The following is a 285,246-nucleotide window of genomic DNA, read 5'->3' as shown; positions in this document are numbered from 1 at the left end:
AGTGTTAGAAGAACAATTAAGGGGAGACAAATTCCGCATCTAGTCGCCTCCGTTCGCTTTTCCCTCACAATGAAGCCATTTAGTTAACAGAGAGTCTCTGTGAAAACTTTGTCTCAAGAGTTGAGTTTCTTGTCATCATGCCAATGGGTCTCCCCCATTATACATTATCATGCCTGCTTGATTTCAGATGTGCACGGATCAAAATATCAACTTCCCGCACTGCATTCGGGCTGCAGGTGAGCATGCTAGCCACCTGTTAGGGTGCACTGCTAGAAAATGTAAGTTGACTCAAACCGCCGGCCAGGTGTTCGGCACGATGGCAGAACATCGCCTGTGTACCTCACCCTCGAGCTTGCTGCTGTTCCTAGGTTTAATATCAAGTTGTCTGCCAGCAACTGGTAATGCCAAGAGACTATCATTGAAAGCCTATTTAAGATTCCCGCAATGTTTTCCTATAAACTGTGCTGTTTCGCTGCCAAACCATTCATCATTTAATGTCAACGCCTGTCTAGCAGTGTGATGCTTGTGAACCGAGTCTTCCCTAGCTAACCTGTGCTTTATGGGCCATTTTGGGCGCACCTGTGCACACCTGGAATTCAACAGAAGCCTTTGATTTATAACTGCAAGCTCGTCTAAATGAAGCTACTGCTGGAGCTCTGCCGGAACCAGGCCGCATAAGGCTGGCAGTGTCCTCAAGAAATTTCCTGGCCTGATAGCTACATCAAATGTCACGTGGTGCCATCTAAATTTACTGAGGTCAATGATTTTCTCTTTCTAATGAAACGAGCTAATAATTTAGTGTTGGTTGCAAAACACATTGATGTCATTCCTTCAGTGGACCTAAATAAATGCCTGCCCACTTTTCACAAGATGGAACAAGTCTGAAAACAGCCATTACTCTTTCTACCCTATTAAAATACTTAAGCGTACAGCAATAACTTAATTTAAAAATGAGATTGCAGCACAAGTATTATTAAGAATAAACTTCCAAAGAACTAATTACTACTGTCTAGGGTTCAGATTTCACACATAAATCACATACAAAACAGTGTTCATTTTTTTCAGATATTTCTAAGAAATGCCTTTTCCACCAACAAAATTCCAGTGTGGATTCCCAGGTCTTAAACTGTTCCATGCATTTCCAATACAGAAAAGAAGGTTGCTGGGAAGAAAAGATTGGTTCAGCTAAATCCCTAAAACTTCTGCAAAAACACCAATCTGAACAGTCCTTAATTTATGGTGTGTGTCCAGTTGGTCTGTCTGAGAACTAGTCCAAGAATGGACTTGAGCTTCAGAATGCAAATCCTTCTGGTTGAAGAGAGGTAGGTGCATGGTGCGAATTGGGGTAGATTGACCCCCCTAATTAAGGCTTGATCCCTCCTAAAGGACGTCAAAACAAGGATCTGAGAAAAAGTTCACTCTCATCTGAATTTTAAATAATAATGTTGATAATAAAAATAATAGATATCCCTTTGACCACCCCTATAATAGTTCATACCATTTTGAATACATAATCATGCCGATCAGTGTATGCAAGAAAAATGTCATTCAACAGTCTGAAACCGGCAGATTTAAAGCACCGTTAAAAATTCACAAGACTGGTTTCTCATAAAATATGTGTTTGTTTCTACATAAAGCCTAAAAGTAAAGTCAAATGTAATGCGTAGTTTGTATATTTTGATCTAAAGTAAGATGTAAAGTAAGCCGTAAATAGCGAATCAGTTCAGAATACACTAAACAGCCTATCACAACAAAACACTGAAAACTTAAATACATTTTCTCAATAAATTAAATGTAAATTTAAATGAATACATACATTAGATTCACTAAAGCATGTATTACACAAACTAACATTACCGAAAAAGTTGCCCCCATGATCGTCAATATATAATTGTATAATACAAATCCCAATGTATAATATTAATCACTGTGTAAAAGTGGGACACTAAATTCCCTTTTTAACTGAGCACTATTAATCACAGCAAACGTACGATGTGGTGGTGCTCTTGAATTAAATTAATAGATTCAAAGTATGCAGTATTGTGGTCAACGCTACTTTGCTTTATGTGTTTCGTGTTCAATGTAAAAACATTGTTGGTAATTCACTCCGCTTTAATATCATCACATTCAGTGTGAGAGCCTAAAATGTGGTGAGGTTTGTTGCTGGTTATATATATATATATATATATATATATATATATATATATATATATATATATATATATATATATATATATATATATATATATGGGGCTGTCAAAATTAATGCATTAATGTGATTAATTAAAAAAATATAACACATAAAAAAATAGCATTTTTTTTTTCTTGTTGTGGCCAACATGTGTTCAGGGATGGCGCGTGCATAGATGCGACCTAGGCGGCTGCCTTGGGCAGCAAAATAGTAAGCGAACCCCCCGGTCCTCACTTTCTTCTGCTACACCCACCCCTTCCCTCACAGTCCTTACTTTCATCTGCGAACCGGTCACCTTTTTTTTTTTTTGATTGCCGTTTGCCTAGAGCCGCGGTTCAGCTTGCTCCGGCCCTGCATGTGTTTAAAGTGCAAAGAAATTTGGATAAGATCAAGCATGCGCTTTTAGAAGGAAAGTTTGAGCATAAAAAAATTAATGTTGCATCACTAGGCTATCCTACGTTTCCTCCAGAGTTTCATGCAATTTTGGGTGTTTAATTTTTAATCTTTAGACTTCAACTGCAGTTAAGAAGTTCACTTTCATTCAGCATATTTTCATTCAGGATGTTTTAATGGAATTTGTTATCTCATGACGAACGGAATGAAAAACCTCTGCATTTCAGGACTCACGTGATCCTTTAAGGTAATCAAAAATCGCTGCTTACATGGTAGACTCTTAATCAGCATTATCTTAATCATAAAAGCGGAGTATTGGTGTCCATGTAAATGTACTGTAGTAAAAGTGGCAGATGAAGTCGCAAGCTGTCAAATACAGCCCTATTCCCTGCCTTTAAGCTACTTCCATGAGCCCTCACATTGCATAAGTTCGATGTGTTTCCCCCCTACACGCAACTACAGCCATACTTTAGAACGCTTAGTTTAAGCAAATTTGATAAACCCGATCGTGGGTGTTGATGAATTTGAAGGGATCCCTCGCTAACCAGGTCCCTGTACTGCGTGCATTGTGTGTGTGTTTGAGTGTTTGTAGTCCACTTAAAATCCAATATAAAAATAATTTTTGTTTTTTATTGGGATTAATTGTTCTGAAATTCATAAGGCACTTAAATGCCTGTGTTTTTATTTCTGTACTAAATACGCCGTTTCATGATTAATCATGATTAATTACAAAAAAGTGATTACTTAAATACATTTTTTAATCATTTGACAGCCCTTAAATATATATGGTAACTACCGATTGTGTTTCATATCACATATCAGCCTTCTTTCTATACAAGGAAAAACGTAAAATGTAAAAAAACAACAACAAGGTGGACGGTGCAGACAGCCTATAACAAGCAACACAGCACCACAGCGGATACACACTCTCTCTCTCTCTCACGCGCTCACTTGCTCACACACAGGATTCGCACACTGGTCTTAGAGCTAAAGGGACCTCGCGGGTTCAGGTTTAATTTCTATGATTTTAGACGGGGTTGGGTCGGGCCAGGCTTGGCTTGCGCAGTAAATGAACAGTCATGTGTATTTCCAATAGTTCGAGGAAGTAATTAAATTGTTTGTTACAAAATTAAATTCCCTCCCTGCAAAGGTGAAACAAAAGATGACTGAAAAGTCAAAAAGAACAAATTTTGGCTGCGGTCAGGCCACCAGTTCAGAAAGAACCAGTCATTCTAGCCACAAAGGTATTTCGGTGGTCACTCATACAATGCGTATTATAGTAGAGCGCTAAACAGCACAGCAAGCTGACAGGGAAGATGAGGAGGCCAATCACTACATTGAAATTGCTGTCATGGAAAATGAAATGGATGTTCTTGATTGGTAAAAGATGAACAAACAATCCTACCCAAAAGCTGCAAAATTAGCCAGATCAGAACTAAGCATCTCGGCCTGTAGCAGCAGCAGTGAAAGGGTGTTGGACGCACCATCCTGAGCACAGTACTGCGCTAAAGCCATTTACAGTGGATTCAATAATGATCCACGTAGCCTAATCTTGGTAAGTAAAGGGTTTTTTTAAATTATAAATAAATATTAATTAGGCCTATTTAGAGTGATGAGATGTTACAATGTTAGAGGACTTATTTTATTTCTTTGTTTCCACTTCCAAGTGGCATATAGCCTACATTTGTTACTAATAAATTATGTTAAAACATGTAAATGACTCATTCTTGAAAAAAGGCAAAAGAGCTGTGTGCCTGTGTACATTTGAATCATGTCGGGCTATAAACGGGTTCAGGCTTCATAAAGGTGTCAATCAAAATGTACATGTTGGGCTCAGGCCGAATTCTGTCGGGCTCGAGCCCTATCGGGCCTACTTTTTCTGGCCCGACTACAGCTCTAACTGGTCTTACCTTTACTTGGTAGAGTTATGTTCTGTCCTAACACTAAATAAGTGATAGACATATACGTAAAATACATGACCTATTATATGGAAAGTGAGGATATGTAATTAAACTGTCTACGATGTATAAAAACATTTTAATAAAGCATTACATTGGTAGCATACACTGAGTAGCAAAAGACACGTGCTTAAGCCACTTTGCAAGGGATTGAACAATCTGACGTGAGGCACAGCTCGGGCTGCCTCATCTCGCTTCCTATGCTGTAATTGAACTGGAGATCTGCAAAACACAACGATTTTGAAGATAAAAAATATTGAAATAGTTTGAATCATATAGAAATTGCATTTATAGCACAGATCAGTGGACAAATATGTCAGAAGCAAACAGCTAGCCATTGACATCCAAACAAATTCTGTGAATGTCTACCAGCTTTCAACATTCTTCAAAATAATTTAAAAATTATTGTATCATTAGTAAACATATTGTGATGGCAGGTGAGGATGATGACAGGTAAGGCACATGAAATCTAAATGGAAATACTAATTGAATACTTCTATTCTGAAGTCTCTGCCATTCTTTCTAATCCATGCATCCATGCCAAATGGAGATGAAACTTAAGAACTGTTTCTAACAGTTACTTACAGTTGTTTAGAATGAAGCACTATTAGAATGGTTGCCAGATTTGTTATTGTTTAAGGACTTAAAATAATTGTTCACACTAAAACACAAAATTCTGAAACCAAATGCTTATTGATTATTGTAGTTAACGAGAAAAGAAAGAAAACTACAATTAAATTTTTTTACTGAAATAAAAATAAAAACGAGTGTTTTAACAAAACTAGAACTAGAACAATTGAATCTGTATTGCGTACATACAAAACTAACTGAAACTAACTAAATTATAGCAAAAACAACCTTTGTTTTCATCTTTATAAATGCATTTAACATACACTGAGAGCCTTAAAATCTATTTACTTCGCGCTGCCAATTTTACGACAGGTATTTGACCCGTACAGCACCTCAGAGTCTGCAATCCTGATGCCATTGGCCAGATCAATCCGGTCCTCCTCCAGTCATCCTCGTTTTTGCACTCCGCGAAAAAAAACAATGGCTGGACATGACAGCAGCACGGTGACAGCAATAAATACTTTAAGTAATTAAATACTTTATTTATTTCATAACAGAAAGTCATAATGGAATTTAAATAAGTGAATCATGCTTCAGTTGCATTGTAAAACATAATTTAGGAAACTTTTCAGATCATGGTGATGTTTTAGCTGACTGAAATTATGATTGCTGACAACATCTTTTTGAAATGTTGAGTCCAAACCTGGGAAAATTGTCACAAAAGATCTGGTTCGTGTTAAAGATCTGAACTTCCCTTCACAACTGTGCATCTAACCTCAGAAGCAGCCTTGCACACATATTAGGGCTGATATCTTGTGGACTGTTGTATTTGAATTTGAGGATAGGTGGATAGTAGTGGTAGAGTTCTCGTGTCAAAAAAAGAGTTTTTATTATACAATACTTATTCTGATGATGATGAGAATAAATCTTGCACCTAACAAATATCCTAATTTACAAAAAAAAAAAAAAACAACAACAAAGAAAAAACTAAAACTAATACTGAAACTAATAAAAACTTCAATTTCAAAAAATCAAATCAAATAAAAACTATTAAATCTGCCTCTAAAAACGAATTCAAACAAACTGAATTTGAAAACAAAGTCAAAACAAACAAAAACTAAAACTAATGAAACATGCAAAACTATTATAACCCATTACTTGTTCCAACCCTGTTTAGATTTCCTCTCTAAAACAGAAAAAAGAAATTTTGAAAAATGTTGAAAACCAGTAGCCATTGACAGAATTTGTATGGATGTCAACTGCTACCTGTTTGCTTTTGATATAAATACTGCTTGATCAGCTATAGTTAGTGTCTCACGGATGGCATTCTGGTATATAATACTTGACCATACAACTAATCCTACAGTAACTCTAAGCCTGTTGATGTGGTCTCTACACATTTTCACACCGTGCATTAGAATTCTTTGATTCTTTGTGCACACCACAAAATTGACTATAGGAAACAATCTATAGTTGCTCAACAGGTGCACAACTATACATTTTCGTAAGTAATTAGGGGGGAAACAGAATTAAGGTGTCATATAGCCTTTCATCTCAAGAAGAGCTTGACAAAAGCACATATAGAAAAGTCTACTCGAATGATGCCTTGTATCGGAGCCTGAGGCGCAAAGGCAACTTTCAGTATTTTGAAAAAGGATTAGTGGTTTGACTACTGACTTCCCTTGAGAAGTGAACCGCAAACATGTATGTGTAGGATTGAGCTTCTCGCTTTATACAATTGTATTATTCACATGTGTGCTGAAGTACTATAGTTGTTTGATTGTGTTTTGCCATGTTACATGAGACCCAAATAGCTTCAATCTGTATATCTCACCTTTAACTAGAGATGTTTGGTATAATAACAGAAGCTTATAGTTGAGCTTGTGATCATGGAAAAAGAGGGGGAAAAGATATTATGCAACAGGACTGGGGTTTATATAAATTTATGCAAATTAAAGCTGGCAACTTTCATAGAGAAATCTTTCCAGATTTTAATATTGTAAAACACTACAAATGGTTTTCCTTTCAACCAGCCTTGACGCTGTAAATTGAGCAAAACTATGTTGAACCAGCCTGATCTCACGAGAAAACATAAGTATTTTACGTTTTGCCAGTTTAGTGGCTAATTCGTACGAATTCGTACGAGTTCAGTCGTACGAAATGGTACGATTTTAAAAAGGAGGCGTGGCACCTGGACCCACCTCTAACCCCAACCGTCATTGGGGGATAAGCAAATCGTACTAAATTGTACGAATTAGATCGTACGAATTCATACGAATTAGCCACTAAATAAAAAAGTTATGAATTGCCGTGAGATTGTGTTGGTTGAACTAATATTCCAGCTCAACGTCATGAGGAAATGTGAATATTTTGATTATTGTGAGAGAAGTGGCCAATTGACACAAATTCAAATGATTTTATTTACATATAAACGTGATTTTTAAAAGGAGACACACCCACAAACCTTTCCCTTAACCCTTATTAGGGGAAGAGCGCTTAAATACTTTAGAAATATACTTAAACATATGAATTATTGTGCAATCAAATCAAAATTATCAACTAAATCAAAAATCACAAATTGCTGTGAGACTTTGAGTATACTTTATTGTAAAAAGTGCAAGGTTCCACACACATCCTTCATGTTGTCCCTATAAAAATCGATTAAGTTAACAATCATTTTTACAAATTTAAGTGGACTAAAAAACATAAAGTTGTCTTCTGAAAACCCTTAAGAATTGTGTTGTATTTTAAACAAGTAGTTTATACAAGAAGCAAAAGTTATTTTTTAAGTGTTGCTTGGGTGTAGTTATGAACAATAATATTGAATGAAATAATAATTGTCAGATCCAGTCAACCTTTAAAATGGCTAATAAACATACTGGACAGAAATAATAAAGCCAGCCAATTCAAGAATTTCTTTGTAGTCTTTTTTATTTAAGTCAGGTATGGGCCAAAAAAAAAAAAAAAAAAAAAAAAAAAAAAAAAAAAAACCGAACAATTCAAGAAATAATTTAAAGACAGAAATTGAGTAAATGGAATACTAGTGGAATAATACACTGACAAAAGTGTTGTTGCCTATAAAAGTTTTAGGAACAACAAACAATAACTTGACTTTTATTTGAACATTTGGTAGCAACAAGTGGCTTATATAAAAGGCAAAGGCCTCTAGATTATGCTTATTTTACCAAAATACAATATGATCATGCCTTGATTTTTTAATGATTTAATTAGGACAGTAAGGTCTGACTTTGCTGAGACAAAAGTCTTTTCACTTATCAGAAATATTGTACAATACAGAATATAAAGTCATGGAGCAGTGGCAAAAGAATTTATATTGTGCATGACTCCCATGAGCCTGGAGGACTGCATCCATGCATTTCTGCAATGACTCAGATAACTTATTTATAAAGTCATCTGGAGTGGTAAAGAAAGTGTTCTTGCAGGACACCCAGAGTTCATCAAGATTCTTTGGATTCATCTTCAACGCCTCCTCCTCCATCTTACCCTAGACTCGCTCAATAATATTCATGTCTGGTGACCGGGCTGGCCATTCCTGGAGCACCTTTCAGGAACTTTGATGTGGGGGCTGAAGTATGAAAAGGAGCGCTATCCTGCTGAAGAATTTGCCCTCTTTTGTGGTTTGTAATGTGATGGGCAGCACAAAATGTCTTGATATCTCAGGCTGTTGATGTTGCCATCCACTCAGCAGATCTCTCATACACCCTCAATAATGTAACCCCAAACCATGATATTTCCATCTCCAAACTTGACTGATTTCTGTAAGAATCTTGGGTCCATACGGGTTCCAATAAGTCTTCTGCAGTATTTGTGATGATGCAGTTCAACAGATGATTCATCTGAAAAATCTACCTTTTGCCACATTCTCCAAATAATCAACTAGAAGTCAGGTTATTATTTGTTAGTCTTAAAACTGGGATCGACGACAGGACTTTTGTCAGGAAGTATAGTTGAAGTTGCTTGAAACCTTTTATGGTGTTGTTCCACATAAAAAAATAAATGCTTAAAGTTTGTGTAAAATCTAAATTTTTACTAGTGTACATGGGTATTCTTGAACAATTAATCTGTGCAAGTTAATCCAATGAAAAAAATGTTTGTTTTGGTAATCTTCAAAAAAATCTGACCATTTGTTTATGTGTTTGGAGTTGTGTTCCTTCTCTGTTGACATCAGTTTTACAGTTTCAGCCACAAATGGTACTCTTACCATTAGTTTGGCACAAATGAATGACGCGCAAAAAGAAAGCGCTACCCTTTACTCAATATTCTATTTCAGTTGAAAGTACATTAACATACTGAAATAAAAGTCTTACCAGCTTTTGTTTCATGCAAACTTTATACCTGTAGAAAAACTTAACAAGTAAAACTTAACCAAAACTTGCAGAGAACTTCTGTCAAGTAATTTAGTTTCAGTAATTTGTTCTCCGTTGTTGTGAACTACATGTTTAATAAATAAGAAGGGCACTAAAACCGACAAGAAAAGTTGTCAAAGAATTATCTTGCACAATCCTGCACATCAGTATTACTAGCCCACAGATACACCATAATCTCCCCATTGTGTGCATGTGCGCGTGTTGGTTTGTGTTTATTTGGAGGTCGGGCTTGGTGGTGGAGGGGATTTAGACTTTCACTTAAGACGCATTCCTACGCTTGTGAGTTGACAGTCGTACGACACAGGAGGTCCCGCGAGGCGTTACAATGAAGCCCATCTCTCATGTTGCCATAGGAAATACCATCAAACTGTTCTTAATTACAGATCTCCTTCCCTGCTGGCCTCTCCTCATCATGTGTGGCAATGTGTCTAAAATTACAATCCATGTATAATGTCTTCCCAGACCTGTGCCAGCTTGCAACTCAACCTAATTTGCGGAATATGGAGGAACAATATATCGAAGGGATATGTAAAGCGCATATAGCCCAGGTGGATGTTTGTACATTAAAAGACTGTAGCTTTTTGCGCTTCATCCCTTTAGAAGTGCAAAGAATGTGTTAATGACTCTAGAGTCAAAGACGACTTGAGCACTGGGGGCCAAAACCAATAGGAAGACTGTGAATACATCAGCACGGGAGCAGTTCCAACTTAATGCGGTGAAAACTGTAATTTTCAGAGAAAGGAACAGAAATAATAGCAGGATTATGGCGGTAAAGCAGCCATGTCCGTGGCCTAAAGCACAGGGATAAGTGTACATTTGCTCTTTCCGTGCCTCAAGTTCTAAAACAGAGGAGGATGTTGGTTGCTTTTATTGGGGTTTCTGTGAATTACTTTCATCTAAGGTGTTTGTATGATCTGAAAGTATCTGATTACCACTTGCGGTGTGCGAAATGAATGGGTAAATGGGTGGTTGTGAGGTTGTGAGTTTTTGGAAATGAGATTTGAGATGAGATTCTAAGTAGATTGTCATGAAAGACATACTAGCTGTGCTGTATGCCTCAATGGGTCCTATCATACACCCGGCGCAATAAACAACTCGTACATAGTGTTTTCAGACCAGCGCATAATTTTCTTGTTTTGTGCCTTTGTTTAAATAGCAAATCCATTTGCGCCACTTTGTCGACTCATGGGTGTTCCAGTCTAAAAAGGAGGTGTGTTAAGGCGCATTGTTGGCACGTTGCTATTTTGAGGAACTGAAATAGACTGTGTAAATGACGATCTTTAAGCTGGTCTGAAGTGCAGCGCAGAGTTTGTTAGTTAAGCACCCATGTGGGCTCTACATTGCTTAATACACATAATACACACAGGATGTACAGCTACACACAGATTTCTTTACATTTGGAAAAAATAAAGGATTAAAATGTTACAAAAATGATTATTATCTACATAAATATGAAAACTACTGCCTCCATGCCTTTTTATGTCGGGGGAATTTTTTCAGTTTATTTATGACAATTTGTATAATGTTATTATTATTCGCAGTATTATTCATTATATGCATATTTATATTTGTTTTAATTAAAACGAGTTTAGATTTGTCTACCTGTCACTTATTATTGTTCATTTATTAATTTTCTGGAAGTTAGAACTGAATTTATTGTCAAAGGATGTCTTGAGTGAGTTTGCGCCATTTCCTTACTCTACAAAGAAGTAAAGTAAAAAGTAAAGAGAAAGTAAAGAGGCCAAATAGAGGAGGCTCACTCTTTATCCTTGCACTGCAGACGGTCTGCTTAACTGTTTTCTTGTCAGTGAAGCTTTCAGTTTTTCCCCTTACAAAGTCCGCCATGTATATAGCAAATGCGATATGGCGCGACGTAACTAACAATTAAAAGGGCATGAGAGAGGAAAAATGCTGCAATAAAAATCCAAGTGGCAAGTCAGCATTGGTAAAATTGTTTTAATTGCAACAATATTAGCTCAATTTAATTTATTTGGTATATATTTTTGCATAACAAGTTTCAGAAATAACACTGGGCAATCAACAAAACCTGACCATGACAGTTAATTGATAAGCTGCTAGAAGTTATTTAGCCAATTTTAGACGACTGAATCATTTATTTATTCATTCATTCATTTTTGCGGCTTTGTCCCTTTATTACTGTTGAATCAGTGATTTTTATTTTTATTACTGAACAACTTGCATTTGGGGCGAAGCAGTGGCGCAGTAGTGCTGTCGCCTCACAGCAAGAAGGTCGCTGCCTGGGTCACTGGTTAGAGCCTCGGCGCGGTTGGCGTTTCTGTGTGGAGTTTGCATGCTCTCCCTGCGTTCGCGTGGGTTTCCTCCGGGTGCTCCGGTCTCCCCCACAGTCCAAAGACATGCGGTACAGGTGAATTGGGTAGGCTAGATTGTCCGTAGTGTATAAGTGTGTGTGTGAATGAGTGTGTGGATGTTTCCCAGATATGGGTTGCGGCTGGAAGGGCATCTGCTGCGTAAAAACTTGCTGGATAAGTTGGCGGTTCATTCCGCTGTGGCGATCCCGGATTAATAAAGGGACTAAGCCGACAGGAAAATGAATGAATGAACTTGCATTTGTAAAATGTAAAAATAAAAGAGGTTACAAGATACTGTCTGCTGATCTTCCAGGGTTGCACTTCTATATGGAGAACGGCAAGAACTCTTTATCTAAGCAAATCATTATTATTTAGTAACACTTTATTTTGATGGTCCATTTGAGTATAAGTAGACTGTCTGCTTGATATCTGCTGCTGCTCCTTCAACAGACATTTAACTGACTATAAGAAACTTTGCAAGTACATGTCAACTTACACTAACCCTAAACCCAATCTAACAGTCTGCTTATAATCTAATAAAAATTAGTTGGCATGTAAATGCAATGTAACTAAATTCAACAAATGGACCATCAAAATAAAGAGTGACCTATTATTATTATTTTTTTTATCATTACTTAATTTCTCTCTTAAAAATATTAACTGAACTGTTATTTTTATCTGATTCACAGTTGACTTCAGCTTTAAAATTTTTATAATAGTTGCTGGATTTGGGTTTATTAGTCCAGACAAGCAAGAATATTAATCAACTTACACTGTAAAAATCCTAAATCATAAATTGTTACTGTTAAATAAAAACAACTTTAAGTGAAGTAATATTCTTGACTGAATTAAGACATAATATGAACTATGCACAAATGTACTTCAAAGAAGTTAAACGAAAGGTTATTTTCTAACCCGCTCAACATTCAGAATAGCTAATGTTAACTGGATAATTAAACACAAATCCAGGCAATATTGAAATCTTTCTAAAGTTGGTGTCAAGTTTGGGCCAACTGTAAAAGAAAAAAAAAAAAAACTCAAGTAATATTGCTAAAATATGGGTGAATATAAAAAAAAATCTGTGAAACTAGTTACTAAATAATAATTAATTAAAGCTGCTTTACATTTTTTACAGTATATTTTAAAATTAGTCACCAAACTCTACTCACTATCTTACTTTATACCCATAGTTTCTCACCACTGATATGTCTGGTATAGCAAGGTGGAGCATAAAAAATTGTGTCAGCTTTGGTTTAGTGGTCAGATATGCCATCACAGCATTCAAAATATTAATTCACTCTTTTTCATCACCTCTACTCGAGCACAGTTAGTGAAAGGAATGCAGTTTATCATCCCTGATGGTCTCCTTGAAAGAAGAAATAAAAACATAAGGACTGCAATGACAGCGCAAACCATGGCAAGCCTTTATTTTGAAACATCTGATGACAGATAAACTCTGCATCGCTTCAATTAAAACAATTGAGCCAGCCGCACAATATATTCAGTGACAAATGCAAGAGAAATCACTTCATTGCTCAAATTCATATGTGCACTACTGTACTTCATCTAGCCCAACAGCATACAGGTTGAATCAAATCCACAACCAGAATTGAAATATTGCAAATGTGCATATTACAGTATATGAGAATACAAATTAATCTCGGTATGCCGGTCACTAGCACACCTCTGAAAATATTGTTACCACATCAAGCAATGTAGTTTTCAAGAGTTCACACTTAGCTGATGATTGATTATAAGCAAGTTTGGCATGCTGTCCCGGGAGAGAGCCCTGAGCTCAAAAGATCCTTGAGCCCTGGGCTCCCTGCCGTTTGCAGGGTGAGAGGGGAGCCTTGAGCTCAGGTAGATCTCGACAACTCTCCCCTTGATAAGAGCTGATGACTAAAATGATTGCTATGAAGAGATATGCTGCAGGATGAGAGATTGACAGTAGTGCTAAATTTAGATTGATCAGTTCACTTGTTGTGCATGTTTTTTGGAATGTAGTAGGAAACCGGAGGACCCGGGGAAAACCCACGCGAGCAAGGGAAGAACATGCAAACTCCACACAGAAACGACAGCCGTTCTGTTAAAAGACTAGAACCAGTGACATTCTTGCTGTGAGGCAACAGTGCTAGCCACTGGGCCACCGTGCCGCCCTATGGAGGGAAAGGTGAACAGGTATGGGGTGGAAGGGGAATTCTTCAAATCGAAGATGACTGTAGTGAAAAACCCTGGCTCTTTTTAGTGGGTTAGAAATAGCCAGATTGGTGGATCATACATGCTAATGCAGAACCAGCCATGTTCAATCATAATCACGTGATCCTCTCGAAATTAGTTTATGAATAAACTTCACATACGTCAATGTGCATCTTAGAAACCCAGCAGAGTGGTCATGTTTGGTCCAAAGCTCTGGAATAATTTTATGGATGCTGAAAGATGACCAAGCAATCAAGCCATGTTAATAAAGCAATAAGCAATAACTTGAATGTACTTCAGGTTATCAGATTGATAAATCCAGAAGCAAAGTGGTGGTGACATTTACTTTTGTTAAAATGACTTATTTGTTTTTGCTAGTGTCAGGTTTTACTATTTGAAGTACAAGATAATTTAATGCATTTCTATTAAAAGACTGATGACAAGTTATTTCACTAAAGAGGATAATTTCAACCCGGGCTCACTGAAAACATGTGCCTCAGCCTACATTTTTGATAACCACAAAATACATCGCACCAAAAGTTTTGTTGTTTCAGATGAAAAATCTACTACAGGGTGCATTGTAAGTTTTTGAAAATCTGAAATACATCACTTAGTGCAGTGGTCCTCAACCTTTTTATCACCGCGGATCGGTCAATGCTTGACAATTTTGTTGCGGACCTGTTGGGTGGTCGGAGGTTTATAGGTTGATAGGCAACCAATCGTTTTCTCAGTTTTATTTATGCAGAAAATTACAAAGCACTGCAGTGTTTGGCAGTTCTGTGTTTGTCTAAGATAATTAGTCTACCGAAATGTGTATATTCAGTTTAAGCTGAACGGTCAGTTCTTGTCACGTGACTCCTAGTGCATTTCTTGCGGCATTCATTCAACTGGTGCGTCTAGAAGGCGTGCTAGTCCAGCACCTTCATTGGTAATAATGGACTAGCGTGAACTCTAGAAAAAAAGCGATTTGCTAACAGCCTCTAACAGCCTCATTTGCGATCTCCAGCTGTTGATCTTCTTGCACAGACATGGTGGATTCACCTGATTTGTTGATAAATAGATAGCGTATATATTCCTCGGCTGTTTGTGGGTCCTTCACTGGTCTTTTTCCCTTAAAAGACATCTGTTTCTCACTTATTTTGCTGCTTGTGGGTTAAATTTGGTTGCGATTTTAGATGTGAAAGCGTAAGAATATGGTCCTTTTTTAAAATAAAATATTTTTTCTAAATAAAAGATTGTTCAGACTTCGATAATAAATAAAACGGAAATAATTAATGATTTCTTGTGCGGCCCGATACCAACTGATTCACGGACCAGAGCCAGTCCGCGGCCTGGTGGTTGAGGACCACTGACTTAGGATACAGGGCTTGTCATACAGATCATCAAGCAAACCACTGCCTAAACCCTTCTCTAAACCCATCCAAAAGGTTTTTCAAAAGCAGCTGTAAGAGAAAAGTCCACTGCGACCACATAGTTTTACCTTGATTTTGCATTACTTTTATTTCTCTTATGATTCGCTGGACTTGAACCCAAGTGTTCTGCATCACAAATACAACAGCACACAATGTGAGCTACTAAACAAACTGACCATGCTAGAAAAGTTGTCCAAATGGAGATAGCCAAGTGAGGCAAACGTATTCCATTACAAATTATGGACATCGTTAAGATGTTTTGTGGTATTCATTTGGTGTTGTGCAAAGAATTGCATGCAAATAATCAATGAAACATTATTCTTAAATTCGTTATTCATCAATTAAAAATTATTCATTGATGATATGTCCCTGTAAATATCATTAGTGTGAAAATGAACAAAAGTTGTTTTGTAGCGTAGCATTCATTTTGCTTAGAAACCGCAGTTAAATGTACGTATGTAGAAGTATTTTTGTGGTTTCACAAAAAAAGTAGGCTAAAGTAGTGGTCCCCAACCTTTTTATTACCCATGGGGTGAGTATATGTAGATTTCTAGGCGACCATCAACCATTTTCTCAGAGGATGACAAGCTGACAAAACATTGCTGCAACTCTGATACAAGTTTTGTGGTGTGCCTGAAATCTACAAGCATGCACAAGCTGCACACCTCCATTGAAAATGACGAACTTGTATGCGCAAAAGAAGTCATATGAAAATAAGCTGCCACCATTTGCAATCTCCAGCAGTTGTTTTTCTTGCACAGACATGCTGGATTTATGGATTTGTTAACAAATGGGTTGTGGTTCCATTCCTTGGCAGTTCGTGGGTCCTTCACTGGGCCTTTTCCTTTTCACAAAGAAACTTTCCAAAGACATCTGTTTCTTACTCATTTTGCTGCTTATAAGTTACGTTTTGGCACTCAAGTGATCGAGATGTAAATGAGAGACTACGGCCATTTTTTCCAAAATAAAAGATTTTTTAAAATAAAAGATTGTTCAGACTCAGATAATAAATAAAACAGAAATAATTAATGATTTTTTTTTTTTTTTGTGGCCGGGTACCAGTTGATCTACAGACGGGGTTTTGGGACCACTGGGCTAAAGGCACATATTTGGATGTGGGATAATTTAGCATAATATTTTAACATAATACTTAAGACAAAAAGACTTAATTATTCCTGTTAATTGATGAATTCATGTCATCATTGCAATTTAAGAACCATCTACAGTTCATCCAACTCCAAGGCCAAGTGTTTGATTTCAACGCCAAAGGCACCAGACTAACCTGAGTCCTGTATGATCACTATAGCAAGCCAAGACTATCTGGGCCCAGAGGGTTTCAAGGGACTTTTGCTACCCTCTTTTTTGGTGCACACCCCCCTCCCCACCACACCCCAGAGATTTAAGAGCGCTCAGGAAACACGAACAATGTTTTCCTCTTTGAGTTATGTGACCTACCTGGCTTTGGGGCTTACCTGTTCAATATGTCTGAACTCTGACTACAGTCATATTTCATAGTACAGTTATGACTCCAGTTATACTAGACTGGTGACAGGAGTCGATATTGTGCGCTTCATTACTGTATAACCTAAGTTATACAATTTATGGATGACGATTCAATAATGATGTTTTGCAAAAGAGCGTCTCTACCTTTAATCCCTTAAGATGCTTATGATTGCAGTGTTTGCTCACTAAGACAAAGAGAAGCTCGGAGCGAGGCTTATTGGGAACTTAACGCATCATCAACTCAGACTGGCTTCAAATGTGTCTCATCATGCATGTCTACTGAGAAGCGAGAACAAGTACACATGACAAATTCCAACATTGCATAATACTTCTGTGACTCTTCAAACTGTTTGGATGTTCTTTCCATTAGTGGAGGATTTTTTTTCTTCAATTTTTCCGAGCAAGCTGCCATTTTATGTAGGACGCTTGAATCATTTATTGATTGTCAAATGGGATTCTGGATCAGTGATAAAAACCACTGCCTTCCATCAACCGGTTCAATACGAGGTCACCTTTATGACACTACGAAGCGAGGTGAATAGCATAATGACTCTGACTACGTGGCTTAGTAATTTCAACTGGCAACACCAGCTGAGTACTGTTTCAATGAACTCGCAGATCTGTCAAGCTCCTTCCAGAAAACAAGTTTGAACAAGCAACAAGATGCAGATTCTTCAGGGAAAAGAGTTTGGCTCGACTGCATGCCAAGAGAGACTTCAAGGAGTGGCAACATTTTGTGTTCAGACTATCACAGCCATACGCAAGAATACAGTGCAGGTATGTAATGTATAGCACAAGCTCTCCACTGTTGTTTGCTAGATATCAGGTAAGTGAAGTCCTTTCAAAAAATGACAATGCTGGCAAGCTTAACGTCTGGTGTGTGTCACACACTTGGCGGTGACCTTTAAACTTGCCTGATATTCTGACAATTTTGGCACAGCAAGAAAGACAGTGGAAGGGATCGCACCCTTGTTTTGAAGTGCTATAATACAATTACAGCTGCTCAGGTTGCACAAGCAAATTAATTGCGCAGACTAAGCGCATTAGTTGCACAATAAGCAGGATTCAATAGAACACTGTAAAACCCAAAGTTAAGATAACTCAAACCATTTGAGGAAACCGATTGCAACAAACCATTTAAGTTCAAAAACAAATGCTAATGAGTACTGTAAACTTAATCCATTTGAGTAAATGAAGCAATTTGAACACAGTAAAACCACATAAATGAAGAGAACTCAAACCAACTGAGTTCTGTAAAACAAAATAAGTTAGGGAAACTAAAACCGTTTGAGGAAAACGATTGCTACAAACCTTTTGAGTTAAAAAGCTAATATATATGAGTACTGTGAACTTGCTCCATTTAAGTTGAAGTAATAGAGTATTTAACTAACTCATTACCTTTAACACTGAGTTCAAAACTCTTTTCAAATGAGTAGAATTAAAGTTTAGTACATTTTGAGTTAACTACACTCATTTCATTTGATAAAGCAGGGTTTTACAGCGAAGAATCCTTTTTGGTTTTCCCCCAAAATCTCAGTGAACAGTTCTTTAAAGAGTTATTGTCTTTGTATTGTAAGAAGCACAATAAATCGAAAGTTTTTAAATGCACTTTAAAGAATTTGTTCACCTAAAAGTCAAAATACTGTTATTAATTACTCATTGGGGGCACGCTTGGTAAGTAGTTAGCACGATTGCCTCACACCAATAAGGTTGCTGATTTGAGTCCCCGTTGGACCAGGAGAGTTTCTGTGTGGCGTTTGCATGTACTCCTCGTGTTTGTGTGGGTTTCACACACAGTCCAAAGACAAGCCTTATAGGTGAATTGGATAAACAAATTGGCTATAGTGTCTAAACGTAAGATTGTTTGAGTAGGGGTGTTCGGTTCCAGGTTTTTTGAAGTTGACTCTGATTCTCGACTCCTAATTTTGGAGTCGACTCCAGAATCAATTTCATTTGCCTTCACTTAAAATAGCACAAGTGATAAACAAGCTGTATCATATCGCGCTGAATACATCATGCAGTTCTCATGTGGTGAGACAAATTCAACAGTTTAAATCATTCATTTATTCGTTTTCCTTTTATCTTAGTCCCTTTATTTATCTGGGGACGCCACAGCGGAATGAACCACCAACTTATCCAGCACGTGTTTTACGCAGCGGATGCTCTTCCAGCTGCAACCAATCACTGAGAAAGCAGTTTAAATCATTTGCAGTCAAAATAAAATAATTATCAGCCTATACTTTTTGAATTTAGAAATCTACATTGCAAACTTGGAGACAGAAATTTAAAACATCAATTTATTATCGAAATATTCAATGAAAAGATGTGTAGCAGTTCATTAACAAATAAAAACACTCCAATTGAACCCAAACAGTTTAAATAAAAACTGTAAAATAGCCTTAATATCTTCTTAATATAGCTAAATATTTGATACTTGAATACAGAGTACCAAGTGAACGAAATAATCTGGTGTAGCGAACAGTCAGCGGTTTTGTTTTAAAGACAACAGACGCTCCAACCGATCAATAAACAATATAGCTAGATTTTCAATTTGATTTAATGACCAGTTAAATATTTATTAAGTGTGTCCAGGGCCAAAAAATAAATAAATAAATAAAAATGACATGTGTTGTCAGATTTTGTGAATAAATAAATCTTTGCTTCTTTTGTCTTTATGATTAGTGTTTTTCAATTAAGTAATTAATTAATTAATTTGTAAAATATGCCTAAGCATAGGTTAAAAATTTTACATGAGCATAGCAATAACCAAGACCATCTTAATTTTACCTGCAGTGCTAGTAAAACGTCAATCTGCTCCAAATTTACACACATATGCTATATTTAATTTATAACACAGCAATCTTGACATTGCAGGCAGATCATCTGTAAAAGTAAACTTCCAAAAGGTCTGTTTCATAAAAGTGAAAGCAAACTTCATCCTGCAGCACTATTTATAATAGCCTAGAGTGCTTGTGGTAGCAAAATTCAAAAGCAAAAGCGTAAAACATTCATTCTTTCATTCATTTTCTTGTCGGCTTAGTCCCTTTATTAATCTGGGGTTGCAACAGCGGAATGAACCGCCAACTTATCCAGCAAGTTTTTATGCAGCGGATGCCCTTCCAACCGCAACCCATCTCTGGGAAACATCCACACATACACACACACACACTCATACACTACGGACAATTTAGCCTACCCAATTTACCTGTACCGCATGTCTTTGGACAGTGGGGGAAACCGGAGCACCCGGAGGAAACCCACGCGAATGCAGGGAGAACATGCAAACTCCACACAGAAACGCCAACTGAGCCGAGGATCGAACCAGCGACCTTCTTGCTGTGAGGCGAACGTGCTACCCACTGCGCCGCCCAGCGTAAAACAAGTGTTCATCAAGCTCATTATAAGCATTATACCAGTAGCATGTAACTGCTTCATTCAGGAGGATTTAAAAAAAAAAGACTCGACTCTGGGAGTCAATTCATGTCCTGCTGTCGATTTCGGTACTGGGTTTTTCGGTACTAGGTACTATGTTTGAGCATTTCCCATCACTCAGGGTTGTACTCTCAGTGCTGGGTTGTGGCTAGAAGGGCATCTGCTCCTTAAAACAATTAAATCCCCTGATAAAGCGGGGAATAAGCTGAAGGAAGGGGATTAATTACTCGCACTCATATTGTTCTAATCCCCAAAGAAAGTTTGTTCATCTTTGAAACACAAATTAGGATATTTTAGATAAAATCCGAGAGCTCTCTCATTCCCCAACCGACAGCAACTATCACAAGATATTCAAAGAAAGGAACCAAAAAAATTGCAAAAACATTCCGGGGCAGGAATGGGTCAGTGTGCGCTTTTACTAGAGGTAGTACGACATATTGCCATGAGAGTCAGCAGCACATCACACAGTCGTATTGCACATGTCCTATTGCCTGGACTACTGTAAATGTACATCCTGACTAGATGCGGATAAACAACGTTTTTTACAGTTTTTTTGGCACACAAAAGTGTTCTTGTAGCTTCGCATGATTACAGTTGAACTACTCACATGATATGTTTTTAGTTCCTTTTCTGGGCTTTAAACATCTCATGGCTTTTGCTGTCTATGGAGAATAAGAGAGCTCTAAGATTTCATTAAAATATCCTTTAATAATTTTTGTTCCGATGATGAACCATGAAGATCTCGCGGGGTTGAACAACATGAGGGCATCAATTAATCATAGGAGGATGTTAATTTTTGGGTGAACTAATCATTTAAATCTTTTATAAATGATCAATGCCATACAGAAGAGTTTTTTTAATGAATGTAAACCATTGTGCTATAGAAGACCTCAACAAATAATTTATCTTATCTATCTTTATCAGACTTTTTTTCATCAGGATTTCTTAGAAAGATACTGCATGAAGTCATCATGATGGCCCTGGTCTGGACGATCTGTGCACCTGGCAATAGTGCAAGTTTAAGCAAACAGATGTGGGAAGCAAGTTCATATTTCTCATGCAAAGGAAAATAAGATTGTTTCCCTCTACCCCTATTCCAAGTGGCGCATTCCCCTTTCCCAGGGTTGCCTCATGTTGCTTGTTGCTGTCCCCCACTATTATTGTTTGGACAGCTTGAAGCTTCTTCAAAAATGGAAAGTTGATATTTAGAGTGAAACCTTCGAATTGACCATTTGCTGGAACAGTCTGATCTTCAGTTCGAGAGAGAAAGAGTTTGTATTTAAACTTCATAAAAATAATTACAACTATGTATAACAACTTAATAATGAAATTAAATATAAGAATAAACACTTTTTTATTGACAATCACATTGTTATTGAATTGCACTTTTACTCTACACTACCTGATAAAAGTCTTGTCGCCTATCCAAGTTTTAGGAACAACAAATAATAACAATGTCTTCAAGTTGATCATTTGGTGTCAGAATTGGCTTATGTGACAGAATTGGATTATGTGAAAGGCAAAAGCCTCTAGATTACGCTTATTTTAGCAAAATAAAATATGATCATGCCTTGATTTTTAATGATGTAATTAGAACAGTAAGGACTGACTTTGATTAGACAAATTTCTAATCACTTGTCAATGTCTAAGTCACTTAACAGAAATATTGTAGAATATAAACTCATGGTGCAGTGGAAAAAAAATTAACATCGTTTATGACTCCCATGAGCTTGGACCACGGCATCCATACATCTCTGCAATACTCAAATAACATTAATAAAGTCATGTGGAATGTCAATCTGCAGTATTTGTGATGATTGGGATGCATTTCAACAGATGATTCATCAGAAAAATCTACCTTCTATCACTTTTCTAAACGGTCAACTTGAAATCAAGTTATTATTTGTCTTATCGACAACAAGACTTTTGTCAGGTAGTGTATGTTAATATCTTTGGCTGCCAAATCAAATTTATTTTATCCTCTCAAGCCATAAAGATGTGTGCAAAAAGGGCTGAGGGCACATTGTTTGTAATTTTGACTGTTCAATCCAAGCACTGCTGAAAAAATTCTGCCAGCAGGGGTGCTTTTTACACCGTGACTTTCCATTAAAATAGGCATCCTGAGATTCCTGTATTTTGCTTCATTCCAGTGCCCACTAATCCAAAACTATATTCCAAGTGAGGGGCCTGTAATGTTACGACTTTCCCCTTTGCATGCTCAGGTTAGCTGAGTATCAACGCTTCATGAAGCTCTACTGGCTGCCTCTACAGTTCAGCGCTGGGTCAGAGGAGACTGTGTACATGTCCTTTCTCTTCAGAAAAACACAGCTGGGCAGCCTATGCTGATGTCAGATGGAGAAACAAGGAGAGAGATGTTAATTAAATAACTCTTTTTGCACTGGCTGACTAGCGTGGAATTAAATATTGGGGGAAGATCACTTTCTACCCATCATTTCTAAGAACACTCTTAAAAACAAAGGTGCGAGTTTTGCCATGGAAGGACCTGTTTTGGTTCCCTAAAAAACATTTCATAATCTGATGAGCATTGTGTTGATCTGAAAAATAGTTTTCTATATTAAAGAAATCTTTATGGAATAGAAAGTTTCTTTTGATCTTAATGGTTCTTCAAAAAACAATAGATGCCAATCTTTATGGGTTAAAGTTAGCATTAGGAGTATGAAAAACAACATGATAAAATCTCATTCTGAGTTTTGTCTTCCATTATAATAGGGATGGAACATAGACAAATAAGTACAGTATAAAGTACAGACAAAATCACCTATGCCACAGCCATATCATCCTGCAGCCCAAGACCTTTTACTCACTGAAGCTAAGCAGGGCTCAGCATGGTCAGTACCTGGATGGGAGACCAGGTTGCTGTTGAAAGTGGTGTTAGTGAGGCCAGCAGGAGTCCCAATGCCTCAGTAAAGTGAAGGGGATACTATACAGTCAGTAAGCGTTGTCTTTCACATGAGACGTTAAACCTAGACTCTCTGTGGTCATTAAAAATCCCATGGCACTTCTAGAGTAGGGGTGTAACCCTGGTATCCTGGCCAAATTCCCTCCATCGGCCCTCACTCATGATGGCCTCCCAATCATCCCCATCCACCGAATTGGCTCTATCCCTGTTTTTCACTCCACCTATAGCTGGTGTGTCATGTGGCTGCTCATGATTACGTGATACTCATGATTTTGAAGCACTTTGGGTGTATGGCCATACACGATACAGTAAATGACTATATAAACACATTCCATTCCATTCCATTGTAGTGCTATATATTATTAAGGCTGAAAAAAATAAAAAAATAACAACAACAGGCAAACACAACAGGTAAATGTTAACATTAACTTTCTGTATGTTTATGTCTTATAATGTCTTGTCGCGCCTGTGTTTTATATGGCATGCATTTGCCCAATCAATGTACACTTATGTCACTGTTGTTCTTTTTTTGCTGGATTAGATCTTGCTCTAAAATGTGGGTATTGCTCTCGCCTCACAGCGTTTGCATGTTCTCCCCACATTCGTGTTGGATTCCTCTGGGTGCTCTGGTTTCCCCCTCAAGTCCAAAGGCATGCGCTATAGGTGAATTGGGTAGGCTGAATTTCCCATAGTGTATTTGTGTGATTGAGAATGTACGGGTGTTTTCCAGTGATGGGTTGCTGCTGAAAGGGCATCCGCTGCTTAAAACATATGCTGGATAAGTTGGTGGTTCATTCCGCTGTGGCGACCCCAGATTAATAAAGGGACTAAGCCGAAAAGAAAATGAATGAATGAAGAACTTATTTCCTAGAATTAAAACTGTTCTCAGTTCCTGTGAATCCATCAAAAACTGAATAGTTCTGTTCTAAAAACTGTAAAAGAGCCTCATTTATTTAAGAGTGTAGAGCACCATGTGAACAAAAACTATGTTTTATTAAAGAACACTGTTGCCAACTATTTTCAATGAAAAGGCTAAGCTCTGCCCAAAAAGTCACTAAACATCACTAGATTATGTCATACGTCAATTAGCATATTACTGACATCATCATATCCAACTGTTTCTGTTTGTTTAACAGCGTATGGTTAATAAAGGGGTATTTATATTTGCACTTCACTTTATGTCTGCATGTCAATTTAACTAAATTTATTGCTATTTGAATGCAGTATAGACATGTAGTGAATTTGCAGTAATCTCTCAGATGTAATAAACTCAAGTTCTGAAACTGTCACTAAAATAAATATTGTTCAAATTAAATTGTTTAATTTAAAACAAAGGAGAAGCAGATCAGTTTGACTGTACAAGGGAAATTTCCTTTGCTTGTGAGTGCTCTGAGGCATGGAAGGGGAGGAGCTGACGGTGTCACCTGCAGCTCGTTGAGAAGAGAAGGATTGGTACAGTACGGACGCATGAAAGTGTATAAAAATGTCCAGTAACACCAAAAAAAGTTGCTAGATTTGTCGCTAGTTGCTTTTTTGATAATTTGTCGCTATGGGGTTCTAAAATGTCACTAAATATAGCAACAAAGTGGCTAAGTTCATTCATTAATTTTCCTTTCAGTTTAGTCCCTTTATTAATCAGGCGTCGCTACAGTAGAATGAAACGCCAACTTATCCAGCACATGTTTTACATTTACATTTAGTCATTTAGCAGCCGCTTTTATCCAAAGTGACTTACAAATGAGGACAAGGAAGCAATTTACACAACTATAAGAGCAACAATGAATAAGTGCTGTAGACAAGTTTCAGGTGTGTAAAGTCTAAGAAGGAAATCGTTAGTAATGTATTTTTTTTTTTTAGTACAGTTAGTGGTATAGCCAGAGAGGCAATTGCAGATTAGGAAGTGAAGTGGAGACTAAATAGTTGAGTTTTTAGTCGTTTCTTGAAGACAGCAAGTGAGTCTGCCGTTCTGATGCAGTTAGGGAGTTCATTCCACCAACTGGGCAGATTGAATGCGAGAGTTCAGGAAAGTGATTTCTTCCCTCTTTGGGATGGAACGACGGCAACGTTCATTCACTGAAAGCAAGTTTCTGGAGGGCACATGAATCTGCAGAAGTGAGAGCAGATAAGAAGGAGCAAAGCCAGAGATGTCTTTGTAGGCAAACATCAGAGCTTTGAATTTGATGCGAGCAGCAACTCATCCATTGTTTTATGCAACGGAGGCCCTTCCAGCCACAACCCATCACTGGGAAACATCCATACACTCTTGCATTCACACTCATACACTGTGGCCAATTTAGTTTATTCAATTCACCTGTACCACATGTCTTTGGACTGTGGGAGAAACCGGAGCACCAGGAAGAAATCCACACGAAAATGGGGAGAACATGCAATCTCCATACAGAAATGCTAACTGACCCAGCCAGGGCTCGAATCAGTAAATTTCTAGCTGTGAGGCAATTATGCTATCCACTGCACCACCATGATGGCTAAGTTGGTAACACTGTCAAAGAAAACACTGCTTACTGTATGTCCAGTTCCATTGATTGTTATAGTCTGTGTGAAGTGAAAATTTATAATGTTTATTACATTTATTTTGCAAGTGCACATTGTTTTTCTTTAGGTGAACAATTAATATGTGCAAGTATATCTAGGCGATCCTTGGTGGCGATCCTTCTCTGTTGATGTCAATTTGACAACTTCAGCCATAATATTCTTACTCACACCCCACTTACGATTAGTTTGCTATGAGGGAACGATGTGCAAAAAAGTAAGCCCTTCCTCTATTTAATATTTAATTTCAGTTAGTCAAGTACATCAGCATACCGAAATAAAAGCCTCAGAAACTTCTGGTTCATGCAGACATTAAGCTAATCTTAACATAAATAAGAATAGAATCTGCTAAATATTCTGTAACTACAGTGAAGAGAATAATATCTAACTGTATTTTCCATCACAACCATGTAGTGAGCATCTCTGCTCAGGCTACATCCTAGAAAGAGACCTCAACGGCAGCCAGTACAGACCTGTTCTACAGAAATATACCTTCATCTTATGTCATGTAAGTGTAACACTGTGCTGGAATGTCTGCTGGGGTCCTGGGGGCCACTATCCCATTCAGCAAACAATCACTGCCAGCTAATAAAGGAGGTATTTGTGTGATATGTCAGCGGTTTGTGTGAGGCTCAGATGGAATGAGATGGTGTGTGGAGATAGCATTCACAGCCTCTCCAGGAGGGGAAACATATACTATTATTACCAGAAGCCATTGTCACAGCGAGCTCTTTGAAATAAAACGTGGCACAGTACTGTCAGCTGATACTTGTGCGATCAAAACCCATAATAATTCGCAGCTCCTCAGGAACATTGATCTCCAGTTACTGCAGGATTGGCTAAAAAAAACTATTCATAGTGACCTTGTTTGGAGGTGAGAGAGGAACTTTTCTGGTTACAGAGGTTGATATTAATATATTAATTATCAATTGTTTTTTATTACAATTCATCTTCATTCCTGTAGCGCTTTTTAGAATGTAGATTGTGCCAAAGCAGCTTAGCATACTGTAGATGAAGTTCTAGTAAATTGAAATGGCAGCAGTCCAGTTTTCACAGTTGAAGTTCAGTTTGGTTCAGTGTAATGTAAATGCCACCGCTGAAAGACGAAACAGTAAATACTGAAGAGCAACTCCACTGATGCACAGCTCTACAAGTCCCAAACCAAGCAAGCCAGTGGCAACAGTGGCAAGAGACAAACTTCACCAATTGATGAAAGTGAAGGAAAAAACCCTTAAGAAAGGCTTATATTGGAATAGTACAGCACAGTTTAATGGTTCCCTTTAGACTAGTGATGCCCAAACTAGGGCCTGCAGGCCAAAGGTAACCTTTGATTTGGCCCACCATCCCATTAAAAACAAAAACAAAGTTGAATTAAATGTTTCAATTAAATGTTGTGAATTAATTTGATTTTTAAAGAGTCATGAAACCCTTAAGCACATTTTTAAATGTTGACATATACAGTTTATATGTGTTGCACATCGTAACTTTGCAGTAGTGTTAAACAGAGTAGTCGACTTTAATGCTCTGCTGTGACGTTTTTGGATTGATATTGACTAGCCATGCTGCATAGATCAAGTGGTTTGACCTGAACTACATGGCAGCTGTACACACGAAGGTGGTTCATTGAATGAAACTGCCCTCAGATTATTTAAAGTAATTTTTAAAGATTTATTTTTTAAGTCTCTGACAGTGTAATAGGGCTTAACGTTAGGCTTAAAGCCTTTGTCTTTCAACCATTATGTTGTTAATAATAATAATAATTTGTTACATTTAAACAGCGTGTTTCTAGAAACTTAAAGCACTTTACACAATGGGGGGAATCTCCTCGTCCACCACTAGTGTGTAGCATCCACCTGGATATGGCGATGACAGCCATATTGTGCCAGACCGCACGCCACACACTAGTTGATTGGTGAAGAGGAAACAGATTGATGAAGCTAATTATGATGTGGGGATGGTTGGGAGGCCATGATGGACAGAGACTTGTGGGCAAATTTGGCCAGGATGCCGATAGCAAATAAATCGATAGCAAATAAAAAAAATCAATTTCCATTTTTTTTTATTAATCTATAACAATACTGTAATGAACAAATCATTTAATTAAGTGAGTTTCTGAAGACAAATAACAGAAAATGCTACAAATATCCTGAATCTATCCTGCAGACCCCTCAGAAAAAGAGAAAACTCATGAATGAGATTGACAAATGGCACCTGATTCTGACTTTAGTTACACAAACATTTATGAGAAGAAATGCTTTGCTCTGTCATTTGTCTGTCATTGAGACTTTGGGCTAGTCTACACATGATTAAAAAACCTGTATGTAAATCTCCAAAACACTGATACACATAAGGTGTTTTACTTTCATTTCCCTGTAGTGTGTCCTGAAGCTACAGACTTATTAAAGTCATTTATCATCCCAACCAGCCAAAGACGGCAAAGGTGTTGGTGGCTTTAAGATTGCCCTAAAATACGATGCGGTTTTGAACAATCACTTTTATTCCACAAGCAACCAGCACAGACCTTTGTTTTGATTATTGTTTGATGAATTATGGTGATCTTGTGGTTTGCTGTGACAACCAGTTATGCTATACATTTATTCTTATTACAAACAATTTGATTAGTCGATGTAAAAATTAAAACCCTATGCTTATGTCTTAACTTGATTAGCAAATGCATTACCTATTTAACATAAACATCTAAACCTAAAACTGTTTAACAAATAACATCAGATTTATTTATTCATTTATATATTCTAAAACTGGCTTGACAAAATTCTACAATTAAAAGTTTTTAAATGAGACCTAATGGCATTTAAATGTGAATTCCCAACTACCAACTGCTGCTGAATTGTGTCACGCTGAGAGATAAAGAGTGCATGAAGCATGCATGATGAGGTTCTTTCAGTCTATCACAGGGTGACAGATTAAACAACTGCCTGACATGTCTTTCAAATGTTGTTAAGTCTGTAGAGCTTTTTAAATCAGCAGAATGACTCACAAGAGCAGTTAATATATAGCCACGGGCACAGAATCTCAATTTTCAAAAGACTGAATGAGAGAAAAATAGTTTTATCGTTGTAAGAAAAGGTTTTTATTGTTTTCAGTTCAGAAGCGATGGTAGTTTTAAGATTTTGCTCAGAAAAGAATACATTTACTTCTAGGTGGCCTTGTTTAAGTTATTTTGAAAAATGTAATATAATGTAATATATGTACTGGGCAGCATGGTGGTGCAGTGGGTAGCAGAAAGAAGGTCGCTTGTTCGAGCCCCAGCTGGGTCAGTTGGCATTTCTGTGTAAAGTGTGCATGTTCTCCCCATGTTCGCGTGGGTTTCCTTCGGGTGCTCCAGCTTCCCCCACCAGTCCAAAAACATGGTAGGTGAATTGGGTAGGCTAAATCGTCCGTAGTGTATGTGTGTTATTGAGTGTGAATGGTTGTTTACCAGTGCTGGGTTGCAGCTGAAAGGGCATCCGCTGCATAAAACATATGCTGGATAAGTTGGTGGTTCATTCCGCTGTGGTGACCCCAGATTAATAAAGGGACAAAGAAAAAAGAAAATGAATGAATGAATATATATGTACTGTATATATACTGTTGAAGTCAGAACATTTAAAGTAAATACAATTTTCTTCAACACATAATAGTTTGTTCTGTAGACAATTAAAGAAAATATATCTTAAAGAGCACCTATGATGAAAATCATCTTTTGGAAGCTGTTTGAACAGAACTGTGTGTAGGTAAAGTGTGTCCACATTTATATTCAACCCAAGCTCATTGTGTAAACGTAGTCCTGCGGACGTTTCTGGAGACCGCAGAATACGTCCCGGCGGGTACGTACGGCTGCAGTTTTTGTTTTTGCGAATCCGATTCATCTTGAACATCTCTCGCGAGTGCGGTTCGCGCCCACGCTGTTCTCGTGTCAACCCGCCAGAGGCCGCTGTCCGACTGACCGGATGATTGACTGCACGACTGGCCAATCGGCTGACCGCCCTCCTCTTTCCCTGAACCCAACCAATTTTACCGATTGACCCACCCGCCCGCTCGCTTCCCTAAACCCGAGCAACAGTTTACAAAAGCCGTTCAAAAAAAGAAAAGCCCTGATTTTTTTTTTCTACCGCGTTTTCGGATTTCACCGCGTTCTCACCCTGTTATGAAACTCGTTCACTTAATTTTTGGGATTCTGTTTTTGTCTTACCTGATTGCTGGAACTGCTCTTCCCCGGACTTGAAACCGATCGCCGTGGTCAACTCCTCCTCTCTGCATCTCGAGCCTGCCGACGTTACACGGTGAGCTGAGTGGACAAACGGGTTGCAGCGGGACAGCCCTCCACAAGGAGGTAAGCGGTCAGCCGGCAAGCTCGAAAGGGAACAGCGTCACCACAGCGCTCCGCAGCGTTCGCTTGAAAAAAATAAATGCAGCCGTACGTACCTCCCGGGACGTATTCCGCTGTCTCCAGAAACGTCCACGGGACTACGTTTTCAGAATGAGCTTGGGTTGGTTATATTGGGGTGATAGAAACAAAATAAAAAGTGTCTTTTTAAAAACTTCCTAAAGTTAAAATAGGATCCAAATCCCTCCCTTTTTGAGGGCCACCTTAACGTGACGAAGAAGTGCGGTTTCCCCGCCCACCGGTCTGATTGACAGCCGCGTATTACCATGTCTCTGTAGAAACGTGTATAATCATATCAACAAGACAGGACGTGTGCAAAGCAACTGGGATTAAAAGATCTGTTTAGCTCTCTGTAGTATTTCTCACAAATGTTAAATGAGATCTGCTTACTTCATGTCTGTCACTGTGCTGTTTATCTGATGCAGCCAGGCACGTGATAACGGTGGGCAGGGAGAACTAGCATTAAACGCACAGGCAACAAAATCAGTTACATTATGCTCAGAGCAGAAAATTCCAGTATTATGAAAGGTATAATAAATAATCTGGCGGGTGTTTTGAGCTGAAACTTTTCAGACACATTCTGGCGACACAAAAGACAAAAGACTAAAATTTAAAATCTTTAAAAAAGGGTTAAATAGGTGCCCTTTAAGGCAAGTAATATTAGCCTTAATTTTTTTTAAAATAAAAACTGATTTTATTCAAGTCTAAATAAAAAAGTGCTTCTCCTGTGGAAAAAAAATATTATAGAAAATACAGTAAAAAAATCCCTGCTCTGTTAAACATCATAAAAAAAGTAATTTGGGGGATATTTGAAAAAACCAAAACATTCACAAGAGGGCTAATACTTTTCACTTTTGTATATACAGTTTTATAAATTATTATGATACAATTTTGAAATAGTTTAGAAGTAAATTTACACACAAAACAAATCTAAACCTCATGTCAGCATGTATTTAGATGTTTATTTGTAATAATTTACTAATATCTGTTTTGAAACTAATACATTTCTTCAGTGTGTGACATTTCGATCTCAACTGCAATCAAAATTTCCCATTTAATGAATGTGCTACTTAATGTTTCTTTAAAATTGCTTTTAATGTATTATTAATTTCCTTTAACAAGAGTGAAAACTATGTTATTCAGTGTTAACAAGTGTAAAGTACACCAATACAGAAAATAATACATGTACTAGTACACTACACCCTTTTCATATCATAAAAGACCCTTGTCTCCAAGATCACAATGTGTGTTCCAAAAGGGACATGGCGTTATTTGTCCGACCGCTTCAACTTCTGGACGCTCACATCTGCAACTCTACAAAGTGTAAATGAACTCATGATCTCATCACTCCACTGATACAATTACTCCTTTTGGCAGACGCGTCAACATATTTCCAAATTAAGCAATGCTTTCCTTGGTCACAATTGTACAGCTTCCCTTTTTATTGCGTGTGCGTGGAACACTTTGTGATTGTGTTTATGGATGTTAAATTTGCAATTCCACTTCACGTGTGATTTTAAATCGAATTTCATGATAGTGAACAAATTTCCTGAATTATTTCTTAATTGCAAAATCATTGGTCTATTGTCCCACGGGATGTGTGAATCACAGCAAAGCACTGACGTAATCCTTGCTTTAATTAGTCACTGGCATCTTCTAGTTCATCATCCTCCCAAAAAAAAAAACAGCATATCTCAACACCATCAAGATGCTGAACAGCAGAACAGTGTCTGTTGGGTTAGGCCCCTTTGAATGTATGCATCCCAGCTTAAAAGAGGCAATAATTTTCGGACGCTCTGGGTTGGTAACCGTGATAAAGCTGCCTGTCACATTTTTGTCCCTAACTACAACAGCTCCCATTCAGGCCTGCGTCAAGCATCTCCAGGAGTGCCACACAGTCACCTCTTTCCGGCCCTTTCTGCATTTAAATGTGATCAAATCAAAAGGTGACTTTCCCTCACAGCTGGGCGGAAAAGCGGATTAGGTCAAAGCAACAGAGTTTCCCTGAATCCTGACACTGAGAGGGGTGAGAGGAGGCGTGTGAGAGTGTGTGTCCGTTTGTCCGTGTGGGTGTGGGAGAGAGAGAGAAAGCGGGAAAGAAAGAAGAAAATGTGTTTGCAGCCCAACTGCAAGTCTCGCTGCGTCTGTCAGACTCCCATCGTTCCCAATGGCAGGCGGCCAGCATTGGTGACCTGTTGTCTAAAGGCTCGTTGTCAGTGCTGAATCTATAATGAAGCTGAAGCTATTTAACTAACCCTACTCGCTTATCAAAGCTCCTATTCACAGTCGGGTTTAAATGTTCTATATAATATCTTTCACACTTTGTGAATCAACTAATTGTAAGCAGAGCAGAACACCCACAAATGCTTGTATTGGGAAAATAACTGGATCTTGTTGGGCTTTTATTTTCACAACCAGGCACATGAAACTAATTGGCTGATGAAACGTTACACCATTCATGATGTTTTAGTAGAGCAAAAAGCAGCGGGTTTTTGTATTGATTGAATAAAAAGTCTTGTGTTCAATTGTGAGGTCACACTTTATTTCTATGATATCATTAAACAATATTTTAAACTACAAATATATTTGTATCTACATGTCAACAAACAGTCAATACACGATTTGGAGAGATGATACTGTTGTATCAGGAAGTGACGATTTAGTTCTATTTGACTTTGACTGGACGGAAACGGTGCTCGGTTCCCAAATGTTTTATGCAATATTCCAGTTTTGCGCATACATCTAATTCACAGAAGAATCTGTGGATGGACACAGAGCTAGAGACATTTCACTATTTCAGTGTGTCCTTGCACATTTTTGAGAAAAGCATGTTGAAAAGTCTGTAATGTTTATAACCTCGCACACAGAAATCCTACAGACATGTGATCCATCAAAGGCCACTAGCTTTAAGCTGTGCGTTTCTTTTTGTGTGAGCAGAAACCCTTTAAATAAAGGTAAATAGTGATGCAGACAACACTAGAAAATTCATGATTTATTTATATGTAATTTTTATATACACTGAAAAAATTATACCGAGATGATTCCTTGGATTTACTAAATTTTTTTACCGTTAAGTGGTTGTAAACAATTTATTTGTGTTGAATTTAAACAAATAAATTAAGTTGAACTTTATTAAACTTAATTTGTTTGTTTAAATTCAACACAAATTAATTGTTTGCAACAGTTCTGCATGCAACACTTTTTTAGTGTTTATTTTTTCCAATACACTTGTAACAATTAAAAAGCCAAACTCAGAAACAATCTCTGTAAAACAGGCGATAATAGGATAATAATAAATAAGTAAATCAATTATTTAATTGAATTTATGGAGCAGTTGCCAAATCAGTCAGCAGGAGACCAGGACTGCATGGAGGGTTGCAGGCTGTTTATATGTCAATGCTGTTTCGGCCCTGTTGGGTTCGAAAATAAATGTCATCGGATTATGTTGGAGTGAGATCTAATCTGTCCTACGTCTGCTTTAAAAAAAAAAAACAGTTAAGTTAGTTTGAATAATGTCAAGTCTGTGTTTTAACCCTGTCTTTAGCATACCTGCAAACTGCACAGTTAACTCTGGATTTATGGATTGGAGTATGGATTTATATAGTATATTGTTTTTTTTATATCAGTGATTCTGTTCTATATTAGATGTGAAACGATAGCTCTGTCTATTTAAGATGTATTTACACAAATTATTTTCATGTGCTAAAAATTTAAGCACTCCAATGTACACAGTCTATATCTATCCGCTGCAACCCATACGACAACAGTTATGTCTGGTGTAGATATTTTGAAACTGTGTATTTGGGTGTTTGCTTACTTGATCATGTGACATACATCACTGAATTTACAGTATGTCTCATTTCTGTTTGCAGAAACTAATTCATGGGTTCTATTGAACTTTTGAATTCACAAATACATTTACATATACAATTGAAATCAGATTTACTACCCCCCTGAATTAATAGCCATCCTGTGTATTTTTCCCCCAATTTCTAAACAAAATAGTTTTAATAACTCATTTATATAAACTGATCTCTCTTATCTTTGCCATGATGAAAGTAAATAATATTTGACTAGATATTTTTAAATACTGTTATTCAGCTTAAAGTCCAATCAAAGGCTAACCTAGGTTAATTAGGTTAAGTTAGGGTAGGTAGACAAGTCATTATATAACAGTGTTTTGTTCTATAGACAAATCGAAAAGAAATATTGCATTATGCAGAGGGCTAATAATATCGACCTTAAATTGGTTTAAAAAAAAATAAAAACAGTTTTTATTCTAGCCAAAATAAAACAATTAAGACTTTCTCCACAAGAAACAATATTATAGGAAATACTGTGAAATAATGTCTTGCTCTGTTAAACATCATTTGGGAAATATTTGAAAAAGAAAAAAAATTCACAGGAGGGCGAAAAATTTTAAATTTAAACTCTATATGCAGTTCTGTGATGCTGAAAATTAAACTAACTTTCCACAAAAGTGAGCACGCATCCACTCATTTAAATGTCTTAAGTTGTTATACCTTGCAACAAGGGTAAATAGCTGCCAAGCAGCTGCCAAACATATCATGATTCAGAACCAAAAACCAAAATGCGGCATCATCTAGTAATGCTAGGATTAACACTCCACTGAGAGTTATCTTACAGACAATTGAAAAGTTCTTCAATAGAATGTCTAAAGTGAACTATCAAAACAAAGTGTAAAGTGATCATTTTGCACCCCAAAACATCCAAATCTGACCAGGATAAAAGAGAGAAATCTGGAGTAAATGTAATGATGATGATGAATTTTTATTTAATGCGATGTCAGCAGCAAAGGCTATTTTTATGGAAAGAACATTTCAGTAATAAATATAGAATTAAAAACAACAAACAAATGAAATAAGATTTTTAGCATTAATACATGACATACATTTTTCCTTGTGTCACTTTGCTAAAAAATATCCTTAAGAGAGTTCACATAATTAAAAAGCCTTCTGCAGTTATTAAAAGCAAGACAGTCCAGTAGAATGTGTTTTCCGGAGTGAATGTAATGACAGAAACTTGTACAAATAAGATAAAATAATTATTTCCAATCAATAGTAGTTTAAACTTAAACCACTGTACTTTGAGAATGATTTCCTAGTTCTGCCAATGATTTAATTGGGGGGAAGTCAGTCAAGCATTATCTTTGATGTGGAACATTTCAAGTGTAACAGATCAATATCAGTGAGTGCGCCCATCTTTCTGCTTCGGTTAGAAAATTAGACTGTCACTTCTAAATGTCTTAATGACCCACTGATCTGCTTCCCCGTGTCCCCTTTGGATCTTGAAACTCCTATAGGTCCAGGGACAAGAGTGCCATCTGCAGGCAACTTCACCGTGTCTCTAAAAACCTCATCCTCCCAGACACCATAATGCTTTACGGAGGATTTGCTGAAATCAACGCTCAGTCGTCAGAGTTGAGCACAATCTGAAGAGTTATGAATACAGCTTAACTTTTGATTGGTGACTTTCAAACAATCCCAAAGGTAATGTGTTAAAACAGGTGGATGCGTGCTGTCAGGCAGGCAATCAAGACAGGAACTGAAAGACATGCTAGCACATCAAAAGATATCAGCTAAAGTTTAATACGCCTCGTATAGGAAGATTGGAGGCGTAAACATAATAATTAATGTACATGCCATGCCTCTGTCAGTAGTGTTGACAGATATAGAGCCTTTCAGAGGGTATGCAACCTTAATTATTATTTGGCACGCACCTGACAAAACAAAATAAAAGGTCATGAAAAGTTGGTCCGTGAACTATTCCTGAAATCAGGCACTCTGAAATTTGTCGGCATGCCAGTAAATATATCAGAGCCAAACATAAAGTTATGATAATCTGTAATTAAATACCACTGATATAGTCTAACTACAGTGACCTCTATAAACAAGGCGAGAGGATGAAAGTTTGAAGCAATCCAGTGAAACAACTTTGCTTTTAATCAATTAATTCTAGACTTTAGACGAAAGCAATTTTATTCTGAAAAGTACTACTCTATTGAAATGAAACACAAAAGTATAACTCAGTTTTTTGACCACACTTCAGTATTATTGTTCATTTATTAGTTTGCTGGAAATTAGAACTGAATTTAGAAATAATTTTGAAACAAATCTTTGCACTTAACAAATTAATTTAAACATGTAGGCTAATGGATTTCTTCAGGGGATTGTGTACAACATTGTTTCCTTATCCATGAAAGTAAAGCAGTAAAAGTAAAGGGAAAGAGAAAGTAAACAGGCCGAATGGAGGAGGCTCGTTTTTTATCCTTGCGCTGCAGATGGTCTGTTTAACTTTTTTCTTCCTAGTAAAGCTTTCAGTTTTTCACTTACAAAATTTGGCATGTAAATAGCAAATGCGCCATGGTGCGACTTAACTGACTCTTAAAGGGAGTGGGAGATGAGACTCTGATTGGTTTAATGCCCATTATGCTCAAAACATAAGCTTAACTGTTTAAGAGAATAAGCCCAACCTCGTTAGACCATTTGCCAGGGTACAGAACATATTTTTCCATCCATAGATAGCAAAGGTTGATTCAGACACACCCTGGATGCTTTTGCACCATGCGCGTTGAACTTATTGCCTAGATCATTAAAACAGAGTCCTTAGTCTTTTGTCTAATACATATATCTACATTTCAAAGTGAAAACAAGATCATTTTATTTACCACATTGGCAGATACTTTAGCTTGTTTTAAGGGAAAAAATATTAATTCTTCTTCTTCTTAAGGTGAAAACAAAGTATTTTTACTTGATCTAAGAATTTTTTAGATATTTGGACTAGAAACAGGACAAAACAAAGGGAAAAAAAGACATTTTTTTTGCATCGTGATTATTCCATTGTTGTAAATTAATAATAATAATAATAATAATAATAATAATAATTCCTTACAATCATATAGTGCTTTTCTGGACTCTCAAAGTGCTTTACACATTGGGGGAATCTCCTCATCTACCACCAGTGTGCAGCATCCACATGGATGACACGACGGCAGCCTTAGCTTCAATGGGCGACCATGTGAGAGTTGCAGAGAGCTAGCTCCCGGCTAAACAACTGTTAGACTTACCAGAAAACCAAAAAGAGCTATTTAAACCATCTTTTCAAATCAAAATATTTATTGCAGAAAAATTAAATATCGCAATATCAGATCTTTCCAATATCGTGCAGCCCTAGTATGTCATCATGGCAAAGATTAAAGCAGTGGTCCTCAAACTTTTTTCATCAAGTACCACCTCAGAAAAAAAATTGTCTCTCCAAGTACAACCAAAATGAGCAGTATTGAAATACAGAAGCATAGTAGGCCCAGTAAAGCAGCTACAACTCTGCACAGTTAAAAAACGTGGCAGATTACCTCAGAAATATAGGCTATATGTCATATATGACATATTATATACATCACTTTTGATATATTTTGAAATGTGTGTAGCATGTACATGACATATTTAATTTCTCCGCGTACCACTAGAAGTAAGCCTGCGTACCACTAGTGGTACACATTCCACAGTTTGAGAACCACTGGATTAAAGCAATCAGTTATTAGAAATGAGTTATTAGAAACTATTACGTTTAGAAATGTGTTGAATAAATCTTCGTTCCGTTAAATAGAAATAAGAGCTAATAATTCAACTGTATATCTTTACCCACAATGTTTACAAAAAGGTAAATTTTCCCCACTGTTCAGCATTTTTTAAATATCACTGATAGGTATTTATAGTCTCGCTACTGGGACCTCTATAAACAAGGCGAGAGGACAAAAGTTTAAAGCACTCTAGAGAAACAACTTTGCTTTCAATAAATTAATTCTAGAGTTTTTAATATGTAAAGCAATTTTATTCTGAAAAGTAATACTCAATTGAAATGAAACACCCAAGAACATGTAATAGATAACAACACTGAGTTCTCATATTAGAGAAGAGTCTCCAAGAATACACTGTGTTTGTTTCCACAGGGAGCACACGTGGAACATGACTGACCGATTCAACTACTGAACGTTCACATCTGTAACTCAGAAGTGCACATTAACTAATGATCTCATGACTCTGCTGATACAATTACTGTTTTTGGCAGACACCCAGACATGCTTCCAAGTGTATTATGCTTTCTTTGGTTGCTATTGTACAGCTTTCCAGTCCTTTTCTTCAGACTGACAGGACCGATTCGATGGCTTGTTTGGATTTCACATTGATCGTCATGAGTTAATCTGCTAAGGAAAAGCAAAAACACAAGAGACTCTGACAATTTCCATTTAAACTGTTTTGTACTTGACAACATATATTGATCAGGTTTAGTTTAGTACACAGCTATACAGGACACCCTAGTAACCACAGAGATCACCCAAGTAACTACATGGCATCACTTTAGAAACCACCCAGGACTCAACTGCCAATCGACCACAAGGACCACATAGCAATCTATCTGAGATACTTCAAAGTCTTCAGGTGGCTTTTAATACTTTGATAAATGTGAAAAAACTTCACACTTCGAGCTTTCAAATCTCAAGTGATAACAAATTTAGATTTTATTTTGGATAAATATGCAGGTAAAACAAAATAAATCTTTAAAAAAGCTTACTCGTCCCAAACCTTGTTAGTGTATCCTATCTGAGATACTTCAAAGTCTTCAAGTAGCTATTAATACTCTGCTAAATGAGAAAAAAAACTTCAAACTTCAGGCTTTCAAAACTCAAGTGATAACAAAATCATATTTTGGATGAATATACAGGTAAAGTGAAAATACAAATCTTTAAAAAAAAAAGCTTTACAATAACAAAATCTTTTTTTTTTTTTTTATATACAGTAAAGTAATTTAAATCTTTAAAAAAGCTTACTGGTCTCAAACCTTAATAGTGTATACTGCCTGAGATACTTCAAAGTCTTCAAGTAGTTTTTAATACTTTGCTAAATGTGAAAAACTTCAAACTTCAAGCTTTTAAATCTCAAGTGATAACAAAATTTGATTTGATTTTGGATGAATATGCAGGTAAAGTGAAATAAATCTTTAAAAAGATTACTAGTCCCAAACCTTGTTAGCGTATCCTATCTAAGATACTTCAAAGTCTTCAAGTAACTTTGCTAAATGTGAAAAACTTCAAACTTCAAGCTTTTAAACCTCAGGTGATCCCAAAATCTGAATTTTTGGCATAAATATGCAGGTGAAGTAAAAATAAAAATCTTTAAAAAAGCTTACTGGTCCCAAACCTTGTTGGTGTATACTATCTGAGATGCTTCAAAGTCTTCAAGTAGCTATTAATACTACGCTAAATGTGAAAAAACATCAAACTTCAAGCTTTTAAAATTCAAGTGATAACAAAATCCTTCTTTTTGGATGAATATACAGGTGAAGTGAAAATACAAATCTTTAAAAAAAAGTTTACTGGTCCTAAAATCAAGTGATAACAAAATCTGATTTTTGTTTTTTGGATGATTATACAGTAAAGTAAATGAAATCTTTAAAAAAGCTTACTGGTCTCAAACCTTGTTAGTGTATACTGTCTTAGATACTTCAATGTCCTCAAGTGCCTTTTAATATTTTACTACATATTTAAAAAAAACTTCAAACTTCAAGCTTTCGAAACTCTGAATAAAATAAAATAAAAATCTTTAAAAAGCTTACTGGTCCCAAAACTTGATAGTGTATACTTTTAAAACAAGAGCCCTGTCATATCATCACAAGACAAGTTCAGGTTTATGACACAACAGCAGGACTTTGTAGTCTTTGAAGTGTCAGACTTGGTGGTCTGTGGTTGCTGTTTACTGAATCTAAATCAAAGCTTTCTGTTTGATACAGTGTCCAAAACTCACCTGTGTCAGCTTTGTATACACCTGTCATCACTCCGCTGTCACCTGCCACACACACACACACTGCCAATCGCCTCAACACAACTATACTCCTCAGAGGAGCAATTATGTTCTTTAGGATTGTCCTAATATGCTGGTTAATGAATATGAAATGACTAAACAGAGAATTCTGAGCAAGTTTTCATATTTTTGCATTCATATTTTTTAACCAGATCATTAAAATGTATACAGTTGAAGTCAAAATTATAAGCCCTTTTTAAAAATATTTATATCTAGTGTTTATTTTTAGTTTTTAATTTTAAGGTCAATATTATTAACCCAGCGGCTCAGTGGTTAGGCGCCTCAGGTGATTTAAGGGCAATCTCTTGGCTGTTATGATGCAGCATCAGTTTTGCTGGAAAGTAAAGAAACCATTTCAATCCAGCCCCACGTAGAACTTTTGTGACTGTGCCAAACCCATGTTCCTGCACGAATGTAATTGGAAAAGATGTAAATCTATTTTCCCTTGAATTTCAGAAGAAACTTTTCTCTGCTCAAATGAAGAATTAGTTAATTCAATTTGGCCGAGAGAGATTTATTTTTCACATGAAATCACACACTTTTTAAACCTCTCCGAGTCATGAATCCATTCCACTCAGATCCCCTTCCATCTCCACCATATTTTGTTTTCTCCACTTGCAAAGTACACACTGTGGCATCTAAGACATCTAGACGAAAAGTTAAAGCAGTCATTTTGTCCTCAAACAACTTTTTCAGATCATCTCCCTGAGAACTGATCATGGCAAAAATCAAATTTAAATTTCCTTGTGAAAAAGAGTCACCTGGATTTGCGTACTCCTTAACAGCTGCCACTTTTGAAATTTTCTTAGACGCCATTTTAAGCTGCCGAAAGAATCCACGAAGTAATGAAATTTATACAGCGAGCTCATCTGACGTTTAATACATTACAAAGAACCACTATTGATTATAAAGTGAATTAATGGTACTTTACTTACAAAAACATTTCAAATATAGCGTAACAAGAGAAAAGCTCAAAGAGAAGCGACTACTCCATGATCTGCGCACAAGCACCCCTTATCCACTGTAGCGATCTCTAGATTTCTAGAATAGAGACTAGGCCGAAGGAAAATTAATGAATGAAAATTCATAGCCCTCTTAAGCAATTTGTTTCCAATTGGCTACAGAACAAAAACCACAGCTATACAATGACTTGCCTAATTACTCCAACTTGCCTAATTAAGCCTTTAAATTGCACTTTAGGCAAAATAATAGTATCTTGAAAAGTATCTAGTAAAATATTCATTCATTCATTCATTTTCTTGTCGGCTTAGTCCCTTTATTAATCTGGGGTCGCCACAGCGGAATGAACCGGCAACTTATCCAGAAAGTTTTTATGCAGCGGATGCCCTTCCAGCTGCAACCCATCTCTGGGAAATAGTAAAATATTACGCCCTGTCATCATTGCAAAGATAAAATAAATCAGTTACAAGAAATGAGTTATTAAAGCTATTGTTTAGAAATGTGTTGGAAAAAAATCTTCTTTCTGTTAATCAAAAGATATAGAGGAGGGCTAATAATTCAGGAGGGTTAATAATTCTGACTTCAACTGTAAATAATGTTCCTTAAGGAACAGTTTTGTACCCTTGTAAAAGTTGTACCTTTTATGATACAGGAAAGATTTCTTATGATACTGTTGTGCACCTTTTATGGTACAACTAAAATGAAGATACAAAATTGTTCTCATAAAAAACGTACAATTCCTTTATTACAATATCTATGAAAATAAATATATTACTGGAAAGACAAAGTGATTTTATGAATGATTTCCATTATAAAACATGAATCATCATTTAAAAACAAATGTTTAAAGAAACTCATAAACATTATTTAAGTTCTATAATAATAAACAACTGGTAAAACAAAACTAAAGGGATTTTAAACTAAACATTTAGGGCATTTTTAATAAACATTTGTTAAGCATTTTCTGTTAAATACATTTTCATTAATAATATCCGCACCTTTTGGCGTTTGCTTTCCTTTACGCACATGAGCTGTTAAAAGTCCTGCCTATAAAAAGTGTTATGCAGACATCTTAGTATTGTAAAGCCAATCAAACATTGTGTTTATCTTGTAACAATACTTTGGAATAATTCTATTTCTATTTTTAAAATAAAGTCAATTAAATTATCATTTAAGTGATTACAAAGGTATTGTTTGAAAACTGGAGAAAGTTTTACATTGTACATGGGTGAATGTACTTCTGTAACATTTTTGTGAAAATTGTTGTGAAATGTTTAGCAAAAAATAGATCTTTTGATTTATGTTAAAGCGTTTTTTATTTCTCATTGTAAATGGAAAAGGTGCATTTATACAAAAATAAACATTGTATAATAAATGTATTTGCTATTTTGTACTTGTGTATTTACTGAAAATAAATAGACCTATTGGATATAGCAAAATGCCTTTAAACAATTCTTGAAGGAACACATTTTACACTGTTAACTTATGAAGTGTCTTGTCATGGCACCTTCATGGATCAGATTTGTACCTTTGATGAAGGTACAATATTGTATCTGCAGGTTTAAAAAAAAACAAAAAAACAAAGGTACATTTTGGTTTGCCATGGTACAAATCATGTCCTTAAAGGTACAAATTGCAAATGGTAAAAATTTGTTTCTTTGTCTTAAGGTACATTTCTGTTTCATAAAAAGGTACTGCCCCAGTGACAACGGTTTGTACCTTCTTTGGTACAATATTGTACCGTTTTTTCTGAGAACGCACAATGTTCAAAAAAGGGTAAATTTTTTCCACTGTTCAGCATTTTTTGCCTTTGCTATCAACTCTATGCTGCATTTGAAGATCTCTAGGATATTTCTGCGGCTTTTAAGACTTCAAAACCCCACTGAAGTTTACGAGGAAAAGCGCTCTCACCTGAGGGCAATTCTTCAACAGGTATACAGCAGACACTTGCGAGCAGACTACAGTTATATTGGTCTGATGGTTGACATATGTGCTGTACTGACAGTGGAAATATTTCTGCCTTGTGGACATGTATGTGACTTGAGCTTTCTCTTGGGTTCGTTTTGACGTTTTGTGTTATAACCAGATGCGGAAAGCTTGGAGCCCAGGAGGTGTGAATTACAGGCCTGAAACTAGACATCAATAAAGTCTTTTCTGTTCACCCCGTGCACTAATTAGTCACCCAAGATCTATGGTGGGAGATAACATTGAGGGGCTGCGAAGATGTGTCGTTAAGAGTAAGAGAAAGATTCCTCGGACAAAGGAATGTTTGCTAACAGACAAGGATATCTTAATTAAGCATGGCAGTCAACACGAAACACTACAGAAGTAGCATTCAGCCAGGCCTCTCAGAAGCCAAACTCCCAAATGCTGAAAGACTAATGGCACAAGCTTGAACTTCCCAGCAGGTACGGTTTGTCCATCAACAGCTGAGGTAAAAGCCTGAAAACTGGATACCTGAGAGCTACACTCAATCTACTACAGCAGCAAGACATTAAAGATCCGGGTGTCTGGGTTCAGTGGTTATAATAGGGGTGACAAAGCACGGTTTCCGCATTACCCATGTGACTGGATGATTCACACTTTAGGTCTGGCTGTATATTTTATGAGGTACCTAGGGCTATTGCAAACCTGCTGGAACCTGCTGCAGTTTTAATATGTCATTATACCATATATCAAACGTTTTTTATGCCATTATTAAGGTAGAGCTGATTAATCACCGAATCCGTGAACGCGTGATCTCTTAAAATATCAAAAGGTCTCAATCAAAACATATTTATGTAGTGCTAAAAAAGATGTGTGAAGTCATGGAATGAACAATTATCTCTAGATGCGCCCTTTGAAAAAAGGCATGAGGGAAAATGGGAGGTTAGGTGTTGTTGTGATGTTAGTTTAACACACCTTGAAGAAAAATATTTAGCTTCTCCATTTTCCACTAGGATTTTGTTGGCTGTGTATAAATAGTAGCGTAATTTTATTTTCCACCCTCATCACTGATAAGTCAAGCGTTTGCACTGACACAAGTCACACATTGGAGACCATTTATCAGATTTAAGGGTGCTGTGAACGATGAAGTACCACCCATGAATATTAGAAAATATGCACCCGTATTCTATGGGTCTTCCAATATCAAAGGTTGTGATCAAAGATCATTTTTGACAGCATCTCTGGCTCTGGCTTTCTCTCATGAAGGACAGAATGGTTTCTGGTGAAGGAAACCCCCTAAAGGGTTCCTTTGATTTCCATATCTGGCCTGGCCACATCATGCTTTATTTTCTCATATATGTTTTGCAACTTCAGATCAGAGTGAGACTGGAATTTAGGGGAATTCAAGGGAATTTGACAAGCCAGTCCAGCAAACAGGTACCTCGACCACAAATATTGAGCCAAATGGAGAAGCTTGTGGTTTCTCAGTGGAAACTGCAGGTAACATTAGTGTAAGGCTAATTATGCCTTCACAAGAGTGATGAGGCCAGGCAACAGGAAAATTATGGAGCAGCTTAAACTCATCTTGACGGTGACTGAGCGCTGTGCTGGATCAGTAGATCATCAAACAGCTGTTAGGAGCAGGACTGCAATCCTTTTTTGCTGGAAGTGATGAAAAAACTTTCTGAAGTCTGAGAGCATCATGAGAGAAAAGAAAGAGCATCCGCCGCACAAAAATATATGCCAGAGTAATTGGCTGTTCATTCCGCTGTGGCGACCCCTGAAACATCAGGGACTAAGCCAAAGAAAAAGGAGTGAGTACTAGAAATTACAGATGTTAAACTCATTATTTGTTTTAAACACATTGTTAACACATTGATTGATATTATCATTTAAATTTGTTGGAAATCAGAGTGTTAAACAGAATGTCCCCGGCAGCTAGATCTGCTACTCTCACATGGTCGCCCACTGAAGCTAAGCAGGGCTGCGCCCGGTCAGCCCGGTAGCTGGATGGAAGACCACATGGGAAAGCTAGGTTGCTGCTGGAAGTGGTGTTAGTGAGGCCAACAGGGGGCACTCAAGCTGCGGTCTGTGTGGGTCCTAATGCCCCAGTATATTGATGGGGACTCTATACTGTCAGTGAGCGCCATCTTTCGAATGAGACATTAAACCGAAGTCCTGACTCTCTGTGGTTGTTTAAAATCCCAGGATATTCTTTGAAAAAGAGTAGGGGTTTAACCCGGGCATCTGGCTAAATTTGGCCACTGTTTATCATGGCCTGCTAACCATCCCCATATCATAATTGTCATGTCATAATTGGCTTCATCTCTCCGTTTCCTCTCCACCAATCAGCTGGTGTGTGGTGTGCGGTCTGGTGCAATATGGCTGCCGTCACATCATTTAGGTGGATGCTGCGCATTGGTAAAAGTGCTATATAAATGTAAGGAATAATTATTAATATTATTATTAAACCCTCCCATCTAGAAATCATATACAGGGAAATTTTTGCAAATTACATTTTATGATAAGTTCATAGTTAAATTTCACATATATAAAATAGATTTCAAATTTGCAACATATATTTCAAAACATTTCCAATGGCTGAAAATATATATATGCAAATAATAAAGTATAAAAATGCTATATTTTCAAATATATATGTTTTCTGTAAAATATATTCTGCCACTGATTTAAAATTTTACTTGGATGTTGGTAACAACCAAAGAAGTCCATATATACAAAAAAAATCAAATCTAATTAGTTTACAAATTAAGATATGTACAATAATAAAATAAAATGACATGGGGAGAAAGTATTGAACAAGAAGAAAGAGAGATACTTCATTGCCGTCATAAAGCAGTGAAAGCCCAGACAGCAGATAAAATCTCTCAGTAGTTTTTCAGCAATCCTCTGCCCTGTCTTTTGTCATGGTAAATTAATATTAGCTGCTTCAGTCCATCATCTACATTACCAGGATGATGAAGATGAAACCAAGGTGGACATTTCAGCAGGACAATGATCCAAAACACAGCAAGGGAAACTCTCAAATGCTTTCAGAGAAAGAAAATCAAGCTGTAGAAAGGCTCAGCCAATCACTTGACTTGAATCAAATGGAAAATACAAAAAAATCAGATTTGATAAACAAGACCGAGAGAACTATCAAGATTTATACACTTTATTGAAGTATGTGGGAAAACTCACACCTTAGCAACTCATGCGACTTCATTCTCCATATGAGAAGTGCCTTTAAGCTGCCATTAACTGCCAAAAAAACCTTTTGTACAAGGTATTAAATACTTTTTAGTAGTTCAGTACTTTCTCCTTGTGTCAATTCATTGTTATTACACATGATTAATTTTTCTTTTTTTCTTTTTTTGGTTTATTTTTTTATGTTTGTATGGTTTGGGTTTTTGCTAAAATCTGGTCCAATTCCATGTCAACAGCTCCTTTAGAAATATTATTCCCAGGGAAAAAAAACATGACATGTTCAAGACATACTGTCCCAGCTGTATATTTCTACAGTATATGTGGTAAAAATGCTTAATGTTTCAAATTGGGGTAAAATCTGAACAAACCCACAAACACTGGGTTAAATTTTGTTGGGTCTCCTCACATTTTCCCCAAATTTGTGTTGATTAGATCCAGCATGCATTTAGAGAGCATTTTTAGTTTGCTTAACACAACTCAGATAGAGAGTGTTGCTGAAAGTGTGAGGGCAACAGGTATTTGAGCGTAATGAGAGGGGGGAATGACAGCGTTTGACAGGTCTGCTTAATATCTATATTCAGGAAGTTCAACACCTGGTTTATGTCATTCATTTTCAGCACACATGTCCACATTGGCTCTGCCCATCTTTGTGTTTGTGTGCGCATCTTTAAATTACCATGTCTTCATCACACAGGTCCTTGTGACTAATCTAACATCGACATGCCATTACAACTTTCCATCTTTTCAGAGATTCTAATTGGTTTAATTTCTTTAATTATAGATCATAACCTTTTACTTAATGACAGGGCAGTGTCTCTTTGAACCTAGATCACTATCACCTGACGGATGGATAATGTCTATATGCCCTGGCCCTAGGGACTCACTTCTAGACCGCTCATTCATACATGCTTATCAGATGGACATCTATCCATTTACATCCTGGATTCAGCAATTACTCTTAGTGCAAAGTCAATATTCATCAACAGGTATGTAATTATACGTTGGGGAAAAGCAATATAAACAATAATTTTAAGGTATTCTTAGACAGGCATGTTAGCTTAGTCAGCATTTCGCCTTAAACTGAACTGATTAATTGAGTGCTCATCATTCTCTAGCGCTTTGTTCAGACAGGTAGTTTTCTGGCAAATCCAACCCAAATCCGTTTTGTTTGTAGTCTGAATAGCAGAAAAAAACACATGAAATCCCATGGTTAGAAACACAATGCAAACCACATCCATTTTGGGAATCTGTCACCAATCTGTCGCCATATTAATAGTCGGATTGGATGAAGAATTTTTGATTGTCATTTAAGAAGACATGAATTGGGGTCAAAGACAAAAAGTGGTTTCAAAGCAATTTATAATAAATTTTTCTAAACATTAGAATAGGCATGGGCTGGTATACGATTCTGACGGTATGATAACCTTGGATAAAAATCTCCCAGTTTCACGGTTTTGTGATTACTGCGCCAAAATAGGTTCTTTTTGGGGTGCTTTCACACCTGTAAATCGATTGTTTTGTTCTGAAACAGGGATTAAATTGTTACAATGTTGCTCTTTGTTCTTGGTTCAGTTCGCTTTCACAAGGCAAGGTTTCTCGATGGACAGAATTAGCTAACACAAGTCACGTGCGAGTAAACTCTCCTCACATTGGTCAGTTTTAAGATTTATTTTACAAAGTCCTGCTCAGCTGTCATGCTTCCTTATTTTAATTTATGGTGATGAGCAATAAGACAATATAAGCGAAAAGGTGCAGTTTTGAAAGGTGGCACCCACAGACATCATTGCCAAATATAAATCAGAGACTTTTCACATACATAGCCTTGGGTAGATTTATGCATTTATGGCTTTACATTATAGATAGAAATAACAGATAAACTAAGACTGCAGTTCGGTCAAACTTCCTGACTGATAAACAGTCCTCTTTAATATTTTTAGCATGCTTTCACTTTCACATTTGAGTTCTTTCACACACTAGGGTTCGCTTCAATCGAGCCAAGACCTCATTCAGGCAATCTTAGACCTATTGTTTTGGCATGGATCCAAACCTGATTGCTGGATTTATCTATGCCAAGCTGGGGAAATGTGCCAGGTTCTGAAACAAAAAGTCTAGGTGTGAAAGCACTCTTAAATGTCTGGGTAAAAAACAACAACTTTTCCCCCATTAAAATATTAAAAAATAAAAAATAAATAAAATAGTTGTGAAAAACATGTAAAAAAAAAAAAAAAAAAAAAAAAAACAGACAAAACGGTAAAACAGAATACTTTGGCATTTTTCAAACCTTGACTTTTCCAAACCACGGTATACCTTGAAACTGGTCAACGTCCCATGCTTACAATAAAATGTGTTTATTTACTATTTTCTCAGCAAAAAATATAGGCTGTCATTCTTTTCTAGCAGGATTTACAGAACAATCCTTCCAATCAAAAACTGAATCAGAGTAACAATTATTCAATTTAGAAATGCACCATACTATTAGATAATAATCTGTTTTGACTGGTAAAAATACCAAATTTCCAATTTTCCAGTTTAAAGCTAACTCCTTAAAAACAGCAAACAGTAACATTCAGGGTCGATAAAATCCTGTCAATCAAAAGAGGGCAGAAAGAAAAACATTGCATTTGAGTTGTGAGCCTGTTTGAAAGTAAACGATAAAGAATAGAAAAAGTAGATAAAGTAATAATACTTTTGTTTGTGGTGGAGTGTTCCAGAAGATACTTAATAATTCATTAAGTGCTTTTATATATTAAATTGTGCTTGTTTAATGTTAATTAATTAACCTAGTCTATTTTGAAATAACTGTATTCTATAATTGTCAAAACAAAGACAATGACATTTTGGAATTATCATCATTTAAAAGATGTAATAAAAAGCAGAACCACCAAACCAATTGAGGAGTGAATATCACTCTAAATATCTTCTTCATTTTATTGTTATAAATTGCTAATAATCATCAGATAACATTAAAATAAATCTATGGTCTTTCTGCACCTCCCAGAAAATGAACTAATTGTCATTTTGAATCTTTATGCTTATTATCATTAAACCATTAAGCTTTATTAATTTGTCAGCAAAAAGTAATCTTTTTAAATAATGGAATTAAATGGTATAATCGCTTTTGTGTATATTTAAATACAGGTCAGAATAAGACTTTATGTTGTCATGTTACAGTTGTATACAAATAAACACTCACCGGCCACTTTATTAGGTACACTGTCCAACTTCTGGTTAACGCAATTTTCTAACAAGTCAATCATATGGCAGCAACTCAATGCATTTAGGCATGTAGACATGGTCAAGACAATGTGCTACAGTTCACACCGAGCATCAGAATGGGGAAGAAAGGTGATTTAAGTGACATTGAATGTGGCATGGTTGTTGGTGCCAGACGGGCTGGTCTGAGTATTTCAGAAACTGCTGATCTATTGGGATTTTAACACACAGCTTATAGAAAGGCAACAGAATCTCAAATCAGCACTCGTTACAACCGAGGTATGTAGAAGAGCGTCTCTGAATGCACAACACATCGAACCTTAAGGCAGATGAGCAACAGCAGCAGAAGACCACACTGGGTGCCACTCCAGTCAGCTAAGAACAGGAAGCTGAGGCTACAATTCGCACAGGCTCACCAAAATTAAACAACAGACTATTGGAAAAATGTAGCCTGGTCTGATAAGTCTCGATTTTTGCTGCAACATTCAAATGGTAGGGTCAGAATTTAGTGTCAACAACATAAAAGTATGGTTCAATCCTGCCTTTAATCAACGGTTTAGGCCGGTGATGGTGGTGGTGTAATGGTGTGAGGATATTTTCTTGGCAAACTTTGAGCCCATTAGTACCAATTGAGCATCGTATCAATGCCACAGCCTACCTGAGTATTGTCATAAAGCGTGAATCATCTCAGACTGGTTTCTTGAACATCACAAGGAGTTCACTGTACTCAAATGGCCTTCACATTCGCATTCATTCATATATTTTCTTTTTGGCTTAATCCCTTTACTAATCAGGGGTCGCCACAGCACAATGAACCGCCAACTTATCCAGCATATGTTTTACACAGCAGATGCCCTTCCAGCTGCAATATAACACTGTAAAACACCCATACACTCTTACATTTGCAACATTTAATATTTAACCTAAAAAAAGTCACATCCACTTTCATCATATACTGCAAAATAACTTAAAATCACTACATTTTTTAGACAAAGTACATTTTCTCATATTGCTTATAATCTTTCATGATTTAATCTCCACCCCAAAGAGGTCACAACAGACGTGAGCAAAGGCCAAGTTTTCAGTTTTCCAATCTCTCTTGACATCACACTGACTTTATATCATTACAAGAACAAACAATGATGATACACAAGATACCGACAGCAATATCAGAACAAAAAGATCCAATTTCATCAAGTTCTGATCATTAAACCAAATTAAACTGGTGTAGTGTGAACGTGTAAAACAGCAGTGTCCTCATCATTGTGAGAATTATTACAAAAACATTACCGGGAAAAGAAAATAAAGCCAACCTTTTCCATTTCTCTCTCTCTCTCTCTCTCTCTCTCTCTCTCTCTCTCTCTCTCTCTCTCTCTCTCTCACACACACACACACACACACACACACACACACACACACACACACACACACACACACACACACACACACAAACACACACACATCGAAGGGATTTTCTTTTCTCCACCACTGTACAGCCAACAGCAAGTACTAATACTCCCACTAGAAATGATACTGATCTTCAGCTCACCCAGATTAAGACCTGCCCCTTCCGTACAACAATGTTGCCTTTATCTTTTCCATAGTGCCTGGGATATCTGAGTGTCTGTCAACAGATTCCCTTCCCCAGCCGCGACTGCAGTCAGAGTCAGACAGGGCCTACAGGTCACTCGCTTTCTCAGGTGAGTCTCACCTGCTCCTGAACTTTCCATTACCTCTCCTTGTCTCCCTGTCTTCACAAAGCAAACAGTGAATTCTAGCTCTCCACCCTCAGGCGATCATACTTCCACTGCCTAATATGTTTTTACATGAAGCTTTTAATCAAGGTGGGAGATTGTTCTGAGCTGGTGTAATAAGAAAAGACTTATCACTGGAGCTGCATGGGGAAATCAATGACGATTCAAATGGATTCATTGGTTGTATGTCTGTAGATTAAAAAAAAATTCTGATATATTTTTCGACTAGAATTCTGCAGTTTTGTTAGGGTGTCAAAAACTTCATGTTTATCTGTATGAAAGTATTTGACTTGATGTCTGCCATTTCTCAAACATGCTGTGACTCAGGCTTTGGATTTGCCTTGGGGAGACGAACCGTGACTTCAACCTCGCTCGTTCAGCTTTGATCTAGATTAATCAATGGAAAACCCCATGCGAATGAGAAAAACACATCATCATCATTTAAATATCTCACACTGCTTTTATCTTTATCGCCTATTTGCTCATTTAGAAATGATTTCAGGACACACATGTGATGAAACTAACAATCAGGTACTGTACACTTTAGAAATGCAGTTTTTTTTAACCTGAATATAGGTAAAATGCAAACAAACCCAACCACAGGGTTAATAAATGGTTATTATATATTTTTGTATCTGTTTTTTATTTTTAATTTGTGGCTTTGGTTAATTAACCTTTTATATAAATCCTACATTAAAAATAATAATAAAACAAATCGACCATTATGACCCATCCCTATGATTAATAACCATATAATTTAACAAAATAACAGCAGTCATTCCTATTTAAGCCTCAGTGTTGGGTGTAATCAGTAACAAAGTAACTAGTTACTGTAATTGAAGGAGCAGTAGGTGATCTTTAAAAACGCTAAGCGGTTAGCATAATATCTTTGAAACAAAAGTAAATCCAATATTGATTCAGGATTTTTAAAAGTTTCAATTTATCATTTGATTTTACAGGTCACTCTCTCTCTCTATCGTGTGCAGGTGAATATGTGTGCGTGCCCAAATGGTGGATCTGCATGAACGGCTGCACAGATGTATAAATCTACATTTGTTGACAGACAGTTTGGGTTGGTTTTCAGAATTATGGGAATTGTTGGCCTGACAAATTTTAATTGGATTTTTTTTTTATCTTATGCCTTACCCTGAATATACAAATACATTTAGATAATTTACTTTAATCATTACTATTGGATTGGGAAGAGACTTTTAACCAGCACAACAAAAATGTTTCTAAATCATCTACTGCACCTTTAAGTTACTTTTCCTCTGAAAATAAAGTGAGGAATTGCTTCTAATTTTTAGGTAATTCAATTACATTTAGTTATAATTACAAACTTATAAAATACAGAATGTAAACTAAACAGTTCAGAATGAATCAATTCAGAGAGCTTTGCAGAATTTTACAACTTAAAAGCATATAATGTCGTTTATCAAGATATTTGTATATCTTTAAGAAACAAAATAACTGAAAAATAATATAAATTAAACAATATAAGATATAAATTCAGAGAAGCAGAGTAACTGTAACTTTATATAGATGTTTTTTTAGTCAGATATTTTGCATATTAACTCTATTTGTATCTTAGCCGGCAGCTAGCTGTGCAACTCTCACATGGTCACCCACTGAAGCCACCCAGTGAGTACCTGGATATGAGACCACATGGCAAAGGTGGGTTGCTGTCGGAAATGTTGTTAGTGAGGGGGTGCTCGACCTGCGGTCTGGGTGGGCACTAACGCCCTGGTATATTGATGAGGACTCTATACTGCTCAGTGAGCGCCCTCTTTCGAATGAGACGTTAAACCGAGGTCTCTGTGGTCATTAGAAATCCCAGAATATCCTTTGTTTGGCATAGTCCTTTATTCTGCAGGGGTCACCACAGCGGAATGAACCACCAACTATTCCAGCATATGTTTTACGCAGCGGATGTCTTTTTAGCTGCACCTCAATACTGGCAAACATTCACACACACACACACACACACACACACACACACACACACACACACACACACACACACACACACACACACACACACACACACACACACACACACACACACACACACACACACACACACACTATGTACAATTTGGCTTACTCAATTCACCTATACCGCATGTCTTTGGATTGTGGGGGAAACTGGAGCACCTGGAGGAAACCCATCGAGCGCTAACCATTGAGCCACTATTCCGCCCTTAATTATAATTTTAATCCTGTAATTGGTAAATATTAAGTAATTAATAATTATGAAATAACTTGCCTGACACTGTTAAGCACGCTGTGAAATAGCAAAGTCGCTAGTTTATGAATATACTGTAGCCTAGGGAACTGGTACAAAAGTATACAAAGTATGTACCACAAACCAGTTCCATATCCCTTACATCAAGCAGCAGAAGAAGCCTTTTTTCTTCAAATCTCTCTGCCCAAACAAGATGCATCAAAGGATATTTGCAATCACTGCAAACACACATCAGCCACATCAAATTAGACTCCAGTCAGACGATTTCCACATGACGATCACACAAAGAGTCACTACCTGAGAGCCAACCAGACGTGAAGCATGAAAAGCCTAACAGTTTTCGATATCTAAACACCTTTGCATTCTCTGCCCCTGCGCGAGATGAAAGAATGCACCTGAATACACTTTATTGGTCAGAGGATAGGAATGAAGCCTGGAGATGAGCTAATGGGAAAACAAATTATTTCACCGCGTATCCTAGCCCTTATAACTCTAAATACGGGCATTTGAAAACCGAATGACATACCGATCCAATGGAATCCCAACCCACCTTCATATGATCGAATAACATGTTTTGTTATTAATGAGCTATGAATCGCAAAACATGGGAGGGGAGATTGTGAAGAATGGCAGTGCTGATAAAAGCACACAATATTATGGTGTCGTATCTGCATACTTGCCATGTACTTAAGGTAATGAGTGAAAAATCTGTGTTTTTTCATGAATACAAATGAGTTTATTTTCACACTGAAAAATAGACAAAATTTCAAGTTTCCCAATCTGTAGGCATCATTCTGACACTTATATCATTACTAGTGCAAACAATGATGATGCATCTGATACTGACAACTACATCAGAACAAAAAAGATCAGATTTCATAATTTACAACATGATAAAGTTTTAAACATTTCAGAAATTGTTGCATCTGATCACTCACATAGCTGTTTATATCACAAAACATGTTACATTCATCATGTAATCTATGCAGTCAATGAGTAAACAACAGTGTTTTTTTTTTTTTTTGGCAAAGTATATTTTTATGCCTTTGGTGAGTTTATCTCCACATCAAAGAAAAAAAAAGTTTCAGTTTTCCAGGCTCTCCAGGCATCATACTGACACATACAGTATCATTACTAGAGCAAATGATGATGACGACACATCAGATACTGACAACATCATCAAAACAAAAATATCAGATTTCGACGTTTGCAATGTGTTAAAGATCAGAACATTAAACCGAATCACTTGTGTTCCATGTGAACATGCAAAAGCTCACTATCATACACAATTACAAAAAGTGAAAACTAAATATTTCCCTTCAAACATCAATTACCAACCCTTAACTTTGAAATATAGGCATTCAAATTTAAAAACCATTTGAGCCAATGGAAACCCGACCCATCATACACTCTTAAAAAAATCATAAAACAGCATTTTTGTATTTTGTCATTCATGTTTATTATTATTCATTCATACTTTTAAACTGCATTGCAAGGCCTTGATCACTCCTCCAACAACTTTTGATTTTGAAAAGTCTGAAAAAGACACTTTTATCGACATTTATGCCATAATAAACGATATATATTGTCTTTAATCGTGTTGTAAATGACAAAAACCTGGTAATAAACAGCCAGAACCTTTTCAGCTATTTTACAGACACGTGTCTCTATACACTACCTGACAAAAGTCCTGTACAAGTTTTAGGAACATCAAATAATAACTTGACTTCTAGTTGATCATTTAGTATCAGAAGTGGCTTATATGAAAGGCAAAGGTCTCTAGAAAATGCTTGTTTTACCAAAATATGATCATACATCCATACATATCTGCAATGACTCAAATAACTTATTAATAAAGTCATCTGGAATGACAAAGAAAGCGTTCTTGCAGGACTCCCAGTTCATCAAGAATCTTTGGATTCATCTTCAGTGCCTCCTCCGTCAACTTACCGCAGACATGCAATAATGTTCAGTGCTGATGACTGGGCTGGCCAATCCTGGAGTACCTTGGCCTTCTTTGCTTTCAGGAACTTTGATGTAAAGGCTGAAGTATGGGAAGGAGTGCTAACCTGCTGAAGAATTTGCCCTCTCCTGTGGTTTGTAATGTAATGGCAGCACAAATGTCTTGATACCTCAGGCTGTTGATGTTGCCATCCACTTTGCAGATATCTCACATGTCCCTATACCGAATGCAACCCCAAACCATGATTCTAATATTACCAAACTTGACTGATTTCTCTAAGAATCTTGGGTCCATGCAGGCTCCAATAGGTCTTCTGCAGTATTTATGATGATTGGGATGCAGTTCAACAGACGATTCATTGGAAAAACCTACCTTCTGCCACTTTTCCAAAAGACCAACTAGAAGTCAAGTTATCATTTGTTGTTCTTACAACTGAGATTGACAACAAGACTTTTGTCAGGTAGCTATATTATTTCTTAATACTACTAAACTATTAATGACAGTCACTTTGCTAAACTGCTGAGTTGAATTTTTTACATGAAAAGTGGACAGAGCAAATCCAAAAATGCAATTCAGTAATAAACTGTAAATCACAAAATATTCATTCATTAGCCATGAATCACACACACTCTCTCACTCACACACACACACACACACACACACACACACACACACACACACACACACACACACACACACACACACACACACACACACACAGGAAAAAAAATATGGGAGGAGAGATTGTGAAAAATGGCAGTCCTGAGAAGCCGACAGACGCAAGACTGAATACTGGTGTTTACGACTACAGAGCCAGAGGCATGTCATTTAGAGCGAGTGTTTTTACCGCTGGACACTGGTGAAATTCCTCAGGTGCATTGTGCAGATTCTCCAGTAAAAACACTATGACCCACACATACATACACACACACAGTGGATGGTGTAAAGTGGTCATGCATCCCGACAGATCTGTCACCAGCTGCTTAGAGCGTTTCTCAGTCGATGAAGGCTACCACCACTGCGCTTTGTGTTTCGCCCTGGAGCCACACAGAGAGGCCTGATTTCTTACAGTTAGTCTGTGCACGGAAAACTCTCTGTTTACACCTGCAAACACCTACCGCAGGCTCATCATTACCATCAGCGGATGTATCAGTGGCACGCTGTGGGCATAAAAACTGGTCTTAATGCTCAATAAATTGCTGTAACATTCATCACCTGTGCTGCGATGCTCTGCGGTGTTGATTTAACAGAGAAGTGCTCTGCATTTTTCCTGGTTGGGGCAAATGGTGTAAATCACCCAGCAGAAGACACGGCTTCCTCCTGTAATTGGCCGCAAGTTGTGCCTATCTGACGGGACGTGTTGCAGCACAGGCTGTAACCCGAGGAAGATTCCATCTTAAAGGAGAAAAATGTCTTTTATAATAACAAATGCTTGGAATTGGCTCAGTGCATGCATTGCATTGCTTTTTGAAAGATTAAACTGCTAATCATGAAGTAATCTCTCTGTTTTAGCTATCTTGCTTTTGCTATTTTACCTCATACTGGCTTAAAGTATATGTATTTTATTGTTCCAACTTTAAATAACTTGTTAACTAGTGGCAGAAGGACTACTGAAAAATCGAATTTAAGCAAAAGTACTATTACTTTTCCAAAAATGTGGTGTAAGTACAGGAAAATTATCTGTTGTAAATAATACTCAAAGTATGACTAAAATGTACTCAAGAGTAGTGAGTGTTTTTATTTGTGAATGTAAAAAAGTAACATTCTCTAGGGAATTTAGTGATTGTTTAGGGCCATTTGCTGATTTCAGTCCTCATACAGTAGACATTTTCATCTCTATGATCATCAGTGATGTGAACAGATATGAACAGTCTTTCGATCATTGCGTCCAATGATTTTGAGTTTTCCTGGACTTGGTCTTGAGTCTTGAGGTCGTTCTGTATGACTCTTAGGGTTCATACACATTTTATCTACTAAAATGCCATGACTTTTCCATGATTTTCTTCTTTTAAGTAAAAAGACTTTGAAGTAAATTTTCATGACCTAATTTTTCATTCAATGTCTACATTTGCGTGGTAAAAACAATACAACTTAAAATTTATTACAGCATATCATAAAACACGCCACAACCTATTTAGTTTTAATTTATATCTATTCATTTCTATGTTCATTTTCTTTTCGGCTTAGTCCCTTTATTAATCAGAGGTCGCCACAGCAAAATGAACCACCAACTTATCCAGGATATTTTTTACGCAGCGGATCCAGCTGTAACTCATCACTGGGAAACATCCATACACACTTATTCACAAACATACACTATACTGCATTTCTTTGGACTGCGAGGGAAACCGGAGCACCAGGAGGAAACTCACACAAACACGGGGAAAACATGCCAACTCCACACAGAAATGCCAACTGACCCAGCCGAGGCTCGAACCGGCAACCTTCTTGTTGTAAGGGAATTGTGCAACCCACTGCACCACATTGACACCCAATTGATATTTGATTGGCCAAGGACAGAAAAGAAGTAAAGACAAATAACCTACTGTATAAATAAGTATACAGATATTTGTTTTCCATGACTTTTCTAAAACTTTGTGGGCTTTTCAGTTTTTCCAGGCCTGGAAAATGCCATGTCAAAATTCCATGATTTTTCCAGGTTTTCCATGACTGTATGAACCCTGGATTCTGTATGAAGATATTTTTTTATATGTTTTTTAATAGATGGGAATCTCAGGACTGATTACATGTAGCTAATTAAATATAAAAAAGTGAGTTTGAGTATTTATAAATTTTTACTTTACATTGCTGCTTTTAACTTTGTAGTATTTCTGTTATTTTTATTTATGTTAAATTTTGGGGTCAATATTTTATGAATAAAATTTACTAATGCAGCAATTTAGCAAAAAAAAAAAGTGTATAAAAAAGTTACACTTAAAGATCCTGTGAAGTGCTTTAAATTGTGCATTTTTTTCGATGTTTGATATAATCTTAACTGAAACGCGATGAGAGTGAGACGTTATGTAGCCCCTCCCCTTTAAAAAAAAACTGCCAGTAGCGTTTTGCTTTATCGCTGCTATGCCAGTAAGAGTGGTTGAGCTTAAGCACATCAAATGAAAAGCAAATGAGAAGCATCTTAAAGAGGACGGGACATGTAAGATACTATAGAGCATTTGATTGGTTATGATCTAATGAGAAACTGTAGTATGAATTGACGTGATTAAAACCATTCATCCATTTAGGTGGAAGTGACAAACTACAAGATTCAGTTACACATCTTCTAAACATGAATTATGTCATTGTTTTGGAGCACACTAGCTTATAGATATGTTAAAAAACTAACAATACTAATACTAATGTCTAAACGTATTTAAATATTTTATGTTTTAAATAATTAATATTTTTAAAAAGAAAAGAAGAAGAAAAGCTTCCTAAGCACAAAATCAGCACGTCACAATGATTTCTGAAGGATCATTGGACTCTGAATGCAACTTTGACATTACAGGAATACATTACCATTAAACAAATAAATATTTATAGAAAATATTTCAATAGTTTAAGTGTGTGTTTAATCAAATAAATGCATTGGTAATTAAAAATCATACAGCAAGCAAAAAAGTAATGTATAAAACTATTAATAAAATAAAAAATTATAAATAGTTTACATTAATGTACACAATTATAGAAAATATATTTAATATATATTTTATAAATATAATTTACATTTTTTTCACTAATTATATTAATTTGATTTTATATGGAATATCATCAAACTAAATCACAGTAGTTAAGTTCATATTAGCAACCAATTACATGATGTGTATAACTTAAAGGATATTCTTTACCATCATAATACTGATCACTTGTGTCTATCAATTCAAAGCATCCTCGCATTTATGATCCTTATCGTTTTACCGTCTTGACACTTCAGCTGAAATATAACATGCACTTTGAAGCGTCCCAGAAAAAAACATTAGTCTGACACCTGTAATCATAACTCCATGTATCCACAGCAAAGACTGGCTCATTTTTCAGACCACTACAAACACTGTGTTTGCCCGGGGTCTGACAGTGGCCTTTGATTGAAAGTTGGGGGTAAAGCAGCAGCCAGTCTGAGGCTCTGAGAACCGTGACACTAAGACAGACGTAGACTGAGCGCCACACAGAGAGACAGCAGCAGCATCCGTCATCACCACCATTACCCTTTGTTGTAGCCAGTCAGGTGCTGAAAGTCTGGGTTAAAGAGCATTCACCAGAGGTACTTCTCTTCCCATCTCCGATTTCCTTAATCCGCAAATTAATTCCCTTTTATAGAGGCTCCGTAAAGTGAAGGATATTTTTGTATCAATTACAAAGCAGTCTGTTTTACTTAAACAATCACACAGCATTGACCTTGAGATGGGAACAACTTTTTGGCAAAGTCGGCCTGCAGGGAGATGGATTTCATGAAAGCCTAAATGAGAGTTTCTTTTTTTTTTTCTCCAGAAAATGCTAAACGTACTCTTGAGACGCTGATACACTTACAGTGAATTCTTTCTTATTCGTTGTTCTGCATTAACTGTGTTGATAGTGGTGTTTAGATGAATATGTGAATTTATTCACAGTTTTTCTGTCTCTCTGAACAAAATGAACAACTACAGCACTGAGAAAACAGCAGTTAGGAAAGCATCTGAAAATAGCCATGTGACAGTAGTCTCTTTTACAAAGTGATACCAGTAAATATCCAGAAAATTATGGGAACGACTTTACTGGTAGATTCAAAAAAGTGTTGTTCACACAGGCAAGAAGGTTTTGGAATTTTTTCGGAAAAGATCGTACACACATCCATTCCAAAATACCAGTAAATTCTGACATCTTTAACCAGAAATGGCCTCTAACGGCTGCACTTGAATTTGTTTTTCAAATAGGGGGTCTGGCTTTTGTTGATCGTTTCACTTTTATTAAAAGCTTTAGCATTCAAGCAACTTCTTTTGTTCCAGAGACATTAAAAATGCTGACACTTACCGGCTGTTTCACGTGCACACGGGTCAAGCAACTGAAGCAAAGCTTGAAGGTAAACATACAGCGGTTAATCATAAGCATTTTATCCACAATTTTTTACACAGTTGGCATTAAGAAGGAACATAGAAACGTTCTCTGACTAACATCTAGCAGCTAAATGTGTCTGGAAAAATATTCAAAGGCTATTATTTTTATAAAAAGCGTGGATGTGAATGTATCTGAATGTTCTGATTGGCTGGAGTAGACATCTTACATCAGCGCGCTCTAATCGTGAACGCAGTCTTTCCGGCAATTTTCCTTCTGCGTTTACACAGAGCTGCATTCCAGCAAATTACCGGTAATGTTACAACTTCTCTTGTCAGAAAATTCCCAGAACAAATTTGACGATATTTTCAAAAAGGGGTTGTTCACACATGATCCCTTTCTGGAAAATTATGCGTGAGAAGGTCAAACCAAGTCTAAATTGTTTTCATTTTATTATAAGTTTTAACATATCAAACTGAAAAATTATACATGCACACAATGATATTTTCTCACTTGTCATATTGCATTACATCATGGTCACAAGCCTTTTTAACCACATTGCAGCCTATTAATTGGATATATAAACAAGCAATTAAAGTTACTGTATGGACATAAAGCCTATCCGATGGCATCATTGTAAGATTTTATGTAAACATAACCTTTTTAGTATTGATAGTTTTATTAAATTTAGTTATCGTAAATAGTTTTTTAAATGCTTAGATAATCATGTTCCAATTCTGATCTAATCAGTAGGCATCAGATCTCTCACAGAGTCACACGAGCAACTGCTTTGGTGACTGCCTTGTACCAAAGTGTAAGACCTCTTTTGGTTAATCTGTTTCCCTGTTGAAGGAACCAAACTGTGGAATGATTTACCTGTTAGCCTAAAATAAGAAAGTCAAAAATGTTTTTAGTAGTGCACTTAGGAAGTGGTTAAAAACAAAACAGCGTTTAAACAAATAGTTTACTATTAGTTTTATTTATTATGACAGCTTTGCTTTTGCCTTATGGCAAGTTTTTGTAAAGAACTATAATGTTGTATATATGTATCTATTTTATTTTCCTTTTATGGTAAGCCTCCCATGGACAGGTTTTGATAATTAGCAAGTCAGCTAAAACACTTTAACAAATGTATTTGGATGTCAGGTGTAATTGTGATGTCCATGTCAAAATAAATAAATAAATAAATAAATAAATAAATAAATAAATAAATAAATAAATAAATAAATCTTAGAGCTGTACTATATATATCGTTTCAGCATCAATATCACAGCGTAGACAATCGAAACAGTCACATCGCAGGATCTACAGTGTTGAATCGTGATTAGTTTACCAGAACCCGCAGCTGAAAACATACGGTACATGATTTGTGTATTTCAAGATAGTTTAAAGCATTCAGGCACAAGAAATTATAATATTTGCAACTTGAACTGTATTTATGTATAAATACGATTAAGACTATACTGGGCCATTTTACATTTGATTATTCAATTTGTATCTGAATGCTTCTAGACTTTTTAAATACTGTTTATTTAATTTGTATCCTTGCTCTGCTGTATTCATCAATGCTTGCGATTGGTTTACTACATCAGATGCTCTCATTTAAAAAATCATCCCAATCAATCTAGAATTATAAATTATTTCCAAATTGAGCCATTCATTTCATCTGGTCAGTGTATACTCAATATTGAAATATTTATCGCAGAAAAAAATATCGAAACGTAAGTTTTTTCAATATCGTGCAGCCCTATTTAATATCTGTAATACAGCTTTTCAGTGTATATGTTCATACTGACCTCCAGACTAAAAAAAGGGAGTGAACTGGAGAAGATTTCCATTTTAAAAAGAGTGGACCCTCAGTGCCACACACCATTACATCTACTACATCATCATCACGGTCACGGACCAATGGTTGGTCAAACTTCACTTTGGCACAAACTTCACTTTCAAACTCCTGAAACATTGCTTACAAATGTATTTTTGGTCTGATCTTGTTCAAAATGGCATGCAAGTTTGTTGTAAATATATCTGGGCTTTTAGCTGCTACAAGGGTATGGAAGCCCATTACTGCCAGTATTGGAAAAAACAAAACCATGTTGAAATTATGGGATACTTAAATGTCATAATTTTCTTCTTTTTTATCTCATACTTATGACATTAAAAGTCATCATTTGGTCTTAAGTGATAATTATTTCAAACCTGTGACTTGTCATAATTATTTAATAATATTATATTATGATTATAATAATTATACAGCATCATTATTATGATTTTCCCCCCTGCTGGTTAAACAAGTTTTTAAAATTGTGACATTCAAAGTCAAATATTGTGACTATAAAAGTAATTATTTTGCAGAAAATTCATGTCTGATTCAATTAGAAATGAATAATTTTAGTAAAACATTTTCCATGGTCCAGGACCTATATACTGTAATGTTTCTGTGTACCGTGAAAAAAAAAGTCTTAATTGGCCTCAATGGATCCATGAAGAACATTTTTATGTTTCACAAAAAGTAGAGAAAATGATAGTTAGTTTATTCAATTGCTCTTCGCAAAAAAACAAAAAAAAAAACAAATAGTTATCTTGAGAACGCTTTACTGAAATTTTATAAGGAACCTTCCATTGTTCTTAGAAACTAAAGAAAGGGGGTGTGGGGTGTTACTTTTGATGACGTAGGCTAAAAACACACAGGATCCCGTCCTCAAACAGCATTTAAATATAAAACAAACAGTTTTATAATTGCAACTAATATTACAAAGCAGGATAAATGAACAAAACTTTCTCTCTAAAAAGCACTTTTTTCCCATCACTAACTTTCTTTGACCTTTGAAAATACCTTTTGAGGGATTTATTTTTACATGCACAAATAACAGCAGCCTAAACAACATTCGCTATGTAAGATGATGGCACTAAGGACTGTATATGCATTTTTTATTTTACATAAGGCTATAGAATGACATGGGATCTCACTTTTCACTTTGGTAAATCATAATCACGAATTGTGGCCTACTGTATGAATCAAATAAAACAAACCAATGTCACAAGATTTGTTTCGAAAAATTAATAAGCAGTGTTTCAATGTCTATATGACAGCATCTGGCAGTCAGTCTTTGACATGACTGGACTTTGCTCCTCAGTTCCTCCCCAACCTTGATGCTCATGCAGGGGCAGATTTAGTAATTTTTCCTTTCTACTTTCATTTAATTTATTTAGCAGTTTTCTTTTATATCACTCAATCTTCTTTTCAACGTTTTATATTATTATTTAATATATTTTGATTACTTTTTTTTTTTTAACAATTGACTGCTTTAACATGTGGTGGATAAATAATAATATTATTACTTAACATTATGTTATTATAATATTATATTTTATTGTATATTAAATAATATTAATAATGTAAAAAAAATATTTGTTTGACTTTCATGATAAAAAATATGATATAAAATGATGTTATCTATAGTTGATAGTTATAATTTCTAGATATTCTAGATAATTCTAGATATTTATTAGGGCCCCCAGATGACCTCAGGCCCTAGGCAGCCGCTTACCTTGCTTATCGGTTAAATCCACCGCTGTGCTCATGACAAAATAGCATGTTTTTTAAAGTGAGGTGTAAATCGCTGTGATGCATGAGTGAATGAATGATATTTTTACACTTTTACACATAATAATCCATGATAACGTTACACAATACTAAAACATCACATCAAAGTAACACATTGTCAATATTTTTTGAGACCACCCCATCATTTTACTAATCATGTCTTATTTGGAGGAGCCCAGCTCACCCTAGCTCCCCCGTAGTTCGTACCCTGGACATCTGCTGTTTGGGTAAGCTAAACATAACAATATCTTGTAGTGTTTCAAACACCACGGTTTTCAAATCATGTAGTGCGTTTGAGATTTAGGGGATGAAAATTTAGAAAGGTTTATGTGCGTGGTGCAACCACAATTTTAAGATTTAACATTAAAACTCAGAAAATAGATCAGCATAAAATAGAAAAGCATGAAAGAACCAAATGATTCATCCGATTCCCTAAAACGAATCATGCTTCCCAATGTTGTTGCAAAATGTTATCTCACATCGCTGGAAAGCATTTGAAATACACTTATTCTTTGTACACGGACACAGTTTGCTGAACATAAAGGCTCAAGTTGTCTGCAAGCACATTAACCACAAACATGCGAAAGGCCACCCACAAATATGTCTTTCATAACACAGTTCCCATCTCTGCTGATAAGCTCACAGCCAAAGTAAATAAGAACTCACTTTTCCACCTGCCCAAAAAACTGGAGAGTAAATAGTGCAAGTGTGCGCAAAGCAGTTGGTCAACATTTCATCACTGATATTCGGCTTGCAACTTATTTGTAGTTGTAGCTAATAATAGTAACAACAAGCATGTAGCTGTTAGTTGGTCAACAAAACTGGGGGTGTGAATTTACAGAACCAGTGGCGTGTAGTAGCAAATTACAAATACTCAAATTATTGTAAATGAGCACAGAGTATTTTCATCTCCTTAAATTTGTGAAAAAGGTAATGTTGACACCAATTGATTGATTACATTTGCTCTACATCCACAGACTGTTTTTTAATACATGACAACTTCATTTGTACTTGATATGCTTGACTAAATACTTATTTTCTTTAGATAAATTTGTCTTAAAATAGCTTATTTTTATTTAATTTGTTGTTTATACTACTCAAATGGTTTGAGGAAACTGATTCCAGGAAACTATTTAAGTTGACTAACTCATTTGAGTTTGAGCTCCTCAAATCCTCAAATCGTTTGAGTAGCTATAGTGTTGTTTGGATTCGATTCATTTAAGTTAACTGAACTCATACAAATTTGCTAACTGAACTTAACATGTTTAAGTTACTAATAGTTTAAATGTTTGGTGATATAATCTCAAATAGTATAAGTGTATATGATTTAATATATAATATAATATAATATAATATAATATAATATAATATAATATAAGTTTACAGTACTCATATCATTTAGTTTCAAAACGCAAACAAAAATGTAATAGGTGAACCAAAATTGTGTAAAACTACTGTAATTCTACTAAAGTAAGCAAGCAATTGAGGTACAATGAGTGATTTAGTTGCAGAGCAGTGCAAAGCCTGAAGCCGGAGAGAGCAAACGTGTTTTCAAAAACTACTGTCGTATTATGATATGCATTAAAAATATTTACACAGTCAAAAAAAATGTTTTTTTTTTTTTTTAAAGAAGTCACTTATAGCTGCATTAATTGATAGCAGTAATAATGTAAAATGCTATTTTGTTACAACATTTTAATGACAAATTCACGAGTGTTAAATGAAGAAAGTCACACAAAAACAAAACAAGAAACAAATTAAAATTTGCCGCAATCGGTTTCCTCAAATGGATTGAGTTAACTTATTGGGTTTTACACTGTAGTTTTACTCAGGAATTGTACTTTACTGAGTAGATTTAAAACTTAAGTACATTTTTTTAGTGCTGTATCAATACTTTTACTCCACTATTTTCCTTATACCTGTAGGGACTACTTTATTATTTATCTTGTCTACTGTTTGATGATCAGCTAAAGTAGAGTAATCAGTTCCGTGATTCCTGTCCAATCAAATCACATATACTCACTACTCTTGTACTTTGAGTAATATTTACAACAAATACTTTTACTTTGCTTGCACTACATTTTTGGGTAAGTAATGTTACTTTTACCCGAGTATGATTTTCAGTAATCGCTGTACAGACCTATCCATATATTTTCCTACCTCATTCCAGAAAGACAATGGTAATATTTATAGTGGCGCAGATATGACTGCCTCAGGCCCTACTCAATTGTTTGGTCTTTACATTTTCAAACACCTAAATCACACTGAAGGTAGATTTGTTACCCGTCCAGCATGCCGAGGGAGGTCCGTGACCTTTCATTCAGACTTGTGTGATCTGTAAGGGTTAGCTCACTGGAATGTTTTGATTTAGCACTTTGAAATTTCATTATCAAAGGTCACATCAAAAAAATTGAAGCTTTATTAGCTCTACCCGAAATCCCTTCATCATTCAAACCTCCCTAATTATACCTGCACTGACTAGCTCTCAGTTTCTCTCCGTGAAAGATGAGTCATCTTGCAGCAGACAAACAGTATCTTCCCCTGATGTGATGATGACTATTACATGAAATGGATTCTTGAGCTCCCGTGGCTTATTTAGTAAACAGAGAAGCGCAAATGCCTGCCACTCAGGTTAAAAGAGGGAAAAATCCTCAAGCTTCTCTTCAAGGGGAGCAGAGGCGGAGTGTCTTAGTGCCGTGTCGAAAGACATCTGATGGAACGGAAGCATTGGCAGGCTTTGTTGGCTGGTCAGGTGGCACCCCATCATTCCACTCGGCAATGAACCCGAACACAATAACCTTGACTTAGACTTGGACTGCTAGGTTTTTGTCTGGATTGAACGACACTATATGAAATAGTACTTAAACTCTATGAATAATACTGCAATGGAAAAAAATAACTAACAGAAAACTAAAGATTTCAGCATTTTTCAAAAGTTTGGTGAATAGATGCCAATGTTGAGAATGTTGTCACTTTGTAAAGAAACATTATGGACCTGAGCACATACAGTCCTGTACTTCATCACTGTAGATTTGGTTGTCAAATTAATTTTTGCAATATTTTTTATTGATTTTAATATACAAAATAAAATAGTTAAAACAAAACAATTGAGACACCAAGTGTCAAAGATCAAATACACAAAGAAAACAATTTAAATTTTTAATTATAATAAACTGGTAAGATATATCGTCCAAGTGCACTAAGAGTGAAAAAAAGATTTAATAAAACAAATAAATAGAAAAAGGTAAAAAAATTTAGAAAAATGAAATAAATTAATTTTGGTTGTCAATTTTTACTTAGGTCCCCTAATAAATTTCTAGTGAAAAGTTCATTTTAAATAGTATGAAGTAGGGCATGCACAATATATCATTTCAGCATCAGTATCGCCATTAGTCACATCGCAGGGATAACAGTTGACCAGGCATTACAGTTAACAGCAATGTGGAGTCAATTTAAACATTAACCTGATGAAGTACACACTAACCAGCTCATTATTCAGACACGAGACGAGCCAAACAGTCAAAAACTCAAAGCTGACAGAAACTAAAACAGTTGATGCAGTATATACTAACCTGTACATTATGCAGACACAAGATGACGCCAAACAGTCAAAAACACAAAGCTGACAGAAACAAAAACAGCTGATGGAGTATACACTAAACTGCGCATTACTCAGACACAAGATGGCAGCAAACAGTGAAAAAACAAAGCTAACAAAAACAAAAACAGCTGATGAAGTATACACTAATCTGCACATTATAAAGACAGATGATGATGCCAAACAGTCAAAAACACAAAGCTAACAAAAACAAAAACAGCTGATGGAGTATACACTAACATGCGCATTATTCAGACACAAGATGGCGCTAAACCGTCAAAAACACAAAGCTGACTGATGGATGTAAGTAAATAAATGTGAAAGTGAAATAAATTTAACCTTAGACTGAAAGTTTATTATTTGCATGTGCTTTTGAGGCACGACTGTAAGAATTTTGAACAGACTTTAACATTTGTGGACAATAAATTAAACTAAGCCAAAAAGAAAATAAATGAATAAATTTAAGTCATCTGGTGAAATTGCATTTATATCGCTATATATATATATATATATATATATATATATATATATATATATATATATATATATATATATATATATATATATATATATATATATATATATATATATATATCTCTCGCAGTAAATGAAAATGCAATGCAATGCAATGTCAGTTTTTTCCAATACCAATATTTTAGTGTAAATATGAACTAAAAGTGTATAGTTTAATTGTGAATAGTATATTCACTACTTTATCATTTAAAATCAAATAAACCTCCTTGTGTGTGAATGATAAAATGTGTGCGTTTCTGATACAGTATCTATGGTTAAAATAAATGACCTTTTGATTCTATATGCTGTCATCTAAAGCATACATACATTTTCTAGTGTGACTTAAATACTTTATAGAGCCACTTATATTATAGCAACTTGCCAAACTCCACAAAGTTGTGCCTTATTCATTTGCAAATAATTGATAGCAAATGAAACTGATTCCTAGAAATGTTGGATGACTACGCAGCTACACTGAAAACCTGGTGGAATTCCTTGTCAAAATGTGAAGCGTGCACTGTGCACTTTTCCTCTGCACAAAGCACAGTTTTTGGAGTGGAGAAATCGGAGGATTGATGATCCCTAGCTGATATCCATCTCCCACATTTGGCCGGGGTTCAGAAGCACAAATAACCATGGAAACTGCTGGCTCAGTGATCCGCATGTTGATTTCGAACACACTGGCTGTGCAGAGCGTGGATGGTACAGTGCTTCACGCATAGTAAACAGACTGAGGAGTTACATCCTGGGAGGCAAGATGGACCCCAATCAAAACATACAGCATTTCTTAGAAACATACGGAAAGGATACAGAATTAATACCCCAGACTATGTGTATAAATAATAGGCTAATAAAATCTTTAGCTATTAAAAATTATTTAAATGTTGATTGTTATTTTAGCTTTTTATTGCAAAACAACAATGTATTACATTTGATAAAACTGTTAGTTCTAGCTACATTATGCACTGATTAGCTGTGTTTTGAAGCAATAGTAAGTTCCAAACATTACTTACATTATTGTTTATACTAATAATAATGCTGCTGCTACTACAACTACTACTACAACAACTACAACAACTACTACTACTGTACAACAACCACTAAAACTACTGCAACTGTACAACAACTAGTATTACTGCAATGACAACAACAACTACTATTAATACTACTAATACTATTACAACAACTACAACTACTATTATTACTGCTACAACAACAACAACAACAACAATAACTACTACTACTACTACTACTTCTATTACCACAATGACAACAACAACAACCACTACTACTTCTACTACTACTAATACAACAACTATAACCTCTATTACAACAACAACTACAACAACTATTACTACTGCTACTACAACAACAACAACTACTACTACTAATAAAACAACAACTATTACTACAACCACAACAACAACAACTACTATTACTTTTACTACTGCTACTACTACTAAAACAGCAATGACTACTACTATTACTACAACAACATCTACAACAACAACAACAACAACAACAACAACAACAACAACAACAACAACAACAACTACTTCTACTACTACTACTACTACTACTACAACAACACCTACTGTAACTACAACAACAACTACCACTACTACTACTACGACAACAACATCAACTACTACTAAAACAACAACAACAACAACTCCTACTACTACGATTACTATAAAAACACTAATACTACTATTACTACAACATCAACTACTACTACTTCAACAACAACTACTATCACAACAACAACTATTACTACTACTCCTCCCTGATATTAAATCATTAAAAATGAAAACATTTGTTTCTGTGAACAAATGTTATAAAATAAAATCTTTAACAAACGATGTGAAATTTTAAGGAAATGTTTTTAGACTTTTATAGACTAAAACAAATATTAAACATTTTACTCAAACCCATACCAAATAAATCCAGAGAAACAACCTAGATTTTCAAACAATCTCTTAATTTTTACCTTATCTGTACATTAAATTCAGTCTATTTCATATAAATGCTATTCTTTTGATCTCAAAGCATCATATAAAAATAACACAGATTCCAATAGATCAAACAACACAAGTGTTTTTAATACTGATGATAATATGATAAACATGATAAAATTCAATATTACAATAATAACTAGAATAATAGAAAAAATTCTAACTGGCAATGTGACACCAAAGAAGGAAGTGATGGTTTTGCCATTACATACAAAACCACATTTTATATTGGCCTAACTGTGATTACTGCTTAAAACAATATGATATACAAAAATCTCATAATATTGAAGGATAAAAGTCATGAACACTGAATTAAAATAAACAATAATACACAAAGTCAAATATAACTCAAGCAAGTCCACTGAAGGCCTATCCTGCTGTCTGTCACCGTGGACTTTTTCACACACACAATGCTGTCTTTCAGGCACAGCCAACTTAGTCATTTTGAGGTGGGCAGCAACCGAGTAGTCTAAAGTTTAAACTGCGACCATTAGTGGTTTCTGGAATACGCCTGTATTGAAGAGAGAGAGAGAGAGAGAGAGAGAGAGAGAGAGAGAGAGAGAGAAACTCAATCTGAACCATTAGCCTCAGTGAAAGCCTTTCAAAATACATTCCGATCCATGCACAAAGAGAGCGTAACACTGCGATACATTCACATCTTTGAGGTTTCATTAAACAATTCGCTTGCAATCGGCGAGTTACTTGAGCGCACAGAAGCTGAATGATCAACCTCAATGTTTTGTGCGCAGGGTGTAAAATGCATCTCAATGAAATGTAATGTTGAATAAAAATCACGTAAGGATTTGACTGAATGACTGGATAACCGCAATGTCTTGAGCAGAGTAGGCCATGCATGAGCAAATTAGCCAAACAAGATGAATTGTGTAACAAAACCATTACCTTCCACTCTGCATTTACATCAACAATCAATTGTATGTACGTCTGGCAGGTTCACTTTGCAAAGAACATTTGTCTGCTTGGTAGGAACAAACTTAGTTTATGTAAGCAAGGCAGTGGACTATGATGCTTTCAGACTGACAAGGCCGTGAACTGATTTCAGCTTGAAATCTTTAAAATGCTTTATTTTCGTAATTATATAACACACTGTTCCGCATCCACTTCGCTTGATGATTTCACAATTATTACAATTGGTTAAGTAAACATTACGCGCGGTCTAATGGAAGGTGTGAAAGCGTCTTCACACATAAAAGGTGAAGTTTGTCTTGAGAGCACATAACATGCCTTGGGCAAAAGCATTTCGCAAAAATCCTCGCGGAACAATAAACAAGACGACGGATCAGAAGAAAATATGAAACACAGACAAGCGTATCTGTTTTGCTGATGGAAATCCCCTTAGTGGTTTGATGAGCGGTCCTTAACGTACCATTCGCAAATTAAATAACACTAATCAGTGTATTTAAAAAAAATGAAAACATTTTAGGGGTTTTCACACAAAGATGAATTAAGACATCACACTAAACTACTTTCATCAGTCATCATCATAAAGGAAAATTCTATTCTTGGCTTGAAAATGGCCAAGGGTTATTAACAAGTGTTTTTGTTGTCCCTACAGTAAATGTGATCTAATTGTTTTGACTCCAAAAGTCTTTTCTTATATTATATTTTATGTTTCAGAGGAGAAAGAAAGAAAGAAAGAAAGAAAGAAAGAAGAAAGAAAGAAAGAAAGTCTGTTTTAAGTTTTGATTTCAATTATAAATGATCATAATGAAAAATCCTCTCTGACTGTACAGTTTATGCTTGACTTTCTGGATGAGCTCCAGTTATTTGTCACATACATAAATTTAACACATACAAGAAGACAATATACAATACATAAGATAAAGACCTGCAGAATGTAATGTGTGTTATGCTTTGACGCAACTATGCACGTTAGGAATGTCTTTGACGTTGCATGTCAAAACACAGAGCGCAGGTTGGGAAACCTAGATTTCATCTTTAAAACATTGCAAGGTAGACAAAAATACAGATTTTTTGTTATGTTTAATCCCCCCACCCCACTCGACTTAATTGTAAGTCCAAGAGAATTCAAATTGACTACCCTTTCGTTATGTTCGTGGCTGTTTTTGCCCCATTGACTTCAATTATAACAACATTTTTTGATTGCAAAGCCATGACACCAAATAATCATGCATTCTGAATGTTGGTGTTTTTCCTTGTTGGGAAGAGGTCAAACTTTTCATTTTTACTGTTGATCATCAGTTGGTAGCTTTAACCCTTTGGATAGGCCTGTGCAAAAAAAATTTGACTTTTATAAGGAGTACTATAGAGTAAAACAGCAAATAGGGTATATGCTGAGCTAGTGCTGTTCCCATGCTGATAGACTTTAGGTTACCTGTTATTTTTAGTTTTGTTTCCATTTTAAACGATTCCTTTTACAGCATAGATGTTGTAATGTAGTTAAAATACAATCAATTAAATAGACTCTGTCATTCATTTAGTTGCTTAAGCGTAAAACAAGACAAAAAGCCGTTTACTCGCATGCGCCAGTCGGAATTGGCAGGCTAGCGCAGAAGCTCCATTGACGATACTAGGGTAAAATAAATGCTCATATTTTAAAGACATGGCAGCGGAAATGTTATTTAATGCAGTGCTTCTTGTACAATCTGAGACCCACTTTATATCGGATATCACTCAGCCAGTGGAAATTGCTGATTTTTAAAGAAAACAGACCTTTAAACGCGCCGTTTTTGCAATGGCAAACAGTTAACTAGAAGCGCTGAACCCAGGTTACTGGCAAATTAAAAGTCCTATTAGCATGCTTCGGCATATACCCCATTATAGGGTGTGTCTATAAATACACTTACTATGTTTACTATGTTCTGAGAGTTGAGCAGCTTATTTTTTATTTTCTCAAACATATCAAGGTAAGTGTGCAAAGATCTCTCTCATACTCCCAGGTGCCCAGCCCCAACCAACACACACACAACACTTCATATAACCATATATGTTTTATCCAGAAACAAAGCTTTAATTGTAACCAATTATCAACAGTAAAAGTTAGTAAATTTTCTGCTTCCAAACAGGGAAAACCAGCAACAATCAAGAATGCATGATTATATGCTGTCATGGATTTACAAACAAAAAAAGTCATTATAAAGGAAGTCAATGGGGCAAAAACAGCCCCGAACATAACGAAATGTTTGTAAAGTTACCCAGAGTTTATTGTTGAATTTTTTAAAATTTTCAAAGCATTTTTTCCAAAATAAAGCATTTTTGACTCAAAATCTTCCCATTGGGCCTTTTCAATTCTTTTGAACATAATTAAGTGCTTCTTGTCAATTAGACAATGCTTCCATGTTTTTTCTTGCTGTCAATTGCGAAAAAAAAAAGATTGATAAAAGTGTCATGATAAACCGCTGTAAGTTGTTGTGAGTGCAGGTGCTGTGTGATGCGCGTGCATGTGAAAGGGAGTCGGATTTATGCGGGTGGGCCCACACGGTTTGCACTATGCATTGGTCACTACTAACTGAATGGAGTAGGAGCACACAGTTATGTTTTCTTAAGCAAGTTGCATATAAAATTTACATTTCAAAACCGCCCAAATGTTGTCAACCTACCTATGCCATTTTTAACCGCAAACTCAAATTCAAAACCGCCCAATCTGGCAACACTGTATGTGACTTTGCATGTTTAAACAGCTATTTCAGTTATCAAAAGGGTTTAGTTTGCAAATGATTTTCTTTTTTTTTTCGATCTGAAGTACCTGTACAGGTCATAACATGAATATGAGCCTGGCTACTGTAATGCATCAGTGAAGTTTTGTCATCTTTCTAAAAAAAAAAAAAAAAAAAGGAAAAAGAAAAGAAAAGAAAATTAGCACAGGAGAGAATTGTTTGTGTTGTTATTGCTCACCTGACAAAAGCAACTCTGAGGTGTGATGGGATCTTGCACGGCCTGGGCGGATGAATGAGCTCGCGGACTGACAGACTGCGTAAACCAGAATTCTGTTGCCTTGCATCTTAATCCGCAAGTTGCCGCTTCTGTAAACATCACGGAAAAGCAATTTTTCTCCAGCCTCTGAGGTAATAGCAAAGAAAACAAAGGTTAATCAAGAGCTCATCGCTAATTAATACAATTCAGCACATTTCAACATGGAAATTTCTCAATGATTGAGTTGTTCAAAAGCGCAGGCCACATCTTGCCTTTCTTATGAAGTGACATTTTCACTCCTGACATTTTCCTCGTAATATAGTGTGCGCTGACAAATGACATCAACACATTACATCAGTTCTGTGCAACGATAACTCAAAGACGCAAAACCAAACTGTCCCACACATCCAACAAAGAACACAGTCCCAGTGTCTCACAACATCTCAGGCCTTTAAGTGGAGATAAGAAAGCATGAATGAAAGTGTTTGTACTCGGGCAGCGCAGGCCATTGACTGGGCGAGATGAGAATCAGACGTGCTCACCCTTTCGCTTATCAGAGCCCTCAAAGAGAACAGATCGGGACGATACGGAGGGTGCACAGCCCTAGCGCTCCACAATGGGAGAGATTGCACAAGATGTCAGAGCGGTTGCAAGGAGCAAATGCAAGAGGCGCAGGCTCATGTAGCCACATTCCCTGTGTTTTCTGAGGTGAGACAGTGGAACAATGCATCTTCAGTCACTTATGTGAAGAAAGAGGAAGCAGGAAAACAGAGGATGCTGGTTTTTGACACAGAATTTAAAGGAGACCCTGGGTATTAACACCTGCATGGCTTAATATAACAAATAATGTCTCTTAATGAAACTCATCAAAAAAAATCCACATTTATTCTGGATTATGGAGGCCGACATTATTTTTGATGTTAAAATTATGCACTTAGGAAGCCATTGGCACGGCCTGCTCCTATTTTAATACAACTCAGAAAATAAAATACTGAAGCGATGCCACATTGAGCCACTATTGGGTTTAATTTTCACTCAGATGGGTTTTGGTCTACACTACCATTGATTTTATCCCCAACAAGGAGTAATGCTACTTTGTTAACAATTTGTGTCAACTACACAGTATTTACCTGTAATAGGAACTGAATTTTACCGTAGGTCAGAACTGGGAGAGATTCTGGAAGTTCTCCTTTGTCAGATGGGAGCTATATCTTTTTTTTTAGAATTCTCTGGAACATAATAAAAAATTAATTATAAGCACTTCTCTCTTTGTGTTGTGTCCTTTGGAAGCCCAAATACAAAACAGAATGAGCTCTGTGGAAAAAGCAGCATTTTGGATGGCATTTTAGCTATCTCAGCTACATTACAGTGCCTCTGGCCACGCCCCTTCGATGTGCAGGGTGTGTGTGCCAGGTGAATGCAGGTAACCGACAGCCCTTGTGATCTCACTAGCCGGAATGTCTTTTTTTGCAGTCCCCAAATTTCGTTCACTGTAGGCTTTCCTAAGCTAACTCTGTAAAAGCCAATGTCTCCCTTTGCATTGAACTTTCAGGACATTACATTTAGAGATGTTGTTTATGTTCACAAAGCTACATTACACATTAATTAAAGTTTAAAATATGATATCGTAGTGGACCACCCTTTTAAAGTAATCAGGCATCTTCTCATCCTTACAGACATTTATTTTCGTTTCTTTTCAGGTGTTTGTTTGAAAATTCCAAGCAAAAGCCACACAATGTTGCATTTTATCAGTATTTTGTGTCACCAGTTGTGTTGTGCTGACAATAAAAACATGAAGTCATCGAAAATATAAGACCATCCTAGTCTAAAATATGCGAAAAACAATGTATATCTTTAAAAATGACTTTATTCTGTCAGCTTTGCATTATTTTCTAGCAACTCAACAATCATTCCTCAAACATTCCTTATGTACATTACAGGTATATACATTACTGAAACGTCAAGCAGAAAACCCATTAAATATTTATGCTTTTTAGCAAAATCCGCAGTCAATAGTTTGAACTATGGCTTCAAACCAAGTAACAACCTCCTGCTCTTCCCCGTGAAGCAAATACAGAAGTAACTAAAACTGCAATTCATTGAAATTCCACTAGTCCTGGCTCTATAATAGAGCAAATTTCTATTGACTCCACTGTTAAAACGGCCAACTTCACAACAACAAAAAAAAACAGTATTTACAGTCTGGTATAAAGAAAGATTTTTGGTTCCTATAGCTAATATTACCCTTCATGACAACTGTGAGAGGGTGAATTTTTCTCATCCGTTTCATTTATATTAGGTTATTTTAAGTCTTCATAAATAAGGGCGTGTCCACTTGAGTGACAGCTGGGTCTCGCTGATCGCAGTAACTTTACCTTAGCTGATTCCAGCTGATTAGCCCTTGAACTCGGCATATACATCATACTTTTGTTTTGTTTTATGTGGTTTTACACAGTCAGTTGCTTTTTGGAATTATTTCCCACAATTATCAGATAATATGGCATGCTGTGGGCACTTAATTGCACTAATGAACCATTCATGTGGCCTCCCATTTCCCAGGTGAGTGAAATACTTATAGGCCTTTCCTTATATACCATATCTATGAATGTATTTGTTTTATTTATGTACTGTAGAAAGGTTCTCATTTACATTTTTCTTTAAACTTGTAAAGCAAACTAACATTGACTATATTTTAAGAATTAAGATATTCACATTTCTCTCCTGTAGAAAAACGTCATAAAAACAATGTTTAGTGTCTCAATGTATTATAACAGTGTTTTTAAAAGTCTAAATCCTTTATTGATATAGCACACAACCAAGCACATGTGGTCAGAACACAAACAAGTCACAGGTAATGAAGTAATAAGCGTTTCTCCCAAAGAAAAGCCTGTCTAAGCAAAATGCTAGCAGGCGTCTGCAGCTCCGCTCACGCTCCACCTTTTTGCCCTTATTTGGTTACCCATGGTTGGAGCGGTGACACGCCAACAAAATAGCGCCGGTTGGCCATGCCCACTTCTAGCTTATTTTTTTGCGCTCTTCAGAAACATAAGGGCGACACACTGCATACAAAGCTTCTTTTAATTTTTCAGCATGGATTTTACTCAATATCTGGGGGTGATTAGACTCCCTGTGAGGAATAATCAACAGAATGGAAGACCTACATACATCGGTTCTCTTCTTGTCACACATTTGTATCAATATTTTGTATTACATGCCATTTAAAAAAATTGCAACAGGTAGCACAAGTAGCTCAGAGATTATAAGTATTTGATGTCATGCACAGTACCTCTAAATAAATGGTGGCTCACTACTGCAAAATAAATCTGGATTTTTATGTGGAATATAATTTTCATCAGTAGAGACATACAACTCTTAATACCGGGGGTTCCCTTTAAACAAATGACAAATATAGTTTTACAACAGAAACCTTCTTGACATCAGCAGTGCTACTGATATCCAGAAATAGCCCATGGCAGGTCGATGCCTGGACATCATCCTGCAAGCTTTCAGTGGCACCACTCCTAACAGGTGGCGTATTTTCCATGGCTTGCTTTGGAACACCACCAGAGCAAGTTCCTGGGAACAACCCAATTTACGGAAAATAACAAAACCACTGTTCTCAGGGGACGTCCTCCAGCTTCCGACCTTTTCCACAGAGATCTAAAAGGATGAGCACAAGCGTCACACTAAACTTTGCTCATGCTTTTAGAAGAAAGTGCGGAACGTGATAGTCAGTGTTTCTTCAGGTTTTGACATTTTCATGTTTTTGTTTTCTTAAGAAAGAGTGAAATTGATAAGATTTGATTGTTAATACTTCCACAATTATGAATAATTTACAATGAATAGCTCTATCAAAAGCTGCAATTTTGACAAAATATGCAGTCTAAAAGAACTTTGCTCTAAATCAGTGGTTCTCAAACTTTTGTCTTCAAGTACCACCTCAGAAAAAAAAATTGTCACTCCAAGTACCACCATAATGAGCAGTATTGAAATACAGCTCTGTACAAAACGAGGCAGATTAATTACTACTATGAGGAATATTTATTATTGTCAGCCACTTTAAACATTACAAATAGTTTGAACATTAACACTTTACTGTGCTTATATGTAAAACAAACAAACAAACAAACAAACAAAACTAAAAATGTCAACATTTAAATTTAAATATGCTTTTAAAAGTTAAAAATGGTAGGTTGCTGGTCTTAAAAAGTAAAAAAACAACAACTCATGTACTTAAATGTAAAGTATTAATAAAAATGTTGCCTGGTCCTCATAAATCATATTAAACACATATAAATCACATGTCATCATATTCATATACAAATAATTTTTATTTTTAGTCTAAACGACATATTTAATTCCTCCGCGTACCACAAGTGCTACACGTAGCACAGTTTGAGAACCACTACTGTAAATTGTAATGATTTGCAAATATGTATGGGATGTTTTCATCCACTCTGGGGTGATTTTGAGTCCTAATTCGGCCATAACTTTTTCTGTGTTTAAGCTAGCAGAATGATTGTTGATGACAAATCTTATTTTAACACAAATTTAAAAAAAATGCTTTAAAAAAAAAAAAAAAAAAAACTCAACAATATACTCTGGGCAAATTTTATATAATTTTGTTATGTTAGGGATGAAAACATCCACTGAATTAAACTGATGTAAAAATGCATCAAACTACTAAATTGCTTAGAAAATTACAGTATTTTAACTCTTCAATTGCCAATTTCACAAATGATGTAACTGATTTGGTAAAAAAAAAACACACACACACACACATAAAATTACGTATTTTCAATATAAAAGGAAATTGTGAACTGATTTTTTTTATTTACCTTTAATCAAAGCTTTGGCCTTTGATGCATTGTTTTTTGATGTCCATTGACTTTTTTTTATTACAAAACCATGACACCATGTAATCAAGCAGTTTTGATTGTTGGTGGTTTTCCCCGTTGGGAAGAGGTAAAATGTGTAATTTTTACTGTTGATCATCAGTTGGAACCATTAACCCTTTAGATAGGCCTGTACTAAAAAGGTTTTGGTTTCTGGAATTTATATGGAATATGACATCCAATTAAAGTGTCTGTGAGTGTGTGAGAGTGACCTTTGTGCACTTGCCTTGATGTGTCTGAGAACTCTAATAACAGATTTCTTTTATCTTTTCCATGATGACAGTAAATAATATTTTACTTGACATTTTTCAAGACACTTCAATACAGCTTAAATTGACATTTAAAGGCTTAACTAGGTTAATTAGGGTAACTATGCAGGTTAGGGTAATTAGGCAAGTTATTGTATAACGATGGTTTGTTCTATCAGGAAAAAATATAGCTTAAAGGGGCTAATAATTTTGTCCTTAAAATGGCTTTTAAAAAATTAAAAACTGCTTTCATTGTTGCCGAAATAAAACAAGTAAGATTTTTCCCAGAAGAAAAAATATTATCAAACATACTGTGAAAATTTCCTTGCTTTGTTAAACATAATTTGGGAAATATTTAAAAAGAAATAAAAAAATCAAAGGGGGCAAATAATTCTGACTTCAACTGTATGTATATATATGGCTGATTCCAGCGTTATGGATGTGACATTTGCAGTAAAAATTCAAAACATAAATTCGCAGAGAAAGTATACGTTAACATTATATTGAACCATCTGTTTATATTTTCCAAAACAACTAACCACAGAGTTATGGGATCAAAAAAATTCAATCTGTGAACATGTTTATACTTTAAATTAGGAAAATAAATAAGCGTTATGGATGTGACAAAAAAAGTCTGCGAGTTTACAGTATACAACATATTTCGTAGAAATTCTGTGAATTAAAGTACACAACCCAAAATAAATAATGCTCAACAAAAGGATAAGAGTTGGCTCTTTATAGAACAAAACGGATTGATTTTATTTTATTTTGACATAATTGCATTTTTGAGGGAAAAGCTTTGTTATGGATGTGACACTTTTTTGTTATGGATGTGACGGATGTGAAATTGCCATTTGTTTGACTTTGGTAAATCAAATATAATAGTTTGAAAACATTGACAGAGACATTTTTAAGTATTTTCAAAGTACTGTAAAACACTTGCCTGCGCAAAAAATGTAGAAACGGTTTCGCTATTTTGGTGAAAACATTTTTCTTTTCATGGCAAGGTTGACATTTTCATGGAATTGCTCAATATAAATATATATATATATATATATATATATATATATATATATATATATATATATATATATATATATATATATATATATATATAGCTTACCTAAACACTGAAATTACCAATTTATTGATTCATTCACTAAACAGTAATTTACTATACAATCAAAACTCTAAAAAGCCTGTTGTTCATATGTAGCCTACTTTTTTTTTTTTTAAACAGATTAGACTAAAACAAACAAAATCCACTGTTGAGCGATGGTTAGGGAACAAAATAACTAGCGAGGGTGTAAAAACTGTTGGGTACTGCTGTTATACAGAATGAAGTTTTTAAATATATACTGTTTAAAAGTTTGAAACAAAAACATTATCATAAACAAATGTCAACCGTGTGGAAAGAAGTAGAGGTTTATTAAAGCCGTGAGGGTTGTCAACTTGAAGTTAAACCAGACTACATGCGACTGCAGCGAACCAGTAATCAACTGATAGCTTGAATTACCTCACCTGCTTTTATTTGAAGTGAGACCGGTGATTTTGAATCTCTTGAACTTGAAGATCATCACACACACTACATACTACAGCTTCTCTTGTTTTGGTGCCCTCAGTCAGTATTAGTGGAGCTCCCTCTAGTGGCCTAAGGGTAAATTAGCGCCGTCAGGTAAAATGACAAGCAACAAATTACTCTATTTCCCAGAAAAGTTTTATTTTATTTGGACCAATCCTGATTGCAATTTAGACCGTTTGTAATGATTTTAAATATTCTTATTTCATTAACTAATGCATTATTTAGCTATTACATGTATTAAAAAAACATTCACACATGAGCAAAATAGTTTAATAGATTTCTTATTTAATAATTAAATACATATGTTTTATTTTAATTTACTAAAACTTTTAAAATATTTTTAAATACATACATACTTTTTATTTAGTAACTATTATGAAAATTTATGTTTTTTTTAAATATATATTTTATTTTAATCAGGCATGAGCAAGCTATTAAAACAATGTTGTCATTTAATTACTAAACCATTATTTAGTTGAGTTGATTTATTAATTATTACTAAAATATATTTGACTTTTATTTTCAATCCAGACACGTCAGAAGACAGCACGCAGCCACCAGTAACATTCCAGTCATACACAGGGTGACAACAGTCTGCAGTAGTTCTGCCTTCTCAAATGTTTCTACCCATCAGTCTCACAAACACACATCGTATCATCGCACAGATCCAGAACAGCACATGACATATGAACATACACCCAGCCATCAATCAACCTGACACGTTATGCTTGAAAACGTTTTCATTATAGCATGAATGCAAACAAGCACGCCACTGTTTGTCTACGTGTCTTGCCACAGTTGTGTTTGTCCATAAATCAATGCCTGATTCATAAACAGATATGCATGGGTGCACTGCTTACAATAATACAATCTTTAATGAACAGTTTCATGTGTTGGCATTAGATGTCATTTGTTTCACTGCACTGTAAAAAAATCAAAAGCAACCTTAATTTCTTTAGTTGAATCAGGTTAAACTTACAACCAGTGGCAGATTTATTGATTTAAGGCCATGGCGCCCAACATTCCAACCTTTTAATTTACTTGTTTATTTATGTAGTTTTTAATTTGCTCTTTTTTTTCTTATACAACATAATCTTTTCTACATTTGTATCTTAATGTAATCTCTACATTTTAAATGATTTTTTTCCCTGAATGAATTCACCCCATTGGGGAGTGGGGATGGGGGTAGGGGGTTGGGGGTTGTCAACATCAGACACCCTTGCCCAGGTGACCCAGTTAAGGTTGATCAGACCCCAGCTTGTGTCCCAGTATCCATCACCCAATGATCAGCCCTCTTTATCCATAGCCATCTTGTGGCTTTCTCTGCAGCTTCACAAATGGACTTTAACCGCCCGCTTTTTCTTAGCTGCTACTGCTAAGCCTAGTTGGTTGAATACTTTAGACTCTAAAGATTAGAGAGTGAATGCCTGCAAACCCTCTACAGCCCACCTCTGTTGGCTCAAAGTGGGTCTTCCTGCCTCCTTCCCAGCACTTCTCTTCTAGCTCTTGGTATAGCGTTTCCTTTCATTTGCCTCCTCAATCCACTCATCCCAGGGCAGTGTGAGTTCAAGCATTATCAACTGTCTTGTTGCCTCAGAAATGAGAATTATGTCTGGTTGGAGTGATAATAATAATAATAACAATTATTATTATTATTATTTTTCAAAATTGTTGGTTTCTCAGACTCAAAGCGCTAACTAAATGAACTAAACTAAACTGTTGTAACTAAATAGACACATGCACTGGTTAAACCCTCACAATACAAAACATGATAGAAAACTATGTTATTCATAATTTCTATAAACTTAAAGGTATGTTTGGGGGTGCGCAGATTTCCTGGGGCCCTAAGTGGGCCGCTTACCTCGCTTATTAGTTAAATCTGCCCCTGATTACAATTTCATTTAATTTACATTACATTAAAGTTACTTAAGGAAACAGTTCTGCCCAAAATAAAAAAAGAAATTACTCACCATTTACTCAAGTGGTTCTAAACTAGGTTAAACACAAAGCAAGATATTGTGAAGAATTTTTGTATAATAAATTAATAAAAAAGAGCAGTCATTGACATCCACAGTATATTGGAATGAAAAAAAAGGAAGTCAATACCTGTTGTTTTCAGTGTTTTTCAGTCTCGTCCTTTATGTTCAACAGAAGAAAAAAATGAATAAGTGGAAGGAGAGTAAATGATGACAAAATTAGAATTTTTTAGGGTGAACTTTACCTTTAAACACGTGACTTAAAAGTTAATTTGAAACATGTTAGGGTTACATAAATTAACCTAAAAATGTATTGTCAAGATACATAGCCCCCCTGTTTATTTTCCCCCAATTTCTGTTTAACAAAGAGGTTTAATTCAACACATTTCTTAACGTAATAATTTTAATAACTCATTTCCAATAACTGATTTATTGTATCTTTCTCATGATGACAGTAAATAATATTTTACAAGATTTTTTCAAGGCACATCTATACTGCTTAAAGTGACATTTAAAAGCTTAACTAGGTTAATTAGGTTAACTAGGCAGGTTAGGGTAATTAGGCAAGTTATCGTATAACAGTGGTTTGTTCTGTAGACTATCGAAAACAAATATAGCTTAAAGGGGCTATTAATTTTGACCTTAAAATGTTTTTTTTTTAAATGTAAAACTGCTTTTATTCTAGCCAAAAAAAAAAAAAAAAAAAAGCAAATAAGACTTTCTCCAGAAGAAAAAAATTAATCAGACATACTGTGAAAATTTCCTTGCTCTGTTAAACATCATTTGGGAAATATTTAAAAAAGAAAAAAAATCAAATGGGGCTAATAATTCTGACTTCAACTGTATATATATATATATATATATATATATATATATATATATATATATATATATATATATATATATATAACCACACCAGCTGGATCTCTCATCAACCTCGGATCGCTCACAGCTGGACCTCATCAGCCAGGGAGAGATATAAGCCAGCCCCACACAGAAGGAAGTGAGCTTCATTTGACATGACTCCCTGCGCTAACGCTTGTCTCTCTCTGTCTCTCCCACAGCCGAGTCCAGCTCGTGACCGATCCAACACTCTACTTCTCACCAGCCTTCACCATCTCCCCGGAGCACTTGAGCACGCACCTTTAAGAAGAGCAGTCTTTCACCCCAATATCACTTGTAAATAAAGGCACCCTCCGGGGCATTGTTTGTAACATTATCTACGGTGTTTGTGTTTTCCCTCTGCCTCGCTACAACTGGTGGAGAATGCGGGCATTGCAGAGGGAAAAATTCAGAAGAAACACTCACCATTAAGTAGAAAATAACCGCTGAATTTTTCTCTGTGTTTGTTACAGACAGGCATCCGCTCTCTCTCTCTCCCACGCTTCCTCTTGCTCGGCTGTCAACATCCCGTCGCCATGTCTTTGGAAGAGGTACTGCTCCACCTAGCGGAGATCTCCAGTAAACAGAATTCCATCTCTGAGCAGCTTACAGCCAGACAGGATCGACTGGAACAGCAGCTCCGCCAGGCGGCCAGACACCATCCGACTCCCGAAGTGAGTGCGCATCATCATCTCACTAAACTCAGCGACCTGGATGATATTGACGCTTATTTACATACCTTTGAGGTTATTGCCGAGAGAGAAGGCTGGCCAAAAGAAAACTGGGCGAGAATGTTGGCTCCGTTTCTCACAGGAGAAGCGCAACGAGCATATTTTTCACTAGAGACACCTAAAAATGAAGATTACAAAGCGTTAAAAAAGGAAATATTAGCCAGAATGGGGCTATCCACAATCAGCGCAGCCCAACAGTTTTCCCAGTGGTCTTACGACGAGAAGCAACCAGTGAGAACTCAAGCAGCTCAACTTTCTCGCCTGGGAAGGCTATGGTTATTGGGAGGAGATCCCTCGGCGGTCCAGGTCGCTGAGAAGGTGATCATCGAGAAGATGATGCGTGCGTTACCCCGACGTTTGCGAACACTCACCAGCATGCGAAATCCTGAGTCACTGGCCACCCTGGTGGAGGCGATCGAGCTGGCTGAAGCTCACATCGCCCGAGATAATGGGGAGAGAGCGGCTCTGCCACCCCGGAGGGTAAGTGCACCTTGGCGACCGGTGGAGGGCACAGCGCGACCAGGCGGCAGACCAGCGGTCCCCAGCCCGATGGACGAGCCGATGCCCACCGAGCCGACGACGCACTCGACCCCGGCCTGGACAGCAGGGTGCGCGGTTCACCGCAATATCCCTCCCGAAGCTCCCACCCATAAAGTCCAGCTAGAGGGAAAAACACAAACGGCCACTTTAGACACAGGAAGCGCCATCACTCTAGTTCACCCGAAAATTTTAAAATATCATCATGAAAGCAAAGGGCGAATTCCGATCACATGTGTGCATGGTGATACCCGCCACGTACCCGCCCGAAGAGTGACCATCGCGGCGAAACCAGGTAGCTGGCGAATCGAAGTCGGGGTTGTTCCAGATCTTCCTGTGTCCCTCTTACTGGGCAGAGACTGGCCGGGGTTCGACGAACTCCTAACTCACCACCACGCTCCATCGGCTCGTTCAAAGAAGAAGAACAAGCCACGGGCTCATCGGGACCGCAAACCAGCGCTGATGACCACCGAGAGCGACAGAGGGGGTGAGTCATCTATATCTGCTAATCTATACTTTGATCTGTTTCAACAGATAACCGCAGGAGGCGATTTTGGTAGAGCACAAAGGGAAGATGAAACGCTCAAACACTGCTGGCCACAAGTACGGATCATCGAAGGTAATGAGCGACTTCCCAGCCCTCACCCCCTCCCACATTTTATTGTGGAAAATGGTCTGCTGTACTGTGTCGCAGAGAGGCGGGGGGAAAAGAAGACACTATTGGTCGTCCCGAGGATCAAGAGGGAGACGGTCTTAGAACTGGCACATACCCACCCGATGGCTGGACATCTGGGAGCGGCCAACACGGTGAAAAGGATCCGCGACCGTTTCCATTGGCCGGGGCTAGACGGGGAAGTAAAGAGGTATTGCCAGGCATGTGACATCTGCCAGAGAACGTCTCCCCAACGACCACCCCCCAGCCCTCTAATACCACTACCCATCATCGATGTGCCCTTCACCCGAATTGGTATGGACTTGGTAGGGCCTTTGCCGAAGTCGGCCCGGGGACATGAGCACATCCTTGTTATCCTCGATTATGCCACCAGATACCCTGAAGCGATTCCCCTGAGGAAAGCCACATCATCGGCCATCGCGAAGGAGCTGTTTCTGCTATGCAGTCGAGTGGGAATCCCAACGGAGATACTGACCGACCAGGGCACCCCCTTCATGTCCCGGTTGATGGCAGACCTCTGTCACCTACTCAAGGTAAAACAGCTAAAAACCTCTGTATATCATCCACAGACGGACGGCCTTGTCGAGCGCTTTAACAAGACTCTGAAGCAGATGCTCCGACGGGTGGTGGCAGAGGACGGGCGCGACTGGGACCTCATGATCCCGTACGTGTTATTCGGTATCAGGGAAGTCCCCCAGGCCTCCACAGGATTTACCCCCTTCGAACTGCTGTTTGGCCGCCAACCCCGAGGCCTATTGGATGTGGCTCGTCAAGCCTGGGAACAGGAACCAGCCCCCCAGCGGTCGGTGATTGAACACGTACGGGACATGAGAGAACGCATCGACAAAATCATGCCCATCGTCAAACAACACCTGACCGAAGCCCAGCGCGCCCAGCAGAGATTGTATAACCGGCCCGCCCAACCCAGAGAGTTCCACCCAGGGGACAAGGTGATGATACTCATACCTACCACAACGTCGAAGTTCCTCGCATCCTGGAAGGGACCATACACCGTGGTAGAAAGGGTAGGGCCGGTAAATTATCGAGTCCGTCAGCCGGGACGAAGACGGGAAGAACAACTCTACCACATAAATCTTATGAAGAAGTGGGTTGCAGCTCCAGGTCATCTCGTTGCCTTCGCTGAAGAAACTCTTCCCGTTGTCCACATTGGTGAGCAACTCTCACCAAATCAGAAGGCGGAGCTGCAAGCCTTGGTTGGTCAGTTCAAGGATGTGTTCTCGGAGAAACCGGGCCGAACCTCCATCATCCAACACAACATTATCACTCCTCCTGGCACCATCGTCCGGCAAAGGCCTTATCGAGTTCCAGAGGCTCGCAGGCTGGCTATCGACGAGGAGATCCAGAAGATGAGAAGGTTAGGCATCATCGAACCATCCCGTAGCCCGTGGTCCAGCCCAATAGTGATGGTCCCCAAACCCGATGGCACCCTCCGTTTCTGCAACGACTTCAGGAAACTCAATGAGATCTCCAAGTTCGACGGATACCCCATGCCTCGGGTGGACGAGCTGCTGGATAGGCTGGGTGGAGCCCGATTTATCTCCACCATCGACCTCACCAAAGGCTACTGGCAGTTACCACTCAGTGAAGACGCCAAGGAGAAAACCGCCTTCTCCACACCCGGTGGGCACTGGCAATACCGGGTTCTTCCCTTCGGGCTCCACGGGGCCCCAGCCACATTCCAAAGAATGATGGACATCCTGCTGAGGCCCCACCAGCCATATGCAGCAGCCTACCTGGACGACCTCATCGTCCACTCAGAGTCGTGGGAAGAACACCTATCCCGGTTACGGAGGGTGCTCTTAGATCTTCGACGGGCTGGGCTCACAGCTAATCCCAAGAAATGCCACCTGGGTCTAGCCGAAGCCAGATACCTCGGGTTCCACATTGGACGAGGTCTCATACAGCCACAGCAAAACAAGGTCAAGGCACTACAGGAAACTCCACAACCCACCACAAAGACCCAGGTACGTGCATTTCTGGGGTTAGCGGGCTACTATAGATGTTTCATACCTAACTTCTCATCCATAGCCAGCCCTTTGACAGACCTGACCAGAAAGGGGCAGCCGGAGAGGATAAGATGGACCAAGGAAGCCGACGATGCGTTCCGAGCCCTAAAGAAGTCCCTCACGTCCTCACCGGTACTACACGCACCTGACTTCGGCTGCCCCTTCATTCTACAGACGGATGCTTCCGACTCGGGCCTGGGCGCGGTCCTCTCCCAGGTCCACGGCGATGAAGAACATCCCATAATGTACGTGAGTCGGAAGCTGACCCCCGCAGAGACCCGCTACGCAACGGTGGAGAAGGAGGCCCTGGCGATCAAGTGGGCAATCCTGGAGCTAAGGTACTATCTCCTTGGCAGGAAATTCACTCTGGTGACCGACCACGCCCCGCTACAATGGATGGCGACAGCGAAGAACAACAACGCTCGGGTCACCAGGTGGTTCCTGTCGCTCCAGGATTTCAACTTCGACGTACAACATCGAGCCGGGGCCTCCCACGGAAACGCAGACGGACTCTCACGGCTCTGGTCAGGATGGGCAGGTCTGTCGAAACATTATACCCCCCCTCTCAATACACTGCTCTTCCTTCGCAGGACACCCAGGACCAGGACGACGCTAAGGGGGGGGGAATGTAGCGAGCCATGTAATACCACGTCGCCCTGGGCACAAATCCACACCAGCTGGATCTCTCATCAACCTCGGATCGCTCACAGCTGGACCTCATCAGCCAGGGAGAGATATAAGCCAGCCCCACACAGAAGGAAGTGAGCTTCATTTGACATGACTCCCTGCGCTAACGCTTGTCTCTCTCTGTCTCTCCCACAGCCGAGTCCAGCTCGTGACCGATCCAACACTCTACTTCTCACCAGCCTTCACCATCTCCCCGGAGCACTTGAGCACGCACCTTTAAGAAGAGCACTCTTTCACCCCAATATCACTTGTAAATAAAGGCACCCTCCGGGGCATTGTTTGTAACATTATCTACGGTGTTTGTGTTTTCCCTCTGCCTCGCTACAATATATATATATATATATATATATATATATATATATATATATATATATATATATATATATATATATATATATATATATATATATATAAGGTACATCTGTCTAACTTCTCATTAATCTCTACACAGCAAACTTCTCAATTTTATGGATATCAAAAACTGCAATGTCATTCTTTTAGTTTCATGCCACTAAGTGAAAGCACAAAGTATCTATTGCAAAGTGCTGACACATTGTTTACATTAATATCTGTGTGACAGATTTAAACGGATGAGTCTACAATGATATAAACAAGCCTTTGAATTTATTTAGCTTGGACAACATCCAAAACGGTGCACATTTACCGTTCATGCTTCACACTTACAGTACAATTATTTCACTCAATGGGGATCAAAGGAAGCCAGGCAGAACTTTTGTTTACAGTTTATAATACCCCATCTTAGGTTCTCTTGGGCATCCACCTCATTAATAAAACTATATTAAACCCAAAGAGAAAGCAATGAAGGCTGGCATAATAAAAAAGGGATGCTTTTGCTTGCCTTGTTTACCTCAGATAAAGAAATCACTTCCAAAAATATGCAAATTTTTCTCAGTGTTGGCCCTGTATAATGCATATAAAATCGCAATTATTGAACCCAAAATATGATACTTCACTAGATAGTCCCTAGTGTTTAGGAAGTTAAATGATTGAAGTGCTAAAAACACATTAGGACTTGATATAAAAAGAGATATGTGAAACAATGAGAACTCTCTGTCATTATTGATGACAGAACATAATTGTTTTGTGTCTCAAAAGCTGGATAACTTTTTAAAATAAGACATATTATGGTAATTTAAAGCATTCTGCCTGTACTTTATTGTTATTTCATCCCAAAACCTTAGACCGAACCACAAAATGTTTCTATAGCAATAACTGCAATTTTATGCGAGGATGAATTCAGCTTTAAGATGAGAGTGAGAGATCTTTCTCACTTTACAAAAGATGGAAGAGTTGAGAGAACATGAATGGAATGCGGGTATAATGAAGATCTGTCAAACATGGAAAAAGATAATCATTATTCACTGGAGTCTCTGGGCATAAAAAAACAAGATATGAAAGGAAAATTGTCGAGATGATTTGCCGTCGGAAAACATTTCGAGATGCATTCCATAGCGTGCCTGTCATTTGTATGAAGTATTAAATGTATTAATGTTCGCTGTTATTGCTATTTTTTTCTGTTATGATGCCTGCTTGAAAAAATAAAAGATGTGTGAGAGAGAGAGGAGCAAAACATTTGAATATTATGGGTCTCTTTATTCATCATGGCTCACTACAGCAGAATGAACCGCCAACTTATCCAGCATAGGTTTTACAAAGTGGATACCCACATTCACAATCACACACTACGTCCATTAAGCTTACTTAATTCACCTACAATGCATGTCTTTGGACTGTGGGCGAAACCGAAGGACCCGGAGGAAACCCACGTGAACACGGGGAGACCATGCAAAATCTACACAGAAATGCCAACTGACCTAACCGGTACTCAAACCAGTGACCTTCTTGCTGTCAGGTGACAGTGCTAACCACTGAGCCACAATGTCGCCTTAATTTAATTTAATTTCAATCCATACTAGAAACATACTAACAAGCATACTAACATACTAGAAACATAGTAATGTCATAACAATCCATACTAGAAACATACTAATGTCATACCAAAAGAACACCGTAGAACGCCTTAGTAACCGCCTAGCAACTCCTTAGAAACCGTCTAGCAACCAATCAGAACACCTTAGCAACAACCTAGCAACTCCTTAGCAACCATTCAGAAGTGTCTAGCACCCCCTAGCAACACCTGAGTAACATCTTAGCAACCACCTAGCAATGCCTTATCAATCGCCTAGCAACTACTCAGAACACCCTAGCAACCACCTAGCAACACCTTAGCAACCACCTAGCAACACCCTAGGAATTGCCTAACAACCAATGAGAACACCCTCGCAACTACCTAGTAACACCTTAGCAATAACCTAGAACATCTTAGCAACCGCATAGCAACTACCTAGCAATGCCTTAACAACTACTCAGAACCCCTTGTCAACTGCCTAGCGGCAATCCTAACATATATGTAGTTATGACTGTTTCAAACTACTTAAATGATTTGAACTTTAAAACTACTTCAGATTTTAGGACGAGGCTTTCTAATTTAATTTAATTTAATTTAATTTAATTTAATTTAATTTAATTTAATTTAATTTAATTTAATTTAATTTAATGTAATTTAATTTAATTTAATTTAATTTAATTTAATTTAATTTAATTTAATTAATTTAATTTAATTTAATTTAATTTAATTTAATTTAATTTAATTTAATTTAATTTAATTTAATATAATTTAATTTAATTTAATTTAACTTAATTTAATTTCATTTAAATTTCATTTCATTTGATTTCATTTAAATTAAATTAAATTAAATTAAATTAAATTAAATTAAATTAAATTAAATTAAATTAAATTAAATTAAATTAAATTAAATTAAATTAAATTAAATTAAATTAAATTAAATTTACTGATAAGCAAACTGTAAGTGTAACCACTATTCAAAATATAAAATAAATAAAATAATGGCTATTTAATATAAATAAAATAAAGTGGACATTTATATATATATTCACTAAAAAAAATATTTCTTGTTTCTATGAGCTTAATTTAGAATAAATTAAACAAAACTAAATAATAAAAATGACAACAACAATATACATAAATAACAAGTTGAACATTAACTGTTTCACAGTAAATTAATAAAAACTGTTTAAAAATTAATAAAAATTAATAAAAACTGTTCATCAGTGCATGTGCTTTCAGAGAATGCAGTGTTATCCTTTACACTAAAATGGAGTTAAAATGGTTCATAGATATTAAATAAAGAAAAGATAAGATATGAGTGCACATGCATGCAAATCAAAGTAGCACAGAAGATTAAAAGATAGAATGATAAAAGACAAAAAGGGCTATGGTAAATGTTTGATCTCACAGGCCACCCAATCCAGAATGTGAAGCTCCATTAGCTCCATTAGCTTCTGTGAACTGATGCACTGACCTGCGGCACCTAAAGAACGGCTGCAGACCACCAAGATGGCACTGCTGGATTTGCTACCTAAGGCAGGGATGCAACTAATTGGATTTATTCAAAGTCTTCTGTGGAATGATAACTCGGATTCAGACCTCCAAGATTGAGATTGAGACAAAAATACCAAAAGAGCAGTTTAGCATTTTAGCTCATGCATGATTTGTGCCTATTTGTATTTGTACTTATGTGACTTATACTTGATTTTAACAAAACCTAAAGATTTTAGACATAATCTGATGATTATGATCTGTCTACTCATGTCATATATGTGAATGATGACTGTAATAATTTAATGCATTTTAAAATGCATTTGCATTTTGTTCATCCATTAAACAATATGAGAAATTGACATTGTTCATATATTTGAGTATAACATGACACATTTCTTTAAAAGAAAAATTCTTGTAATTTTATATTTGATCATATAACTCAATATAGATGTGTAGTACTTTATTGATAAAGGTATGTGGTAAAATATAGCACTGTATACTTTTTCAAACTGTAAAAATAACATTAACATTAAGCTCAAATTTTAAAAATGGTTTTAGGCATGTAGTCTTGTTAATAGTGTCCTATGAAGATGTTTTACATGTTGTAAGAACCCTTCAATGTAAAATTTGAATAGGAGGAGAACATTTGGGATTCTAACTAGATTCTAAAAGATCAATTCTCATTCATAAACACATTTATTATGTTTAAAATTTGAAAACCATTTGATATGAACCCCCCCCCCATCCATCCTATAATTTTTAAAAATATGAAAACACATAGAACTAATCCATTTGTCTTGAAGTGATGAAAAAGTCAAAATGTTCAGGTGTACTGGTATACAAAAGTACTGGTAGAAATAGTTAAACAGCTTAGTAATAAGTAAAGCTGCTGATACCTTTGTGGAGTTGTTTAATGATCCCGATGAGCTGAGATTTTGAGAGATTTATTGAGTTTTCAGTTCAATTCCTAGGCCATGTCCACACATACACGTTTTGTAAAAAAACATTTTCACAATTTTCTAAAAAATAACACTGAACCTAGTGCTTTAAAAAACTTCACTCTGACAAGAGTTCACTTATGACGCATGTTTTTTGTAGTCTGGGAGAAAACCAGACAACCTGGAGGAAACCCAAGCAAGCATGGGGAGAATGTAAACTCCACAAAAAGCTTGTTATAGATTTGAACTAGTGTTGTTCTTGCTGTGAGACAACAGTGCTAACCACTGGGCCACCGTGTCGCCCTATAAAGGGAAAAGTGGAGTAGGGGTGCAAGGGAGGATTCTTAAAGGCAAAAATAACTGAAATAAGAAACTATTCTGAGTTAGGAATCATCTGATTGATGAATCATGCATTAGTTAATGCGGGACAAGCTGTGATCAATCATAATCACATGCTCCACTCGAAATTAGTTACTAAATAAATTTCACAAAATTAGCTCAATTAATACCATTGTGGTGAATAATAAAAAATAATGCATTAAATAACTTATGTTGAAAATATATTTTAAGTATATTGTAATACTAAAAATAATAAGTATTAATAATTATTATTTATGGGGCAGCACTGTCACCACACAGCAAGAAGATTGCTGCTTCGAGTTCCCCCAAAGCTCAAAGGCATGCACTATAGATTATTTGAGTAAACTAAATTAGCTGTAGTATATGAGTGTGTGTGAATGGTGTATGGGTGTTTCCCAGTGCTGGATTGGGGCTAAAAGGGCATCCGCTGTGTAAAACATTTGCTGGAATAGTTGGTGGTTTGGCAACCCCTGATAAATAAGCGACTCGGCCAAAGTAAAATGAATGAATGAATGAAATATTATAATTTACATGCAAGTCATCATTATCAAAATGTGAATAAATGTGCAGTCAACTTCTCCTTTCTCAGGTTTCATCTGTGAGATATTCTACATGTAGTGTCTTGAGTGAGTGTGTTTTTATTTAATGTGGAACGTTGCAAATTTATTTTGATAACAGATGAACTGTTTTCATTGTGTAATAGGCTCTTCCAGTCAGAATTCTATCTAGTCTCTCTCTAAACAGAAAATTGAAAATGAAATAACAGGCTTGTGTAAATTAGGGGAATTTTAGTCTTCACTACGGACCTCTCCAAGAACAATATTTCACTACCTCCACTGAAATCAGTGTAATTATATCTATTACAAAAAGATAATAATCAAATGGGAGCCCTGACTTACTGTTTGTATCTGACACAACATGACTGTACTGTAGCTGTACTCCAGATGAATTATTATGAATTATTGCAAAACACAAAGGTATGCTTGAAAGAAATATTGGGTAACAAATGAATGCTCCGTGAGAAAGATTAAACAGATTATCACTGTTTAATTAAAAACTTAATTACAAACAAACGGATTATTCTCACGCATATTGTGTTGCTACACTAAACATAGACTGCTAACATAACAATCACACAACAAAACCTTGTTAGGAGGACAGTACGGACCAAAAGTTGACTCTACGGTATTTATCTTTAAATATTTAAAGATACTGATACCAATAGGTAACCCAAAGACTGGGCTCTCTAATGTTTTTATACTGTGTTTTTGCACATGCTGCAATGGAAAATGTGAGCATATAGTATTTGATGGGCTGACACTAAAACAGGTTATGCAAGCGTGTTGTGCAAGTGAACATTCCTTCGCCAGCCACAGGATAGTAATTAACCGAACACACTGGCCTTTAAAGCAAATCCCCCTCTCTTTATAATCTGAGCATTATTATAATACTGTCTCATAGGATTTAGAAAAATCAACAGCCATGATAACTGTGAGACATCTTCAAACTTTCCTTTAAACAAAGTTAATTATGGCTGTATATAGGACACGATTTAAATATAAATACTGTATTTACTCTGCATGTTTTGGTCATAATTTTCCTCTGAAAGCAGAATTAGCATTAAAGGTTAGTTCCTTAGAAAATTAATAATTTGCTGTTAATTTAATTACTATTAGACAATTTAAGATTTTGTTAAAGGTTAAATATTAATTTTAAGCTGAATCCATGATCATGGCATTTATTAAAAGTAAGTCAATGCCTATGATAACTGTGAGACATCTTTAAACTTCAAAACAAAGAAAAAAATTAATTATGGCTATATATCGGATAGGATTTGGCAACATGGTGGCGCAGTGGGTAGGCCTGTTGCCTCACAGCAAAAAGGTTGCTGGTTTGAGCCCTGGCTGGGTCATTTGGCATTTCTGTGTGGAGTTTGCATGTTCTCCCCATGTTTGCGTAGGTTTCCTCCAGGTGCTCTGGTTTCCCCCACAATCCAAAGGCATGTGCTGTAGGTGAATTGGGTAAGCTAAATTGTGTGTCCTCCAGATTGGGGGTTGAGCGTTGAGCAAACAACCCACCTCATAAAACCTAGATGTTATGAAACACCAATATGATGCGGCTAAATATCAACTTTGATATAAAAAAAGGCCTTGGGAGTAAGTTAGAATGAGTAAGGATACGATTTAGATATAAATCTTTATACATGCATATGGTTATAATTTTCCTCTGAAAGCAGAATGAGCATTAATGGAATAGGGGTTGTTATAGATGAGATAGATGTTTGTAGAAGGTACTAATTTACTAATTTTACTTTTGTAGTAATTTACTGATATACAATCTGAGATTTTGCTCCTCAGTAGAACATGAAATATCATTTTTTTTTTTAGCTGAAACTGATAAATCATATGGAAATTCATAAAATAATAACAGTGTAAATAATGTTCACACTAGTATGATCCCCATAGGACACTAAAGTATTAATCTTTATGTCTTTTTAAATGCTTTTTCACGCCAAATCATAACTTTTTGAATTAATGGCTAATTCCTACATCTCATCAGTACAATTTAGTATGCTTTGCCCATCCCCCAAAGATGGTTGAATTTGTATGAATTAGCCACTGAACTGACAAAATGTAAAGTAGTTACTTTTCCTCTCGAGATCGGGCAGTTTTTTTTTAAATAGTTTTTATTATTATTTTATTTTATTAAAAGCTGGTAACGTTTTTGCAAGGACAAAAAGGCACATCTTGGATGGTGAACTACATCTTTAAAAGGACCTATGTTGTACCTCTTCATCCCACCAGTTGCTGCTGACCACTTGAGTAATCAAAGACCCCACTGATAAACATCTAGACTGCATGTTACTTTGAGTGGTGACAAGATGAAAACACACACACACGCACGCACACACACACGTACACACAAGCACACACACAAGACACATTAATAACAGTAGAACCTGACAATAACATACAAAGAAATGTCAATATAGTGCATCCTAAGAATGCTCAGTTTACATGACTGCATTTGTGAATTCATGAAGGACTATTTTGTCATCAACTCTTTTGGCATGTTAAATCAATAGGCCAGTAAATGCAAAAAAAGGACTTGATATTGCAGAATCATTCATTTAAACGATTTGTTTAAATAGTTGATTCATTTAGAAAGTAAATGATTGGTTGTTTTGAATGAATGAATGAATGAATGAATGAATGAACGAATGAATGAACAAATAATTAATTAAATCGCATTCTCAAAATGAAACTGTACAGCATGTGGATTACGATAGCCTAGTGGTAAAGTGTGCCGACATATAGCACTGATGTGCTCAGGGTGACCTGTGTTCAATTCTCGGCTCATGGTCCTCTGCTGATCCTACCCCCCTCTTTCTGCTTCCCATATTTTCCGTCTCACTGTCCTATAAAAAAGATGAAAAACCACAAAAAATATATATTTAAAAAAATAGTAATCATATATTCATATTCTGGAACAGTTTTCATTTCATTCATTCATTTTCAAATTTCAAACATGGTAATCGGAATCAAAGTCAGTCAACTTAAATTGTATTATAGGTCATTGCCTGTCAGTGTCTTAAGTTTAGACTCTCAATATGTGTTTCTGTATGTTTAAGTAAGTGTCATACTCAAAAATTCCAGCTTAAGTAAAAATGTATAATAATTATAATTCTAATTATAATACTACTACAACTACTACTACTAAAAGAATAGATACAGTCAAGCCTAAAATTATTCATACCCCTGACAAATTCTGATTAAAGTTATGTTTATTTAACCAGTATTTTTGTTTTTTGACCGGAAATGACACAGGCTTCTCCCGAAAGATAACAAAATGTTGTAATATTTAAATGTTGGAAAATATTTCTCAAATTTTATTTGCATTTTTACAACACTTATATATGACCATAGACCATAATGTTGTATGTATTTATATATATATATATATATATATATATATATATATGGCAATAGTCAAAAATAAATCATATGGGTGAAATTTATAAAGGATTTTTCCTTTATGCCAAAATCATTTGAGTTTTAAGGAATATGTTCCATGCAAATATTTGTATTGCTAGGAACTTAACTTGAACACCTCAAATACCTGATTGTCAAATAGTTGGTCAGATATTATCCTATTCTAACAAACCATATATCAATGTTCTTTTAGATGATCCATAAATATCAATTTCCAAATATTGACCCTTACGGTCTAGAGTAACATTTTTTGTGACATTAATTTTACTCCAATATTGGGCACTATTCAGACTGATGAATAAATGTGTACATAAACAGAATTCACCCTTGTCCACTCAGACAGCCTGTCAATGTTAGTGCTAATTAAAAGCCTAAACAATTAAGAAAAATCCTTTACTGTTGACCTGAAGGCATTGAGAAGGTCATCTGAGGGGAACCGATGTTGAACCACAAGACGTTTGAAGTCCGACACTATTATCAATCTGGAGTGACCAGGCACTGATGAAAGCCTTTGATTTGACCCAGCTCGCCATGCGCAGGTAATGATGCCGTCTTTTATCTTCAGATACCCGTTTTGGATTAAAGGATGGCCTGGTGTGAGTGCCAGCTTCCTACACAGTCTCACACAAGAAAAGCAACTCTGTGCAAGCGCAATTCAATTTCATTTAATTACTACCTCTTTAAATTCTTATTGACTGAGCTCGGATGGTTTACTAGTTCCATTGATTGAAGGCGAAGATGGAGAACATGGGTGAAAGGAGCTAAATTGTGAAGCTGAAAGCATGTAGATTAAAGATGTAAATTTCTGGTGATTGGCATCAAAGAATCAAAACAGATGCTGCTGAAGGGCATTGGAATAGCACAGTGAATGATCCACTTCAGTAATTAACTTGCATTTTTTGGCGCTTGCAGAACTCAGTTATGCATTTTTTTGGTGTTCACTTTCAATGGGCGTCAAAATTAATTACACTAAATCTTGGGGCTGACAGTTCTAGGGTTTATAGAGGATTAAAACATTCAGGGAAAGGTTTAACTTTTACAATGCTGTGAAGCACTGGAACATTTTGCTGTTTATAAAATTAGTTCCTGACAGACTTTCAGTTTGCAGTATATTTGGGATTCATTCTGGGTTGTTTCATAATTAAATGGCGACAAATAACTTAATGAGTCTTTATGCGTCAATGAATCATTCGCATAATCTTATTTGTTTAAAAAGCATTTCACATTAGTTATATCACAGTAGTATACTGCACTTATTCATTATTTGATTCATTTTCTATTTAGCCTAGTTCCTTTATTAATCAGGGGTCACCAAAGCAGAATGAACCGCCAACTTATCCAGCACGTTTTACACAACTGATGCCCTTTCAGCAGCTCCCCAACACTGGTAAACAATCATACACTAAGGCCAATTTAGCTTATTCAATTCACCTACAGCGCATTTCTTTGGACTGTGTAGGACAACGGAGCACCAGGAAGAAATCCACTCGATTACGGGGAGAACATGCAAACTGACTGTCACCGACTCGGTCCCAGTAACTCCCCTCGCTGGCCAGCAGAGGCCACCATCTCCGGACTTTTAGCATTACGTCATCCATCTACACTGATTGCGCATACACCTGATTGGAATCTGGCTAATGACCCACGTACCTTTTATAAGCCGCACTCAAACACTCTTGCAGTGCGAAGTCTTGTTCAGCACTGTCCAACATTTCTGAGCGGTATCTTCAGCCTGATCTCCTGTGCACGACTCCAGCCTGTCTCTTACTCTGCTTCGCCTTCTGCCTGCCCACGACCCACGCTTGTTACACGGACCCGGACTCTCTCTCTGCCTGCCCATGAACCACGCCTGTTATACGGACTCTCATCCTCGCTGCCTGCCCTTGACCCAAGCCTGCTTAACGGATCTTGATTCTCGCTCTCTCCCTTCTACTCATGCCTGGTAACTCACTCTGTGTCTGTTCATCATCAGTCTTGATACCCATACTACTACTCTGGATGTGTGTGCACTCCGGTGCATATTGTGTGTTTGAGTGAAGTTGTGATTAATAAATGCTGCATAATGGATCCCTCCGTGTCAGTCTCCTCGTTACACTGACACAGTTCAGGCTCGAAACCAGAAACATTCTTGGTGTGAGGCGATTGTGCTACCCACTGCGCCACCGTGACACCCTACTTCACTGTATATGACAGAAATATTAAGTGTTATGCTAATCTAAAAGGAATATTGATAAAATGGCTTCACATTTATAATGTTCTGCAGCATTGGGGCTTTTCAGTGTTAATATAATTTATCTCATCTGTGATTATGCATTCCTGACAGACTGTATCATCAGGTGGTGACAAATAATTTAATCAGACTTTATAAGTCAGAGCATTTGTTTACAACATAATGGTTTTGGCAATTTTCCAAATAAAATTCACCTCATGCTGGAGAACTTTTTGATCAGACTAATGCGAATGAGCATATTTACCTGTGGCACATGTCGATTCTAATCAAAATGTGTGAACGCCTAAATGACTGAATGAAAAAAGACACAGTACACAACTTCTAAAAAGAGTTGCGGTACAAAATAGTTTAAGAATTTGATGCATCGCTTCTTATATTTTTAAATACATTGCCATTCTCTTGAATTGATTCGGAGGTTTTATTTGAACAGCAGATGGCGCTGTATGCTTTGCAAACAGCTGCACTCTAATCTCTTACATCTCTCAAACATAAAACCATAGTTAATAAAGTTGGGAGAAATTAAAGCAAATTATAAGAGTGTTCAGAATGAACTATGTTTACACTAATCTTGTATAAAAGAACAAAAGCCAACTTACATGATTCAGCTGAACACAATAGACTGTACAAAACACACACATTAAGTTCTTTTCCTCGTGAGCATTTGAGTGTATGGTTAGAAACTAGCCCAGAGCGCCATCTGCTGGTAAAAATTAAGCTCAAAATCGACCAATCGATTTAAGAGAAAAAAGCGCTACCTTTTTAATCGATTTAACCTTAGCTTTACTCAGCTTCACTCTTAGATACACAGCAGAAGTGGTAAGCATAATGCAAAGTAACTTCCTGTTGTTATTTCAGCTGTAAATGGTAGTCTTTACTCTAGTCAGCACTATTTTTATGTATCTATCTGGAGTGTTGGCGACGCAGTGGAACAGTAGCTGCTGTCGCCTCACAGCAAGAAGGTCGCTGGTCCAAGCAATGTCAGTTGGCATTTCTGTGTGAAGCTTGCATGTTCTCCCCGTATTCATGTGGGTTTCCTCCGGGTGCTCCAGTTTCCACCACAGTCCTAAGACATGTTGTATAGGTGGATTGGGTAGGCTAAATTGTCCATAGTGTATGAGTGTGTATGGCTGTTTCCCAGAGATGGGTTGCAACTGATAGGGCACCCACTGCATAAAACATATGCTGGATAAGTTGGCGATTATTCCGCTGTGGCGACCCCAGATTAATAAAGGGACTAATCCGAAAGGAAAATGAATGAATGAAAGTCTGTAGTGTTTTCTTTTTTTGTTTGTTTGCACTGTCTCCACACCAGGGCCCTTGTGTAGTCAAGGATAATTATATTTCTCTTATCCTGTGCTCTGTGTTGCTGTTGTGATTTTCCATACTCTACAGTTGAAGGTAAAATAATTAGTCTTCCTGTGAAATTGAAATTCCTTCATTCATCGACTTAGTTCCTTTATTAATTTGGGGTTGCCACAGCGGAATGAACCTTATCCAGCATATGTTTCACGCAGCGGATGCCCTTCCAATTCATCACTAGGAAACACTCATTCACACACATACACTACAGTCAACTTAGCTTATTTAATTCACCACGTCTTTGGACTTGTGGGGGAAACCAGAGCACCCAAAGGAAACCTACGCAAACATGGGGAGAACATGCAAACTCCACACAGAAACGCCAACTAACTCAGCCAGGGCTCGAACCAGTGACTTTCTAGCTGTGAGGGGAAAATCCTACCCACTGACACTGCATCGCCTATAAAACTCTTTTTAAGAGAAGTTCATAAGTGGAAGGAAAGTTTCGCAGTTTTTCCAATAATGTTTTTTCAGGAAATAAAATAATTAATAATTTTTAAAAGTATTATTAATTTTAAGGTCAATATTTTTAGCCTATTTCTTTTGGCTGCAAAACAATGAATTGCCTAATAAACCAAATGATTAAAAAAAAGTCTTATTTCTGCTAGTTTGGCAGGAAATTAGCAGCTTTAAAGGAAAACAAAAACATTTTAGGTCAATATTATGAGCCCCATTATTAAATTATTTATTCTGATTTGCTGAAGGAAAATGACATGCCTAATTATTAACCAATTGTGTTAAATAAAATCTCTTTGTTCAACAGCACATGGGAAAAAAATAATATCACTGGAGGGATATTTATTTTACCGTTCAATCCATACAAATTGTATTACCAACCAAAATTAAATCAGTGACAATTTCTGAATCATCAAGACATGTGTATGTTGCATATTATCACAAGGTTCATACTGTAGCTTCCGGTGAGCAGCTTTATCATATGAATAGCCAAAGTGTCTTAGTGGTTTCCCCTCCTTGGGCTGAACACTGGCTTTCCAAAAACACAATAATCTATATTTAGCCTCTCTGATAAGCATGAAGAGGGAAGACTCTAATCTGTAAGAAGCAGCACACTCCTAAGAGTGTGTGGGATGGCATCTCAATGGCCGGAAGTGTTTAAACCTTCGACTGTCAGCAGGGATCAAATGCACGTCACTATCAAATGGAACTTTTTGCTAGTGATCTACAGCCATACATTAACATTAGATTGATATATTGTAATATATTTACACAGCAATCATTTTTAATTCCTGAGTAAGATATATTAGGAAAAGAATTTACAGATAGTTCACCAGACAAAAATATAGCTAAAATAACCCACTGTAAAAGTTCACATATTGGTTTTTAACCTTCTAAACTTTTTTTTTTTTAAATGCAAGAATGAACAATAATTGTTTATGTTCAATCGGCTTAAATTGTTAAAAAAAATTAAGTTAACCTTACCCAGCTTACACTACGGACAGCTTACCCAATTCACCTCTAGCGCATGTGTAGGACTGTGGGGGAAACCGGAGCACCCAGAGGAAACCCACAACAACAAGGGGAGAACATGCAAACTCCACACAGAAATGCCAACTGACCCAGCCGAGGCTCAAACCAGCAAACATCCTACTGCCTACTGCAAAATAGGAACAATTTGGACATCTTTGGACAGAAAATGCCTAAATCTGCTGGAGGAATTTTCTGAAGAATAGTCTAGGGCTAGATAAGGACAAACAGAAGACTTGTGATCACAAAACAAAAACAGTTGTGGATCATTGATATAACGATAGACGGTAAACATTTAAATGTAATTAAATCATTTTTTTAAGTTAGTATTTTTTCTTAAAGAGTATATAGGTTACATGAGATGGTTTTAGGACAATGCTAAACAAAAAAACCCCACAATTATAAGATCGTAAATCTTGTTGGAATTATTTCACATATTCCACAAGGGCTGTATACAGCACAGTATAATAAACTTCAGAAATTAAAAAGTCAGAAAATAAATCAATGAAATAAAAAAAACGAATTACTTACCTAAAATATATTCTGTAACTGTAATATAACTGTGAAACTGTCATAGTATAGTAATATAATTGTGGTATTATAACTGTAACTAAAGTATACCTGTATTTTGATTATCACCTATTTACTGTAACAGTAATGAGAAAGTGATCCAATTGTGTATCTTATTTTAAAAAAGTAATTAAGTGACATGTATACTCCCCAACCCTGTGTGTGTAATTGTGATTTATACTGTTCTGTTAAGCTGCTGAATCGTATCATTCATCCCGCTTAGCTGATAGCAGCCAGAGGTTATCTGTAGGGATGTACTACATACGCGACCGTGCTGCCAGCTTTGAACAACGCACACCCTTTTCCGATAGTTACACAATGAAAGGCAGGGTTGAGCGGCCTCCAGGGTGCGACACAAAATGATAGCGCTGAGGTCTGATGAGAGTTGTGATGGAAAGCACAATGTGAGTAAAGAGCAAAGCACCTCCGCTCTGCAAAAAGCCAAAAAACAAGCACATCTTTCTAATAAATGCCACCTGCAATGCATAACAGTGAGATGTTCTTAGGCTTTATTTCCTGAATCATATGCTGTTCGCAGCTCATTTTACCTTTGTAATGTGACACGTTTTTAAGTGAAACATGATCTATTATTGCTTCTGTAATGTGATGTATTTTTAAGTTGATCACGAGATTAAAAAGAAAATTGAATCAGGGAATTGATTTGTAGATGCATTTGAAAGAACAATACAGTGGCATAGTGGTTAGCACTGTCGCCTCACAGCAAGAAGGTCACTGCATGGTTCGAGTCCCGGCTAGATCAGTTTGCATTTCTGTGTGGAGTTTGGATGTTTTCACTGTGTTCGAGTGGGTTTCCTCCAGCTGCTCCAATTTCCACAGTCCAAAGTCATGCGCTGAATTGAATAAACTAAATTGGCCGTAGTATACACTGAAAAAAGTGTTGCAAGCAAAACTGTTGCAAACTGTTGTGTTGAATTTAAACAAACAAATTAAATGTAATAATGTTCAACTTAATTTAGTAAATTTAGTAAATCGATGGAATCATCATTGTATAATTCTTTTCAGTGTATGTGTTTGAATAACAGTGTATGTGGGTGCTTCCCAGTACTGGGTTGCAGCTGGAAGGCCATCCACTGTAAAACATATGCTGGGTAGGTTACCGGTTTATTCTGCTATGGGGACCCATGATGAATAAAGGTACTAAGCCAAAGTAAAATGAATGAATGAAAGGAATTGAAGTGATCATGAGTTTTTTCATGAATGTAACATTTTATTTTTTTATTGTGAAACAAGATAATCAATAGAAAATCAGTGGGATAGTTCTGATTTTATCCTTTGGGAATTTACAGGGTCATGCCCTGTTTTTAATTATTATTTTTTTACTTAGTATATCGGTTATATGAAATTGTTTATGCAGGACAATGCTAAACAAAAATGGAAACCCACAATTATATGATCCTAAATCTTGTTGGAATTATATTAAATATTCTACAAGGGGTTTATAAACTTTTATTTTCAGCGTCAGAGTCAGAAAACAAATAGATAAGATAAAAAAGATAGTTCTGATTTTATCCTTTGGGAATTTTCTGGACTGTGTTGCTTTTACCAGAATTTAACTTTTTCAAAATGAAACAACATACTTGATGAAATATGTGGAATTTATCCATTGGGCATTGATTGAATTGTGGCTTTTTATCACGTTTACTTTGATAATGTGACTGTAAACAAAAGAATTGTATGTAGATGTTTGATTTTAAATATTTGAGAAGTGACTTTCAACTCAATTTTATCTTTTTGCACTACATATTTGTGAGTAAGTAAATGTTTTTTTTAATTTTTTATTGTAATTTGGGAATTCATTGGCGAGGGGGAGATTTTCACATCCCATTGTTGACAGGTATGAACCAAACTCAAATGAAAACTTTCAACTTAAGATTTTATGTCAGGATGAAACATTAGTAATAGTAATGCATATTCTAATGAAACAGCTTTTTAAACAAACAATACAATTATATTTTGCTTACAAATTATAAAATGAGGCATCACGGTGGCGCAGTGGGTAGCAGGATCGCCTCACAGCTAGAAGTTTGCTGGTTCAAGCCTCGGCTGGGTCAGTTGGCATTTCGGTGTGTAGTATGCATATTCTCTGTGTGTCATTTTTTATTTATATTACTGCTGTATTTATGTCTTCTTTTCATCATTTTAAATGAATGCAATTTCTACATTTTAAGTGATTAGTTTTCTTAAAATGAATTTACAACAAAAAATAATAAATATATTGTTTTAATAAATTTCACTGCTGGACTGCTCCATTATGGATAGTTTATTTTGTAATATTATTATTACTACATAACATTACATTATGGAGACGCGGTGGCGCAGTAGATAGTACTGTCACCTCACAGCAAGAAGTTTGCTGGTTTGAGCCTCGGCTGGATCAGTTAGTGTTTTGGTGTGGAGTTTGCATGGTCTCCCCGCGTTTGCGTGGGTTTCCTCCGGGTGCTCTGGTTTCCTCCACAGTCCAAAGATATGCAGTATAGGTACTGTAAATTGGGTAGGCTAAATTGTCCGAAGTGTATGAGTGTGAATGAGTATGTATGGATGTTTCCCAGATATGGGTTGCATTTGGAAGGGCATCCGCTGCGTAAAACATATGATGGATAAGTTGGCGGTTCATTCTGCTGTGGGGACGGTCCCACTTTATATTAAGTGGCCTTAACTAATATGTACTTACACAATAGTTAATAGTTTGTTACCTATTGTGTAAATACATGTATTTACTGTGTACTTAAGCTTGATTAAATACATGTATGTAATTACATCTGTAACTAACTTTTGTAATTACATTTGTAAATACACTGTTGACCATCCCTTACACCTTAACCTACCCTTAAATCTACCCATGCCACCAGACCTGTCCATAACCCAACCCCTATCCCAACTCAAAAGCACCACAAGTCTTCTCAAATACATTATAAACACAGTAAGTACATTGTGTTTATTTTTTGATGTAAGTACATAGTAGTTAGGGACACTTAATATAAAGTGGGACCTAATATTATATTGGATTGTAAATTAAATAATATTTAATCACATTAAAATTGCAATTTGTAACCACACAAAATATACTACAACAATGTAATATATAGTTTATAAGTATAACTTATACTTCTAGATATTTATTAGGGCCCCTATATTTCCTGGGGGCTAGCAACTATTTGCCTTGCTTTTTGGTTAAATCAGCCCCTGGTAACGCTATTGATCATTCTCATTTGAGTGAGATTTAGACATGCTACACTATAAAACCCAACAGTCAATTTTATCAAATGAAATGAGTGTAGTTAACTCAAAATTGACTGAAAGTTAATTCTACTTCTTTGAAAAGAGTTTTGAACTCAGTGATAAAGGTAATGAGTTACTGTAAATAAAAACCTCATATAGATTGGTTTTTCTTTACTCAAATGGTTTGTAGCAATCGGTTTTCTCAAACGATTTGAGTTGCCTTAACCTATTGGTTTTACAGTACTCAGTTGGTTTAAGTTCTCCATTTATTTGCTTTTACTGTGCTCAAATTGCGTCGATTGCTGACATTAATTAAGTTCACAGTACTCATTAGAATTAGTTTTTTGAACTTGAATGATTTGTTGCAATCCTCAAATGGTTTGAGTTACCTTAGCTTACTGGGGTTTACAGTGTAGTAAACCCACAATAAGAACTAAAAAGAGGGGAAGTAATTTTGAATAAATATTACAAGGGCTCATAATAAAAAAAAATATGCACAGAGAAATTATGCTGCAAGAAAAAAAGAACTGCCAGTTTAGATTTCATGGTGTCTTTAACAACACGCTAAGAAATTGCTCACTGTAAGACAAGAAATGTGAATTAAATTTGAACAGGGTCAGTTCTGATTCCATGTTGACTTTAAATGCATTTGATAGTACAATAAAATGCTTTGTTACTAGTGTAATCATATCATCATTAAATTTGATGAGGGTTTATAGCTAAAGCATCACGCTGAAAGCAAAGACAGCCTCAGGCCACAAGATGTGGTTCCTCTGTTCGCCGCTAGGAGGCGATCTTTAATTTTTAATCACAAACAGAAGTGACAAACATCTCAAGCAAACTCCAAAACACAGATAGAAGGAATGATGGTGTTGCTTTATTGAGGAACTGAATCCATTAAGGGAGATAATATGTCTTGCATTAATATACTTATGCAATACTGATGCATTTGGTTGTTTCATGAGTTTACCTAATATGTTTTGATAATGAGTAGGAATGTGTTCTGATATCAGATATCAACATATCTTGAGATGATTTGAAGCTATAACCCTGAGATGAATTTTCAAGACAGTAATACATCAAAACAGGTGTAGTATTACAATGTAAAGACATACAAATTGACGTTTATCAATACAATATTCTCAGTGCTGCTTTGGAGCTTACACACTCTTCATGTATGCGTGTCAAATGTTTCCAAAACCGTATATTAGCACCAAGAGCTACGAACGGAGCGCGTTTGAAACAGTAATAATAACAATCATACAGCTTTTTAACTGCTAACAATGATTACAAAAACAATGTCTCTCGTTTGCAGAGGTGAACTGAGGTATACTCGTGGGAATTATACACAGATACGTTTTTAAATACAGTTATTTGCTGTATCGGATGAGCTGTGAAATGATTAGACGTTTAAACGGCACAGCAGTTGAATGGAGGATTTGTGACAGCCATTACAAAACCCCTAATTCTACCTCAGCTCTATTCTGCCAACCCCCTAGGAGAAACCTTGTGTTGTTAGGAAAAAGTAATGAAGTGCTATAAAAAGCAGTTTCAGGCAATCAAGATAAATTGGTGCGGTATAAATAGCATCTGGTGTAGAGTACTTTTGATACTTTGAAGAGGAAAAACTAGGATTTTTAAAAGCCAAATGTTTCTGTCAGTCTCTATGCTCTGTCCTGTTTGTTCTCGCTCTACTCAAAACAAGCGGTTGGATCCCAGTGGGAGAGTCCCATCAAAGTCTCTCTGAGCAAAAATCCGTTAGGCAAACAGAAGCCTTAAGGATCTGCCAGATGACAAACAACTTCAAGACGGAAGCCTGAAGAGTTTAGCACCATGCGAAATCAAAGGTGTCATCACATCACATAGAGCTTGCTGTGATGAACACGTAGATGCGGGCCAGGAAAGTAGTGAAAGTTCCTTGACGTAGCAGCTTCATTTCTACGTCGATGAAGAAGTCCCGTGGCTCTCGAACCTGCCGGTGTAGGTAAACGGCGCCGGTGAAGCTGTTGAGCTTCCGTGTGCTGAAGTAGCCGTCTTCATTTCCGCGCGGGATGCTGATGATGATGTTGTCGCCGGAGTATGCGGGTGAAGGTCCAATTCGAAAGATCTGAGCTGGGATGACGATGTTGGTCTGGAAGCTCAGTTGGTAGTAGGTGATGCGTAATGGCATGGTCTGGCATTGTTGGTAGTTGGGGCAACTCATTCGTTCACAGCGTCTGAAATTAATGGAGATGTTAGAGTTTTGATCAATGCAATGTCTAAGGGGCCATTCACACAGAACACACTTTATTACATTACAATGTGCTACTTTTACATAGTTTTTTCATGTGAACATGCAGTTGACTGACATGCGTGACTATTACACTAACATCTCACATCTTTTGTGGGACATAACACATGAGTGCTGCGTTTTTAAGATGACTTTTATAAGCAGTGCTGCTCATCAATGTCAGCTCCAAAACAGTGGACCAAACAGTAGAACTTAGTGTGCTTTTACATGCTTTCACTTTCGTATTCGACAAAACACATTTAGCGGTAGGAATGACATTCCGCCATACTCATAATTCTTACTTCATATGGCCGTATATATGGCCATAAAACACTGTGATGTAGCCTGGTTTGTTAGTTCTTTGGATTGTTTTGCTCCAGAGTTTGTTTCAATCGAGCTGAGAACACCTCATTCAGACAATCTCGGACTGATTGATTTGGCATGGATCCGAGAGCGATTGCTGGATTCACATATGCCAAATGAACTGCGCTAACTGGGCAAATGGGACAGCTTCTGAAGCAAATGTCTAGGTGTGAAAACACCCTTAGAAGCAGGACAAGTGTTGGATGCTTCTGGGTATATTAACAAAGTTGCATTTTAAAACACAATGATACATTTTGTGGTAATGGCCCCAAAGAGTTTATTCTGCAAACTATATTTAATGGAAAACCGCATGTGTTTAAAGAAAGAAAATCATTGGAAAGACACACTGAAATTTTGCAAAACTACTTGCAAAACAAAACAAAAATAAACAAAACAAAAAACCTAAACAAACTAAACCAAACAAAACAGAAAACATAAAAAAACTAAAAACAAAACTAAAACAAAAAACCCAAAGCAAAACAAAACAAAAACTAAACCAAACTAAACAAAAAACTAAACCAAACAAAAACTAAAAACAAAACAAAAACTAAAAACAAAACTAAAAACAAAACAGAAAAAAACTAAAAACAACACAAAACACAAAACAAAATAAAACAAAACAACAAAACTAAATCAAACAAAAACTAAATACAAAACAGAACAAAACACAAAACAAAACAAAAAATAAATAAAAACAAAAACTACAAAACACAAAACAAAATAAAACTAAACAAAACAAAAAACTAAACCCAACAAAAACTAAAAACAAAACACAAAATAAAACAAAACAAAAGACATTGTCAATGGTACTACAATACAAAACAAAATATAAAGACCTGTTTACAAATTTAGGTCACTGCTACAATAAAACACAAAACAAAAACAGAGACCAACAAAACACAAAAAAGCTGATCAAACAAAATGCAAAACAAACTAAACAAAACATTTACAGTAACAACAACTAACAAAACAGAACAAAGAAAGTAATTACTGTAATTCCAGAGTAAACGATTGCAGAGTAAATGTCCCTTTAAGCTCTAAAAAAACACCTTAATTTATAAATCCAGCTTCAACTTGTAACTCGTCTCGCACTGTTTGTGCTGAATAAGAACTCAAAATTTGCAGAAGATTAAGGAGCAGGTGTGAGCTTACATTTCTAAATAATATGATTTATGATTTTCACCTACCCAGTGATAAAACAGCAACAAAAGAGAAAGAAAACCCATAAAATTACACTGAATGGGCCACACAGCACACTTAGTGGTTGTTGTTTTTTTAACTGGATCAATAAAAACCACTAAGTAACATCCTAAATCACCCTTGATAATCTTGTTCCACAGATTAACTAAATAAATCGTACAGCACGACATACACAGGTAACATTGAAGTAATTCATTGATACTGTCAGCTAAAATGACCACAACCCACATGCAGTGTCTCTGGCCCAGCTGACTCCTTCAGTGCTGTTAAATCTCTGATACAGCTCAGAGTCTCTGGAGGGTGGACGGTGAGCAGTGGGAGTTCCCACCAATCACAGCCCGTGCTGACACTGGCCAGACGTGTGTGTTTGAACTACTGCCTAATCAAAGCAATCTGGCTCCATTCCCTTAGCTTATAGCAGAAGCCATGCTCTGTTAGGAGCCAGTAGGATGCTACAATAAATGTTTTTGTACCCCAAAAAGTGTGTATGTACATCTGTGTGATTATCACCTTCACCATTATGAAAAAAATTATTAATTTTGTAAAAGAGTCCACTGTCAGTGTTTGAGATTAAAACAATGCAAATGGGGTAAAAATGCATTTAAAGCTTAGTGACATGTTGCCTTGCCTCCTAGCAAGGATATTGCTTTATGTTTGATTATAGGTGCTTTTACATCTGTGGTTCGGACCAAGGGCACCAAAGAATACATTGTAGCATTTTTCTGCCTTTTTGCGTCCTTTTCATACCACACCACTGCTTTGGTTCGAACCAGTTGAAAAGAACCAAAATGCAGTCATGTGACAAAATCCACATCACTCATTGGCCAGATGTTATTCAACGTGTTTTCTAAAGTGCTTTTGGATTGGTCAGAACTATTGTGCAGGAAAATGCCACACGACACGTTATACAAACTTTGCATTTCGAGAATGAAGCGCGGCTGCGGCTTCAAACAAACAAACATCGAAGGCGCATCGCAAGTCACTTCTGGAGAAGGCGTGAATTATTTAGCTAAACTGCGACGTTCTCATTTTCCAGAAATATTACCAATGATCCATCATGTTTTTCCCTCTCTCTCTCTTTCTCTCTCTCTCTCTCTCTCTGTTTGAAATTGCTGGTAAAGCACTGTCAACAAATATATTTCCTCCACATCACATAAGATGGCACAGCGCATCCGACTACGGCAGCTGAATTATGCGCAGTACTTTTTGCGGTTGTGTCTGTTTTAGTTCGAATCCTGTTCTTACCATAAACGAACCGCCACAGGGTTCGTTTAAAAGGGTTCTTCGTTTGGTCACAGGTTCTAGCAGTCCTCTTTTTGGTCTGCTTTTAGTGCGCACTCGAGTGTGATTGCTACGTTCACACCTGCCCAAACGAACTACACCAAGAGGGAAAATGAACTCTAGTGGGATTTAACCAAATTAAATTTAGCAGGTGTGAAAACACCCTATGAAAACAAAGTTAAAATCCTGAAAGTAAAATGTTTTTTAGATGTTAATTTCAGTCTATTGTCAGTTTTAAGGGTATTAATTAGAAAGTGAGCTCGAAAACAGTGACAAAATTTGCATTTAGAAAAAATAAAACTGATACAAACACCCCTTGCAGTCTTCTGCCTAAATCAGGGGTGTCCAAAGTCGGTCCTGGAGGGCCGGTGTCCTGCTGATCTTAGCTCCAACTTGCTTCAACACACCTGCCTGGAAGATTCTAGTATACCTAAGAGCTTGATTAGCTTGTTCAGGTGTGTTTGATTAGGGTTGGAGCTAAACTCTCCAGGACACCGGCCCTCCAGGACAGAGTGTGGACACCCCTGGCCTAAATGGATCAATGATTTAACATCACCCAACCAAACTTCAGTTTCTTAAAATGCTCTCTAGTATCTGACATACCCTGCTCTCATCAAGATGCTTCTTATTTGCTTTTCATTTGATGCACTTGATCTCAACCACTATTGGCTGTTTTTTAAAGGAGGAGGAGCTACTCTAAATCCCACCCTCTTTTATTTTTCAGTTGAGATTACGTCAAACAGAAAAAATGCACATTTTAAAGCACTTCACACTTTAATAGTTGTTGAACGTATTCACTTCAGCAAATGTGATCATTTTAAATTTAATAAAGATGACCAGTGTATTTTTAATGAATCCACAATGTTAGCAATATTAATGTTACCAGCACAATGGATAGCAATGTCTACATCAGCGCAAGCATGACAGATTGTCTACCAAATCTACACTCAACTCTTTCTCTGGGTTTCTCGGCTTCTCAGATGCTAGATGCTGCAGTGTTTAGAGTCCTTGCTAGAGTGCCCACCTCCCACACCAAAATAGCTGGTTTATACCTGAAGTTGTCGAATTGATTGTAAACAAATATTTGTATATTGAGTTGTAAACATTGATGAATTGGAGCTCTGGGTTTTTAATGTTGGAAAATACTTGCAGTTGCAGTGTATGTACAGTTTGTGATCATATTTTCGTTTTGTTGATCCAATTATTCATAGCTTGCAACAGATAGAAATATGACTGGTTTGGAGTGCATTTCTATGGAGATCTTAGTGTAGCTGCCATTACGGCCCATTTTTTTTTCCCGCCAAGTATTCGCACAAGTCACGTAACTGAAAACTATCAATACAGCTGGTGGTGTCTGTGGCAACAAATTCAGTGGGATTCAAACAAATGAGGTTCCAGCATCTTGTATGTAGTATGCCTTAGATTATAGGAGTAAACATTACTTGCATAGCTATGACTTTGATATTGGAAATGGCAATCGGGTTGACGTCAGAACCCATCAGGCCGACGTCAATGTCCAACGTCCAACCTAAAATCACCCAAATATCACATCTAAACATGTTACATCTTGACATTGTGTGGACATTACCACTATGACATCTATCAGACATTGGATTTTGGTCACTTTTCAACACAACCTAAAATCAACCAAATATCAACATAATTTGACATTGTTTTTAGAGTTTTAATCACCTGACAGCATGACCTAAATCAAACCTAATATTAACGTCTTATGATGTTGTGTATTTGCTGGGTAGCTAGCCTTTGTTTAACTCATCTCCTATGCCTCAATCCCAGCATTGAAAAAAACAGGTGCACTAAGAAGTATGCTAAAAATGGCAAACTCTAACATATGTTGCTAATATATCTCAATCCCATCTAGGTCACGGCACTAACATAACATATCTGGATCTGCTTACCCTGCTCAGAACAGAATTCCAACTGCCATTTCCAACATGGGAGATGGACACACTAACAATGACATAAAAGACTGCTGTCTCTAGTGTCACAATGCTGTCTCGCTAGTGTGCCTGTCAAGGCCAGGAGAGTGAGGTTTAGCTACACAGCTTTAGCTACCTAGCCTTCATTATACCAACCCTATGCTCCGCTTATACCCCACTAACATTCTGGTCACAGCGGTAATGCAGGATTCAAACCTTATTTCCAGAATGGGAGGTAGGCACGCTAACAAGGACCCTAAAGACCATAGCTTCTTACTAGCAGATACAATGTAAGCGTATTAATAACTCAAACAGAGGGCTGACAATCGTATTCCGCTGCTGTAAACTTGGCTATAATTTCATGCATCGAGCAGCCTAAAACTTCTGATTACTGTGGTAAGCTGGACAGAGTCCAACCAAGCTGGCAGGTTCTCTGTTGGAGCCCACATGTGTTCTGCATGATAAATGTGATTGTGAAGAAAATCAGCGGGCCATACTTACATGTCTGACACCCTCCTGTAGTTGTCAGGACATTCAAACGACAGACAACGGAAGCCTCCTTGGATGTTGAAGCACGTCTGGGAGGCAGAGCAATTGTGCGATCCAATGGCACATTCATCAATATCTGAGAACAATAGAGAAGACAACAGCTAAGTAGTTCAATCGAATATAGTCTCTGAGATCTCTTGAAACTTTCATTTCACTATACTTTTCCTAAATATTCCTTTCATTCTCCATTCTTATATTAAAAAATAGTAAATGGAAATTCAATAGCAAACCATGTAAGAGCTTATTACATGAATAGATATCTGAATGGCAGCGCATGTTACATTTTACCCAGTTCCAATCAACTCCAGCCGTGTTAGAAGTGGCGACTGACGTCTGTGGTGACTAAACCGCCAGGCTCCATTCAGCTAGGAGTCAATTTTGGCCCCTCCAGAAGTAATTAATTATGCATCTCATTTTACAAAAGCAAAGTCCTCGTTACAGCTCGCCGGCTCCAATCTACAGACTAATTCGTTTGGTGCACGCTAGCGCTAACCTCCGGGAGCATGTACAGGCTCTTCTTCACCTCTCATCGACTTTTCTATCTTGAGAGCCTGAGGGAGTTTCGTCAATTTCGTGATCTTTCAGAGAGAGATGGAGGACACTGAGCAACACAGTGATGAACCCGAGGTTAGCTCCTCGCAACTCAATGTGCCAATTAGAGAAATTAAGGCTTGAAATTGAGTTTGTAGCATTTGGCTTTAGAAAGGTGCTGGGTGGAAAATGAACCACAGCTTAAAGAGAGGAGATAGTTCATCACAAAATTCTGGTCGTTTCGTTGTTGTGTCGTTTGAAATGCATTTGTATTTCTTTCTTGTGTAAAACACAAAAAAGACATTGTCCAGAAAAAATAGAAATTTAAAAAAGTCAAATGTTCAATTTGCTTTTTATAGAGGGATTCCAGAGAGAAATTATATTATATTATATTATATTATATTATATTATATTATATTATATTATATTATATTATATTATATTTTTTCATTCATTCATTGTCTTTGTGGCTTAGTCCCTTTATTAATTAGGGGTCGCCACAGTGGAATAAACTGCTAGCTTATCCAGCATATTTTTTACGCAGTAGATGCCCTTCTAGGTGTAACCCAACATAGGGAAACACCCATACACTCTCGCATTCACACACATAAGCCATGGCCAATTTAGCTTTTCAAATTCACCAGTACCGCATGTCTTTAGACTGTGGGGGAAACTGGAGGACCCGAAGGAAACTCATACGAACATGGAGTGAACATGCATACTCCACACAGTAACGCCAGTTGCCCCAGCCGAGGCTCAAACCAGTGACCTTCTTGCTGTGAGGCGACATCGCTACCCACTGCGCACCTTTTTATTATTATATTATATTATATTATATTATATTATATTATATTATATTATATTATTTTATATTATATTATATTACATTTTATTATATTATATTTTATAATACTATATTATATTATATTATATTGTATTGTATTTCATTGTATAATATAATATAATATAATATTTTACTATATTTTATTTTATTGTATTATATTATATCTTATTATATTATATTTTATTATACTATATTATATTATATTTTATTATATTATACTTAATTATATTATATTTTATTTTACTATATTATACTATATTATATTATATTAATTATATTATATTTTATTTTATTATACTGTATTATATTATATTATATTATATTATATTATATTATATTATATTATATTATATTATATTATATTATATTACATTTTCTGCCAGTCTGACACTGGCAGAAAAGTTTACATAATTATAACAAAATATAAAAACCAAAATATCAAATTAAACAACAAGATATTGTAACAAAGCAAAATATAAAACAACATAACAACATAAAACTAACTATAAAAATAACACTAATCATAAAAATAACAAAAACATTACGAAGAAAAAAAACATTAATGCAACATAAAACAAAGCATGATGCAGTATATAAAATAAAACATTATCAGCAATATCAACACAACCACATATTAAGATGATTTATAGTCCAATCAAAAGACAAATCCTGAACAATTGGTCTTACACATTGAGGCTTTATTTATACAGAAGATAAAGCAAAAACGTAAGTGTTACCTTGACAAGTGCGTCCATTAGCTGACATTGAATAACCATGAGGAGGACAGGCACATGTGTAGCTCCCTGGCACGTTCACACACTCAAACGCACACAGGTTTCCAATGCTCTGTGAGCACTCATCAATATCTAGAAGAGAAATAACAGCACATAATCAGGGAGAACACTAGACACTTTTAAAAGAACATCGCAACAAACTACATCACCGACTACATTTACATGGACATCAGTAATCAAATTATTTGCCTCATATGAATAAGACAATAACATGATGAAGGTGTTTACATGAGTTGCTTTTTGAATGTTCCTTTCATGATCCCATTTTACATGTTATAGCACATAAATCGATTAACATCATTGCGTCACCACACTATACACATTTCCTCCAGAGTTTCATGTAATTTTGGGTGTACCATTTCTAATTTGTCGCCTTTTTATCTGCAGTTTGGCACTTTCACTTTCATTCAGGAACATTTGAGTGTGGGGTATGTGAGTATGGAGTACGGACTGCTGGAAGAGTGTAGTTTTAATGGAATTTGATATCGCTCGCTGAATGATAAGAAAAAAAAAAACTCTGCATTTTGCGATGTGTTTCTGAATGATAAGAAAACAAAACTCTGCATTTTGCGATGTGTTTCTGTGGTACTTTACTGATTCAGTAGGTGCAGAGAATAGTGTTAAACAGCCATGTTTGTGTAGACTGTCCAGTCACAAAATGTGCCGAAAATCTTAAACGACAGTTAGAGTTTAATTAAGTTGTTTACATGTCTGTACTGCACTTTAATAATGCGACTAAAATCGGCATACTCCTTGTCTTAATTCAATTTCAAGTTGTACAATTCAATTCAATTCAGTTTTATTTGTATAGCGCTTTTACAATGTAGATTGTGTCAAAGCACAATAAATAAAAAAGTTATTTATTTATTTAATTAATTTAATTGTATTTTAACAATACAATCATATTAACCGAAACAATGGGTGACATCAAGTACAATAATAAACAAGTAAAATTATATATAAATAAATTAAAATAATAATATAATACAATAATAAATACTGTGCAAAGGCAAACTATCAAATTAAATAATATTTACAAAGTCCTTATAAAATTTCACAGTTTTTTTTGCTATAAACATTTTGTAAAGTAGTAATTAAACAATTTAACTCACAAAGAAAATTCTATGATGTAATGATGAAGAAAATTTACATTTGTGAATATAATATTTACCCAATGAAATAAATAAATTGCCTATAAACTCTACGTTATGTTTGTCATGAGAAAAGTAACAAATTATATCACACATGGAAAAATCTGTTAAACTTACATTTTGATGTAAAACACTTTAACATGGGCATATGACAACAGATGATCAATTGATTCGATACTTCATTTATAGAAGACACAATTTGAATAAGGATTAAGAAAACACCACACTGTATCTCTTTAAGGTGAGATACTGCCAGGCAAAACACTGTTCTTTCATGCCAGTTTTGTGATTTGGTGCTTTTTAGCTTTTCTCATAGACTGTTTTATTATTTTTTTTTATTTTAAGGTTTATGGAAAGAAAACAAACAAAACTTTTAATCACAATTTTTGTCTGTAGATTTTACATAGAGTTCATATTTTCCATATTTATACTTCAGCAGCACTTACATGCAGTACATCAAACTTCACAGTTTTTACAGGTTTTACAGAAAATAATTATACTTGCACATAATTTACCAGATTATAAACAACATTTCTTCTACCAAGAACTATGAAAATGTGTTTTGTCTCCTCGCTTTTATGAAGTGAGCGATAAAAATAAATGATACAAAGATATTCCCACAATCTCCTTTGTAAAAACCATTGACTCACAACAAAACAAAACAAAACACCTCACTAAATCCAATGTTTAGTTTTTTTTTTGTGCTTGAAATGTATGCAAATTATTACATATTTGATGAAATAATAATAATGATAATAATATAATAATAGTAATAATAATAATAATAATAATAATAATAATAATAATAATAATAATCATTATAATAATAATCACTGACAAATTTATTAATACATTTAAATATTAGAAAGCAAGCCAAATTGTAAAACAAAAAAGTTATTTATCTAATCAATCAACGATGTGTGACTTCACCTTCACAAGTGTGGCCGTCCTCTTTCAGGTAGTAGCCTGCTCGGCAGTAACACTGGTAAGAGCCGTAGATGTTTGCACACTCCTGACTGCAGGGATTGTTGTCACATTCATTAATATCTATGAGAGAGCACAGAAAACACAGGTTTTTGTATCAAAAATTGTTTGCACGCACAAACACGCATATAAAATGACAGCATTGAGTACATTGGCGAGGTGTTATAACAGTGCAAATATGCAGGATAAATCTAGCAAATCTACTCAAAACCTGGAAATATTTGTTAGGGGATAAAAATATAACAAAATAAAAGAAAATAGGGGAAGAAAAGATAAAATAAATAAATAAATAAATAATAAAATAAGATAAAATAAAATAAAAATAAGATAAAATAAAATATAACTGTGTAGGTCACTTATAAATTTAATAAGACGGTTTTATCTTAAAGGTTTCATCTTTCATATTTTATTTACAGATGAAAATATGTAAATTCTAACAAAAAATTACATTATTAAATTGTCCTAAAAGACATAAATGAGGCAGGGATTGTTATCACGTTCATTAATATCTATGAGAGAGCATAGAAAACACATGGTTTTTGGATTAAATGTTGTTTGCATGTACAAACACGCATAGAAAATTACAGAGTACATTGGCAAGTGTTATAACAGTGCAAATATGTAGGATAAATCTAGTAAATCTACTCAAAACCTGAATGATAAGATAAGATAAAATAAAATAATTAAAAAAAAAATAAATAAATAAATAAGACCAAATAAAATAAGATAAAATAAGAGAGTTCTTTCATTCATTTTCTTGTCGGCTTAGTCCCTTTATTAATCTGGGGTCGCCACAGCGGAATGAACCACTAACTTATCCAGCACATTTTTACGCAGCAAATGCCCTTCCAGCTGCAACCCATCTCTGGAAAACATACACAAACACTCATTCACACACTACGGACAATTTAGCCTACCCAATTCACCTGTACCGTATGTTTTTGGACTGTGGGGGAAACCGGAGCACCCGGAGGAAACCGACGCAAACTCCACACAGAAACGCCAACTGAGCCGAGGATCGAACCAGCGACCTTCTTGCAGTGAGGCAACAGCACTACCTACTTCGCCACTGCTTCGCCCCAAAATAAGATAAAATAAAATAAGATAAAATAAATAAGATAAAATTAATATATAAATAAATACGATAAAAAAATAATAAAATGAGATAAAATAAAATAAAAGCGTGTAGGTCACTAATAAATGTAAGAAGACTAATTTTAAAGGTTTCATCTTTCATATTCAATTTACAAATAAAATGCTGTAAATTCTAACAAAAAATACATTAATAAATAGTGCTAAATTACATAAATAGGGCATTTTTAAAACTTTTTTTTTTTAAATAAAATATTGCTGTGGCGAGGCAGTGGCGGAGTAGGTGGTGCTGTCGCCTCACAGCAAGAAGGTCGCTGGGTCGCTGGTTTGATCCTTGGCCCAGTTGGCATTTCTGTGTGGAGTTTGCATGTTCTCCCTGCCTTCGCGTGGGTTTCCTCCGGGTGCTCCGGTTTCCCCCACAGTCCAAAGACATGCGGTACAGGTGAATTGGGTAGGCTAAATTGTCCGTAGTGTATGAGTGTGTGTGTGAATGTTTCCCAGAGATGGGTTGTGGCTGGAAGGGCATTTGCTGCGTAAAAAAACTTGCTGGATAAGTTGGCGGTTCATTCCGCTGTGGCGACCCCGGATTAATAAAGGGACTAAGCCGACAAGAGAATGAATTAATGAAAATATTGCTGTCCCCTTGCAACCAAATTGAAAGTCACCTAACACATAATCCCTCAGGCTGTTACCCGCCATGTCCTTGAAATAAACTCTGAATTAATGAAGGGATCTGGTCATGATGGGACTAATAAAAAAAAAAGTAGCAAACAACCTGGCTGACAGCTTACTTGTCTATTTTTGGTTTTCCACTCGATCTGTGTCTTGCTTTAATTGGAAAGAGAGAACATTCATACTGTCTGAGCACAGGCAGACTGATCCGTGTTCAATTCTGCCAGTGCAAATGGATGTACCTTCACAGTTCTTGCCATCAAAGGCCAAGGAGAAGCCTGTGGTACAGGAGCACTGGTACGAGCCTGGCGTGTTTTCACAGGTCTGGGCACAGAGTCGGCCCGGGTACCGCCAACACTCATTTACATCTGCCAGCAGACAAAGACACATACAGTAAAGTTGCTATAATACAAGAAGGGTATAAAAAGTAAACAGGATTCAAACTGTGGTTATTCTAGGTTTCTATACTCTGATTCCACAACAAGGTACATAAATGTGCAATTTAAAAAAAAAGTACCGGATATATGGCATTCGCTTCAAAAACTTTGTGAATCCTATGATTTGATGCAGTACTTTCAACCCAGGCTTATTCTGAAAATGTACTGCTACTGTATATACTGGACATTTCTGGAGAGCGCCAAATATGTCCCAGGTGGTACATTTTTTGCCGTCTTTGTTTTCATGAATCCACCAGAGGCCAGCGTACCTGGCTGCACTAAAATAAATGAACGATTATTTAAATCTCAAATTTCTCTTGTGCCATTTGCACCTGCTGTTCACATGTAAATACACCAGAGGCCGCTGACGACTGACTAACTAACTGGCTGACCGAAGGACTGACCCACCCTCCTCCTTCCCTACACCCAATCAATAGTGTTTTCAAAAGCAATCCAGAAAAAGCAAAGCTCTCACGGCAGCTGGATTTTTACCATGTTTTCAGTTTTCACCACATACTCAACCTGCTATTTACGTGTTGTTTTTTTGGCTTCTGCTTGGGTCCTAAACCCTTTCTGAAACCATTCTTCGCTGGACTCGAACCCCATTGTCATTAAATGCATCTCAAGTCTGCCGCCATACATGGCAAGCTACTGGACAAACTGGTAACAGTGGGAAAGCCGTCTATATGAAGGTAAGTGACCAGCTGTAAGCGCAAAAAGGAACCATGTCTTACCGCCCCATAGCATTTGTTTTAAAGATGAAATGCAGCCAAACATACTTCTGGCTACATCATTCCCGATCTCCAGAAATGTATATAGGGGGACGTTTTCAGAATGAGCCTATGTTGAGTAGATTAAAGCATGTATCAAACTGCCAAAGTCACATGATTTTAGCACACAAGGCGTTATTATGTTAGCAGACAAATTTCTGAACTGATCCCAGACCAGTTTATTTTTTCAGATGTTTTTTTGAAGACATGATAATAGAAGGAATAAAAGTAGATTTGAACAATCATAAAACAATCAAAACTATTCAAATATCTGCATAGACACTAAGGCCCAAACTCAATTCTATTTTTGTTCCCCTACCCCTTCACCTGTCCTTCCCCTTTACCTCTTAAAATTGAGTGTAAAGGGGAAGGGCTTCAAAATTAACCCCTAAGAATTGGGACAGCACTACAGCACCTGCACACGACATCATATGTCATCATGATCTCTTACTTCATATGAGATCAGACGATCGCGACTGTTCGCGACCGATCCAGCTGCTTTCTTCTTGAGTATTTATCTTCAGGAAATCAATGAAGGCATATTTTATGTTATCATACTGATATAATGTGGCAATACGATCGTAATACTGTGCATTTAACACAGCGGCCATATTTATCTATGTAAACACACCAAGAACAACATTGACATTACAGCAGACACTGTAAAAAGCTCATTCCCAGCCACTACTTTTCTGACCGGGTATTCGAGTAACATCGAGTGATTATGGATATATTAAAACATGTGTTTGTTTGTTGGAAAACTTCGTAATAATGACAAAAAACACTAATTTGTGGATCTCCTTACTTACGGGTGTAGCTATCTACCGTTGTGGCTGGTGAATTCCAGGAAATTTTCTTAACCCTTGGTTTCAAGTGTGGTCCTGAAAAATTCTTCGTTTAAAGGATGTATTCACCCTTTCTCCTAAGCCTTAAACTTGTAAGCTAAAGAAAATTGGGACACCCCTACCCCTGCAAAACGAGAGGTAGATTTGGGATTGGGTGCATATATTTAACGGTATTAGATGATTAGCTAATTGCATCTGATAAGTTACACTTTCTCACACAGGTGAGTGGGCTTGACAAACCACCTGTAGAAACACTCTTTGATCTCTCCGACACTTTACCTGACACTAGTTTTTGCACATTTGCACCAGACACTTTCTTAACATCACCACATCTAAAAGAAAACTTGTGCATTTATGAAGTTTGATTCACACAGGTGAGTGGGCTTGACAAACCAGAAACACTCTTCTCTCTCTCTCTCAAAAAAAAAAAAACACTCCCTCAACGCTAGCACTTAATTCCCTGAGCACAAAGAGTTTCTTTGTGCAATTAGCACTTCTTGTGTGTATTGCCTCTTCTTGTTGAATTGCTGAATGCCTCCTCAATTGTAAGTCGCTTTAGACAAAAGCGTTTGCTAAATGCCTAATTGTAAACGTTTAATAAAAAGTTTACTGCGTAAAGTACAAAGTATTGTAAATGTGTATGTTTACAGTGTAAGATCTGTATTTATTTATATTTGCCCTGAGATTTCATTGTTTTTATGCTGTTTTGAAGCAGCTATTCATTTTCCAAAGCAACTGGTTCAACTGATTCAAAGCTTTTTTTGTTTCAAGCTTCAATCTACTCTGTTCTGATTGGTCAGTAGTTGGCCCAGTTTACTTGTGATTGGTCTATCACCTACAAGACATCTCAAAAACCAAACTCATCCCAGCGATTTGTACCTCCGGCTGCATAATTTGCGGTCTCAAGAAACGTCCACGGGACTAAGTTTTCAGAATGAGCCTGTGTTGCTTTTTTCAGTCAGTTCCTAATCAGCTCTATCTTTTGGGAGACATTTACTGTGCTGTTAGACTTTTTCAAACATTCACAAACATCTTTATGCATGTAACACTGTGAAATGTAACAACAGGGGAACAGTTTTTAAAAATAGTGAGTGCTTTGGCAATCCCGCTGGGTGATGCTATAGTGGCACCAAAATTGCATAGTTATTGTAGGGTCATTTTTTGAAGTCAAGTTGTGCTCAGCAAGCCATGGGTGCACTTGCTGATTTGAGAACAGATGTGTTTTGGGCTGTGTATTTGTTGTGTGTGTTGATACGCACCCACACAGAGCTGGCGGATGGTGTCGTACTGGTAGCCGGTTTGGCAGTCACAGCGGTGGCTGCCGGGCAGGTTGTGACAGATTTGGCCTTCTCCACAGCGGTGTGTGCCCGTCTGACATTCATCCACATCTGCACATCACATTCAATAATCTTACTGCTTTTTGCAGACTTTATGAGTACAGCTATGCTACCAGAAAAAGAAAACAAAAAGGAGCATGTACAAAAAACTATTTGTGGTGCAGCCAGCATTATGTTTGGACACTTTGAAACTTTTTGAGGTTGTAAACAATTAAAAGAATTATACATTTTTAAGATTTTCTTTCAAGTATCTTAGAGATCTAGAAAGTAAAAAAAAGAGCATTTAATTACAATAGAAATATATTTTTGACAGCACCAAAATAAACATGCCCAACTCTCAACAAGACCATGGCTGTTTCTCAATATGCGTTCTTCAGCGGTCTTGCGTCCTCGTGTTATCGTGTGACGTCATCATTAAAGTTCATTGCCAAAGTTCAGTTCCAATACTCAAGACAGCAAGAACAGAGGACACATGAAACTTCCCGGATGAGTTGATATCGAAGATGCACCGATGCAGACTTGAGCACCGAACTTCCTCTAGAAGTCCTAGAAGTCATTGCGACTGGATATGGGAAGTGCAGCATTTTAAATTATTTATTATTAAAGTTCAGAGATATCACTTATTTGTCTCAGGAGTTTCCCTAAATCAAACGATAAATATAAGGGTGTTTATTTGCTGAAATTTGTATTTAAATCGGTTTTATATACATTGGGCAACATATATTTATAATGTTTTTATGCTTTGTATACTGTATATTTTGAAAAGGGGAAAAACAATACATTATTGTATGAATGCTGTAATGTTTAAATAAATTTCAGTTAAAAATCTGTGAAGGTTACGTGACCATCAGGTAGAACGCAGCATCCCATTTCTCACAGGATGCGTTCTGTGATCTTCCGAGGGCGTTCTTCGTTTCATGCGACCAGCGTCTCTCTCAGCCATAAAATCTTTCTTTCTCTGGGGTGTGCGCGTTCTCGGGGCTGGGGCAGGACATATAATCAAACAGTGATGATGAACCAGTGATGTGTCTGGTGAACATGGGGTAACTGAGAATGTGATGATTGGCTTAGATAGAGTCCATTTCCATTGTTTGCCAATTATAGGTGGAATAGTACTGTTGTTCACCCACAATTGCTTGCACAGTCAGTCACACACACCAATGAACAATGGCAAATCCAGCAAGTTCAATGGTACCTTTTGCAAACTGGAAATATAAGCACTACTTTTCCCTCATTGAGGTAAAAAGCAAGAATGTTTATGTATCGTGCAACTTAAGCCCAGGAAAAAGAGTCTCTCTGCGTCAGTGACAAGTAATTCTAATCTAATGAAGCATGTCACATAGTCACATGCCACCACAAAATTAGTGGCTTAGAACGCAGGTGATAACGTGAGCTCTGCTGCTAAAAAAGAAGATGAAGCTTATAGATAAAGCAACTAAAACTTGATTTTTCTCCACCACAAACACTTACTACTCAGACAGAATTGAACAAAATAATGACCAATGTTTTATATTTATTTTATAGTCATTTGACAAATTAGATTTACTTTAAGTGACGCATTAGTTAATTTCCTTGGCAATTAGTTACTTTTATAATTATGTAACTCGGTTACTAACTCTTTCGATATTATTTGGTGAGTAACTAATAACTATAATTTCTCTTTTAAAGGAAAGTGTCCAACACTGGGTATGAGTTTATATATCAGCTTCAATAAGAGTTTAAACCCCAAAATATTTTATGATGACCTACTATGATTTTCTGCAAATAGTTGCTTTAAATGACCCTATTCTTATTTGAAATTTTGAAATCAAAATTTATCTATTAGTAATTTATTCATTAAAACACAAAATTAACACTGTACTCAAAACGCACACCTATAGGCCTACCCGGAATCTGCGCGTGCAGAATTCCGCAGATTTCTGCAGATTTTTAAAATTAATTACAGTAATATTATTGACTAATATGAAAATTATTTATGTACAGTACAGTTTGTACAGCAATATCTTTTACTAGATATATTATATGGCAAACATATTCCGTCTGGCTCTACCTATGGCACAGAACCAATAATAACTATGAAGTGCTCTGATTTTTTTTTTTGTCCAGAGCTGTATGTTTGCACATTTATATAGTCCTCACCAATACATCGAGCTCCATCTGGACTGGAATGGTAACCTCGACTGCACATGATGATCTTGCGCTGACAGGTATAGGAGCCCACAGTATTTATGCAGTTGAAGCCAGTCGTACATGGTTCTCTCACACTGCTGCATTCATCAATGTCTAAGAGAAAGTGAGAAAAATCGGCAAAATCAATGCAAATCAAGCAAAAAATGGCAACAATGCCTTAAGCAAAATCGATCTGGCTACAAGTCAAACCTATTGACGTCAAAGACCATGCTGTTTGCATGCAGCCAAAGAAGAACATACACTGACAATGTAAATTTGTTTAAAACTATAACCCAGATCAGGCAGTTTATATATTTTTTTTGGCAGGCAACAACTCTATCCACCATGCATTTGATCTTTAAAACCTTTCAGGCATTTTACATTCACAAACAGCTATATTAAACACAGCATGAAAGGTAATACTTCAAAAAAGCACGACAGGTGCACTATTTTAGAGTCAGTACTTTTAGAAATAAATATTTTATAAAGAGTATTTTCAAGCAAAATTGATTTGACTACATGACAATACGCATCTGTCCACTAGGGGGCACTAAGTGATTCTAAAGGTCTTTCTCACCAATGCAGTTGCCATGTGAGTCCTGAGTGAAGCCTGTGAGACAGCGTTGTTTCGGCTTACACGTGAATGAACCATCAGTATTCTGACACTGGAAGCCCATCCCACAGTTATGAGTTCGTATAACACACTCGTCGATGTCTAGAAGAGAAAGAGCACAGCAGATGTCAAAATGGGTCACTGGAGCGGACAGCCAGACGCCATCCAGTCGGGTTCCTGCACTGAGAGATTTGTTTAGCTTTTGAGACTGATGCTGTTATAGGTCCAAACAAATTAGGTTTCCCCTCTTAAGGCCTTCAGGAAAATCTGTAAATCTCACCAAATTTGGCAAGCATGTCAGCATAATGAATAGCCGAGCCCCATCTGAGGGCTTTGATTGAGGAGATGGGTTTGGACAGAGATCACAACCATCCTCAATTACAAGTTAAAACCTCACAGTAGGTGGCAGTGTGGCTCAATAACAGCTTCAAGACACTTTAAGACAGCTGATCAAGCCCCCAGTACCTCCATAGTCATCCTCATGCATGGTATCATAGAAAAAAACAAAACAAAAACAAATTTTTTGACTTTGCATTTCACAAGCTGCCTGTTAATGATACTGACACATGCAAGTGTTTTTACATGGATATAAGCGGCACTGAAAAGCTACAAACTGTTTAGATAAATCAGTCAGGTTTTAATCCTGTAACAAGAACTCTAATTTTTGAAATTTGACAAACCATAAGAATAATATCAGTGACTTAATTAGGAATCAAGAATGTGTGTGAATTGAGCCCGGCTGCGTCGGTTGGCTTTTCTTTGTTGAGTTTGCATGTTCTCCCCGTGTTCCAAGGGTTTCCTACGGGTGCTCCGGTTTCCCCCACAGTCTAAAGACACGCGGTATAGGGGAATTTAATAAGCTAAATTGGCCATAGTGTAAGTGTGTGAATGAGTGTGCATGGGTGGTTCCCAGTGTTGGGTTACGGTTGGAAGGGCATCTGCTGAGTAAAACATATGCGGGATCAGTTGGCGGTTCATTCCGCTGTGGCGACCCCATACATCCCTTTCCCATACATGACCCATTTCATCTTACTATTCAATGAACACAAACTTTTTAAATAAAGACGCAAACCCCTCACTGCATGTCAGCTGCACCTTCAGCAAACCTCCTAATACCTACAGCACGAGTTCTTTTATGATCATTTATGAACGTCAAAAGTTGTGAATAAAAATATTTCACTGTGTCACTAAATCCCAACAGACTAAAACGCTTTAGCCAAGCAATCTCCACCGTGCTGAGCGAAAGAGCTTCTCTTTCAGTTAAACTGAATATTCGCATCATCAGTGACGATAGCGTGCTCAGGTTTGGTAGGTAAAAAATGCAATCTGGGGGCAGACCGAGGGGGCGGGGGATAGGGGAGGGGGGCAATCGCACTCCGGCACGTTTCAGCACTTGTTGATCAATATATTATTAGGGGAGAACGGAGCACAAAGTAACACTTTTTGGTTATGACCAAAGAAGTAATCAGATTAGACAAACCATTTTTTTTTTTTACCAACAACACACAAGCCTTTCCTACAAATGAGCACTGGCTGTATGATCGCTGGACCTATGGTTCCTGTGCAGTATTGGCCAAAGTGCCAGGAGTAAAAATGTTACTATTTACCCCACCTGCGGGCAAGTTGTAACAGACAGAGGGTTAGTTGTAACACGTAGTTATAAAGTCAGATTTTACACAATTAATTTAAATTCAGTTTACGTTAGATAGTACATTTCCTCAGTATTTAACTCTTTATTCTACACAGCACAGCATGTGTATTTATTTATTTATTTATTTATCTATTTCTATAAACACATTTTGGGTTTATTTGCATTATTATCCATTATTACAATGAATTTATTTGCATTATTAGCAATGAAAAAATACTTTCTATTAAAATACATTTTTTAACATAAAAAGTTTACAATGTTACACTCAAAATTCCAATGTCCAACAGTGTGTCTTTTAGCCCTAAAGACAGTAACCAAAACAATATAAAATTTTACTTACATATTTTCAAAATCACAGATTTTTTTTTATATATATATATAAAAAAAATAAGAGTATAATAAAAATTATTTTATGCTGAAAAAAAATTCTGCTATGTTTTTCAGTAACTGGCATGAGAACATCTGCTGACATTGTGTTGAAATCCTCGGAAGTTTGCCATGGTTAACCCTGAGCAAACACCTTAAAACTCCATGTCACATTTTTCCTCACATTACTTTGTACCATACTCTCCCCTAATATGTGAATGTAGCCTTCATACACAATTTTTACGTCTGCCGGTGTGCTGTGACTTGGTAAATGTGGATGATAGATCAATTATTAGGCTGTGTAAAGGCTCAATATTATGATTTAAACGGCTTCACATGTTTGATTTGTCAACTAATTGCTTAATATGAACGATTACTAGTCGACCAGGAAAATCTTTAATCGAGGGCAGCGCAAGTCTTTCCAAATCCTACAGATGCAATGCAGCAACAGAGCATGAATTTTCAATGGCCCAAAGCCTGCAATTACTTAAAATCCACTATTCCCATTCCGTCACTTATTACAATAATTATCTCTTCAACTTATTATCATGCACCAGGCCAAGTCCTGACAAGAATCAGAGACTCTTGCAAAGTTTTTCTCTGTTCAAAGGCAACGGTTAGATGTATGTAGGCATCTGCTTTGTGTAAAAACAGAGTGCGGGATGCTTTAGATGTTAGCAAGCGAAAGCCCGAGGCGATCAGCTGTGGCCTCTTTCGAACTGCGAAAGCTTGCAAAATCTGCATTTTACTGTATGTTTTCTGGTTCTTCTCTGCAGCAGATGCAGATGATGTACTCACCATTCTCAGAGCCATAGAGCAGTGTGAGATAGAGGACTCTGACCAACATGGAGGACAGTTTGTTATTGATTCTGTCCATATGCATCGGCGAACAGCTCTGATAGTTGGGGATAGTTGGAGTGCTGCCATTTCTTTTGATGATTTGATCCCACATAAAAGCAAAGTTCATGTAAACATAACATTTAGCATTTTTCAATTAACAGAAAATGCTCTGTGTGCACTTTTAGTAAAATTAAAGCCTAATTGTGTAATTTTTAAAAAAGTTTTTTTTATATAATCAAATATACATAAGAGCTAAATATGAAATGGCACTGTAAAATAAGCCCTACAGTACATTTGGGTTCTAAACTTGCTTAATAAAAAATACTTCTCTGAGGAATATTTCCAGTACCTTGTTGAATCTATGCCATGAAGGATTAAGGCAGTTCTGAAGGCAAAAAAGGATCCAACCTGGTACTAGTAAGGTGAACCTAATAAAGTGGCCGGTAAGTGTACATGTGTGCATTTATTAATACTGTATCCCCAACTCACCTTCACATACTCCATTTCTCAGCTGGTAACCACTCGAACACAAGATCATCCTTTCGCACACAAATCCTCCAACTGAGTTCACGCAGCGCTCGTCTGCCCGACAGGTGTGTGTGTTCGTCACACACTCATTCACATCTGCAAAACACAAGCACAGCATTATCTTCCTAAACTCTAAAATAAAACATCCTCATCCTCGCACACAGCCTGAGACATAATGGACAGTTGCAACCACAAGATCCGGCAATGGAGAAGCTGAAGCTGGTCGTAAAGCAAGCAGGTGAGACAGAAGTGTGAAAAACAAAGAGAGGAGTTGTGTGTTTCTGTAAGCTGTGGCACATTTTGCTTCTCATTCTTTAGTGCCAGTGCTGTGGTGAACTGTCAAGATCTTCGGTTGGCCAGATATATTAAAGGCAATAACTCTGGACTATGTTGAAAAAAAAAAATGGCTAAACAAGATTGGAAAGCGAGCATGGCCCAGAGAGAGGAGAAAATAATTACTTGAAGCTTAGACAATGGCTGATTTACGGGCCAAGAAAAGGATTCAATCTGTCATGTTATTGCCACGGTAAATAATTTCAGGCGACCGAGTGGAAATGTTTGTGCTTTCTCCTGCATGGCCACATTAGGACAGAAGAGAAAAGAGCACATGTTACCTTATCTGTTCCACACAACAGCTGCTAACATCACAGAGTAGACAACGGATTTCAATTTTAGGAATTTTTTGTAGATGCTCAAACTTTTGGATAATACCAAACTTATTTCCAGAAGGAAAAATTTCAGAATCAAAAACTGTTGTCATGACAGTGACCAAAAGTGAGTCTTGTTTTTAGGCAGCAGCACATAATGATACTGCAAGTACAGAGCTGCGGTGTAGTGTAGAAGTCTAGCTAGCTATGTTTACATTATCAACACCGTCAACATTATCAAAAAAACTGAACAGACCACTGAAAAATTTGCAGTTTGCCTGGATTTACATTATTTTGTAGGTATAGGTCTGCATTTCTTCATTTAGAACAGGGGTGTCCAAACTCAGTCCTGGAAGGCTGTTGTCCTGCTGAGTTGTCGGCTATGCAATAGCCCCCCAAGTCACGGGTGTGTATTCACCAGGGTCAGCCCCCTGTCCGCCCCTGTCTTGTGAGAGGAGATTGCTGTCCTCCTGGCGAAGGATGCAATCGAGCCGCTCCCTCCAGCCGAGATGGAGAGCGGGTTTTACAGCCCACACTTCATCGTGCCCAAAAGAGCGGTGAGTCACGGCCAATCCTAGATCTGCACGTTTTGAACCGCTGTCTGCACAAGCTGCCGTTCAGAATGCTCACGCAGAAGTGCATCCTCCGGTGCGTTCATCCTCTGGGTTGGTCTGCAGCATTAGACCTGATGGACGCGTATTTCCATGTCTCCACTCTTCCTCGCCACCGTCAGTTTCTGCGGTTTGAAGGTCGAGCGTGGCAATACAAAGCCCTCCCCTTCAGGCTCTCTCTGTCTCCGCGGGTCCTCACCAAGCCAGCGGAGGGTGCCTTAGCGCCCCTTCGGCTTACGGGCATCCGCATACTCAGTTTTCTTAATGACTGGCTGATTTTTGCCTTCTCTCGGAGCAATTGATTATGCACAGAGACAAAGTGCTCCGGCACTTCCACCTGTTGGGGTTTTAGGTCAACCGAGAAAAGAGCAAACTCGCCCCCGTGCATAGGATCTCTTCTCTCGGGCTGGAGCTGGACTGCTGATGCTGTACTGTCTGAGAGAGCTCGACAGTAAAATAGTGGTCCCACTGAAACTATTTCAGAGGCTCCTGGGGCATATGGCATCCGCAGCCGCTTCAGGCTGCTCTGATTACTCTATATGAGACCACATCAGCACTGGCTTCACGATCGAGTCCCCAGATGCACATGGCACGCGCGCGCACACCGAGTCTCTGTTACTGCGCTGTGTCGCCGCGCCCTCAGCCCTTGGAGCGACCCCTCGTTCCTACAGGCCTGAGTGCCTCTAGGACAGGCGTCCAGTCTTGTTGTCGTTTCAACAGACGCTTCCAACACGGGCTGGGGGGCTGTGCGTTGCGGGCATGCGGCTGCGGATCTGGAAAGGTACCCAGTTGCATTGCCATATCGCCTGGAGCTGTTGGCAGTGTTCCTCGCTCTCCACCGTTTTTTTCCGGTGCTAGAGCGGCAACACTTGCTGGTCAGGACGGACAGTACGGCGGCGGCGGCATATATCAACCATATAGGGGGCACGCGCTCTCGCCGCATGTCTCAGCTCGCCCGCCGTCTGCTCCTCAGGAGTCATCCGCGGCTGAAATCTCTGCACGCCATTCATATTCAGGCAAGCTCAACCGTGCAGCCGATGCGCTTTTTTACGGCAGCCTTACGTCCTGGAGAATGGAGACTCCACCCCGAGTCTGTTCAGCTGATATGGGCGCGATTCGGGGAAGCCTAGATCAATCGGTTGCTTCCCCCGAGATCGCTCATTGCCAGTTGTTCTTTTCCCTGACCGAGTGCTCTCGGCACAGATGCACTGGCTAACAGCTGGCCTCGGGGCATGCGCAAATACGCGTTTCCCCCAGTGAGCCTGCTCGCGCAGTTACTGTGCAAGGTCAGGGAGGACGAGGAACAGGTTGCTGGTTGCGCCCCTCTGGCTCAACCGGACCTGGATGTCAGAGCTCTCCCTCCTCGCGATAGCCCTCCCCTGGCAGTTCCCTTCGAGAGAGCACCTACTCTCTCAGGGACAGGGCACCATCTGGCACCCTCGACAATCTTTAGAGGTCCTTAGACGCGAGGAAGACTTAGGTAACCTCCGACTGCGGTGGCTATTACCGTCACTCTGGCTAGAGCCCCCTTCCCGAGCGCGCCTATGCCCTGAAGTGGAGTCTATTCACTGAATGGTGTGTCTCTCGCAGAAAAGATCCCCATAATTTGCCAGATCAGCGTTGTGCTTTCTTTACGCCGAGAGAAGCTGGAGAGCAGGCTGTCGCCCTCCACACTCAAGGTTACATGGCTGCCATCTCCGCTCTCATGACGCGGTGGCTGGCACCACCGTGGGAATGCATAACCTCATCATCCGGTTCCTTAGGGGCGATAGGCGAACTAATCCTCCCCGCCCCCTCCCATGCCCTCTTAGGATCTCGCCCTCATTACACGAGCCGCGTCAGATCCCTTCGATCCTCGACTCAGTATCTTTCTGTCCCTGAAGACAGCTCTGCTGGTCGCGTTGATATCGATTAGAGGGTCGGGGACCCGGAGGCATTTTTTCAGTCAGTGACTTGTGCCTGTAATTGGGCTGGCTTTCTCTCACGTCCTGAGACCCCGCCCGCGATATGTGCCCAAGGTTCCTACCACTCCGTTTTAATACCAGGTAGTGAGCATGCAAGCGCTGCCCCCGGAGGAGGCAGACCCAGCCCTTTCTTCATTGTCCAGTTTGCGTCTTGCGTATTATCCGGACTGCACTCAGAGTTTAGATCATCTGAGCAGCTCTTCGTCTGTTATGGCGGTCGGCAGCAGGGAAGTGCCGTATTGAAATTAAGTTTTCCCACTGGATTGTGGATGCCATTCTCTCGCTTATCAGAGCCGAGGTGAGCCGCATCCCCCGAGACTGCGTGCGCACTCCCCTCGGATCTTCGCATCCTCTCGGGCGCGCGCATGCGCCGCCTCTTTAACAGACATCTGTAGAGCTGCGGGCTGGGCTACACCCAACACATTTGCAAGGTTTTACAATCTGCGAGTGGAGCCGGTTTTCTCAAGGGTATTAGGTAACCCTTTGGTGATTGAGGAAACAACTCGGTAGGGTGTTGAAACACGCTTGCTGCGGCATTCTCTCTAACACGGAGGTACGTGCGCCTTTTTATTTGTCAGTAAAGTTCCCCGTCAGGTGAGCCCTGCAGATTCCTCCGTGGCCCCCAGCACTGACTCAGCGGAGGAGTCACCTGCTGGCCCTTTACGTTGGAGGTCTGCCCGCTGGTCAGCCCGCGTTTTGGGTATAGGTGTCTGCTATGCGTGATCCCCACTAGGCGATCCCATCCATGCTTATTCCGCCACGGTTAAGTCCCCCCCCGGGTGGACCCGTGTCTTCCCTCCTCGCTAACCACTTTTTTCTATGCGTACTCCCCCTTCTTAGGGCTAGTCCATATGTAAATTCTGCCATCTATTCCCCCTTGGGTAGCGGATGGCCTTCGCAGCGTCCTCCCTATTGGGATTGCACGCTTCCCAACGTACTGTCGTATTTCGAATAGAATTATCTAGATGCTCACGACTTCCCAAAAAAATATATCTAAATCCGTAAGACTTCTGTTGAAGTAGGATAAATTAGGGCCAGGGACACGTTGGAGGACCGCGCCTCCCATGATGTGGGTGCTTGACTATCCCCTCATCGGGGGTGTTGGTAAGGTGCAGTCATTATGGCGCTTTCCATAGTTCTCCCATACGTGGATTTTCCCAAGATCAAATCCACTGTATAGCACTGAAGTTCCCCAATCGAAGGGGAATGTTCGAGGTTACAGAAGTAAGCCTTCGTTCCCTGAGACGGGGAACGGAAGTGCTATACTCCGTCGCCATAATGACTGTCCCTTAGCTGTTTGAAAGTCTCTTCAGCTTAAAAGGATGGCGTTTGCTCGCTCCAGGTGTGCTTATATGCTGGGATAATTGGCAATGAAGCACACCTGTGCAAGCTTACTCTGCCAATTCATTGCATTCATTGCCCCGTTCAATACTCTTTCAGACAAGCGGCTTCTGAACCGAAACCTCCCATACGCGGATTTTCCTAAGATCAAATCCACTGTATAGCACTTCCGTTCCCCTCCTCGGGAAATGAAGGGTTACTTCTGTAACCTGGAACATTTTGTAGCATAATATACAAAACTCACTTTTTAAAAACTTCTCAAGGTTAAAAGTTGTTGAAAGAACGATTAAGGACTTATAATGCAATTCAAATGCATAAATATACTGGGGAAAAAAAAAAAATTAATCACAAAATATGGAAAACTAATTTATGGATATTTTTTACCATGTAGATCAGTAATTTTGCAAATAAGTACTTCAGCTGCAACTTCACCATCTATTTATAGCATTGAAGAGTGATTCCTCAGATTCTAGAGAGCATTTAATTGAAAGAAAATGTGATGAGAGGCTGACATGCAGAGAGTGATGTCATCAGAATCGTTGATTCATACAGTTGGTAATGAGAGACTGTAAGACTCATATTTTAGATATATATTGTAATATATTTGAATTCTGTCATTGTTTTGGAGCACAGATAAACTTCATATTGAATATATTCATTCAAAAAAGCTCAAAAACTTAGGCAAATCAAAATACACTGGGGAAAAAAACTATCTGGAAATATGAAAGTACAGTACATTGCATACATACAATGTTGGGAAATGTTCAGAGAAATGGGGAGAAGGTTAAATAAAGAAGAGATGGCTTACTAAATTGCTGCACCTCTTTTACCCTGAAAAAAAAAATTCTCATCCTTCAATGTCTTAAATGTCAAATTTTCTGTTATTCTAATATGTTCTCACTGAAAAACTAAATGTTGTTCATTCTTTCATTCATTTTCTTTTGGCTTAGTTAATTTACACTAAATTGATTGGCAGAAAACAAATAAACATTAATCAATTACGACGCACGTTGGAACGGTGGGAAGAGAGAACCACTTCATTTGTATTAAAGGCACAGGCAACAAAAACATCTGATGGGTATTTTGAGCTGAAACTTTACAGACACATTCTGGAGACACAAAAGACATATTTAAAATCTTGAAAAAGGGGTAAAATAGGTGCCCTTTAACTCATTCCATATATTTTTGGTTAAACAAAACTGTCAATTCATGACACATCATTTGAGTAAATGATGACAGCATCTTTTTTTTTTAAACGGACTGCACCTTTTTGTCCCATAATCTAGTTCTCTGCAAAGTCTGCAAAATCTTTTTAAGAGAATCCTATTTCAAATGCCCATTATTTAGTTTTATAAGGCACAGAGAAAACAGCTTTGACACCTTCTTGGAATCTGTAGCAGATCCAGCATAGAAGTGTCAACAAGCCGCCTCATCAACGTACACAAGCAGTGGCACTTATTCAAAAAATTGGCTTTATCATAACAATATGGTGCTCTGAAATGCATTAGAGGATATGCATGGGATGAATAATGTATTTCTGGGAGTGGGTTAGTGCTATTGCAAAGGGATGTGACTGCCGTGAAGCTATTAGGATTATGGTCTGTGAACATTATTTCAACAATGTGATTGATAAGAGTTGAGATGAAAGAGACGATGGCCATTTGAGATGGTGGTCAATTCATATTTACATTTTTCTCTAAATTTAAATCAAGCGTTGTGATTGCAATAATAAACTAAAATAGATTCATTAGATATAATATTAATTTATTATCAAGTTATGACATATATAGTCATGGTATATGTATTTAAAACACTAATACAGTATACAGTACAATAAAAAACAAAACCTCAAGCTTAAATTAGTTTTGAATTCACACATTTTTGTAGAAATCTATTAATTGAAAATAATCTTTTAGAAGAATGAAACAACAAATTAAACCTAAAATTGTCACACTTTACAATAAAGTTTCATTGGTTATTGTTACAGTAGTTGATGGATTTACTAACATGAACTCATAAAGAACAATATTTGTACAGCATTTATTAATCAACAACTTACAATCAACAACTTTATTTTCATTAACATTGACAAAGATTATTTAATACTGTAATAAATGTATTGTTTAACGTTTGTTCATGTTAGTAAATATATTATCTAATAGAACCATATTGTGTCACCCATATAAAATAACAAAAAAATAAATAATTATGTTAAGAATTAATAAATACATAAGGTATTATTATTATTTGTAATATATTAATAACAATTTATTATTAGTAGCATTTATATTTACCAAATTTACGCTAACCAGCCGCGTTATTAGGTACACCTCTCCAACTGCTCGTTAACGCAAATTTCTAATCAGCCAATCACATGGCAGCAACTCAATGCATTTAGGCATGTAGACATTGTCAAGACGATCTGCTGCAGTTCAAACTGAGCATCAGAATGGGGAAGAAAGGTGATTTAAGGGACTTTGAACATGGCATGATTGTTGGTGCCAGATAGGCTGGTTTGAGCATTTCAGAAACTGCTGATCTATTGGGATTTTCACGCTCAGTCTCTAGCGACTGAGAATGGTCTGAAAAAGAAAAAATATCCAGTGGGCGGCAGTCCTGTGGGCAAAAATGCCTTGTTGATGCCAGAGGTAGAGCGACCAGACTGGTTAGAGCTGATAGAAAGGCAACAGAAACTCAAAAAACCACTCATTACAACCAAGATATGCAGAAGAGCATCTCTGAACACAGAACACGTTGAAGCTTGAGGCTACTTCCAGCAGGATAACATGCCATGTCATAAAGCGCGAATCATTTTAGACTGGTTTCTTGAACATGAGTTCAACAGTGAGTTCACTGTACTTAAATGGCCTCCACAGTCACCAGATCTCAATCCACTAGAGCACCTTTAGGATGTGGTGGAACGAGATATTTGCATCATGAATGTGCAGCTGACAAAGCTGCAGCAACTGCGTGACGCTATCATGTCAATATGGATAAAAATCTCTGAGGAATATTTCCAGTACCACGTTGAATCTATGTCATGAAGGATTAAGGCAGGACTGAAGGCAAAAACGGGGTCCAACCCAGTACTGGTAAGGTGAACCTAATAAAGTGGCCGGTTAGTGTATAATACAACAATACAAATATAACAATTAATAATGAATGATTATAAACATTACTACTATTACTACTACTAATATTTATAATATTAATGATAATTATATGCTAGTTTAAATGCAGGAAGGCAATCAACAAAAACTATTAAACAATGCAAGATCTGCACTGTTCCTTAAAGAGCATAAGCTGACAGTTTAACATGCTTGCACATTATTGTTTACTCTTTCAATTATTATGTGCCTATCAAAAACATTTAAGAATGCCAAAATGTGAAAAATTACCAATCCTTTTCAAAGCCTACGTCTTTTTAAAGCCTAAAGATCTCTGCTATTTGGTTTAGTAACCAACCCAAGACACCCATTCACTAAGAATGAAACAGTTTTGTAACAGATCGACATGTTTGCCTTTGCTAACCACTAACGCCTGCTCTGTTTTGGTTATGTCTGGGAAGAAAGCAGCACAAGTTCAACATGGCCCCACAGCTTCTGGTGAGACGTCTGAGCAAACTCAGTACCCAAAATGCAACCGCATGTACAGTGTGTGAGCTGGTTATGAAAGCATGCCGATGAGTTTTTTTTATGCATTAGTGAGTGTTTATCTGGGCAAACGATGGATCAACATGCCTCAATAATATGCAATAATATGGGCTGAAGCGATTCCACAGTGCCAGTTGAAACCTCTTACCCACACAATCTCTATTGTGGTTGTGAATAAAGCCCTTATGGCACATCTCATTGACCCGCACACACTGGTAGGAGCCCTCGTGGTTCTTACACACCTCGTCCAGGGAGCAATTGTGTCTGCCGTTCAGGCACTCATTCACATCTATGGTATACAAGAAACATGATAGTTTAGGTCAGGAGTGTCCAAAGTCGGTCCTGGAGGGCCGGTGTCCTGCTGACTTTAGCTCCAACTTGCTTTAACACACCTGCCTGGAAGTTTCTAGTATACCCAGTAAGAGCTTGATTAGCTGGTTCAGGTGTGTTTGATTAGGGTTGGAGCCAAACTCTCCAAGAAACTGGCCCTCCAGGACCGAGTGTGGACACCCCTTGTTTAGGTGAAGGAAAAATAAATACCCTGAGGGAAGATTTTAAGGCAAATACATATGTAACACTGTAAAATATTGCACAAAATTTAGCTTTTAACTTCTCATGTCTATGTTTGCTCTGTTACTCGTGGAAGCTTGTTTTAGACTAAAAGATAAAAATAAATATATTGTTAGGTCATTCTCATTTAAAACTCTGACTTTTTCCCTATTTTCTATTCGAATTCTTCACTTATTTTGCACAATTTGAACATTGCTTCTCAATTTTTGTTTTCTTCCCAGAATTGTGAGATTTGAAGTTACAATTGCAATACTTAAAATTGCAAGAATCGTAAGATAAAAATTTTGAAAAGCAAGACATAAAGTCTGAATTGTGAGAGCCAACAATCTTTTAATAGCAAGTTGTCAAAAAATTTGACAAAAAGTCAAAGTTTTGAGAGATAAAGGGAGAATTGGAAGAAACATAACATTTTTTTTGAGCCCATGAACTGCAACCCAGGCTCATTTTGATTACGTTAAGCTATATACATTTTTGGAGAGAGCAAAATACTTCTTAGGAGCCACGATTTTTTTGGAGTTTTTGTATTCACAAATCCACCAGAGGCTGCTGTGTATGCTTTTTCAGATCTCAAATTTTTCTCGCGAGTGCCATTCACACCTGCTGTTCTCACATAAATCGACCAGAGGCCGCTGTGAAAGCTTTTTTAAGATCTTAAATTTCTCTCGCGTGTGCCATTCGTGAGTGCTGTTTTTACGTAAATTCACCAGAGGCCGCTGCGTGAGCTTTTTCAGATCTCAAGTTTCTGTCATGAGTGCCATTCGCGCCTGCTGTTCTCATGTAAATCCACTGGAGGCCACTGTGTATGCTTTGTCAGATCTCAAATTTCTCTCCAGTGCCATTCGCGCCTGCTTTTCTCACGTAAATCCACCAGAGGTGGCGGTGTTAGCTTTTTCAGATCTCAAATTTCACTCGAGAGTGCTATTTGCGCTTGCTGTTCTCACGTAAATCCACCAGAGGCCACTGTGTACGCTTTTTGAGATCTCAAATTTCTTTCGCGAGTGCCATTCTCGCCTGCTGTTCTCACGTAAATCCACCAGAGGCCGCTGTTGACTGACTGATTTACTGACTGACCATATAGAGATATATAAACTGAGAAATATAAAAAAATTAAGTCTGCATTTTTTTAAATGGAAGAACGAATAGTCCTGCAATTTTTATAGCAAATGATTGCATTGCAGTTCTTGATTGCATTTTATATGTTATAGTTTTAAACTCATTTATATGTCTCAAACATAATCCTTATATCTATATAAGGGTGTTTCTTTGTAACAAATTGTAAAACATTATAGTACTTTCTGAGTGTAAATTGGTTTTGCACAATTGTTTTAGGCAGTGCAGGCCACCTCCACCATCCAAGTCATGCAGCCATTTTACAAGGTGTGAGATCATATCGGGTTTTGTTTCTAATACTGAGTTTTGCTCTCAATTAATCACCCATTTTATTGTTCCTCTAAGTGGGATTTCTTTGTGGCGAAATTGCATGCATGTGTGACTTTATGAATCAATAACACTTAATGGTTACCACGTGAATATGGCTAATAAAGACATACAGACGCTCTTGAAACACCATAGAAAACATGCACACACTGTCTTTGGAAGTGTAAACGTCCATCATAAATTGAATGAAACAATACTACAACATTTCATTAAAAAACTATCCACTTTCCTGCACAGTGTGACTTAAGTTTTTGGCTTCGAAGCCAGTCTAGCTTGATTTTGTTACTGCCAAAGCGAAATCAAGGTTTCTGCCCACCCACATTCAGCATATGGGAACGTTTGACAGAGAGAAACAGAAAGAGAGAGTGAAATAAACTCTTTAAATACAGAGATAACTCAGCGGTGAAAACTGCCCTCTCGGCTGAAGCCGTTTCGATTATATTCTCCCTTAAACTGTCCTCACATCCAGAAAGTGCACTGATTTATGGATCCTGTCTGCTGAATTACAGTAAGGTGAACATGATGTAAAATTTGACATTTAGGCAAGCTGCATTTTACTCAGACAACCATATTAATTGATGTTCAATGTCATAAAGCAACAAATGAAAAGAATGTGAAACGACTGGTTGTTATGTCTATATTCACCTTTGTTTTTCGTTGTGATATATTATCAATGTTTGTCAGATTATAGAATATGATCCCAGAGAGATCTTATGTAAAGGCCAAGGCAGAGTATTTTCTATCAGGCTAAATGATGTACAGCTAATAATTTGGTCACAGTTGACAAAACTGACACGGCATTTAATGTTATTAATCCACCTCATGTTTTGATATTCTCATCTGCATTTAAAATGTTCAACCCAAGCTCTTCAACTGTTTTGCATTGCCATTAATTGAAAATATGGTCCCACTTTATATTAAGTGGCCTTAACTAATATGTACTAACACTGAAAATATTAATTTGTTAGGATGTACTTATTGTGTAAGTACATGTTTTTATATCAACAGGCTCATTCTGAAAACGTAGCCCTATATACACTCTCAGAAATAAAGGTACGCGAGCTGTCACTGGGGCGATACTTTTTCAAAAGGTACATATTTGTACATAAACAGTCCATATTAATAACTCAAGGGTACTTATTGGTACCTAAAAAGTACAAAAGTGTTCCTCTTAAAAACTGTAGGTACCAATATGTACTTCTGAGGTATCTTCAAGTACAAATTTGTACCTTTTAAAAAGGTACAACCCTAGTGACAGCTCTCATACCTTTGTTTCTGAGAGTGTACGTTATGTATCCAGAGGTATGTATGGCTGCATTACATTTTTAAAACAAACGCTAAGGGGCAGTATGACATCATTCATTTTTGCGCTTACCAGCTGACCTCTTACTTTCGTATGGACGGCTGTTACCAGTTTTTCCCGGTAGCTCGCCATGTACATCGGCGGACTTGAGACTGAGAGAGGAGATGACCACGACAACAGGGTTCGATAAATCAATATAATTGGTTGGGTTCAAGGAAGGAGGAGGCTGGATCAGTTGATCGCACAGTCAGTCAGTCATTCAGTCAGTCAAACAGTCAGTCAACAGCAGCCTCTGGTGGGTTTACACAAGAACAACAGGTGCAAAATTTGAGAGAAATTTGAGATCTCAAAAAAATTACACATCGGCCTCTCGTGAATTTGAGAAAATGTAAAAACGTAGCTCATGGTATATATTTTGTGGTCTCCAGAAATGTATATAGAGGTACGTTTTCAGAATGAGCCTTGGTTGTTTTAAATGGTACTTATGTTTGATTAAATACCTGCATGTAATTACATCTGCAACAATATATAAAGTTGACAATCCCTAACACCTTAACCTACTCTTAAACCTACCCACACCACCAAGGATGTGCCTAACCTGACGCGCATCCCATCTCAAAAGCATCAGACGCGTTCCGCAATACATTTTAAACACATTAAGTACATTGTATTATATTTTAATGCAATTACACAGAAGTTAGGGCCACTTAATATAAGGTGGGACTGAAAATATTACTTATATGTTGTTTGTGATTGTGCATGAAGAAGAATTTGCTTTGTGATCTCAAAAATCAGCAAAATTGAGGTGAAGAATTCTCCTTACATTTTCAATTTCGTATTAAAAACAAGACAATTTTTTTTTATGAGCTGAAAAAGAAAAAGATTTACTAAATTATTACTTGGTAAGTTTACAATTTAGGATATTAAGGATGTTATTTAATTCTGTATGTTATTATGTAAAATTACTGAATGACATTTTGAGGAAAATACACTTTTAAAACATTTTGCCACACCACATTGCCAAATGTTTATTTAGTCAGACTTCTCAACTCACTCGCATGAGTTATACTGTATGTCAAGCAAAGAAAACAGCAAATACTGTATTGCTGAATACACTACCTGACAAAAGTATTGTGGCCTATTCAAGTTTTAGGAACAGCGAATAATAACTTGATTAGTTGATCATTTGTTATCAGATGTGGCTTATATGAAGGGTAAAGGCCTCTAGATTAAGCTTTTTTTAGTTATTTATATTTAATTATTTAAATAGGACAGTAAGGTTTGAGTTTGCTTAGATAAAATTCTTGTCACTTAACATAAATAATATACAGTATAGAATATAAAGTCATGCTGCAGTGAAAAAAAAAATAGAATATTCTTAAAGAATATTTTGTATGACTCTTATGAACTTGGAGGACTGCATCCATATATCTGCAATGACTCAAATAACTTATTAATAAAGTCATCTGGAATGGCGAAGAAAGTGTTCTTACAGGATTTCTAAGTTCATCAAGATTCTTTGGATTCATTATGAACGTCTCTTTCTTCAAATTACCCCCGATATGCTCAACAATGTTCAAGTCTGGTGACTGGGCTGGCCAATCCTGGAGCAACTTGACCTTCTTTGCTTTCAGGAACTTTAATGTGGAGGCTAAAGTATGAGATCCTCGCTATCCTGATGAAGAATTTGCCCTCTTCTGTGGTTGTGATGGGCAGCACAAATGTCTTGATACCTCAGGCTGTTGGTGTTGCATCCACTCTGCAGATTTCTCGCACACCACATTCTGAAAGTTACTGAATGTTTTCTTTCACCAAACTTGACTGATTTCTCTGAGAATCTTGGGTCCATGCAGGTTCCAATAAGTCTTCTCCAGTATTTGTAATGATTGGGATGCAGTTCAACAGATGATTCATCTGAAAAATCTACCTTCTGCCACTTTTCTAAATGATCAGCTAGAAGTCAAGTTATTATTTGTTGCTCTTTCAACTGGGATCGAGGACAAGACTTTTGTCAGGTGTAGGTTTACAGTATCAGGTAAACAATGATTTCTACTAGTACCCTCTGTGACCTGCATAGTATATAAAATGAAAAGACCTTCAAACTGTTCCTCTGCAACACATACCAGTACAGTAAATAATCATGGGGTAAAGCTGTCAGATCAGACAGGATGATGTATATGTGAGACAGCCGAACTGTCGAACCCAGGGCTGAGGTCACTGTTTATTATTACAGTCCGGGTGTAGGAGAGTAATTGGTCATGGATCAGTGAAGCAGCAGCAAGCAGATCCGCAGGTAAGAATATGATGTTCACGCCATGAAAAATCACCTGTCATAATCTTCTGAGTAAAACTGCTATACATGAGCGATTTAGCACAGTAAGGCATTGGCTAATGTGTTCTGACAGTTTTATCAGTGTTTTGTGACAGCGGTGTTCAGAGGAGAGTGTGTATATGTGTTGTTTTACATCTGTTTCGAGTGCTTTACCTTCACAGGTGTGTCCATCGGGTTTCAGAAAGAATCCTGTGAAACAGGAGCACTGGGCCAGTTCTTGAACCACAGTACACTTCTGAGAGCACAGCCCATTACCTGCAGAAAGAAGTAAAAGTTGGTTAATGCATGTCACAACATACATTACATTAAAGGGATAATTCATTCACAAATCAAAATTAAATAAAAATGTACTTGTACCCTTTATAATATGTTAAGCACATGAAATAAAATGACCTTTAAGCAAATTGTGAACAGGTTAATATATTATACAACATAATTGATAATCAAAATTATAGCTGTGTTTGATTTGGCACTCAGTTTTAGTTTTCACAAAAGCTCACTGTTTTAAAGACTATGTTCACCTGTTCCTTGTTTGTTTGCATCTCATTTATGTAATACTCCTGGATTCATTTGTTTGTTGTCTGTCTGTTTTGATTTCTTTTGGTCATTTAATAATGTCATACAGCTAAATATAACATATTTGCACCTATACTGTGCTTTTCTATCCCGCATCCTCAACTACAGTGTGACACCTCAGTTTTAAAAATAGATACCCTGATACACAAATTAGGGTTGGGTCGATAGACGATGCTATTGTACATCGCCGATGGCCGATAGACATCACGATGCTGGACTCGCATTGCGATCCTCTGCCCTGCCCCTGTCGCAGCAGAAACTCGCTGGCGAAATACACACACTTAGGCCTAATTTACACTAATATGTTTCTGTTTTAAAATGGCATTTTTGAACATAAACGATCCATGTCCACACTGGCGTTTCATCTAGCATTTCTGAAAAGCCCTCCTTCCACACAATATAGCTGAAAACGCACATCACGTTACTACACGCACACACACAAATACACACTGTAATGCGCTGCAGCGTACACGCGTGTCTGAGCTCTAGCAGTCTTCAGCACAAAACCCCAGAGAGCAGTACATGTCGGACAGTTTTCCAAGGATGTACCACTGGATCGCGTCTCACTTGAGTCGTTAAACGTGATATTTAAAAAGTCTTGTCTCTATCTAACGACTCTTCTGTCTTTTTAATTTATCAGGTAACGTGTCAAAGCATCAGTTAACTGCTTTAATATTTTGCTTTCACGCTTGTACTAAGTAATTTTTGCAAAAACTTCAGATACTGTTGGTTGGTTCCTGTTGGTTGTGCACCTTTTTTACCAATCTTGCTAAATATGAACATGCTGTTTTTTAAGTGATAGCTCATTCAAATAAAGTTTAGTAAACAAAACAAACAAAAAATGTGTTTTTGCCTTTATACAGTTTCCTTATGTATTCATGTATGTTTTGTGAAAACGTTTCATATCTGGTTTTCGTTTTTCACATGTACATTTGATCGCCAGCTGTTCATGTATAATATGGGTCATCTCGAACAAGTCTATGCTTTCCAGATGTGATGTTGTCCACACGAATTTCACATGTTGTCCACATGTGGGTTCATGTGATCACATGTTGTCCACATGATGTTGAATAAAAAAATATATATATTTAGATGACATATATAAAGACTAGATAGACTATATAGATGAAAGACTTTCTCCTGAAGAGTAATATAATAGAAAATAATGTAAATATTTTCCTTGCTCCGTTAAACATCACTTGCAAAATATTAGGATTAAAATGTCCCAGAACTGAATAATTTTGTCTTTAACTAATAGAGAAATAGACCATAATAATGCAAAACTGAAAAATAATCAACCATTTGTGTTTTTGTTTTAACAATTCACCACCTGGCACTAATGAACAAACTTAACCCTGATATAAAAGCACACAGCTTAAAACAGGCCTTCAGAATGGGCCTTCGTATGACTTCAAACAGTTAAAAATTAAACGATAATCAGCATGACATAATGAGTCGCCCAGACATATTTAGATCATTTCCGTTCTGATTGATCCAGCAGAAACACAACGGTGCCTCCGAAAAGACACAGACTTCCAGTAAATGCTTTAGTCCTTCAACATCTCTCATCAGTCCCAAGGCAGAGATACATTAAACCTTGTGGCATATGGACTTATCTAGTGAAGCGCTATGTCTTCTGGACAGCCTGCTGGATGATGAGGAAATGAGTAAGTGATTTTTTTCTCTCTCCCCTATTCAGCATGTTTCAATTATAATAACACATGCGGTGCAGAGCATTAGAACGACCATACAGAACCTGTGAGGAAACACACACTGCAATTTACTTTTCTGTCACAGTGCCAGAATCTTACAGGTCATTGAAATCCTGCGACATCCTCATGACAAGTGTAAGAATTTAAACAATAATGTCAAGATGTGACTAAAAGACCAATTGTTGATAAAATAATATATTTCAAATTGAAGATTCTAAGTTCCTCTAACTATAAAACAGTTCATGCCATAAATGAAGATATAAAAAATTTGTGATTAAAATATTTAAACATTCTTAGCAGATGGATGGATGGATGGATGGATGGATGGATGGATGGATGGATGGATGGATGGAAGGATGGATGGATGGATGGATGGATGGATGGATGGATGGATGGATGGATGGATGGATAGACAGACCGACAGACAGACAGACAGACAGACAGACAGACATCCATCCATCCATCCATCCATCCATCCATCCATCCATCCATCCATCCATCCATCCATCCATCCATCCATCCATCTGCTAAGAAGATAGATAGATAGATAGATAGATAGATAGATAGATAGATAGATAGATAGATAGATAGATAGATAGATAGATAGATAGATAGATAGATAGATAGATAGATAGATAGATAGATAGATAGATAGATAGATAGATAGATAGATAGGGAAAATACAAATATATGAGATGTGATGCATATTTTAATAAGGTTATACAAATTTTTTTATAATCCATTTAGGTAAGACTTTAGGTCGCAATTCACAGTATTAAATCTAATTCACTTTATTAAACTAGTAGAATTAACCTACAGAAAAAAATAAATAATTACATTAAAAAATGCAAATAAGAAGCCATCAGCCTTTGGATTTTTTTGCGACCCCTGGGGTGATTACGTTATAATAAAGACAGCAATAGCTTTTATGGCAACTTTACAGCACTCACAAATATTAAAATGGGCCTATTCGTATGTGTGCACCGTTGTGTGCAAGATATATTTATGACCACCTCAGAGGATATTGGGGCTCACAAATCACTGGTATTGTTATTTTGGGGGTTTCGGGTTAAACCCCTGATCTAAACTAAAGTGTTATCCAATTTTCTTTTGTTTTTGCTACAATAACAGTACATACTAACTAGGTTATTTAGGTTAACTAGGCAATTCATTGGACAAAAGTGGCTTGTTCTGTAGCCAATCAAAAAATGATTTCTTAAGGGGGCTAATAATATTGACCCCTCAAAAAATGTAAAAACTCCAGAGGCCTCTCCGGAAGCCAAAATATAACAGGAAATAGTGTGAAAATGTCCTTGCTCTGTTAAACATCACTTAGGAAATATATTAAAATAATACAAATTTCACAGGTGAGCTGATAATTGTGCCTTCAACTGTTTAAGACAGTGGTCACCAAACTTGTTCCTGGAGGGCCGGTGTCCTGCCGATTTTAGCTCCAACCCTAATCAAACACACCTGAACAAGCTAATCAAGGTCTTGCTAGGTATACTTGAAACGTTCAGGCAGGTGTGTTGAAGCAAGCTGGAGCTAAACCCTGCAGGGACACCGGCCCTCCAGGACCGAGATTGGTGACCCCTGGTTTAAGACATAATTTAATATAAACAGTATAGTACATATATTGATGCAGTAAAAAATAAAAAACTTATGGATATAAGGTAATAAAATATATAGCTGGCATTATTTATTAAGATACTATACTGAAAATCAAACATCAATGACATGGTATTTGACCTTGGGGTAAATAAATTTACAGCATGTTTAACAGTTCATACCTGCACAGGGGTTATGTAAGACCGGCATCTGAGTGGTAGTTTGTTGTTTATCTGGCACTGCAGTAGGGATCCGGTCTTCCTCGCTAACTCTGTTGTCTTCCTCCTGGTTCTCTGTTTACACAAAACAGAAAAGAGTGAAATCTCCGAGCGATGAGTCACGCTTTTTTCATTACACGCTCTGTCAGATGGACCTTCTGGTCAAAGAACCGCACATACGATGGAGAGTTTTTCCTCCAACATTTAATCATGACCAGATGAGAAATCATGGAGTGTGTTTTGATTTGATTTGCCAACACATATCTTGTCATCATAATTCCTGCCATTCCTGAAGTCAACTGAGGAAGTTCTCTGTGTTTGTGTCAATAGTTCACTGCTGACATGAGATCATGAGGCAAGTGTCTATCTCTATCAACGCTTCTATGTCACCAGAGACACAAAAACAACATTGACACATGATGACAATCACATCATGCAGTGGTGTTGTTAGGGTTTGGCCGAATTACCAGGGAAACGGGACAAATAATTACAAACTGCAGCAAATCAGGCAAAGCCGAGATAGACTGCTGCTATCAGAACATCAGTCTTCTATCGATTTAATTCATAGATTTACTTTGACTTACATTGTGGCTATGAGAAATACAGTAGAAGTCAGAATTATTAGCCCCCCTTAATTATTAGCCCCCCTGTTTATTTTTTCACCAATTTCTGTTTAATGGTGAGAAGATTTTTTTTCAACACATTTCTAATCATAATAGTTTTAATAACTCATTTCTAATAAAACTGATTTATTTTATCTTTGCCATGATGACATTAAATAATATTTGACTAGATAATTTTCAAGACACTTCTATACAGGGAAAAAATATAGCTTAAAGGGGCTTATATATATATATATATATATATATATATATATATATATATATATATATATATATATATATATATATATATATTTTTTTTTTATTTTTTTTTTACTTTAAAGTGGCTTTTAAAAAATAAAAACTGCTTTTATTTTAGCCGAAATAAAACAAAATTTCCTTGCTCAGTTAAACATCATTTGGGAAATATTTAAGAAAAAAAAAAATTCAAAGAGGGGCTACATATTTTTGATGTCTTTATGATGCTTTTTGTCATTTTGGATCTACTGAACAGCAAAACTACTGTGTCTTTCACTCAAAGTACATTTTTATATTGGATAAAGTGAAAAATTATGGTGTCTGGTTTTAAGCTGTTTTATTTAATTTAACTTAAAGCAAAAATGGAACCCCTAGGATGGGGGTGTCCAAACTCGCTCCTAGAGGGCCGGTGTCCTGCATAGTTTAGCTCTTACTTCCTTCAACACACATGCCTGGAAGTTTCTAGTATACCTAGAAAGAACTTGATTAGTAATTCAGGCGTGTTTAATTGGGGTTGGAACTAAAATATGGAGGTCACTGGCCCTCCAAGACTGAGGTTGGACACCCCTACCCTAGGAGAATCTAAAATAATATGTTTTTTCTCAAAGTAGTATTTTTAACTTTAAACCAGTAGGTTGGTCCAAAGAAAAACTATATTTTGTTGTAAGTAGGGATCAAACTATTTTGTGAACCATCCCATATCTACATTGGAAAAAGCTTCCATTCATCCAAAAAAAAAAAAAGAAAAATAAATAAATAAATAAATAAAAAATAGGGTAGTGGTTCACATCTAAATTTTTACACTTGACCCAATAAAAATATATATGATTTGCCTTAAACAATATTTTCCATCTCCATGAGAACAATAATTTTTTAAACATGATACAAAGCATATTTGTCTTGTTGAAGAAAGTCAATTATTTAAAATCTCTTTTTGTTCTAAACAAGAAGATAATCAAAATAATCAAAATCCCAATAAAATGTTCTTTCATCCAATAAAAACAAATTATGGTACTGGTTTCACATGTAAATTTGATCAATTGAGCCAATGAAAAATAAATCATTTTCCTTAAACAATATTTTTTTAAGTCCATAAGTGTACAAACTATATTAAGCTTCTGTTTAATACGGATGCACTGACCTGTGTGAGTAACCGTAAAATTGTACATTGGTCAAAACAAATATTTCTTATTTGAGCTCTTAATCTAAACATTTATATTTAACTATGTTTTGAACTTAAAACAGATTACTTGAAAAATAAAATAAATAATATTAAACTGAAATGAAAGATTCAGAAAGATTTTTTAATTGGACATTCAAGTACTGCTTGAATTTTTTTTCAGTGTTTTTGTAAAGGTAAAAAAAGATAAATTCAACTTAAAAAAAATCTACTATGTGCCAAAGTAAAATAAATAAATAAATAAATAAATAATAATAATGGTCTAAACCAGTGTTTCTCAAACTTTTTTTCTCAAGTACCACCTCAGAACAAAATTGTCTCTTCAAGTACCACCATAATGAGCAGTACTGAAAAACAATAGCGTAGTAAGCCCAGTAAAGCAGCTACAGCTCTGCAGTTCTAAAACGTGGCAGATTATTTTCTGTTGTTTTAAACATTATAAATACTATTAATGTTAACACTGTATTGTGCTTATACTATGTAAAAAAAGAAACAAACAAAAAACTAAAAACGTCAACATTTAAATTAAAATGTGCTTTATAAAACTTAAAAATGGTAGGTTAATGTTCTTAAAAAGTAAAAAGAAAAGTGCTGTACTTAAATGTAAAGTATTAACATGTGGTAGCCAATTAATCAACACCTAGAAATTTTGCCTGGACCTCAGAAATATAGGCTATATGCCAAACAAGAAATAATATTATATGCCATATTCATATATAAATAATTTTTGATAAATTTTGAAATGTATGTAGCATGTACATACGTATGACACATTTGATATCTCAGCGTTCTACTAGAAGGAAGCCGGCGTACCATTAGTGGTACACGTACCACAGTTTGAGAACCACTGGTCTAAACAATATACAGTATACAGAATTTTTACTTTGTGTTAATGTAATTTGTTTTTCACCACAATTTTTTTATTTACATTGAATCAAATTCAATAATATAAATAATACTAATAAAAATACAAATTTTTGCTGTAACAAGTTACAGTAATTTTTTAAAAGTTGGTTCAAAGTATGTATACATTTTTCAGTTCTGCTATATTTCATTATACAGAAAAGAGGGAGTGTAATATTCATTAACAATCAATGTTTTGCGTTTTAAAACTAGGTTACAAATGGAATTGTTGAAAGCAATTTTTGATGTTATTGTATTAAATAGTTAATTATATTTTTAGATATTTTTTTGTTTAATTTGAAAGTTTTTGTCAAATAGTTTTTTTATACTAGCACATCAAGGTATTGTGAATAAAAATAAGAAATTTAACCTTGGAAACACAGCAAAATCCTAAAATTCTAGCAAAATCCTAAAATGTATTCAGATCAAAGTGTATTTGGCCCCTCTTTAAATAAGGGTGAACAGGTTGGTAATAAGTAAAGCGTATGTGAAGTGGCTTAATGATTCTCTGCTGAGATTTTGAGAGATTCAATCAATTAAATTACAGCTGATTTCATCTAAGGCTGTGACTGAAGTAAGTTGTAGTTTTGTGTTTTTCTTCTGTGTTTCTGGTTATTACAGCAGGTGTTCATCTTCAGTGCTCAATTGTTGCCTAATTAACTCTTTTATTGTCACATTAACTTGAGGAACTACACTCAATTTAGAGAGGCACCAAATACTATCTAAACAGATTAAATTTTGCTCTAAGGATTTTGCTATGTAGCTAAATAAACTACAGGTTTTTATTTATATAAGTTGTTTATAATAATCCACTAATATTAATCCAAGGAATAAAATGGTTTCAATTAAGTTTTATAGCTTTAAACGTTCTATTACAATTCTGGCAACATAAGTGTGATTGTAAATCTTGTAAAAGTACAGAGTACTTGTAAATATACATTTATCTATTTGATAGGCTCCAAAGTTAGATTTTTGAACACAAATAGAAGATATACTGAAGAATGTTGGAAACCTGTAGCCATTGACTTCCATAGTATTTGTTTTTCCTACTATGGAATTCAATGGTTACAAGTTTCTGAAATGTTCTAATATATATCCTTTTTTTGTTCAACAGATTTAAAAAAGTAAAAATTGGTTTGGAACAATTTGAGAGTAAGTAAATGAGGACATAATTTAAATTTTTGGGTGAGCAATTTCTTTAATTTGGCAAAATGTGCTGTTGTTACTGCAGCAACTGCATGAAGGACAATGTAAAATAAAGTCAGGATAGCAATTTTAACAGCATTTTACCTCTGTAAAATTGCTTACGATATATAATGAATGAATATTATTCATGTGGCTTTTCAAAGTTCAAAGGTTTTAAAAATATTATTATATCTGGATGTTTAATTTACTGACTCATCATAAAAACCTTCACTAGACTGCTGTATGTACCGACACGCACCCGAATGCAAACTCGGAGGTCATTCTGAATTCAGATACGTTCAGTGTAGCACACACACACATTCAAACACACACAGGATGTTGAGCTGGTATTAAGTTTAATTCCTCTATTTAATGCAGGGCTGATAGTGAGTGTTTGAAGACTTGCGTATGCTGTCTTGTACACAGAAACAGATCTCAACTGGGAATTTCTATGAATAACACAAATCCTGCTGCTTCTTAACCATCTTTAGGTGTATACAGTATTTTGTTGAATGATAGCTGCTTACTTTTCAACTGAAGAAAAAAACGCCTGGCCTGAATGCTGTAAATTAACAACAAATTTTATATTCAGTGAACACTTCAATCTAAACCATGTTAAATGTTTTCCATTCAATGCAAGAGATTAATTTCCCTGACTTTACTGAATTTCTGAAAAAACACACACATACATTTAAAGCTACAATGTATTAAATCATACTCATATCAAATTACAAGAAATGAGTTAACACTTGCAAGATCTTTCTAATGTAGCATCTATGCTCAGGACAGCAAAATTGACATTGTTCTCTGACATTTTTTTGTAAAATTAAACTAGTAAAAACTCTGTTATAGCATTTTTTGTTTGTTTGTTTGTTTACCCAACTGCTAAGAAACCAGGAAATGTGAAGATGTTTTATTACTAGAGACTTTACTATTTTCTCAGACTCCGCAGCAGCTTCTTCAGTTCCTATGGGCCTTTAATCCACTGTATGGAGATTTTGTGGGAACAATATGCCACTATTTACTTTATTTTGCTACTGTATACTCACTTACATAAATAAACTATAGTGTCCTGCATCTAATAATAAAATATCATCAAAATTATATCTAGAGTCTGAATTATTTGACCATACTGTATGTACAGTTTGAAAGGAATCAAGAGGTGCTTGGAGGGTCTAATGCTACCTGACACACAGGTGTGGCCATCCTGCAGGAGTGTGTACCCGGGGTGGCAGGCGCACAGGTAGGAGTCGCGGGTGTTGATGCAGGTGTGATGGCAGAGCGAAGCAAATCTCTGGCATCTGTCACCATGCTCCAAATCCTCCAGTGAATTAACTGCGGGATCCACATCCCCGGCTGACAGCGCCTGCTTCCAAAACTGACTGTCTGATACTGAGAAAGGAGAAGGAGAAAAATCAGACACAGATTGAAGTGGGTCTTGTAACTTCATTTACATTGCTGACATTAATTGATATACAGTGTCAATATAGGGATGAAACTAGTGCTTAATTTGTAAATTGCAAGGTTCCAGAACAAATTGGGTTTACAGATCCGGGATGTGACCAGAGGAGGCAGAGGTAACGGAGCATTTGCGCAATCAAACTGGTGGGCCAATTTAACTTAATTACAGCTTGAACTAGTAGCGTTTATAGTGTGCATGTACTGTAAAAAAAAAAAGAAAAGTTTTTTGTTTTTATTTTATTTCAATCTTCATGTATAAAATGTTTTCTTCCCTATAAATTTATTATGAAAATGTATCTAAATTTATGCAGAGGAAACTACAAGGACACACTGTCTGTCGCATAAACAAGGTGGGCGCAAATCAGTCTTTTTAAAATAATTTATTTTTTTAATTTTTTTGTTTTTTTGCTAAAATACATGTTAAACAAGTTTGAAAGATTATTTCGTCTTCTTTTTTTGTCAACAGGTGAATTTGAACCTTGGTATCATATAGCCTAAAATTATAGCCTGTTTTGTTTTAGACGTTGTACTAATAATCTTGTAAATCTGTCTTTACGCCATTGATCTACATTTCAAATTAAGCACTAATTTTAAAGCACCATTTCATAACCATTTTAAGTTAAAAGGTAAATTTAAAGCCACTGACATCATCATGATTAATTGTTTGTGTTTTTAAATTAAATTTATGCAAGCTACAAGTCTGCAGAAGAATATTTTTTACTGGTCTGTGAGAAGGGAAATCGGTAAAATGAGGTGCCGCATCAGATTTCAGAGGTGTCAGCACGCTAGTCCTCCCTCCCTTCTCCCCCAACGGCCCGCACTCACATTACATTCAGGCCTGGGCACGCTTATGTCATCCATGCTGCGCTGTTCAGTAAGCGCTCTCGCTCAGCACAGTGGAGATTTCTTCAGTTATATCATTTAAGTTGTTTGATATGCAGTGACACGCAGTCAAATATTTTGCCGAACAAATCAGCCACTTTTGACGCTCATAAACAACCATAGAGTACTCGTGCTGCAGGAATTAGAAGGTTTGCTGAAGCTGCGCAGCTGTCATGCAGTGAGGGGTTTGCGTCTTTAACAAACTGCGAACAGTTTGCGTTCACTGAACAGTAAGAATTATTAATAAATCCATATGAAACAGTCACTTAAAAGTCTTGTCTCGCTTTCAGTTTCGGGCTTAGGTGCGTTTTGCACTCACACACAAGCACACCGCGCCAAAACCCAAGTGAACCACGCTCAGGCAAACCTCTTCCAACCCGGCCAGGGCCGGCCAAGTGAACTATGCCTGAGACCAATTCAGAGCACTCACAATTCTCAAACGATACAGGAAATGGGCCTGGGCACGGTTTGGATGGCATAGTGTGAGTAGGCCCTGGATGAAACGCAATAAAATTTTTGGTCATTAATGAATAGAATATATTAGTGAAAGATGCACATTTTGTATTCTCTCAGTATATCAGAATGCAATTTTTATGATGGTTATCATTATATTTAGCAGTTTTCATTTGTTTTCATTGGAATTTTAGTTGTGTTTACTATATAATTTTGATTCAGGCTTTCAGAGCAAGTTAAACTAATGAAAGCACATTTTCCATTTTTATATAACTTTTTACCATTTTTAATTCCTTTACAGTTAACAATTATTTAATTTTAAATAACACAAATGTTTTTAGTTTTATGGATTAATGAATAATTTGAAAACAAGAACTACAATGTATGTTTTACAGTATATGTTTGTTTGTCTTCCATGATATTCGTTTGCTTTTAAATAAATGAAATTTGTGCTGCAATCTGATGTGAACCTGAACTAACCTTCCCGTATGATAAAAAGCATAAATTGACTTATTTTGAGAGACGTACTTAATCATTTTGACTCACAGACAGTGTTTGATTTTGAAGGACCCTTTGAAGCAGTTATTTTTTAGCACTTCAGTCTGGAAATACACTACAACAACAGCTGCTATGATTGTTTTCCCTTCAAAGTGCCCTGAGTAGGTTTTTTTTAATGCCATCAGAAATGGTCTGATAGTCATAATGGTCTTCAGGGGGCCTTTCTGTCAAATTCATTCTTGTTTCATAGTTTTTTTTTGTTGTTTTTTTCTCGAAGTGTGGCTTCCACACTCTCTTTTGAGAAATTTATTTATTTATTATTTGTTTTTCATAAAGATTATTTTCTTTTTTCTTATTGTTTCCTTTTTTCTAAGAAATAATGATTATTTTAAAAATGATTCATATTAATTTAATAAAAGTTTAGTTTTCTTTTATACGATGCAACACTCATATAATCTAAATATTCATGTAATATTATTTTTGAATCAAACACATTACAAAGAACACACTTCTGTTTGTAAAATTTATTTAACTTTTTATTTCATCTAGTTGCTAATATTATATTCCCCATTTACATTGTTAAACTTAAGCTAAAAAAAACAAGGAAAAAAAATAATAATTGCAAAGTGACAAAAACACCAGACAATGACTAAGTGAATAATTGAATGAATGGATAAATGAATGAATGAATAAATCACTGAAAAAAAAAATACCAATCAAAATATTGTAAAATGAAACAAATGCATATGATAATTTAAATAAAATTCAAACTGCAATATTAATAAAAACCAGAATAGCATCTCAATGATACAACATTTAATTTTAACAAGGTTTAAGTAAAACTAATAAATGCTTCAGAATTTGTTATTGGCGTTCATGTTAACTCATGCACTTATCAAACGTTAACAAACTGAACTACTTTTCAAAGTGTGCTGGAGTCATTCATTCAATGACACATGCATCATATAATAAGAGCTGACTGGTTGATCCTTCTTTTAAAATGAGAGTCTTTCTTCAAATATATCTCACTTCCTGTCACTTCAGCAGTCTCCAGCGAATATTCTCAAGCATAAACCAGCTGTCAACCAGAACGACATGGCAATGTCAACACCTTGTAGGTAAACATAATGCATATTAAATCAATGTGCCAGTCAACATCTGTCATCTAGAAGCCGCCAGCTGTTTCTGCCACACCCTCAATGCCCTCCATCTGCCAATCACATCCTATCAATCCCAAAATTCACAGTCATCCATTCCTAAAAAAAAAACAACCGTCTGCGTTAATGAACAGGCTTTCCAACATTGCACACCAATTTGGCAAGGCGTTCAACTGACTTGGCAATTAGCGTCTGGCTAAACATAATAAACAGGCTCGGCTTCACCTTACACAGCACGCGGGTGTAAAGTAAATATTTCTCACAGTCATTAACCGAATGTAAATGCAATGGAGGGAGAAGGAGATTAAACATTTCCGTTATAATTAATCACGTTACGGGTGTGAGGTGGCAGGGGGCTTGAGAAAGCATCCCTAATGGAAATAATTACCTCTCAACTGTTTTTTTTATCACTTAAACCTTTGATGCAGCGAAAGGGTTTATATAGTTAGCAAGAGAATCTGTGAAAAGAGAAAGAAAAGGCATCTCAGTGGGTGCAAATTAATTGGACCTATAGTGCCCTCCACTAATGTTGGCACCCTTGGTATCTATGAGCAAAGAAGGCTGTGAAAAATGCTTTTATTGTTTAAAATGTTATAACATTTCATTAAACTCTGCTTTCACTGACAACAAAAATGGCAAATGAATTACAGTAATAATAATAAAAAAAATCGTAAACTAATGTGCCACAATTATTGAACCCTTTAAATTCATATGAGCAAAATAACTGAAAGTATATTCCAATTTCCATTTTATATGTTTTTTTAAATTGACCTGTGTGACTAGGAACAGAATTTCTTTCAGTCTGGACCTCCTGCTTCACTGGGGTAAAAATATATGGTAACACACAGGGCAAACTTATCTGATGCTTGGTTCCATTTAGAAGGGCTCATCTATGCTCTAAACTTTCTGGGGGGTCCCTCTGAAAAAGTACTTCTAAATTGAACAAAGTGTGTGACGCCAAACAACTTTCCTGCACAAAGGATTATGGCCCGAAGTGTCCTTCAGTTGTATGCTTCCAAATGCTTCATTCAAAAGGGCTCTTCAAAGTGGCCAGTTTTGAGCACATTGGTATGGAACAACACTTCCATTTGGCCGCCATGATTTTTTTCACTCCATAGTGCCCTTCAAGGGTAAAATGTCACATTTGGAATCCCTGTGTTCCCTTGGCGGAATACCCCCTGCCATTTTATAGTGAGTTTAATTTCATCACATGAACAAGGGAATATTACATGGACATACTCTAAACCGCTCGATTTTGACAGAGAGTCAGTTTCATATGTTCACTCCAGCTCCTATATGTTCAAGAAGACAATGTGATTGTGATTGTGACGTCATAATAGGGCAGTTCCTAAGTGCTCAAGGGTTTACAACCACATTCCAGTCCAATTTTTATGGCCTTCACTTACAATTTTCCCCATCTCTTTAGCTTAGATATACAGTGTGTCTACTGGTAGAACATCTGAATGGGTTTAAATAGAATGACCTAAACCTGAGAAGCCCAAAATAGGGCCCGCAGGCCAAAAGTTGGCCCATTGTAACCTTTGATTTGGACCGCCATTCCATCAGAGAAGAGAGGGAGAATTTTGGGGGGTTGGGGTTAATAGCTTTAAAATACAAAGTCGTTTCTAATTTAATTTAACCTTTCATTTGTTTTGTTTTTTAAGCTACTAAAAAATATACTTTTTTTGTAATAAACATCCTGTTGCTCAACAAAAACACAACAACCTCAGAGAGCAAATCAAGGCAAAAGCAGATGCAGCTTGACAAGTGTGTTTGGCATTAAACTTAATTGTGGTAACAATGGAATTCCTATGTTTTCATTATAATAGATTAATTATAAAGTGTAAAGTAATCTGATTAAAGTCATGTTTTCTATTAATTTTGAAATAAATAAGGACATTATCCCTGGCAACTTTGTATACAGCTTTATATTTACCTTCGGCCCATGGCTCTCAATCAAGTTTGGTATTTGGCCCTTCATAACAAAAAGTTTGGACATGCCCTAAACCCTAAGCACTTGGGAATTACACTGTTGTTATGTCACAATCACATTGCACACTGGGCTATATAGGTGCTAGAGTAGACATATGAAGCCATCTCGCTTCCTCTGTAAAAATCAAGGGATCGAGGGTGTGTCCATGTAATTCTCCCTTGTTTAAGTGGAATGCACATTACAATGGCAGCGGGGATTCCCCCTAGTGAACAAGGGAAGGGAAGTTTGTCAGTGTGTGTCTAAAAGTGGAGTGGAACACAGCTCTAGTTTTGGCCAAAACCACTGACTTGTTTACTCATTACCTAATCCTTATTATTATTATTATTATTATTATTATTATTATTGTCTATGACAGTTAAGTGCACTAAATTAGGAAAGAGAGAATTAATTGCTGGCAGCTAGCTCTCTGCAATTCTCACATGGTCGCCCACTAAGCAGGGCTGCGCCTGGTCAGTACCTGGATGGGAGACCACATGAGACCAGCAGGGGGCATTCAACCTGTGGTCTGAGTTGGTCCTAATGCCCCAGTATATTGATGGGGACTCTATACTGCTCAGTGAGCAGTCTTTCCGATGAGATGTTTAACTGTCAATAAAAATCCCAAGATGTCCTGGCCAAATTTGCCCACTGTCCTCCTAACCATCCCCATATCATAAATGGCTTCATCACTCCTTTCCTCTCCATCTATCAGCTGGTGTGTGATCTGGTGCAATATGGCTGCTGTCGGGTCATTTAGGTGGATGCTGCACACTGGTGGTGGATGAGGAGGTTTCACCAATGTGTAAAGCACTTTGAGTGTCCAGAAAACACTATATAAATGCAAGGAATAATAATTATAGTTATTATTAATAATAATTAGTAATACTATCCAGATAACTGATTTTTTGACAGTGACTTTAAATTGTGAGCCAGAGAACGTTCGAGGTTACTAAAGTAACCCTTCGTTCCCCGAGGAGGGGAACGGAAGCACTATAAGTGGATTTGATTGTAAAATCCACGCATTGGGGAGGTTCGGTTCAGAAGCTACTCGTCTGAAAGAGTATTGAACGGGCCAATTAAGAATGAATTGGCAGCGCAAGCCTGCGCAGGTGAGCGGCATAAGCAATCAACTGAGTATATAAGCTCACCTGGCGCCAGCAGACGCTATCCTTTTTAAGCTGAAGAGACTTTCAACAGCTAAGGGACAGTCATTATGGCGACGGAGTATAGTGCTTCCGTTCCCCTCCTCGGGGAACGAAGGGTTACTTTAGTAACCTCGAACGTTCCCCTTCGGGGGGAACTTCAGCACTATAAGTGGATTTGATTGTAAAATCCACGCATTGGGAGCCCATTGAAAGCGCCATAATGACTGCACCTTACCAACACCCCCGATGAGGAGATAGTCAAGCAAGCGTGACACACCCACATCATGGGGGGCGCGGTCCTCCAACGTGTCCCTGGCCCTAATTTATCCTACTTCAACAGAAGTTTTACGGATTTATATATATTTTTTGGGAAGTCGTGAGCATCTAGATAATTCTAGGAAAATACGACAGTACGTTGGGAAGCGTGCAATCCCGATAGGGAGGACGCTGCGGAGGCCATCCGTTACCCAAGGGGGGATAGATGGCAGAATTTACATATGGACTAGCCCTAAAAAGGGGGAGTACGCATAGCAAAAGAGTGGTTAGCGGGGAGGGAAGACACGGGTCCGCCCAGGGGGGGGACTTAACCGTGGCGGAATAAGCATATGGGATCGCCTAGTGGGGATCACGCATAGCAGGCACCTTTACCCAAAACGCGGGCTGACCAGCGGGCAGACCTACAACGTAGTGGGCCAGCAAGTGACTCCTCCGCTGAGTCAGTGCTGGGGGCCACGGAGGAATCTGCAGGGCTCACCTGACGGGGAACTTTACTGACAGATAAAAAGGCGCACGTATCTCCGTGTTAGGGAAAATGGCGCAGCAAGCGTGTTTCAACACCCTACCGAATTGTTTCCTCAATCACCAAGGGTTACCTAATATCCTTGAGGAAACCGGCTCCACTCGCAGATGTAAAACCTTGCAAATGTGTTGGGTGTCACCCAGCCCGCAGCTCCACAGATGTCTGTTAGAGGGACGCCGCGTGCGCGCGCTCGAGAGGATGCGAAGCTCCGAGTGGAGTGCGCACGCGCTCTCGGGGGACGCGGCTCATCTCGGCTCTGATAGTGAAAGAAAGGCATCCACAATCTAGTGGGAACTTATTTCGGTACGGCACTTCCCTGCTGCCGACCGCTATAACAGACGAAGAGCTGCTCAGATGATCTAAACTCTGAGTGCGGTCCGGATAATACGCAAAACGCGAACTGGACAATAAGAAGGGCTGGGTCTGCCTCCTCCGAGGGCAGCGCTTGCAGGCTCACTACCTCGTATTAAAACGGAGTGGTAGGAACCTTGGGCACATATCGCGGGCGGGGTCTCAGGACGTGAGAGAAGCCAGCCCAATTACAGGCACGAGTCACTGACCGAAAAATGCCTCCGGGTCCCCGACCCTCTAATCGATATCAACGCGACCAGCAGAGCTGTCTTCAGGGACAGAAAGATACTGAGTCGAGGATCGAAGGGATCTGACGCGGCTTGTGTAGCGAGGGCGAGATCCTAAGAGTGCATGAGAGGGGGCGGGGTGGATTAATTCGCTTAACGCCCCTGAGGAACCGGATGATGAGGTTATGCGTTCCCACGGTGCTGCCAGCCACCGCGTTATGAGAGCGGAGATGGCAGCCACGTAACCTTGAGTGTGGAGGGCGACAGCCTGCTCTCCAACTTCTCTCGGCGTAAAGAAAGCACAACGCTGATCTGGCAAATTACGGGGGTCTTCTCAGCGAGAGACACACCCTTCAGTGAATAGACTCCACGTCAGGGCATAGGCGCGCTCGGGGAGGGGGCTCTAGCCCGAGTGACAGTATTAGCCACCGCAATCGGAGGTTACCTAAGTCTTCCTCGCGTCTAAAAATCTCTTCAAAGATCGGCGAGGGTGCCAGGTGGTGCCCTGTCCCTGAGAGAGTAGGTGCTCTCTCGAAGGGACTGCCAGGGGAGGGCTATCGCGAGGGAGAGCTCTGACATCCAGGTCCGGTTGAGCCAGAGAGGCGCAACCAGCAACCTGTTCCTCGTCCTCCCTGACCTTGCACAGTAACTGCGCGAGCAGGCTCACTGGGGGAAACGCGTATTTGCGCGTGCCCCGAGGCCAGCTGTAAGCCAGTGCATCCGTGCCGAGAGCACTCGGTCAGGGAAAGAACAACTGGCAATGAGCAATCTCGGGGGAAGCAACAGATCGATCTGGGCTTCCCCGAATCGCGCCCATATCAGCTGAACAGACTCGGGGTGGAGTCTCCATTCTCCAGGACGCAAGGCTGCCGTGAGAGCGCATCGGCTGCACGGTTGAGCTTGCCTGAATATGAATGGCGTGCAGCGATTTCAGCCGCGGATGACTCCAGAGGAGCAGACGGCGGGCGAGCTGAGACATGCGGCGAGAGCGCATACCCCCTATACGGCTGATATACGCCACCGCCGCCGTACTGTCCGTCCTGACCAGCACGTGTTGCCGCTCCAGCACCGGAAAAAAACGGTGGAGAGCGAGGAACACTGCCAACAGCTCCAGGCGATATGCCAATGCAACTGGGTACCTTTCCACAGGTCCGCAGCCGCATGCCCGCAACGCACAGCCCCCCAGCCCGTGTTGGAAGTGTCTGCTGAAACGACAACAAGACTGGACGCCTGTTTTAGAGACACCCAGGCCTGTAGGAACGAGGGGTCACTCCAAGGGCTGAGGGCGCGGCGACACAGCGCAGTAACAGAGACTCGGTGTGCGCGCGCGTGCCATGAGCGTCTGGGGACTCAATCGTGAAGCCAGTGCTGAAGTGGTCTCATATAGAATAATCCGAGCGGCATGAAGCGGCTGCGGATGCCATATGCCCCAGGAGCCTCTGAAATAGTTTCAGTGGGACCACTATTTTACTGTAGAGCTCTCTCAGACAGTACAGCATCAGCTGAGCGCGCTCTCCGGAGAGGCGCGCTGCCATGGTGACCGAGTCCAGCTCCAGCTCGAGAGAAGAGATCCTCTGCACGGGGGCGAGTTTGCTCTTTTCTCGGTTGACCCCCACAGGTGGAAGTGCCAGAGCACTTTGTCTCTGTGCATAATCAACTGCTCCGAGAGAGGGCAAAAATCAGCCAGTCGTAAAGAAATTGAGTATGCAGATGCCCGCGAGCCGAAGGGGCGCTGAGGCACCCTCCGCGGGCTTGGTGAGGACCCGCGGAGACAGAGAGAGCCCGAAGGGGAGGGCTTTGTATTGCCAAGCTCGACCTTCAAACGCAAACCGCAGAAACTGTCGGTGGCGAGGAAGAGTGGAGACATGGAAATACGCGTCCATCAGGTCTAATGCTGCAGACCAACCCAGAGGACGAACGCACCGGAGGATGCGCTTCTGCGTGAGCATTCTGAACGGCAGCTTGTGCAGGCAGCGGTTCAAAACGCACAGATCTAGGATTGGCCGTGACCCACCGATCTTTTTGGGCACGATGAAGCGTGGGCTGTAACACCCGCTCTCCATCTCGGCTGGAGGGAGCGGCTCGATTGCATCCTTCGCCAGGAGGACAGCAATCTCCTCTCGCAAGACAGGGGCGGACAGGGGGCTGACCCTGGTGAATACACACCCGTGACTTGGGGGGCCGTTTCGCGAACTGAATCGCATAGCCGAGTCTGATTGTGCGTATGAGCCACCGCGAAGAGCTGGCCCGCGCTAACCAGGCAGGCAGAGCTCTCGCTAGTGGACTCATCGCTACAATCGCTGACGTACCAGCAGTGGGGCAGCGCGGAGTGGGTGTGCTGATCCGGGAAGCTCGCGGGTCCCACGGAAAAGCTGGAGGTGAGATATTTGCTCTCACTCCAAACCCGAGCTCCGGAGGGGAGGCTCGAGGGGTGGGAGAAAGGAGACCGTCCTCCCAGCGCTCGTGAGCCACTGGCGAAACGCACCGAATCTGCAAGCTAGAAAGCATAGCGTCCCAGACTGGCAGATTTCGGGCTGTCACATCTGGGGAAGTGAAAAGTGCCCTTTCATAATGTTTTCATGGCAGTAAAAAGTGCCGTTGGAAATGGGGCCCCGCCCTCCAGCGGGGAAAGAGCAAGTTCCCTCTTCTCCAGATGGCCTGTCCCAGGGGCGCTTCGCAGTCCGTTGCCGGACTTAGCGGCGTTCTGGGCAGGGGGGCTGCCTGCTTCCGAGGTGCCCGACGCGCTCGCTTCGCCGGAGGCGTGTGCGGGGGCGGAGCAGCTCTCGTAGGCGGGCGCCTTCGGCGAGGAGCAGGTATGAATGGCACGGCGGGCGGAGCGGGCTACGGACCGCCGATAAGACATCACCCACCAACTGCTCTCTCACCGCCTTGAATTCCTGGGTGAATTCACAGACAGTGTCGCCGAACCTGGCTGGGGATATGGGGAAGTCAAGAAAGCGGACTTTGTCGACTTTGCGCATATCAGCCAGGGGTGGCGCTCCTGGACCACTAATGTGGACATCGTCCTCCCCAACGCACACGCAGCGGACTCAGTAGTCCGAAGAGCTAAGTCGACGGCGGTGCGAAGCTCGTAAGCCTGGGTTGGACCCACCCTCGTGCAGCTCGGCCAGCGCCAGCGCCTGCGCTTGGTAGCGCTGGTAGGTGGCTATCGCATGCAAGGCGGAAGCAGCCTGGCCCGCAGCTATGTAAGCTCTAGCTCCGAGGGAGGTAGATAACTTACAGGCTTTGGATGGGAGACGAGGCGGACCCCGCCAAGAAGAGGCGCCGCGCGGATTTACCGCCATCGCGCACTCAACCTGAGGAATCGCCACATACCCCCTGGCTGTTTCACCGTCAAGAGTGGTTAGGGTGGAGGAACACGCAGCACGAGCAGAAAAAAGTGCTTTACAAGACCGCGTGAGCCTACTGTGCACCTCCGGGAAGAAGGGAACGCCCCTCTAGTCGGTCCGGCCGCGGAGCTGGGGGATAAACCATCTCCAACCCACGGCCGAAGCAGCCCGGGAAAGCACGGCTAACATGTCCGTTTCAGGATCCGTAGTGACAGCGCTCACCAGCCCGAAGGGGGCGAGCGGGTCTGGATCATCATCGGACAATGAAAGCCCACCCTCCGATGCCGCGGTGGACATCTGGTCTCCGGTGTCATCGGGCGTAAGGGCTACCATCTGTTAGACGGATCGCTTCCCCCAGCTCGACCGTCTGCCACTGCGTGTACACACTCTGGACCGGGAGAATGCTCTCGTTCGCTTAGAATCGCTGGTCACAGCAGGAGGAACCCTCATCGACTCGATCAGAAAGTCTCTGAAGCGAAAAGGATAGCGTCTGCTGGCGCCAGGTGAGCTTATATACTCAGTTTTTGCTTATGATGCTCACCTGCGCAGGCTTGCGCTGCCAATTCATTCTTAATTGGCCCGTTCAATACTCTTTCAGACGAGTAGCTTCTGAACCGAACCTCCCCAATGCGTGGATTTTACAATCAAATCCACTTATAGTGCTGAAGTTCCCCCCGAAGGGGAACAGTGTGTTGATAACAATTTCTACCATCCTGTAATGCAACTTTTTTGGCTTTATAAATTGAATGCATCATTCTTTTGTGATATTTACTGTATTATTTGATAACAAAGAGAACAAAAATAAATTAAGAGAACAAAAAAAAATATATATTTAAAAATAAAAACATTACTTTCACAATATTGGTCCATAAAAAATGTCATATTTACATACTACATCATATTATATAACATAGTATATAAATATAGAAAATTACAAAAGTATAAAAAATATCTACATACATAAAAGATATAACTATCCTGGCATAAATTATGAAAAAATATGGTGTTCTCCTGAGCTGTGTTTCTTCTTCTTTTGTCTTTTTGTCCCCTCGCGCTGGATTTTATGAAATGGCACTTCAAAAATGTTCATTCAAAATCAGATTGGATAAAGTATAGTGAACGAATGTAGGAAACTCAGTTGTTCATTCAGACTGTAGACATCACCACAATATGACGGACACCTACTGTGTATAGTGCGCTATATAGTGGCTAGGGAGTGGTTCTGGACACTTTTCATGCATTTTACAATACAATGAAAAAAACAAACAAAGAACAGAGCTTTGATTGTGTGGCAAAAGGTTGCAGAGCTAGAAAGATAGAAAGTGGCTATGAGAAAATAGCAAAGACACTGAAAATGCTAGTTTTCACCATTAGGGCAGAATCAGACAGGAAGAGATCTTGGGCTCTATTTTGTCGATCCATGCGCAAAGCGCAGAGCGCGGAGTGCAGGGCGCAAACGCTTTTAGGACGTGTCAGAATCCATTTTTGCTAAAATAAGGACAGAAAAATCCGTCATCCTTATTATATCCTATATATATCCTTAATATTTTAATTATTTTTCATATGTAAAGATATTTGCGTATTGCTCTACATCTTGTGTGTATTAAGCAGTGTGTAAGCCAGGTGCAACTCTGCGCTGGACTTTAGACCGGGTTTTATTTTGGTCTATTGAAAAATTATAGTTTCTCAAAATAGCAACGCACCACCAATCTGTCTCAGAACGCCTTCCTTTTTAGACCAAAACGCCTATGGCGCACATAAGATCGCAAATGCATTTGCTATTTAAACAGCGTGGCGCAACACCCCAAAACGACTTTTGCGCCCAGCTTAAACTAGCAAACAACTATTGCGTCGCACCTTGTGCCACATTGCGCCGGGTGTATGATAGGGCCCCTTGTGTCTATTATTCTCAATGCACTTTTTTTTTAATGGGGATGGTCAGAATGACCAAACAAATATCCAAAAATCTTCAAGAACTGCAGAAGAGAGTTGGACCTCAGGGTCAAATGTTTCCAAAATTACAATCATACAATGTCAACAACATCACCACAAATTGTTACAATTTACTAATATACTCTCATTAAAAAACAAACTCAAGTGTTTTTGTTACTATCTTGAGCAAAAGATTAAAGGATAAATATTAAGACATTTTATTCATAGCATTCTTTGCTCATATTTACCAAGAGTAACAATATTAATGGGTACTGTATTTCAGTGTTCCATCATCTGTGTGTGGACCATGAAGAGGAAATAATCCAGCCATAATGTACAGCTCATCTCACCTTGCTTCAGGATATCAGGTCGACCCTTCAGGGGAAATGAGGCACTGGGCCAAAGGAATGTGCCATTTGAGACATAGTGAGAGGTAAAGTCTGGGTTTTATGTCTCGTTCAAAGGAACAGTGACCTGGGTCTATTGACTGGGGCTTTACTGATAACTGCGGGAGTGCTAGTTGAGCAATGAGCGTCTGCCATTACACTGATATGGCACTACGGCTCCCAGGGTGATGGAATAAAAGCCAGGAGAGTGCTGAAAACTTTGCAGCTAAAAGGTGTAAATAGGTTTAATGCGATTAAATGAATCGGAGAAAAAAAATCATGCAATGTTCCATCACACACTCTAGGGTGCAATCCATGATTGCTGCTTGTTTCTCTGATAAAGTCAGTCTATTTAAAATCAGTATAATATTTATAAATGTATTATACTTATGAGTGTATTATAAATAATAATACAATTTTAATAAACTTTATTAAGTTTTTTAACATTTGCATGCCACTGAGTAACTTTTGAAAATGACTAAAACTAAATTGCAAATAATAAATATACTGTGTAATACTATTAGTGCTCATATGCACTCATATGCACCTTTAAAGATATCAGTATAAACCCTTTATATGCTTGACTGAAATAAATATTTTATTTAAATTTATCTATAAATTGAATAATAATAATAATAATAATAATAATAATAATAATGATAATTCCTTACATTTACATAGCGCTTTTATAGGCACTCAAAGCGATTTACTTTAACCATTTGTTGCAATCGATTTCCTAAGTAGCTACGGTTGTTACAACTACATTAATTTAAGTTAACTGAACTTGTACAGATTTGATAACCGAACTTAAAATGTTTAAGTTACTAATAGTCTGAATGTTTGGTGATGTGAACTCAAATAGTATAGGTGTATATGATTCAATATATATAAGTTTACTCAAACCATTTGGTTTCAAAACTCAAATGGTTTGCCGAAATTGGTTCCCTCTAACGGTTTGAGTTAACACATTGGGTTTTACACTGTACAAAAGTGTACTTTTTAAAATGGTATCACCTCTGTGACTTTTCTAACTTTATTTTGTTACATTTAGTAACTTAGTAAACTACTGCTACTACATACAAAATAAATTATTGCTTGATCAAACTACATATTTAAATTGAGCCAAATCAAAACAAGTCTTGATTTTTTGAGGGGACAACTTAACTGTTTTACAGCGGGGAAAATAAGTATTGAACATGTCACCATTTTTCTCAGAAAACATATTTCTAAAGGTACTGTTGACTAGTTTACAAATGAAGTTATGTGTACTGTAATAAAGTTAAAAGACACAGGGAAAAATATTGAACACATGAAGAAAGGGAGGTGCAGAAAGACCAGACAGCAGCTGAAATCTCCCAGTAGTTCTTTAGCAATCCTCTGCTCTTTATCACTGTAAATTATTGTTAGCTGCTTCAGTCCAAACATCTACATTATCAGGATGATGAAGATGAAACCAGGGTAGCCATTTCAGCAAGAAAAAGATCCAAAACACTGGCAAGAAAACTCTCAAATGGTTTCAGAGAAAAAAATATCAAGTTGTAGAATGGCCCAGCCAATCACCTGACTTGAATCCAATATAGAATACAAAACAATGATCCGATTTTATAGACGAGACCCACAGAACCATCAAAATTTTTACACTCTGTTGCTGTCTGTGATAAAATCACACCTGAGCAAAATTTGATTCAGTTCCATATCAACAGCTCCTTTAGAAATATTATTCCCATGAAAAAAACATGACGTGTTCAATACTTATTTCATTAATAAATTTTGTGGAACCCAGCCTTTTTTATGTGTACAGAACTACTACTGCTGCTGCTGCGACTACTACTACTACTACTACTACTACTACTACTACTAATAATAATAATAATAATAATAGTAAAATCTAATTTACTGCATGTGTGCTTTTGAATTTAGATTTCTGCTGAATTTTAATCAGTAAACATAATTCATACATTTTATTTAATAAAAATTAGGTAGACATCCATTTTACACATTTAAATAGATTTCAGACACTACCATTAGGTTCAGACAAAGGTACAGCAATGCATTACCTCACTTTAATGAATCCAATTTAGAAAAGCAGCAACAAAACCAATTTCTGGAGTGCATACAGTCAACTTCGAAAGCTAATATCAGGTCTTATCCCAGTGTAAACATATAGCACAGTTCACAGGCTGAACGGCAATCCAAAAAGCGAACAATGTTTCCATGCGGATCCTGCCAAAATTAGTGAAATTAGTCGGCTGAAACATTGGAGACAGAAGGAAAGTTTGCTGGCATGAGCAGAAAGGCAACAGCCTGCTTTGCCATCTGCTTCTGATTCGGCCCAGCCTGCCAGCATCTTTGTGCATTATTCTGAACGGTAACGTGACACCTGACCAATCAGCTCTGGGCATCTTACTTTCCTCTGATCCATCAATGTCAAGCTCTCGGCCAGAAGTGTGACCAACCTGAATGTGAAACCCAAAGCCAAGACACAGCTAGACTTCAGACCATACAGGCCTCAAACACAAACATGCGGAATCATGACTGAGGCGCTGATGTTCATATGAAGACATAAACGCCAAAGTCACTGGGATGAAGAGATAGCTGGGACAGTGTGCTGAAAAACTGAGACATTCCAGGTCCTTGTGTGGTTTCGCATCATATGGTGTGTCTCCATCACACCGTTTCTTGGCATAACACATTGTCTAGATCTGTTCATCAAAGTAAAACATGAACTCCCACCAACACTGGATACTTTAAAGCAGGGGTTTCCAGTCTTATTTCATATGCGAGCTACTTTTTAAAAACTAAAAATAACTTATGTGAACTTCTGGCAGAGAATTTATCATGTCATAGTCACTGATCTTTTAAAAAATTTATTTAATATCATAATATTCAATATTATCAGTATATATACCGGCGATGCGGTGGAGTAGTAGGTAGTGCTGTCGCCTCACAGCAAGAAGGTACCTGGTTTGAGACTCTAGCTGGGTCAGTTGGCATTTCTGTGTGGAGTTTGCATGTTCTCCCCGTGTTCGTGTGTTTCCTCTTGGTGCTCCACAGTCCAAAGACATGCGGTACAGGTGAATTGGGTAGGCTAAATTGTCTGTAGTGTATGTGTGTGAATAAGTGTGTATGGATGTTTCCCAGTAATGGGCTGCAGCTGGAAGGGCATCCACTGTGTGAAACATGTGCTGGATAAGTTGGCGATTCATTCCGCTGTGGCGACCCCAGATTAATAAAGGGACTAAGCAGACAAGAAAATGAATGAATGAGTATATATACTGCATACAGTATTATGTTGCCTGTTTAATTTGAATCAAAATTGAATAAAATAATACATTTATTTGATAGAAAACAATACTTTGTATAATATCAGGCCAATCTGGAGGAGGAGGGTGCGTCGGTTGATGGGTCAGTCAGTCAGTCAGTCAAACAGTCAGTCGACAGAGACCTCTGGTGGCTTTACGCGAGAACAACAGGCGCGAAGGGCACTCGAAAGAGAAATTTGAGATCTCAAAAAGCGTACACAGCAGCGTCTGGTGGATTTGTGAAAACAAAAACTGCACAAAAAAATTTAGCTCCTGGGACTTATTTGGCGCACTCCAGAACTGTATGTAGAGGTATGTTTTCAGAATGAGTCTGGGTTTGCGATTATAACCCTCATTTAGACTACTATTTATTAACGAGATTTAAATACTGCATTTTAGTGATATTTAAGCACTGTTTTAGCTGAAATAGATTGTCGGATGGTCATCATAACTAAAAAAGTATATTTGAAAATTAATGGATAACAACAATAGCTAAATAGTATTCAAATTCATTTTAATTCTGGTTGCTTTTGGTGCTTCACACCTTTTTATTGGTCGTTTTTCTCCAAATATAAAAAAATACTAAAAGTTACTTAAACTATTTTCTCTATTCAAAAACAATACAGTAGCAAAAAATGACTACACTTTTATCAGATTGTATGTTTTCCTGCACAGCTGGATGTTGGACTCATGAAAAATAATTGTGTGCACTGGTCAAAACTGATTAGCTGTACTGAAGCAACAGCCAACAGAGGATTCCACTTGGTCTTAAAACCTTTTTTTGATGGGATATTTTCATTATTTATGATGGCATAGCAGTCAAAATATGACAAATGAGCTCATGTATGGGACAAATTCTGGACCTTTGTCAGAGAGGGGTGTGTCTTTCGAACCACCTGAACCCATCCTTGCTACGAGCCTGTGCATGTTTAATCTTCTTTCCAAAGTAGACTAAATACAGAAAGTCTTACAGAAAATAATGAGTGAGCAAAGACTTTATCTGTACAAAGTTTTTTTCTATTCATTCATTTTCTTGTCGGCTTAGTCCCTTTATTAATTCGAGGTCGCCACAGCGGAATGAACCGCCAACTTATCCGGCAATTTTTAACGCAGCGGATGCCCTTCCAGCCGCAACCCATCCCTGGAAAAAGTTTTTTCTATTATATTTCAAAGAGATGTTCCCAATAGTTCTGTAAAGAGTATCTGCATTAAACTTTAAAAGTAAACTGTAAAAGTAATAATAAAAAAAAAATTTGTTCCAGCTGCAGTGTTACAGACACCAAAACTGTTTCTAAAATAGAAATACAGATGTTACTACTTCAATGTGTTCCTTATGCCGCCATTCATACCGCGGCGACGGCGGTACTTGATGCGCCAGCAGCTTTTGACCGCTGGGTGGCAGTTTAACCACAGATATTCAGCTTTGCCTTTTCACAACACTAAACAGACTTTTCTGTGCGTACCTTATGTGATCAGATGTGTTTAATTAAAATATAATTTTGATTTAGTTTTCTTATAGTGATAAACATGATCTTACCAGGGCTTAAAGTATTCCGGCACCATGCCGGATCTCCGGCGTGCGGCCGTGAGAGAAAAAAAAATAGAGCTTGCACATGCGGTTTAGTTGGGGATGCTCAAAATAACTGATTAAGCAATAACCGAAAGGGTGCGTTTGTAACCGATGAATGGTATCAGTTAAACGATTAAAATATGCTATATACATTTTTAAAGTTTGGCTGCATACGGGGCATCTGTTTAATGGTTTACTGACTGCCGCCAGTGTTTTACGCTCTGCTTATGCTTGCTCAGCGCGCTTTAAGTTTTGCCTTTGCGCGCTGTGTGCTCGAGTGGAAAAAGCGTGTTACCTCTGTTTCATTGTTCAGTCAAATGAAAGCAATGCAGGCTTTCTGTTGAGGTGACAGCGGGGTTTGGGTTGTCAATGTGAGTACGATAAACTTTTAAAGACTGAGGAGAGACTTGTGGTCGCTGTTTCAAGTTATCCAGAGCTGTATTTATAGATCTTAAATATCACAATATTATTAAAATTACAATTATAACATCGACAGCAACTCGACTCGCGCACACCAGCTAATTCAGTCGTTTTCTAGTGACATACAAAAGAGGCTTATTTTTTTCTTGTCAACCATAAAAGGCAGCGCGGTACGTCGCGCGTTTTTGCAACGTAAAGGCGTGCGCTTTGTGATCGGCCCCTAAATGTACAACAAATATTTGTTAACTCTTGGGATGGTAACACATGCAAACACACGTTTCTACAGACACATTTTGCCAAAGAAGCAAAATGAAAGAAGGATATTTCTGGTCACAGTTTTACACAGGGTTGACAATAACCAGCGCTGATGCAGATCACCTCTGTGCTGTATGGAGCCGCTTCATAAACTTAAAAAAAGCAGGCTGTTGATGATTTAGGGTGGGCTACAACCAACAAACCCCTTTTTTATTTATTTTTTTATTTTTGAAAATTTAAAAAAAAAATTTATATTTTTGAAAATTACAGTTATTAATAGTTCTTATATAATATCAGCTTTTAAAATAGCCTACAATCTACGAATCAAACAAATCCAAAGATTTTCTTGATTTTTGTATAATAATAACTCCGCACCAAACTGAGGCTTTCATTTTATAGCTTAAAACATGTATGCAAATGTATGCAATGTCATATGTAAGGGCTGTGACGGTCACCGTGACGACAATCACTCTAGAACACACATTTTCTGTTTTGTTGCCAAATAGCCTATACATTTATGAACATAACGTTAACTTAGACGTGATACAGCAAGTTCAAGTTCAGCCATGAACCTTGCTGGAAAACGTATATTACATCGCCAATCTGGAAACATTTTGGATTCGTGGCGAACGAGTAAGGCGAATCAATAATTAGGATGAAGCTATTTGTAGGGCTTGTTTAGAAAAATAAGTGTTAAATGGACAAACACGTCGAACCTCCATAGCCATCTGTGGTAATGTCACCCAGCCATGACATGCGGAGCCAGCTCCGGTGTCATCTACTGAACGCAAATGCCCAGCTAGTCAGCCAGGTATGGTAGAGAGGCCTTTTCAAAAATGGGCAAATACAAAAGAGAAACTGATAAATAGTAGACGTTGATGAGAAATGGAGCAGCATATTTGGTAGTTGAGAACGCGCCGATCCACAATGTAGAGCTGGTTTCCGAGAAATGCAGGCGGCGGAGCAAGATACTCTCTTTGCCACGGTTGCGAAAAAGTATCTGTATGGGCTACAGGCACACAGTCTCAGTGCTGCTGGAAACATTGTAATCTCAAATAAGTCTCCGCTTAAACCGAACAAAGTCAACATGTTAGTTTTTCTGGCAAATAATTTAAAATATGAATAGAAAAAAGGCAGAGAGACGCAGTTTTTTTTTTTCCAACATCTGACTTGTGTTGTTACAAGCCTATAGGCTAATATTTTTGTTCTTCGTTACTATTTATATTATTATTATTGATTAGTATTTGAGAAGTTTCTAAAATGTAACGTTTACTGTTTCAAGCAGTTAAAGTTATTTAATATTTAACTAGCCTAGGCTGTATTGTGTTGTTTTATCAACGAAAGTTAAAAAACAAACATGTTCGTTTGTACGAATATTTAGCATAATACTTTGGTCTTTTTTTATTTCTTAATTTTACATGAAATGTAAATTAACTTAGGTAGGCTACTTGGGTACAGGGACGTAATTTGTTGGTAGTATACCGAGGAATGTTTAGACAGTAAATATTGTCATCATTATTTAAAAAAATTATAAATAAATAAATTAAATAAAAAAATAAATAAAACACCTTACGGAAAGGATGCAATGAAGGAAAAGCATGCTCTTAATCATTCTTCATAATCTGATTCCTACCCTATACATGCAATAAACTTATATTGCGCCAACAAGAACAAGCTCTAAAAGGTAAAGTCTAAAGCAAGAGGAGTTATTGATATGATATGAATGTTAGTTGTTAATATTAATGATCGTAAACACGACCTGCGTTGTATAATAAACGGCGTCATTGTGTCCTGTCTGCGATTTTTTTTCTCGTTGAAGAACAGAAAATTCATGTTGTCACCATCTTCCCAGCCAGGTTTTCATCCACAGTTTCCGCTTTTGTTTCTTCTCAAACAATAAAGTTTCGCTATAGCAGGCCCGGCGGCAGGATATCATAACTGAGGGCGCAAGGGCGCAATCCCATTGCACTTGACGACTGAATTTGGTCCTTTCTTGTTCCTTTTATTTAGGCTATTTATTAATTCATTACTTTGCATTACCGATATAGTCCTACTTTTTATAGTAATAATAATATGCAGTTTTGCTATTACCGATTTTATTAATGAAGGCAACAATACCGTTTACATTAATGCAGAAAGATAATGTTAAGCACCAAACAAGTGGTTTAAATTATGCTAGTCTCCTTATTTCTTTCCGTTTTATTTTAAACATTATAAATGTGTAAAGTTTTAGGTAAAGACGTCAAAATACGCCCACACATGCAAGCTAAACTAGATCATCTGAGTCATCACGCTTTATTACTCAACCAAAATCAGCGAGGAAAAAATAAATGTTTTAAATTAAATTATATTTAAATGTTACATTAAATAAAAAAATAAATTTAAATGTTAAATGCCATTTAAAAATAGTTTCTAAAATTAATGTGTTACTTAGTTACATTTTAGGCATTAGTGTAGCCAAACAGAAAGCCATGTCTACCTATATTATTCAGCCTGCAGCGCAAGAGGTGGATCCGCGGTAAATCCACACGCACTAAATAGCCTACCTTTTTCTTTTACAACACTGTAAACATAACTTGGCAGGTCGATCATCTTTAAACGCAAAAGACATTTTTAAGTGTCCTAAATTGACTGCTGCTGTAGAAGGGGATGTTTTTTTTACATAACTGTAAACGTGTGCTTTAGCTATGCCAAAATGAAAGCAAATATTTTGTTCTGCGTTTTGTCAATTGTATAGCTTAATAATAATAATAATAATAATAATAATAATAATGGATATAATAAATTATAATATTATTTATAGTATAGACATTTTTACTAGGCTACTTTAATATTAATCCCTAACTCAAAAACTAATGTGAAAATGAATGGCAGCTGTGCTAAAATTAATGTAACGGGAAATTTCTTCTGCGTTTTTCCCCTTTATAGCTCAATAGTTTTATTCAAAGAATTAGTTAAGCAAAACATGAAATAAATTAAACTGCGTGTCTTTGTGATATCCACTAGTCCAGTTTTCTCCAGTGTGAGTTTAGAGTGCGCCTCCACCGCATGCGCATTTATGCCTGCACCAGATCAAAGCAGGTGTAAAGTCCAGCACAGAGCGCGTTGTGCGTTCAACTAACAATACCCGCTCCACTGTCTCCAACACACAAATACTCGAACTCTTTATTTGTGGACTTACTTTTGATAATAGGCTACTATCATTACCTTTATCATGATTCTATTTTTATTTTTATTATTCAATTTTTTTATTTTATTTTCTTTATTATATGTTATATCCATAATTGTTTGCACTACTGCCCTTTTTGCACTGTCTTTGTACGCAGTGACGCTGCACTGCTTTGGCAATACCAATGTACAGTTATTTGTCATGCCAATAAAGCACCTCAAATGTGAAAATAGCCTAGGCAACAAATAACAAATCGGAGTCTAATAATAACAAATGCCATTTTCATTTTCATACACGTGTGGGTTTTGACAATATGTGTTTAATTAAGCTATAAAGATTAGCCTATCAGATGAAATGCATAGTGAAATATGAAATAAATGTCAATTTTGCTGAATAATTAATTAATCTATATCTTTAATATTTTTAAAATCATCTCGCTTCGGCCCAGAGAAAGAGGCGCGCGGCACCAGCGGACCTGTGCTTTCCCAAACAAAGCCGTACAGTAACTTGCGCTGAATATGCATAGTTTGGGGGGGGGGAGGATGTAGTAGTGAGTGTTTCCCAAAACCCCTATAGTTTCTCTGTCGCAGATCCATCATTTGAATCACGTCACTATTAACCCTGCTTTTATTTATTAAATGCTTCCCAAAGCCGCATTTCTGTTGAGCGAAAAAAAGCTGCTGAAAAGAAATAAAGTTATGCCAATGCCATTTTAATAGTTTCATGATAGTAGTTGCTGGTGTGCTTCATCTGCGTGATTCTGATTTGACATTCTTCCGCTAAACTTGCGCTGTCTTGGTGTAAATGGGCTATGAACTGTTGCTATTGAGGCTAAGGTGTAAATAGGCTATAGTTCTCTCTGCAACTTTCAGGTTTGAGGTGGGGGAAGTGGCAGAGGCAATTCAAATGAATCATCTCTAAAAATAAAAAATGCCACGTACGCGGCATCTGTGTAAAGATCATTACCTTATTTTATTATTATTATTATTATTATTATTATTATTATTATTATTAATTCATTCTTTCATTCATTTTCTTTTCGGCTTAGTCCCTTTATAAGTCTGTAATTGCCACAGCGAAATGAACCGTCAACTTATCCAGCATATGTTTTACGCAGAGGATGCCAGGAGGGCCAGCTGGGGCTTTGGGGGGCGAAGTGAAAGGAGAGGCGGACTTTGCCCCAAGTCTGGGAAAGATGGCTTGCCGTCATTACACTAGTTTTCCGAAGGCACACGAGTTACATGCGCCAAACACATGAACAAATAAATTAATAAATAAGGGAAAGAAAACATCTAGCCTTATGGGTTGAGAGGTCTTTTTGATTATAATCGCCGTTATGTTTCCGTTTTAAATGTAAGGCTGTTGCATAAAATAATACAATTTTAATTTATAAGTGACTTTGCTGCGTCCCCCTGGATGTTTCAATAACGCATAATAATCTTTACACCATATTAAAGACACAGCAGACTAAAGGTTTTCGAGAGTTTTTGTCAAGTTTAAACGGTGTGTTTGTGCGTGTTTATATGCCTGCATATGTGTGTGTGAGAGATTGAGCAAATGAGCGCTCCCTTCACAGCTCTGGTAAGCTGCGAGCAGCTTCTTTCTTTTTGTCATTTATTTTGCAGATAATACACAATATGAATAAAACAGAAAGACATAAAACTTTAAGTGTACCCTTTTGTAGACTTAAAACAAGTGTCATATCTTTATAAAATATAAGCCATATTGAAATATAATTTAAAGAATTACAAATATCTGATATAATAAAATCGCATGAAATAAATAAACCATTATAAAACAAGCAAAAGCAACAAGGTAGGCCTTTATAGCCTACATAAATGAAACCTTTAAAGCCATATTAAACAAAGCCATTTTACAAAGGCTTTGTTAAAAAAAAGATTTTATATATTCTCTAAAAACAGTTAACACCAGAGAAGGTTTAAAATATTATTTATTTATTTATTATTTATTTAGGATACGATGATAATAATAAAATCATGCAAACAGAGCATTTTTGGGGTGAGTGAACGCATGAACTGCGACCTTTTTTCAGTTAACCAAATGTGCAGTGCCACTTTAAAAACGGATCAGGGGAAACTACAAAAATAAGTGTGTTCTGTGTCCCCAAACAAGCATTGATGTTTTTATATGATGCGCTAAAATTGAAAAATGAAATTTACATGAAGAGCTTTATTAGTGAAAAGCTGCTGAGCGCAACGCAATATATGCTGTTTTATTACTCGCTCTGTGCTTAAATAGTCTACTTAACACTTTCCTTAAGATCACAGATACAATATGCAACATCTAATTCCGGGGACATTCTGGGGGCAGGGTTTGCGTGTCATGCTGCAAGCTACTAGCCCGAAAGTGAAAACGCGACATGATTTCAGCCTCACTGATGCCCATTAACACCTAACAGACAAGCTTTTGGTTATGAATAGGGGGAAGGGGTCTCCACTCTTTAAGTATTTTTTTTATAAACATGAATACACAAAATCCAAAAATAGGACGGATGGCTTAACAAAACCTATGCGTTTAAAAACGAAACCGCATTAAATATGGGGCCTTATGAAAATGAATGTTTCTATGCACAACAACTGAACTTAATGTGTTATTTAAAATATCTATATTACGCTCCAAGCATTCGCCAAAACGAATATATTTTTACGTAAAAACACAGAACATAGCTGAATAGAGTGTTGCCTGCTTTAAACGATAGGTTATTAATTATATTATAAATGGTTATGTTCAGGTCAGTGAAATAATACCTTTAATAAATAAAATGGTGGGCCAGTGATTCCCTCGCTGTCATCAGTGCATGGGTTAATGAGCTTAAGAGAATTCTGCTTTGCATTTTTCTATGCATTACTAACATCACTAAACCAGACATTTGTTTTATAAGTTAACCAAATATTCGCGCAGATTCAGCAGTTTTTTTCTGACGCGTTTGCCATTCATGCCAGTCAGTGAAAAAAGAAGTAACTGTGGCCCTGTTTGCAGGTATTAAGATTCGTTTTCATCAATCTGATGCAACTTATTATTTACAGGACGTAAAAATGCAATTAAAAGTTTCAAATCAATTCAATTCAATTCAATTCAACTCAATTTATAAAAAGACTAGCCTATTTTATGCATTAAATAATGAAATATAACTAATTTTCTTTATTTCTGATCAGACCATGCATTTTAGACTATTTTACAATTGTAATATGTGCATATGCTTTTTTTAAATAACATTCGTCTAACAAATATTTTAGCACATCGAAAGTAATTAAATGACCTGTTTTTGATTAAAAACCTTTATGCAAAAGGATCAGAAATTGATCGCGCACGCGTAGGAAAATGCAGTTATGTGACACATGACATGCATGGCTCCTATGCCGCGTTTTTAGGATAAATTGGCATATAGGTGCTGCTTTGAATAGAATAAAACTATTTAAAAACACATTAAAAACTTCACAAAGCGTATCATATGGAAAAACACAAATTGCCGGGCTCTGCTTTCGGTTTTAAAAGAATCAAGCAGCTTTAAAAAATATATAATTTGCTGAAGAGAAATGACAGGAAAAAAAAAGATTAAACATATCGGGACTGTTAAAAGAACATTTCTCTTTAATATATTCTTTCGACTCCGAAACATCAGCTAAGATTATGAATTACGAAGTGTCTCTATTGCCTGCTTCAGCAGTGCGTGGCTGGTTATGAACGAGGAGGCGGAGAGAATGCGCTGTTTAGTTTCGGCTTGATATATTTAAATAAAAACTAACACAGAACTGCTTTTAACGCTCAAAAAGTTAAACTAAAATGCACAACTCTTGTTGGTTGCACCCGCGGAATGCACAATAAACCTATCGCGCCATTATTTTAATTCTATATTCGTGAAGAATGAGCCATGAGATTGAGATTTTTGACGGTGCTCTCCAGCGGCGAAGTTCCTGGCAGAGTAGCGGGTGAAAAAATGTGCATGCAGAAATTGAACAAGAGGAATAACATTTTAAATTATATAACAAGCATTGTATTCTTTCTAATCCCCGCCCAGTTTTAATACAAGTTGTGTTCTTCAATATTTGTGGCTGGGAAGTTTATTAAGAATATATTTATAATTATATATTATTAAATAATTACATATATATATATATATATATATATATATATATATATATATATATATATATATATATATATAGAGAGAGAGAGAGAGAGAGAGAGAGAGAGAGAGAGAGAGAGAGAGAGAGAGAGAGAGAGCCATTACAAGTAAAACAACAACAACAAAAAACAACAATTTTACTTTAAAGAAAAACAGATGTTTTGAGAAAAAAAAACTGAACAAAACTGAAACCAAATTATTAAAACTAAACTTGCGGGACTTTATTTATGTCCTGTGGCAAAATTATTTTTATTATACTTTAAGTAATCTGCTTGAAGTAGGCTAGGTCACATTTATCAATGGTAAGTTTTAGTCTAAGTTTACATCAATAACAATGTGCATTGTCCTTTACCATACAAAAAAGGAAGAAAAAACATTATTATACACCATAGTAGCCGCAAATCTTTTTAAATACATTAAAAAAGCAAGCACATATCTTAGCCTTACCTTGAGTTTGTTCACATTCTGCCAGTATTAACATACATGCTGTATTTTATTACAGTTCATTTTGATGAATTAGGTCTAACTGACAGCTTTTTCTTCTTTTTTCGCGGTTATGCGGCATTATATTTCACACGCATATGCAAGGTGACTGAAATTGAAATTAAAATACCAAACATACTGAGCCATTAATTAAAAAACAAAACAACAGTTATAGCTTCTTTAAAGGAGAACATTGACGTTTTGAAAAAAAAAAAAAAACTGAACTGAAACTAAATTATTAAAGATAAACCTGCGAGACTTAATTTATGTTATGTCCTGCGGCAAAATTTGTTTTATTATACTTTCAGTGATCTCCTTAAGGTAGGTCAATTTATTTATTTATTTATTTGCTTTTGATGAAGCAGCATTCAACTTAAGCTCTTTAGACCATGCCCCTGACCGTTTCTCAGTGTTTCGCCGCAATATCTTTAAATAAATAATTTATTTAGGCCTAATTTCATTATTAATTAGTTTTCATTATTCGTTTATTATTATGTACAATTGTTGAGACATAAAATAAGATAGTAAAATATAATCAACAACGAAAATTAAAACAAAAACAGAAATAAAAACATAAATGAAAATGTCTTGTCTTAGTCCAATCAAAATAGCAAACACTGAACATCTCTCTATATTTAGGCTAAAAGACTGCTTTATTTATTTATTTAAGACTACTTATTTGTACTGAATGTTTGTGCTTTCATGTTAGTTGTCTTTTATTTCTTCAATTCTATTTTCCAAAACTAGTCCTCTTTGCACTTAAAAAGTTTACAATAAAGTGTGTTAACAAATTTTAAATGATTAATGAAGGAATTATAATGCTTTGACTTATTGTTTAATCTCATTTACAAGCACAGTAGCATATTTAAAGCTGCTGTAAAGGCTATTTCTGTCCGTTCGCATCCCGTCCCTTTGCGCCCCCTGGCGGCTCATTCACAAGCTGCTGTCATATACTAAAAACAGAGCGGCAGTTATTTCAAACGGTGGCGGTATAAGACGCGGCGGTAATAGTCACTTTGAACTCTCACCTACTGTATATGGTTAGGACAACAATTTATTTTACCTTAAAATTTGGGTCACATCGCTGCATCGTGGTTTTAGGACACAGTGTAATCTAGCATTTAAGGAGCTTTGTGTATAGGGACAAAGATGAGTGGTGCTGACATTGAACTTTGAACCTTGTGACATTGGTACCAAATCCAAGGAGGATTTTGAAGGGGTTATCCAGCATGAAGGCCTGATTGATATGACTTATGCCTAGTTCAGACTGCGTGATTTTAACCCCGATTTTGGCTCGCCGACAGGTTTTGAGAAATCGCCGACAAATGCCTGAAATCACAGGCAAATCGCTGCTCGTGCATGTGAATGACAATCACACAGTATGAACGATCAAAGACGCGATCTGAGAGAATCGCCGATGAGTCGCCGATGCCTGTTATTTGGCATGCTAAATATCTGGAGCTGTCGGCGATTCAAATCATGCCGTGTGAATTGAGTTTTGACTGAAAATAACATCGGCGATCGCCTACAGCCAATGAGAGAGCAGCTTTCACTTGTGTGTGCGTGTGTGTATAACTGCTGCAGGTCAGCGGGAGGCTGGGGGAGAAGTTAAAAGCGCTCTTTTTCGGTTTATTTGGACCCACGAAATGGAGGAAAAACTAGTGGAGGTTTGACAGGACTCAGGAGCAACCGTGTCTGTTTGACGTTTCATACAGAAAGAAATTAGTTTATTATCAACGTTGAGGAGAAATGGCTAATTCCCTTCAAACACCAAGTGAGCAAACATGTACATGTTCTACCCCATTAAAGGCTTCTTTCTCATTATGTAGTTAATAACAAAAGATATACTACATGTTTTTGGCTGTGAGATGTAGTTTGGACGAAGTTGTCGGCGATTCTCCCTATAGTAAAGTCATGCAATGTGAATGTCCATGTCGCCGAACCATCTTGCAGTGTAAACAAAGCAGCGACGAAACGCTGGCCCAGATAGTCATGCAGTGTGAAAACATCTGTGACACGACTAGTTTGAAAATCATGCAGTCTGAACTCGGCATTAGTGAGCCTGATTTTGTTCTATTGTTGCAGTTATATCAGCACATTTCTAAATACAGTACATGTACATATCCTGATGGTGTAAAGAATGAAAATTTTAACTACAGTGATTTGTACTGTAGTTATGCAAAATGACTAATCAGTATGATGGCAAAATTTTTTTTTACATTTCTAGTCAAACCATCCTTCTACAATCTTATACAACAACAGAAATAAGGGCACGTTAATAGCTAAAAATGGGGGAGAGCTTTGCTATTATGTGATTGTATTGTATTGCAATATAAAGCAATCAAGTGTTCATGTTAAATCAAAAGTAATTCACAAATACTTGAAAATTAAATGTTTTAATGACAATAATTTGCTATAGTTACAACTGAATTAGTTACAAATAACTGTATATAATGATAATACATGAATTATATAAATATATGATATTATTTGCTAGAGGGAGAGATATTATTAGAAAGAGAGGGAGAGAGACAGGGAGAGAGACAGAGAACAGATAGTAGGCCTCAAAGAGAGCCTGACAGCAGTAGAGCCCTAGAAGATAACCTTCAGAGCAAGAGAAGAGCAGAGCAGAACAGAAAAAAAGACACCAGAGCAAAGTTTACCAACTATTTTGTATCTTTCTTGACCATGTGACCAAAGCCCACATACTGAGAAATACATACTGACCAATCAACATGTGACTACATCATAGAACCCCCAAAGTCCAAACACATATTAACCAGTCCCTGATCTTATCAGTATCTGCCTTTATAATCTTTATTATCCTTGAAAAAGACATGTTTTGCCATATAAATGGCAAATGCATATGATACTTTGCCTTTCTACAATGGTTTACCGACAAAATGACATTTAAAACTAAATATTAATATGACTGGATGGGACATCTGTCTGTGTTAGCTTCTTGACTGGATGAAATGTGCATCTAAATGAACTACTTGAAATCAGACCCCTGCTCTACAGCTTATTCACATTGAGAAACACTGAGCAAAAGTACTTTACCTCTCTTTGGAAGAGCGGTTGGCTGAGGCCTCTGCTTTTTCTTGATGGTGGGTAGAGGAAGACCTTCCTCAGCATCTTCACAGCACGTGAGGAAGACGTGTCCACATGGGTAACTCAGGTATTGATGAGCTTCACAACCTTTACCTTCCCTCCGCAAACGCAGACCCAGCGCACAGCAGTTACAGCAGTCCTACATCCAGAAAAAAGGATTTAATTTGATTGTTTTTCATGAATATCAATCAGTCATGATGATAATGTCGAGTAATAAAGTTCACAGAATTCCCTACTGCTCAGGGCTCTGTCACAACAGTCTTATTTACTCTCGTTTTGGGTGATTAAGTCCGGACATTACTCATGTCTTGTCTGTTGTGTGCTCTCATGTCCATCTGTTTATGTTGTTTGTGTTCGACATGATGTTTGGTCTCGTCACTTCTGTCAAGTTTGGTTTTGTTTTAGTGCCTAGACTAGCATCTGTGAGCATGTGGCAAGCATCTACCTTTGTTGCTTGTGTTTTTGGGTAATTTCACACATTTAATGGGAGAGTGCACACCAAAAATGTAAATTTTCAATAAATAAAATTTCAATAATTACCCACCCTTTTGTTGTTCCAAACCCCTTAGACCTTCATTCAGCTTCAGAAAACAAATTAAGATATTTTAGATGAAATCTAAGAGCTCCTTTATTCTTCATAGACAGCAAGGTTACCAACTTGTTCAAAGTACCAAAAACATGGTTAAAACCAACCATGCAACTTTATTCAACCGTTTCTTCTCCTCAGTGTCAGTATAGAGTGCACATTTAGAAGAAACTGTTGAAATTAAAATGGTTATTTATGTTTTATGTGTGCAGAAATGTATTCTTATAGCATGATAATATTCTGATTTACCCACTGATGCCATTTGATCAGATTTTTTTTAGAGTATTTAATAACAGAATGAACATTTTTGGGTAGACTAACCCTTTAATGAGTGTTTTATTGTCATCATGTGAACACATGGGTTTGTTTTTACTTTATTCCATGTGCTACCCTGTTTGTTGTCTAGCCCCTTTCCATCTTGTTATCCCCTTAGACAATCATTCAGGTTACCTGTTTATCATTTGCTCTCTTTATAACGAATCTTGTGTTCAGTTCTAGTTTGTCTTTGTTGATGTCTGTCCAGCTTTGCCTGCCAGCCAGCCCAGTCAAGTGAAGTGTTTAGTTGCTGTTTTAGTCGCCTCGGGTGGTTTTACTTGTTTTTCTTTTATTTATTATTAAATAAAAACCAATCCCTGTTGCATTTAAGTCCATACTTCTTTCCTACACGAACATCCTTGACACTACTGCACATTTAAGCACTTCTTTTAAATGGCTTATTGAAAACAAATCCACACTGAAATAAAAAATTGTGATATACTCTCTTCCTCTTGTGTTTTCCATTTATTCATGTTTTCAAATTGCATAACAGAACCTTGATGTATTCTCTGACAACTTTGTTGTTGAAATATAACTTAGCAATTTAACCAAAACACTAAAATAAAAAAACTGCAACTGTGTTAATTGCGTAAATTTTTTTTATGTGTTAATTATTTCAAATTTATCGCATGCCTTAACGCACTAATTTTGACAGCACTAATATATATATTAGTATTAGTTTCATGAAGTTTGACGTGTTTCCCGCTAAACGCAACTTTTGTAAAGTGTCTGCTTCGCGTTGTTGTGTCAGAATCCTTGTAAAATACAGCCATACTTTAGAACGCTTAGTTTAAGAAAATTTGATGAACGAGAACATGCATGTTGAATCTGAAGAGAGTCGCTCTGGCTGCGCTATCCTGTGCGCTGTGTGCGTGTGTGTGTGCGCGCTTTAGTGTCACCTGTATGTGACATTGATGTACTGCTTGATGCTTCTTACGTCTTTGTCGCAGCACCAGTGGCCACACAATCAGGCACCGAAATGCATATGCTGATTCAATAATCCTGCTTGTGATCCTGCCTGTTCTCACTCTCAGCTCACATCATTCAAAATAAAAGGTCCACATTGTCCCCCGATAATGTCAACAGACTGGACTGTCTTAGCAACTGTCTGAATGTAAAGTAGGACTAAGCTAAATTGTTTCTGCTTTATAATTAATTTTTTCAACTCACAGCAATACAACTTTTCAATGAGTACAATTTTTTGTATTCAATACTTTATTATTATTATAATTTTCCATATTTGCAATGCCTGTATTTTGGCATTGTTTTGCAGTCCACTTAGAATCTAATTTAGAAATCAATGTTTTCTTTATTGACATTGATTGTTTTGAAATTCAAATGGCACTAACATGCCTGTGTTTTTATTTCTGTAATAAATATGGCTGTCAAGCCAGGATCTTGATGGTTTATTGTGGGTATGTTGTTTACATGAAGAAATCTGTGTTACAAGTTAAACAAAAATTCTAATAATGAATTAAATTTAGAATTTAAATAGTTTGTGTTTTGTGTTTACATTTACAAAATTACAATCGCGATTATAAAAAAAAAAGTTATTAATTTGTAATTTTTTTTTAGCGATTGACAGCACTAATATATATATAATTTTATATAGTGGCTATATACACAGTGGCTCAGTGGTTAGCACTGTCGCCTCACAGCAAGAAGGTCACTGGTTTGATTCCCGGCTGAGTCAGTTGGCATTTCTGTGGGGAGTTTGCATGTTCTCCCCGTGTTAGTGTGGGTTTCCTCCGGGTGCTCCTTATTCTGCCACAGTACAAAGACATGCAGTATAAGTGAATAAGCTAAATTAGCTGTGGTGTATGTGTGTAAATGAATGTGTATGGACATTTCCCAGAACTGGGTTACAGCTGGAAGCGCATCCGCTGTGTAAAACATATGCTGGCTAAGTTGGCGATTCACTCAGCTGTGGCAACCCCTGATTAATAAAGGGACTAAGCTAAAAGAAAATGAATGAATGAATGAATAAATACATTTATAAAATAATAAAAAACACTGCCAGTCTGTTTTTTTGCCACAATAACCCACCAAGACAATATATAATATTGAACTATTAAGATTATGTTTATAAATCAGGCAGAACTAATGACTTCAAAGAACTGATCTGATCTAAAGGACTAAAATAATTTTTTATAAATAATTTACAAATAACACTAAAGACTTGAATGATTAATATTTTTAGGATCAAGACATATCATAAAATATATGTCACATTAATGCTAATTACTAATAATTACTGTAATATTATATTAAATAAGTGCAGCCTTGGTAAACATCTGACATTTCTTTGAAAAACATAAAAAAAACTCTTGCTGACTCCTAAACAGGAGAACCACTGGAATTCTCACTGTGGGCAAAACAAATAATAGCAAAAACTCCTGCTGCTTCTTGCATTAACAGGTTGTTAAAGCACAAATGTTTTGTTTATGTCATGTTGGATTCCAACCATAATACTCAATCATTTACCAAAATTGCCAAAATAATGACAGATTCCAAACATCCAGAATCCCACAGGGATTATACATCATTAGTATTCTTCTGTCATTATTTTGTGTTCTCTGCAGGCTATAATGAAAACAGTCATTATTTTTTAGTCTTGTTTGAAGTCAATGGATAAGATCTTACTGTTTGTGAGTCTTCGCCACAGAGCGGGCTGTTTCTCTGACAGGCACGTCCGGCCTTTGCTGCAATGATGCCAGCCTGACACCTGCTCTCTCTCAGAGCACCCGAACAACACTGTTGCTGGACCACACTGAAACAACACAGAAAAACAATACATGTTTTAACAGAACAGTTTAATATGATGTTTAGTAGCGGTTTTCAAATGGGGGAATGTAGTGTTTTAAAACTGTATTACAGAGTTGCAAGGTTTTATTTTTAACATGTTTTTGGTATGCATTAAAGACAAAAATTATCTAATTACTTTTCAATACTCCCTAAGTGTTGTTTAATAGAGAGAAGATTTTTTTTTAAATAATAATTTTAATAACTCATTTATAACAACCAATTGGTTTTGTCTTTACCAGGATGAGAGTATGTCTTTTATTAATACTAGTATTCAGCTTATAGTGTTATTGAAAGGCAGGTTAGGTTAATTAAGCAAGTCATTGCAGCCAAATTTAAGCAAATAATGCCTTAAAAGGCCATCAATATTGGCCTTTTCATTTTTATTATTCCAGCCAAACTAAAATAATTAAGACTTTATCCAGAATAAAAATATAATAGGAGACACTGTGAATGTCCTTGCTCTGTAAAACATCACTGGGGAAATAAATGAAAAACAATTAAAATTTCATAGGAGGAATTTTGTCTTTAACTTTAATTAATAGAAGACCACCTAAAATTTATCATTTTCTCAGCATTGATATGCTTTTAAAAAATATGGTGCACAAGAATTTAAAATAAATACAGTCCATTTTGAACTGCAAGTGAATCACTGATCTGTCCCCATAGCCTCTAACATTACTAATTTTGTGGTCTGTGGTTTTCAGGCCAGGCAACACACAGTCAAACCAAAATTATTCAGCCACCGGAATAAAATACATTTTTAAAAGTTTTTTTTTTTACTAGTGGGAGCAGGACTCTATAGTTCACTAACATAAATGAGGGAAGCAAAATAAAATATCTGTAACGTATTACACTCAAATATTATTATGAACACTCAGGAACTGAAGAACTAAAAACAAATAGGAACTGAAGAAGCAAATTATCACTCTAGGACAGGTGGGCAAACTCAAGTTGCGTCTCAAATGGCACACTCTACACTATGCACTAATGCACTATGTACTTATGCACTTACACACTCAACAGCATAGTACATGTCTGTAGTGTTGTCCCAAATGGAGCACTAATGTTTTGTTATTAATCGGAAATTCAACATGTTTCCCTGATGACGTTTGACGATTGCCAAATCAGTGAAATAAATGACCAAACCATCAAATAATACCTGCCAGGAGTATGACCGCATTCACCATCGGGAGGCGCTATAATCCCTCCCATTGGAAAATTTTGCTTTCACCACTGTGTTATCCAACATGTGCGCCCGATAGCTCCGCCCTGTCCGCTACATGAGTAAACCTGCAGTCGTTGAGTGCGTGATGTGTCCATCATTACACACTTCATTTTACCGGCTGAATGAATGCATCATCCGGGTAATTAAAGTGCACTTATTATTTTAAGAGTTTTCAGTGTGAACGCATTACTTACAATATTTATACTACAAAATGGTGTAGAACAGTGCATTAGTATGCAATTTTGGACGCAGCTTCAGTCCTGGAGGGCCAGTGTCCTGCAGACTATAGCTCCAACAATAATCAAACACACCTGAACATGCTAATCAGTGTGATTGATTAGAGTTGGAGCTAAACTGTGCAGGACACTCGCCCTCCGGAAGGAAGTTTGCCCACCCCTGCTCTAGGAGCTGTCTGAATTATATTTGGTTGACTTGCACATTTCTATCAAAGTTACCTGACATTATATGTTCTGACATTGTAGTATTTATTACCATTTTCTAAACTATTGCAATTAAACTGATAATGTAAAAAATGTGAGCTATTTTGTGAGCATTTTGGTTCCATGAAGTGCTTTAAAATGTGGAATTTTTTTCGATGTATGAAGTAATCTCAACTGAAACACAAAGAAAGGCCGGGAAATAGAGTGGGCTGTCCCCTTTTAAAACAAACAGCCAATAGCGTTTTGTCTTTATCACAGCTCTGCAAGTGATGAGAGGGGTCGAACTCAAGCACATCAAATTAAAAGTAAATGCAAATTATCTTGAAGGGGGACATGTCAAATACTATAGATCAGAGATGCCCAATAGGGGCTGTGTTTGATATAGTATATATTTTGTCAAATATAGTATTTGACAAAAATTGGTCCATGGGAACCTTTGATTTGACCCGGCCGCCATCCCATCTGAGAACAGAGGGAGAATGATGGTGATGGTTCGAGATTGTCAATTCAAATTTAATGTACTGTAACCCTTTGTTTGCTTGTTTTATTGATAAGCTAACTGAAATGATATGTTTCAGTTAAATTATTTTTTAGTTAAATTTTACTCCTTACATTTTTAAATTAGGCTCGTTACTTTTGTTTTTATGTGTTTGGTGGTGTTATCTTTATATACTATTTATATAGTTGTTTTTTTTGCCATAATTATTAAACCTTCTGAACTATTATTTTTCCCCTAATTCTGTTTAATGTAGAGAAGATTTTTTCAACACATTTCTAATCATAATAGTTTTAATAACTCATCTCTAATAACTGATTTCTTTTATGTTTGCCATGATAACCACATAATATTTTACTAGATATTTTTCAAGACACTTCTATACTAAATGACAATTAAGATATGTGAAATTTAAATGCTTAACTGAGTGAATTAGGTTAACTATGCAGGTTAGGGTAACTAGACAAGTTATTGTATAACGATGATTTGTTTTGTAGACTATCGAAAATAAATATAGCTTAAAGGGGCTACTAATTTTGACCCTAAAATGGTTTTAAAAAAAAACTGCTTTTATTCTAGCTGAAATAAAACAAATAAGGCTTTCTCCAGAAGAAAAAATATTATCAGACATACTGTGAAAATGTCCTTGCTCTCTTAAACATAATTTGAGAAATATTTAAAGCAAAAAAAAAAAAATTAAAGGGAGGCTAATAATTCTGTATAGTATTTCTTCAGCTGTAGTTAATTCTTGTGTCCAGCTGGTGATACGTGGTTTTTGAGCAGTGTTGTTGCACGAAATTGCAGAACAATGTTGCTTGGCTAATTTGCTGCTGAAAAAATGTGAAATGTAAGTTATTTTGTATAGATGTAAACATGATGTGCGGTGTAGTTAATAATATAATAAAAATAAAAATAATAATAATAAATACTAAATAATAATAAATAATTATAAATACTTTTTACTTAAGTACATAATTGAGGCCATATGTTTTTACTTTTACTTGAGTACAAAAGTTTATTCAGTACTACAACATTTACCAGAGTCGTTTTAAACAGGAGTATCTGTACTTCTACTCGAGTAAAGGATGTGTGTACTTCTGCCATCTCTGCTTTTGTAAAATGTATTTCTCTGATTTAAGCACTTGTTTAGCTCCTTTCCTCCAGGTAAATTATTATTTACACATTAGACATATTTGTTCTCCACTGTACAATTTTATTTAACTTATTTTAGTGGTATTTGTGTGTAATAAATATTGTGATTTAGAATTATATTTAGTTCTCCATTTTTTAGCCCTCCTTCCACGTACTTATGCACACATAAAAAGGGTACACGTTATTTCACATAAATATCCCTGGATTAATAAAAAGAAAAGAGACGTACTGTAACACCACAGCACTGAGCTGAACATCCAGCTTACCCACACACAGAGCTGATGTCTTCTGTTTTGACAGGCATTCGGTTACACTGCTGGTTCTCCTCAGCCCATTTCTGCCCGGCCACACAACAGCTCTCCACCAGTCCTGGAGGTAAAAAACAGCAAATATCCCAGCTTTATCTTACAAGAACCAGACAAAAGAATCCAGAGTTTACAGTGGACGCGTTTCTGACAAGAAAAGGGCAGACAGGCAGACAAGAAAGCCAGCACTGATAGAGTCCCAGAGGCGAACCAGACACGAAGGCCAACTCGGATCCATAGAAGCGGCATAAAAGATGTAATCTGCAGTCTTTGTGTATGGATAAATACAGCTCGACTGACTCAAAAGAGTTGACGGGACATCGTCGTGCATCATCACAGGCGTCATTAGCACAAACTATCTCAGCCTTCAAATATTTGACTTTAAAAAGCAGCAATTTCGATAAGCCGGCTATTGAGCATGAATATGAGGAGCATATCCGCCTGATCTTTTCAACAAATCGTGATACAAAGAAACAAGAATTTAGTAATGAGTCATTTCAGACACTTGACATTTTGAATTATTCATCCTTCAGTGCGAATAGATGTCTGAATTAAATTACGTGAACAAAAATCAGCCTCGCTGGAACTAAATATAGTCCAAAAAACGTGGCTTTTCTTGTCAGACGTGCTGTGGAAACGCTAAATTAATTTCTTCTATGAATGGAGACGGTATAGAAATGTAAAGAGGACTTGATAAGCTTAAGTATAGGAGTGGGAAGGGTTATTTCCTATTAAGTCTTCCAAGGCCATTCAAACGCAATGCTAACATTCAGAGGAAATGTTTAGTGTGAATGGTACTTTGTATTCATGGATTTATTGATTCTATGAGTGAATGTTTTCTTGCAAAGGAGGAAAATGGGAGGAATGGGGCTACAGTAGTTGTTGCCTTTGGAATTTATTATGGCTATTTTCTGACATTTTATGAATTGATTTGTGTATGATAGTTCCTTATATTTGGCTAAAATGCCTGTAAAAAGCTATTTACTGACAGGTTCCACTGTGACACATTTAACATAGAATTTTGTGTTCAGTGAACTCTACAATCTAAATTGTAAAAATTAAAGCAAAAAAAATACAGAATTTTCCCCTGATAGAAAATAATTTGTGGGGTTTATTTATAAACTAATTTCGAGAGGATCATGTGTTTATGATTGAACATGGCTGGTACCACATCTGCTCCATATATTGCACCGATAAGATGAATACTGATTCACTATAAATAACCAGAGTTTTCCACTCCAGTCATTTTCATTATGAAGAATCCACCCCTACTCCTACACTTCTCCGGATAGGTCGGCACGGCCACCCAGTAGTTAGCACTGTTGCCTCACAGCAAGAACAGCACTAGTTCGGCTCTCAACAGGTGGTTGGCGTTTCTGTGCAGAGTTTGCATGTTCTCTCTGTGCTTACGTGGGTTTCCCTTGCCGGGTTTCCTCCCACCGTCCAAAGACATACACCATAATTAAATAGACTAAATAGACTACTCCAAAATAGCATCTTAGAACAACTCTTAGCCAGATATATACTAGCATGTTCACAAGCAGAGAAGTTCTCGAAACCTACCTGAGCTTAAACTCCCCTCTCGCCCTTCAAAAGTGAGGGAGCCCGAGGATATTCTGAGCTCAGGGCTCTCTTCCGGGGCAGCATGCCAAATACGCTTTATTATCAATCATAAGCTATGTGTGAACTCTTGAAAAGCCAAGAAGTGGATAAACACATTGGCAGGCAAAGTTGATCCAGAATCAAAGTTGTTTATATTAGATACAGATAAAATCATTAGTAAAATCATTATTTTAAAACATTCACGATGGGTACACTGTTTTAAAAAATGTGTTTAAAAAGTATGGTAGATAAAAACTGCATTGAAAAATATAAAATTGCAAACAATTTATATAGGCGGAATTTAAATAAACAAATTAAGTTATTATTATCAACTACATTACTAAATTTAATTTGTTTGCTTAAATTCAGCTCATATACTGTAAATAGTTAGCAAACTTAAATCCAATGAATATATTTTTCAATGTGGTGACTCTGGTTGCTAGAATTTGAATGCTATATACAGTTAAAGTCAGAATTATTAGCCAGCCCCCATTCACCCCCTTCACCCCCTAACACTGCCCCCCCCCCACCCCCACCCCAGCAGACACAAACACTTTTTTTAAAATATTTACCAAATTATGTTTAACAGAGCAAGGAAACTTTCACTGTTTGTCTGATAATATTTTTTTCTTCTGAAGAAAGTCTTATTTGTTTTATTTCGACAAGAATAAAAGCAGTTTTTATTTTTTTATAAACCATTTTAGGGTCAAAATTATGAGCCCCTTACAGCTATTTTTTTTCGACTGTCTACAGAACAAACCATTATTACACAGTTACTTGCCTTATTACCCTAACCTGCCTAGTTAACCTAATTAACTTTGTAACACCTTTAATCGTCACCTTAAGCTGTAAAGTACCTTGAAAAATGTTTATTATTATTTACGGTCATCATGGCAAAGATAAAAGAAATCAGTGATTAGATATGGGTTGTTAAAACTATTATATTTAGAAATGTGTTGAAAAAATCTTCTCTCTCTTAAACAGAAATTGAGGGAAAAAATGGACAGGTTTTATACGTACTGGGGACCTATTTTATCATATTTTAAAAATCTTAAAGAATGACCCGGCGGGTAAATAATCTGTATATCTCTTTGTATCCACTTCATGGTGTTTCTTGTCTTTAGTTTGTCCTGCAATTTTTTTATTCATTTATTTTTCTTTACCTGTTTTTTGTAATTGTTTTTTTTATTTTTTTTTATTTTTTTTATCACTGTTACTGTATGTCATGACATGCATGAATTCAGACTGTTTAGTTATTGTCTTTGACTAATTATTGTGTTAAGCTGCCTTGGCATGTTCAGTTCTTGGGGTGGGACTCAGATTAAAACAAAAAAACAAAACAAAAAAAAAAATCTAGAAAGAAGGAAACTGTAATGTTTATTGTTGTATAGTATGAAAACATTATTTTCCTTGAATAAAAAAAGCTGTTCACTTTGTTTACCAGGTAAGTTTTTTTTAGTGTAGCATTTTGACAGCTTTTCCACTGAAAATCACTTTCTTTAATCACAGCCATTTTTAAAAATATTTTCGATCCAAATAGATATCAAAATTTAATAAATATCTTCTTTGTGTTTACCAGGAGAAACTCATAGATTTGGAACAAGTGATTGCTGATTAAACAACTACATTTTAAATTTGTCTTAACAATCAATTTAAGAATTTATCTTTATGAAACAGGTTAAAATGATGGTCTGCATGATCTCCCTCAAAACCCAACACAATCATAATCAGTGCAATTTTTTGGAGCAGATCTGATCCTAAAGGTCTTGTGCAGTGACGAAGCCCAGAGTGATGGGAGATTCCAGAAATACTTGACAGGGGTCACTTGACACTGTTCCAGGTGACTTTTTGAACTCTGTGATAAACTTCCATCTGCAGTAAATATCTCCAAAACAATAGAAGCCCTAAGCTATTTATAGCTAATCAGCAGACGGACGCTGAAGTAAACAGAGTGGAAAGTCTGATTGATATTTAAGTACAACAATCAAAACAAACTAATTCAGTAGAATGGAGAATCTGTCGTTCATAGTTTTTCACACTCCTCTGTGTTCACTAAGTGAATATTTTGTCTGATTTAATTATGCTCGCAGCTGCCAATAAACACATAATACTCTTAAATTCAACTTTGCCTACTTAAAATCCCCTAAATAGTCTGCAGATTTTACCTTGGGGGTACTAACATCTGATGCTCATGGAGTAGCAGAAGGTCTGGCATTGATAAAACGTCTCAAAAACTTTTTGTTCTGCTGTTCAAACAAGTGTTTGATCAACAAAAACAAAAAATCAACAAAACCTTACTAGAAGTCAACAACAACAAATATGAAATGGTATTTATTCAATGCTGTTTATTTATGCTGCATTGTGCTAGATAATGCATTGAATCAAAATGATCGAATCCTACCAAAAATCTGATTCAAGATCAATTTATCTATCAATTTTTCTGTTTATTGCTGATTATTCCATCCATAAATCAACCTGTAGTTTATTTAACATCTTTGTAAAGGATGTATTATAGTATATCTCTTGCATGATGCTGTTTTTTAAAAAAAGAATAATTAGTGCAATTTTCATAAAAACCAACTAATTAGGCTTATCAATTTATCAAAACGTGTTTCTATTTCATTTAAATGGTGCAGTGATTAAAACATATATATTAGAGACCAGACTTGAGAGTAATTGTGATTTACACAATACCGAAACTGAATCAAAGAGCTGGTGATTTACTTGTCAAGTTTAAGCTAAAAAAACAGGCCATAAATGAACTGCTGTATATATACACTTTTTTCAATTTCTCTGTGTATATAGGTAATATATTTTGGTGCATTTGAATAATACAGATTTATTAAACAGATATATTTATCTAAATAATACTTTAGTCATGGAACATCTTTAAAAACAGAAAGAAAATACATTTAAATTTGTGTGAAATATAACAAAAAAAAACGACAAAATCTTTATAAAATTGTGTATACATTTTTTTCTCTTAATTTTTGCTCTTTTAAAAGCATTTTTATTTAAGAGTTTTTTTTATTTTATTTTTTTATTTATTTTTTTACTAATTAAATTTTTTTTTTAAATTTAATTTACTAATTTTTGAACAGTTATTGTAAGTTATTTTATTAGATTAGCTCCAGATTTGGCTTCATTACCCACTAATCTAATGTATCCACAAGTATAATATTCTAAAGCATCCTAGAAAATATAAATTTTAATGAGAGGTTTGTGAGGGATGCCAATTTAGTCTCCAAAGTAAATACATGTACAAAGTATAACTCATAATTATTTCATAATTCTAAACAAATGTAAACCAATTGACAAAAACCAAGCATACACAGAGCGATCTACAAATGCACAGAGACATACCCACAAATGCACACTAATGTACAAATTCACATATAAATGTCAGGCAAAATTGTGTTTGAAGAATATGCTTTTTATTTGCAAGTCTAATTATACTTACTTGTATATATTATAATACAATTTATGTTTGTGTAACTCTAAGATTTATCGGTGAATCATATTATATTCATTTGGAATTACGAAACAATTATTAATTATACTTTATACATGTATTTACTTTTGAGACTGAATTGGCTCTATGGGTGCACTTTTATATGCTGAGCACTGAAATGTAGTACCATATGTTCCCTAAAAATACAACACATAAAAACTGATTCAAAGTACATTCAATTGAAAAAAGAAATTAAAAAGGACCTCTAAGCAAACATTACCAGGGCAATAAAAAGTCCTAAGGTTTGTCTAAATTCAGCAGAGGAAACACTTACAGTATTAGCAAAGTGTCTCCAGAGACAAAGACTGACCTAAAACAAGCCTGTTTGTAAAGAAAGCAAACACCGACCCCAAGAAAAAACAACAGAGTCTCTCAGCAATCAGTGAAAACAATTTCCCTGCTTTCCTGTTTAACTTTCACAGCCATAAAACGTGAGTGATGCCCTTTCTTAAGGCTTGAATTGCATCAGCGTTTGTTTATTTGCATAAAGGCAAACATGTTGCGTTTCCATGTTATTCGGCGTATGTCAGTTTTATGATGCTATAAAACAGAAAAGCTAATGATTCATACTGACATTGTTTTTTTTAATTTCTCGTTTTAATCATGGAAATAAAAGTTAGAAGTAGCTTCTATATTTAAAGAAACAGTTCAAGCTAAAATCGTCAACCTCTTTTTGTTTCACTGCAGAGTTTCTTATTTTCTGTAAGACACATACATGAAAAATGTTTTAAAGAATGTCGGAAAGCCATTTACTTCTATAGAATTTATTTTCCTACTATGCATATAAATATCCTTAAAAAGCAGTGGTTTCCAAACTTTTTTTTGCCTGGAACACATAGCAAGACCCACCTCCACATTTAATGATATTATCACTCATGTAAGTTTGCAGTAATGATGACAAAAAAAATATTGTTTTTAAAACAAACGGTATGTTTATTAGTATATCTAGATATGTTTATTCACAAACAATAGCATAATGTAAAATATAAAAGCTAAATGTCAGTAGGCCATTTGTAAATGAAAACTGTAAGCCTTTGGAATTTTAAATTAGCCCTATTTGAAATTCAACAACAAAGTTGACGTCCCTCATTTTATATTGGTTGTGTGTCAAATCTTTTGCGTTGTGCTCAAAAAATGCTCTGGGCTTGTCGCGCTATTGGGGACGAGTCATCTGCAAATGTCTTATTAATTTGGACAGCCTCATGCATTCATTAGCAAGAACTTTGGCACAGATAATGCACTGTGGCTGGGTCAGGGACTCTTTGCTTTGAGAAAATGGGAAAAAACATAATTCAGGTAACTATCTTGGTATTTTCTGCACTTCGTGTTTCCTGTATTGTTAGCGATTCATCTAAAAAAGAGCTTCCTGACCTGGGTCTAGTATGCTTGGGTCATTACTATAAGCTGCTGAAGGCAAATCAGTGAGATTTGGGGCTCTATTCTAACGATCTAAAAGAGCAGGGCACAAAAGCATTAAGTGCGTGTATGGATCCACTTTTGCTATTTTAAGGACGGAAAAATACACTTTGCGCATGGTGTAACATTGTTGTACTTATTCTCTTAATGAGTTATGGGTGTGTTTTTAGAATAAACCAATCAGAGTCTCATCTCATATTCCCTTTAAGAGTCAGTTGCATCGTGCCATGGCACATTTGCTATTTACATGGTGAACTTTGTACGGGAAAAAACTGAATGCTTCACTTGCAAGAAAACAGTTAAACAGACCATCTGCAAGGATAAATGAGCCTCAGATCGACTTTTACTTCCACTTTCTTTGTCTCTTTCGTGGGTAAGGAAACAGTGTTGTACACTTGACATCTAGTAGCCTAAACATCTAATTTTATATGTTAAGCGCAAAGTTTTGTTTCAAAACTATTTTTAAATTCAGTTCTAATTTCCAGCAAATGAATAAATGAACAATAACATAGTGTGGTCAAAAAACTGAGTTATATCCAAACACATGTGCTATGGCCCATATGGTCCAAAACCTGACAGGTGGACAAATCTAAGCTTGTTTTTTTAATAAAACTAATATAAATATGCACAAAATAAATAATACTACTACTAGCAATAATAACATTATACAAAAGCAAGTTGTCGTGAATAAACTGGAAAAAGCTCCACGTGATGAAGGCATGGAGGCTGTGGTTTTTATATTTATGTAGAAAATGATAATTTTTGTATTATTTTATTCTTTTAATTCTTATTCTATTTGTAAAGATATTTGTGTGTTGTTGTATTAAGCAATGTGTAAGTGAGGTACACAACTAATGTGCTCTGCGCTAGACTTTAGACCTACTTTCAGCTGGTCTATTGCACATTTAGTGCATTTAGTTCCTCAGAATAGCAATGCACCTACAATGCGCCTTAACACACCTCTTTTCTAGTCAGGAACACCAATGAGTCCACAAAGTGGATTTGATAAACTGGAAAATGAAGGTTGCGCTGGTCTGAAAATAGCAACGCGTCAGAGCAAACATGTCTTGCGCCTTATTGCCCAGGTGTATGATAGGGCTCTTGATCTTTTTTGTGGAGGACAAATGATAAATTTGTCAATTTTTTTGGTCAGCCAGGGGATGAAATATGCTAAGGCAACATGATCGTTCTTTTAATTGTACACCGCTAAAAAATGTTAAAAATATGACACGACCCCCTACAGAGCTTGCTGAGGCCCCTTTGTGGGCTGGGACCCCCCTGTAGGGAACCGCTGCATTAAAGTATCTTATTTTGTGTTCCACAGAAAAGAGAAACTCATATACAGTTGAAGACAAAATTATTAGCCCTCCTATGATTTTTACCCCTGAATATATCCCAAATCTTTTCCGTAAAACAGAAATTGGGGAAAAAATACAGGGGGGCTAATATTTAGGGGGGCTAATAATTCCAACTGTATATGTTTTGGAGTATGGTGAGTAAATAAAAGTTTTTGATTAAACTTATTTCTTATCTGTAAATGCACGTGTGGATTAAAGCTCAGAAAACATAGCACGTGTCTTTAATCAACCCCAGATTTATTTTGCATTAAGGCCTTGTGCATTAAGATAAACAAAGCTAATATTTAGGCTTTGACTTTATTAAAACATCCATCTCAAGGTTCTTCTGAATACTAAGAGCCAGTTCCTTTTCAGCATTGATCACGTTGCTCTTGAGGTTGTTTGTAACAGATAAATGTGCTGATAAATGAAGGGGAGGGTGCTAAAAGCAGTGCTGTTGCCATTGCTCTGTTAGATCATCATTAGGTCATCTGTAAAGCAGATGGTTACAATACAAAAGCGCTCTTCAAAACAGGTCCTCTCTGAGCTCGACAGATTTCGCCTTTTTTCTCACAGATGGTTACAGAACATCTGCAGCATCAAAACAAGAGAGATTTGTGAAAGCCTTGGATCAGATCAGTGAACAGTAGGTTGGCAGTTGAATAGCTTACCAGAAAATGGGAAAGAGGTTCGTGATTTCAGAACTTTGCATGAATCAATCAATCAATCAATCAATCAATCAATCAATCAATCAATAAAATCAGTGAACAGTATTTTGACGGTTGAATAGCTCGGGGGTTTCAACCTTTTAGAATACACGCCCCCCAAGTTTGTCCAATATCACCTGCATGTTTTTTGGAGAACAATATGCTAATTCGTGGTTGGATATCTGAAACGACTAATCGTAAATCATCTCCACTGTAAATAACCATGAGCCATAGCCTACTTGCTTTTGATATAAGTACATACAGAAAATGCTTCGCGATGATTAAGAGTCTACTATGTGAACAGCAATTTTTTATGACCTTCATCAGACTAAAGTCATAATTGAACTAAACAGAAATGGAATTAAGGCAGGTGGAGTATGCATTTATTAGTGGCATTATTGAAGTAAACACTGCATTCAAACTATTAGCGTTCTGTAGGACTCATCGCCACATTTTGCAACAAGATCCACACACACGGCTGTCAGTAAAGGCCCGCTGACACACAAATAGTAAAATGTGGAAGTTTTTTTTTTTTTGCAGTCGGCTTACGGTAATAAATTCTGTTAAAACAATACTCTTTCACCAGTCCATACTTTATATTGACGCAAATACACCAGTATCACAGAAGCATAAATGAAATGTTCATGAGTGAAAATGAAATTGTCGAACTGCAATTAAAGTAAAAAGATTACAAATGAATTACCCAAAATTAAACGAAACTCTGCAGGAAATAAGGATAGCATGGTGTAGCAACATTTAAAATATTAGGGTGTTCATGTAAACACCTTAATTAAATTATTGTCTTATTCATTCATTTTCTTGTCAGCTTAGTCCCTTTATTAATCTGGGGTCAACCAAAGATGCAGAAGGGCATCATGCTGATTTGATTCAGAAGGGCACTTTATTGTCAAACAGCTCACCGTTTTACTTTCATTCACCCTCATTCATTTTAAAAAGCACCCAGTCTTTGTTTATATTTTACATTTACATTAACTCTACAGATGCCTGATAGTTAGCTGTGGAACTAACTTTAATCAGATTCACTTTAGTGAACGCATAAAAAATCATCATCCTAATTTATTCGAGTGCACACCTCAAATTCTTGCACCCCCCTTAATAGTTGCTGGCACCCCCTGGTGGAGCTTGCCTTACAGGCTGGTGACATTGGAACCAAAATATTACCATATTCCCAATGCTGTTTTTCTTCAATATTAGTTTGTCTATTATTGCTTCTAAAGCAGCAGACACCATTATCCCACTTGTCTGCGCTTTACTGTTTGTATTCTCTTTTTTTATTGTGGGCATAGTTCAGTTGTACAATACTGATTGGGCAGAACGAAAGTGTGCTCAGTCAATTGGCTAGTAAGATGGTCACACACAGACGGCAGTCAAGCATTTACTCTAGGTGGCAAAAATTAAATTATATATATATATATATATATATATATATATATATATATATATATATATTTCATAATCACAACCTCTTGCAAATAACTCATCACAATATTTCAAATTGCGATTGTGATTCGATTTCAATTAATCGCACAGCCCTACTTTCGTGGGTAAATAATTAAATAATTTAATAATCAATAATCAAATTAAATAATCAATTAACCAATTAACAAATCAATTAATCAATCGATCAATCAAATCAATCTAACAATTCCCATTTTAAATACTCTGGTGTGTTTTGTAAAGCTAAAGAAAATTGACGTTTTAACCTTAACCTTTTAGCTAACGTAACTTTTTAGCTATAATTCTATAACATATTCTAAATATTTAGATTAAATGAATATAAATAATGTGTATTTATCATATAAATAATAGTTTATAAAATATTTAACATTTTAATGCTATTATTCATAAGTACTACTACAACTACTATTTTTATGATTATTATTAGCAGTAGTAGTAGTACTAGTAAGAGTTTTTGACACAATAATTTTAAGTTTAATTTATAATGTATAATATATACCTAATACCTATGTATAATATACACCTAATGTTATTCATGCAATCAAAAACCACTTCCCTCCCAAAAAACATCCATAAGCGATTCCCGAAGGAACACATGGCAAATCGACCTATCAACATCAAGCCTGAACAGTTCTGTTAGGTTTCACAAATGCTATAATCAGCCACAAACTGCAGAATCAGTCACCCTCATGATCTCATTCTTAATCTTCTCAAAAGCGTTCATGGCCCACTAGCATTCAATGACATATCTGTGATGACGAACCTGGGGTCAGGAGTTAACTATTTGCCCTTTTAACTGATCATAAAGCCACCTTTTGACCTCAAAGTGGCAATTATCTGCACTTTCTGGGTAACCATATTGAAGAGCTCTACAGTTATTTACATCCAAAGCAGACAATGAGAGATCCATTGTTCATTCCCACACAAAAGCAGATGTTAAACCGCCAAAATATTTATGTGGTTTTGTTATAACTGCTTTATCAATTGGCACAAATCGAAACTTCCCTTTGCAGTTTAAATCCGAAAGTGCATCGTAAGCATCTATGTTGGTTAGAAAGGACAACACGCGGAACAAACATCAACACTCTGCATGCATCTTTATGATATATTACATATACAAACCAAAACTGTGCATCATAAGCACGACATTTGACATTTTTCCTGTTGTTTGAACTCTAAACAAGAAGCTGTGGATCTAAACACTTCTAACCAAACCCAGACACGATCTGCAGATCTTTTTGCACTGGTTTTTAAGAAAAAAATCAGTGAAGGTCTCAGGCATAAATCTAAATGGATTGAACAGAAAACATTTAAGTCGTCCCCCCCAAAAAACTCAAGAATTGTATTAATTCAGCTCTTTTGAATAAGTAGCTTGAACATCCAGCAAAATATTTTTGAGTATATTTTTGGCCTTCATTACATTCAATAAAAACATGTAATTCTATGTTAATTATTCACTGATTCAAATGATCCATTTAGAGGGAGTCTTCAGCAAACAATTCACTGATTTAAATGATTGATTTCTTCAGAGCAAATCTCCAAGTAAAGATTTATTAATTCAAATGATTTGGTAAGAAAGAGTCTTTGGTTAATGATTCACTGATGATCCATTCCGAGTGAGCCTCCAATAAAAGATTCACTGATTATAACGAACCCTTCAGAGCAAATTTCCAGTTAAAATCTCACTAATTAAAATTATTGGTAAGAAAGAGAAACTCAGGTCAATGATTCCCTGATTCAAATGGTCTTGTCAGAGTTAGTCTCTCATTAATTATTCACTGATTCACGACTACAGCAAGACTTCACCCAGGCTTCACTGATTCAACTGATGTGGCCAGAGCAAGCCTCCAGATACTGATTCACTGACTCAAATGATTCTGTAAGAGTGGGACTGCAGTTAGTAATTCACAGATTCAAATGATCCAGTTAGAGAAAATCTCCAGTTAACAATTCAATGATTCAAATGATCCAGTCAAAGCAAATCTCCAGTTAACAATTTAATGATTCAAATGATCCAGTCAGAGTGAGTCAAACATTTTCATATGTGTTTTAAAGAAGAATTAATCTCTTCTTTATTTTGAAACATTATGAAGGTAAATAAATGATGACAGTTTGTAATTTTTCATACTGTGGGAAAATATTTCCACTAGTAAACATACACCGGACAGAAGACAGTTTAAAATCTCAGTTTTAACAGTCACCAATTCACTAGCAAACACATACTGTAGCTTGAAAAAGTACATCACTTTAACAAAAAGCACTGGAGGGGCGTTAAACATTGGTTTTTATGTCTGGCTACATTTCAGCAAAAGGCTCCAAATGTACATTTTCCCATGTACCTCTAAATGCGCAGCACACTCAAAGTCGTTTTTTAATAAACAATATCTATGAACTCAGCGCTTTGAACGAGTGCCTGAAGCTTTTCAATTTGAAGCGAGCACACCGAGCAGCTCTCCGCTCATGAATGAAAATTGATTTCTTCTAAATTAGCAGACTTATTCTCACATTACCCCTGTTGAGTGATCTCCATTTTTTTGTTTTTCAAAATCAACTAATGGAAAAGCACTGCACAAATAGGTTTCAGAGAAAAAAAAAAACTGTGACAAGGAATGAATTGCCTTGGAAATTAGAGATGGAAGTAATGAAAAACCAATACCATGATATCTTCTGGACATCCCTTTCTTTGCCATCATTATAATAATTGGCCCACTTGCAATGGCAAATAATGCTTTATCCTTTATCTTACTGCTCTCAGCCATTCTCTGACTCTTCACAGTATAATATTGTGGTATTCTCATTACTGTAGCCTATATGAAATGCAATAACTCAATTTAAATGGCTCTTTGTAAGTAAGAATAAATCGAAAGAGAACATAAAAAGAAATCTGTAAAGAAAAACATTTTATATTGATTTAATAATAATAATAATAATAATAATAATAATAATAATAATTTATTTCTACTATAAATATTATAATAACAAAAATACCTTTACATGCCCAATAAACCTAAACCTACTCAAAGTACTGTAATTACTCAATTAAATAATATAATTACTGGGCAACACAGTGGCTCAGTGGTTAGCACTGTCGCATTACAGCAAGAAGGTCACTGGTTCGAGTCTGAATTCGAGACTGGATCATTTAGCATTTCTGTGTGGAGTTTGCATGCACTCTCCGTGTTGATGTGGGTTTCCTCTGGGTGCTGCGGTATCCCCCACAGTCCACAGACATGCGTTATAGTTGAAGTGAATAAACTAAATTGCCATAGTGTATGTGTGTGAATGAGTGTTTGGGTGTTTCCCAATACTGGGTTGCAGCTGGAAGTAAAACATATGCTGGATAAGTTGGTGGTTCATTCCACTGTGGTAACCCCTGATGAACAAAGGGACTAAGACGAAGGAAAATAAATAAATGAACTTTGTAATTACTTTTATAATAATAACAACATGACATGCGCAATTAACTTACCCAATGTACTGTAGTTACTTAATTATGTTTTGAAGAACATTGACATATTAATTTAATTATAAAACAAGTCATAAATATTATTTTCATTTTTAATTAAAATATGGAAGAACAAATATGTAATTAATTACTTTAAAATTTTTTATTCTTAATAATAATAATAATAATAATAATAATAATAATAATAATAATAATAATGCTTTTCAAAAGTACCTACACTCACCGCCCACTTTATTAGGCTATTAGGTACATCTTACTGGTACCAGGTTGGACCCCCTTTTGCCTTCAGAACTGCTTTAATCTTTCATGGCATGCTTTAATCTTTCAAGATACTGGGAATATTCCTCAGAGATTTTGGGCCATATTGACATGAAAGCATCAGGCAGTTGCTGCAGATTTGTTGGCTGCACAGCCATGATACAAATCTCCCGTTCTTCCACATCCCAAAGGTGCTCTATTGGATTACTGTTGGAGTCTATTGGAGTACTGGTGACGGTGGAGGCCATTTGACTAAAGTGAACTCATTGTCATGTTCAAGAAACCAGTCTGAGATGATTCACACTTTATGACATGGCGAATTCTCCTGCTGGAAGAAGCCATCAGAAGATGGGTACACTGTGGTTATAAAAGGATGGACATGGTCAGCAACAATACTCAGGTAGGCTTTGGCATTGACACAATGCTAAATTGGTACTAATGGGGCCAAATTGTGCCAAAAAATATCCGCCACACCATTACATCATACCACTAGCCTGAACCATTAATACAAGACAGGATGGATCTATGCTTTTATATTGTTGACAACAAATTCTGATTCTACCCTAAGAATGTTGCAGCAGAAATTGAGACTCATCAGACCAGGCAACATTTTTTCTTCTTTTCTCCAATTTTGGTGAGCCTGTTTGCTATAGCTGACAGGAGTGGCACCCGGTATGGTCTTCTGCTACTGTAGCTCATCCGCTTTAAGGTTAGACGTGTTGTGCATTCAGAGATGCTCTTCAGCATACCTCAGTTGTAGCAAGTGGTTATTTGAATTGCTGTTGCCTTTTTATCAGCAGGAACCAGTCTGGTCATTCTCCTCTGACCTCTGGCATCAATAAGACATTTGCGCCCACAGAAGTGCCACTCACTAGATATTTTCTATTTTTTTGGACCATTCTCTGTAAACCCTAGAGATAGTTGTGCATGCAAATCCCAGTAGATCAGCAGTTTCTGAAAAACTCAGACCAGCACGTCTGGCACCAAAAACCATGCCACGTTCAAAGTCACTTATTAAATAAATCACCTTTTTTCCCTATTTTGATGCTCGGTTTAACCTGCAGCAGATTGTCTTGACCATTGTTGCTGCCATGTGATGGGCTGATTAGAAATGTGCGTTAATGATCAGTTTGACAGGTGTACCTATTAAAGCGGCCGGTGTATATGTACCTCTATATATATATATATATATATATATATATATATATATATATATATATATATATATATATATATATATATATATTTTTTTTTTTTTTTTTTAGCTACTAAATCAAGAATTTACATGTATTCAAAATCATTTGGTTAAGCCTTATCTGCTAGTCATTACACAACCCTTTTGTTACTCCCTATAATATGTATGTGTGTGTGTGTGTGTGTGTGTGTGTGTGTGTGTGTGTGTGTGTGTGTGTGTGTGTGTGTGTGTATGTATGTATGTATATATATGTATATATATATATATATATATATATATATATATATATATATATATATATATATATATATATATATATATATATATATACGTGTGTGTGTATATATATGTGTGTGTGTGTGTGTGTGTGTTAAACAGTCCTTGTCATTATCCTCAGCATCTCCTCCTCCTGTCATCATTCTGTAAATGACACAAAACTCAAAAACACTCCTTCGATAACTCTACTAAAAGCCTTCAGAGGCATTATGCATTTCCCAGGACAATGAACTGGCAGTCTTTGTTGTTTCAGCTCTGCATAAAGTCTCTTTGTTAAAGCAGTGTAATCTCCTGCAGTGACCTGCATCCCCATCCGCTTCTCCAAACTCCCATCAAGCCATTTGCGTCTGGTAATCTATCACTCTCAGGAACACGTCAACAAGATTTTGTGGACAAAGAAAGATCCAGGAAAGAAGCTGAGGCGTAGCCGGCCTGTTCAAGAACTGTAAGTTTCTACTAATGTGAAGTAGCACAGACAGGAATTAGGCTCGAGTCCTGCATTCCTACTCTTGCATTCCAGGTCAGGCAATTTCCTATTCTGCTAACCGATATCACTGCTTATGTCACACAAATGCTTGCCCAATAATGATTTAAAGAATGAACTTCAAGCTCAAGTTAAACAATGTTTATTATAAAACTATTGATAGTGATTTCTCAAGCTGTGCCAGGTTGTCAAAATGTTATTGGTTAAAGTCAAAAATCTCTGAAATGTCTGTAAAAAGCAGTTGCCCGTATATTGTGATTTATGAGTGTTTTTCACTTTCCCCCATGAAAAATGATTTTTAAAGCTTAACATGGAGACCTTTTGTAGACATTTTTAGTAGTTTGACACTATACAAGGAAAAATATATACTGTACATAACCAGTAAAATATTATAAAAATACTGCACCTAATTTATTTGCTTGACCAATCAAGACAGCATATAGTTTAAGCTACTAAGGCTACATTTACACTGGCGATCGTGATGGTCAATTCTGATGTTATGACTGTATCCAATTTTTTTGATGACCTGCTTTCATCATCTTTTAAAAGAGACCCGTATCTGATTGTCTGCATTTAGACAGCATACGGCAAAGGCGCAATGACCTGGAAAAAAAGAGCGCCCTGTTCTCCATTCCTGTATTTAATCTGTTCACAGGGTTTCATTTTTTTAAAATTCTTTTTGACAAGCTGTTTTACTATGGTTTATAAGGGTGTCACGATCCTCCAAATCCTCAATTCGATTACATTTTCGATTCTAAAGGCACTATTCGATTCGATTTTCGATTATGAATAATTAATTATTTAATGACCAATTAATTATTTGTAGCCTACCGTTTAAACTACCTGACCTGCATGGTCTTTGTTTTACCCATAAACAAATCATACAGTAAATGAATAAAGGTAAGTTACAAACATAATTACCACCTGTCAATCACTTTTTCTGCGGGACTCATGAATAGGCAGTGATCTGTGTCGTTATAATGGCGTCGGTAAAAAAAAGACGCACAGCCAACAGAAACCAGCCAACAGTATCTGAGGTGTTCGCTAAAATGAGTAAGTACAAGTGAGTGAAAGATTGAAGCAGTCTACTGATCCTCTGACTGCCTGAACCCGCTGTCTCGAGCCCATGGCTGTGTGTGTGCGTCTGTGTCTGTGTGTGTGTGTGTGTGTGTGTGTGTCAGAGGTAGAGAGGAAGGAGGGCTGCTTAGAAATGCTACACTCCACTGTGGATGTCAAATCGTTGTTGTTCTAAAATGCCATTTAAAAACAAAGACAGTATAAACAGGACCTGAGTGTGTACTTTTCGCGAGCGGATTTGCAACGGGGGCGGGCGGGCGGAGGATCGCGATGCTGGTGTTGTCTATCGGACGAACCCAAATACGTACATAGCAGAGCTTGCAAAACTGTTTTTTTTTTGTCGACAACACGAACGTTGTCAACATAACTCACTGAAAATCCAAAATGCTTACACACCGGCGACTTCATTGAAAGAGGAGAGGATTTAAGCTCTGTCGACGGGTCTCCTGTATCTGCAGTTTAACAAGCACTTCAACAAGCCTGTTTTTTCCCGCTTGGCAAGCCAAGCTGATGTGACATGGGGGCGTGGCAGCATCGACGATTCTATTTTTTGATTCAATAATCAAAATAGAGCATAAATTTCGATCGATTTCAATTAAAAATCGATTAAAAATCGAAATCGTGACACCCCTAATGGTTTATGACAAAAGTTTTCATTTAGCTATCTTCTTTTAATCTAGGCTTTTTTGTAAACCAGTAGGCGTCTTCATGTCATGTCCATGGCGTGATTTATGCAAGTGATGTATGCAACAGTTTAATATCTACTGTATATTAGTGAGGTGGCGGATATTGAGCTCTCTCTCTCTCTCTCTCTCTCTCTCTCTCGTTAACATGCTTAAATATGTGTGCTACACGACAATACAGTATAAAAGCTTTTTTAGTCCTTGAGTATGAGATTCACGGTTTGGGACTTTGCTGAAGTCTGAAATGAAAGCATCTAACTTGACGTGATTTGATGGTTTTTATTGAAGTGCGACTCGCATTGACAGGTGAAAATCTGATGTACCTGCTTACACTGCAGACACGAGGACACACATACGATTCATATTGGATAGATGGCCACATATGAACAAGGCCTGAATCTGATTTGAGTAAATCGGAATCCATGTGATTTGCTCCTGCTGACACGTACATGGGCCATGTCCGATCTGTGCGACATGGGGGAACAAAATCGGAATTGAATCACTTGAACCATGCATTGTAAATGCAGCCTAAAAAGGCAAGAAAAGTCATTGTTTCATTTTGTAATACCAAACAAATTACAAAATATTTATGTGTGAAAAGTGTTTGCACTTTAAATCTAATAAATTGTTGGGCCACTTTTAGCAGCAACAACTGCAATCAAACATTTTCAATAACTTGCAATGTTACAGCGCTGTGAAGAAATTTTGGCCAACTCATCTTTGCAGAATTGTTGTAATTTAAGATCATGCTACAGCATCTCAATTGGATTTAGGTCAGGACTTTGACTAGGCCACTCCGAAGTTTTCATTTTTCTTCAGCCATTCATAAGTGGACTTGATGATGTGCTTTGGATCATTGTCCTGCTGCAGAACCTAAGTTTGCTTCAGCTTGAGGTCCCTAACAGATGGTCGGACATTATGCTTCAGGATATTTTTGTACACAGCAGAATTCATGGTTTTATTTATCACAGCAAGTCTTTCAGGTCTTGAAGCAGCAAAACAGCCCTAGATCATCACACTACAACAACAATTTTAGCGTTGGTAAGAGCTTCTTTTTCGGAAATGCAGTGTTACTTTTACGGGACACACATCTTCCAAAAAGTTTACTTTTGTCTCGTCAGTCCATGGAGTTTTTTTCCAAACATCTTGGGATCATCAAGATGTTTTCTAGCAAAGATGAGACAAGCCTTTATGTGCCATGCAAATAATTTTCTAGTCTATTTCTTATGTTGGAGTCATGAACACTCACCTTAACTGAGGCAGGAGAGGCCTGCAGTTCTTTGGATGTTGTTATGGGGTCTTTTGTGAGGTCTTGGGTGAGTTGCTGAGGCTCTCTTGGGGTAATTTTGGTCAGCCGGCCAGTCTTGGAAAGGTTCTTCACTGTTTCATGTTTTTGCGATTTGTAGATAATGGCTCTCATTGCGGTTCACTGCAGTCTCAAAGCTTTATAAATGGCTTTAGAACATTTTCCAGACCTGTAGATCTCAATTATTATCCTTCTCATTTGTTTTTGAATGTTTTTGGATCTAGGCATGATGTCTACTATAGCTTTTGAGGATCTTTTGGTCTACTTCACTTTGACATGCGGGTACTATTTAGGTTTGATGAAAGATTTGTCGATTGCTGACAGGTGTGGCAGTAAATAGGCCTGTGTGTGACTAAAGAAAATGAACTCAGGTGTGATAAACCAGAGTTAAGTTAAGCTTTAACAGGGGGCAAACACTTTTTCGCACAGGGCTATGTAGTTTTGGATTTTGTTTTCATTCATTAATTTTCTTTTCAGCTTAGTGCCTTTATTAATCAGGGGTCGCCACAGCGGAAGTAACCACCAACTTATCCAGCATATGTTTTACACAGCAAATGCTCTTCCAGCAGCAACTCATCACTGGGAAACACCCATACGATCCCATTCACACACATACACTGTGGACAATTTAGCTTACTCAATTCTTCTATACAGCTTGTCTTTGGACTTATGGGGGAAACAGAAGCACCTGGAGAAAACTCATGCGAACATGGGGAGGACATGCAAACTTCACACAGAAATGCAAACTAGCCCAGCCAAGGCTCGAACCAGTGACATTCTTGCTGTGAGGCGAAAGCACTACCTACTGCACCACTGTGCCGCCGGATTTTAATTTCACTTAATAATAAAAACTTTTATTTGAAAACTGTATGATGTGTTTTCTTTGACTAATATTTCAATTTGTTTGATGATCTGAAATATGAAAGTGTGGCAAAAATCAGTAAGGGCTTAACACTTTTTTACACCACTGTAAAAAGTATATTTGTATAGAGATATAAATTTAGAAGACACTAATATTTCAAATATGTATAAAATGTACACTCCCAGAAAAAAGATACAAACATTGTCACTGAGGCAGTATCCTACCCTTTCAAGGTTCTCAATTAGACGTCAATAATGAACTGTTTAGATACCCGTTTTTTTTTTTTCAAAGGGTACCGCCCCAGTGACAACTGTTGTACCTTTGTTTCTGACATTGTACATAACACACAATTTAAAATATAGAAATAAAAACTATATTTAAAATATAATAGATTTTAAAAAGTAAATAAAGCATTAAATATGTCATAACAACATAAAATACGCCTTAAAATAAACAATAGAAAACAAATAGTGTTTACAGTATACTGTACGCACATACTAATAGCAAGTGGCAGACAAAATCAGCTTTATAATATAAGCAATTACATAATTATAAACACAATCTTCAATAAATAATATTTTCATTTCCTGGCTGGGAATGATTATACTGCTGCAGTGTTACTACTACCACAAATGCAATACCGATTAAAATAATTGGATCTGGAAAAATATAACGGCAGTTTATAAAAGTGGGTCACAAAATATGTCAGTAATGTTTGTCAAAATTATGTTATGACCAAAATTGGGTCTCTTAAAAGGGGGTCGCACAATATAATTACAACTTACATCACCAGAAGTGATATGTTCACTTTATGACAGAACACCAAAACAGAAAATCTAATAATCAAACATACATAAGTTCACTTCAAGCATAAACAAACAGTTGTCAATGAGGCTGATAAAAAAAATCAGCAACCAGGTCCACTGTTGACTTGACACTTTTTTTATTTATTGATTTTTTTGTAGGTCAGAGCAGCTACTTGTGAAGAACAACTGACACACATTATAAATCACACCATTTTGTTTCCCATTGAGTCAACATAACAACTGCTCTTTTAAAGACTTGGTAGTTTTTAAGAGACTAGTTTGAGCCACATCTAAAATGCTTACACTTCATCATATTTTGAGATGTTGAGACTGTAATGTCAAGCCCTTTTATCTAAACGCTTATATAATAAACAAACCCTTTGTTAGTTTATTGATTGTGGACGATAAATCCTTGTAAAGAGCGCCATTGTTCCACATTGTTGCAGGAGATCACTATCTTAATTGCTCTTCAAAACACAATCAACTCTCTATGTTGATTTCTTATGGCATTTAAAGCAGCTGTTAAGTGATTTTCCAAAACAAACCTTTCACTCACTATTATGGAGTACTGGGGGGAAACTTGGAGTTTAAACATTTGAATTTGCAATTATATTCTACAACAAAATGAATGGCAAGTAATGTTCAATAAGGCAATACTTTGAAGTAGAATCATGGAAATAGTATTTTCTTGTAAAATGGAACAAATGTGTGTTTGAGGGGCAGTTCACAGAGAATGCATTTATGTGGTTTAAGTTTTTTTTCAAGTAACTATTTTTAACTTGAGTTTTAGCTTCATTAATATTCAGAGACCAAATGGTTAAATACATGTATTTAGTGCCTTGTTTCTAGCTAACAAAATGGCAATCAGAATGGCCCATGAAAAATCAAGATGTGGGTGCATCACTATTGCGTCATGAGTTGCTGTACAATATTTTTACAGTAATAATATATATTAAAGGGACAGTTCACTCAAAAATGAAAACTCTGCCATCATTTACTCTCAATTCACTTGTTACAAACCTGACTGAGTTTCTTTCATCTAATGAACACTAAAGAAAATATTTTGAAGAAAGCTGAAAACTATTACCATTTTCTTCCATAGTATTTGTGTTTCAAACCATGGTTCAATGTTTTAAACTTTCTTCAAAATGTCTTCATGTTTTTAAAATGTCAAATGTTTCTACAAAAGAAGAAATATAAAAAATACTTGAACAGAAGAAACTATATATATATATATGTTTACAACCATTTGAGGGTGAGAAAATGGTGAGCAAAATAATAATGAGTGATTTTCATTTTTGGGTGAACCACCCCTTTAAGAGAACACTTGGATATTCTAAATCTAATTTTATCTGAATTGCATACTGTAAATACAGTAGTATATTTGTTTTTTTTAAAGTAAAACAAGGAAAATTTTAGGCATGCAGCAATCAAATACTCAGAATATTGGCTTTGATATTATTGACAAGAGGGACGAATCCAAACCTGATATTACACGAGTACTATTCTATGATATTGATAACCCACAGAAAAGCCATTAAGATATTATATAACATTATTACATTTTCATACAATTTATTTCAAATGTTCTGAAGCCATTCCATTGGTTTATTATAAAGTCAACATTTGAAGAGGATCAAAAAAGTTCATGAATTTGACTATTTGCACCCATTCTTGCCTTACGACAATTTAGAAAAATGTTTTTGATCCACTTCAAATGTTGACTACTGTATAAATTCTGTAATGTAAAAAAAAAATCTGATGATATTGGATCCAGAGTTTCCTCTAGGATTTCATCCAGCTGTGGCGGCAGGCCTTTTTTTTAAACAGATCTACCAACTACCTATGGCGTTATTTCAATATCAAATGTCATGAGTGCAGTATTACAAGTCGAGAGCGCATTGATTTCCTCTTTTCGTGTACAAAACTTCTTGCTTGCCCTTAAATATATGCTGCTCAAGCGCAGATCTTTTCGTGTGCTCTCAAATAAACACTGCTGAAGAGCGATGTAATGCCTTTATGTAACGAGTATGTCTCCAACATTTATTAGATTTGCTAGGAATATTTCTGAATTTCTCCAATAGACCTACAGAGTGCCATTAATGCATCCTGAAGTAAAGTGAAACGGCTATAAATTTCAGCAAGATAAAGTCATAATATGCAGAGCCCTAGACCTTTATCTATAAAGTATACTTATGAAAACTGTGTTCATCTCAACTGAAAACTACATTGTGTTTGCTGGCCTCACGCATCACGCACCAGTCAGTCAGTTAGTCAGCATGTAACCTTTAAGGGTTAATCATATAACACACAGCACTACTACGGTTACCGAAACGTTTGCGCTACAGTATTATAATTCACTTAACTTTTAATACATTTTGGTGCAATTAAAACCCGCTATTAAAAAAAACACAACTGAACGTTTTGAATGAGATGCTGTAATGTAGCCGTGGCGGGATGAATTTTGGTGAGGCGCCCCGCCACGGAAGAATGAATGTAGCGGACTACATACTTACATACTCAGAATTTTTGGATGGAATCACATAGGATCTTAAAAACATGATATCAGAGCATCCCTAGAAATGTTTCTCTGTTTTACTTTGCACTTGGGGTTTCCTCTTTACATTTGTTCAGACTATTTACAAAAAAAAAAAAAAAAAAAAACAATGGAAAAGTGGAACAGTGGAATACATACATTCTGAGAGAAGGGCCTCTACTGTTCATCAAACTCAAAATAGCTGCAAACGCTTCGAACAATATTTTTAATGTTTTGATTTGGGTTTTTTGGGCATAGAACAAATAATGCAGATCTAACAAAAGAAGAAACAAAACAAAAGGAGGAAAGCTCCAAGCCCGCCTGCTTGTCCAAGTGCATTCCCAGATAAGCTAAAAAACTTCAATAGAGCGAAGGCGGCACTGACCAACAAGTCAAACTTTGGTGTGAATGTGCGTGAAATCACCATTAAAAAATGGCATTATTCACCCCAACCCCGCCCCCAAAATCTCATATGGCCTTCGTATTTTAAACGCCTTGCTTCAGAGACTTTCTTCAATATTTTTCTTTCAGAAAGAGTCAAGGCAGCTTTTCTACTCTGTCTGTCTGTTCAGAATAGAGAATTACTGCTCCAACTCACATACTTCAGGCATGGGGAACAAAAAGAACCAGAGGTGCAGAGAGAATAAAGGGTGATTTCTCAAGGACAGTAAAACACTAAGACACACTGGCAAAATCCCAAACGCTCATGTTTCCAACATGAGCAGAGGCACATGATTGATCAGTTTTCTTATTTTGTTGCATGAAGCGGCACTTAAAGAGACTTGATTCAGGAATGACTAGTCTCTTGGTAATTGCAGTGTTTTCTAAGGCACTGTAGGCCTGTGGGGATTGAGAAATCACTTCTGCTGAGAGCAGCACCCAGTCGCCTGGCTGTCGAAAAGCAATAACTGGACCTTTTCAACCGTTCTGAGAAATGATGTATTCTCACGGTGACTTCAAATCACCCTGTCATGCTAGGCATAAGGACGGAGTTTAATAGGGCATCTCATATTTCTCCTAACTCAAAAGGCCCTGAACTTTTCTTCATTTCATACCATTCTGAAATAGAAAATCCATGCCAATTAGAAAGACTGCACAGCTTGTAATTTTCCAGTTTGATCAAATCCATGCACTGGCTGATTTTCATATGGAGTAGTGTCACTTACAGTTTATGCCTGGCAGTGTTGAAGCTATTATGCATTTTTAAGTACTTGACTAAATAAAGTTTTAGCAGATATTTTAAAAGAAAGTATTGCTTTTATTCAGCAAGGATGCATGAAATCATACATGATCAAAAGTGACACAAAAGTTTCAGGTTTGGATTTCAAATCACATTTTTAAACTCATCAAAGCATCTTGAATACAAGTAAAGCAGCAGAACCCTTTGCAAAATTGATAATAAATTAATGATATTTTTAACTAGAAGAAAAGTTTCCTGAGTTCAACCAAATCAGCTGATCGTATATAAAAAAGGATTTGAAACTGAACACTTGAGTAATGATGCTGGAAATTCTGCCTGCTTCAAGTAAATAAAAAATTAAAAAAATGAAATGCATTTCTAATATACTTTAGGTGCAAATCTTGCTGAAAAAAACAGCTTACGATGGTTTTAAATGGGTGACCAGCCTTGTTTTAGAGGGGTTTTCGTCATTTCCAGGCTGGTTTTAGCCCTTTCCAGCCTGTTTAAAAAATGATTAAAAATAGCCTGGAAATGACCAAAGTCCCTCTAAAACCAGGCTGGTCAACCAGATAAAACCAGCCAACCTTCTTAGGCTCATTTAAAGGTGCTGTATGTAAGTTTTGGACTCTTCTAAAGCATAAAAGTACCATAATATTCTTGCAGATATTTAAGAAACATGCCAAGTAAACATTGCTTATCTGAAAAACTATGCTGAAGTCAGATATTCTGCTTTGAAAATGTGTTTTCCGTGCCGGATCACTGTCTTTGTTTTGGTAATTTTAACCTGCCCAATGCCAGTTTAGCCAATTATATTTTAGTACCCCAGGTTGCCTTCTTGGAAAACCGCTCATTTCATTCATTCATTCATTCAGAAAGGCTCTAAAAGCATGCGTCCCTGATCGAAATGCGACCTCAGGTGGACAGTACCAAACTCCTAAATGAGAAGCCAATTCAGTTCCACATGGAATTATTAATTGGCAAATTATATAAATATTACGAACGTAAACTATAAGCAGGTAACATTGTAACCCAGGGTCCTAACAACACCCTTCGTGATGAGATACGCAGTGATGAGTATTTGGCTGTTTGCACCAGACGAAACAAGACATAAATTTAAATTACAGCTGTTCAGAAGCACAGAACATGCAATCACTCATGACATGGTAAGGTTTATAATATAATTAATACATATTAAACCTCTTTAATATTATTAAATGTAGCCTACATGCTAAATCAATCATACGTGCTTAATTATAAAGTTCAGTTAGAACATAGTTTAAACCACTCGTTCCAGGGGTCCGTTTTTTGTACCTAGCTTAAATGATCTAAGATGATTTGGCAGATCCTGGATCTGTTCATCTCGATAACTGATCTCTGGCTAATTTGGTTCTTCAAACAAGTTCGCGAATCAGATTAAAATGTCTGGATGAACTGATCTGATATCGCTGCGTGTGTTGTAAAGAATAGATCTATCGATCCTCGAAATCATGATCAGCAATGTAACGATTGGCTGACGGCACAGCAACGTAATGACATCATCTGATTAATATTCAATTATCCATGTGAGCAAAATTACATCAAATTAGCAGTAAACGGTTCGTTAATATGATACGCAGCAATAACTTCCCACGTTTGTTGTGAGCTGAAGGCTTTACACTTTCATGTGTCAAGAGTATTCATCATGTATTTCAATGAATATAAATGTATTTAGTTCTACATTTAGATAAGATTTTCTTTATTATAGTAGCCTAGGCCTACTCAAGTTCTTTTAATCGGCGTAAGGAATAACTGTATTAATTAATTTTGAAATCAGTAAAGGTGTCAATCACCGGCATATTAGTGATTAAAACACATGCTTGACTGCATAAATTATTATCCTTTTTTTTATCGAATATTGTGCATGTACGAGCTTGCATCTAAAAAGTTCATATCAAAACATTTTCTCTTTAAACCAACACATGGCAGTGTTTTATTTATATATATATATATATATATATATATATATATATATATATATATATATATATATATATATAATTTTTTTCATTTTACTTTAAATATATATAGTTAAAAAAATGACAACAACTCTTAGATGAGTTTTAAAGAACGAAACAATCCTGAATTATGTCAAATCGTAAATATCCAAATCCAACTAACTGAGTTACCCACCTACGAAGAACAGACCGCTGTCCTCAATCTGGCAACCTGCACTTGCGTTTGTTTTGATCCAGGGGTGCAAAACCTAGTTTAGCCACTGGGTGTTTAAACTTACTGCACCTTTAAGCAGTTTTTTTTCAGCAGGGAAAATTACCTTATAATATCACCACAAAAATATGTTTTAATTTTTAATATAAGTAAAACAGTAGCACAGTAGCACATGTGAAAGTACATCATTTGTGCTATGTGGTATACAAATAATGGTGGTAAAAAATAATAATAAAAATAAATAAATAAATAAATAAACAAACAAACAAACAAACAAATAAATAAATAAATAAACAAATAAATAAATTTGCATAAAAACATGAATACACAAAGTGCAGATTAAAATCCACATGCGCCAACTGAACTCTCTTACACCCTGATAAACTGTCAAGAATGCAGACTCTGTCATGGGTTGTAAAGCACCCTTGATCAAATTTTATCTTTCAGCTCAAACAAATATAAAAACCTCCTCCCAGTCCTGTCCAACATATAAAAAAAACAGCATTCAGTTCAATCATTCACATACAAAAACCAAACACCCCGGAGAGAGAAACCTGCTCCACAACAGACTGACGCTCCTGTAATATTCATCACAAACAAAGAAATATGGTCGCGCTAAATCTGTGATTGACACCCACTGACTCTCCCAGTGATTTCTTTTGTGTTTTTGGCCTGTGCTGACGTTTCAGATGAGTCTCTGTTGGACATTAAATCTCCAAGCTCTCCTTCATCACAGCTCTTTGCACAGACAACAGTGCTTGTATATGGTTTTGAGTCTGACCATGATGGAAGATGATTGAACACTCATGTCGTCTGTGAACTCACTGTTTACCTCAGCTACAGATATATATCATCCAACAGTAGTTGTGCTGCATGTGAGCATGACAAAAACACAGATTTATCTTTGCAGTCTTTGCTGCAAACATAAGATGAGTCTTAAATGAACATTAGCATATGGCAATTAACATATAATTTTAACGTTTATTTTACAGTACACTTAAAAAAATACTTCTAATAATGTTTGGTATTTGGTATGATTCACAAAATAAATAAAGATGCTGAATTACACTCTTGTAAATAATAAGGATGTAACTTGAGGTTGAAAATCCATTCAAATATGTGATCATTCAAATCGGTTGAGATACCAAACAAAAGGCGATACAACTGGTGTTGGAGTTTATATGATTAAATTTCGGAGTATCTAGCAAAGTCTAAGTTGCATTTTCTGTTCATCTTTTTTCTGAATAATACATATTAAAGTGTTCATTAAGTGCAGTCAAAGTCCCTTTAAGGCAAGTCATTTTACTCCGTGGCCATCTTTGAAACACCTCTCGGGCAGTACACTTGTGCATTTTGTCTGAATAGAGAAACATTAAATTCTCTAAAATTGCCAGCCAAGCTTATGACTGAATTTCATATTATGCGTCAGCAATAAAATTAAACAACAACCATGTCTTTAGTTTCATTTCTAAACATCCAAATCACACAAAATCTGCAGAAACTCACGTTTGAAGGCGATATTTATTCTCCTGTAAAAGTAGGCAGGGATTTACTCACCATATTGTCCGTTACACTTTTCCTCATTCAAAATGATACAAGTAACACATCTTGTGAATTCTAGTAGCTGCGTCTCATTTCAGAGGCTGCATCCTTCGAAGGAACGTTGGAACACAGAACGATGAAGGCTGTCTCATTTCAAAAAAATTTGAAGGCTCCTTCAAACGCAGCCTCCAAATGCGTCCTTCATTTCCTATGTAATGCAGGACACAACCGGTGGATCCTTCGCAGCCTTGAACGTCCAAAGATTCATTGCGCGCTGATAACGACAGGACGTTTTTAAAAGAAAACTCTGGTTTAAATGTATGAATTAAGTTCATTTTACTTGGATATCTAAAAGACATGTTAAAAAACAAAAAGAGTATGACATGTCTTACTAAAGAGTGGGTTCATAGACAATTTACATGTTTATGTGTACATGTTTGGATCAAAGGAAATATAATTCCAGCTTCTGTAAACCTTGCTTTGCATTAAGATCGCGAACAATAAGTTTTAAAATCACTTAAAGTCACTTAAAAATGTAATGACTCAAAAAAGTCATTACAAATTTTATTACTGCTTATTAACAGCAGCTGTTATGGTTGCTAGGTGACGAGATCTGTCCTTTGTAGGCTAGATCTTCTCATTTCAAAACCACATTTTGCTTGACCCTTGTGAGGGAATTCCAATGGGGGTGTATAATATGCCCTGCCATACCTGTCCATGCTACATATGTTGAAGTTCACTTGAAAAAAAATTATGGTAACACTTTATTTTGTATGGTCCATTTGAGTATTAGTAGACTGCCTGCTAACTATCTGCTGATACTTCTCCTTCATCAGACATTTAACCGATTATAAGAAAGTTTGCAAATACATGTCAACTTACACTAACCCAAACCCACAGGGCCAGAGCAAGCTGAACTGGCGCTCTAGGCATAGGATGATTACATCGCCCTCAACCTTGAAAGAGATGGGCTGCAGATGAAAGTAAGGAGCAAAGGGGGTGGGGGGTGTGGAGGGCGCCGGTCCTGCCAACCCTAACCCCAACTTGCTGTAACAGTCTACTTAAAATCTATTGAGAATTAGTTGGCATGTAGATGCTATGTAACTTCAATTCAGCAAAAAGGACCATCAAAATAAAGTTAATTATTCATTCAGATAACCTTGCAACATCGGAATACAATGGGTAAGCTCCAGTAGAGCATATTAGACAAGTCTTAAGTTTGATGACTGTAAATTGTTTCCTTATTCTCTAAGCTTTTTCTGTAGTTTTACATGATCCTTCAGAAATTCTCAGACATTCCAAGAATCAAATAGAGGACAGAAAATGGCGCTCAATTATCTTTAATAATTGAAAGCTTTTGCTAATATTCTAAGCAGATTCTAAAAGGTTTTTAAAAAGTTACAAAATAAGACAGGAAAAATAAGACAGACACAATAAATACTGAATATAAAAATATAACTTGCTTGTTTTGCATTAAATGCATCTTTGTTTTCATACTGTACTCTTAAATTGAATGACTGCCAAATACAGAACCACTGCAATCTCTTATATACAATGGCATATCATACTCTGAATCTGGACCTGCATATATTGAGGACAGAACTCTGCAGATATCTTATTCATGGATTGTGTCTAAGTAAATCACCACCAATTTACATAGGGAAGAAATACAGGCTTTGAGACTGACAGGAATGATTCAAATTAATGTGCATTTTAACGACACACACAGTCCACTATGCATGAGGATCACTGCCATTTATCTTAGCATAAACTCATATTTTCAAAGAGGCAGAGAGAGCTCGCATTAACCACAATGATCTGTTTGTGCAATTCCATATGTTTGGGAATATACTCATGCTACAAAAACAGAAGCCATTCATCTTAAAAATCACCAAATCTATTGACGCCTCACACATTCTCTGCTCCTCCACAAAATCTTTTTTGGCACCAGCTCTTGGGAAAACCAGCCAACAATATTAAATGGAGGAATCCATCTTTCTAGCTCAAACATACGTGATTAAAATCCAATAACTGGAATATTAATACTACAGTAATCCATTATTGGCTGACACTGTGTTACCCCATATGAGCATTTTAGGCATTGCACACATTTTGCAGTTTATAAATAAGCATGTTTCTGTCAACATGTAGTCTCCAACAATTTTAAACAAACACAATGCTTTAAAACTCAGGAATCTCTTTAGGTAAATAATTCTGAGATTCTAAGCCCTGAATTGCGAGTTTTATCCCAAACCGCCAAAACATTGCTTTAATTACATGATTTTAAGTTGTTATGCTCATTGAAATCTAATTGAAAATGGAGTTTAGCCTTGGTTAAAGTAATGGATTCTACCAAAAACAAGAGCGATGTTTCAGTGAAGCAGGATTAAAGCCACAGAATTGATGCGTCCCTAAGAAAGCGTGTTGCAGGAACTAACAAATGAGAGTATAAACTTAAATGTAGCCGCGACTTCCTGCAGTAAGTGTCAGGCTTGAGGGGAAAAATAAATCTCCAGAGCCCCGTCTTTATCATTATCTCTGTATGGCTCTGAGTCTCTTTAATTCTTAAATGTGAACAGAGCCTAGATGCATTTGAATGAGAAAACAGGATCACAAATCACTGCATTACTGCTGGCAGTAAACATTGAGACGTAAAAGAGAAAATCAACAACATGCTAAAGACACCAGAAAGCAAAACAACACATGCACATATAGACATATTATATGCAGCATTCATCCCAAGCAAATAGGAGCCAATTCTAATGCCTTTTCCAGATTTCCTCCACATATTCCTCTATCGTTCTGACTGCTATTAATCTATTCAAGATGGTACATTCATGCAATTAGCATATTACTCTTTAAATGGAGCGCAACGTGAGAAAACACAGACGCTCTGACTTTTAAAATGAAAACGTTTCACATATTGCAGCTGGAATCATATCAGATAACTTTAATAACTGCTTTGGTTCAAGGAGAAACTGATCAATTGCACTTCAAGGACAGTCAATGAGAGCTAGGTGCCTGTTTAACCTTCACCGGCCACTTTATTAGGTACACCTGTTTAACTACTCATTTATTTTCAAATGTCTAATTAGCCAATCACATGGCAGTAACTCAATGTATTTAGGCATGTAGACATGGCCAAGGCGTTATGCTGCAGTTCAAACTGAGCATCAGAATGGGGAAGAAAGGTGATTTAAGTGACATTAAACGTGACATGGTTGTTGGTGCTAGACGTGCTGATTTGAGTATTTCAGAAACTGCTGATCTACTGGGATTTTCAAGCACAACTATCTCTAGGGTTTACAGAGAATGGTCCAAAAAAGAAACAATATTAAGTAAGCAGCAGTTTTGTGGGTGCAAACTCCTTGTTGATGCCAGAGGTCAGAAGACAATGGGCAGACTGGTTCAAATTGTCTCTGAAGCGTCTCTGAACGCACAACACATGCTACCTTGAGGCAGATGGGCTACAGCAGCAGAAGACCACACCGAGTGCCACTATTCTCTGCTAAGAACAGGAAACTGAGGCTATAATTCACACATCTGGTCAATAAAAGATAGGAAAAACTTTGCCTGGACTAATGAGTCTCGATTTCTGCTGCAATATTCGGTTGGTAGGGTCAGAACTTTGGCCCCATAAGTAGCAATCGGGTATTGTGTCAATGCCACAGCCTACCTAAGTATTGTTGCTGACCATGTGTCCATCTCTTTATGACCACAGTGTACCCATCTACTGATGGCTACTTTCAGCAGGATGATATGACATGTCAAAAAGCGCGAATAATCTCAGGCTGGTTTCTTGAACATTACAATGAGTTCACTGTACTCAAGTGGATGTGCAGCCAACAAATCTGTAGCAACTGTGTGATGCTGTCATGTCAATATGGACCAAAATCTCTGAGAAATCTATCCAATACCTTGTTGAATCTATGCCACAAAGGATTAAGGCAGTTCTGGGTGTAACTCAGTACCAGTAAGGTGTATCTAATAAAGTGGCCAGTGAGGGTACAGCAGTCGTAACTTGGATTTGTTATGGAAAATAATTGAAAATACCTATGAAAAAAATTAACCACTTGGAGATTTTTTCAATTTACAGTTAAGTGTTTGAGTAAAATGTAACATTTGTTTTGTTCTGCAAACTACTAATAACATTTCTTCTAAATTAAAAAAAAGTTAAAGTAAGATTCATTCATTCATTTTCTTTTCGGCTTAGTCCCTTCATTAATCCGGGGTCACCACAGCGGAATAAACTGCCAACTTATTTAGCACGTTTTACGTAGCGGATACCCTTCCAGCCGCAACCCATCTCTGGGAAACCCAAACACACTCATTCAAACATACACTACGGACAATTTCGCCAACCCAGTTCACCTGTACCGCAAGTCTTTGGACTGTGGGGAAAACCGGAGCAACCGGAGGAAACCCACGCGAACACAGGGAGAACATGCAAACTATAGACAGAAACATCAACTGACCCAGCCGAGGCTCGAACCAGCGACCTTCTTTCTGAGGCAATAGCACTTAATGACATTTCTTCTAAAAAAAATAAAAAATGTTCAAGTAAAATTGGTTAAAAAAAGAATAAAAAATGTCTTCAGACATGTCTCAATTTTTTTTTTTGAATTTTTTGAACCCTATAACAATGTTTTAACTTTAGGGGCCCTATCATAAACCCGGCACAATGTGGCGCAAGGCGCGGCGCAATACTTGTTTGCTAGTTTCAACTTGGCGCAAGAGTTGTTTTGAGGCGTTACGCCACGCTCTTTAAATAGCAAATCCATTTGCGATTATATGTGCACCATTAGCCATTCTGGTCTGAAATTTAAGGGCATTCTGAGACGCACTGCTGGCGTGTTACTATTTTGAGAACCTATAATAGATTTTTCATTAGACCAAAACAACCCGGTCTAAACTCCAGCGAAGAGTTGCGCCTCGCTTACACACTGCTTAATAGCCTTCACACAAGATGTAGAGCAATACGCAAATATCTTAACATATGAAAAAATGTAAATATTAAGGATAGGCCTATATAGGATATAATAAGAATATATATATAGGATATAAATATAAAGGATTAAAATATTACAAAACATATTATTTTCAAGCCTACATAAATATGAAAAACCACTGCTTTTATGCCTTCTTCATCTCGGGAGGCTTTTTCAGTTTATTCATAACAATTTGCTTTTGTATAATGTTATTATTATTAGCAGTATTATTTATTATATCCATATTTATATTTGTTTTTTTAAAAACAAGCTTAGATTTGCCCACCTGCAGGTTTTAGACCATATGGGGCACAGCATGTGTTTTAGGACATAAATCAGGTTTTTGAACACACTTCGTTATTATTGTTCATTTATTTGTTTGCTGGAAATTAGAACTGAGTTTAGAAATAGTTTTGAAACAAATATTTGCACTTAACAAACGGAATTAATTATTTATAGGCTAATTGATGTCTGTGCTTTTTTTGGATAGGTTTCCCTATCCAAGAGCGAAAGTGAAAGTAGATCGATTATCTCTCATTCTTGCGCGGTAGATGGTCAGTTTAACTTTTTTCTGTTAAAAAACTGTAACCGTTTGCTTGTGAAATGCTCAGTTTTTCCACTTCCACTTACTTTACGTCCTGTAAATAGCAAATGCGCTTATGGCGCGTCGCAGCTGCCTCTTAAAGGGAATGGGAGATGAGACTCTGATTGGTTTATTCTCAAAACACACTTATAACTCATTAGGAAAATAAACTCAACCCTTTTAGACCATGCGCTACGATGCAAAGCGGATTTTCCCGTAAATTAGCAAATATGGATTCTGACATGCCTTGAAAGCATTTGCGCCCTGCGCTTTCCATTTTGCGCATGGACCGTCAAAATAGAGCGCTAGAGCAGTTATAAAATCTGAAATATGAAAGCATTTGTTATTTTGTTCAAATGTCAATTTCTGGGGGAATAAACTGCTCTAAGTGCTCTAAATGACAATATTTTCATCTGAAATTTAAAAGAAATCATATCAAACCTTTATAGAATAAAACAAGCATTGCTATTTTACTCAAAACACATACCTGGTAAATCCAGCACATCCGCAAAAACTGAGAATTTACAAGTGCTCTCTTATTTTTTTTATCCATAGCTCTAGACTTATCTTTGCCATCACTAAAAAAACATGTCTTCATTTGGTTCCACATAACAAGTTTCTCATAGGACGATGCTTATCTACATGGCAGACAGTCACGATTGGCGGATGAGATGCATCATGCAACACAAGTAGTCTAGGCTGTTACCTCTGAATTTAAATTCAGTGCACATGTTGGTAATGCCGGTATGCACAAAACGATAAACCGCTTTCCTGCCAAACATATTATCAGTACAGTATGCTTCCACTTTCCCTGATTATCATACTCATGCAATGCAGACAGGCAAACTGTTGAGAGCTCCAAGTGTTTCTATCCGGTGAGAGCTGCTTATTTTGAGCAATAGCCAACTGGTATCCTGCAAGATAACTAATTCCTCTTCTTATCTAACTAATTGTGCAATGTTGCCTTTTGGCTGAAGTAGCCTTGTCACATTGATCCAGGCTGACCCTTCCAGTCTAAGATTTAACTCTTTACTTTTATCAGAGAACCCACTTGACTTGACTGTTTTAAGGCATCTTGTCTTAGTTACAACAAAAATAGAAGTTCACTAATCAACCTGTATGCTGACCATGGCTAAAAAAAGTTATTAAAGCCAAGCAAGACAAAGTAGTCTGATCTTGGCAGTCAAACAGTACTTAAACAATAAGGAATGATAACAGATTGAGTTATTTCATGCTATTGGGAAGGTCACATCTATCAGTGTTATGCAAACAGCAGTTTTACATTGGGCAAGCAGGACAATTTGTCATTTCATAAAACCTCTGGAACAAAACTGAAATCTCATATCTGGGTGAATTACATTTTACCTCAAAAAACGCATAAGATAAATTGCACCAAGAAATAAATAAAAGCTCATAATTGCCATTATTTGCAACCTACATTATTTTCATGAAAAGCAAGCACGTTTTTTTTTTATTCACATTACTGTAATGCTTCCAGATGTTTCACTGTTGCGATTATTTCAAGGGTGAAATGTAATATATTATTAGCAAATATCAGCAAATAAGGCAGAACACTAAATGCTATAAACTTGTTAAGTGTTGTCACGTGAAGAGGCCAGAAAGTGATTAATTTTTTATAAATTATGTGTACACCATGATTTTATATAAAATACACTTTAATGTGTAATATGACTAAAAAGCAGTCATAAATGAGTATTTTCTAAATTTAAATGAGGAGCGGCTTGGACCCAAAAACAACCACTTCACGACTTAACTAGCGGATATGACAACATTTGCGTAGTTAACAAATTAAATGCTGTTTTTGTTATTGTTGTTGTTGTTATTGTTATTGTTGTTGTCATTATTATTTATAAGTATGTTATAAACCAATAGTCATAGAACTTCATGGTGTTTTCCCTTCAAAATACTATATTTTCTAACTTGTTCAACAAAATAAAAAATATCACCTGAGGGTGAGTAAATGGGTGAATGATCTCTTTAAAGGGTTGATCCACTATATCATATTTTAGTTTAGTTTAGTTTAGTTTAGTTTAAGTTTAGTGAACGAGGTTTGGAGACTACACAAAAATACATCCGGGGTAGTGAGATCACAAACAATTCAGGTTACGTGCATTCACCATGCGCATACACTCATACATGCATACACTCCTGGCCAGGGGCACTGTACTATTATAGCAGAGAAAGCTAAAATGCCATCCAAATGGTGCTATTGCCACAGAACTTGTCTGTTTCTGTGTTTGAGCTTACAAAGGACACGACACAAAGAGAGACGGGCTTACAGTTTAACTTTAATTATGTTCCAGATAGCTATAAAACTATATAGCTAGCATTTGACAAAGGAGAGCTACCAGAATCTCTCCCAGTTCAGTTCTGGCTTTGTTAAAATTGATCTATTACATACACAGTTTCTAGCGTTAACGGTATGTTGTAACGAGGACATAAACAAGGATGTAAACAATGGGAAATGCTGTTTGGCACCACTAACAATCTAGCTACAAATTTATATTTATCAGTCAAACCGATCGTAAACGCACAATCTTAACCAGCGCTGCAGTGTCACTCTATGCAGCAGCTTACCGTGTGTTCTACATCTCGGATAATAAACTTGCAAAAAATATGTGAACGTTTCATATTACTTACACATGGTTATTCCGAAAATATAAGACACTTGTTAGATTTTATTTTAGAGGGAAGGTGTGAGGTTCAGATGTGTCTATTTCATTTTCTGTCTCATTTAGGCACAACAGCTACTGTTTACACAGTGCAAAAGCGCATGCTTGTAGGTGCGTGATGTGGTGACATGGAGCCGATTCGCAAATCCCAGCACATTATGTTAGCTGACCAATCAGAGCCTCTTGAGAGTGGGCCTTTCAAAGGAACTAGGAAATATGACAATCGTTTTCATGTTAGCTGAGTAGTTGTATATAATCAAAGTAAGATTTATGAAAAAATAACATGGTTTTTTACAAATGAAGCATGAGCACACATTGCTTTGTATCTTATAAACACAACAAAGCCTTAAAAATACACGATGGACCACCCCTTAACATATAGTGAATGATCCCTTTAGTATAGCACACTAAATTTTGCTGGACATATTTCAATATAGTATCAATATAACAGCAAAAAAAATGTTGACTCTTATTGGCTCACCATCTAAACCTATAAAAAATTCTCAAGTCAGTGATCTTGTCACGCAATATTAAGTAGGCACTGGAAAAGCATTGAGTTACCTTGGTGCCTCATTCAAAGGTCCAATTAAATATTTCAGTTCCAGCACCAGTCAAGATGAATTATACAGACAAACCTATAAACACCTTTTGGTTCAAAGTCACAAGCCATTTTCCAGTCAATGGTGTGTTTATAGCAAGCAATGTTTTCCGCTAATTGAAGCTTTGGGTGTGCTAAACGACACAAGGGTGTTAGGTGGTGTGTGAGTGAATATGATGACTGAGCAGGGAGGATGTTCCCAGCAGGAGCGATGTTTGGCTTCGCGATCCAGACGGCCCCCCTGAGTTGAATATTTATGCTCCAGCTCATGCACAATTCCAGAGACTAGCTACCACTTACGTGTCAAAATCAAACATGACAGCGAACCGTTTTCCTAAGCGCTGTGTGATACCAGAAATACTTTAATTGGTAACCTGTCATGTGATCTGTGAAAACAAGTCACCGAAGACATCTCAAGAGAGAGGCCTGTTTGTTTAGTCTTGTCAAAACCGCAGGGTACAAGGCCCGTTGTGTTCCCCGCCAATGTGTTGTAGTCATCTTTACACAGCTGTGAATGTCTATGGCAAGTTGCCAAGCACTCAAAATGGGAGTTTATGGTACCAGGTGAATGTCAACTATAAATCACATTAGCATTAATTATGCACTGAAACTCTTCAGCATAACAGTTCGGCACTTGAAACACTGAATAAATGACAAGCTTGTTAACTTACCTTGCTCATCCACAAAAGCAGCTCTGAGGGTGTTGTCTGCCTCGTCCTCCTCTTCTCTGAAGTTAAACAGACTGTGGGACTGTTTGTTTGAAGGTGGGCTGGTTGGACTGAAGGTAACTGGAGAGAACAAGTGCCACTGATGTTTCCTCTCAAGTTCAGTGTTGTGCTTTGCTGAGGTGCTCTGCACATGTTCTTCTTCAGGTTTTGGGTGCTCAAGGGGTTTTGTGTTTTTAACAGGAAGTTGTTTGTGGTCTTCAGGTGGTTCTCTGTGGTTCACTGCAAGCCTTTTGTGTTCATCTTCAACTTCGGCTTTTGATTCTTCATGTTCTGGTAAAGTTTCAGCTGGGATGGTCACACTTTGCTTAGCAGGATCTGGAGTGCTCAAGATATATTCGTTTTGATCACCAGTGATCGATCGAAAGCCATACAGACTTGTAGTTTCATTCAGAACAGCTGCTTTTTCTTTACTAGACTCTCTGGTGATGGTTTCTTCATGTTTGGAGCCATCTGTTTCCACAGTATTTGGGAGAAGTTTGCGAATTTGACTCTCTGATCCAACATCCCAAGCAGCTTGCATTGAAATTGTGGTTTCCCAAAGTGGAGATGATGTAGTTTTCTCAATAGTCACTGGAGAGTCAGTAACTGTCTTGCTGTATGTGGTGTCCTCCTGTGAGGTATCTCTTTCCCCATCAGTAGTTTCTGAAGGAAATTCAAGCTGTTCATCATCTGTTAGGGCCTCTTGATTGAAGCTGTCTTTATAAAGACTAAAGCTATGGATCTCAGAAGCGTCTTTGTGACTGGAGAATCCCAGTCTGTTTGTAGTTTCCACAGGAAGGATGAATCGTTCCCGGTCTGTTTTATATTCCAGAGGGCTGAAAAGCTCATTTTTTGGTTTGTCATTGCGAGTGCCTACTCTCATTCGGTCTGTACTGTCCTTATAGAAAGGAAACTGTGGCCTTTCTGTTGTGGACCTATGAATACCAAGCATCTCTCTCAGCTCTTGCTTAGCACCCCTGTGCACACCCTGGTGGGGGGTAAAATTATCTGAACGAGATACCGACATGATGGATGACTCTGTGGGAGCCGCAAAATCATCATGAGAAGGAGCTGAGTAATCAGTGGGTGGATAATCATAGTCTTCCTCATCCTCCTCTTTCTCATCTATTTTTCTCATATGTAGCTTAAAAGGACGATTGTTATTGGCATGCAAGGGAAAATGTTTGGTAAAGGGAATTCTAGAGCCTTGATTGTTAAAAATGTGCATTATGGGGTCTCGGTAGGGCATCCCTTGTGTGGTTTCTTCAGTTGTTGTCATCAGCATGGGTTTTGAAGCCCGACTTGGATTGCAGCTTGGAACCGGATAGCACATTAGATCCCCACCACCATTTGGGCAGTGGCATACTTCACAAGGGTCAATTTGGAATGTGTGACCAGCTTCGTACTTCTGATCCTTGTGAACGCATCCTACTCGCTCGCACTGAATGCACCCATCTGCCGGCTCCGACAATTCTATGCAGTTAGCTGGAACTTCAGGACATGGTATAAAATGGCAGCTGATCCGTCCACCCCCTTGTGGACAAGAGCATTCAGTACTCCCAAAGTCCACAAAGTATGACTCTCCTTCTGCAACCTTGCCGTTTCTGAAGCCAGCACTGATACAGTCATAATACTGGTATCCCTCACACATGCAGCCTGTTTGTACACAGGTAGCACAACATGCTCCGGTGTCCAAGACCTCTTCGATACAGTTTTGCAGTTCAGGGCAATCTACACCAGTGCAATCCTTTTGTCCAAGGCAGCCACTCATACTCAACAAAAATGCCAAGTTCAAGAGGCCACGGCCCATTTTGCCTTGATGTTAGTGTATCAACAGGTGATAAATGTCCCCAGTACAATCCAGGCTCTGAACAGTTGACTCTCCTCTTGTGAACTGCAAGCCGTTAGTGAAACCTTGAACAAAGAAAGAAAGGCAAGTTAAGGAACACTCTGAAAATTTTCTCTGGAGTTTTTCCAGCCAGCCCAAAGTCAGTGTATAAAAGCCAACATCTGGCTTCACAGCTGAGCTCACCCTTCTAAGACCGTCCCACACTTTAAAATCACTGGGTTGTCCAAGCTTGATGTCATGAGCAAGTTTCCCCTTAATCTAGAAGCACCAGCATTCAAGATCATTACCATTATGTATCCACCACACAAACAGTATATTCAGCGGCATTACATTTGTAATATTCAATTTGATGGGGTCTTAAAAGCTATACCACAGCATACGATTTCTCGATTATTTTTGATTGCTTTCTCGGATTTGTTTGGCATTTATGGGACAAATGTGATTTGCTTCAGTTAGTGCAGGTCTATAATGAAGGTAGTCATACTGAACTCTCATTTGCAAATGGCAAAGCCAACTGAAAGGACCCTATTTGAGGCATTCAGTGCAGTCTAAAAGTCATTTTCGTAGTTGATGAGGTGTTTTGTGGGTAAAACATAGAGGGGATTTTAAATAATTCAGCAAAGCTGTGTTTTTCTGTAGTAGCGATGACTACAGCAGACTACATAATTCCAAGACCAGGTTCTACCTTTGTAGCCCATTTGTAGTGAACTGCTTTCTATTCAGCAGCTGAGAAACATGTTCTGTTTACTTTGGAAAACCATTGGAGTCCCGAGGCCCCAAACGTTTAGATTTTTAGGGCAGATGAAAGGAACTACTTTAATTGTTTCCAAAAAAACGCCATTAACCTTAATATCTTAAAGTCTGGGCAAAACATTTGTCTTTACTGCATGCCAACATGCAATTTGCAAAGTCTGACTGTAGTCTGTAGTCTACCTTTTGATTTAAAACAACCGGTCTGGTTAATTATATAACATGTATGAAAAGTTAAAGATAGAGGTGAATCAAAAGTATAAATTTGTTCTTATTTAGGCTACATTACCTCATGTTGTTTTTAAAGCCTGTTTGACTTTCCTTTCTTTTGTAGAACACAAAGGGTGATAAGCGAAACCTCTAAAAATGCAAATATACCATAGAAATTACCATAAATGTAGTGTGATGATGTAACTTTGTTTGAGGAACAGAGCAAGTTATGCATTACAAAATTTCTGCACTAACTCTTTATCACATTAATAAATAAGCAATTTGACTTAGATCTTTTGGATCAATATTACACAAAACCAGAATGATTTGTTCATGAATGAAATTAAGACAGTTCTCAAGATCAAATTTCTGAGTCAGTCTAAAGATTATTGAATAATTACTGATATTAGAATTGGCTTATAAAAACACGTGAACTTTCACGTGAACCCAAGTAGTACTTTGTATTGTATACATGATTATACTGAACCTTCAAAAGTTCAGTTTAGTTCAGTTTCACTTAGCATTTTGTGTCAACTGTCCCTTTAAAATTTAATAGCAAAAAACAAGTGCACTTAATCGATTTACGTGTATAAAAAGCACGAGGCACATTACATCCAACTACAAAAAAGATAGCATGTGTTTCACCAACTTTGTAGTTCCCTCAAAAATTCATTACAGAAACCACAGTTTCCTTCCTTATAAAAAAGTGCTAACTAGCCGCAACACTGCAATCAAAAGAGTCCAATATGCAATAACGGAAATATCTAGACTATTGTAAACACGTATGTGTAACTCGGGTAAATCTGTTAGAGCTGTCACACACAAACGGATAAACACATGAGCGCGCGCTCACTACCAAAGGCAGCAGAAGTTCTGTTTCTGTTCTACTTTTCATTTGCTGTAAAGAAGAAGGGTATAAATTAACCGTAACAATATGCAGCTAAAGTTGTCGTTAGTCTAACTTAACATATCTGCAATTGCAACATACATGTTTGCCTATTTTTACAGCGTCTAATTCTTTACAACACGTGAGGAGCAATCTATTGCCAAAATGAATTAAAAGCGTTGGAAAACCGTCAAGATTTACCTCGCGTTGGTCACGTTCTTCCGTGCGTGTCCATAGGTTAGAAGTTGCAGCCAACTAACTTGCTTTATCAAGCCTACACAGTGCAGCTTGAGCGCGCTGAGAATTTTAAAGGGGAGGGACAAAGTTGCAGACCTCCATACATACTTAGTATCTTATTTCTGAAGAAGCCCATTCATACAAGCTTATCATAACATCTATTCGTTTCGTTTATTTCCATCAAAATGTATTGAACAGGCTCATAAATACTCAGCATAATACAATTTAGAATAGCCTACATAGCAAAAACTTGCAACACTCTCAAACTTAAAAATAAATGGTAGTACTTTACAATAAGATTGTATCAGTAATGTTAGTTATTGAATTTACTTACATGAACAAACAATAAACAATACTTTTATTAAGGTATTTGTTCATGTTAGTTAAAATTAGGTAATGAAAACACTGTTGTTCATTATTAATAATGTTAACCAGCATGACATTGGCTGTTGATAATGCATTAGTAAATGTGGAATTGATTAATAAATGCTGAACAGGTGTTCATAATTAGTCCAGGTTAGTAAATACATTAACTAAGGAAATCCTATTGTGAAGTGTGAAAAAATAAACAAATAAACAGTGGATTCTCGCTAATAATAAACCATAACTATTACTTTTGCCTCAGTCAACTCAAATTTTTTTCTGATAAGTAAAAGTTACTAAGGTAGTTACAATTAGAACTTGGGTAGGATTATGGATTGTGGATTAAATATGTACTTTATAAGTAAGGGAGAGCAGGGATAAAAGTAGCATTTTTCATAAAAACCTGGTTTTAAAAAAATGTTTTAGACAGAAAAAAAGAAAAGAAAATGTATATATATATATTTATACAGTATATATATATATATATATATATATATATATATATATATATATATATATATATATATATATATATATATATATATATATATATATATATATATATACAGGTAAATCAGGTGTAGAATAACTCCAATATAACAAAAGACGCACATTGTTACTTTTGACCCCATCAACAGGAACGAACGTAAAACAACAATATTTGCTAAATTTACTACTTTCGTCCCCACAAAAAAAAAAAAATCCTGGTTGTCTTAAATTTTTAAGCTGAATCAGATTAACCTTATGAGTCCATTGAACTTATATTATGTTAAACTGACTAAAAACAGCTTGCATAACTTATAAAATTAAGTTAGAACATGATTAACTTTTAGTTTAATAAGTTACATCAAACTAAAAACATATGCTGTCAGGACTAATCAATCATTTAATTTTTATAGTGCAGGAACTCTTGCCATTTAAACCTGATTTACTATTAAACTGAAAAATTCAGAGTTTGCAAACTTAAGAATGTGCTATTGCACTAAATAACCTGTAGATTGATAATTACTGTGATGCATGAAAAGAGAAACACAACCTGTAATAAGGAAAAAACAACCATTACAATAATTTACTTTTTGCACTTGAAAATTGAAATTTGGACCTAACGGCAGGAAACAAGCCACTCACAAATACTGAAATATGTTCAAAATAAATCACACGACTTTTTATTCACTTAATGTTATTTATAACAGAATAAAACAATTAAGAGTCATAAAATAATTCCAAACTTTTAAAATAATTCATAAGTACTTTATACACAAGTAAAGAAGAGTAGAGACAGTTACATGAACACAAAGCAATCTTTTTCTAATTACAGTTTACAGTTAGTTACTCTTAGATAAAAGTTTCCCAAAGGTTTCCCAAACTCTTGTGTAAAATTCCTTACACTGCTAACAAACCAAACTCAGATCTGCGCTATACAAAAGAGTTGGATTTGTTTACTTTGTTAAATAGTTGCTTTTTCACTCAGGTTTTCTCCTTCAAAGCAAAGGCTACCAGGGATTTTGAAAATCAACACTGTGACGAGTTTGTCTTCTGTCCACAATGGTGTTTTAAGAGACCTAGCATGTACCTCTTAGTAGCAGGGGTCATTCTTGTTCAAACAAAAACCCCAACCCCACAATGTCACTGAAATCTGTCTGCCTTCCTCCTGATAATTGGATTCATTTACATTTAAACTGCATTTAAAACACGTTTATGTTGGCATGTGTTATTCATGTGCATCCTACTTCTCTTCAGTGTGTTTGATCAGTTGTGAGCAGCACAGCTTTTAAAGAGCGTTCGCACACTGACAGCAGCTTGCAGCAACAGAGCGATCTGAAGTCATTCATTATCAATGAGAGCTGGGATTACTAATGATATGAGTGACAGCGATGCAACAGAGTTGAGGGGATCTTATGCAAATGAGCAGATGTGAAGTGGAAACCGTAGATGTGCCACATTTGACTACCCCAGAGATGTCTATAGATGCATTTACTGAATGGTCACTCATAGTATAAGTGAACGTGTCATGATATTGTGCAGCCTCTGGTTGTAGATCTGAAAATATATATGTAATTTTTTACATATATATGATAATATGATATATTTTTTTTGGTTTATGATTTATATTTATTAACTCAATGTAAATGATGGTAACATTTTTATAGTACTTAAAGTAAGATATAAATACTGCATTGGGACTGTGAGAATAATTGATTAAAACCACACTTTAATGTTGTGTGTTCAATTCCCAGAGAAAGAACTAATTAAATGGGTACTTTCGATGCAATATAAGTCGATTTGAATATAACTCTATGCCAAATGCAAGTGTATAATGCAGCCAGTTTGCAGTCAAGTGTTTATACAGTATCTGGCATTGACTATTCCAATATTGCACATACAGTAGCAGCCCACTAATATACAGTATATGTTAATATGTAAAGTGGAACAAAATATTTCACCAAAGCTATCTTAAAATCAAAAATGAAACAACAATGCCATAGAAACCTCCAATGATTTTTGAAATGTATATTTAGAAACATATTAGCTGTTGCCTCATGAGGTCACTCAATTGTCATTAGAAGAATTACTGGGTTTTGTACAGTATGCATATTGTTTGAGAAACCATTCCAAAACTGTTAAAATGCAGGGATTAATGAAAGGGGTAAGAAGAATCGATTCATTTATTGATTAAAACTCCACAGCAAAACTAAAATGAGTCTTGAGTCTCTTGACATAGACCACAAATATTAATGTGTGTGTGTTGTCATTCATTCATTTTCTTTTCAGCTTAGTCCCTTTATTAATCCTGGGTCGCCACAGCAGAATGAACCACCAACTTATCCAGCACTGGTTTTACGCAGCGGATGCACTTCCAGCTGCAACCCAACTCTGGGAAACATCTACACACACTCATACAATACGGACAATTTAGCTTTACCAATTCACCTTTACCGCATGTCTCTGGACTGTGGAGGAAACCGAAGTACGCATAGAAAACCCACACGAACGCAGGGAGAACATGCAAACTCCACACAGAAAAGCCAACTGACCCCGCCGATGCTCAAACCAGCAACCTTCTTGCTGTGAGGCGACAGCACTACCTACTGGGCCACTGCATTGTCAGTTGTGTGTGTTGTGTGGTTTAATATTTACGTGTTATGGAGTAACACATAATGTTTATTACATGTTCAAAACTACAGTGTATAAAAGCTTAAAATTGTTCTTTTATTTATATACCCCTTATTTCTATAGTTCTATTTAGCTCAGGATATCCAGAAACCATTTCGATCAGTTCATTTAAACTGACCACATGTCGAATTCAGGAAACCTTGCATTATAAAATAAAATCTTGCTGTCTTTAATTTTTTTGTTGAATCAAATTAACGTTTCTAGTCATCTCAACTTACTCTAATCAAACCGACTAAAAATATTAAGTTAATCTTTGTATAACTTTAAAAAATGTAGTTGAAACCTGATTAAGTTATTAAATTTAGTTAAATCAACATAAAAATATTAGTTGTCTTCACTTTTTGTCAGCATTTTTTTACAGTGTGTGAATAGCGTCCCGGTGCTGTCGAATAAATTACTATAAAAATAGTAGAGCTGTTAATAAATTAAGATACCTATTCATGAAAAATAATTATTTTCAGTGTGTGTATTTGTGTGTGGATAATGACATTTAATAGTATAATATTTCAGGCTCAAGTGTTAAACTAGCAAACAGTAATGTGGTATAGTAAATACATGTTAAAAGCTACAGTATATCAAAGGTTAAAATGCATTCTTCTATTTAAATTCCCCTTATTCATATAGTCATAGCTAGCTCAAAAGATCCAGAAACCATGTTGATCATTTGATTTATGTTGACTATATATCAAATTTAGGAAACCTTGCATATTAAAATAAAATCTTGCTGTCTTCAATTTTTTCATTCAATCAAACTTTTCTAGTCATCCAAACTTACATTAATCAAAGACTAAAAAATAATGTTAATCTGTGTATAACTTAAAAATTTAGTTGAAACCTGATTATTTCATTCATTCATTTTCTTGTCGGCTTAGTCCCTTTATTAATCTGGGGTCGCCACAGCGGAATGAACCGCCAACTTATCCAGCAAGTTTTTACGCAGCGGATGCCCTTCCAGCCGCAACCCATCTCTGGGAAACTGAAACCTGATTAACTTATAAAATTGAAGCAATATAAAAATATTTGTTGTCTTTACTTTCAGTAATTTTTTTACAAACTAAACAAGTCCTGCTTGCCTTAAATGTTTAAGCTGACTCAAATTAACTTTATGAGTCTATTGAGCATGTATTATGTTAAACTAATTTAAAACAACTTGGGTAACTTATAAACTTAACTTAAAACATGATTAACTTGGTTTAATAAGTTACAATAAACTAAAATCATATGCTAATCATATAATTTTTGCAGTACAGTGTGTGTTTAATGACCAGATGTTGTTAAACCTCTAAAAAAATTCATTACAATAAAAAATGCAGAACTGTTAATAAATTAAAATACATATTCATGAAAAACTATATATTTAATTAATAATTTAAATTATAATAATAATAATTTAGTTTTACATTTTGCACACGATTTGAGTCTTACCGATGGGGTTAAGAGCATAGGAAGTATGGGAAACACTTTTATAAACCATCATTTCCACTGTTTGACGCCAAGCAATGTATTTCCTTCAACGCTTGACTCAAACAGCCATCTCTTTTATCTGTAGGGTATCATAAATTTGTCACTTGGTAGGAATTTCAGTGGTGGAATTTCTAGTCTTTGAATGGGTCTGAATGATGTTTCTCAGGCACTGACCTGATCAGGATTCTGACCCAGGGCTTCAGTGAGGCCCCTCTAATGACCAGGCTTTAGGAGAGCAGTGCGGGCTGTCTGCTGCAAGATAAATGACTTTTACTCTGATCCTTGTAATTGATACTTCTCTTTCCAGGTCTACACTCTGCAGGCAGGATGAGACAGTGAAATTAGCACGCTTTCAAATGCATTTAGATGCTCTGTTTTGATTCGCTTAACTGGAGCAAAAAAGGTCCACCGTTAAATGCGCATTAACGCAGGATTAATTCTTGAAGCAAATGTGGCGAAATGCAGAGCTGTAATGAACCTCTGCAAAACCCATGTCTGGAAGTTAATTCAGGGCATTAGGTGCACTGACATTTACCAGCAATTGTGGAAGTTTGTTTTCGCACCGTTCTGAACTGAAGATTTATTTACTCTCTTAGATAATGGCGAAAAGATGGTCCACAGAGGTAGAGTTACAGTGGAACTGACTTGGACAACAATCAAAACACTGTTTGGTGGGACACGACACTCTTGCTATGAGAGACGTGCTTGCAGGCATGCTAGTGAGATTTGTGGAGTCCCAGTTTGATCCCAAGAAGAAATTTATCAGACACAGATTCAACAAGTCAACAAGAAGAGATAGCATGACCCTGGAGGGTTGAAAGAGATTTACAGAAATACAATACATACCATACTTGTTCCCCTGCATGGAGAGCTTCTATAAATCTGAGTCACATGGCACATTCATAAGAAGTAGTTCCATACGATGGCTCTGAACCATGCTGTCTCCTTGACTTTCGTGCTGAATTTTAAAAATAAAATACCTTTCAGAGCCATTTACAGTTTGACAAGCCATTCCCATGCGAATTATGTGCATAGAAGCCAATTGTTCAGCAAAGAAGAGAGCATCTGGGACTGCTATTAGGGCTGCTGTAAACCTCTACCACTGAGCCTGGATTAATCCACTTATGCAATTGTTCTGCAGATCATAAAACTCTGGAAAAGAAGAGAGGAGAATGAATAAAATAGTGTTCTTGCATCGATCTAAAGCCATTGTGATAAAAATCCTTTTTTAAAATGTTTGTTAGAAAAGTCAAAAATAAGGTCTCAGACTGCTATACGACGGTTCTGCTGTGCTTCAAAAGAAATCATTTTTGGTATAACTTTTATACTTGCACTCAAGATATTGGTTCTGAAATCCAGTCTATAAAGAAATAGACTAGATCCATATTTCCTGCCTGAGTGCTTTTCAACAGCAGGGTTCCCTCGTGCTGAATGTTCAGAGCCAAAATAAATCAGATTTTACCTCACCTGTGAATATGAGTTTGCAGTCTATATTAAATGTGATGCAATAAAAGTCTGTGTACTACGAAATAACAGCAAGAAACAGAGGAACATCTTTCTACTTAATTTCTATCGTACTAATAGGAAAAACAAATCTACCATAGCTGCTGTGGTCCAATTAAAAAAACATGTGATATGAGCTCATTTTTTTTACTGAATCAAAACAAAGCAATGTAGTTTGATCCAAGAACAACCAACTCTTAATCCTGTTCTTATTAGTGAATATGCAGCATGTGTAATGTAGTCCGACTCCCTCCTAATTACTATTTAGGGCCATTTTGTGTTCAAAACATAAAAACTTTTTTGAAACGGCACAATAGTTTTGAAAGTAATGTATTACAATATTGAGTTACTCGTCAAAAAAGTAGTTGTGTTAGTTACTTTTTGTGGTGAGAAATGTGGTAAGTTACTTACCTTTGCTGAGGCTTGATCTTTTTCTAAGCTTTATAACCTTTACCTTTGTTTACCATTAAAATATATATATATATATATATATATATATATATATATATATATATATATATATATATATATATATATATATATATATATATATATATATATATATATAAAGATAATAATTTAGGATAATGTTACCTTTACTGATGCCAGAGCTTTACTTACTGTTTAATACAGATGAAAGTTTAAGACAATGTGTTTGCTATTTTTGTACCTTTTGTCCTAAATCAATCCCCTTTTCTTTTTCTTCGATGTCTTTGACAGACATCAAACCAGAGCACCAGGAGAAAACCCATGCAAAAGCAGGGGGAGCATGCAAACACCACACAGAAATGCCAACTGGTCCAGTTGTGACTCGATTCAGTGACCTTCTTGCTGTGAGGCAAAAGTGCTAACCATTGAGCCACCACGCCACCCCTATTATTACTACGTAATGCTCAAATTACTTTTCACTCATAACAAGTTTATTAAAACACAGCTATCATTACTTTCATGACCTTATTGATCATCGTTAGGGTAGACAGAATAATTTTTTTGTTATTTATGTGCAGAGTTCTGTAAAATATCAGCAGATTTATGCGGAATGATTTTGGGAGTAGCGTAACTAAAAACATAATATATGAAATTAAAAATATTGTTTTTATTCTATGTTTACAATGCAAACCTAATCAGATCCACCTAATTGTTAACCAAAGCAAATCTCTCATATAACAGATCTACTAAAAGACAGACAATAGTATTTTTAACTGCATTGTAAATAAATCGAATGAACATTCATTCATATTAGTCAATAATATTAGGGAAATTAATTTAAAAACTGAATAAATATAAATGTAAACACATTTACACAAGTAAATAAATAGTCTCAATGATGGGCTAAAAATCAGCAGATTTCTGCATACGTAGATTCCGTGTGGGCATAGTCATTGGTTAAGGATACAGGGATCAACCCTAAGGATTTTTGCTACTGGCCCTATTGGGATTTTTACTTGCCCAGCCAATATTTTCACTGGCCCCACCAAAAAAAAAAAAAAAAAAAAAAAAAAAAAAAAAAAAAATAGGCTAATAGCCATTTTTAATCCACATGTTTTAATATTGTGTCAACAATGTGTTTGAATCTAGAATTTAAATATTTTTAAAATGTTCATAAATGAAAGGGACTAAGCTGACAAGAAAATTAATGAAAATGAATGAATGTTAATAAATGTATAATGAGCAAATCATTATATGTACCCACATAAATTGAACTTTTGAGACAGAACAGCACAGATCGGGCCAGTAACAATCCTGTTTACTGTCACGAGGGCCTTGCACGCTGGCCCCGGGCCATCGGGCAGTCCTTATTGTTGAGCCCTGGGATACATTAAAAAGTGTATTTTACATTCTCTTCTGCAATTTGTTTTCTTGGTATCTTGATTAATGAAACTATTTTCATTGTAAATTATATTTTCAAGAATACAAATGAGTGTATTGACATTATAGAATTTCTTAGATATTGCACTGTATCGAAGTCCTACTGTAAAGTTGCATAACCTGTTAAAAAGGATGAATAAATCAATTAATAATAAATGTTCATGTTTGGAGGTCTTTTATTGACCCATTTATCTCCTCTTAATGAAAAACTGCAGAAAAAGCGCAGTGTCACCCAAAGGTCCCATAAACAGGGGACCACCCAGTGTGGTGAGGAGCATGCTGTGGCCTACCAACAAATGGGTTATCTCTGCGCTACAGTGTTGTTAAAGGGATTGTAAATTATAGAAAAAAATGAGTAAACCCAGAGAGAAATAGAAAGGGAGAGTGAAAGGAAGTGGGTGTAGCAGGAGGTTCTGGAATCTTCATCAGAGTCAAACTCCATCTGTACTGAGCACTGCGCTTCACTGTATAATATGACAGGTAACCATGGCCCTGACAAAAGCCACCTAATGTACTGCACCAGCAGGGGGGAAGGGTAAAAATAATATAAAAACATATCCTGTGTTTGAAGCACGCACATTGACAGGAACAGCTCAGACAAGCATAACATTTTTCCACTCTGTTAATGCACATGCGTCAACGATTATAGCTGTGGAAGGTATTCCGTAGACTCTGGTGACATCCTGTGAAAGCACACACATTAGCGGGCATTGAAAGTTTGGAAAGTTGTCCTTTTTTGTGAAATATTAAAAGCACATATTCAATAGCATTGCAATCCGGGTGCATAACATGTACCATTTTTACTTTTAACTATGGGTTTTTTTTTTTTTTTTGCATGAAGTTTTTTGTTTGAGAGCTAATGTGCTAAACACTTTCTCAATAAATAAGCAAAGGTCCATTATCCCTAACTTATTATTTAAAAAACAATAACAAAATAACCATTTAGTACCAATTTACAACATAATGCTTTCATGAGACTCTGTATTGAACCAAAGTCTAATTCACAAACACTTTACAATAACAGTACATGAATAATGATGTGTTAATATATAAACTAAACGTTACTTTATTACGAACTAATGATGAGTTAATGCTTGCGCTAATTATGAACTTTAACTACAACATGATTCACATGAGTTCATGTGTGAATAACAGTAACCTTATATACTTGTTAGTACACGCTTGATTGTTATTTAGTGCATTAATTGCCACATTAGTTTATGCTTTATTTAACCATCATGAACTTGTGATATGTTAATTTGTAATTATAACTTAACTTTAATTGGAGGGGCACATCATCATTAACCCACTCTAAACTACTCATGAACTGCTTATGTACAGCCGTCAAGTGCGTTTACACTGAAAAACAATAGAAAAGAGTTCTGTTAACATTACCATGAACAGTTTGCACACGGTAGTACATGAGTTTAATTAACCTTCCTGTTGTGTTTACTTACCACCCCTTACGTTAGTGTTTTTGCTTTAACCTGCTTTTAAATTAGCACAAAAACATTTTTCAAAAACTTTAGCTGTGAACAATGTCTCAAAGTAGTGTTTAACACAAATTTATAGAGTTAGACATAAAATAATAGAGTTTGTGAAAATAAAAATACTGAGTGAGTGAGTTGGGGTGGTGTACAGCATATGGGGATTTTTTCTGTCTGATGGATGTGAATAGTCTGGATACACATTCATTTACTATGGTGGTCACTTTTGACCAGGAACACCACAGGTGTAACAAGGACTAAAACACTCAAAATACAATGAAAGAGGTGATCATAACTTTTATGATCAAATGCATAGTGTGCAGGATATCATAGGTCCTTGAGGCAGTCAGATGTAAAACACAATATTTAGGAGTGTTTTAAGATGTAAATTGAACAAGACAGGAAGGTTAAAGGGTTAAATGCAAGCTCATTCTGAAAACTTAGTCCTGCTGACATTTCTGGAGACCACAAGTACGTCCCGAGTGGTACATATTTTGGCAGTTTTTGTTTTCGCGAATCTCTGAGAGGCCGCTGTGTGCGCATTTATGCATCTTAATTGTTTCTTGCGAGTGCCGATCCAAATGGGTATCTGAATGGGCGAATTTTACTGATTGACCCTCCCGCCCGCTTACTTCCCTAAACCCAACCCACGGTTTACAAAAGCCATCCAGAAAAAGAAAAGCCCTTGTCTGATTTTTACCAAGTTTTTGGATTTTACCACATTCTTACCCTGTTGTTCACTCGTGCGTTTTATTTTTTGGATTCTGTTTTTGACTAATCTGATTTCTGGAACCGCTCTTCCCCGCACTCAAACCCGGTCGTCGTTGTCATCATGGTCAACTCTTGTCTGATTCTTAAATCCACTGATGTACATGACAAACTAACTGGACAAACTGGTTGCGGCAAGAAAGCCCTCCATACGGAGGTAAGTGATCAGCGGGTAAGCGCCAAAAGGAACAGTGTCATTCCGCCCCGTATCGTTCGCTAAAAAAATGAAATGCAGCCATATTGCAGTCGTATTTCCGGCTACGTAATTCAAGGTCTCCAGAAACATTCGCAGGACTATGTTTTCAGAATGAGCCTGGGTTGGTTAAATGTCTCACTTAAACAACTATATTTTGGCGTTTCATTAGCTTTTTTTTAAATGTTATTTTTTATATAATAAAAATGGATAGAAATAAAACTAAATAATAATTTAGGCGTTAACCTTCCTGTTGTGATCACCTCCTGTCCCTTACATTTAGTGCTCCCGTGCATGGTGGACAGTATATGGGGATGTTTTCTGATTGATGGATGAATATAGTCTAGATACCCATTCTAGAACCCCACAGATGTAACAAGGTTGAAACAGTCAAAATTTAAAGAAAGAGGTAATCATAACTGTTATGTGTTCAAATGCATAGTGTTGAGGATATCATAGGGCCTTGAGGCAATCAGATGTAAAACACAATATTTAGGAGTGTTTTAAGGTGTAAATAGGTCAGATTTCACCCAAACACGACAGGGAGGTTAATGGTGATGTGCCCCTTCAAGTAATCATGAAAATAGTCATGAAATAATTATACATTAACAGCTCATGAGTTCATGTTGGTTAAATTTAGCTTAAACTTAAATGTTAATCAATACTTTAATTAACAATCATGTACTAACAATTAATTAAGGTGGCCGTCATTCACACATGAACTCGTGATTCATGTTACAAAGTTCATGGCTAGCACACGCCCTTATTTATTATTAATTCATGATTAAGTAATGTTTAGTTTACTTATTAATACATCACTGTTCATGTACTGTTATTGTAAAGTGTTTACCCACAAACAAATAGCTCAATGTAGCAAATCAAAAACATTTAGAGTGACTAGCATGGTCTGATTCAGCATTACAATGATCTGGTACTTTATAGTGAATCAAAAACATGCTGAATGACCAGCATACTCCAATTTCTGAACAAATACCTCTTTATGTCAAAGATTTTATACTAAATCAAATAATTATACTAAATCAAACCTTTCTTTTCACCACCATCAGTGTGTGGTATCCACTTGGATAATGTGACAGCAGCCACACAATGGTGCCAGGGGGATATAGTGGAAAGATACTGTAGTGAAATAACCAATTCAGTACATGGGGATGATTGAGAGCTCACATCGCACATATGTGGGCCATTTTAGGCAGGTATGTGGCACTGGTGTTTTTCTTTTGGCCCAAACAAAATGAACATGAGCCTGAAGTGGCCCACCTGTACAATGACAAAAGGGGGCCAAAGATTCCAATTCAAATATGGACCATTAAAGGCAAAGTGTGTTTGCCTTTACACACTCTACAAACAACTGTGTGTACATGACTACATACAAAGTAGAATAATATAATACAAAAGTATCAGTTTGCAACATCAAGCAGCAGAAGAAACAGTTTTTTAACATCTAAAAATCAATGGAAGAAAATGAGACCGGAAGTCTCAAGCCAAAAAGATTCCAATAGCTGCGCTCGCTCTTGTGCGAAGAATAAGGTAAATACTAGGGCATTAGGGCTCACACAGACCATATTGGGCTCAATTACACGACTTCCAAAAGCAAGCTGTAATTCTCTCAAGTGGCCTCCCATCCAGGTACTGACCAAGCTCAGCCCTGCTTAGCTCCCATAAGTCTTTGGCTGCAAGGTGTTATGGCTGTGGATGTTTATATTGATTCAAAAACATACAGTGTGAATATAGTCTGATTTATGTATAAATTAATCTTTATATGACAGTTATTTTTAGTGAAGTTCATGTGCTGATTCTTTATAGTGTAAATCAAAAACATCAACCTGGAAAAACAAAGAAACACTCTTTATACAGTAGGAGTGTGTTGAGTGATCTGAACTCAACACAGCAGAGCTGAATAGCACCATACATAGGCAGCACATGCCTAATAAGAAGTAAATTATTAATTTTCTTCTGAGGACGTTTGAAGGCACTTTCTTGTTCCAGCTAGTCATCTGTCAACACAGTGGTGGGGGAAACCTGGGTGGGCAGCACAGCTTGACAAAACATGATGAAAGAGGGAGAAAGAGCTAAAAGAAAGCAGAAAAATTGCAGAGCGCTCATCTGTCGTGCCTGCACCGGACTGCAGCACTGAGCGTACAGTATGTTCACAGGGTCGAGCAGACTCCAGCCAGACTTCTGATCTTCCCGCTCCTATCTGCCAATTAGGATGATTAGAACAAATGAGATAATACGCCTTGGATGACTTTCAGAAAGACAGAAGGCACGGAAATCTCAGTAATCTGTAAAAATTGCACTATTTTACTTGTCATGCAATAATTATGCTAGCCGAGTGCAAGTAACATGTTTATAATCATTTGATAGGGTGTTCAACATGGATGTAGCATTCTTCAAAACATTTATTTGCATGATTTGTGTGCACATAACATGTTTCTAATTGGCTACTAGAGTATTCCGAGTGAAAAAACATTTCCAGGTTGGTTTCAGACATTAACAGCATGATCTTAGCTGGTCAGGCTGGGAAACAACCAGCTAAAACCAGCTTGAGACAGGCTGGTCAAGCTGGTTTTTACTGGTCATCTCCCTGTCTGACCAGCTAAGGTCAGGCTGAAAATGTCTGAAACCAGCCTTAAAATTACCCAAATCCCTCTTAAACGAGGCTGGTCAAGCAGCTATAACCAACCAACCAGTGGAGGCTAGTTTAAGATGCTTTTTTAGGCAGGGATAACGTGTCTAACTGTTTGCTAAGGTGTTATTGGAGCATATATTTATAATTGTTCGCTAGCATGTCCTGTGTGCATGCAGCATTTCTAATCATTAGTGTGCTAGTGTACCCCGCTGGTCCTACACCACATAACCTGCTCCGAGCTGGGATTGAACAGGTGATTTTGTGCACGGGAGTCAGTTGCTCTAGCAAGGAGGGTAAAGACCATGGCCTTCAGCATCTTCGCTGTAGCACTTTTTAGAGATCAGAGGAGTGAGGTTTACTTCCATAGCACTTCACTTCACTGGTCTCTGTTACACTAGCACGTTCGTGTGCATGTAGCATGTTTCTAATCATTTGCTAGCATGTTATGTGTGCATGTAGCATGTTTTTAATTGTTTATTAGTTTATTCTTAGTGCACACTGCATGTTTCTATTGCTGTTCTAGCAGGATATGAGAGCATGTAATGTTTATATTTATTTGTTAGCAAGGATGTTGCATGTTGGATGTTCATGTTATCATGTTATGGTGAGTTAGCATGTTTCTTATTGTTTGCTAACATGCTCTGAATTCATGGAGCATGTTAATTATTTTTTGCTTAGGTGTTCTGTGAGCACATAGCATGTTTAAAATATGTTCACTAGCTCTGATACCAATTTGCAAGCAAATTGTAGTACTTTCAATTTGAAATGAAACATTAAATAAACAAAAATATCATAAAGAGTGAAAGTGTTGAAAAATAAGGAAGTGTTGAAATGAAAGTGTTGAGAAATACTAGAAGAAAGATGTCTGTTCACATTCCCATGTATCTCAATGATTAACACAGTCTCACAATAATTATCTGGTGTAAGATTAGCTTGCTGGCATGTCCAACTCACCGCTGGAACTTCATTAACCTATACCTTCTGTTCTGCTTTGTTAATGGCATTACAAGCCGAGGCTGACAATCTCAGGAGAGATGTTTCTAAAAGCATCCAATGTTTTCTCTGAACGGCAGCAACTACACTTGAGTGCACAAAATGTCTTGACGTCTTTGTAAGAACATTCCCGCTAACACTGACCTCGAGTGACAGGAATGTGCTCAAAATATAAAACGTAAACACTGTTGCCTCCAGCCAGTTTGAGGCGAAATTCTTTAACAAGTAAGAGTTTCTTATTTTATCTGACGAAGAAATGGTTTTACCTTGGTTTTTTAATATTAGTGAATGCGCATATTCCTCTCAGCTCAATCACAGAAGACAAATGAGGTTGAATAATTAAGTGACAAAAGCCGCTACATTGATCTAAGGTATCAATACGATCAGATTTAGAAACAATTTAGCCAATCTTGATGCTGGTTGCATTTAGGTTCAGATGACAGCTCATTAATTTCCTCCTGATGAAGATGCCTTATCATTGCAGTCTGCTAGCTTACATAATGTGTTTAGTCTGTGGGGGTTTATATGAAAGTCAAAAAAAAGTCAGGAAAACGTCTGAATTATGAATCGTGCAACTCTTTCCACCATGAATTATACACTTTTTACAAATCCAGTCTTTTTTTCTTAGAATTTTACTTTGACATCTAACAGGTTTATGACAAGGCAAGGCAAAAAAGTAAAAATTCTTACCTTTTTCACAGAAATATGTCTCTGGTAGTTGCTAATTTAAAGTTGCAGTATGTAAGTTTGACACTCAGAAAACTGACAGTGATTACCTCAGGTACACCTCATGTGCTTTATTCAGTGTTAAATCCTAATAATGTGAGTCTGAATGCCATTTTACATGACATTTATTGCCATACCACTGAATGCAGCAGCAGATACAGTATATCACCTCAGATCTTGAAAATAAAATAAACCGGTTGAAATTGAACTTTAGAGCTGTGACTCAAAACCAACACATATCAGTGATTCACCATCTACATTTAATAATGTTAAAGAGGTTTAATACATATTAATTAGATTATAAACCTTACCATTTTGTGAGTAAGCCAAATTGCTTATCACTCCAAATCTTGTCACGTACTGTAGCGTGTTGTTAGGACACGGGTTTACAATGAAAACTGCTCACCTAATGTTTACGTTCGTAAAATTTATATTATTTGCTAATTAATAACCTCATGTGGAACTCTGAATCTTCATCTCAATTCAGAGGCTACTACTGTCCACCAGATGTCGCATTTCAGTCACAGGTGTCAAAACAAAGACAAAAAAAAAAACTCACATTTTCAAAGAAGAATATTTGACTTCAGCATTGTTTTTCATATAAACAAGAATGCTCAATGCTCATTTTAGCATGTTTCTTAAATATCTGCAAACATATTACAGTATTTTTATGCTTTAAAAGAGGCAAACACTTACACAAAGCACGTTTAAATACTCTAAAAAAGTGCTGTATGTTGTTTCAACCCTCTTTTGTGAAAAAATCAGGACAAACTAATCTTGAAATAAATAATATAACCTCAAACCTATGAGTAAAGAAGTCTTTTACCTGAAATCTGGACTTTACTAGAACTTCTATGTTAAACTGCTTTGACACAATCTACAATTGTAAAAGTCCTATAGAAACAAACATGAGTTGAATTTAATTTTATGTGTTTACGCTTTTCCTAGAATAGCAGTTATTTCTCGCTGTTGCCAATTTATAATCTCTCTCCATATAAAAATCTGATATGACATGTTATTTAGTCCACATATATTGCAAAATATGTTGTTTACATTTTTTCAACCATTTGAATTATGAATAAGTATACATACACTACCAATTATTAGTTTGGGGTTTCTTTTTTTAAAGAAAATTATTTTGTTCATCACAGTGGCTTTTATTAAATGCAAAAAAATGTTAAATAGTTTATTACATGTTTATTACAGTTACATTTAAATAACTGCTTTCTTATTGTATGTAGGTTCAAATGAAACTACTCCAGTTCAAAAGACATGCGGTACAGGTGAATTGGGTAGGCTAAATTGTCCGTAGTGTATGAGTGTGATTGAGTGTGTATAGATGTTTCCCAGAGATGGGTTGCGGCTGGAAAGGCATCCGCTGCATAAAACATGTGCTGGATAAGTTGGCGGTTCATTCCGCTGTGATGACCCCGGATTAATTATGGGACTAAGCCTAAAAGAAATGAATATATGTCCATTTTCCATGCGAGTCTCCCAATTCTGACCTACAGTATAAGTTTAACTCAATAAATTCAACTGCAGTATACACATTGCAATATATCTACATTAATTGTTCATATTTGGGCTATGATGCGGTTTCTAAAAAGAAAATTATGACTTGTGATATGGTAATTTACAACTGCATGTAACTCAAAACTGTGAGCTTATACAGTAACAACATATACATTTACTGTAATACACTTCATAAAACATATACACATAGACATCACCTACATGCTATAACACTGCAGGTTAACTGTGTTTATATAATAACTTCTATTTGATTGTAACTTGTAACTTAATTTGATTGTAATGCAATAATGTACACTTTTTGTAAAGCTGTTTTGAAACAATAATTGCTGTAAAAAGCACTATCCAAATAAACTGGAATTGAATTGAACTTGTTTGATGCCATTCTAAGAAGCGAAGTCAGAATTACAGAATATAAACTCACAAATGTGCAAAAATACTTGGACGGATTTGTCCATATTTTACCCAAATATAAGCTGAAACAATCCAGAGTTTTTAGAGTGCAATTACAATAAGTGGAGTTTTTAACACCAGCCAGCCTCAGAAGGATCATGCTGCTGAAGGCCTGAGGCAAATGTCACGTCTTGCGTTCGTGTTTTGACTAATGCCTGTGGAGAGATTCCACTTGTGCATGTGAGGAATGCTTCGTAGAGTGGGAATTTTGCTGCCCTTACTTAATCAGCTCCTGATTTCATGAAATATTCATGTTCTACCTGTGGGCTCTCAGCATGCCTTTGTTTTGTTTTGGATATGTGACGCGGGAGATGCAGACGGCATATATAAATCATGTAAGACCTGAAATCGACTTGTGTCCAGATCAGAACAGTGAAGGACTGACATTGTATGCCATGTTGAAATGCATGTCTTTTCTAATCTAACGCTGCACTGAATTGAGGCCCACTCTTCCAGCATGCTTTGATGTAAAACTTGTTCTGATTACTTTATATAATTATATGAGCAATATCACACCAGTAGCAGTGTGATGTGGCTGTATATCAGCACTGGTGGGAGGTGTGTGTTGTGTCCCACCAGTGACAATATACAGCCACATGACACTGCTATGAGTGTGACATAGTGTTTATACAACAGTTCGACAGCACACTCGTGTATATAAAAAAGAAAATCAAACACAGAGTGTCCAAAAGCCTTTTGTATGAGGAACTACTCTCTTCTGCCATTTGTTAACATGTGCTGCTAACTATAGAACAGGAGAAACCCTTACTAATTCACCAATGTCATTTTAGAGCTAGTATTTGAATGATTCTCAATGTATGAATGATTCTACAGTGTAATGTCTAAAATTATGACAAAACAGGGGATTTTGCCGACATTTTAAGATGATAATGTTAAACGGCATGAAATGCCATCAGTTTAGAGAGATATCTCCCAGTATTTCTCTGTTGCAGTCGAGAAATCACAATATTACTATAGAATAAATACAGACATACAAAAGAGAGAGATCGACTTAGAAAGTCATTTACCTGTTTAATAATGATTTGATCAGCTGTAGTTTGAAATTACACCGTTTTCTCTTAGGGCTTAGTATGCAGTCTCTGTCGCCATCTAGTGGATGAACATCGCCAACCGTCTTTGCTCAAGGACAGACTAATGGCCGCCAAGACACTGTCTCTCAGAGATGACAAATGTTTTAAATAGACACTATCCTTATAAATAAACTGCATAGTTGCAATCTTAACAACTACATTATTCACTAAAAAAGCCTCAAAAGTACATTATATTGTCTAACAGCTGCAATAATTGTCAAACTGTAGAGTGTCTTCTGCTTGTTGCTGTATGTTGGCGGAGTAATACACAAAGTTGGAGGGTGACGAGGCAGTACAAGTGCTGTTACTGGCAGAATATCGTGGCTATCAGCCAATCAAATTCAAGAACCAGACAGAACTGCTGTATAAATAAGTGTACGAAACACTAAGAGGCATCAGAAGATGGCTAAAGATTCATATTTGGATGTAATAAGATATTTAGCATGTTAGCATTGTTAAAATCTGAAATTTGAAAATGTAATGTTACTACATTAGTAATTGATAAAAGCCAACGACACCCATTTCCAAAAGGAATTTTCTGGATGGACTGAATTGGTAAAGTGACGTTGAGATTTTGATGCCAATCACAATGACTTTCTACAAGTACTGCTGTCTATGATTTCAACAGATACATTATTTAATTAGTGTTTCCTGTAATTACCTCTGTGATTAATTACCCAACTATGAACGTAGCCTAAACCTACTGTATACCACCTTAATCTTAATAGTATCCCACCTCAATTACATTAAGTGATTTGCAATTCAACATGAATGCAATTAAGTGCATTGTGCCAGTATTATTATTGTCTGATAGATATAGTATATAAAGACCATACAAAACTATCACTATTCACAGGGTGCGAATTATACATTGACACTGAAAGTAATGGGGGTGGGGCAAGTTTTTCGATTATATTATGTTTGGTAATCGCTTCAGTTAATCAAATTTCTATATTAAATTTAATTACATCTCATTTATTTATCAATTTGAGTGGATATTGAGTGGTTCTCAGTGACATTTGTGATATTAAATAAGCATTTTGACGGGTGACCATGAAAGACTGCATGTATTTTTTTATTTTACTGTTTACTGTTATTTTAATGTGCAAACAAATGTATAATAAAATACAAACTATGCATCTAGTTTAACGAACACCTACACAACTGCCTAGTTTAAAAGAAACATGTTTTTTGAACACTTTATTTGTTGGTGCTCTAGATTGCCGGTTTCAAACCACTGAATTATTATTATTTTGACGCAAACATGCATTCACAAAGGTATGGACCCCCAACTCACCTCCCCAATACATGTTTTGATGTCCCTCAGGGGGGAGATTATGTTAATTGGGGGTCTGACCACACCAAACCCCCTGTAATTCGCACCCTAACTATTCCTGTTTTGTTATTTTTGTAGAAGATGCAGTGATGATGCACCAACCTGCCTGATACAAATGTTTCACCCCTGTCTCTCTTTGACAACAGCAGCTCTCAGTTCATAAAGTAAAGCGTTATTTGCTGTGACACTTCATCTATTGGCCACTCAGCTCTGAGGTAATTCTCTTTCCAGCTGCTCCATACAATCTCATGCATGGATTCCTTCAGTCTAAACTGTGGGTGAAAGGATCCACGTGCAAACAAAGTTTCCTTCATTTACAAAATCGTTGCAGAAAGGTATAGCTTGGAAGGTATGTTTCAGAAAGGCCTTTAAATGTCATGTTTATTTATTGCCATATAGAGTTCACAGGTTCTCTTCAGAAGTGATGCTGATTTGGATTTACTGTACCAACTAAATAATCATTCTGATTGAAGGAAGCTCTTGCTAAATAACAAAGAACATAAGGGAAGAACTTTACTAATACTTTCAAAATGTCAGTAAAAGTCAAACCTGAAGGATGGAATCTCATTCCTTATGACATATTACCAGTGCATCGTAACAGACATTAAAAGTCAATTTCAAACTTTTAATGTTAGATTGAGAAAGACTTGTATGAATTGAAAGAAACAAAGAAAGAGAGAGAGAGCTAACGTATAGGAGGCTGCTAAAAAGTGATTTGGTTGCTTAACACATTGTTAATAAAAGTTAGCATGTTTATACAATGTTTATCCAAACGCTGGCATGAACTACAATGTTTCAGACATGTTTTAGAACTGTGGTCCTGAGCTGCAGACTGTTACCAGTCCGTGGATCAATTGGTACAGGGTCGCAGATGAAATCATTAATTATTTCAGTTTATTTATTATTTGATTATAATTATTATTTAGTTTATTTTGAAAAATCATTTATTTTGAAAAATTACCTTATTCTCTCTGTTACATCTTGGTGACTTGAGCGCCAAATTGTAACCCACAAACAGCAAAACGAGTAAAACAACAAACGTCTTTGAAATGTTTTGTTGCGAGGGAGAAAAGGCTAAGTAAAGGACCCTCAAACTGCCAAATGGATCCGCGACCCATTTGTCAACAAATCAGGTTAATCTAGCATTTCTGTGCAAGAAAATCAACTGCGGGAGCTCACAAATGACGACGGCTGTTCACATATTGTGTCTTTTCTGCGCACAAGTTTTTTATTTCCAACGGCTTGTGTGCGCATATTGGGAGCGCTTGCATCTTCCGGGCACTCTCAGTTGAAAACATCCTCATAATGCCGCAAGTACACCACGAATCACATGACAAAAACTGACCAATCAGCTTCATATTTTGTATGGAATATCCATACACATTTCAGTAGACTAATTTTTTTTAATTTTCTCCATTAATAAAACTTGTATCAGATGTGCAGCAATGTATTGTCAGCTTGGCACCCTCTGAGAAAACGGATATGGTCGATTAGCAAGCTACTGTATGTACACCACCCCATCCTATCCCACCTCCCTGGGCCACGGACCACGGTACAATTGTCAACTGTTGACTGGTCCGCAGTGATGAAAAGGTTGGGGACTACTGTTTTAGAATGATCTTATAATTGATTAGGTTGTTTACACCATAGCTAATATATTGTTAACATTAATTAACATGCTGTTAGCATGACTTAAAAGACATAAAATGTTGCTATCATATTCACCTTATTCTTCACTTATGAGCGGGAATATTTTTGGCTCAAGACTTCCACTCTCATTCACTATCATTCATTTTTTAAAACAGCTTGTTATGCTGCTTGACATTGTAAACTGATATTTTCTTGTTATATTATTCTGCTTTGTCTGCATAATCATGTAGAGCAAGTAGTTTTACCATTTTCTGCGGTTTAATTATTCTAGTCTTTCCTCGCATAGGCAACGGAATCGGAAGTTCTAAAACAAACACAAAAACTAGTGCACTTCCACATTAAAAAATAAGGTCAATATTGTTAACATGAATTAATATGTTAATAGCATCAAATAGCATGTTGCTAGCCAGAATGAACATGTTGCTAATATGAATTAACATGTTGCTATTAATACTTCAATTATTAATAACAAATTTGTTCCTCATTGTTTTGGTTTAAACAGCCATAACCTACATATTTAATAACAACGTAATGTAAAATAACATTTTAAAAACAATTCTTGCATAAATTAAATCATTTAAAAAGACTTTATTTTTCATATGCAATAATTATTAATAGGCACATTTATAAGATATTGAAGAAGGATTTTTTTCTGACCTTTTCTGTATTTTTAATGCTTAAAGGTACTACATAGCCTGTTGCAAAACTATTTCCAATAGTTATAATAAAAGTTCTTATCAAAAGAAAAAAACATCAATAATGCAACAGAACAAAAATAAAATATGCATTTTTATACATCTCTTCCAGGCCAAAACCAACTCTCAAATGAACTGTGAGGGTTAAATGGGGCAACATTAAAAACTTGTATTTAGAGCCAAAAGCAAATATGAAACCATAAAATGCCAGAGGAGAAGTTTAGGATCAGCATTCATATAAAGCACAGATGGCAAGATATGTTCGCTAAGAAAGGAAGGAGCAGATCTCTGGCCATATGGACGGCATACATGACTTGAGGCTTTCACTCTACCCTAATGCCTATCCTAATGTTGACGCTCCACTGGATCTTAGGTTTTGTGCTGGGGCAATTGCACATCATTTTAGATGGCAAACCATTAAGGCTTCTTGTTTATTTCAATATACTGAGCTTCAGAGGAAAGAATGGAGATGAAATCAAGAAGTTGGATGAGCTTCAGAAAGAGCCAGTCTGAGTTGTAGACATGAATCATTCCATTGTGCGCCAAGAAGACAGCGTAAGTAATCAAAGGATTCCCAAATCTATTGTGTTTGCATGACAGCGATTCCAGATCCTTATTAAGGTTTATTTGTATGCTGCAATGATGTCATCCTGCATATTAAAGGACACCTATGATGAAAATTACCTTTTATAAGCTGTTTGGACAGAACTGTGTGTCGGTATAGTATGTCCACGGTCATACTGGGATGATATAAACACAACAAATCTCTTTTTTTTCTGACATTAAAAATAGGATCCAAATCCCTCCTATTTTGAGGCCCATCACAATGAGACGTAAAAGTTCGCTTTCGCCGTCCACTGAATGGATTGACAGCCACATATTAACACGTGTCCATAATAGCGCGTAAAATCAAATCAACAAGACAGGATGCGTGCAAAGCAACTGGGATTAAAACATCTGAGCTCTGTGATCAGCGGCACCTCAAGCTTTTAAAACACTGCATGTTTTTAATTATCATGATTACCAGCGATCTAACCACCAGAGATCGCTGGTGATCATGACAGTAATAAAGACAGTAAAATCACTATGTAACTCATCACCACAGCCACATAGTGTCAGTACAATTCTAAAAGAAGATGCTTCAATCCCAATTCATGGACTTATATCAGGTTTATTTTGTACATAAAAATACAGGATGTCCATACAGCAGTGGATATTAATCTGTATCCTGTCACGTTTGTCACATTTGTCTTGCAAAAACAGTGCTAAGCTGTGTGTGTGTGTATGTGTGTGTGTGTGTGTGTGTGTGTGTGTGTGTGTGTGTGTGTGTGTGTGAGTGTGTGTGAGTGCATGCATAAACTTTATAATGACATTGTGTGTGACTCATCATTGCAGAAAGGCTTGAATTAACTCCAAAACAAATACATCAAATAACTGTTGGGTAAGGTCTTACTGCAGTAAGAAATATCTGCTTCATACTTTTCACTGTACTGCTTATGCGTGAGATGCAGCAGGAAAATCTCAATGGCTTTGACACGCATGTTGGAATAGTGGGCAGGGAAAAACCAACTCATTTGTATTAAAGGCACAGGCAACAGCTACAGTGTTCTGACAGCTCAAATTTCCAGTATACAAAAAATAAATAATCTGAGGGGTATTTTGAGCTGAAACTTTACAGACTCATTCTGGAGACACAAAAGATATATCTAAAATCCTAAAAAGGGGGTAAAATAGGTACCCTTTAACCAGTGTTAGAAATGAAGTTGTTTCTTAATTGGCAATAACTGCCAGGGGTACCGCTGGCCGCCACGGTGGGCGTATGTGCGGGCCTTTGATAATGTCTCTGGGGGCCTTCTAAATGTATAGGCCCTTAGAATCGTACAAACTTTCCCCAACCTAGCGGATCCCCTGAAGGGTGCTAAGGTTGACATTTAAAGCCATAGCTATGTGAAATTAAATACTAGGGATTTTTAATATTTCTTAAGGTAACTCATGTTCTTGGAGACTGTATTTATGTAAGAAAGGAGAAAAAAATCTCACAAAAAAAAGTTATAGTCTGAAATATTATTGCACTTAAATACGGAGCCAGATCAGTCTTAGAAATAATACGTTTATAAAAAAAAAATCATACATATACAACACAATTCAAAAATACACAAATCCAGTTTGTAAATTGAAAACACGATTCGAAGATTTGCAAATCCATTTAATAAATTCAAAACACAATTTAAAAAATACACAAATTCATTTAGTAAATTCAAAAACACAATTTAAAAAATACACAAATCCATTTAGTAAATTCAAAAACAAAATAAAAAAAACACTAATCCCATTCCTATAAGTTTAAAATACGATAAAAAAAATCCATTTCGTAATTTAAAACTCGATTCAAAAATACACAAAACCAGTTCGTAGATTCAAAACACGATGCAAAAATACACAAATGCAGTTCATAAATTCGAAACACTATTAAAAAATACACAAATCAAATTAGCAAATTTAAAACATGATTCAAAAATACACAAATCCAGTTCATAAAGTCAAAACACATGCAAAAATATGCAAATCCAATTTATTTGGCGAAAATATTTATGATTTTTACTTGTGAATTCACGAATTGTATTTTTACAAATTAGATTTTGTAAATGTGAATTGTGCTGTGCTTGTATGAATTTTATTATTTTTGAGACTGATCTGGCTCCATATTTAAACAAGTATTAATATAGTTATTTATATAGAGGAGAAGAAAAAGTATGAGAAAACCGTAAACACTTTTTTAAAGGATTATAAGATTAATAAATCACAGAAAATTGAATAATTGAAGACGTAAATGTAATTGATGACCTAAAAAGTGGGCGGAGGGAGCTAAATTTTGGGGTTGAAATGAAAGGAATTGAAAACTTTAGAAACATAGAATAAAAATGTTAAAAAGAGTGTATTTGTTTGAGTGTGGACCACCACTTGAAATGAACAAAAAGATCAAATGAACAGCATTTATTTGAAGTAGTAATATCTTTACTGATACCTTTGGTCAGTTTAATGAATTCTTTTTGAGTAGAGATATTAATTCCCTCAAAATGTTCCCGACCCTAAACTTTTAGATGTTAGCATATAAATAATTCAACTAAATCAGTTAATTTAAATGGTCATTAACCCTTGGCAAGATATATACATCAAAACATAGGGGAATTTTTGCTTCAACATCTGAAATATTTAGGGTATTTTAGCCCCAAGCCTTGGTTAATTTCTGACCTTACAATAGTTATGCAATCATTTCCAGTGTTATCAGACCTGGCACTTGGAGGCTAATGGTCAACTCCATTAATGTGGCAGTGATGTTTTGTCTTTGGGCCAAATGCTGCATGAAAAAGTGCCATTTGATGTGAGCAGACAAATGGAATTTAAATATAGAACAAATTATGAGTAAGGCGAAACATTTTACTTTGAAGTGAGTTAACCCCCTAAAAAAGCTTTGGAGTTGTTTATAAAAAAAAAGGTAAATTGTGATAAATGATCTAAGAAGAGCAAGAATAGTTAAAAAATACCTATACACTTTACAAAAAATGACAAAAAATTTGTAATATTTGCAAGGAAACTATATAGAAAAATATATGAAAATATATAGAAATTCAAAAAATTGCATCTCAATTTTGTAAACACAATTATGATGAAAGACCCCTCCCAATTCTAAAGGATTTTTTTTTTTATAATCTTAAGGCGGAAACAAGAATCCATACGTCACTATTCAGTCATTATCGCAATTTAAAATCTCAAAACTCAGGGCTTCGTGTATACCTTGAACAGCAAAGTTGATTAAAGGAGGTCAAGCCTTCTCATTTATGGCTCCTAAACTCGGGAATAGCCTTCCTGATAATGTCCGAGGCTCAGACACACTCTCGCAGTTCAAAACTAGATTAAAGACCTATTTTTTTTAGTAAAGCATATGAGTGCATCACATAGCGGTATGCTACATGAATGTGTCCCACGCAGGTTTTACATCTTGTTTATATACACTATGAACAGAAGCTATTCTAATTATTCTCTTTATTCTCTATTTCCACCTGGGAATACTCATCCCAAGGCCCTCAGACTATGCAGCGCCACTCATTCGATCCAAGACCAGAGACGAGATGATCTCAAGGTTTCCATAATCCTGGACCAGGTCGTATAATGAGCAGCTGCTGTGATGGTCATGGAGGAGTGGAGACCATGAGATTCCTATACACTCCAGGGACAGACGAGTCTCGCTGACGTCCAGCTCCTCCAGCGCCTAGACTGCAGCTATGCACAAGACGTTTGCCCATAGGAGAAATGGTCGTGCCCAACTGAGCCTGGTTTCTCTAAAGGTTTTTTAATTCTTCACTTTCTCCAATTGGTGAAATTTTTTCATCGCCTCTGTCGCCACTGGTTTGCATGGCTCGGGACATGTAGAGCTGCGCATCGATGGATTTGCTCTTCAGTGTTTGGACTCTCTGTTCAGACTACTCTGGAGTAGGGATTTTTAAGCCACACTGAACTGAGCTAACCTGAACTGAACTGAACACTGAAAACTGGACTTTCAATTTACAATGATCTTCTATGTAAAGTTGCTTTGACACAATATGCATAGTAAGTAAAAGCGCTATACAAATAAAGGTGAATTGAATTGAATTTAATTATTAGATTAATAAAGTGGGGGCAAAATCTTTTATCCCACTTATCTCATTTCAACCTCATTCACATGATGCATTTTACATTTTTGCCTGAGCACATCACTTAACACTCACATTAAAGCACTTTACAGAACTCATGACCTGAAACAGTCTTTTATTCAAAGGCACAGAAGGGTAATTTGAGCTGATCTCATTAAACATCCAGCATCTGTTTGAGGTAATCAAACTGTTTGACTATTAACTGAATGATCTTGATGAAAAAGATGCTGGACTTCCATCTGGACTCTGAAGGTGTCTGTTTTTCTCTCATTAGATGGGAGGACTATCTGTTCACGGCGTCTGCTTTTGCCAGAAATTGTGTGTGCGCACGTGTGTGTGGAGGGATTATCTTCCTCTGTATTTACAGCTAATAAAAACAGCTTTACGTGCTCTCACAACCGTGTGCACACAAAACAAGTTATAATTTAAGAGTTCCAGGTAAACATATTTTTCATTTTGATTAAACAACAACAATGCAATGGATTGCTTATGTACCAGTAGGCTTTATGAAAAAGAAATGTAAATTTGAAGATTTCCGGCTATAATTTCCGGCGTTATACTTTAATATGTTGAATGAGGTTATCAGTCAGAGACGAAGAATAACATCTCTTTTATATTTATGTTTGCACATTTTACTCCAGAAAGCACAAACACTGAGTTATTTGTGTGAGTGTTTAATCGAGTTAATTAGATGATCTGTTGTTTAATTAAACAAGTTAATTGCATTTATGAAAATGAAGATGATTCAAAGACGTTATTTAATTTTGTAAGAGATTGGGAAAGCATTGGATAGATATTACAAAATGTGCCTGTCAAAGTATTATTGACATACAGTGAATAATTTATCAGTCTACAGCAATATATTTCACATTTACAAACATTATAAGACCTATTAAAACCCTTTTCTCAATACTTAACTGTCTGTCATAAACTACGCTTCAAATCTTTATGATTTCTTTTCAGTGGAACAAAGACATTTTTATATTTTTCATGTTAAAAATGCAAAGTAAAAAAATGTTTTATTAAAAACAGCACAATAAAATATCTGCTCCAATTATTTATGAACATATTGCTTTCTTATTATGGGCACTCAAGAAACAAGCAACCCAGGCTCATTCTGAAAATGTACTACAACGAAAACCCTAATAAGTTGACTGAACGAATATAAATTGAGTAAACTCATTGCCTCAATTGAATTGAGTAATGAATTCTCCCAAAACTTGCATATTTAAGTTTATTATTGTTTCTCTGATAAAAAAAGACCTTGCACTAAAAGGTTGCACATATTAGAATTTTACAGTCAGAATTAGAATTAGAATCTTTGTGATTTTTAGCTTACTATACTTGAAATCTTAAGTTTATGCATGTTCATTGTATATACGTTAAATTAACTCATATTTTTAAGTGACAGGACCAAAATGCTAAATTTTAAGTAATGTTCAGTCAACTTTACTTGATTAAGTAAAGACAAGATTAGGGTTTTCAGTGTACTATATACATTTCGCCAAATATGCGCCAAATATGTCCCAGGAGCTACATTTTTTGCAGTTTTTGTTTTTGTGAATCCACCAGAGGCCGCTCTGAACGCTTTTTGAGATCTCGCATTCGTGCCTGCTGTTCTCGCGTAAATCCAACAGAGGCTGTTGTAGACTGACGGTCTGAATGAATGACTGACCGATCGACTGACCCACCCCACATCCCTAAAGCCAACCATTAGTGTTTTCAAAAGCACCAATTGACCCACTTCCCCAAACCCAACGGCAGTTTTTAAAAAGCAATCCTGAAAAAGAAAAGCCCTCGTCTGATTTTTACCACGTTTTCAGATTTTTCCACATTATCACCCTGTTTTTATTTGTTTATTTTATTTTTTGGTTTCTGTTTTTTTCTGTTTTGGTTTCTTACTTGCTTTCTGGAATTGTTCTTCACTGGACTCGAACCTCGTTGTCGGAGTCAACTCTACTCCACTCCGCGTCTCAAATCAACTGATGTACTGTACATGGCAAGCTAACTAGACAAACTGGTAACAGTGGGAAAGCCTTCCACACGGAGGTAAGCGGTCAGCTGGTAAGGGAATGGTGTCATACCACCCTGCAGCATTTTGTTTTTTATAAAGAGGAATTGCAGCCATACTTCTGACTACATAATTCGCGATATCCAGAAATGTATATAGGGCTACATTTTTAGAATGAGCTTATGTTACAACCAACCAATGCAAGGCAAAGCAAGGTAAGTATCATTTTACATGCTAACAATAAACATGCTAACAATAAGCTAAAATGAACAAACATTATTTATTTTATTATTTATAAAATGAACACACACTATTTGGTGGTGGAGGGATGCTAAAGTCATGAGATAATGCAGGTAGGTCAACTTTTGTTATTAGGGGTTTGATCTAATGCTGATAAGAAAATAGAATGTTTGGCAATGATGTATTAGAACTGCTGTAACATCTGTGCATGCTCCTCCTGAAATTTGTTTATAAAACATCACTAAATCGTGCTATAAGTGTGCTAAATCATGCTAGAACGAAACATTCAAATAGCTAAATCCTAAAAAAACTTACATAAAATATTATATATATTAATAAAAGTAAAGGTCTATATTATGCTCCTGAAATTTCAAATATACTAAATTAGCATACATAATAAAAGTTTAGCATAAAAGTTTAACTGCAACTGCACAAGATCTCAGTTCAGTCGATTTATAATTCCAAACATACCTTCAATTCATTGAGCGGCAGGTTTCGATTTCTCTCTTGTCTTGCCAGGAATTCCTCCACAGACTGGAAGAACTGCCGAAAGAAAAGACGACTCAGACAATCCCAAAGTAAGCCCTGATTCCTCCTGGTGCAGATGTTGCCGTGATCAACATCTGGATGCAGTTGGCTTGCTTTTACATCCTGCCATCACTGCGGATATAGATGAGTGTTATGCTTGCATAGGATATTTGTTCCTCACACCCTAATGAGCTACACATTACCGGTAACTAAATAAATGTGTTTTTCACAGTTAGGCAGGAAAGTCGAGTGATGTAACTTCTCTAGTCCACATGCAAAGCATTGTAAATTCTGGTGTTGCTGAGGACAGTGAGTACGTTTACATGGACACCCATAATCTGGTTTTAATACGATTAAGACAATATTTTAATTAAGAGTCTACCATGTAAACAGTGATTTTACCACAATGACTAGGTTTACATGGACATCAATTAAATGATTTGCCTTAATCTGAATAAGACAATAACGTGATTAAGGTGTTTACATGAGTTGCTTTTTGAATGTTCATTTCATAATCCCGTTTTACATGTTATAGCTCGTAATTTGATTAACGTCATTGCTTCACCACGTTATCCACATTTCCTCTGGAGTTTTATGTCATTTCGGGTGGTTCATATTTAATTTGTCAACTTTAACTGCAGCTTGGCACATTCACTTTCATTCAGGAAGATTTCATGCATGACACTGTCCTGTCACTAAATGTGGCGAAAATCCTACATGACAGTAATACTTTGATTAAGGAGTTTACATGTCTGTTCTGCACTTCAATAATGCAACTAAAATCTGCATTCTCCACATGTCTTAATTTGATTTCTGTTTAGTTGGATTATGACGTTAATTATTAATCAATTAAATTAAATTAATCAAAAATCACTATTTACATGATAGACTCTTAATCAGAGTATTGTCTTAATCATATTAAAATCGGATTATTGGTGTCCATGTTAACGTACTCTATGTCGCTGTTACATTAACACCAGAGCTGAAAAGTAAATCAACGCAGCAAATATGCCTACTGTAAAACCCAGTAAGTTAAGGTAACTCAAACCATTTGAGGCAACAGATTGTAACAAACCATTCAAGTCCAAAAACTATTCCTAATGAGTACTGTAAACTTAATCCATCTGAGTAGACCACGCAATTTGAGCACAGTAAAACCTAATAAATAAAGAGAACTCAAATCAACTGAGTACTGTTAAACCCAATAAGTTAAGGCAACCATTTGAAGAAACCGATTGCAACAAACCATTTGAGTTAAAAAAAAAAAACTAATCTATAGGAGTACTGTTAACTTACTCTATTTAAGCTGAAGTAACGAGGCAGTGGCGCAGTAGGGAGTGCTGTTGCCTCACAGCAAGAAGGTCGCTGGGTCGCTGGTTCGAACCTCGGCGCAGTTGGCGTTTCTGTGTGGAGTTTATATGTTCTTCCTGCCTTCGCGTGGGTTTCCTCCGGGAAAGAAACTGAATGAATGATTGAATAATGAGGTATTTAATTTTTCAATAACTCATTACCACTCAATAACTCATTACCATCAACACTGAGTTCAAAACTCTTTTCAAATGAGTAGAATTAACTTTCAGTCAATTTTGAGTAACTACATTTATTTCATTTGATAAAGTTGGGTTTTGCAGTGTAATAGCCACTGAAAGCGACAGACGAAAGATCGCAAAGAGGTGTTTCCCGCATAATAGCGCTAATTAATTCAGCTAATCAAGAGCCCCTTCTGTGGGCCATGGGGCTTCAGCCATGCCTAGTCTTTACGTTGATCCGTCCCTGCTAATCAGTCACAAAACAACTGCAGAAAATAGCTTATTTCAGGATCTTTAGAATAAGGTAAATGTCACTCTGCACAGCGCCTCATTTTAGGATGTAATGAAAAAAAAAACATTAAAGGCTTTCCACCTATCTCATTTCACAGAGCGTCTTTATAGCAGCTAACAGGTGGAGGTATTAATCGAGTGGGTAATTGACCACTGCTTTTTTCATCCTCCCTCTCCTCCACCTCCCAGCTTAATATCATCCATCTGGCCACACGCGTACGCTCACCTTTTCATTAACTTTTCATTAAAGCTGGTTGCTACGCACAACAGTTGCCCTAAAAAAGGCTAAAATGTTGATAAGAGGTAGACAAGGTCAGCATAATTAAAATATCTTTCTGACATAAAGAACAGACCAATGATTAATAAGCAAAACAAACTCTCCATTTTCAGAGCTGTATACCTTCAAGGCATGAGTTCTCCGCTCTCTGTGGGAAAACAGAGGCTTTGTGTTTGTGTGTCTTGGCCGGTCGGCCTTGTGATTGATTATTATTTGGGTTTTATCCAGAGGTAAAGGCTGTTCGCAGGCTCTGATGGGTCTTTAATGATGAAAGCCGTGTCTGAAGGTCTGTAAGTCTGCAGCGCTGCAGTCTCTGTTGCTTTTTCCATCGCAGTCATACCTTCATTTTGGAGGTATCGTATAAAAAGGGATGTTGGAAGCCGTCTCCACCCAACAGGGCAGACTGCAAGAAAAACAATGTAGAGCATGTCCGATTTTGGTGCGCTCATAGACCAAACAGTCTTTGCTAAGCATGGCACCTTTCATTCATTTGTAGCAATGGTGGAGCATGTTTATCTGTGAAAAAGAAAAAGGCGGCTCTCTTGCATCGAGCCAACCATCACAATAGGAGATCACGGAGCGTTTTTTATATTTCTCCATGGAATTCCGCAGTCTAATATCCCAGAGCCAACGCCTCTTCTGCAGCTGCAAAGCAGAACATAGTTATTTGACCGTCAGACGCACAATGACACACTGAAATACACAGTTGTGAGGCGATGTTAGTGTACTATGGGGTGCGGTGATCGGACCCCATACTGAAAAAAAGAAGCACTGAAAGGTTTAAAACAGAGGGTTATTGTGAATTTGAAGGAGGTTTCATGGTATGAGTGAAGATAACAGAACACTGCACTGTGGTTTGACAGCTGAACAAGCCCTTCTGATGAGAGCAAAAATTGGCTGCAAAGATACATGAGCAATTGCAACAACTGCTGTCATAACTTGGATTGTAGTCCAGGACACACAGAGCCTTGCTTGTTGTTTTCCTCGAATGAGTTCATCATTCAAACAAAATAATATCCCTGTTAAAACCTAGAGAGCTGCCTCCAGACTATAGAGTTGTTAGCAAAACTGAACTTTATGAGTAAAGATTGAGAATAGCAAAACATGTAATCCTGCCTCCTTTACGGTTCTGTTAATTTTAATTGTTTATTTATTTTTATTCACTAAGGAAATGTTTATTCAACAATGTACTTTTATCTGACAGGTTGCATGCAGTAGTCAAAATGATCCCCATTCTGTGAAAATGACCAAATATCTGTATTATGCTTGAAATAATTCAAATGAAACATTGCACATGGAGAAGTGGTCCTTTATGGTTCAGCCTTTTTGGTTGTTAAGAACTCACACTTTCCTATAGGCTGAACCATATACTGTAAAAGATTTGGACGTAGTATCCATGACGTAACCCAACCAGTGGAGCTACAACCGCCTGCTAGCATGTTGCTTAGACGGGCTTTTCTTTAGGAGAACGCTTAATATTTTCCTACCTGTGACTCATTTGTGTTCTGACCACATGTGATTGGTTGTGTACTTTATTAATAAAGTGTTTAGTTTTTTAAGCACACTGTTGTAATACATTGAGCTGCTAAGCACTGTTCTTATGACATTTTTCTACAGGAGGAAAGTGCAAATTACTTTTATTCATACATTTTTTTTTTCGGTTTAGTCCCTTTATTAATCTGGGGTCGCCACAGCAGAATGAACCGCCAACTTATCCAGCATATGTTTTATACCGCATATGCCCTTTCAGCTGCAACCCATCACTGGGAAACAACTATACACACTCATTTACACTCATACACTACAGACAGCTTTAGCTTACCTAATTCACCTGTACAGCATGCCTTTGGACTTGTGAGGGTAACCGGAGCACCCGGAGGAAACCCATGTGAACACAAGGAGAACATGCAAACTACAAACAGAAATGCCAACTGACCTAGCCGAGGCTTGACTCAGCGACCTTCTTGCTGTGAGGTGACAGCACTACCTACTGTGCCACCGGGTAGCCCCAAATTACTTTCAAATACTTAATATATTGTCTGTGTTAGTAAATGCAAGGCTATTTATGAAATTCAGGCATAACACTGTATGACAACGCTTCAGATGACTGTTCTTATAACCTATACAGCTAACCGATCTTTGAGATTCTGGAGTGCATTCAAGTTCTAAAGAAAATCAGAAATGATAAATAATCTTGAATGGTTTTTGAGCACAATTAAGTGCACACAGCATGTCAGATTATCTGATAATTGTAGGAAATAAATTCCAAAAGGCAACTGACTGTGCAAAGCCACATAAAACAAAACAATTGAATTCAATTCAGCTTTATTTGTATAGCGCTTTTACAATGTAGATTGTGTCAAAGCAGCTTCACATAAATGGTCATAGTAACTGGAACAGTGTAGTTCAGTTTTTAGTGTTTAAGTTCAGTTCAGTTCAGTTTAGCTCAGTTCAGTGTGATTTAATCATTACTGAGAGTTCAAACACTGAAGAGCAAATTCATCGATGCATAGCTCTACCAATCCTGAACCATGCGAGCCAGTGGCGACAGCGGAGAGGGGAAAAAAAACACCTGATGGGAGTGAAGAAAAAAAAAGCCTTGAGAGAACCAGACTCAGTTGGGCACGACCATTTTAATTTCTCCGCAGGCCAAAAGTCTTGTGCAGAGCTTCAGTCACCGCGGTGGAGGTTGGAACAAAATCATGATGTATATGCCAAGTTCAGCAGCTAATCAGCCAGAATCAAGACAGCGACCAGCGAGACCTAGCTGTCACTCAAGTGGCCCTCAATTATGCAGACTTAATATAACTTACTATAAATAAAACGGATGAGTGATAAACAAAATTCACCCCCTCACAGTTGTCATGAAGGGTAATATTAGCTTTATGCACTAAAATCATCTTTTGTACCAGGCTGTAAACATATTTTTATCAGCTGTAAAATTGGCCAATTTACCATTGCAGTCAGAGAACCTCTGGATTTCCTGAAACCAGCCCCCAAAGGCGAGTCGATGAATTGCAGTTTCAGTTACTTCCGTATTGGCTTCACGAGGGAGAGCGGGGGTTGTTGCTTGGACTGAACATGTTTTATAGATGAGGTGAGAAAAAGTGTCAACAGTTTGCATTTCAGGTCCTCCAAACATTATTGTCAAGTGCATGAACAGCCCAAACATCAGTTAAAAGGGTAGTTCACCCAAAACTGAACATTGCAAAATTTGAGTTTTTCTGATAAGGAGAGAAGATATTTTGAAAAAAGCTGGAAAAAGTTGGTATTTTTCCTTTACTGTAGATTTCATTGGATACTGTTATTCAAAAGTTCATTCCCTTGTGTTCAGTGGAAATAAGAAACTCATAAAAAGTTGAAACCGCATAAGAATGGCAAACACAATTTCATTTTTAGATGAACTATTTTTTAAGGGCACTGTATTTTGCTGGTTGTGCTGTATTTGTCTGATACTGATCTAACTCATTTGTCGTCTTTGCTTCTGATTGATTCACAAAAAAGTGTCAGTTCATAGCAGTTATTCATTCTGAAAAGGTGTTTATTCTGGTTGTACAATTCTCACTTGAAAAATTGCAGACTTACAGTACTTGTGTCATTTACAGAGTAGGCTTGTTAATGGGCGAGACTGGGGTGCCATCATTGTCACTTTTTCCAGAAATGAAGGCTAATGCAACATACATGTGATGAGAGAGGAAACCTAAGAGCTGTGGGTGTGGAACAAGACTTGTGCCATAAATGAGTGACATCGGAGAGCCGCACCAGTGTTGAGGGAGGAATGAGAGGAGAGACAAAAGTAGAAAATATGGATGACCAGTTCTAGCATGCTTAATGTTTCCATATGTTTGAACAGCAGTCATCTCTAAGGTTAGTTATTGTTCACTGGTTTCTGTCTCCACCTTTTACAATTTATAAACTGTTACATTGGTGTCAAAAACTGTGAGAAAAAAGAGGGATGTCATGTTTCAGAACCTTCACTGTTGAGGAGGCAGTGATGCTGGAGCAATGGACCAATTAGGATTAAAAGCTTGCTACTGTTGTCCTGGGAAGAAGAGGGCTGGCTGCCTTTCCTGAGGAGGTGCAGGTATTGCTGCAGACCACAGTCTGCTGCCATCAGCCTTGTTAGGGAGGACAGAGAGATGGCAAACAAGGATGCTCCATGCTGACAGCTTAAGCTGGATTTATGCTTTCGCCTGGCACCGCATCGCGTACCTCCACTGACTGCGCGTGCACCTCATGAAACGGACGATGCTTTTATACTTGCCGCTTACGCCGTTGTGATATTCTTTAAAATGACAGGGGGCAAAAAGAAACTGACCGAAAAGTCAAATGGATAAACAGAAGGGTAGAAAGTTTCCGGAACTACGTCATATCATTGCTATCATTCAACATTTTTTAACTAATTATTTTTAGTATTTTTATTAATTATTTTAATGATTATATGGATTTTATAACCATTAAATATTTTTTTTAAATCGAACTTTGATGCATCACTTGCTTTTGTTCTTATCTCAGAAAAATTTTAAATATTAAAGTACATTAAAATATGAATGACAACAGAACATGAGTTGCTCTACAATTATATTTGTTATTATGGCAAGAATAAAAGCAAAAAAAAAAAAAAGTACACACTAAAAAACACAGATGTTTTTTATTTTTTTTTATTTAGCCAGCTCCACAATTTACACATTACTGTCTGGCTATAGTTTCTGTCCTATACTTATGCTAAAAAGGCATTAAATGTCCAACATTCCGGACCATTACCACCAATAAAGCCTAGAAAAACAGGGCAGAACCGATAGGTTCAAATATTCCTTTTCAGTTATCAAAGAAATAATTTGTTCCTTAATAATAGTTTTGTAACTATTAAATATTTTTAAATTTAGAATTGTAATTACATCAGTGTAAAACCTATGACTGGTGGAGAAATGTAATTGTATACCTGGGTCTCCACTTTTGCCATGGCATCTTTTGGCTTTAACAATCACATACTTTAGATTTTCCCAACTTTTTAATAAAAACTTTCCTCCTTTCCCACGGCTGTTGCAATTTCTAGCCAAAAATTATTGATCATCTGGTTATCTCTACGATAATGGATCATAAAGGTGTCTGTACAGTACCAGTTTCAGACAAAATCTCCTCAAAGTGTTTCATATTCAACTCAAATCAAATGTGGCACCGCACAAACTGTTCGCTCGAGTCTCAAAAAAAAATCATACACTCCGCCAGCCGAAATCATGCCACATGCAACCAAAGGGAACCTCGGCAAACACATGATGTCACATTTGCAACATGCACTCAAGCGAACTAGCGCACACATCAAGTATAAACCAGGCTTTATAGATCATGGGTCCCCAATTCTGTTTCTGGAGATCTACCATCCTGCAGAGTTCAGCACCAACCCTGATCAAAAACAACTAAACCAACTAAGCACTTGGTAATTAAAGACAGGTGTGTTTGATCATGGTTGCAGCTAAGCTCTGCAGGAAGGTAAATCTCCAGGAACAGGATTGGGCACCCCTGATGTAGATGAAAAAATAGTCATCGTCCACTAGAAATAGTGAAGTCTTTCAGCTAAAAGAGGACTTGCAGCAATGTGTACAGAGATCAGACCAAGAATGTTTCTTTTTTCCTCTCTCATCCTTTGATTTGCTTTCTCTCCCCTTGTCTGTCCTTTGCTCCATGGCTGCCTTAATGTCCCTACTGGAGAAGGGGGATAGGGGGAGTAGAGTCTTGAGGGCGCCCCAGCCTGAGATATATGTGATGACCGGGCCAGGGCCGAAAGCTGTGGGAATAAAACCACACCATTTTCCTCTGGCCACACTATTAACCCTGAGGCCAGAGGAAGAAGTGTTAATAGGTGACACCTGTACACCACACCAATCTCAAATCCCTCAAGGGGGATCGGGACAGATAAAAGGAAGAGTTGACAACAGTAAGGCATAAGAGGACCTGGCTTAGGGCATTTTGTGTCACTGTATGGTTGCTTATGCGGCAGTTGTTCAAGAGGAACATTTAGTTTTTTAATTTATGGTTAAGGTATGTTAAAAAAAAATGTTTGCCCCTTTTTCAAATTAATTTAGAATGATCTGAAACAACATGATTGTTAAGATTTTTTGGGAAAACTTAATTATTTAAGGTTTAATCCACTTATATTTGTAGAAACTAATAAGTAAACTCAATCGATTTGTGTTGGGACAACATGGATGAATATTAAAAAAATGTAATACATAATTCGATAACACTTTATTTTTATGGTCCATTTGAGTATTAGTAGACTGTCTGCTTAATATCTGTTGATATGCTCCTTTAACAGACATTAAAATGACTCTAAGAAACTTTTCAAGTACAACTAACACTAACCCTAACCCCAACCTAAAGGCCCGTTCAAACCAGAAAGCTTTTTGCTTGTGTTTTTTCGGTGACGTTTAATGCCTGGTGACTAAATAAAGGGGCGTCTATGTGATTATGCACACCAATGCGCTAAAGGCAGGAGGCGATATGAACGTAGAGCATTCCATCCATGCTTGTTCAAATCACCAGTAATGTTAACAAGTGAAGTTTCACAAACTAATTTCGAGAAGAGCAGTGAAATGATTAACCGCAGTTGGTCTCTCATCTACAATCATTAGTTTGCCAATCAGATTAATCCAAACTCATTATACTGCAAGTAGCTAAGCAAAAAAAATACTCCCTTATTTCTGTTTTCCGAAGAAACCCTCCATTCACCCCTTCTCCCCCTTTCTTCCTTTACCACGGGGTGCTCTCGACAACCACCTGATCTCGTACTCCCCTTACATGCATCGACCTGGCGGGAGCCCTGGGCTCAATTATCTCCGAGCTCATGGTTCTTCCCGGGACAGCATGCCAAACCTGCTCATAGCATCAAGCAATATCTAAGTGTGAACTCTTGAAGCGTGTCCACTTTCTCTCTTCTTCTTCTGTGTTACAAGCAGGTGTCAGAAGCTTAAAGTTGTGTAGCACCACCCTGTGCACCAGTGGCCACATTTTCATTAAGCCACATCTAAAAACAAGGGGTGATTTTGCATACTCTTCTGCTTGACGCCAGTGTAAATCACTTGGGCTTGAATGCTGAAAAGAGTCTCCAAGAACTCTGAAGATAAACGCAAACAAAAATCGCTGTGTATGGGCCTTAACTGTCTACTTATAATCTAATGAGAATTAGTTGGCATGTACAGTAGATGCAATTAAAGTTTTTTTTATTATTAATTTAAGTGGACTGAACATAAAACAATTAAGTTGTGGAAAAAAAACTCAGGAATTGTGTTGTTTGAACTCATTTTTAAATAAGAAGTTTGAACAAAAAACTAATTTCATTTTTTTTGTGTATTTACAATTTCTATTTTTGGCCTCACAAATGAATGTTGACTAGTTGACCAGTACCACAAGAGATTATTCCTGTTATAGTAGTTCCAGTAGTTAAAGTTTCAGGTCAACAACATTTCCACCAAATGAATGAAAATTCAGTCTTACAGTACCTTGACAAAAAAAGAAAGATTCCAGTATTATACTATTTTGCTATTTTTTACTAAATTGTCATGAAACAGAGGTGTCTTCCCCCCACCCCTTATTGTGATGTACATCCAATTAAAACAGTTTCTGAAATTAGAATTAGGGCGATGTATGATTTTATCCTTTGGGAACGATTGCTTTGTTGGAAGGTGGGCATTGCTACTGTAACAAAATGGAGGAAGATTCGATGCCAGTTTGTCCTCTGTTCATCTGTTAGGATTCACTGTCATCACCCTCTGGAGCACAATGTTTTCACATCCCCAAGGATGACGAGAATGAGAAGCAAAATTTTACAGACAGAATAATATCATATTTTACCCACTGTCTCCAAACATTCCATCAGATCTCTATTACATCATCACAAACACATTTAAGCCCATGGAAGTGTTTGCTGGTCTCAAAAAAAGTCCCTCGGCTGTCCTACACCAAGTGCGTTACTGGCCTAAGGAGATAAACTGATCTTGAATCTGCCCATATGGAGCAACTGCTCACAGAAGCATGTGCTGAGTGGGACTGCGGTCAACACACACACATACACACGCACGCGCCTCCTGCAGCCACCTGCTGGTCCGCTGGTCATATTGCAGCCCTGATGAATAATGGATGTCCATCTGGAGACAACTAACCACAATAACAAAACAGGCAAAACAAGTAAACCCATGCTGTACACTGTCATTCCTAATTAAAAATAAAAATACAGTTGCATCATCCCATTTCATATAGCTCAGATTTAAGAATATATTATTAAATAATCTGTATCAGCTATTGAGATGGATGGATAGGAATGCTACAGTATTATAAACCACCATGTCAATAAATCATCTATTTTTATAATAACTAATTTCTTAAAGACCCTCACACACACTCACACAAAGGGTAAATCAATTTTAATGCTACTCATGAGAATGTTTTTATTTTTATTTTTAGCTTTGAAATTTCAAGAGTCCTTTGGCATTTTCCAGTTGTTGCTTATGCCTCATGAATGCAAAATACCAGTTACAATCCTGAGAAGGCTGGGGACTTAAAGCTTAAAAAAGAGCATGTATATGTGTCACATGATGATTTGATCCTGCTTTTCTCTTTCCTAAGTTCTTATTCCACACTTTCAGAGAGCTAAGTGGATACATACTGAGTTCAAGAGAGAAAAGGGGACAGAATGAAAGCTGAAGCGGAGTATGATCTTAACATCATTGTCTTGCTAATGGAAATGGTCACTGCTGGAAAGCGCCATGATGGTGTAGAGAAATATGGACCAGGGTTTCCTTTTAAGAAGATCTCTGTAATCCGCTTCTTTCACCATGCCCTTTTGAATTTACGTATATATTCATTTCCTTTATGTTACTGCTTTTTAAAGTACTCTACCCTGCCGAGTTCCACATTTTAAACCAGCCTGTTTTCTGCTATCCCAGAATGGACAGACTGAAATACAGCTCAATTCTTGTCAGCTACATGTAGTCCAAAGCCTTACAAACACCATTAAAGAGATAATTTACCTTAAAACAGAACATTTTGTCTTCTTTTCTTTCTTTTGTTGAACACAAAATATTCAAAATAAAAGCTGGAAACTGGTAACCACTGACTACAACCATAGAATTTGTTTGTTCCCCCTACCTGACAAAAGTCTTGTCATCTATCCAAGTTTTAGAAACCACAATAGTAAATTTATTTGGTTGATCAGTTGGTTTCAGATGTGGCTTAAATAAAAAGCAAAGGATCTAGATTATGCTTATTTTACCAAAATAAAATATGATCATGCCTTGATTTTTAATTATTTAATTAGGACAGTAAGGACTGACTTTGCTGAGACAAAAGTCCTGTCATTAAACAGAATTAATGTACACTATAGAATATAGTCATGCGTGGAGGATGAAGTATGAGAAGGAGTGCTATCCTGCTGAAAAATTTCTCTCTTCTGTGGTTTGTCAAGTCACTATTTGTTGCTCTTACAACTGGGACTGAGGACAAGACTTTTGTCAGGTAGTGTATGAAATTCAATATTTTTAGGTTTAGTAAAAAAACAAAAAACTCATAAAAGAAACCAATTTAGAGCAAGTAGTCAGTAGCATTTCATTTTTGGGTGAACTATCCATTTAAGCTACAATGTCATGAGCATTATGAACTAGTGTAGATATTTAACACACAAGAAAACCATACACTAGGTCTAATTAGACCCATGGAATATAGTTGGATTTAGATTTGTATGTTTTGAACATGTCCCAGCATTGGCTAAATTTTTTATAACTTATGACATTCTTCTCTAAAAATTGACGGAAATTTCAGTTATTTTCGGCACACTACTACTCTGTAATTGGTAGAATTTACTGTTACTTCTGACAAAACTTACCAGCTTTTGACATAATCATCTATAATGTATGAATGCTTGCCCAAAACTGAGAGTATTTGCCATTATTCATGACATAACACTTATTAAATTAATAAAAAACTCATAATAAATATAAATAATATAACAATGCGCCTCTGCTATATTGCCAGATTTTTCCAGAAATATACATGACCACCAAAATAGCCGATCTTTCAAGCAAATATGGCAAATGCATCCACACTATTGCCTGACTTTTCCAGCATTTGTGACAAATGCCTGCCTCAATTGTCAAAATTTTCCAGCATTTGACAAATGCTTTCCGCCCAATTAACACAATTTTCCAGCAAATATAACACATTTCTTTGCCATAGGCAGACTTTTCCAGCATTTGTGACAAATGCTCGCCACATTTGCCAGAATTTTCCAGCATTACAAATGCTTCCCTGCCATTAACAGAATATTCCAGCATATGAAAATGCATCACCAGCATTGGCAAAATTATCTGTCAAATTTGACACAACATTTCTCCGCCATTGACAGAATTTTCCAGCATTTATGACGAATGTTTTTCCACCGCTGACAGGATTTTTTTTGTCATTTATGATACAACATGTTCCTACCATCGGCACACTTTTTCATCATTTATGACACAACACTTCCCTGTTATTGACATAACATGTCAGCAATCCATGTCTTAACCATTTTATAGTAGCGGCACTGCTATTATAAGACTTTACATCATCTCCCGATCCAAAAAACAGCAAAAAAGAACCAGAAACAAATGACAGACACATTTCTTATGCACACGTAATCCAATCCAACATCTTTCAACAGCATATCAATCAAAATTGTCTAATGCTACCAAATGAAATGTTAAAACCACAAGGATCTAAATAACTACACAAGCATTCTCAGAGATGATGACTTGATTTAGGTTTTGATCATTACTCTGAATTTGAATACAATTCAATTTGGTTCAATCTTATTTTTATTATTATTAATAGTTTATACATATAGTATATAGTAGGTATCAAAAGGCGTCTATACCAGCATGTTCATACTGTCCCTTTAAAGATAGTTCAGAATCAGATTTCTCTTGTGCTTTAGATTGAGCTCTTTATTAAAAATGAGTGCATAGATTGAGTACGCTTGCATCAGAAAATCTTTACATAATATTACATATCCAGTGTGCTTGAAATCTCCAGCATTCATTTACTTCACTGTGCGCTTCACTTGCCTTTCAACGAAACATTGTGAAGAGGCAGAGACTGTTAACTAAAAGGCATTTGATTACAGTCTAAAATGAGCAGCTGCTGAGAGCTTCTCCAGCCGAGAGACACAGGAACACTTTGACTGAAACACTTTGACTTTCCACATCTTTCTTAGATGTTCTGCAGAACAATGTCTAGAATCTGTGGGGGAAGACTTTGCTGGAAAAAGTTTTAACCATAAAAGAGGCCACAATAAGAAGCATCTCATTTGATTCTGTTGGTCTGTTGGATTTTTAGTATTTAGTATCAATGTGTTAAATTAAAAGGCACCAACTGTTGTATTTGCACAACATATAGAACACCGTGAAATGATTCTGAAAGATTTAATCAGGCACTTAAACTATAGGTTATCATAACTAACTGGAATAATTTCCAATTCGAATGCAGCTCTTCAGTGGGATTTTACAACATAGGCTGGATTCAGATCACTTTGGTCAAAGAAATGTGGTAGAAAATGATAAATAGAGACCTCACAATGAGGTGTTTATGCTTTTATATTTATGAAGGTTTGAATGTATATGTCTGAATGCATGTTGAATGTACAATACTGTTTTATTTGTTTTAATTAAAGGAAAAGTAAGTTGTACAATAATATCTATTTTTTTTAAAAAGGAAAAAATGTCCATATTGGTACCTCAAAGGTATCTTTTTTGTACCTACAAATGTCAAGAGGTGCACATTTTACTTTTTAGGTACTTATAGATGAATTACCATGCTTGTAAACATTCAGGATGCAAGGTGGCCGAAAAAACGGGAGCGCTAGCCTTTACAGCGAGGGAATGACATCCCATGCGGTAGTTTGTTTTTGTCTTAGAAATAAGGCTCCCACTTAATATTAAGTGGCCTAAATATTTACTTACACAGGAGTTAATAGTTTGGTACAATGTACTTATTGTGTAAATACATGTATTTACTGTGTACTTATGCTTGATTAAATACATGTATGTAATTACATCTGTATTTAATTTTTGAAATTACATTTGTAAATACACTGTTGACCATCCCCTACAACTTAACCCCCCCTTAAACCTACCCATACCACCAAACCTGTTTATAAACCAACCTCTATCCCAACTGAAAAGCACCACGTGTTCTCAAATACATTATAAACACAGTAAGTACATTGTATTTATTTATTTTTTAATGTAAGTACATAGTAGTAAAGGACAATTAATACAAAGTGGGACCGAAATAAGATATATTGATTACATATTATATATTATTTACATAAGGCTTTCAGCGTGTTACAACAGCTTGACACCCAGTGATAAGCACAGTGATTCTGCAAAATTAACGTTAAGTAAGCGGCGTTCATCTGACAGGTCCATTTGCGATAGCACCCCCCCAATGAATATTGGATAAGACGAAATGACCAAGCATCCAGCCCGAAATATACATTCTCACTGAAGCTCCAAGCTCCAAGTGAGAAGTTAAAGGCCTACAAGTCTTTGGATCTCAACAATGTTGTTCTGTGTGGTTACATTCAAGAAATAATGTTCCATGATTAGCAGATTCAACACTATTGTGCTAAAAACCGAGGTTTTGCCTAGCCAAAGGCAAGGAAAGAAGACGGAACTGTACAAGGCCTTTGTAATTAGTCATCAAGCAATACAACTGCATTCTGACAGCGAACTGCACCTGTACAGCAGGTATGTGATCTTACACATAGAGGTGAAGTTGGTTTTATATTCGCACATTTAGACTTTCTCCTTAATAATATAATTTCATAAAAGTATTCTTTTGCAATCTCTAAATAGCAAAATCATATTAGCAGCCAATGACTAACAAAGTACAACATTGTTCACAGTCAAATAAACAGTATTAATGTTGTTTTCAAGTCACACTTGCAGGTTATTTCCTTTCATACAAAAACTTTTGGGGTACAGTGTGCAATGCAAATTTCTGCCCTTATCTCTCTCTCTTTTTTTTTTTTTTTCAAAATTATACATACATGTTCAATTGTTTTACATTACATAGTTTGTCAAACCATAGACATCAGTGGATGTTTTGATTGCACAAACCTAGAACATTCTAACAGAGAACACATTAAAAGGTGTGTACAACTATGCACATACAGTACATTTTTAAAAAGTATACTTCCAGTACATATCAGGGTTGATTATAGTTATATTTGACTGACTTCTTTTTATCTCTACTGTACTTGATCTGTTTTAGCTTGCAGCGTGATTTGGGCTAATTCCAAAGTAGCTTCCTCAAAACAACTGTAAAAGGAGCAGGGTGCGAACAAGAACAGGATCTTTCAACTGGCCTGAAGCAACCTTTATATCAACAACAGACCTAATGTCAGAATTACAACACCTTCAAAACAAATCAGCTCTTGAAAGGTTACATCCATTAGTCATTTAAAGGCATTCTGGTTTACTAGATCTTTCTCTGCTGCCATTTCACATGTCAAACAAGTCAAAATGATGTATCAAGGAACCAATGCTATATTCCAGCAACATTACCAAAACACTATAGGATACCTTATGAGCGTGTGGAGAAGCTAAAACACAAGAAACTTTAACAAAAACTGAAATGACAAGTTTGTCATGAATTGTCACTTAGACAATATTATAATAAAGACATGATTAAGACTACTCAGATTAAGAATTTACCATATAAACTTTTTTTGGATTAGCTTAAATCAGCTAAACTATACTGGTACCTTGCGACAGTATAATCAAGCACATGGCAAGGGCTTGACCACAATCAAGAAATTACTTAGTTTTAATGTACATTATATTTAGATGCTAAATAATAGTTAGTCAGCTTGTAGTTAATATACTTTATAAGTACTATAATAAACTGTTTCTATCTTAATAATTGATAATAAGTAATAAGCCAGAAGTCAATGGTGATAATTATTATAATTGCATCCCCCCTTATCTGACATTTTTTGTAAAAGATTAAAAGTGAAACACCCAAAACTATATATGGTACACTCTCAGAAATAAAGGTATGTGAGCTGTCACTGGGGTGGTACCTTTTAAAAAGGTACAAGTTTGTACCTAAAAGGTCCATATCAATACCTCACGGTACCAATGAGGTACCACTATGGACCCTTCAAGTACAAATGTGTACCTTTTGAAAAGGTACCACCCCAGTGACAGCTCACATACCTTTATTTATGAGAGAAAATTACAAAAATGACTAAAATGTGAGTTTTTGAAGGGAATGTTGGATGTCGTTGTGTGGGGATATAATGTTATCAATTATCAATTGTTAATTAACATAATGTATATTGGGAACATAAGTATTACAAGTAATATTCTAAAAGCAACTCATGTAAATGCCTTAATATTGTGTTATTCAGCATTTAACGGTTTAATTTGAACTCCTGCTTCATATGTACTGCACTGAAATATTTACTTAATCATCTTGTATTGTTGGATAATATTGAAAATTTTCTCTTTAAATGCAAGTTAATGTTATGAAACTGGCCTCAGACCTAAAGACTTTGTTTACACAAGGCATCTTGACAGTATTTGTTGACAGTGTCTTTATTTTCATTCATTCATTCATTCATTCATTCATTCATTCATTCATTCATTTATTCATTCATTTTTTTTTATCCGCTTTTCCGGGGACCAGGTTGCTGGGGCAGCAGTCTAAGGAGAGAACCGCAGACTTACCTCTCCCCAGACACTTCCTCCAGCTCTTCTGGGGGGATCCTGAGGCGTTCCCAGGCCAGCCAAGAGACATAGTCCCTCCAGCGTATCCTGGGTCTTCCCCGAGGCCTCTTCCCAGTGGGACATGCCTGGAACACCTATAGGCGTCCTGGAGGTATCCGATACAGATGACTGAGCCACCTCAGCTGACTTCTCTCAATGTGGAGGAGCAGTGGCTCTACTCAGAGCTCCTCACCCTATCTTTAAGGTCGTGACCTGCCACCCTGCGAAGGAAAGTTATTTCAGCTGCTTGTATCTGAGATCTTGTCTTTTTGCTCATGACCCAAAACTCATGACCATAGGTGAGAGTAGGAACATAGATGGAGCGGTAAATCGAAAGCTCTCCTTTCAGTTCAGCTCCTTCTTTACCACAATGGACCGATACATCGTCTGCATTACTGCTGCCGCTGCAACAATCCACCTGTCAATCTCACATTCCCCTTCCCTCACTCGTGAACAAAACCCCAAGATACTTGAACTCCTCCTCCTGGGGTAAGGACTTTGCACCTATTATTTTTTATATTTTCGTAATATTTTGAGAAATTTCATTTGCTAGACTCAAGAATGATCCGAATACAAATGTTACTTTTTATTCCACTGTTCTTTTTTAAGCCTCACTGATATGATCAATCAGTCCTGAAATAGAATTTGTTTCTGCTGTCATCTCAGTGTGCAAAGCATGACAAAAAAAAATGATCTGCTCTTTGTAAAATTAAAAGCGAAACACCCATAACTGTGCATGGTATATTATAACACAGACCAACTGGGGACGTAATGGATGTGCCACAAATATGTGTGTATGTAATATGACAGGTATAATCTAATATAACAGGACTATTCTAAAAGCAGTAAATGTAAACACTTAAATTATAACATTTACTTATTCAGCAAGTAAATTCAATTATATTTTGATTACCGACATGCATGTAAACATACCCAGTGTTGTCCATCAGGGAAGTCCTTCTGCCAGGAGTGTAATAATAGCTCTCAGACTGAATCTTCAGGTCTCATCCAGGTGCCGCTTCTCAAGGGTGATGGACTGTCTTTTGAGAGCTGGCATTGAGCCCGGTTTAGAAGCCCAGCTGATCCAATCCCATTGACATCAATCTGCAACGACCAGCCCAAGATCACACCTCATAAACACAGATGTCAGTCCACGGGCAGGAGGGCTAAGCATAAACTAAAGAGACTGCTGTCAATGCAATATTTCATTATAATATAGATAATATAGTTAACGATAACACATTTATCTTAACTGCAGATGAAATATTTGGCAAGAGCTTGAAGGTTTTGGAGATGGTGTTAATATAGTATAATTAAGAATAAATGATCGATTTTAGTAATAGAAATATGCCACTTTCTAAACTGACACATCAACAGACATAAATAAAGTAATAATGGCTGTATATTCATATAACAAAATGTTAGCTAATGACACTAAAATAACTGTTTTGATACATTTAAATAAATAAATACAAATTGCTAAAAAAAAAATACTTAAAATGTATCTTGGAGGCATTTTTATGCTTGTATTAAGCTTGTAAGATTGCTAATAATGTAATTATAATATAATTACTAATATTTAAAAGTAAAAAAATAAGTATGTTTATATTTGAACTACATCCAAGATGTTGACTCATTTTAAATACACCTCAATTTTAAAAAAGATTTAGTTTGCAGTCAACTGATCTTTTATTATTTCAAAATTATAAAATAATGATTTCAAAATTATTTAAAAGGATGCACTGAATTGGTAACAAAGTGAAAAATGTAAATAAAAACATTACAAAATGTTCTATTCATCAATAAATCGATGAAATATCAATCACTACTTTAAAAGTATCTTTTTTCTTACAAATTAAATTAAATATTAAATACATATAGACACTCTCCAGCCACTTTATTAGGTATACTTGTCTAATTGCTCGTTAACACAAATTTCTAATCAGCCAATCACATGGCAGCAACTCAATGCTTTTAGGCATGTAAACATGGTCAAGATGATCTGCTGCAGTTCAAACAGAGCACCAAACTGGAGAAGGAAGGTGATTTAGAGAAGATGCAGAAGAGCATCTCTGAACGCACAACACCTTAAGGCAGATGGGCTACAGCAGCAGAAGACCACACCGGGTACCACACCAAGAACAGGAAACTGAGACTACAATTCACACAGGTTTACCAAAATAAGACAAAAGAACATTGGAAAAATGTTGCCTGGTCTGATGAGCCTTGATTTCTGTTGCGACATTCAGATAGTAGGGTCAGAACTTGTTGTCAACAACATGAAAGCATGGATCTATCCTGCTCTGTAGCAAACGGTTCGGGCTGCTAGTGGTGGTGTAACGGTGTGGGGGATATTTTATTGGCACACTTTGGGCACATTACTACCAATTGAGCACCATGTCAGCGCCACAGCCTACCTGGATATTGTTGCTGATCATGTCCATCCCTTTGTGACCACAGTGTACTCGTCTTCTACTTCCAGCCGGAGAACATGCCATGTCATACAGTGCGAATCGTCTCAGACTGGTTTCTTGAACATGACAATGAATGCAGTGTACTCAAATGGCCTTTACAGTCACCAAACTCAATCCAACAGAGCACCTTTGGGATCTGGTGGAACTAAAGATTCACACCATGGATGTGCCGCCAACAAGTCTGCTGTAATGATGCAATCATGTCAATATGGACCAAAATCTCTGAGGAATATTTCCAGCACCTTGTTGAATCTATGCCACAAAGGATTAAGGCAGTTTCGAAGGATGTATAATGTAAAATATCCCTTGTTCACCAAATCTCTATATTAGAAATATTTCTGAATGATTATAGATCAACAAATGACTGCTGAAAATTCAGCTTTCAAAAAATAATTAAACCATCATACAAACCATAAACTAAATAACACATGGAATCTTTAGAGCAGTTCACACTAAATCATGTAAAAAGCAAAAATGAAACCTCATAAATAACCTAAAATGATTGACAGCACTTTAATGAACACGCATTTCACACTGCAATTGAAAATTGATTTAGAAATATCCAAAAATATTTCTCCACAAACATTTTCTACCTCAAAGCAGAAATTGAATGCACACAATAACTTATGCACCTGCTCCCCTCCGACAAATCTGTAAGAAGAAGAGCCTTGAATAGTAAGAGGGCACCCGCTGCCTGAGCCGGCCTGGAAAAGTGCGATCTAATAACAGTCTAATCTCATTTCCATCTATATTGAATCGCCTTTACGATATGCACAGCTCAATGGGTGTTAGCCATTATAGTAGAGGATGAGCTGATCCAGCCTGCAGAGAGTAACATGGGAAGAAGAGTGGCCTTCCTTAACGGTGTCATCTCTTTCTATGTGGCAAATGGATGGCGGTCAGGTGTTAAATTGGCCGAGAGCGCCGATCTCCCACCTCGGTTTGTCTGCGCACCTTTGGCAGAGTTAACACTTCACCACAATTTTTTTACCCTGCATGTCTTCTTGATGTTGCGAAACGAATAGATTTTAAAGCACAGACCAGCACATTCTGAATATTAAAAGAACCGTGTCCTAAAATATGAAATATAAACATGAATTTTCTTATCTCAGACTCATCCTCATGGCATTACAGCCAGCATTTTCTTCTATAAAATGCTAAATAGGTTGTTATTGGAGGATTGGGGGTTTTCATAGAAAGAAGGTGGAATGTGATTTATGCTGGCAAGCTCTAAAAATGGCACTGTAAGTAGCATAAAAGACTGTAATGTATTTCAAGTATTCTGAACCCATACAATGGGCGTGAATATTTAAAGGCATATTTTTCACAGGGTATCTAAGATGTAACTGTTTTTTTTTCTTCTTCTGACATCAGAAAGACTTTCAGCTGAATATTGGTCCATGGTGATTCTTAAAATGCCAATGTCAATGGCTACTGATACTTTGAGAATCCAAAAAACATATACAGGCAAACCAAAATGAATCCTCATATCTCCTGGTGATAAACTGAGGTCTTATGAATTTTGTTTTGTCTGCAGAGTACAGTAAGCTGAAGGCACGATGGCTCAGTGGTTAGCACTGCGGCCTTACAGAAAGAAGGTTGCTAGTTCGAGTCCTGGCTAGACCAGTTGGCATTTCTGTGTGGAGTTTGCATGGTCTCCCCATGTTCGCATGGTTTTCCTCTGTTCCAGTTTCTTCCACAGTCCAAAAACATGTGCTAACAGTGAATTGGTTTAAAATTTAATGCTTAAAGCCCTGCTCACTCTGTGAGATTTTAGCCATGATTTTGTCATCTGAGAAAAATTTGGGAATTCCTAAAAGATTCCTGAAATCCTATCTAAAATCTGTGATCTTTGATTGTTGGTTTGACATGTTCACTAACAGCCACTTAGTGCTCCTTGCGATCAGATTTTTTCGCCGATGTAGTTCTGGCAGTGTCAGAAAATTTCAGCAGCTGCAATGAGCATCAATCCAAGAACCCACCGGAGCTCTGAATTTGATTACGCAATTCATGCAACAAATAAATGACCACAGTTTTTTTCAAACAGTTTTTTTCTTCCTGGTTTTATTATTGAGACACGCTGTGTGCAAAATTGCCGCTACAGATTGTTTACGTTTGCTGTGAGGAATCATGTCGAAATGTGGAATAGTGAAAGTGTCACGGGTGGATGACGTCAAATTTTGGGGATGTTTTCTTTCATATTTGGCTCGTCTTCATTGTCATTCAGGCTGACTTTACAACAGCTGAGATCTTACAGTGTTACATGGAAGCCATGTTCGTGCAGTCTGACATCGTTCAGGATTTTATATTTAAAACAAAAAAAACACAGTTTGAGCCAACCTTTACATGTTTGTTTATATAACTGCTAATTTCAACTATAGCAAGTATTTTTACATTGATATTTACTGTACCATATCTTGTTCAAATATACTATGAACAGCAACTTCGCTAATTGCTTTGTTTTCTATTCCCACCCATCCTGAGGCCTCTAGAGATTTCGTATCGCCATTGATGCAATCCACGTCCTGTGAAGAGATGATGCTAACCACAGAGGACTTCTAGAGGTTTCCATAATCGTGTATGTGTATATGTATATGTGTGTGTGTATATATATATAGATGGATGGATGAATGGATAGATGGATAGATAGATAGATAGATAGATAGATAGATAGATAGATAGATAGATAGATAGATAGATAGATAGATAGATAGATAGATAGATAGATAGATAGAGAAATATAGTGAAAGAATCAGTTTGTTAACTTGGGTTTGTTAAATGGCATCTAAAATGTGTGTTTTGAAAGGAAAACATTAGCAAGTACCATTTTCCTTAACTTCAGCAGCCTCCATTTAGCTTTTATAACAGCGGCTGAGTGAAATCAGTCTGTAGAGCCCTATAAAAATAAAGATGAATTGAATGAACTAAAAAGGACAGTGTATGAGTGTGTGTGTGGATGGGTGTTCCCCAGTACTGGGTTGTTCCCCAGTACTGGGTTAAATTAGTCAATTTAAAGCACTTTTTGTGTGTGTGAACAATCTCTTTTAGTCAAGTTAATGAGCAATGACCATTTTCTCCTTTCTTCCCTGTAAAATGTCATTATGTTATCACATTTTTAAAAAAATTTTATGACTAAATGTATGAATTTAATTGTAATACAATGTCTCTAGAGTAATTTTGTTTTAGAATTTGGGGCATAACAGTTACAAGTACTAAAATTGTAGTAATAATAAGCAAACTACTAATACTTATTTACAGTACTTACTCCCTGTTTATATCGAAGTTGATATTTAGCCGGACCAGATTGGTGTTTCGTAACATCTAAGTTTATGTGGTGGGTTGTTAGCCCAATGCTTAACCCCCAACCTAGAATACCAGAACATACACTATAGACAATTTAGCTTACCTAATTCACCTATAGTGCATGTTTTTGGACTTGTGGCAGAAACCAGAGCACCCGAAGGAAACCCACACCAACACAAGGAGAACATACTCCACACAGAAATGCCAACTGACCCAGCTGGGGTTTGAACCAGTGACCTTTTTGCTGTGAGGGGACAGTGCTACCCACTGCGCCACCCCAATTCACTACTAATATATTACTAAATACTTAAAAATTACATCAAACTAGGGAAAAAAATTGGTCAAAATGATCATGTACATACAAACCATCTACCAACCACAACGTCCAGATGCTACATCAATGTTTGAGCCTAATTATAATTAAATTGAAAGCAATGGATCACTTCATTTTAAAGGAAGTAAAAGGATACACTTATGCTGCCTTTAAAATTCTATCAGACCAAGGTATCTCAATAAATAGTTGGTGGAATTGGTCAAAAGTAATGAAACTGGTCCAAAAACAAAAAATAAGTAATGAAACTGGTCCAAAAAAAAAAAAAAAAGCACATTAACACACAGATTAGCAACCAACGACAACTTGTCAGTTGTCATATTTATTCAGGTCTTTCAGTTGTCAGATTGTGGCTGTGGCATGATCGATTATTTTTACTTCCTCATGCTGCCAGTGAAGTCTGCCTTTTTTCTGCTTTTGGACGAAGCCAAATGTTCATTTTACATTGGCTAAACAAATCCTTTAGCTTCTTTTACAAACTCAGAGAATACAAGACTGTCCTCCACACATTCTTGAGCTCAGCTCGCTTACTATAATTTCAGTAAAAGTTCCTCCAGAGAGTTCATTTACAAGGTTAAACTGCTTCACACAGAGGTAAACAGGCCTCTGAGAGGAGAGTTCAAGAGAGATTGCAGATCGTATGTTTCCAAGCCTGAATCCAATTCAGCAACTGTATCTAATAAAGCTGAAGCCAATGGAATATTAAAGTTTGCACGCACGCGCACACACACACACACACACACACACACACACACACACACACACACACACAAACACACGTTTGTGATCAGTATATTCTATGTTGACTCAAACTATTGATTAATGCTAATTTTTTATTTTTCTAAGCTTTTTGTGACTTGACAGTGTAAATGTACTTTTGGGGGTAAGCTCTTAAAGGGATGGTTCACACAAACATTAAAATTTAATCACTCTTTACCTATTCTTAAGTAGTTAAAAACCCTTTTGAGTTTCTTTATTCTGTTGAACACAAAAGATGATTTGAAGCAAAGCTGAAAACTAGTAATCATTGACATCCATAAAAGTAAAAAAAAAAAAAACAATATTAAAAAAGTCAACGGTTTCCATTTTTCATCATATTTTATAATCAACAAAAAAAGTCAAACAGGTTTGGAAACAAGTAAAGAGTGAGTATATTATGACAAGATTTTCAGTTTAGGCTGAACTCTTTAATCCAATTTAGTATGCATCTAATCTCCAATTAATTAATCGATTCAAATCAATTGACAAGCCTTATTAAAATGAATCAATAAATGGAAAGTCCACAATTCCATTTGGAACTAGGCCTGCACAATTCATCAATTTTAAAGCGAAATCACAATTTGAAAATGTACAATTTTTAAAGCGCAAAAGCTGTGATTATTTCATTTAATACTATGACGAGGGAGGTGAGCGTGAGAAAATAACTTGATCCAACTAATTTACTTTAAAAGCAGACAACTGTTACAGCAGAAACCACAAGCCACTGTTTCACTGCTATGAAGATGAAAGGAAAGTTGTGAACTCATCTTTGCTCTCACTGTGTGTGTGTCTGGACCTTTGACCAGTTTGCATGAGGTAACGTTTCCTCACCTCCCTTGTCTGTTACAAGGATCCAAACACAAGAGTGTTAACGCTGATTTATACTTCTGCATCCAGCGTACCAGATGCTCCGGCGCAGCCTGCGTGTGGACACATAGCCCTCGTGCGTCACGCCGATCACTTGACGCAGAGGTATAAACCAGGCTTTACTCTGCAGCGCAAGTTTTTTACACCACATCTATCATGAATCAGCTGTAATAACCATGCATTACAGAT

The 285,246-nt window shown here is 36.8% G+C and overlaps 1 protein-coding gene and 2 long non-coding RNA genes across 8 annotated transcripts; all 3 read right to left on the bottom strand.

Annotated features, from left to right (window-relative positions):
- Positions 1 to 70,200: 70,200 nt before the first annotated feature.
- On the bottom strand, positions 70,201 to 80,824 carry LOC141376616 (uncharacterized). 3 transcript variants are annotated; one of them, XR_012387189.1, is made up of 3 exons: positions 80,690 to 80,824; positions 74,008 to 74,172; positions 70,201 to 71,745 (listed from the first exon to the last, which is right to left on the bottom strand). It is a non-coding gene; the product is annotated as an uncharacterized lncRNA (long non-coding RNA). The 3 variants fall into 3 exon arrangements; XR_012387188.1 differs by having other exon boundaries at positions 70,201 to 71,740; positions 80,690 to 80,820; XR_012387190.1 differs by having other exon boundaries at positions 70,201 to 70,645; positions 80,690 to 80,816.
- Positions 80,825 to 106,718: 25,894 nt separating this feature from the next.
- Positions 106,719 to 260,676, bottom strand: fbln2 (fibulin 2). Of its 4 annotated transcripts, XM_073916774.1 has the most exons (19): positions 260,369 to 260,484; positions 236,858 to 237,163; positions 227,043 to 228,992; positions 189,543 to 189,645; positions 185,802 to 185,928; positions 182,207 to 182,396; positions 152,373 to 152,579; positions 147,024 to 147,134; positions 143,099 to 143,200; positions 137,452 to 137,592; positions 129,049 to 129,183; positions 125,667 to 125,804; positions 125,060 to 125,203; positions 122,843 to 122,971; positions 119,774 to 119,899; positions 117,714 to 117,830; positions 115,576 to 115,704; positions 113,416 to 113,539; positions 106,719 to 108,077 (listed from the first exon to the last, which is right to left on the bottom strand). In XM_073916774.1, the coding sequence occupies exons 3-19, from the start codon at positions 228,886 to 228,888 to the stop codon at positions 107,720 to 107,722; spliced, it is 4,227 nt and encodes a 1,408-aa protein (XP_073772875.1). In that variant the 5' UTR covers positions 228,889 to 228,992; positions 236,858 to 237,163; positions 260,369 to 260,484; the 3' UTR covers positions 106,719 to 107,719. The 4 variants fall into 4 exon arrangements, with proteins under 4 accessions (XP_073772875.1, XP_073772876.1, XP_001341277.3 ...); XM_073916775.1 differs by lacking the exon at positions 137,452 to 137,592 and having other exon boundaries at positions 260,369 to 260,676; XM_001341241.7 differs by lacking the exons at positions 236,858 to 237,163; positions 260,369 to 260,484 and adding an exon at positions 230,975 to 231,030.
- A 16,466-nt stretch (positions 260,677 to 277,142) lies between these two features.
- On the bottom strand, positions 277,143 to 281,459 carry LOC141376619 (uncharacterized). The gene is made up of 3 exons (XR_012387193.1): positions 279,741 to 281,459; positions 278,257 to 278,427; positions 277,143 to 277,544 (listed from the first exon to the last, which is right to left on the bottom strand). It is a non-coding gene; the product is annotated as an uncharacterized lncRNA (long non-coding RNA).
- Positions 281,460 to 285,246: the final 3,787 nt, after the last annotated feature.

The sequence above is a fragment of the Danio rerio genome, chromosome 11 (genome assembly GCF_049306965.1).
Source record: "Danio rerio strain Tuebingen ecotype United States chromosome 11, GRCz12tu, whole genome shotgun sequence".
Lineage (NCBI taxonomy): Eukaryota > Metazoa > Chordata > Actinopteri > Cypriniformes > Danionidae > Danio > Danio rerio.
Note: the sequence above shows the minus strand (reverse complement) of the source record. Positions and strands in the feature narration are given on the sequence as shown.

What these genes read in the sequence shown, in the direction of transcription:
- fbln2 (XM_073916774.1), bottom strand. Translation starts at nt 228,888, where the DNA reads ATGGGCCGTGGCCTCTTGAACTTGGCATTTTTGTTGAGTATGAGTGGC. An exon ending in GACATCAGCTCTGTGTGTGG is followed by an intron (nt 185,929 to 189,542) that starts GTAAGCTGGATG and finishes GTGTTGTTTCAG; the next exon opens with TGTGGTCCAGCAACAGTGTT. An exon ending in CTCACATGGCAACTGCATTG is followed by an intron (nt 125,204 to 125,666) that starts GTGAGAAAGACC and finishes ACTTTCTCTTAG; the next exon opens with ACATTGATGAATGCAGCAGT.